This window comes from Motacilla alba, chromosome 20 (assembly GCF_015832195.1).
Source record: "Motacilla alba alba isolate MOTALB_02 chromosome 20, Motacilla_alba_V1.0_pri, whole genome shotgun sequence".
Taxonomy (NCBI): domain Eukaryota; kingdom Metazoa; phylum Chordata; class Aves; order Passeriformes; family Motacillidae; genus Motacilla; species Motacilla alba.
The window spans coordinates 595,153-875,876 of NC_052035.1; the positions used below are offsets into that span (position 1 = coordinate 595,153).

The 280,724-nt window shown below is 47.9% G+C and overlaps 6 protein-coding genes across 28 annotated transcripts in view; 4 read left to right on the forward strand and 2 right to left on the reverse strand.

Annotated features, from left to right (window-relative positions):
• Positions 1-480: 480 nt before the first annotated feature.
• RALGAPB (Ral GTPase activating protein non-catalytic subunit beta) lies at positions 481-60,499 on the forward strand. Of its 5 annotated transcripts, none has more exons than XM_038158647.1 (31): positions 556-693; positions 7,221-7,433; positions 8,100-8,302; positions 12,388-12,551; positions 13,183-13,369; positions 18,164-18,295; positions 19,503-19,681; positions 22,026-22,174; positions 22,285-22,501; positions 23,189-23,224; positions 24,953-25,154; positions 26,533-26,700; positions 27,457-27,571; positions 27,808-27,955; positions 30,460-30,524; positions 30,692-30,824; positions 32,796-32,929; positions 34,774-34,956; positions 37,018-37,169; positions 38,789-38,976; positions 41,128-41,234; positions 42,677-42,829; positions 43,447-43,656; positions 45,019-45,177; positions 47,120-47,285; positions 50,036-50,158; positions 50,872-51,008; positions 51,812-51,920; positions 54,320-54,398; positions 54,808-54,956; positions 56,555-60,499. In XM_038158647.1, the coding sequence occupies exons 2-31, from the start codon at positions 7,251-7,253 to the stop codon at positions 56,746-56,748; spliced, it is 4,524 nt and encodes a 1,507-aa protein (XP_038014575.1). In that variant the 5' UTR covers positions 556-693; positions 7,221-7,250; the 3' UTR covers positions 56,749-60,499. The 5 variants fall into 5 exon arrangements, with proteins under 5 accessions (XP_038014579.1, XP_038014575.1, XP_038014576.1 ...); XM_038158648.1 differs by having other exon boundaries at positions 32,808-32,929; XM_038158649.1 differs by lacking the exon at positions 23,189-23,224.
• Positions 60,500-83,326: 22,827 nt separating this feature from the next.
• On the forward strand, positions 83,327-193,837 carry CHD6 (chromodomain helicase DNA binding protein 6). Of its 10 annotated transcripts, none has more exons than XM_038159427.1 (38): positions 83,327-83,545; positions 136,257-136,312; positions 148,599-149,092; positions 152,705-152,843; positions 153,366-153,515; positions 156,301-156,366; positions 156,835-156,893; positions 157,700-157,817; positions 158,958-159,044; positions 159,256-159,405; positions 159,665-159,786; positions 160,418-160,661; positions 161,103-161,279; positions 162,875-163,018; positions 163,777-164,032; positions 164,489-164,699; positions 165,191-165,386; positions 165,857-166,021; positions 166,421-166,600; positions 167,318-167,428; positions 168,681-168,883; positions 169,283-169,485; positions 172,795-172,954; positions 173,539-173,628; positions 174,568-174,671; positions 175,255-175,384; positions 175,623-175,683; positions 176,352-176,409; positions 177,099-177,318; positions 179,271-179,479; positions 180,629-182,188; positions 182,801-182,949; positions 183,234-183,440; positions 184,088-184,534; positions 185,179-185,367; positions 187,101-187,220; positions 188,272-188,376; positions 190,332-193,837. In XM_038159427.1, the coding sequence occupies exons 2-38, from the start codon at positions 136,280-136,282 to the stop codon at positions 191,220-191,222; spliced, it is 8,208 nt and encodes a 2,735-aa protein (XP_038015355.1). In that variant the 5' UTR covers positions 83,327-83,545; positions 136,257-136,279; the 3' UTR covers positions 191,223-193,837. The 10 variants fall into 10 exon arrangements, with proteins under 10 accessions (XP_038015355.1, XP_038015357.1, XP_038015356.1 ...); XM_038159429.1 differs by having other exon boundaries at positions 182,804-182,949; XM_038159428.1 differs by having other exon boundaries at positions 169,283-169,482.
• Positions 193,838-197,192: 3,355 nt separating this feature from the next.
• Positions 197,193-223,353, forward strand: RBL1 (RB transcriptional corepressor like 1). Of its 6 annotated transcripts, none has more exons than XM_038159440.1 (22): positions 197,194-197,377; positions 197,507-197,640; positions 198,569-198,769; positions 200,097-200,161; positions 200,253-200,381; positions 200,487-200,656; positions 201,398-201,447; positions 203,109-203,292; positions 204,730-204,896; positions 206,815-206,927; positions 207,466-207,569; positions 208,114-208,251; positions 209,787-209,951; positions 210,122-210,257; positions 211,765-212,031; positions 214,137-214,315; positions 216,142-216,318; positions 217,694-217,765; positions 217,950-218,031; positions 219,726-219,889; positions 220,308-220,472; positions 220,715-223,352. In XM_038159440.1, exons 1-22 carry the CDS (start codon positions 197,246-197,248, stop codon positions 220,883-220,885), a joined length of 3,165 nt encoding a protein of 1,054 aa, XP_038015368.1. In that variant the 5' UTR covers positions 197,194-197,245; the 3' UTR covers positions 220,886-223,352. The 6 variants fall into 6 exon arrangements, with proteins under 6 accessions (XP_038015366.1, XP_038015367.1, XP_038015368.1 ...); XM_038159441.1 differs by having other exon boundaries at positions 200,487-200,647; positions 220,715-223,351; XM_038159438.1 differs by having other exon boundaries at positions 197,193-197,377; positions 200,253-200,656; positions 220,715-223,353.
• Positions 223,354-229,710: 6,357 nt separating this feature from the next.
• On the forward strand, positions 229,711-258,626 carry SAMHD1 (SAM and HD domain containing deoxynucleoside triphosphate triphosphohydrolase 1). Of its 4 annotated transcripts, XM_038158912.1 has the most exons (17): positions 231,731-231,805; positions 231,880-231,946; positions 232,360-232,457; positions 237,287-237,359; positions 238,672-238,832; positions 240,521-240,636; positions 242,186-242,256; positions 242,975-243,130; positions 245,745-245,845; positions 245,944-246,052; positions 246,579-246,670; positions 248,020-248,135; positions 250,889-251,028; positions 253,785-253,874; positions 255,023-255,127; positions 255,444-255,581; positions 256,696-258,626. In XM_038158912.1, the coding sequence occupies exons 4-17, from the start codon at positions 237,330-237,332 to the stop codon at positions 256,816-256,818; spliced, it is 1,548 nt and encodes a 515-aa protein (XP_038014840.1). In that variant the 5' UTR covers positions 231,731-231,805; positions 231,880-231,946; positions 232,360-232,457; positions 237,287-237,329; the 3' UTR covers positions 256,819-258,626. The 4 variants fall into 4 exon arrangements, 3 of the variants coding, with proteins under 3 accessions (XP_038014839.1, XP_038014841.1, XP_038014840.1); XM_038158911.1 differs by lacking the exon at positions 232,360-232,457 and having other exon boundaries at positions 229,718-231,805; XR_005259516.1 differs by lacking the exons at positions 232,360-232,457; positions 256,696-258,626 and having other exon boundaries at positions 229,711-231,805; positions 253,785-254,023; positions 255,444-255,458.
• Positions 258,627-261,681: 3,055 nt separating this feature from the next.
• On the reverse strand, positions 261,682-264,717 carry TLDC2 (TBC/LysM-associated domain containing 2). Its single transcript, XM_038159292.1, has 6 exons — positions 264,685-264,717; positions 263,740-263,895; positions 263,185-263,337; positions 262,942-263,037; positions 262,273-262,346; positions 261,682-261,817 (listed from the first exon to the last, which is right to left on the reverse strand). Exons 1-6 carry the CDS (start codon positions 264,715-264,717, stop codon positions 261,682-261,684), a joined length of 648 nt encoding a protein of 215 aa, XP_038015220.1.
• A 2,468-nt stretch (positions 264,718-267,185) lies between these two features.
• Positions 267,186-280,724, reverse strand: part of PIGU (phosphatidylinositol glycan anchor biosynthesis class U) — a 19,456-nt gene continuing 5,917 nt past the window's right edge. The window contains exons 6-12 of one of the 2 annotated variants that reach the window (XM_038159126.1): positions 279,181-279,281; positions 277,088-277,185; positions 275,107-275,261; positions 274,443-274,586; positions 273,541-273,665; positions 271,601-271,743; positions 267,186-268,513 (exon numbers count right to left, since the gene is read on the reverse strand). In XM_038159126.1, the coding sequence (XP_038015054.1) occupies positions 268,400-268,513; positions 271,601-271,743; positions 273,541-273,665; positions 274,443-274,586; positions 275,107-275,261; positions 277,088-277,185; positions 279,181-279,281 (880 nt within the window). In that variant the 3' untranslated portion in view covers positions 267,186-268,399. The remainder of the gene's footprint in view (positions 268,514-271,600; positions 271,744-273,540; positions 273,666-274,442; positions 274,587-275,106; positions 275,262-277,087; positions 277,186-279,180; positions 279,282-280,724) is intronic. The other variant, XM_038159128.1, reaches the window with a different exon arrangement.

A 280,724-nucleotide genomic window follows, 5' to 3' on the forward strand; every position in this document is an offset into this window, starting at 1 on the left:
GGCCTGGGGACGCAGAGCTGGTGCTGTCACTGTTCCTTCCCAGCCACAGCCAGGCTGAGCTGCGGCTGCCGGGGCGCAGCAGCAGCGGGGCCTGAAGGCAGGAAAAGGCCGGGCCGGACACCAGCAGACCCCGCGGTGGCAGTGGAAGAGGAGCCGGAGGCTAGTGGAACGGCACCGGCGGCTCCCGGTCGCTGCCCACGGCGCTCGAGCTGGAGCGGCCCGGCAAAAGCTCCTCCTACCCGAGGGCCCGGGGGCGCTCAGTCCCGGTGCGCCGCACAGGCCCTCCCCAGGCCTGGGTGCAGCGCCCGGGGAACGGTGACATGGCGGAGCCTCCGGGATCCGCGGGCAGCGCGGGGTACGGGCGGAGCCGGCGTGTGCGGCCCCTTTAAGAGTGAGAACGCCGCGGCGGCGCCGGGCACGGCGGCGGCCGCTCTACGCATGCGCACAGCCTGTCCCTGCGACTTATTCGGTGTCACCGGCACAGGAGTAGCGTGCAGGGGTGGGGAACTGCATTGTAGTGGGCTCGCGCATGCGCAGGCCACGGCCCCGCCGTGAGCTTTGTGGTGCTGCCGGAAGCGGGTGCGGGCCGAGCGCAGCGAGCGGCGCTCTCGGTCCCGTGTGGCCGCGGCCCCGTGGCGCTGGCGGCCCGAGCGAGTGGTGCGCCCCGACATGTCCGCCGGGCTCTCGGCGCAGGTAAGACGGCCAGGCTTCCCACAACGACGCTGTCGGGCTCGGCCCGCTTCGCCGCCCGCGGGGCCTGTGGCGCGGGCGCCGCCCGGAGCCTCTACCGCGCTGACCTCTGCGCTGCCGCGGCGGGGCCCGAGCGGGGCGGGCGCTGGGCGAGCCTGTCCCCGGGGCTCCCCCAGCGCCTCGCGCCTGATTGGTGCCGCGGAGCCACCGCAGGGCGGGCGGGAGCGAGTCTCGATGACCTCCCGCGGCCCAGGCCCCCTCTCGTCCCCTGCTCCGGCCCTGGGGTCGAACCGCGTTTCGTGTCCCTGGGAGGAGCGTGAGGTGGTACCCGCGCTCTCTCTCCCGTGTGGGTCCTGCGAGCGGGAGGTGGACCTGAGGGAGGAAAAAGTTTGTGTCGTTATTTCCCTGCAGAGTCCGACTAAAAGCCAGCTGGTGCTGAGCGTGCCCGGCTCAGGCCTCCCGGGGTCTGTCGGGATTCTGCTTTCCCTGTCTCATTTGGTCTCCGGGTCCTGTGGATAGTAGATCCTATTTATTTGGCAGACTCAGCAGCGAGGCTTCTCCCCGGAGTAAGAGGGCTGTGCCTGCAAGAGAGTCCTTCCTTAAACAGTTTAGAGACTTCACGAGAAACTGGGCCGATGAATAAGTGACAATGTAAAAGAAACTGTTGAGTAAAAATTTTTCTCAGTTGAGTGCACTGTTTTGTGGTCAAGTTCATTAAATAGTTTTTCACACAAATGAGGGGTTTGAGAACTTATAAATTCTCAGGTGACTTGCCTGGAAGATAATTTTCTCAAATCTACTGTTAAAAATGAGAGTGATAGTGAGAAGCAGAGTAGTACTGATGTCTGAGTAATGATACTTGAAAGCAGAATATTAGCCAAAACATACAAAACTGGTTTTGCTTTCCTATGGCTCTGCTTATCTTCACATGTAACAGTATGCAACTTGTAGGCAGTGGTCTTCTCTATAGCAAGTGCCCTGCCTCCTGCTTTGGCCAGGCTGTGTCCAGCAGTGTTCCCAGGAACTAGAAGCAATGGGGTCCATGAACTGGGAGTGCTGGAGATAGTGAGACCAGAATCCTGTGGTATCCTTTGAGACCTAGCTTTCCCTGTGGCACATTCGTGTATTAACTTCTTCTACAGTATTGCAATAAAATCTGAAAAATTTGTCTTCTCAAGGCATGGGCAGCTGTGATTCTCTTCTCTGACCCTTGGTAGTGCTGTGGCTGAATGGCTTGGGAAAGGATGACAGGAGTTTGTTTGTTTGTTTGACTCTTCTCTTCTTGCATTGAATATAAACTTTAAAAAATTCATAGTAACCCTGGCATGCATATTTTTTTTATTCTTTAATAAAATACTTAAAATGCCAACTTTCTGCTGGTCTTTATCTCCGATAGGTCTTCTATTTGGTTCTTGCAATTTTTATTTTTTGCCTGCTCTCTGCTTTGGCTGTTGTCCTTTACACACAGTGCATGCCTTAGGTGAAGCTAACCTGTTAGGTGGCTCCAGAGGTGAGCTACCAGGAGGGCTGTGCTTCCTCAGGCCTGGTAGGCTTAATACCAGAGATGCAGTTAGTCTCAGCTAGATCTAACTCGCCTTCTCCAACATGAACTTGGAGGGCAGTGGGACAAGTGGACATATAGCAGCTGTTCATAATCAGAATGTCACACAACTGAGAAAAATTGCTCATAAATGTCTGGTTTGTGCTTTGGGGGAAGGTGGGTTGTGGCAGGATGGCTTTCTGGCAAGAATTGTTTCCTTTGGAGAGCAGATGTTAGTACTGTTAGGTAGCAGAGGTCATGTTAAACGAGAGGGCTTTCTTTTATTCCAGGGAATACTTATAAAGCATATCTGATATCCCAGAACTTTGATGTAGGCGTTTTTTGTGGCTGCTTCTCTGGTTTAGGCTCAATTAGGCCTTCAGCCTTCCTTGAGCATATCTCTGCTGATGGTCTTTGCATCTCTTTTACCACTATCCATTGTGTCTGCTCTGCTTTTTAGGTTCTAGTTAAAGCCAAGAAGGATCCACTTTTGGGACAGCTTGTCTTTGTGCTTGAAGTTCTTTTGCATCGTAGGAAAATACTTCATTTTACATCTGAAGCTGCTGAACACAAAACAGCAAATGTTCATGTTTGCCCCCAGCACTTCCCTCCCTCAGTGCACATTTTCTGAGGAATTGCTCTGTACATGAGTATTGATTCCCTCACCTCCCCCCTGCACATGCTCCAAACACCTCAACTTCAGGCTTGGACCTTCTGCACATTTCTTCACAGTAACTGCAGAATGTAGCTCTGTTTAGTTCTTGCTGTCTAACTTTAGTGATCCAGGAGTTTAAATATTTTGGTTGCAGCTGTTCATATTAAGTCTTTGGAAACTGGAGATAGAACTTTATTGTTCGAGTTTTATGGACTCCTTATTCTTTTGTGCTCACTGGCTTCTGCAGTGTTCGAGAACTGAGGATCTTGGATCCTCAATGCTGAGACATCCAGTTTCTGTGGTTTATATAGTGATAACAACTGAAGTTCCTAAGATGAAACAGATTGGGAGGAAATACATTGAAATCCAGATTATTTACCACACTAGGGACTATTGTAATTAGTGCTCAGTTTCGTAATAAATTAATGTCTCATTGCTTTTGCTACTTTTCATGCTGGTGATTTCATTCCAGGTTTGTCTGTGAGAGTGTGAGGATGTTTTATTTAGTGCAGCCTCCAGGAACATACAGTGAACATATAGCATACAAGAGTGTGTAAAACTGCTTGGTGAACAACAGAGGTTTATTTATTATTCTTCTCACCCCTTCTCTTAATCAGCTTTCTGAGAGTCCTTAGTGATTTGAGCCCCAGTAAGACATATGTGTATGTGAAGTGTGAATATTCAGCTTCATGAAACTTGGGAGGTGTTAGCTGGGCAAGTGAGGGTGCTTCTGAAATACAGAAGTACTGCAAAAACAGAAGTCAAAATCAGGTGTGATGTGACAGTTGCTTTCTTGGTCTTCAGTTTGCTGTCAGTGTTTCAGTAGTTACTGATAAATATAGCATCTTGGAAAGGAGGGAGTCCTGCTGCTGCACGGCGTTAGGTGCTCTTTGTCTGAGGCAAGTTAGGAAGCTGTCTGTCAGTGTGTGGAATCTGTCAGGAACATTGTTTCAGATATCATTGTGTGGAGACTTTCCAGCCTTTTTAAATTCCTGTCCAGTTAGAAGAAGCTGCATACTAGATAGATTTAGAGATACTCCAATCCTAACAGATTGCAGCCATTTCCAATTCAAGTGGCAGTTGAACTGGAGTCTTAAATAAAAAGTGACTTCTAGACCTTCCAAATAAAAACTTTTAACTGCTAAATATAAGGGGGTGAATTGATCGATACACTGATAAATCTCCCTCATAAGGATTTTGCATCTGAATCAATTACTTCTTTCAGTATTCCCTGTGGATTGCTAAAATTAACAGGTTTCTCTTACAGCAAAATGAAAGGAAGTCTCAAATATTAACAAGATACAGGCTGATGATTAAATTTATGTATGAATGTCAGGCAGCAGGCTGGGAGCGTGTGATATGAGAAGTTTTGGTTTTCCTGTTGCTAAACCTCTTCAGCATGGCATATTGTATATATCCTATATCTGTTAAAAGTGCTACTCCTCAGAAGTGTGGAAGGGTCACCCAGAAAAGCTTTGCATCTTTTTTCATTGTGGCAGGGAGCTGCATGAGGGCGTGTGATTGTGTTCTCGTGTTCCCCTGCGTTAGTGCATAAGGTTTTCTAAACTGCAGCAGGATTCTTCTAGGTGAGAAAGCTCCCACATAGGCATTGCCTGCCATTTGCTTCTACACACCTGGGCACACTGCTCTGGGATGAGGGCGGCCACAGTGAGTGTGCTGTGCTTATCACACACTGATAAGCTCCTGCCATGAGCCTTCACTGCCAGCCGGAGGACGGGCATGGAAAGGACATGCTGTTTTATCAGTTCAAATCAACTTATTTAAACCAATGTTCCTCAAATACTGTTACATGCTTCTAATGAACTTGTGTCACAAGAGAGGAATGGGGACTGCTTCCCCTCTTCCCTTGTGGGATAGGGGGTAGGGACTCTGCTCTGGGAATAGAGGCAAAGTGCTGTGGGGGTGAGAGAGGACGGGGAAGTCTTGTAAAGTGGATTATCTCACTTCTGTCCCTTCTGCTTTGACTCTAAACACACACTGGAGACTAAGATGGTCGTCAGGTAGGAGAGAAGGGGGAAGATGAAGCATGTCTGCGGCTATAGGATATGAAAGGAAAATATACCAGTATGGAAACCTAGATAGTGGAGCTAAGCAGCGATCAAAGCTATCACTGAGGATTAGGATTTTGTAGGTTTTGTTTGGTATTTCGTTTTTGAGGGTTTTTTGTTTGGGTTTTTGGTTTGGTTTGATTTTGGGGGGGGGGGAGGGGGTGACTTTTCTGTGTCTTGGAATTGCCATTTTCCTCTAAGCCTAAGTGTTTTGACCACAATGACATGAGCATTCCCCCTCCACAGTCCCCAGAGGAGGGAAGGTACCTGAAGGATGTAGGGATTGTACTTCCTGCAGGCTGCTGCTGCTCTGGTTAACTCACTAGCAGATAAGCATGTATGATTGCTGTCTCAAACCACGAAGGATGTAGTTTGGAAGACATGATCTTGTTGCCTTGCTTTTCTGTCTCCTGTGAAGGGAATCATCAGGCTTTCTGCATAGGTTCTGGGTATAAACATTTGGGGAGTCTGCTAAATAGGCAGATTTGTTTAAATAGGCTTTTCCCTAGGAATATGTATTTCCAGGCCTGGCTTCTTGTTTGGTTTTGGGCCAACAAATGTTTAAAGGAAGTGTTCAAAATATTCCCTGTATAACTAACTGGCTTCCAAATTGTGCCAGGTAAGTGTAGTTGGCAAACGGATCTTGGAGTGCCATCCATGACAGCTTGAGCTACTCTGAGCTGTGTCTCTTGAACACTCCTTGCTCTTCTCCTGTGCCAACTCTGTTTTCCTTGTCCATGTGGTCACCTGGCTCAGATAATGGATAAAAGGCTGTAGATCCTGGTGGGAGAGGAAGAAAAGGAGATGATGCAGTTGAACTTCTGGTGGCTCAGGCTGCTGTGGTACCACCTGCTTGAGCAGCAGTTTAATGTTGTTGTGAGCCTGTACAAAGCACTCTGCTGTCAGAGGGATGTTCCTGCCACCCCTCTGGCCCTGGGTCCTCACTGCTGTCCTCACAAAACAACTGTGTTGGGACAGATGTTTCTCATCTGAGTTAGATCAGATCTCAGGACGTGTTTCATGTGTGAATCAAAATTGGCTGTGCGTGGTGGATGTCTCTGAGCTGCCCAGTGCAGCCCCATGACTGATGCTGCCTCGGCCCGCCCGTTCCCAGGGCGGGGGGTTCTGGCCTCGCTCCCAGCCCTGCCCTGTACAGCACATAGGTGTTGGTTGTGCTGCTGGTGCAGCATGAGCCACTGCTTAGGACACAAGAGTGCTGCTGCCTGGAGATGGACTGTGGGAGAAAAGCTTAATTTCTGCTGCTTCTAATTGCCTCTCTTGGTTGAGGTTTCACAACAATGCCAAAATACCCATCCCAAGCTCCTATCACTGCAAAAATTTGGTTAGTTCACGGTCAGCTTGGCTTCCTGATCTCAAATGGCAGTGAGGGGAAATACATAACTGCAGTTGTGCTGGGAATGTTACTGAAAGGAGAACTGTGTCTAGTTCTGAGAGCACTGCCTGGGAAATTTCCTAGTGGCTTTTCTGTCTGGAATCTGTGGGACAAATGTAGATTTTTATGGAGTGACTCTCTGTGTGTATTGACTTCACAAGGATTTGAAATGCACCCCCAGTGCCATAGATTTGAAACCTGTATGTGCTGTAAGGAAACTGTAAAGTGATGCTGGGTTTAAGCTAGTGATGCACTAAGGCTCAGCCAGTCCTGAACTCACTGCAAATAAAGGGCACTTTTCATTATCACTGAATTGCATTTTTCAGCTACCAGTTTTGAGTAGTACCTGCTGTAGAAATACCTTATGAATATAAAAGAGGCTGAATTTTTGTCTTCTCAAAGGACTAGGGTTTTCCTGGAAGCTTCCTGGTGTCTCTTTGTAACTGCTGTTGAGGTGAAAAAGGGAAGGGGGTGAATTGCAGCCATTGCTTCATGGGCAGAATAGTTGCAGAACTGTTTTCTACTTACCTGAAGATGTCATGTAAATGGGGGCATCTTTCCTGCAAAGATGATGCAAGCAGAAGTGTGAGGTGAAGTAATTTCTCAGGTTTAAGTGTCTAAAATGGGCATATAGTCCTGAACTGAAACTTGCTGTAGTCTCTGTAATCAACCTATGTTAAAGCTCGTCTGTGTAAAAAGCATACTAAGGTTGAAGAACAACTGTTGGAATCTCTTTTGGATCGTCAAATTTATGAAATGTATATGTGCATCTTGAATTTACAAGGGTCTGGATTGTGATACACAGGTTCAGTTTTGCTAACTCATATCATAGACCTTTAAACTAACTGCCTCTTTTTCTTCCTTGGCCCCCAGGTGTTGTTTGGATTGTAGCATAGAGGCACTATGTACTCAGAGTGGAGATCCTTGCATCTTGTCATTCAAAATGATCAGGGGAATACCAGTGTACTTCACAGCTATCCTGAGAATGTGGGGAGAGAAGTGGCAAATGCAGTGGTGCGTCCTCTTGGACAAGCTTTAATTACATCATCTGTTGGAAGTGAGAGTTTACTAAAAACAGACAAAGAAGTAAGTGCCTTTCCTTGGAGATGATAGTTTCCTTCATGCTGGAGTGATAGTTTAATAGTTTTTTATGGCCTCTTTTATTTTTCTCTCTTTATTGTCCCAAGTTTTATGAAGTGTGTTATATTTTTAGTTTAGTGATCCCCATAGGGTTTTTATTAGCAACTAGATCATAGCAACAGTGTACTTCATGACTTAATAGTAAATGTTTGCCTGAGCTACTATACCATGAAATTGAGGCTAAAGTAAACCAACAAAAAAACTCAAAACATACCCAAGGAATTTAGCGTTTAACACAAAGCCTTTCTGCTTATCTTCAGTTTTGAAGCAACAGTATGTGACTTCAAAAAAAAAAGTCTTTGTGTAGTAGAAGTATTTGTTAGAATTTGAAAATCTTTCACTAGCTGCTTTTGTGTGTTCTGAAGAGCTCTCTCTACAGTTTAGATTTAAGAGATTCTGAGTTTATAGAGTGATTTGCCATTTATTTTTATTCTTAATAATATCATGATATAGGAGTTAATGGTTTGGCGTTTTCTTGGATATGTTAAACAGAATTGCCCATACAACATTACTACTGTTGCTTTATTTTTTTTAAAGTTAGAACTAATTTGCTCTGACTAGTACTTACTTACCAATATTTATTTTTAATAACTTTTACTTTGTGTTTGTTAGGTAAAATGGACTATGGAGGTGGTTTGTTATGGACTGACCCTCCCTTTGGATGGCGATACTGTGAAATACTGTGTGGATGTGTATACAGATTGGATTATGGCTCTTGTGTTACCTAAGGACTCTATTCCTTTACCTGTTATTAAAGAACCAAACCTTTATGTTCAAAGCATTCTCAAACATCTCCAAAATCTCTTTGTACCAAGGTAAGTGTTAGGGATTCCAGGCTATAGTCAGCAGGTAACTTGTCAGAGGACTCACGAGGCATGGAGGCTGGCTCTTGAGTCAAATAAGACTGCTATTGCTGCAAGCTTAGGAGGAAAGTGTTTCTCCAAATGTCTTTTGTAATTTTGCAGAAGCAAATTGAGTTTTTGCTGCTGTGGTTAGAATAACATACAGTTCATATACTTGAATGTTTACTGTCCCAAGAGGTTCAAGATTTATCTCTATTGCATGACTGGAGGGTAAGGTGAAAAGCAGAAGCACCTCACTATGTGACCATGTGCTTTTCATTGTGTAAAACTGAGATAAATTAAGAGAACATCATGGCAGTCCCAGCCCTTGTTAGTCAAGATTTGACTACGTTAGTGATGTGCTGAAGGATCTTGCAGTAAGTGACTGCTTTGTGCCTGCATCTTGCTGCCTGTTAAATATGCATGGTTACGCTGACTGTCCTTCACTGGTAGTTTTAAAAGAACCTGGTGGGGGAGTGCTTGCTGCCTGACATCCTTGGATGATAGTGTTGAGATAGACATATTTCTAGGTCTTGTACACAGCTGTGTTGTCAGAGTGCGCAAACATCATTACCTTACTTATAGTTTATGGCAAGTTTACTTGGCGGTGTTGGACATATGTACTGGATAAGTAAGATTAAATAATGGCATCCCCTGAAAAGGTACTTAACTTCAGATCAATGTTTAGTATATGTCCATAAATCTTCTGCTTTTATCAGTATTAAGTATGTGTCACTGCAGGTGGCCTTCAAAGTGCTCAGCTGCACTTGGGTCACTTTACTAAAGGCTTCATTTATAAAGGACTTTGAATAACAACTTGTGCAAATTCAGAGGAGTTCTCTGCTGTTTATTGATTGCTTTGAAGTCTACCACCTACTCTTAGCTGCTGTTGCTCTTAACTTGTAGTGAAAATGCATTTTAATTCCCAATAAAGGATGGTCAAGACAATGATACAAGTCTGAGGAAAGCAAGCTTCTGGATTAGACTGTGGCAAGAGGTTGTCTCTAAGCTTTAATAAGTGCAGAATACAGTCTGCTGTCTGGGATCCCTTATTCCCTTGGCACAGCAGAGAAGAAATTCTTCACTAGTCCATTAAATAGTTGTTTCTGTGATCCCTTGTCTGCTCTCACACCAGGGCTCTAGTAGCAGGCAGCTCAGTAGTACAGTTTCTTGCATGCTGTTGGCACAAGCTTCCACTTTACCCTTCTCTCCCAAAATCATTGTTGGACCTTGCTGTAGGCTGGTAGACTACATGTGATAATTGTTGAATGAAATAATTAACATCTAGAGACAGGGAGGGCTGAAAAATCATTAACTATACTGTAGTATAGCTGTTCTGTAAGTTTTTCTTTCAAGAGCCTCTGAGATGTAAAAAACATCTAAACACTGATTTTTCATGGCTGCTGCTGTCAAAACTTGATATTCAAGTCCCTACTCTCTTTTTAAGTTTTGTCCTCCAGGCTGCTATGTTCAGAATTCACTCCAGCAACAGGAGAAATTTCTATACTGCAAGTGGAATACAGAACTGAGCTGTGCACACCTGCCTTGAATAAAAGCAAAGATTCAGACTTAGTTGTCTGTGATGGGGAAGAGGAGAATGATTTCTGAGTTTACCCAATTGATGTAGGTTGCTGATGATGATGGACTCGTGTGGAATACTTACGCAGGAGGTCTTACAGCAACCTGTATTGAACTGTCTCCTGGAAAAATCTGTTTATGTGTTGAAGATATTAAGACTTTATTATAAGCCTATGTCCAATGGAAGGTTGTGATTAAAATAGCTTCCTTCCTCATCCTGGTTCTCTGGAAACGATGTAGTTGTTGGTTTGGCTGCCTTTAAAGTGGTGGCTTAGAGTTGTGAAGGCATCAGACTCAGATGGTGACATGTAGGTGACATGTGAAACACAGCAGCCTGAAGTGGGCACTTCAGTGTAAATGGCATCTCAGGAGCTTGTGTACACCCATACAGAGCAGGTGCATATAGATTATTGTAGTCTGAGTGCTCAGCTGAATCAAACTTTTACATGCACAGTCCTTGAAATAGTGTGGTGCTGAAAAAGAAAACTCTGAAGGCTGGGTGAGCCAAGTTAGCTTTCCTCTATCTGCTGCTGTGATGGGAGAAAGGGTGTTTGCCTCCTTCCCTCCTGCTCTGGCCTTCTGTCCACTCTGAAGAAGCAAACACTTTGTCTTGACATACTTGAATAGTCACCAGGCAACTCCCAGGCTTTCAATTTCTGGCAACCCTAGAATATCCAAGAGGTCTTGAAGATGACTTAAGCAGTAGTGGTTGTTACTGCTGTCAGATAAGGTTTCAGTGCCACAAACACTGTTGGAAGGAAATATGAGAGCTCTCCCCCGCTCTGTTGTCTCTCCAGGAGAGTGAGGTACAGATATCCAGGTCCTCTGCAACAGAAATGTCTGGAATTGCTTGAGAGACTGTGGAACATGCGACTGCCAAAGTACTTTTTTTTGTAATAACTTCAGTTATTTTGTAATAACTTTGTAATAGCTTCTCATATGAAATCATGGGAGCAATACTTCTGAAGGAGTATGGCCAAAAGGCTACAGTCTGTAGAAATCTAGAAGTCTAGAAACAGTGCAAGCAGAGCTTGCCACTGGGTCAACTTTGTAAACAGGAGGAAGTCCTAGATGGACAGGAATGTTCGAGTTGCCTTTACAGGATTAGCGCAGAAGTATCCTGTTAGCTTGCATATAAGCCCTGTTTTTTTACAGTTTCTCTAAATGATTAGGGAAACAAGTCTTGAAGCAGCCTTGGAAGCTTCAAGCCTATATCGATTAAGGATACCTTTCAGTGAAACAATCTGCCCTGTTGTTGCTCAGGCAAAAAATAGTACTGTAAGCAAGGCAGAATAACAAACTTATCCCAAAGTTTGTTGTTCTACAGAGAGACTCTGGGTTATGATCTAGCACTAGCATCAAGCAACTCACTGAGGTCCTCAACTGTGGCTAGTAGTGTGCAATTTTGCATTAAGCATTATCTTGCCTCTTTGTAATCTTTTTTACCAGTACTGTAATACAACATTTATGCTATCAAGATAAAAGCTGATAGTATTTAGTGGACCAGCACATTCTTGAGGTGCTTGCTATGCAGCGTGACTTGTGGGTTATACCACATTAAAAATGTTTGGTAGGAATCTGGTAATACTACTTACTAGTCCAGTGGAAGATAATACTTTTATGATTTTTTTTTTGTCATCTCTTCAGTGGTGGTAGGAGGGATCACAAAATGATGCACAGGTTGAAATATGCCTTACATATACTGCACACGCTAATTTGAAATCTCCTCTTTTCACCCTTTAAAATTTGGGCTTCCTAGGGTTTTTTACCAATGTCCTCAGATATTGTCCAGAATGTGTCCCATTACGGTTTTGTACCTGTTCTGCCTTGTCCAGACTAACTGATGGGAGGAAGTGATGCTGCTTTGTGCTGCTTCTGAGCAACTTTGTCTTGAGTGACTCAGCAGTGCAAGTGTGGATCTGATTATTACTATGTTTTATTTCCTATTACTAGGAAAAACCTAGGAAATATGAAACTGTTTCCTTTCTTCTTTCCTTACTTCTAACTGCTTACAGAAGAAGATCTAGAAGGGGGTCATTAAATAGGAACATCAGACTAAAGGTAGAAGTGATAAGAGTTCATTTGGAAACAAGAGGAGAACTCGGAAGAATTTAAATTATTTTGCTAACAATATGTTCTCCTAGTTTTGGCACTTCTGAATTATGTATGTAATAATTCATGATGTCTCAACTGGATTGTCATTGTTTGGCCCAAGATAAATCTGAGATGATGGATTGTGCTTGCTCTATATATTGAGTCTCACATGGAGAAAAGTGTTACAATGCATCTTGTGCTCATTAAGGCAGATTTAGGATGCCTAGAGACAGAATTGAGGTGCACAGAAGCATATTGGCTCATGTTCTTGGGTCTCACTCAATAATATTTGTTTCCTTTTGTAAATTGAACATGCTGAAAGTTCCTGTTACTGAATACATCACTTAATAGTTCTATTTCTCAAGCATTGTTTTTTTCTCTTGCAGGCCAGACCCAGGATCCAGTCAGATCAGACTGTGCTTGCAGGTTTTGAAAGCTGTCCAGAAGCTGGCGCATGAGTCAACAATTATGGCAAGAGAAACCTGGGAGGTTTTGTTATTATTTCTTCTTCAGATCAATGACACTCTTCTAGCAGCTCCAACTGTGCAAGGTTTATGTTCATCTTCCATTTTGTTCAATTATTAAAAAACTTCTGGCTCTTCTTGACATTCAGCTGCCAGCAGGATGAGGGAACCCATTAAAAGCTCTTAGGAGCTACCAAAGCACGATAGCTCACTCCTAATTCTGCACCATTACTGCAAAATAAAGCATTGCCAGAAAAGACTGAATGATTTGGAGCCGAGTTTTCCTGAAAGTATTTTTGCAAGACAGTGACTTCATACAGGAACAGTTTGGTATGAACAGTTTAAGACACTGCTGTTCCCTGTTTGTTTCACTGAAACCCCTTAGTTTTGCTGTTCAGTCTGCCTAGTGCAAAATAATAGTGTTAGTTTTACCTATTTAAAAAAAGTCTTCAGTATAGACACAGTGCAATAGAAGACTGCCTAAGATTGGTGGATTCCTGCTATCCCTTATTACATACATGTGGCTGAGCTTCACCTATTGTACTTGGTCTTGCAAAAACCCTAATTGGCTGTAGGAAGCAATCAAGGATCGTTCTTAAAAGTTACAAAAAAAAAGAGCTTAATCTTTCTGCACTTTAACCAAAACCTCTTTGGGGAGATATTTGAAGTTATTTAGATGGAACACTAACTGAAGGTGTGCTTGGTTTCTGTTGTAAGGTGGCATTGCTGAGAATCTGGCTGAAAAATTAATTGGCGTGCTCTTTGAGGTATGGTTACTTGCTTGTACGCGGTGCTTTCCAACACCTCCTTACTGGAAAACTGCCAAAGAGATGGTGGCTAACTGGCGACATCATCCTGCAGTAGTTGAGCAGTGGAGCAAAGTCATTTGTGCCCTTACTTCCAGGTAGGAGAAATCCCATGGAAATAAATGCATGTATGGGGATAATCATGGTTATACATATTTTGGAGTTGCTTATTTGTGGAATGTGCAGCAATCCAAAAGTGAATAAGCAATACAAAGTGAGAGATCTTGCTGTATCCTTGAATTGTGTATGTATTCCTTTGTTCTGCAAGGGCAGATCTGAGTTGGATTCTCTCCGTTTTTGTGTAAGCATAGCACCTCTGTGATATTTGGCACTTTGCGGCGTGTATGTGTATTAGTCTCCATGATTGTGACTCTTCATCATATCCCCTGAGGAGTGACTCAAGAATAATATTATAGCATTATGTGTGTGTGTCAACATCAAAATTATTAGGTGCTTGTTAGTGCTCATGCTGCTGGGTTTGAGGTGACTCTTGGACTCTGCTTGACCTTGCGGAGCTGAAACTGTGTTACAGCTGTCTGACACTTGTTCCCTGGCAGTGGGGATGTGATGGGCCAGAGGCAGACCACAGGCTCTCTGCTCTAGAGAGTAGGGGAGAAGAACTGTACTGAGTCTTGCTGGGTATGGGAACAGTGAGGATCATATGTGATAGAATTGTTTAGGTTGGAAAAGACCTCTAAGTTCATCAAATCCAACTATGCCCCCAGTACTACTTAGCCCACCACTAACCCGTGTTCCAAATAGACACATCCACAGGTCTTTTAATACCCTTTGGTGACTCCACCACTGCCCTGGGCAACCTGTGCCAGCGCCTGACAACCTTTTCCATCCCATCTGAATGTCCCTGGCACAACTTGAGGCCATTTCCCCTTGTCCTGTCCCTTGTTACCTGGGGGAAGAGGCCAACCCTCTGGTGGCTCTAGTCTCCTTTCATGTAGGCATATACAATGAGAAGGTTCTCTCTGAGTCTTCTTTTCTCCAGGCTGAGCCCTCTCAGCTGCTCCTGGTGCTCCAGCCCCTTCCCCAGCCCTGTTCCCTTCTCTGGATAGACTCCAGCCCCTCAATGCCTTTCTTGCCATGAGGGGCCCAAAACTGTCCCCAGGATTGTAGGTGCCTCACCAGTGCCCAGCACAGGTGACAGTCACTGTCCTGGTCCTGCTGCCACCCCATGGCTGGTACAGGCCAGGTGTCATTGGCCTCTTGCCCACCTGGGCACACCAGGCTCAGCAGCTAATGCTGTTGAGCAGCACCCCCAGGGCCTTTCCTGCTGGGCACTTTGCACCCAATCTGCCCTAAACCTGTATCTCTGGGGTTGTTGTGACCCAAGGGCCCGTCACTTTGCCTTGTTGAACTTCATGGAGTGGCTTCAGCCCCTTGATCCAGCCTAGAGATCCTTCTGTCCTTCAGTAGGTCACCTCCTGCCCACCTCAGTGTCACCTGCAAACTGACCAAAGAAACACTCACATCTGAGTGTTGCAGGAGAGTTTTGGCTGTAATAGAGGGCTCTGAACAGTGAGGAGAATTTCAGTACCCTTAATATTGAGGTCTTTTTGGTGTGAAGTCTTTGTGGGACAAATCTCTTTGTCCTCCAAGACTCTTGGAGGAAAGAACTGAATTAATTGCTTGTAAGAGAGTCATCTGGGTCTCCTTCCAGCTCTTCTGAAATATCAGTAACTTATTTCTGTGAAAGTTCAAAGATGTGTTAAAATTGCTGCATTGTGAAATATTCAATAGTGTATTTTTCTGCGAGGGTTTATTATAACTTTGAAAACTTTTCCTTTGAATTACCTGTCAAAATGTGAAGTGTGGACAGATTTTTCCAGGTTGTGCAGCTATTTGTTAAACCCCTGGGAAATAAAGCTGCAATATGAGTTCTGTGTATTTCCCACGCTATTTCTTCAGCTATTTTTAGCTTGTTAGATGTAGCATTACATAACGGAAAATACTTTATGATTCACTCATCTGAAAAGAGCAGCTCGATCTCAAAACATGTGTTGGTGTTCTGCACCACACACTGTGCCTATGCTTCTCTCCCACTGTTGACTAACAGTCTTGGTTCTGTTGGTGCACAGGAGTATGCAGGGTTTCTGGAATAATTTAGTCTGTGTTCAGTAATGTTGGTTTATGCCTAATACATGGAAGGTTAGGCTACTCTGAGGCTGGGTTTAAGTTCAGTGGTTTTTTTAAGCTGCATTTTTAATACTTCAATGAAGCTCCAGCTTCACACAGTTAAAATGTTTTAGTAAACAGTTCTGTGAATCAGGTTATTAGCAATAAGCTGAGAGTAAATGTTTCAAGTTAAAACCATATGGAAAATTATATTTGGAAATCTGTACACATATGCAGTTTAATTTGTGTCCTTGGCTGTAATACCCGTGGGTTTCGGGCTGTAAAATCCACCCCGGCTAGCTTTGGACTCTGGCCCGCACGGATCCTACATAGACGAAGCGAAAGACAAGAAGTGCTCTTTCTCCACGTGGTTCTAGTGTCCTGTTTATTGGCTGGAAAGGGACACTTGTGTGATAGACCACGCAGGTGGAAAAAGAGCAAGTGGTCCAATCCCAGAGAACATTTCTACCCGAGGGAAAGGGGCAGGGACGGAGGGCCGCAGCCAGTGGGAGACCACTGAGGAGGGGCAAGGGGAGGGGTTACAAGGGCACCGACCACAGGGGGGTGAATGAGGTACATACCATATGAGGGAAAAAGGGGACAATCCATGTGACATGACACTTCAAATCACCCGGTGCAATACAACAACTAAATAACTATTTAGTGCACTACAACACATGGCTATGATTTTAGCAGGATGAAACTGCAGTCTTAATTGTATTGCCATACCAATAGATACTACTTTTACCCCATCTAGATTGCTTTAAGTATATTTTAACTGTCTTGGATGTGTGGCTTAAAATTTATTTGTGTCTTCAATCATTCTTGAGAATGTCCCATATGTTATTAAACATTTGGTCATGCTCTTTGAAAAACTGGTTCCTTGCAGTCATAGGGAGAAATGAAGCAGTGCACTGTGTCGCCAGGCAGTGGTGGGGGGCATGATGGTTCATGGGGTTGGGCCAGGCTCTTTTGGGTCTTTTAGAGCCAGGTAATTCCTCAGCAAAAACATACCATGGGATCATGCCTCTGGGCACTAAATGTAGGTGGACACAGGGCTGGAGAGCATTTGCTGCCTGGTATATATGCATGTATTTCTGTTTTTGAGGGAGCTTCCCAGTCAGACCATTTCCAAGACTCTCTGGCAGTCACTCTTCCACCACTAGTGACTTTTAACTGCTGAGACTGAAGCCCCTTTGCAGCAGCAGCTCCAGTGAGCTGAGGAGTGCCCTGCTTGACTCCCTGCACTCCCCACTCTCACAGGCAGACCAGCTTTCTTACCAGTTCAACCCCAGGTTTCCCATGGGAGTCTCAGATGTCTTGTTCCATAAAGCCCTTTATTCCTGGCACAGTAACACAGAAACAGCTTGAGCTGGTGCTTCCAAGGAGCAGCCCAACAAAGGACCCCTGGGCTTTTATCCCCTCACAGTCCAAGCTTGTGCAAGTCTTGGCTCTTCCTCCCTAGTCCTCAGCTCCTGCAGTGTCTGAGCACCTGGCTGGGCCACAAGTCCAGTGCCCTTTGTTATGCACAGGGTTGGCATTTCCCAGCCTCTTCCCCAGCCTCCCTTCAGGGAGCTCAATCTGCAGCTGTCACTGCAGCTGCACCACCAGCTCTGCCACTGAATGGATTCGTCTTCATCCTTGCAACTGGAGAAGGCTTTATGTCCTAAAGCTCTTCTGCTTTTCTGTCCAGGTTAGGTACTGTAAATAGGCTCTGATTTCAGACACTTGTGTTAATTGGCTGTAGGTTACTGCAGTACCTACTGCTGGGAGAAGTGGCAGATGGAAATTCAGCCTGTTTGATTCTTGGTTTAGGAGTCAGCCATAGACTACTTTTCTCCTTCTCTTCTCCTAGTTGTAATGACTTTAGAAAACTGTATGGCTTTATAAGTGGGTAAGGATGAGTGGGACATTTCCTGACTATTGCAAGGAAGTTAGCTTAGGGAAAGACAATCTGATTTCTGGGAGTGCTGTGATATTGAGAAAGTGCAGTGCAGATCTCTTCCATTCCTTTAGAAAACATCAAGATTATGTTGATCAGGGAAATTGAACTGTAATTTGGTGAAGCTGGATCTGAAGCAGGGGTCAGATTAGACAGCAGGAGCTCAGTGAAGGTCACTGGTGATTCTTCAGATAGTTACAGCACTTCTAAGCATTGTCCTTATGGCGCTGGATGACTGGTTTGCTCTTTGCTGGTCTATAGATCCTAGCCTCTGGCAGATGTGGTACATCTGTTTTGAAGAACTCCCTAAACTGTGGCTTGCAAGTCCTGTGCTGCTTATAGGTCAACAATGAGTGCTGCTCAGGGTGCTGAGGTACAGTGTAGGTCATCAGTCATAAGCTGAAATTTAGAGCTGCAACCTAATATGACTTGCTGGTGTCATTGAAAGCTTGAGCTAAAGAGCTGTGAGGATAAGGGCTTGAATTCCTTCTTTAAAAAAAAAAAATTCCTTCTTCCTTCACATGTAACATCCTGTCAGATGTGCATGTGGCTGTGATAACTGGTGACCCCTCTGGCTAAGTGATGGGAGAGCTGCTGAGGTGTCTTGTGCCTTAATAGCTTTTGGGTTTGGCTGGAGCTTTAGGCAGACTCCAGGTGTGCACCATCCAAGGCTGAAAGATTGTATAAAATGGTATCTCTAGGAAAACTTGGGATATTGCATTGTTGTCTGTGGACTCACCTGTGGGCTGCTGATACCTTTGGGCTGCAAACGCAATGTTAAATTTTTGAGCTGAAGGACAGGTCTGTCTGACTTGCTTTCTAGGTTGCTGCGTTTTACATATGGACCTTCATTTCCTCCATTCAAAATTCCCGATGAAGATGCTGGTCTGATTCCTCTTGAAATGGATAATGAGTGCGTTGCACAAACATGGTTTCGCTTTTTACATATGCTGAGGTATTGTAATTACAGCCATCCATTCCTGTTCTTAAATCAGCTCTATACATTTGCATGACAAATGAAACATTTCTCTGGAGATTGCCAAGATTAAGCACCTAGATAGAATTAAATGAGAGACTTGTGCCAGTGCCATGCAGCAGCTCAGGGCAGGCTGTGAGTGGTGTTCAGGTTTGAATTCTGACTCTTTCAAAATGTAAACTGGTTCAGTTAATTAAAATCTATTTTAGCTATTTGGCACTTTGGAGGATCTGAAAAACAGGAGTTCAATAGAATTTTGTTTCTCTGAGATAACAAACAGGAAAAGCTGAACAATAGATCTGGGAGATGCTTATGGCTTTCATTTATTCTCCAGGTTAAATTTAACTTACAATTTATTTTCAAAATGGGTCTTTATATATAATTTATTTTTATGAAGAAATCTATACACTTAATTTTACCATACGTGTGTAATCTTTCTTAAATGCACAGCTGAACCAAATTCTGTGTTTTGTTTTAAAGACTTTCGGACGTGGCATTACATTAATGCTCTCAATGGCCAGAATATTAAAAAACTGGTACAAAATACTATTTAATAGTTCAATGGCCAGAATATTAAAAAATTGCTACAAACCACTATTTAATAGTTAAAGCTAGATAAGCATTAGGTTGTTTAAAATTTATTTCTTAACTAACAAAAAAACCCTCTTTCTTCATTTGTGGTACTAATGTCACAAGTACTGTACTCTTCAAATTTGCTGTTTACAAATTTGCTGTTTCAGGATTTGAGTCAGTCAGGAAAAATTGCTCGGACTTTTACGATTTACTTTCCTTCTTGTCACTGTTTGACAGTATTTAATTCATTGCTTACCTTTCTAGAATAACTTTAACAATATAAGCAACTCTTCACTGGGCTCAAAAGACCTCATAAGTAATTAATATTGCTGCAATAATTAGTCTAGCAAGTGTGTGGTTTATTTTACTATAACAATTATTTTACTATAATTGTTCAGTGTATTTGGGTAATGTTTAAAAGTGAGACAGCTATGTACTGCCAACTCAGGAAAAGAAAATTGCCTTCCTGTGACGGGAGGCTAAAATGTTGGATATTGGATGCTGGTTTGTGGTGTTATTCGAATGCCTTGAACTACTGCATCTTCAAGTGTTTTTAAATCTTAACAGCTGTTCTTAAACTGACTAACATACATTTTGCTCTTTTTCTGTGCAGTAATCCTGTGGATTTGAGTAACCCAGCCATTATTAGCTCTACCCCGAAATTTCAGGAGCAGTTTCTGAATGTGAGTGGGATGACTCAAGAGCTGAATCAGTACCCCTGCCTTAAACATCTGCCTCAAATATTCTTTCGTGCCATGCGTGGAATCAGCTGTTTAGTGGATGCGTTCCTAGGTAATGCTTTTGTCTTGCCCATGGATAGCTAGGAATATTAATTTAATCATTATTTTACTATCTTTAAATCTGTTTTCTCTGTAAATACATGAATAACAATTAATCTTTTGCAAGTATACCCTGGAATTTATGAGGAGGAGACTTGAGATCACTTGCAAAAAAATCTGTATGCACAACAGTAACATTTGAATGCATGAAGTTGTAGATGGCCTTAGTTTCAAATGCAAAACAAATAAATCGGAAATATAGAATAAAACAAAACCAGGGATCTCTTTCCCAAACAAGGCTTCTTTTCTCTTTCCATCTAATCACCAATGCAAGTGCTATGCTTTAGCATGTTGTGAGCACTCACCACCGTGTTTCTAATCTTTGTGGCAACTGCTGTGTGCCTGTTTTATAAGGTGTTGAATTTGGACTGTCATCTTCAGATGTTTGTGAAGTTCCCCTTAGTTTACGGTTAGTGGATTACTACTACTGCTGAGTAGAAAGGTTGTGTTTCTTTGTGTCTGTTGGTAACTGAGTAGCTCTAGCTGGTCATTTTTAAGTAACAGGATATGGAGTACCTGAAATTTAAAGCCTTATACTTAGTATGCTTCAGACTTACTGAAAGTTCTTCAAGGAATACATGCTATTGTAAACTCAGAAGAGCTGCCTGTCTCCAGCTGCTTTTCTGCTTAAATGTGTGCAAACAAATGTCATCTGCCATAAGTGTGAGCTGATGAGAGATTGCAGGAGACTAGAGCAGATATGTAAACAGCATTAGAAAAAAACCTGCTGGTGGAATGAGACTGTCAGCCCGGGGAAGAGCAGGCTCTAGGAGCACAGAGTGCAGGGTTAGACTGGATGATGGGAAGAAATTCTTCCCTGTGAGGGTTCATGAGGCCCTGGCACAGGTTGCCCAGAGGAGCTGTGGCTGCCCCTGGATCCCTGGAAGTGCCCAAGGTCAGGTTGGACTGGACTTGGAAGAACGTGGTCTAGTGGGAGGTGTCCCTGCCTGTGGCTGGGGATGGAATGGAGGGTCTTGAAGGTTCCTTTGAATCCAAACTATTCTGTGGTTTTATGAATCAGACACTTCAGACTTCTGAAGATCCTGTAGCAAGATAAAGCACCTAGACTGATAATAGCCTATCTAGAGTGCAGAGATGGAGACTACAATGCATTGGGGCACAGGAGATTTCTTAAAAAAAATTAAATTCAGGCTGTAAGTATGGATTGGGAGAGTGTGCTCAAGCAGACTTGAGAGCTGCAGAAAGATCTTCAGTGAAGGCTGATGGGAGAGCTCATTACCTTCTGTCACAAGTGCTAAAACATTGGGTTTTATCTTGCTCTCCCTTGTACCTACATGATGTGCTTGGCAAAATAGTACATCCTCTTTTCCAGCCAAACGTACCAAAACAATAGGTTTCATAGTGTGTGCTCTGCCTGGGCTGTAACACTGATGATTTAGCAGGACCAAATAGTTCTGTAATGAACAATTATTCATAACTGAATGTGTTATGAAAAGTACTTGGGTGCTTTAATTAACATGGTCAAAAAAAAAAAAAAATCTGTGTCAAATTCTCAAGCACACTGTGGTTCCCCACTTCATATTTCAAATGGGGCACAAGGTTGTTGGAATTCATTAAAATGGGCAAAAATGGTATTCGTCACTTCAAGTTTTGCAGACAGTGAGTTGCTTCTGATTCTGATGAGGAAGAGCTCTGTACACCATGAGTTTCCCTGAAGCTGGATTAAAAACTGGTCTCATGACATGCTGCTGCCAGAAAAATTATAGTTTGCTCAGCTTTCTTACTCTGTCTCATGTACTGCCTTTGTATCTGACTGTTCAGCAGGTGATTCAGCTCAAACCGAGCAGAAAGGTGTGTGGTGGATAGGTTTCATCTTAATTTAGTGAGCTAAGGTGGCTTTAAGGGCCAGACATCTTAGAGATGTCTCAGAAAAAGGTGTGGGAATTATGATTGGGAAAGAAAGGCAAAGGTGAGAGGCACTTGAATTTTTGCAGAAGTGAGCTGTGAAATTGTCTTTGGCAAGTGAACCTTGCTCCTTTCCCTGTGTCTGCTTATAGACTGGTTCTTCCCATCTGCCGTTTCCCACGGCCTTAAGGTGTCGGGTCCTTTGGTGTTTTTTAATCAATTGCTTATTTGATGTAATTACTGTTTTCATTTGCTTATGCATTTATTTCTGCTAATAGTAAAATAGGGAGGGGTGTTTTTATTGCTACTGCTGTTTTGAGGAACGTGGGAGGCGTGGCTATTGACCAAAGGCTCCTATGCCTACTAAAGGCCTGCTCTCTGTTAGCCAATGGAATTCTTGCTGAAATCCTGCTTTATTCCTGGCCTTACAGGCATTTCCCGACCCCGGTCAGACAGCGCACCACCCACGCCGGTGAACAGGCTGAGCATGCCCCAGAACACTGCTACCAACACCACTCCACCCCACAACCGTAGGCATCGGGCAGTGACTGTGAACAAAGTGACAATGAAAACCAGCACTGTAAGATTTCATACTCTGTGTTTGAGTAGCTGACCCTTTGGATTGTTTCCTCAGTTAGCAGAACTAATTTCCTTGATTCTGGGAGCTGATCTGTTCTTCTGTTCAAACAGGTAACTACTGCACATGCTTCAAAAGTGCAGCACCAACCCTCTTCTACTTCTCCACTCTCTAGCCCAAACCAGACAAGCTCTGAGCCTCGGCCACTTCCAGCTCCTCGCAGGCCAAAGGTTAACAGCATCTTGAACCTCTTTGGATCGTGGTTATTTGATGCAGCATTTGTTCACTGTAAACTTCAAAATGGAATAAACAGAGACAGCAGCATGACTGGTAAATATTACAAAAAATATATGTACACTTTTTTCCTTGTTTTCTTGACATTTCCTACCTGCAAGATTACCACATGCATAATCAAAAAAAAGGAAAATTTGAAGTGCTGTGTTGTAATTAATCCCATGAGCTGAGCCAGCATCTGCTATTAACTGAGCAGCTGTTTGGGGATTTCAAAGTTTAAAAAAGTTCACTTTTTTATTATTAAATACTCCTTTGCTCTACCAAGCATGGCACTTCCAATTATGATACTGAGGCAACAAATCCTGCTGTGAGGAGATTGCAGGTAAGTAATTTTCCTTCTGTGAGACATACTCCATTTCAGAGGAGCCTTAGGATAGCCTGGTGTATGCTCCAAGTGCACCATCGGGACAGGTCTGTGAGCTGAGAAGGGTTAATACCTTCTGTTAAAGAACTGGTGTATGTTGATATGAACAGCTCTAAATTTTAGTAGTATTTTGTAACTTTTTGTTCATTGTTTTGCATGATACTTTCAAAACCATAATTTTGGACCTGTATGCCAATTTCCTATGTGTTTAACAAGCTTGCTGTATCATAAAGCTTTTAATCTATTTTTTAGAAAGCTAAAAGCTTCTTAAATTATATTACAATTTCACCATCTTAAAAGTATTTTATAACTACTGCTGTCCTTTGATTTGTTTCCATTTTATTTCTATTATCTTGCAGCATCTTTTATCCAAATTCTTCTTTCTTATAAATCTTGTAAGTAGGAACCAGTAGCTTTTCCTTAATTGCGGTCATGCTTTTCTTTTTCCATAATCCCATATTTTATTTGTAAATTCATTCTCATTGTCTCTTGTAGCTTTTGCACTTTAACTTGAAAAAAACAAGTAATTCTTTTTGTGTGTGTTTTTGAATGGGGAGGATTGTTGGCAAAAGCAAATTAATCTGCCTGAATCAGACCCATCTTTTCTGTACTTTAGTCTGTGATCATGTCATAAATTTCAGGACTTTGCACTAACCATGTTTTTTTTACTTAAAGCTTATTTTACAGACCTAGTGTTTGATTTGTATGCATTGTGCATGTAGTGTTTTTTCCAACTACAGTATATTGCTGGATAGCTTATTTAGGACAAAAAAATGGCTCATGGGAAGATGCATAAAGATTTGTACTTATTTTCTACTTAATGCCAACAAAAATTTATGAGGTAAATGTAGGTTAAATGATAAATTTGAGAACAAAAAATTAGGAGTAGGCACTTGTGATTGAGACATTTCCTTTAAAACAAAACGTAAAAGCACCCTATCTGTAAATTATCTGGTATTCAAACTGCTAAATGTTAACATGCCTTTGTTTGCAAGGCTGACTGTGAACCTACTGTTCCCCAGTGTCCCAGAGCTGAGACAGGAGAAGTTCTCTTTGTCTGGTAGAAACACATAGGTGTAATTATGTCAGGAGTACACATTGTCTGCTGTTTGCTTTTGTAGTTCATAAAAGTTTTGGAAATCCATCCAGTCTTAGCTAAAAACAGGAACATACTCTGTAAGATGTTAGTAATCCTAGAGCAAAGCTGTCCAAGGAAGAGGAAAAACAATTGAAAAAAAAATCACATTGAGTGCAGTATATATTTTGTTTTGGTAGCTATCCTGGAAGAAAGGATGTAGCCAACAGAGTAAGTGGTCTCGTATCCACACAATGCTGATGTGTGAAAGGGAGACCTGAAATCTCTCCAGAAAGACATGGATTGGAGTGCTGTGGACTGGCAGAACTGGCCTGCAGGGAGGGAGAACAGAGCTGGGCAGAGCCACGTCAAGACCCTCTGAGAGGGTCATAGATCTTCTTGCAGGATAAGGGAGCAGGAGATGGCTAACCCATGGTAGCTGCTCTATGGAGGCTCTCTTATTTATTTGGCAGTCTTAGTGATCATGTGAGGAGAGGGACCAGATTAGGAGAATGAGATTCCACAACCTGCTCTTTGTCATATGGTGCATTAAAATTTTTTGATTATTTTTTAATAAGTATGTTTGTACAACAAAACTGGATGAAAGCTGCTTGGTATTCAGGGCAGCATGAGATGAGTTGGCCAGCTGGAAGCGAAGGTCAATAGTAATGGCACCATCGAAAATTTTTTTGTTTTTTAAGGGAGCAAGGGAAGGTGGCACTTCGTTTTTGTGGGTACCAGAACCAGGTGAGGCAGATCCTTGCCCTTTGAGAGAGGGTAGGAAGCTAGTATTGGATATAAGCGCTCTCTTCCCAGCAAAAAGCTGGGACAGTCTCTAGGATATGAAGGTCAGTTGTTGTCATCCATATGAAGTAAACAAGTTAGGTACACCCACAAATATTTCCTAAACAGAGGCACTGGCTCAAATGCAGTGAACTAATAGCTTCATGTTAACTACTAAATTGGACTTGATCTTTGTGTCCAGGATCCCATGAGCCTATTCTGTACATTATCATGCACAGTGAAATGCTGTTTTTTCTCTTCCCAGCTATAGCAACGCAGGCTAGTGTGGAGTTCCGCCGGAAAGGATCCCAAATGTCCACTGACACTATGGCTTCCAACCCCATGTTTGATGCAAGTGAATTCCCAGACAACTATGAAGCAGGAAGGGCAGAGGCATGCGGGACACTGTGTAGGATATTTTGTAGCAAGAAGACTGGGGAGGAAATATTACCAGCTTACCTATCCCGGTACTAACCTATCTTCCAGTTGCTTTATTGGTGTAACTTTATGATGCAGATTAATTCCCAGTGAATAGCATTCACTTGCTGTCTGAATCCTGTGTTGCCAATTTAAAAACACCTAGCTGGCCTTCAGAGGCTGGAGGTGAGATTTCTGGCTAAGCCCAGCACTGTTTTCTTCTCACATTTTCATGATGCTGCTTTTCACTGAGTTTTCTTCAAGTTTCAGTTGAAGGAGAGTACCTTAAAAGTGCTTCAAGCTGGAAGGAACATTTTCTTTGGCACTTTTTTGCCTCCTGTATTTTTATTTTTGTTGAATTTGTCACTGAATATGTTCAGATGGAAAAATAAATATGCAGGCATAAGACTTTTTACACTTTATTTTGTGTTGTCAAATATCACATCAGTGGGTTTGGATTTTTGTAGTTGCTTTTTTTTTCACCCTCTGAGTATTGAAATGCAGTAATATCCCATTATTTGAAGCAGTTGTGTTTGAACTACCTCTGTGTTCAGTTTTATTTCTGAGAAAATGAAGCAATATTGCCTGTAATAATATACCTTTTCCACAAATTTTTGTTATGTAAAATAGCAAATGCTAGAGGCAGAGAATCAATTTTAAATAACGATTCTCTCAAACTTTTCAAGTACATTTGTCCCAGATGGCATTAAAACTTCCCAGAAGTCTGAACAATTTTATTTCTGGGATGTTGTAGTATTTTTTGTATAGATAGTTCATATTTCTCTTGGCAGTCAGTGGAATTCCTCTGTGTCTGTGTCTACAAGACTTTTGAAACAAGTAAGAGGGCATACACGTTCTCTAACAAGAACCTGCAAAAGACGCTAACTGGGTAGCTGGGTTTCTGCCCTTGCTTTTTCATTTGAAGTGGTTATGATGGTTAAGATTAGTCTTGTTTTCCAAATTGTTGATCAGTGTGTCCTGTCCTGACATCCTGTCCATTGTTCTGTCCACTGCCTCCCCCAAGATTTCACAGTATTTTTCTTGTATTGGGGAGTTAAAATCAAGGTCTTGCTCCCACCCTTAATGGGAAGGGAGTAGTGGAGAGCAGGTGATCCACCGTTAGTAACCAGCTGCTTGTGCTTACTCCGCTCCCAGTCTGGGTGTTGCAACAAGTGAAAGAATTCAGTAAAACTGTGCTGCACTAGCTTTTCGCATTAAATACCTGTCATTTGTGAGGGTTTATTAAGCTGGTCAGGTGTGCTTGCCTGTGCTTAAGTAATGTAGGGAAAGATTTAAATCAACATTTCCTAGCTCTATTTTTGAAACTTACTCTATTTTATATAGAAAAGATCAAATAGTGGCTGCAGAATCATGTGAGGTTCTGATGATTTTATGTGCAAATAATTAAATCTTATCTTTCTTTGTCAGATTTTACATGCTTTTAATTCAGGGTTTGCAGATAGCAGATTTCGTTTGCCACCCGGTTCTTGCCAGTGTTATTCTAAACTCCCCTCCTCTGTTCTGCTGTGACCTGAAAGGCATTGATGTTGTGGTTCCCTACTTCATTTCGGCTCTGGAGACTATTTTACCTGACAGGTAAATTGCCATTTCCATATAAAAATTATCAGAGATGATGAGAGGTATTTGTCTTTTGTCATTCCTGCATAATTTCACCAAAGGAATTTTGCCTTCTGATGTAGGGCCCTCAGGGTGTGTGTGTATTCAATGGCAATAATAGCAACGCTGTGCAAGCTCAAATGTTCTGTTTTATTTAATGCAGTTTTCTTTAAAGCAATTACAGTGCTTATTTTAAATGAAATATATGAGATGTTAGCTGCATATTCATTGATGCAAACCAGTGCCTTTAAGAATAGGAAAATATATTGAAATATGTAAAAAATATATTGAAAGCCTATTGATTTTAAACTAAACTTTCACAAGATATTAATTAGTGGCTGTTATTGCAGTGTATTCAATAAGTAAGTAATCTTATGCATCATTAAATGGAAAAGTTGGAGTAGATTCTTATCAGAGCTTTATAGATTTCTGAATGTTTTGCTAAGTTAGGCACTTAATAGTAGTCTCTGCATACCTTCTTCAATGTATGTGTTATGTCTTGGTACCATGTTTCATTTTGATGTTAGGCATTTAGACAAAAAGCATTCTTTATCTCCTGGGTTTAAATCTGAGCCACTGGTTCTTTTGGATAGGTCTTAGAAAGAAACAGCTACATTGCATACTGCAGATTACTTAAGACCATAGGGTGGGTGTATATTTGATATTAACTTCGTTGCATTTGGCTCCAGATTCTTGTGAAAAGTTATTTAACTGTCTGATGCTTTGATTTTGCAGGGAACTCTCAAAGTTTAAAATCTATGTAAACCCCACAGAGCTAAGAAGAGCTTCCATTAACATCTTGCTATCTCTGTTGCCTCTCCCTCACCATTTTGGAACAATAAAGTCTGAGGTAGTACATTTATCACTATGTTTTGTGTTCCATTTTTCTTTCCCTGGGAGTGGGATTTGGATGGGTTGTGGGTTGTATTGGGTGTTTTCTTTAGCACTGGAACTCTTCCAGTGAAGGTGAAACAGTAAGACCATATTACAGTGTGTCAGTAACAATGCGTGCTGTGAACATTGGCTTTTGAAACCCTGCTGCTATCATCTTTAATTGATACTGAAATAAGTGTATTTTTTCTTCAGGTTGTCCTGGAAGGGAAATTCAGCAATGATGAAAGCTCAGCATATGATAAACCAGTAACATTTCTGTCCTTGAAGCTGAGGCTTGTGAATATCCTTATAGGAGCTTTACAAACGGAAACTGATCCCAACAACACTCAAATGATACTAGGTTATTTCAGATTTTTAATTTATTAGCTGTATTATAGAAATGTCTGTCTTAATCTGTCCTGTGATAATATGGGTTATTAGTCGTGTTGCTTTGCAAGAAGAAGGTTTAAATTCCTGGCAGGTTGTCATATGTGTAATCTCCCTCATACTATGAAAACATCTTTAAAAGCCTCACATTTTTGTTAATCTCTCTCTTTTTATGTGGAGTAGTATGTGAAAAGTAGAAGTAAGAGTAAAGCACGTTTTAGCACAGAAAGCCAGTCATAACTGGAAATGGAAGTAGGTAAAAATGTCATAATTTTAGGAAGGATTCCTGACTAATGGATTTCAGAGAAAACCTTAGGTTTTGGCACAGTTAAGCCTAAGAAGCATATTGACATATTGGTGACTGGTCGTCCAGCATTGGCAAAATAGAGATTTTTTAGTGGTGTGTAACTCCTCAGACAAAATCCAAAAGTTTTGGAATAGAGTGTGAAGCTGCACTATACACAAACTGTTGGGCAAACTGTTCTTCAAGGTAGTGAGTGAATTACCATTATGGTGAATACTCAGAAAGGAAGCAGAAGATGAAAACTTGGATAGTGCATAATCTGTCAAATTAAATATGTTTTCAGAGAAGTATAAATGTATATGACTATTATTCTTACTTGTCCCCCCCTTATTCTTTTTTTATTTCAACATGATGGTGTTCTTGCCCTTACCACTTTCCTTATGTCTGTTTAAAAAGGCAACAGTCTTGTGGTGTGAGAGGAGTGTCTGCCTTGTTCTGGGAGGCAGACAGTTTATCTGCTTAACAGGGGAGGGCAAGAAAATGATGCATAGTTAAAGGAAGGGAAACAAATCCAAGTCTGCAAAGACTTTAGGAAGGTTATCTTGCAATAGTTTAAGCAGGTTCTTTTCTCACAGAAGACTAGAGGAGAATAATTTGAAAGAATAATTTGCATCCAGTGCTGGTGAAGGGGTGAGAATATCTGTGGTTGCCAAGTAAGACTCTCAGAGCATTGGTGCACCTGAGGTTGTCCCACCTCCAATACTATGTCTGACACCTCAGGGTGATACTTTGTTAAATCCCACCCCTGTGGTCCCATGCCCCTCCATACTGAGTTGGTCTGCAGCCAGCTGGGTAGCTGCTCTACCTGGAATTGCTTTTCTACTGGGAATTATTATTCCCGTGCTTGTCCCTGCCAGTTCACCTGCCCTGTAATTCTCCTCTTCTTTTTCCATATGTGAAGTTATTTCCTGCTGGATTTAGCTGGAGGGGATTCATGAATCTCCAGTTTAGCCAGGAATTCTCACATGTGCCACCAGCATCTCAAAAAGAGCAGGGTTTGTTTCCATCTGCCAGTAAATGTTTGGCAGCAAGTGGTGCATTTCATAGAATCACAGAGTGGTTTGGGTTGGAAAAAAAGCCTTAAAGCTCATGCCATTCCACCCTGCTATTCCACCAAGCGTTCCACCCCCATTCCTTGGGTAGGGACACCTTCCATTATGCCAGATTGCTCCAAGCTCTGTCCAGCCTGGCCTTGGACCATTGCAGGGATGGGGCAGCTACAGCTTCTCTGGGCCGCCTGTGTCAGAGCCTTCCCACCCACACAGGGAAGAATTTCTTGCCACCATCCCACTTCACCTTGCCCTCTCTCAGTGTGAAAACATTCCTCCTTGTCCTGTCATTTCCCTTCATAGAGTAAGTTGTGTTCTCCTAAATGTTCATTGATGGACGAGACAGGGGAAGGAGGCAGAAAATTTAAACTGAAGCCACCAAATGTGCCAGTGTCAGCCAGTTTCAGGTCCATGTCTTTATTGCTTCCCTCATCATCTGGGGCTGATGCTGCCAAGCAGGTAACCTGAGTTTTTAAGTGAGCACAGTCTGATGTAAGATAAGGAACCACTTCAGCCCTTCTGTAAAGCCGAAATCCTTCCAAACTGAGGAATTTGACAGACCTATCACAGAACAGTTGGGGCTGTAGGAGAGCTCTGGATATCATTCAGTCTTAACTCCCTACCAAGGCAGACTCAGCAGGAGCAGGTGACACAAGAACCTGTCCAGATGGGTTTTAAATGTCCTCAGAGAGGGGAGACTCCGTGACCTCCTTAGGCAGCCTCTTCCAGTGCTTTGCCACCCTCCATGGATGTTTCCTCATGTTGAGGTAGAACTTCTTGTATTTTAGTTTGTGCATTACTCCTTGTCCTATTGCTGGGTGCCATTAAAGAGTATGGCACCATCCTCTGGACACCCACCTTGAGATATTGTTGTGTAATGATGAGATCCCCTCTCAGTCTTTTTTAGATTCTGTTCAAAGCATTTTTAACATAGCTGAAAGCACGCTCTGTCTCAACTTTCATCTGCTTCAAATGGCTAAGCTCAAAGCAAGTCCTGTGTCTTAATAAGAGATTTTATAAGACAGGACTGCAAACCTCTATGTTAGACCTTCTATGCTGCTTGGTAACTTTTAGTGGTGAATTCTTCTGTAGTCCATAGTTACCTTCTTCTATCTGATTCTGCAGGTGCAATGTTAAATATTGTTCAGGATTCAGCACTGCTAGAAGCCATTGGCTGTCAGATGGAAACAGTGAGTATTTTTGTTTCTGAAGTTACTTCTTCAGAAAGAATGCATTCCTCACTTTACCTGCAAGTGGAAGGGGCTCAGATAGCATCTTGAGATTTGGTCTTTTGTATCTGGCAGCATGGGGGACTCAGAAATTTTCTCATCTCTCTAAACTGCCTTTCACTCTGCAGAATGGTGGTGAAAACAACCTCTTCAAAAGCCACAGTCGCACAAACAGTGGCATCAGCACTGCAAGCGGTGGCAGCACAGAGCCCACGACACCTGACAGTGAGCGGCCAGCACAGGCCCTCCTGAGGGATTATGGTAAGGATAGCTCTTTGGAAAACCCTGTCACAGTATGCCAGGTTGATGTTTTCTGGGTTTGTCTGTAACAGTTCTGGCTAAAGGATTAATGTGCCCAGGTGTTTGAAGCCAGGTGGATAGCCCAGCTGTGTGCTGCAAGTCTGCATTCACGTGTGCCCTTCCTGTGGTTGTCTTAACCCTACTGAAGAACTCTAAACATTTTCAAAATCAGAATGTAAAAGCTTATGAAAAAGGTGTTTGCAAACTTTACTTTCACTTACGTTTTAAAGACACCTAATTTCTGTCAACAAGAATGGGATATATGTACACCAAGTGTAAATTAATCACTTCATTAGTTTTAATAGCATTCCAAATGCTCATCTGACCTCTGCAGGACCTTTTCTTAAACCACATTTAAAGAACATTCCAGGGATTCTAACTTTTATAGAGCAAGTAAGCAGAAGGCTTGTAATATGTCATATGCTGTAACAATAGAATTTAGTAATTAACTTTAGTTTATGTCTTGTACTGTTCGTTTTTGACTCTCTGTAGTAAAATCCATGTTCTAAATCTGTGTATGGTAAGCTGGCTGACTGTCAAGATCCTGCAATTCATTTGCTCCTTTGGTCTTCAGTTTAACTGATGTTGGCCAATTAAATGTGAGAACAAATCACCTTCATTATATTGTAGCCTAGACTGACAATTCTATCATCACCAACCAAAAATGTTTGGTGGTGTTTTTTTTAACTAGTTCTGTAAATAGCCAGAGGAGGGAGATTATCAGGAAAGGCTTCAGTAAATTCTAGGGATTCATGTAAACATATTGGTGCTTCCCCTTTTCCCAAGGATTTGCTTGTTTGAAATTATCAAAGTGCTAGTTTTCTGCACACCATTTGAATTCTGTGTTTAATTTATGTGGGTTTTCATTGACAAGTGCTTGTAAAAATACTCGTTTGTAAGATTTTAAAAATATTCTAAATATTTGAATTACAGTCTTCATACCATGACATTACACTACAAAAATATATTTCAAGTTTTCATTTTTTTTGATTTTTAAAATTTCCTGTGCCCAGAAGGTAAGGCTGTAATAAGCTTTTGAAAGGAGTTGGTGTTTCCACTGGATGCTTCAAACAAGGGAAAATTGAAAACATGATGGTCTATTGTTACTGTTCAGCCATAGTAAACTCTTGAATCTGTTCCTGGTGTAACACTGGACATACTCCTTGAGTGTTAAATAAGGTCATTTAAATTTTGGGAAGGATATGCCTTATCTGTTATAGTTCTCGTGTCTCTTTATAACTAGTCATTGACCAGTTTATTTCTGACATTAATTTGCATACTTCAGTTTTAACAAATACGGATAGTATTTATGTTTCGTAGTATTTTGAAGTGACAGCAACTGATACTTAAAACATTTTCCATTTTTAATTTTCAGTTAAAGGTTCAAGGAAACAGAAGGTTAAAAAGAATTGTTTCTCTAGCACTGATTCTTTCATTATCCGTGTCTATTGAACTAGTGCAGTTTTTGATAAACATTAGGTGTGGATAGAATGGTTAACTTCTGACACAGATATCTGAAATGACATGTTCTCCTTAGTTCCTCAGTACAACTACTAATGTTTAATATACATTACCAAAGCATGTGTTTTCCTGAGACTAAAAGACATAACATGACATGGACAATTTAAGTACTATAGCAAAACCTGAAGCTGGCTGTTCTGCTGCTGAAATGCAGCAGAGCTCTGGTATTATTCAAAATGTCTTCAAAAAAAATTAAATTGAACTAGCTGGTCTGAATGGGTTTGTATAATGCCTGGAGAGTACGCGAGGGAGTTAACCTGTGCAAAAGGCATCAACCAGTTTCAAGATGGTTAGGGTTTATTTTATGTCTGTATTGTGTCTGCTTTGCCTTGTGCCTGTGCTTTGCTTTTTGTCACTAATGCTTAGTTATTTTCCCTCCCTGTGGTGTGTGGTTTTGGGGTTATATCCTAGCTCTTCATACAGATACAGCTGCTGGATTGCTGATCCGCAGCATTCACCTGGTAACCCAAAGGCTCAACTCCCAGTGGAGGCAGGACATGAGTATCTCTCTGGCTGCCCTGGAGCTGCTCTCTGGACTGGCAAAGGTGAGACGTGCAGCTTGGTGTGCTCTGGCCCCTTCTCACAGGGTGGTTGTGGTCCTGCTGCCTTGGGTGAAAGTCATGCCACGAAACAGATTCTGTGGCTGAGTTTGTTAGCAACTATTCTGTTTGGAAATGAAAAGGAAACAGGACTGTTGTTGCAGGTAATCTTCTCCCGCACAGTTTAAACACACTGTGGCTCAAAGGACACATGGCCTGGGAATGCTTTTTAGCTGAAACTTGTGTTGTACCATTTTTTTCTCTTCCCTCTCATCTTGGAAATAGTTTTTAGAGCTTGATAAAACGTAGTGTACTGCTAATAGGAAGTGTACTTAGAGCAGCCATTATAACCTGGTGTGACAATTTAGCATTTCCTGACATAATCCCTCAGGAACTCAACAGATCTCTTTTAATGTGTGTCTCAGCCAGTTTTTAGAGCATTAAATCAGCACTGAGCCATATTGGACTGGGTGTTTATTCACTACTGTAGTAGTGTGAACTGAAGAATGTATTTGAAAGTGTTCTGAAATGAATTAATGTGTATTATTGGATCTTATAGAGCACCATACAGAACCAGGGCTTTCTGCAGCTTATGTAGTTAAGCCAGGGTCTTCTTGGTTTGTTTTTTTTTCTTCCAGGATTATGGGAATGTGGAAATATATTATCTTTTCAAATGTATTCCCAGGTTAATGTTAAATATTGTAGTCTTTGTATAATTCTCATGCAACTGAAGTAATTCTTGCCCTGGAATATATTCCCCCAACAAAGTGGGGAAAAACAGATCACTTCCTCCTATGGAACTACTGTGGGGATTTGTTCTGCATGTGTCTTTGGAGGTGACATGTCCCAAAGCCTTTCTCAGGTAGGGGCTGTTCTCCTGTCTTGTGTCTGTTTGGCAGTTATCAGTGGGACTTAGAAAAGTCAAAAATCTTGTTTCCTGCAGGAGTGTTGGTTCGCAAACCTGCCTATCATAAGCTCATCTTGAGGGGACTCTGTTTGCTGTAGATCATGAGCTTCTGAAGGATGTTCTAGCTAAATCCTGGGGCTCTGAATTGTCACTCCCATTTGTGGAGTACAGCTGCCAGGCTTCAGTGCTGGCACCAGCAAGTCCATCCACCTTCCTGCTTGGATAAGCATGGTCAGATGCTACAGACTTAGAAGAATCCATCTGTTCCTGTGCTGAGTCACAAGCCATGAATAAGAGAGAGAGTTTTTTAGCCTTACAGTTCAGATCCTCATGGCTCATTGAGCTGTTTCCTGACCTTCTTGTCTGGAGCCTTGCTCTCTGCAGCCCTGAGCTGGGAAAGAAGCGGAGAGAGGTGTTTGCAGTGAGTTTTGGGGAAGAGGTTCTGGGGTTTTTATCAGTCTGCTTGTCCAAGGATGGCTTTTTTGTTCCTTTTACCAGTGCTGAAAGTTACTGTGCTGAGACTATGTCTAGGGGAAAGTTACTTGAGCAGAATGAAGCCCTATGGAAGGGAGAGTTAGCAGTGAGTGGGTTCTTGGAGATACAGAATGGAGTTACAGAGCTGAAGAAGAGGCGTTTGTGGGGAAAAAATTTCAATACTGCAAATTCAGCTTACATTTAGTTTCTTACCGAGCCATACTGGTCCCACTTCTGCTCTTTGAAACCAAGCTATGCAATGTGGTCATACCCCAGTGCACCTTTTTCTTACTTTTAGTTTCAGTATCCATCACTGTTAAATAATTTTACCTGCAATTTTAAGCTGTAATCAAAAAAGAGCTCAGTTTATTGCTGTTTCTTGAAACTGCATTTAGAAATATTTTCAAAAACTGTTTTTCTCTAAGATATTTGTGGAGGAATTCACATGCTGTTGCCCTTATTGACGCAGGTGAAGGTGGTAGTTGATCCCGTGGATCGGAAGCGTGCCATCAGCTCCGTGTGCAGCTACATCGTCTACCAGTGCAGCCGCCCAGCCCCGCTGCACTCCCGGGACCTGCACTCCATGATTGTGGCAGCTTTCCAGTGCCTCTGTGTCTGGCTCACGGAGCACCCCGACATGCTGGATGAGAAGGTCAGAGTCTCCCATGGATAAATTTTGAGTTCTGCATCTGAAATGCCTTTTGTGCCCAACCTGTCTGTTCTCAATACTTTAAAATAGTGTTGTTTGCTTAGCTTTCTTAAGAATTTCAAAAATAGTTTCTGTGCAAAATACTTCTGAACTTTAATTCCAGATCTTTATTTGCCGATACAGTTTTTTGCTTTAAAATTACCTTTATAGTTATAGCAATGTCTCAGTCTTCCTGGTTTGTGAAACTGGAAAAAGAGAGAAAAAAAGAAACCTGGATAAAACCAAAAGAGAAATATAGAAATTAATGGGGTATCCCATAGCTACCTGCTGCAGGTAGCCATGAATCTCCTCATTTCTCAGCTCTTACCTTACTAAAGCATTTTCATTTTCTAGGCTTACAGAATTCCTTTGATGTTAATATTTTGATAATCAGAGTTTGTTTCACCAATTTTCTAGAAACTGAGCAAAGCATAGCTCAGTGTAAGGTGGAATTTACTTGGGAAGCTTGAGAAGAGCAGGAAATGAGAAGAGAAAAATGCTTGAGAAGAGCAGAGAAACATGTTTTCAATTGCCTTCTGCCCTGCTGTTTAATAAAAAATGAAGAAATTTGAATGCATGTTTTCATTGTTAGTCTCTTTCAGAGCCAACTTAGGGATCTTGCTGTGTTTTTATAGATAATAGATATATATGTATTATGTAATATTTTATCTTTTTACATAGAGCATTACATATCTTTTGTTATCTTTTTACAAAGAGCATTACATATCTTTATATTTTGTTTATTCTGTAACGTAGAAAAATATATATATTTTAAAAAAGAAGACTGAAAACCCACTTGCAGAACTTCATTTAAAGATGCTTTCTGCATGTACTTTGGAGTACTGAATGTAGCACAGGTTGTGTTTAGTCAGTTGCATAATGCTTTATTCTGTTTCATTATGGTCTTTTTTATTTCAATTACCACTGTAGAGAGATAGTGTTACATACTGTGTGCATTATGTACTGGACATTGAGTAGCTCATTCTTGAGTCATGACAGTCAGATGAGAACCTTTCCCTACATTTGCAAGTATTAAAAATGCAACTTTCCAGGTGCCTCCTCTGACATTTGCTTTAAATTTCACGTGCTATATTGCTACTCTGTAAACTCCTGCTGCAATTTGTGGCCAGTCTTTTCAGCTCAGTGCTGGCTAATTTTACTCTATTAGAGAACTTTGATTTTTGTCTTCACCTTTTATTCTATATCAACAATGAATATAAGGAAGGACAAAGGCCAAGACACAGAAACCTGTCTGGTTTCTGGTGGTACAACCTGACCAATTGTGTTCAGTTTTAATCATTTATTCAGGAGAAGTCTTTCTTTATTATTCTGTAGCTCAAGCCATGATATCCAAACCTTTGTTGTAGTAATCTGAATATTTTCAGCGGGTGATTTTGTTCTGCACAGCACTGGTGTGTCATATCTGTAGTTGTACTGAGTGTTGGCTTATCCTGTAATAGATTTGTTGAAGCTTTTACAATGTACTTCTAGAATGTTCTTATTTTTCTCTTGGTGAATTAAATACCGTGATGTATTTTACTAATAAAATACTAATGTATTTTACTAATGATGTTGGCAATTGAAAAATTTGGAAAAGGATTCCTTGCAGCTTTCCAGATGAGTTCATTCTTAATGTGCTTAAAACTTAAAACTTCTGCAGTGTCCTAGAAATACATTTATTATATATTAAAGTATGTTTACATTTTTCTGTTGCATTCATAATAGTCCTCTTGGCAATTTGGTATACATACAATGAAATACATTGTGTGTATTTATCCATTCAGAGACCTTTTACCATTAGAATATAAATAGATAATATAAGTACACATCTATAAACAGAAAAAATACCAGTTCTATAGCAAACGTGATCGTATTTTAACAGTGTAGGAGTAATCTTCTGCCTTTAAATAAAGAGCTCATATTACAAGCAGTGTTTTTTTTACTTAATGATATATCACTGTTTCCCTGAGGTTTTGGATATGTTTATCCAAGTGCTTCTGCTTCAAGGTGGTTCTTGTGTTTTAGGATTGTTTAAAAGAGGTATTGGAGATTGTGGAGCTGGGCATTTCAGGGAGTAAATCCAAAAACAGTGAACAGGAGGTCAAATACAAAGGAGATAAGGAGCCAAACCCTGCATCCATGCGAGTGAAGGATGCTGCTGAAGCTACACTGACATGGTATGTAATTTGTCAGAGCACTTTTAATGTTCAGTATTGCCTTGTCTGAGAGTGCTTAATAGGGAGTTTGCAGCTGGTGGCCCTTGATGTAACAAGAGTGTTTAAGAAATTAGGCAGAAGTTCCCTGTCTTTGCCTTTGGGCAGGGCTGTGCTCTGCCTTAGATCTCTCCCTCTCCCTTTGCAGGTCTTAACAGAAAACAGATCCCTCTGATCACTGTTTTCCCCTCCTGCCTCCTCCAGCCGTAGTGTTCTGTTCCTGGCCAGGCCTCTCTGCAGACAGCAATTCCTTCTCTCTTTCACTTACCCCAGTGATTCTGTCTTCCCATTTCCTCTTCTCCTCAGCCTGACAACATATGCTGTCCCTACTCTAGTTAGGAAACTGGTAGACACTGTGTGACAGCAGGGAATGGCACATGCAGCACATATATGCTGGAGCAGGATCAGATGGCTTCTTGCTCACAGCATTGGGCTTGATTAATAAATTTGAGAGGTTCTGCTGGAAATGCAGTAACAGATAATGTGTGGGTTTGAGGAAGGGAAGCACAGAGATGAAAATTGGGATTTGCTCCAGAGAAGTTGGAAAGCACTGTGTTATGAGCTGAACAGCATAGTGGCAGACAGGACAGATTGAGGATGGGGAGGATAAATGTGTTTTGCAAAAGGCAATAGCTGGTTTCTTTTTTGCTCTGCTTTAGAATCCAACTGTTATAAACAATACTATTAGTAAAAACAACTGTGTAATTTCCAAGGAAAAGCAACTACTCTTTGGAACTTGTGGACAAATCTGTATTGTTGCCTGAAAGTGTTTATTTTAATTTAGAGAGATGAAACTGTTTTCACAGTAAAGTGGGAAAGTGTGTGGGGAGGGCAATCAATAGACTTACTTTTGCTCTGGGTGTTGGTGTTAAGGGTGGTAAAGTCCTGGCTTAGATCGTGTGAACTTCAGTCCAACACTGGACAATTCTCATTACTGGTTCCTGCCATAGAAATTTTCAATTTCTAATTAGTGAGACCCTGTACAACTTCAAATGATTTAAAACTATGCTTCTAGGGGCCTCCTAAGGCTGTGGCTCCAAGGAGGTGGGCACTGTTGGACCCCACCTGGAGGCATTCTTCCAGGGAAGATTACCATCTGTGATAGTTGTGCTTGTGTGATCCTGGACTTTTTCGGGTGCCAACTCCTTAAAGGGTTTTAAGTTACTGTAATCTGGACTTGAAGAAAGGAAAGGCAATTTTAACTAGTGGACTGCCATGTCTGTCCTGTTTGTTGATATGAAAGGGCTAAAGTATGGACGGTTGGAGAAATAATGTTTTAAAAATTAACATAAAGCTATGGAAGGGTACATATTTTCATGCTTTAAAGAACGTCTTAATAGCTTTATAACCCAGGTTATAAAGAAGCTTATTCTACAGGCAGAGTACCCTTCTTTGTAGATTTTCATGCATGTTTTTCTAAACGTGCTGGTTATTTTAAAACAACATGATGGGTGAGGGCAAATATGCTCTGATAATGTAACTGCTAGGTCAAGATACAGATGAAGAATGTGAGTGAAAGTTTGTGCTTGGGTGGAACAGTTCACTTAATCTGACATAACCCTCGACTTTTGTCTCACTTGCAGCATTATGCAGTTACTTGGAGCATTTCCTTCTCCTAGTGGTCCTGCTTCTCCTTGCAGCTTGGTGAATGAAACCACGTTAATTAAATATTCCCGTCTCCCTACCATAAACAAGCACAGCTTCCGTTACTTTGTTTTGGACAACAGTGTCATTCTGGCCATGTTGGAGCAACCTCTAGGGAATGAACAGAGTAAGTTCAGATTTCCCATTTCCTTCTTTCTCAGGCTAGAACTTTCTGTACAGAGCTGCAAAACAAAGGTACTTCAAGGGTTTCTCTCACATTTCAGGGGCTTTCCTGTCTGTGGGTGGGCACACAGAGCGGAGTGTTGCTCTGGGATGAAGTGCTGGGAATAACTTGAATGCCAGTGATAATCAAACATGCACAAGCCTTCCCAAATTGTTTATGCAGTTGTCCAAGTCTTTCAACCAGTTAGATCATATTCTTGCTGCTGACTGCTGTTGAAATAATGGGTGATGGACAAAAGAAATAGCATTACGCTTTGAAACATCCTTGTTCATACAAGAATAAAACTCTAAGTATTATAGGAAACTTGATAGAGTTAAGTGCTTAACATATGGTTATTATGTCTCCTTTATGCTTGCACCATTACTGCTGCTTGCTTTAGGCCTCCTATTACTGCATATTTCTGTGGATGCTTTCAGCTCAGGTGGTTTTAGTTGCTTAGGAGCTGTTAAAACTTCCCCATGTCTGATCCTGTTCTGTCAATGACACCTCCTATAAAGGAGATTTGTCACAGGGTGTTGCCTTTCACAGCTGAGCCTAACTCATTTCAGCCTCATAGACTTTGACCATCAGGAACTTCTATTACAAAAATCTGGTATTACATGATGCTTTGAACAGAATAACTGATCCCGTAAGTCTTCACGTCTCGTGATGTTGCCTAATAGAACAGATGAAAATTCTTTAACATGTTACCTCAGTTAAAGACTAATTATGTTAGGGCTGATGTACTGTCCCTAATACATTTTCCTCATCTGTAGATAGGATTGAGCCTAAAAACTAATCTTGAAAGCAGATATTGCACAGAACTGCACAAACTAGTGCTGAGAAGCTGAGTTGCTGTCCAGAGTGCTCTGACCATGTTGAGAATCACTGAATAGATCTTACAGGAAGTGACAATGCTGGGAGCCATTGCCACATGTCCACCCCCAGTCTGTGTTGGAGCAAGTGTGTTCCTGACTGGAGTGGATTAGAGCATGCTAAGCAATTCTCATTCTCACTCTGCCTTTGCTAAATGTGTTACTGTGGAATCCTGCAAAGCTGTTGTAATCAAAAGTTAGATTATCTTTTCTTGCTGTGTATAACTTGCTTACAAATCCCCTTTGAATTATAAGATTAAATGCAATAATGCACAAGTACATCAGGCCAGTTCTGAGGCAGATCATGGAAGTGAGTGACTGAGGAGCTGGTTTGGATTCTCTCTGTGTTTATGTACAGGGTGTGCATAGGCTGTGCTGCACCCTGAACTTCCCAGGAAATACTGGGGAAGGAATAGAGTTCTGCTCATTACCTGATGGTGCCAGTGTGTGGTTTATGTGCACAAAAGATAAATGCAAATACCTTTAAGAAGAAAAGCTTATGATGAAGTATGATGATCTCATCTAAGGCTAAGACTAATATTGGAAGCCTTTTAAATCTTGAAGGAAGACTGAAATCTCTGCAATCTTAAAACCATCATTGTGCCAGTAGAAAGGCACCTAAGGACTCTGTAGTCTGACCTCCTGCTGTAGACAAGGCCAGCACTGGATTTGGACCAGGATAACACGACCTGATGTTGCCCAAGTGGGTCTTGCAAACCTGAGAGAACCACTTCTCTGTGTCCCTATTCCTTGTGGGGAAAAATTTTCCGTGATGTGGAGTCAGAATCTTCTGAGTCTTTATTTGACCATTATCTTTTGTCCTTCCACTGTTCTTATGGCTGCTATTTGTGAGGAACTTTTGCAGGAGGTCATGGAAGCATCATGGAAATGGTGTCTCCATATGGTCATTGTCTCACCTAAACAGGCAGTGACTTAACAATCTTTGATCTCTTTGGAGGTATTTGGAGAAATTGTGATTTGCATGAACTTGGACAAAAGTTGCTTTTAATGATGAAACTGAGCTGGCAAGTATTGAACTGACATAGTAGACTAGCACTAGCTGCTGCAGAGAGATTTGCTTGATTCTCACTGGGAGTTTTCTTCAGTGTCAGGGAGGAGTTAACCATGAAAGAAAAACCTTTACTGTCATGCCTGCATTTTCTTCTTGTTGAATGATTACACAGTGAACTGTTTGCAGTATATGATGATGTCTTATTCTCTTTACCCATGTGCTTTGCAGATGACTCTTTCCCCTCTGTCACGGTTTTGATTCGTGGGACATCTGGAAGATTTGCATGGGCCCAGCAACTCTGTCTTTTACCAAGAGGAGCTAAAGCAAATCAAAAGGTCTCTATCAAAGCCTGTAAAGAAATCTTTAATTAGAGATGTTCAGCAGAAATTCCACTAATGTGAGACAGGCCCCCAGAGCTGGTGATCATGCATTAAGGTTGAGCCATAGGGCCTTTAGCTGTAGGTAATGTGCCACATCTCTGGTGACTCTTTACCACTTGTGATTAATATTAACTGCAGGCTGTGAAAGTGCTGTTGCTTTCTCGACTTGCAGACTTGCTTAAGGGAGGGAGAGTTCTCTTTTTTTTTTTTGTCTTTTTTTTTCTGAAAGCATCTTCTGAAGTGATCGGATAAGGTACAGTGTATTTAGTGTGTAGGCAGGGCTAGTTTTCAGGTGTCAGACAAAGCCCTTGCAACAGAGAGAGTGAAGTCTGGAGATCTAGAATGTGGTGCTGCAGAGAGAACAGGTCTTCAAGCTACAAAGCCTGATGTTGCAAAGATGGCTGTAAACCTGCTGTGAAAAAAATACCTAGAGGGACTCTGGAACAGCTCTGGAGAGGAATGGTGGAGGAGAAATACCTCAGTCTTACTTTACAGTAAAATTTCTTACTGCAGTTGTCTAATGGAGCATGTACTCTTGTCATGAGAATTTCTGTCTGTGAACTTCTCCAAATCTTTAAACTCTTTTCATGACCCTCAGTAAAAGAAAAGGCACTAATGTAGCTGAAATGAGGACTTGTCAGTCTCAGTTGGCATGTTCACATTTAGATGAATGTGGTCTCTGCAAAGCAGCCTTTGGGAAGACCATGCAGGATGTGTTTGGAGCTCTGCTATCTCTGGAACTGAGACCCTTGACTAAATAATCTCAGTCTGGGTGTGCTACCTCCTTCACTAAAGGGCAAGCCATGATCTGACTGCTGACCTCCTCACCAGTTTTAAGGGAACTTTTCCATCTTGAAGGCATTCTATAATATAATTGTTAATGGTTTTGCACTTTTGAAATATAATCAGTAGTAAACTTAGAAGACAACATAGAATATGCCATAAAGGTCTTGCTTGCTTGGAGCTGGCAGTGCATCTCCTGACCCACAGCATTGGTGCTGTCTTTGAGGCCTTGGCTTGTTGTGATCATCACAGTCGGGAGGGTTGAAATGTAGCTTCTCAAATTGTTGCCAGCTTTCTCTGAATACTGTTAGAATGGGCTGAAAATAAGATGTAAGCTTGCTTTTTTTTTTTTTTTTTGGGGGGGGTTTGCAGCTCTTTACAGGCTAGATGCTTAGCAGGATTTGTAGATTTCAAAATGGACAGTTGGGTTTTTTTAAAGTTTACAGTCATATTTTTAATAAAAGTCTATTAGTTTCAAGTATTTAATGGTTTTGATAATGCTGCTCACTAATAGATTATTGTTGTTTTGGTGGGGAGGGAAAATCTTTTTCGTCTGTTACAATATTGTCTATTGATGCAATACCTTGAATGTAAAAACAACCTTTTTTTGTCAGACATTTGTACCAGAACCTAGACCAGCTCCTAAAAATGATGTTGGGTTGAAACACAGTGTGAAACAACGCCCTTTTCCTGAAGAAGTGGACAAGATTCCATTTGTGAAAGCTGACTTGAGCATTCCAGATTTACATGAAATCGTGAATCAGGAAGTAATTAACTGTCTCTGACTTGATTTTGATCTTGGGGTTTTGGTCTGTTCATGAGTCGTGCACTTACGTCTTAGTGTAAATAGTTTTACTCTTTGGCTTATCCAATTTCATATTAATGGAATAATAACCTCTGCAAATTAGTTAAATATATGCACCTTCTCCAGGAAGATGCCAATGCTTTGGTTTTGTTATTTGGGAGGTACTGCTCAACATGTCTTATTACTGATCCTTATATCCTGGTACTGTAGGAAACAATGACTTGCATTTGTTGCTTCTTCTGGGGAAATAGAAGGGTCTTTTTTGAGACCTTTTTGGGGGAAGAAGAGAGTGCATGTCTCATATTTTGAAGTTTCACAGGATCGTATTTGTTTTAGTTTCTGTCCTCTTGAATAGGAGAAGCCATAGCTGATACTGGATATTCACAGAGCTCTCCTATGCCAACAGGGTGTTTAGGTGCTCACTTTGCAGTATTGCAAGGTCTTTTTGAAAGTGTTTTAGTAACCATTCTGATGGTAGACTGCAGCTGCTGCTGTTGAGCTTTCCTAAGTGATGGAATTGTTTTCTTAGTGGATCTTTGTGATTTTGGTGACATCAGCAGTTCACACAATGTTTTCCAGCTCGAAGAGCGCCATGAGAAGCTGAGGAATGGCATGGCTCAGCAGATTGTCTTTGAGACTTCCATAGATCAGAGAAGTGAAGAGGAGTGGCGGAAGAAGAGCTTTCCTGATCCCATTACGGAGTGTAAGCCTCCGCCACCAGCACAGGAGTTCCAGACAGCACGTCTGTTCCTCTCTCACTTCGGGTTCCTCTCGTTAGAGGCATTGAAGGTGATGTGGTACCTCTTGGTGTTGTGCAGTTCGTCTAGTTCCCATGTGATCTGACTTGACGAATGGGAGAAAAAAGTTTTGTTTAGTGGAAGATCATCTATGTACTTCCAGCTACTGTTCAGCTGCAGTCTAATCAAATCAAGTGCTAGATTCCAGTATTCCAGGATTCAGAGCAAGGTTGTGAAAGGCTGGGCCTCAAGTTGAAAATGCTCTGAATACAGCATTTTTGTTTTTAGTGGGTCCATAAGTCATCACACTCAAATGTTCACGCTTAAAATTGTTCCAACACTTGAGTTAGGTTTTGGGGTGGCCCTTGAAGACTCTCTGAAATATAACTACCATAGAAGTTTTGCTTCAGAGGTGGTTGTGCTGAGGTGGTTTAATCATACATAAACACTTGGTACGTAGTGGATTGTTGCAGTTTGTTTGGTAGTCCCTGGAGGGGGCCCCCCCTAAGCAGTATCTTGGCTGGTAGCAGCAGGCTAGTAAAGAGACTCCACACGGCTTCTGAGGATGCTGATTAGATGAAGATTTATTGGGGGTCCCACCCCTGGGAGCAGCATGGTTTCTGAGGGAGAAGGGGGGAAGGGGGAGGGAGGGAGAGCCTAGGGAGAACAGGGGCCAAGAGAGAGGGTTCTGTCTCCCTCACACAGTTTAAGAGGGAGATTCAAAGTGGGTTGGAGTAAGACTTGGGGCAATGGGATTACAGATACATGATACTGCAGGGGAGGATCACAGCTTGGAATGAACCATACTTTTTCGAGGGGTGAGACAAAGCATACCATTTAACTAAAATGTAACACCACTGTGGATGTAGAGGTTTCTTTTTAAAACTAAAATTATTATTTTTAGAGGCGATCCATATACTTAATTTGAAATTCTGCCTCTTACCTATGGAGTCTCCCTTGTATTTGTTGCTTTTCCTTCCAGAAAACTGTCAGGAAAAGTAGACAATAGAGCATTTGCAAAAATGTCTGAAAGTGCTCAGTATATTACATATCACTGGTATTTAAGTTAAGTTAATCTGAAACCGCACATGCAACTGTGTGCATAGCTGTGATATTCTGAAAGCATCTGCTGGTTTTGTTGTGTGTTCTTCTTGAGCAAAATATTATGTCTCTCACTGGCAAAGCACCACTTTTATTTAATGAGAGTGGAATGCAACGAATTGTCAACCTGTTATGCTTGCTATTACTCATTTACAGTGACAAGATTATATTGCATCAGAAGCCCCTGTATAATTTTGCTCTTAGAGAAGGAAAACTGACTTTTTATATTTTAGTGGATTGCCACTGAAGCCATAAAGACCTTTCAATTAAGAAAGATGGGTTTTTAAGCTGTTGATCTCTGTCTATTGGGCAGGAACCTACTAACAGTCGTCTACCTCCTCACCTGATTGCACTTGACTCTGCTCTTCCTGGGTTTTTTGATGACCTTGGCTACTTGGATTTGTTACCTTGTCGTCCTTTTGATACTGTTTTCATTTTCTACATGAAGGCAGGCCAGAAAACTAGCCAGGAGGTAAGTGAAAGTGTAGAGTGCCCGTTAGTCTGTATTGTCTTGTTTCTAGTAGTTTCCAAGTGAGTAGAGCATCAGTGCTGGTGATTAGAGTGGAGTGTCAGGACCAGTGTGAGCTACAAGTCACTGCATACTGCCTTCATCTGTCCATTGAAGTATGTTGCTCACACTTAGGATTATTGTAAAAAATTACTATATTTTAAAATATAGATAAGAGATATATTATAATATTAATAGTATTTTATTGTCTGTTCTGTCCTTATTGTCCTTATTTGTAGAGTTCAAAGATTCAGATCAGAAAGGCATTTCAGCTTGTTGGCTCAGCTTGCAGGGAAGGTTGCAGTTTGTTCCAGCAATGAGCAATGTCAAGGTAGTTTGGTTTCATTCTAATGCTAAGCACATGTTAAAGGAATGAAAAAATTTCTGCAAGTAAGGAAGTATTATTGCATTGTAAGTCTTTATGCTATAATATTTATTCAAAGGTGATTAGGTTAATCAGGTTAATTTGTGCAAATCTAAGTTGTGACTTCTTTGTGACCTAGAAACATGCTAAGAGGGTTAATGGGCTCATTAGGAAAAGATATTTCTCTAATACCTTCTCATTCCATTCATAACTCTTGTAGTAAAGAGTAGAAGTGTGGCTTCCGTAATAAATCATTGTGCCAACTCCTTGTGCCACTGTGAATGCACAATTGGCAGGACACTGCAGCACCTTCTACTTTGGTGTGGGACACAATTCTTGAAACCAGGATCATCTGTCTGTGAGTGTTCAAATTGTCATTCAGAGTAGCCAGTGCAGAATCTTTTCATCTGCAAAGTCAGCTATGAAACAAGATATGCTAGGTCTGCCTTTGACTTGAGACATGCACTTGCTGAACTAGCAGAATGTTTATATGCTCTTATGGAGCTCTTATGTCTTCCAGCCCACACTCACACTGACTTTTTCTGAAGCACAGCTATGGTTTCAATGTGTCAGTAATGAGGATTAATAATATTTCTATGCAATGTGTCTAGTCACTGCTGAACACTGTATGAGGCATTAGGATGGAGTGTCAGGACTATGTGGCTACACAAAGCCTCCAGCCTGAAAGCTTTCCTTCCAGCGCCCATCCCTGCAATTTCTACTTTGTTGGAGCCTGTGTCCCAGTGTTCTGCCCCTACACAAGCAAAAATGATTGATGCTTCTGCCACAAAAAAAATGCCTGCATGGCCTGGAAAGGATGAATGGATTGTTTGTTCCACCAACCCCAATGATTCTGGTATCCAAATCACACGTGTCCTTGTGTGCTGTTTGGTGAAGGGCTCAACTCTCACTTGGTCATAATGAGATAAAAATTGCCTTAACGTGTGGAAACATCCCAGATCTCTGCCAGAAGTAGAATTAAAAGTTTAAGTGTGATGTTTGGATTAAAGTACAGTGTGATGTTTAAGTGCACATTCAATGCTACTGAAAATTGATTTGGAAAATCTGTTTCATACTTCAATGTGCTGTGATACCTGCCCTTTAAAGCACTCTGTGTCATGTACAGGTGAGTAGTGAGGAAAATACCTTTCTCCTCAAATTTTAACATGGTCTAATAGTGAAAACTGTCTAGAAAACCCTTGTGTTACCTTTGGTGCAAATGCAGGTTCTGCACTGGGTACTCAGTGTTTTTTCTGATCGGTGCTTGAGTCTCAAAATTTCCAGCCGTTTAATTCACTGATTTACAGGCTTTGAAAATGCTGGCAGAAAACCAAGTTGATTGAATAGGACAAGGCCAAGCAGGGTAGGGAGATGCTGAGGAGCAGGGAGTAATGTCCATGTAGAAAGTCTGGGGTTCCAGGCTTGTTCTGTAGCTATATTTGGGCAAAACCAAGTTGGTGACAAAAATTTAATTAAAAAGCTGGGGAGGAAGAGACTTGTTTCCTGCTTCTGTACCAACGTGGTGCTGGCTGGTGGTTTCAGATCCTAAAGAACATGGAGTCTTCCAGAATTGTTCAGCCTCATTTCCTGGAGTTCTTACTGTCTCTTGGCTGGTCTGTTGATGTTGGGAAGCACCCTGGGTGGACTGGTCACGTCTCAACAAGCTGGTCAATTAACAGCTGCAGTGATGAAGAGGGACCTGAGCAAGGTAAGACATAGTAAATGTCCTTTGTAGTAAATTAAAATGTTTAGGCTCCTTTAGAAGACAATTTTTTTGCTCCTGTGTGAACACTGGTGCACTTTTTTTTGGTGGTTTTTTTGTTTGTTTTTGGTGGGTTATTTTGGTGATGGTTTGTTGTTTGGGTTTTTTTGTTTTGTTGTTATTTTGTTGTTGTTTTTTGATTTGGGGGTTGTTTGGTTGATTTTTTTAATTAATGATAAATTAATGATAATTTTTTTATTAATGATTGCTGGAAAGAAATGTGTAGATATTAAATGAAGCTTCAAGTCAGAGTGAGCAAAACTAATGTCTGTATGTTGTTGGGAGGAAGTAGCCTCAGCAAAAAAAATACCTCTGGGCTATATTTTTTAAGATTTGAAGAGTCTTTAATACATTATTCCAAACCAGTATTCAGGTGAAATCTATTGCAGATTGTTCTGTGTATTGGCAAAAATGCTTGAAATACAGTGTGATTTTTTTTTTTAGTGTTCTCTAAGTAGATTAAAATGAAATATTGACTCAAGCTGCTGTTTATAGGTCCTGGAGGTGTTGGAACCCCCACATGGCTCTCTGTTTTGCTTCATTGGCTCTGCTTTTTTCCTCCAGAGCAACTCCTACCCTGAGCTTGTCATATACCACCCTCTCCCCATTCTGTCACCCAAAATGATCCTCAGGAATGTGAGCTACTATGTGAGGATGGGAAACTGGGGGTTGGGTTAGCTTCTCCCTTGGACAACTTGATCCAGATCCTCTGGGAATTGGTAGTGTCTGGGCTGGTTTCAGTGTCACTACTCCAAGGCCCAGGCCTGTTCTGGGTTATCTCCAGAGCCACAGCCTCTGGTGCACCACCCAAAGGCAGTGGCAAGGCTGGTGCAGCTTGTTCATCATCCTTGACCTGATATTGCCATCAGGTGTGACACTATTACAGCTGCAGGTGCTTAAGCAGCACTTCTCTGCTGTCCATTCACTGTGTCTTAGGAGTGCCCTTCACCTGTATCTGCAGGCTTCTCCCTTCAGTTATGGAATAAAAGTACAAACCACAGAAGGCTGGATGTGTTCAGGAGAGGTTAGAGTACAGAGGCATTGCTTTCTCTGAGCAAGTCAGGATGGATTACAGAATGGCCAGGTCTGGATTTAATTTTGCTTTAAGGACAGGGTCAGGCTGTGCTTTCTCAGAGGCAGAGCCCTCTGACCTCCCTTTGCAGTGGCTGTGTCAGAACAACTGCAGAAGGCAGGTCCCTGAATTAGCAAGGGACCTGGTTTGGTGTGGACTTTTCAGCTCGAATTTTTTCAGCCATTTGAATGAAAACACAGACCACTAAATAACTGAATTAATTCAACCAGCTCAGGGAAGAAGGAAACAGAAAAAGCATTCAGAAATTGAAGGGAGGAAGGGCAGGTTACTTCTAATCTGGTTCTGCTAGTGAATGGGCTGGAGCACAGATCTGATAAGGAGCAGCTGAGGGAGCTGGGGGAGCTCAGCCTGGAGAAAAGGAAGCTCAGGAGAGGCCTTCTTGCTCTCTACTGAAAAGCATTGTAGCCAGGTCAGGGTCAGTATCCCAGGTAATGAATGACACAATGAGAGGAAATAGCCTCAATGCAGATTTAAGTTGGCTATTAAGGATAATTTCTTTATGGAAGGGGTGGTCAGGCACTAGCACAGGCTCCCCAGGACAGTGGTGGAGTCACCATCCCTGGAGGGATTTAGAAGCTGTGCAGATGTGGGACTTGGGGACATGGGTTAGTAATGTGTTTGGCAGTGCTGAGCTAACAGTTGGACTCAGTGATCTCCAACCTCAATGATTCTGTGAGTCTAAAATAGCTTCTGGTGAGTTGTGGTTAAAATAATTTCATGGGAATGTTTCCCTGCAGCACCCCAAAAATCAAAGAAATTCCTGAAGAGATGGGTTTGAGTTGTGGTGCTGCTCCTTGGGAGCCTGTGCACTGGAGATGTGGGAATCTTTTCCTGATGCTGAAGAATGGCTTGGAGTCTTCAGTCTTCAACATGTCTCTGGCCACTTCCCTGTCAGTATGCTGAATTTCACTGCTCCAGTGTCTTTGCTGGGGCAGCTATCCCAGGAACCCTTCTGTAAACTGGATCAGAGAAACAATTCATTTTAAAGTCATAGCTACTCTTTCTGGAGTTGACATGGGGAAGGAAAAGGGGGGAGGGAAGTTCTTTCTCTGCTCTGACAGCCTGTATTGGCCACTTGTGGTGAGGGAATCAGTGGGGACTGAAAATGGGGGCCTTTCTTGCATTGATTGGTGACGGATCTTTTTCTAACTCTGCTTGACAGAGAAAAGACTGAGGAGAGCCTGTAGAAACTGGCTTGAAATTCTAGAGTAGTATCAGACTGAAATGATAAATGTTAGAATCCTTTGAAAATTGGATGACTAACTGTATGATGTTGCTGGACAGAATGCTCAGAAGTAGATAGTAGATGTATTCTTGTGGCAGATGTGCTTACTAGAGTACCAGGAAATAAAGAATCCAGTACATTGGAAATGTGTTCAAAATGAAGCCACTCCCAACCCAAAATACCTTTTCCTTCAAGATAGTAAAAATATTTATCTGAGAAAGGTTGTTAGCCATGAGATTTGACTCTTTTAATTTTAAAATGACATTTTCATGATTTCTTCTCATTGATTACACCTTGTATTTGAAGGTTGTTTCTGATGCAGAGTATAAAGAAGTAGAGCTTCCTTCTGGCTGAACTGCCATTTTCTGTCCATTTCAGATGATCTAATTATCTCAGAAGATGTTGGGGCAAGTATCTTCAATGGGCAGAAGAAGGTGCTGTATTATGCAGATGCCCTGACAGAAATCGCCTTTGTTGTCCCATCACCAGTGGAATCCCTGAGTAAGATCTGTCTGTACATGCTCTATACAAAAATTAAACCAACATTTTCTTTTGTTTGAGAACTCTTTCAGAAGCAAAACCTAAATAAATTAACTAAGCAGTGTGTTTAGCAAGATCCTTGTCAGAAAGGTGTGGACGTTTTAATTACAGCATTCTAATCCTTAAACTCCTTCCAGACATGGCATCTGTTCTGTACCCTTCTCTGTACCTCAGTAGATGTCCAGGCATGCACAGCAGTTTTGTTGTTGCCAGGGTGCTTTAGGTTGGACACGTGGTTCACCATTAACTGGTGATGCCTATTTTTTTTTTTCCTTTCCTGTCAGTGATGTGCTCCTGCAGAACATACAGGAGTGTTTGTACCACTGCTAAGTAGAAAAGCAACAGCTTTTGTGGCATCCTTGGCATGCTAAAAGTTGCCTGGAATAAAATATGGTGTAGCCAAAGGAAGGAGGAGACTCTGTTCTATAGGAAATTGCTGGGATGTGTGTAAGCCCATAGGAGTGCTTTATTGGCAGTCTGTTTCTGGAATAACAGGCAGTTATCTCCTAACTTATCTTCCTGCTTATGAGGACTATATTGATTTGACCATACATTTATGCACATCTAGCTTCAAAAGCCTTACATTTTAGTATCAAAACCTTATATATGACGGCAGCTTAATTTTTTTGGTGGAAGAATAGACAAAACCCATCTTTTTTTCTTTTGTCTTACAGCTGATTCACTGGAAAGCAGTGTCTCTGACCAAGAAAGTGACTCCAACATGGATCTGCTGCCAGGAATATTGAAGCAGCAGCCTCTGACGCTTGAACTCTTCCCCAGTCATACAGACAATCTTAATCCCTCCCAGCGGGTAAGGCAAAACTTGCATTGAAAAATGGTGCCTTTTTTTTTTTTTTTTTTTTTTTTTTTTTCCTTTTAAGAAGCATGCTGGCAATGCTCAGGATTTTTGATAGTCTATGATTTGGTTTCCTGTTGTGTAGAGCTACTTGTTTCTTGCCATTAATCTTTGATATCTGCTTTGGTCCTGCCAGAATTTGCCTCTACAGTAGGAGATAGCAAGATTACATTACTTAAATATAACACTTAGACATGCGAAGTGGTAATACTCTGCATCCTGAAATCTTAAAACATGTGCAGGAAAGAGTATATGCAATATTTACAGAGTAATTCAGCCTCAAATCCATGCTTGGAAATTGAGGATGGATAGACACGAACACTTTTCTTACCTACCCAGTTACAAACAGTGTCAGTTATGTCTGAAGTACCAGAAGTTGCTTTTCTACACTAACAAAGCAGAAAACCATGAACTGTTGTATCTGTAAGCAAAAGACTTATTACTGCTGATTACTTGTTTAAAATTCACTTCCAAATGTATATTTAGTTTTTCATTTAAGGTCTTCAAGAACGTTAAGAAAAACTTCTAACTGATTCAAGGTTGATTTTATATATATATTAGTTTATATTGAATACTAGTAGGTTGGTGACCCAGATTGCAGTGAGTAATTCCAGCACAGCTGTGCCTGCTCAACAGCTAGCAGAGGCTCTACCTGGCTGAGATATGAATGACTGAGGAGCAGCTGGGAAATATTTGTTGACTGCATTACTGGATTCATGATCTTTGAAAATGCTACTCTTCTCTTATGTTTGAAACAGCTCAGTCCTACTTCTAGATCCAAGAGGATGCCTCAGGGCCGAACCATTCCACCAATGGGACCTGAAACCAAAGTGTATGTGGTCTGGGTGGAACGTTACGATGATATAGGTATGTACAACTTCTAACTGTCCACTAAAGTAACAGCAGGGCAGGAATCAGAGGAAAAACCCTGTTCTTTTTTAAATTAAATAAAATGCTAGGTCATGGAACCACAGACTGGTTTGAATTGGAGGGAACCTTAAAGCTCATCTAGTCCCAACCCCCTTCCATGTGTAGGGACACCTTCCACTAAACCAGGTTGCTCTAAGCCCCATCCAGCCTGAACCTTTCCTGGGATGGAGCAGCCACAGCTTCTCTGGGCAACCTGTGCCAGGGCCTCACCACCCTAACAATCAAAATAAGTCTTTATGAATGTCTATAACAACACTAAGATTCTGAATCAGTTCTTCAGTATTTGAGTTGTGATCCATAAGGGTGTACCTGAATCACTGGCATATGGAGGTCTGAAGTTTCCTTTAGCCCTGGCAGTACCTGTGAAATGCTGTAATGAACCTTCTTAAGCTCAGCACACAAGGCGGGTGTGTTCCTCTGCTTTTGAGTCCTCCTTAGCTGTTGTCTCCTAGGAGTGGATCTGGTTTTCTTCCTTTAAAAGAAATGGCTTCTGACACCTCCTGCTTCTGTGCTGGAGGGATTATCATCCTCCTTTGGTGTGATAGCACCTTTGGAACTCCATATTCTCTCATCAGGGGAGGGTTTGTTTGTTCTGCACTCAGGGTGCCTGCTCCACGCTCCCTTTCTGCTGTGTTGCTCAGGCAAGCTCCGGCTCCTCATGCAACTTTCTTTCTTTGTTTGGTGTTTCTGCTCTGCCTCGGGTTACTGCTGCTCTGGGAGAGACCCAGCTTTGCTTATCCTGTTACAGCCATGGCATGGCCATGGTGAGCAGTGTTGAGGATTTCTTTGTCTCCAGGAGTTTCTTGTGTGCTGATTCCAAGCCATGGCCTGGCCTCAGTGCTATGTGAGAGTCTCTGTGCACTGGCCTAACCCACCAGTGTCTGCAAGACTTGCCAGGAACTGCGGCTTTATTCTGGCTTTGATTTCTAATCCTGGTTCCCAGTCTGGCAGTAGGGGTAGACCTTAATTAAGGCCTTAGTTCCTTCCAGAGTAAAGCAACCACAGGAATGGGAACAGCAATCAATAGGAAGCTTCCTGTTAAGTGTACATATAAATTCTCAGAAAGACCACCTTGTCCACAGCATGTCCCTCAGAGCCTTACTGAGATCAGGAAGTAGACAGCAAGTTCTGCATCATCATTTCCTTGTCTAGACATTGGCCCAGAGTGTGTTCCAAGCTGGTGTCCCTGATGCACTTCCTTCTTGGGTGGCAGTTAGACCCCCTTCACTGCCAGGGCAACAGCTGTGCTACACAGGCATGACTGCTTGACTGTTTCTTTCAGCAGCCATACGAATCTCCCAGAGTTCTGGGCCTGAAGCTGAAGAAATGAGTTTGGGAGCCTCAGTAAGCCTGGCAGTTGGATGGAGGGGAGGACAGCTCTTGGAAGTGACTCCTAGCCCAGAGGCTCTGCCATATGCTCCTTATGTTCTTGGCTTTTGCCTTATGCTTCTGGTACATCTTTGAGTCTGGACACTGAAAAGCTGTCACTTTGTAGTCAAGGTTATCACCTGGTGCCAAGTGCCTGTCCTCCCTCTTGCTCCATCTCAGAGTGTCCATGGCTTGCCATGATCTCCCTCTGCTTCCTCCAGCTGTTGTGTGACCTTAGCATCCCAGCATTGATGGCCTCATCTGGGTTTGGGCCTTAGACTCCTTCTGCTGGAAGCACTGTCTTGCTGCCTGAACTGTACTTCTGTGAGTAACTCTCAACATCTCTTAACCCCTGAACAAGGTGTTGGGAAGTGTCAAATCCCCTTAAGGGACTCAAGTTCTTACTTTTTCCTCATTCACGTTCCTTATCCCATCTTTGTTACCAATTGCATGGCAGCAGAGTTGTAGGTTATGGTAGAGATCCACAGAGCTTGGATTTGAGGAGGGATATCACGTTTGTGGGATCAGGGTTCAAGAGAACCATAGGTCTGGTTGTGGTTGGAGTGGTTGACATTGTTCAATGCTCCTCGCAGTATTCTGGAGGCTGATCACTTGTGGATGGGTGAAGATGCAGTGAACAATAATTTGAAAGATCTTTTTGTGGTTGAAGTAGTTCATCTCCTTCCTGCTTTCATGGTTCCTCTAAAGATTTTGACCTTTGGGTTGAGAGAATTTGAGGTTTGAGACCTCATCTGTTGAGTGCAGGCAGATGGCTGAGGTGTGTGTACCCTCCATGAATGCTGAAGCCAAACAAAGATGCTAGCTGTGCAAGAACACTAATGGTATAAATGCTTGAGGACTGCGTGGTTTTGACTGATGATAAATAATTTTTCCTTGTACACAAAAAAAAAAAAACAAATCCAAAACTGTATTAGATAAACTTTATTTGATGCATCCTCTTCTTACAGAAAACTTCCCCCTCCCTGATCTGGTATCTGAGACTAGCACTGGTGTGGAAACCACAGCCAATAGTAGCACTTCCCTGAGGTAAGGCCACTCTTATTTTCATTATTTTTATTGATTTCTCAGTGGACTGGTTTTTGGTTGAAAAAGTGAAAGAGTTCTTCATATCACTGCAGATAAAATATAAATTAAAGAACAGAAAATGTGCAGTTTTATCTGAGTCTGTGATGAGCCTCCCTCCTGATTGGCTCCCTTGTGAGGTGGTTAAAACTGGGTACACACTGTACCTGGGCTTCAGGGTTCTCCAGTCCTGTGGGGACAGAGATCATCGGCATGGCACAACTGACAGAGCCCTTCGGGGGGTTCAGAACATGCCCCAGGATCCTGCTGCCTTAACCATGAGGCATCTTAAAACTTTATTTTAACACTTAAAGGGGTCATTAATTGAAACAGTGCTTTAAAACTGATTCAACAGTTGTGGTTTTCCCTTAAGATCTACCATTCCTGAGAAGGAAGTTCCTGTGATCTTCATCCATCCTTTAAACACTGGCTTATTCAGGATAAAACTACAAGGAGCAACTGGGAAATTCAACATGGTTATCCCACTGGTGGATGGAATGATAGTCAGTAGGAGAGCTCTTGGTAAGCAAAAGGGTTTTAGGAATGTTCATGTTTTGAGCTTTTAAAATAATATTAATAATAATAATATTTCTGCAAAATACATGATCTGGAATCTTTCTTTGGAAAAAGTATTAGGCATTGCTGATCAAGTGAAAGCCATGCTTTTTGCAGCAGCAGTGGGAGCAGAAACAGCAGAGGGAGCAGGTGGGCAACATTTGGCCGCCAGAATAGCAGGAGAGAGTGCTGGAACTAGGAACAGGGCTTGTTTAAATAGGAGAGATCCAAAATGTGACCCTGGTATTTAGCACAAAGAACCAAGGTGCACCAGAGGGTGCTATGGAATTTGTTACTTTGCTGGCATGCTGTGTGTTCCCTCTGGTTTAGAAGCCAGACAGTGATTAAAACCACAGCAACTGAGGATTTTCTTGTGTTCAATAAAAATACCATGCAGGCGTGTGTTAACAGGTTCCATGTGTGCCCTCTGCCTTTTCCTGTGTTCCTGGATAGATTCATGGACCTGTCCTGGTATTGGTACTATTTAGCTTCAGTAACTGGAAGTCCCACCCAGTGAGAGCAGTACACAGGACAGAGTAAAATGAAGTAATGAGCATTAGGATACCTGTACATAACCGTAAAGCTGCTGTTGGAGGTGACTTTCAGATTCTGGGGCTTGTATGTTTAATTCAGGAATTGGCAAATTGAAGCCAGACCTGGGCCCTTAAATAACATTTATTTAGCTGATGGCAGTGGCTTTTACTGAAAAACTATCAGGTTTGTTTTCCTAGAGTTGGGCTTGTTTTTCTGCTGCATCAGGGCTGTTAATATACTGAAATTTTTCTCATCTCTAAGTTCAGCAGGTGTAGTTTGTGTGCAGTGAGGTCCTCTCCATGTGTCTTTTAGAAGGAGCTTGTGAAACAGCAAAGGGAGTAAGGGATACATGCTTCCTTAGAAGCATAGAAATTTCCTTTCAGAATAAAATAAGATAAAGTTAGCTGCCGGCTTTTGAGTGCTACTACTTTGATTCCCTGCCTCCTCCTCCATCCGCACTCAGCAGTGTGAGTTACAGAGGGGTGACAAAAGCGGCAAGGCAGTGAGGGGAAGAGAAACTTGTTTGCAGCCATAACCCATCAGGTCGTTCCTCATCTCCTTTCCAAGGGGAAGGCTCTGCAATTCTTACTGGAAAAAGTTACCGACAGGTACTTTTTTCATTCTCAGGGCTCCCCTGGAATTACCTGGTATGACCTAAGGTCCAGATGTGTGGTGTAGCTGGGGCTGTGGTACTGTGACTCTTGTATTGGCTGCCCTAGATTTGCCCTCTTGTCCTGAGGGTGTTTCTACCAGGCAGCTGCTTGGCTCTGGTAAAGCAAAGGATACTCTTCCTTCTCCTCCAGTCAGTTTAGGGTACCACTGAGTGAGTCTCTTTCTTCCTTCTTTACAGTGAAGGTCTTTACAAGCATAGGGACCATGGCTGTTACCAACTTTTCATGGAGAAGAGTTCTTGACTTGGTGGTGCTGAACGTCTTCCCTGGGTTTAGACCCAAAATTGTTTTTGCCTGGGAGGCCAGAAGAGGGTTGCCGGACTGAATTTAAACTTGATTCAAATGTTGTTTCTTTTTCAGGTTTTCTAGTGAGACAGACAGTAATAAATATTTGTCGGAGAAAGAGGCTGGAAAGCGACTCCTACAACCCCCCCCACGTCCGCCGAAAACAGAAAATAGCAGATATTGTCAATAAATACCGGAACAGGCAGCTGGAGCCAGAGTTTTATACCTCACTTTTCCAGGAGGTTGGGCTCAAGAACTGCAACCCCTAGGTCATTATCCTTCCAGGACAATTAGATCAGAGGTTGGTGGCTAAACTAATGAAAACAGTTAAATAACAACAACAAATTTTCTCAGCCCTCCGGAATTCAGGAAATCATGTTCTAGCACAAGTCAGCAGATACCATGTGGGAGGAATGAGAAATGAATCCAAAACATTGCAGCTGGGATATTGAATTGATTCACCTACCCTCAGAAGATTGCTGAATTCTAGTCTTCCTGGATGCTAGCAAAATAATCTCTTCACCTAGTCATCCTTTCCAGACTAATTAGGAACTGTAGGTGTCTTGCTCTGAGGGGAAAACAATCAAAGTAAAGCCATCTCTGCATATGAGGATGGAAATAAGAATACAAACAAACCTGCCATTAGATGCCTTGCTGCACCCACGTGTCCAAGGGCAAGAGAGCAGGATCTTTCCTTGGAGGAGGAGTCTGTTCCAGAGCATTAACGTTCCCTGTAAGAACTTCAAAGACATTTTGAGTCCCCCTTCAGTGCTCAACAGAAGATCCTTCACTGGGTGTAACCCATGTGTGTAGCAGAAGCCAGAGGAGGAAGATGGCTTGGAAAGCAGGCCCTGAAAGCCAAAGCCCAGATGCTGTATGTGGCCACTCCCACCAGGGCTCCGAGTGAGTCCATCTGCATACAAGACAACCACCATCACCTGAAATTAACTGACTTTCAAAAAAGAGTTATTATTGGATGGAGCTTTTGATTATATAAAAGCAAGGTTATGACTTTCAGGTCTGTTGCAAAATGTCACATTTAATTTCAGTAGCTTGATTTTTATTTTTTAATTGTTTTATAATGCAACTACTTAATTTATTTTCAAGTGTCTGTATCACCTCCTCACCATTTCCATAAAAAGCATAAACATCACTTGCCTTCCTTCCATTGGATTGAAATCTGAGATTTTGGGGCTGCCTCCTCCCTATTATTTATAGCATAAGCAGTTTTTGCAGCTTCTACACTTTTCAGAAGCTTCTGTGAAACAGACTAAACAACTCAAAAAGAAAATTCACGAATTCTTCTTTTCCCCATTAATTCCCATGCCATAAAAGCCCCTTTCGAGTTATAATTCACGTTGTTTTGAATCTCCTGTATGTTCTCACATTGGCCAGCAGTGCTTCCCTTCCACTTAGGTCAGGAGTTTTCATTTTCAGCCTGTGGCTTTGATATGTTCAGGACTCAAAGGATGTGCTGGGAAAAGATGTTTACAGCTACAGTTGGGATCTCTGAAGTGGGGTGGGCGTGAGCAGCCCTGGGAGCACCTCTGGATCCTGGCACATCCCATCTGGTGTTGCTGCAGTGAATTGTGGCTGACACTCCTGGAGAGGTGCAGCGTGACAGCAGCAGGATCCTGATGCTTCCAGCACCAGGTAATGGAAGAGGATGAGTGAGCAGGAATTTTGGGAGCTCTTCACATTATTTTCAAAGTGGTTTTAATTACAGTGCTATGCATTGCTGTAATACTTGTCAGACATTGAATTTTGATATTTCAGACCTACTTTTTGCAACAGTTCTGACCTGAAGCAGTCTTAATTGTTTCATTACAGCTTATCTGCCAAGGATAGACCTCACTCCTGGCTTTCCATGTGGTTTTTCACAAAGAGTTTGTGGAAACACAAGCCCCTAAAAATACATGTGAAACGACTTTGAGGTGGTCAACCAAGGTGATGTGTGCTTGTTGCAGGGAGCAAGTGCACTGTCTTCTCGGTTCAGGAGCTCTGGAATTTGATCCAGATGAATAAAAAGTGGAAAAATGAAACCACTCAAAGAAAAGCCCTGTATCAGGATGTGTGCTGGCTGGCCCATACCTGTGTGCTGCCCAGGTGGCACGTGGCAGAAGGAGCTCCAGGGCAGTGTTTGGGTGCATTGGCCAAGCTGTGCAGGGAACTTGGACAGCCTCATTCCTCTGCAAACTCTTGGCAGGAGCAGTTTAATGCACGGACGCTAAATTTACCCACACTGTGTATGTACCTATGAGATCTAATTAATGGCCAAACACACTTAAGCTCACTGGTTTAAAAGGCATGAGCAATGCATGTGTAACCAATAAACATCATGAGCAACCCCTGTGTCTTCACACTGGTAGTGTAAAAGCAACCCCACCTACCGTGGCTGAGTGTTACAGTCCTGGCAGATGCAGCACAGCTGCCATGTGCTGCTGCCAGGCAGTCGGGAACAGTCACGAATGCAGGATGGGCCCTGGGGCAAACCCTGAGTGGTTTCTGACAGATAGTTTCAAGTAGACTGCCTGAAGATTTACTTTCTTTAGAAAGACCTGTGCTTGGCTGAAGGGTTGTCTTGGGTCCATTTCCATGTTCACCTAAAGACATGCATGAGAGCAGTAACAGCTGTGAGAGCGATAGGACGTGGCAGGAGTCTGGAAAGAAGGGAACTTGGGCACATTGTGGCCACTCCCAATGCCAGGGGATGGATGTATCATGTATCAGTTCAATTGTAGAACCAGCTGGTGAGCAGGTTATAGGGGGTGTGACATGGCTGTATGTGGTGGGATTGGCTCTCTGGAAAGTTGAGCCTTCAGGAAAGTCACAGTTCAGTATAAAAATGTTGTGATGCAAAACTGCTGCCAGTTCTCATGGTCTGGGTGCTGGTCACAGCAGTGGGCACCCTGGGCAGACTGCCAGTGCAGGGGTGCCTGCAGGGACTGTCACTCCTTCCCCAGGATGTGTGGAGGTCTCAGGCTTCATAACAAAATGCATCCCACCAGTCTGGGAAGTACATCCATCTCCTCTCAACGTCTGACCAAACTCCAATGACTTTAGCTAGTCCAGGCTACTGTCTTGAGAGCTTTTCCCATGAAGGGTCAGAGCAAATGAGGTTTATCTCCATGGTGACTTGCAAGAGTTATCCAAGAATCCAGATTTTTTTTTTTAATATCACAAACTGCTGCATAGAATTCCTGACTTGATGCTTGAGTGGCTTGGGTTGGCATCCCTGTCCATCAGAGGGCATGAGGGCTGATCCCACCCTCACCCCTGACCTGCAAGTGTTCCACAGTAATTAACCTGCGGACACTTTTCATCCAACCTTTCAGTTTGGGTTCATAATTCTGTTTAAACAGAGCAGGAAGTGACCACTGCCACATTGTTAAACACAGGGTTGAACTTACATTTTAGTACCTTAATAGAGACTTTTAAAGAAAAGCCATTCTTGTACTTCTAGGAAGGCATTAGAACCTTACAGCAAGCTAGAGGGAGGAGCAGCCCTGGCTGCCCCGGGCTGTACCTGCTGGGTTCTCCATGGGTCACAGTTTCTTTTCACAAGGTTCTGCATGCCCAGGAAGAGGAGAAAACTAAATTTCAGCCTCACAGACAAATTTGATGCATTTTCCTGATTGTGTAATTGAGTGATACCTTTGAAGGCAAACACAGCCCTTTTCCCCATGGATTTAGCAGGAGCAATTAGAAGTGAGAATGCCAGATATCATGTGCTTCAATCATAGACAATTTGTATGAATTCCTATATGTTGCCAAGACATGAACGTTCTGTTCTTACTGTATTTTTCTGTAAATATTCCTGGCACTAAGTTGTAAAGTAAAGGTAAAATGTAAATACAAAGATGTGAACTATGTTCTGTTGTCTCTAGTACTTTATCTCTTACTTGTTTAGGGAAGGCACACAAAGGCTTGTTTGTATTTATGCCAATTCTTTGTCCAGGAGAAACATCAAATATTGAATGTAACACAATTAGTCCAATAAATTTTAAAGATTCTTATCTAGTAACTTTGCACTGGTCAATTTCTAGTATTTTCCAAAACCTTGGTTGAAATTGTCCAATGAAGATGTTTCCCAGGACAACAGGAGCTAGAGGTAGCAGAATTGTACACCCTCTGCACTTCAGTAGCTCTGGGAGCAGTGAGGCTCATAGGTAAGAAAATCATGTTGCATCTCAATAGTCTGGGGAGTGAAAGCATTAAAGACTGGCTTTTGAAGGGAGCCTGATGCTCCTGCCAGTGTTCTCCAGTCACTCCATGTACTGCTTCCCATCTTAGGTCATGGACACCCACCAGGACAGGGAGAAGCTGTGTGCTTCGGGTGCAGAGTCCTGTGAGGGTGAGGGCTCTGCTATCTGGACAGAGACGGGAGAAAGGACAGGACTCCTCAGCTTTGGATTTGGAGCTGTGCAGCAATGGGGCCTGTGTCCCACGAGGGTGATGCACCGAGTGAGCCCTGGGGAACCGGGTGGGTTAGAGAGAGGGTTTGCTAGTGCCATCCAGCCAGATCCCCATGGACCATCTCTGAGCTCCTTAAGGAGGGGTTGAGTTCCCAGTGTGGGTCAGGGCTGCAGGACTTACACACGCTGCTGGTCTTTGCTGTGGTACAGGGGCTGTTTCTCTGGCAGGTGCCCTGTGCTGTCTCTGGGATTTCACCTTTGCAGCAGCTCTGGTGCGTTGCCCAAGCTGCCTAACCTGAGGACTAGAACAAAAGCACTGAAGTGACTGTCCATAAACCTCAAGCTGGGATATATGAACATTTGTTTTTCTGCTGGCTTCATCTTCAGTAACTTCAGCTGGTGCCACCCACCCAAGCTCCTCACCACAGTCCTCCAGGGAGGGTGTGGTGGGTTCAGAGAGAACCCTTTGGAGGTTCTTTTCCCAGATTTGCCCTAAACCAGGACAGAAGGTTAAGGCAGGTCCCACAGTGATCTCTGAAGAATCACAAACACGAGTGATAAGCAGTCGAATATCTTCATCTGCAGTCCCAAATTGCAGAGCCAGTTGCAGAAAGAGCATTCTGTGGCTGGTTTGGAACCTAGTGCTTTCTCCTTTTTACTGGGGTGGGATTGATACTCACAGCTGTTTTGGGAGGCTGGAAATGTCAGCTAAGGTTTTGGATTGGAAGTGGGTCTCCATCAGCCAAGTTTTGGAGCAGGTGGTGTTTGGCAGATGGGGCCTGTGCAGGTGCACAGTGGGGAACAACCTTCCTCTCTGAGCCCAAGAACTCAAAGGCAACTCCAGTGGCCTCCAGGTCCTCAGGGCAGGAGCGCCCAGCTGGAAGCAGCTCCTTGGTTTCTGTGAAAGGTTCCCCATGCCCCTCAGGTGCTCCATTCCATGTGAGTGGAGTGACCTCGCACCACCAGGTGATTGCTGCAAGAAGACGAATAATAAATCCTGGGATGAGGCAGGAGTGGCTGCAGTGTGAAACAGCCCTGGCTGTGCCTTCTGCCACAGCCAGAAATTAGATTTAACTTCTAATTTGTTAATGAAGGGGAGCTGCTCTGTGGGGCACACATCAGCTGGCAGCACCCCATGTCAAGCAGAGGAGCTGGTGGTAGGTTTGCCATGGGAGTGTAGAGGAGATGACTCCTCCCCAGTGCCCCCTATTTTCATCAGCTATTCCTATAAACTTCCTGAGGAAGCCTAAGCATGGCACACCGACACCCAAGATGCCTGTTCTCACTGTAGCACAGCTGCTTTTCACCACAAATGAAGCCAAATTGCAGTACAGATAATTTTCCAGGGTCAAATATAATTTAGTTACTGCTTTAAACTGAGAAAACATTTGGCTGCTTGCAGTGAACAAAAGTCTGTCAGGACATATCAGGTAAGTGGCTGAAGGTGGAACTGGGGTGATCTATGGCTGCTGGCATCCTCAGCACATTTGCTGCAGTGGTGAGTGCAGGGTGTGTCCAGCCCAGGCAGGTGCAGATGTCCCTGGACCATGTCAGTGGCCTCCGTGTCCCTGGCCCATATCTGTGCTGCTGGGATGTCCCTGGTGACACTGGGCTGCCTAATGGCCACATTGACTGTGTGCCCCAGGGCTCTTGGGGTCACTGGGCATCCGGGGTGTGGGTCAGGTCATCTCTATGGCATCACAGCATCATGCAGGAAGCCAGCATGTTGCTGTGGCAACCAGGAGCATCCCAGGGGCCTCAGCCTTGGCTTTAGCCTTTTCATGCTGCTTTGGGGATCCCCCTGTGCCCAGGAGGCGTGCCTTCTGGAAGCTGTGGGCAGCGTCCAGGGCACAGCAGCAGCCATGGGAGTTGGGTGGAGGCTCACCTGGGTGCAGTGAGGTTTAAACCTGTTTTCTCCTTCCTCCAAGAGCCATGAGATTTTCTTCTTTGTTATATGTATTTTTGTAGATTATAATTAATGTTAATAAACAATAGATTTATTATATTTCTGCTCTACCAAAAGCACCCACCCTACACACAGGACCCAGCTGGGCCCGGCACCCCAGCAGAGTGTGACAGGATGGGGTGACACACTGCAGCTCTGGGCTCACTACAGGGATCCTTACAAAGGTGTTACTGGAAAGGCAGAGATGGGCCAGTCCATCCATTGCTGGCTGTCTCCAGAGCTGGTCCCGGTGGGACAGGAAGATCCATGGCCATTGACATCCCCACCTTTGCCATCTAGGGGGGAACAGGCTGCTTTTGGGTGGAAAAGACTCTTCTCACTAGGGCAGAGCCCAGGCAGAGCAGGGGTGTCCCAGGAGGGATGGGGGTGTGGGGCCAGCATGTAGGGCTGGTGGTCAGTGCCACAGTGGTCCTGGGCTCCCTTCCATTGTGTCTCAGCTCTGTCCCCAGCTAAAGTTTGAATTCCCCAGCACAGGCCACCCTTGCCATGTGCCCACTGCCCACATCCCTGGGGGATTCCCACTAGGAGCCGGTGTCTGCCAGAATGTGTTCTTCTGCCCTCCCAGGGTCCCACAGCCTCCCCCAACCACCCTGCAGACTCTGGTGAGCCCTGGGGGTCCCTGCCCAGCCCTCCCATCCAGTCCAGAGGAAGGGTGGTCTGCTGGGACTCCCCTGGCCGGGACCCTCCTGCCCAGGCCCTGGGGTGCTGCTGGCACAGGCTGAGGGCAGAGAGAGCCAGAGGGGCCCAGGGCAGACCCTCCATGGTGCTCCAGCCCCATCCTGACAGAGGCATCCCCAAGCTAGCACTGGGCTATGTGTTCCACCAGGCAGGGCTGAGGGCCCAGTTCCCTCATGCTCCCTCAGCAGCCCCTAACAAAGCCCATTTGATGACATTATTAAATTATTCAGTGCATTTTCTGTCTCTTAAAGTACTTAATATACATGCCTGTGTGATTCATTATTATTATTATTATCTAATAAAATATTATCTGACTCATTTTAATGTTTCTTCCAATTACAAATTGAAATTGTTCCCACTCTGACCTTGCAGCTGCTGGATTTTCTAAAATTAGCCATAATGATGCATTTTACTAAGATAATTAATTAGCTAAACTGAGAAAATTGAGTAGTAGAACTGTTTCACATGCTGCTAATTATCTTTTATTATGTAATCTTTACATGCAAATAAAGAAATATTGTGATTATTTTAAATACTGTTTTCATTAGCTAATTCACTCATTAGTGCAGTGACGGCTCTGTCTTCCCCAGCAGCAGGAGTCTGTAGGGACTTGCTGCTGATCAACTACAGGACTCTACCTTTCAGGTTGAGAAAACAGAGTTACAGTCCAAATTAGGCTTCTTTTGTCAATTTATTTTAATAACAGCCACCAGAGGCAAGTGGGAGGGGGTCGGGGATGGTGGGAGAGCCAGGAGCACCAAGGACTCCTGCTGAAGTTGTGGGGGCTCAAGTGGGGGATGGTGTGGTGTAGGGCTCCTGCCCCCCAGACTCCTCTTCCCTGGGGGTCTTCTTGTTCAGGATGTGTCCTGTGATCCCAAGCTCTGCTCCAGCCATCCAGAGCATGCGGAGCTGCTCCTGGCACCTTGTGGGAGTCCGGGAGCAGTTGAGGGGGCACCATTTGTGGTGCTGTGCAGGAACTCTTCCTGTCAGACACTGGCCATGCGGCCACGGGGGCTTTGGGGCAGCAGCACTGGTGCAGAGGGAGCCCTGGAACCTCCCGCTTCTTCCATCAGAGATTTCCTGCTCTGAGAGCCAGGTGGTCAGCAGGGGAGGTGCTGAGGGCCCCCCATCGTTCCCTGAGGGCTGCAAGTTGTGCTGATCTGTCTGTTGGCCACAGGCAGGAGCTGCTTCATTTGGGGAGCCCAGGCCACACTCACATGCCTGTCAAGAGCTCCTGAAGCTTCTTCCCAACTTCCCAGTGGCTCTTGGACAGTGGATGTTGGGGGTTTGGTGTTCCCAGCTTGGCTCTGGCACCCAGGTCCCTTCCGCGGTACATGCACAATGGGCAGGCGATGGATTTTGCTCTCTCCAGCCTTTTGCTCATAAATACCAGCTGTATTTATTCCAGTGGGGAATTTAGGGTGTAAAGAGGGACCACCCTCCAGGCAGCTGGCTTTTCATGGCCCTGTAATACCCCAGAGGTACAAACAGGGATGAGGACCAGCCATAGGGACACTTCTGGCACACTGGTGCCGATGAGGTTCCTGCTGGAGATGAAGGCTGCATTGTGTCACAGTTGCAGCTAGCCTGTAGCTGCCAAATAAATTTGGTCATATCAGACCTCTAAACTCAACCAGCCTAGAAGTAAAACAAGTCCTCAGTTGAGGCAGGGACAGGTTGGATCCAAACCCAAGCAGGGACCTCAGCCAATCATATTCAATTCAGAATGAGGAGCTTTCACTGGTCAAGGAGCTGGGCGGAGACGAGATTCCAACCCGTCACTTGTCTTAGCCTGGGAAATCCAAACCCCCTATATAAAGAGGGTCCGAGCTATAAAACACGCTGTTGTCACATGGATCGCCGAGTTTGTGTCGTCCCTGTCTCCGACCACCGACTCCGTGTGGCAGCGCTGCGAGGCGCCGCGGGAGTCCCTGGGCGGAGGCGCAGCCCGCTCCTCCCCGGCCGAGCGGCAGCGGCGTCACGGCCCCGGCAGCGCCCCTGGCAGCGGGCACCGGCCTGGCGGCGAGAACGGAGCCAGCGCCGCCGGCTGCGGGACACCGCGGGGCAAGAGGGGTCGGGACATTTGGGGCCCTGGGGGCAGCGGGACGGAGCAGGGCTGGGATGCAGCAGGAACCAGGCACCAGGTCTCCTGGCACAGCTGCCGCGTTTCGGGCTGGAGCTCCCGGCCGCGCGGGTACAGCCTGAAGCGTCCTGGAGGCTGGAGCACCGGCGTGTGCCGGGGGAGAGGGAGCAGCCCAGCCCCGACACGGCTGCCTGCCCGGAGCACAGGAACCACGGAGCCCACTGAGCCCCCTCCTCGCAGCAGAGCGACTCCAAAACCTCTAGGCCCGAGATTTGTCTCCTTGAGGGCACTCCTGCAGTGGCACAGGCTCCATCCTGGGAGATGTGCAGCCCTCTCCAAACTGCATTGGTGACCTTGCTTTGGGCAAGAACTGGAATTAAGCACCCCCTGAGCCTCAAAGGACCTCATCACCCCATAATCCCGAGTCCCTGAGGCCCCTTGAGTGCCATTGAAGCCTGGCACCTGCCCTGGAGGCCCAGCAGCTGTTGAAGACAGTGCTGGTCTGTGATTAGTTTGGCAGTGGCAGAAGCCTGTGGTGACAACATTGCCCCTGGCAGCTACTCTGTCCCTTGTCCAGCATTTCTGGGGACAGATGTGCCCAAGGAAGAGGGAGATGTTGGCAGACCCAGCACCAGCTGCGTCCTGGGAAGCCCCACAGTGTATCCAGCAAGTGCCAAGCCCAGTGGGCACAAGGCACTGCAGCCCCTGCTGCCCCCAGCACAGCTCCAGCCTTGTTTCTCACCCACCACTGCCTTTGTTTCCATGCACAGCCTGAAAACTGTCCTGTTGGAACCTCCAATGGGCTTTGGGAACCTCTTTCTGGGCAGAGCTCCCATGAGTTCCACCGTCTGCCTCCTGCAGCTGGCAGAGACCCATGCTGGCTGTCTGCATCCTGTGACACTGCCTGGGACAGCCAAAATAGTATCTCTAGGCCCTGTTCACCATGGACATGTTTAAGAAACCCCTGACAACTCCATATCGAGGAAAGCTCCTCATTTTTTGGTGGCAGCAGCTGGGAAGGGAGTAGCATGGTGGCTGGGATGATCATTGGGCACTTCTCCAGCTCTGTAGAAGCCTGGACATTGGAGTTCATGCATTGTTATGCCTCAAACACTGATGATTGGCAAGTTGGAACAGGACATGCCTGGAAAGGGGGGCCCTACAGAGGCTGGGAAGAAGCTTTCTGGAGCCTATTTTCCTGTTCAGATCCATGGTGACCACACAACACAGCACAAGTGCACAAGAGCAGTCAAGGAGTGGCCAAGATGAATAGAGGGGGAGCGATAGCACCAAGGATCCCCAAGAAGCCCCAGACTCTTTTCAGGAACTCTTCTGCAGAAAGCTGCGTGTGCCCCATACTGTTACATCAGGCATCAAGAATCCCTCTCTGGAGAAGGATATAGGCATTCCCATGCCAGCTTGGATGTATATAACTTGACTTTTTGTTTCACAGCCTCCACTACCAATGGATCTGTAACCATTACTCTGACCACAGACATCAGAATTGCAGTGGTTGTCTCCTCACTGGATCCACAGGTGGTGATATTTGTCCTCTCCACCATCTACTCTTGTCCTTTCCTTCTCTTTCTTTTGCTCATATATTTTCTTCATGTTATTTTTTATACTTTTATAGGAAAACCAAAACCAGCCATCTACTGCTTTTCTGCTACAATTAAATTAAAAAAACAAATCTGCCTCTTATATACACTGCTCATTCAGTGTTATTTCACTCCAATTCACTCCAGGGATTTATTAACAAGAATTTACCCTGCCTTAGAGATGGGTTATAATAAGCTCCTGGCCTGTCCTAGACCCAGAGTTTCCTCACTGGGGCTGAGCGTGTCCAAACAGGGTCAGCCCAGTCCTACATGCCTCTCCAGCTGAACCAGGACTCCCTGATGACTGTGTTGCCCTTATGAAAATGGGCCCTGACAGGTTCCCTGCAAGGGGAACCTCCCTGGGTCACAGAGAAAAATGAATAAGCAGGAATAATGACAAGGGAAGTTAGAAAAAAAAAAAAATCCACAAAAAACCACAGGGGAAAGTTAAGTGTCATGCTGGGAGGGGGAAATCAAGAATGTAGAGCAGATATCTTTTCAAATCAGTTTGAAAGTGTCTGTCAGGAACACAGAGCTGCAAGTCCCAGCCAGGACAGGATGGGTTTCAGCCTTTGGCTTCATGCTTCAAAAGGGACAGGGAGGACACAGCTCAGCCCTGTTCAGCCCTACCCATGGACAGTGTTTATGGAAACACAGAATCATCAACTGATTTTGGTAGGAAGAGACATTTCAAGGTTATTTAGTACAGGCCCCGTCCCTGGGCAGGGACACCTTCCACTAGCCCAGGCTGCTCCAAGCCCCATCCAACCTGGTCTTGGACACTTCCAGGGATACAGGGACAGCCACAGCTTCTCTGGACGAAATATGCCAGGGCCTCACTACCCTCACAAGGAAGTTCTTCTCAGTATCCCATCTAACCCTGCCCTCTGGCAGTGGGAAGCCATTCCTCCTTGTCCTGGCATTCCAGGCCCTTGTCCCAAGTTCCTCTCCAGCTCTTTTGGAGACCCTTTAGGCACTGGAAGGGGCTCTAAGGTCTCCCCAGAGCCTCCTCTTCTGCAGATGGACATCCTCAGCTCTCCCAGTCTGGCTCCAGAACAGAGGGACTCCAGCCCTTGGAGCATCTTTGTTTTCTTATTTGGACTGTCCTGGTTTGAAGGACTGGTGTTTGCTAAGGAAGGTGGGAACCTCCCTTGGAAGGAAGAATATGACCCCCTTCCCTCCAAATTCTTATAACTTTGAAATTACAGGGCTTCCAGGCAAAGATATGGGAAAAGGAACAGCAGCTCCTTACGAGCGTGTGTGTGTATAACAAGGCAAACAAACACCAAGCCCGGCAGCAACGCCGAGCAGACGCAGAGACCCAGGGCCGGCCTTCTCCCGGCTGCAGGCGCCTTCCCCTGCGGTGCAGTTCCGGGCACAGCCAGCAGGGGCGCTGCTGGCTCCCGGCCGGGCAGGGCGGGGGCGATGATTCCCCCGGGGCTGCAGGGGGCGCTGTGGCGCGAGCTCGGCCGCCTCCGCACACGGCAATGGCGGGCGGGCCGGCGGAAGGGATGGAGAAGGGGCTTCCTTTGGAACCCTCAGGGACGGCCGGTCCCGCTGCCCCTCCGCCTGCTGAAATGGACTGCAGCAGGAGCCTCAGAAGCAGCTGGAACGGCAGAGGTGGGCACACCCAGGGTGACAAAATGTAAGAGAAAATTCCACAGCTGTAGCAGGAGCCATGGGGGTCAGGCAGACACGGGGTTAGACTATAGTGAAAAAGCCCGAGGCAGCGGCAGGAGGCAGTAGCAGAAAGCAGTGAGGGTGGGCAGCGGCAGCTGAGTTTCTACAAGCAGTTGCCACACGCCGCCGGAGAGACACTCCTTCCAGGAAGGGGGAAGGGTTTGGAGCCCCAGGTTTTTCCCCTGAGGCACCTGAGTAGAAGGTGAGGGTCCTTTCCAGTCAGATTGGGAGTTAATAAGGTCCCAGTTCACTGGCTGCTCTTACAAGCAGAGGTTCACCCACGGTAAGGAGGAACCAGTGCCCGGCTGTACTCCGCATTGGCAGCAAATTCTCGCTGTGGTAGCAGCTACCCAACTGATCCCTTCCGATCCCAAGAGCGAGAGAGAGCAAGTGAGGAGCTGAGCCCAGCCCCTCACCTCCCAGCCAAAAGTGTCACAGTATCTCTGCCCTTCCCAAGAGAAACACCCTTGGCTAAGTGGCTGCAGCCAGCTGCACCCCTTCCCCCATCTTGGCCACTTCTTTAGTCTCTCTTTAGTACTGGTTATTATCATCTCTTAGACAACATATGGGAGAAAATTCCCTGAGAGAAAGAAAAAATCCTAACTCACTCCAGCAGCTCCATGTGCTCCCTGTATTTGGGACTCCAAAGCTGGAGGTAGCTCTGCAAGTGGGGTCTCACCTGAGTGGGGCAGAGAGGGAGAATTCCGCCCCCCCCCCCCTCCCCCTGCCCCCGACCTGCAGCCTATGCTGCTGGGAAAGAAGCCCAGAACATGGTTGGTTTTCTGGGAGGTCAGCATATTCTGCCAGGAGGTGTTTCCCCCTAAAAATACCAGAGTTCTTCTGCCTTAAATCTCACATCCACCACATGTGTGGCTGGTGCTGCTTTTCCTGATAATTCCAGAATAATTCCAGGCTCGGTTACCCTGGGAATGAGATTAGTTATTTGATCCAGAGCCATCATGTGCACCCATCTTATGCAGGTTTCTTGCAATGTTGGGGACACTGGGGACATGGGGCCCACCCAGAGCGGCTGTTTGCAACCCACAGACCTGTATTCATTCTGCAAAAACTTCTTGCAGCAAAACTCTGCTGAGCAGTGTCCTGGTGCCAGCATAAACCCAGCACTGAAGCGGCTCCCCTTTCCTGGGAGAATAATATGCCAGTGAGGAGGAATTCACATCAGGTCAGACATGCTATCGCTCTGAAAATAAATTTCTTTGTAATTTTGTCTAATTAATCAATTCTCTCCCTAAGCAGTTGTTGGCCATTGGGATACAAAGCAGCATTTATGCCTGATGACTGCCATGAAAGGGAAGCAAGAGCAGAGCCAGCAGGGTGGGGATGTGGAGGGGACAGTGGGGCTGTTGAGGGGTGGCTGATGCCAGGCTGCCCTGGGCACTGTGGATGTTCCAAGGGGCTGCTGTTTGCTTGCAGAGGTGCTTCAGCACACCAACTCCCACAGCCACAAGAGCCCCAGTGTGCAGCCAGGCAGTGGCTGTAAAAGCCACCAGTGTTTGGGGGCAGGGGAACAGCAGCTGACAAGCTAATATTGATTCAGAGGGTGCCGCATGCCACTCCCTCCTGCATAGCCAGACGAGCCCGGGTCACCTGGGATTAGGGGGACAGGGAAGATGGGGGCACCTTTGGCAAGTGGTGGGGCAGGGTGACAGCTGGGGACAATGCCAAGACTCACCTCCCTCACAGTGTTGCATGGTGTTCTCCTGCATGTGGTACAACCCTGGGCTGAGGCTGGGGTCATCTTTCAGTGTCTCTCAGCCTGAAAGGGTGTTGGAGAGTTCCCAAAGCACACTCGCACTCCAAGACCCTCCCTCCCACTCCCCTGAAGTTTGTTCTTGCTGAAACTTGCTGGAAATTGCTGCTCCTCATGCCCCTATTCCTTCCCACCTGCCTGACCGGTCCTGCGGGAAACCCACATTTTTGCCCCAAAAATATGTGCCTGAAGTTTTTCTTATTAGCTTCTGTCTTGCCCTGTTCCTTTTTTCTTCCTCCCCCACAACTTACCTGCTTTGGGCCTAAATAAATCTTGTCCTCCATCTGGCATGGCAAGGGACAAATCAGGATGAGTGGGGCCCTTCCTCCATGTCAGTACTCGACTCAGTAATGAACTGACACCTTGGTGGTTCTTGGGTTTGGGCTGTTTTATTGTCAGTGTTTCAGGAACAGCAGCACCAGCCTTTGATGTGGTGGATACAAAACTTAGTGACACCTGGCTGCTGCCTGATTCAGTTTCCCCATCAGTGGCACACAGCTGATGCCCCAGGGCCACATCACAAACCTGCCAAGGGCTGCACAGTGCCAGGAAGCCTTGGGGTGCTGTTCCAGGGGATTGTCTGTTGTGGGACCCACCCCTCCGCCCACATAGGGGACTGGAAATAGTCAGTAACATTAATTCCCACTAAATAATTGTGCTGGTTCAGCAGGGTTTGTAACAAAATGGTAAGGAATGGATTTTTTTTTTTTACTTCCCTAAGTATTGCTGTGATATATCCAAAGGCAGGAAATTATTTAGTTGTGTCAAGGAAAATGAAACTGAGTTTTGCTTTCAAAAAGGAAACTTCCCTATCCCAAGGTTTTCAGCTCCAGCACAGACCTTAAAAAATTCCTTTGTTTCCTTCTCTGTTCATCTTCAGTGGAGACCCTTGCTCAGAGCATAGCAGGATGACTCATGAGATGCTGGAATCTGCCAACCCCAGCCTGAGCTTTGCTTGTCCCAGTGTCTGCCCCTTGTCCCTTATCCCCTCACTGCAGAGCAAAGAACCTTGTTCTGCCTCTGCTCCTGCAGCCCTGGGTGCTCCTGGTCCTCTGTGGCCAAGCCACCCACTCCTCCCAGCTCCCTCCTCCCACCCCTATTAGCTCACATCCCCTGGGAAAAAAAAACCAGCTCCACAGAAAGCTGTGGAAACAGCCTGGCTGGGGTGATGGTCAGGGAAACTGTGTTCCTCTCCTGGAGGGCCAGTGTGTCCCAAAAGCTTTGTGTTTCTCTGCAAGGTGCTGGTCAAAGAGGGGGCATTGGCAGCCAGGGGCTCCTGTGGTGGGAAGATGCTGCTTGTGCCTGGGGGTCTGGCAGAGCCAGTGGCAAATCTTGTGCCTGGTGCCTGGTCATGACCCTTGCCCTGGACTGCTCCAGATGAACAGCTCCCAAAAGCTGCCCTACTCACCCCTGCCAGGCCAGGGAACTCCAGTGCCCACATGAGAGTTGGGAATACTGGGTAGCCCAGCAAGCACATCTCTTCCTGCTGCCAGCCTGGCAGCTGGGCTTGGCTCTGGCCAGATCCAGGGAACAGCTGAATGGATGCTGCAGGAAGACAGGAGGATCCTCGCATTGAGCTGATGGCTATTTAATGAGCTCATTTTCTTTAGCACTGTTGATTTCCCTGGGCTCTGCTGTGAGTTGATTTGCCTCCAGGAAACAAGGACTTGGCACCTCTGAGCAAGGCTGTGCCTTAAATCCACGGGATGCACTGGAGTGATGTGGGCAGGGAGCATCCTGCTGATTGAGGCTGCTCCAGGCAGCGCTGAGTGGGCTTGTTTTTCCATCCAGTGTTGATGACAAAGCACAAAGCTCCAGGAGAGGGTTCATACCCTTGGGAAGTATGCCTAGAACTTGGATTTACACCAGATACTGACAATGTCCAAGCACAGCCTTGCAGCTGGAAACTCAAACATGGCTTTTCCTGCCTCCGGTGCTCTGCTGCTGGCTGAACTCACATGCACATGGACACATGGACCCCTTTCTTGCACCATCACAGACTCTGCAGTCAGCACAGAGGTGTCTGGAAGTCACATCCCTCCCACCAGCTCCTTGCCTTGATGCCTGCAGTGCAGACCATTCCCAGCCAGTGGCACCCCTGCCCAAAGCTGCCTCCAGCAGCTCTGGGGCTGCTGCATGGAGACGGATGCTGTTCAGAGCCCAGCTTGTGTACTCACTGCTCCCCCATGCCCTGTTTCCTCCCTGGCCACCCTCACTCACCTCCTGGCACCTGGGTGGAAGGGGAAGGGGTGCCAGCCTGGCCAGCCCCAGCACCACTGGCTGCCCTAGCACATGGATAAGTGTGAAGCTGCACGGGAGACCTGTGAGGGATGTGGCATGCCCAGCACAGCCCTTGGGCACAGAGGAGAACAGGGGTCAGCCTTCTGCATGTCCACCCTGTTGGAGCCCTCCATAGGGATAAACAAAAGGAGCTGGAAGTCTGAATGTGCAATCATGATTATGATTTAATTGGCATAACAAAGGCTTGGTGGGCTGAGGCTCATGACTGGAATATTAATATAGAAGGATGAAGCTTGCTCTGGAAAGACAGGCAGCGGATTAAGGGGAAATGTATTGTTTTGAATAGGAAGGCTGGATACGTATGGCTTGCAATCCAACAGGAACCTGGATGCCATCCTGCCCAGCTGAGGGGCTCTCCATGAGCAATTGCTAGGCTCACCCAAAACCCGGGACATCAGGATGATGGAGAATGTCCCTACCCAAGCAGCTGGTGTGGTACCAGGACAGCAGGGACAGATTGTCCAGAAAACACTCCCAAGGCTTTAAAACCGATTTTTTTCTTTGAGAAAAGGCCAGTAGAAGAGAAAGGCTATAGCTTTGCTTCTAACCTTACGCTGTGGATGTGAATTGTGGGGGAAAAACAGTGGGATGAATGCCATCCAGACATGAAAGAACTCCTTGTCTTGCAGAGGGGAAGGGGCTAGAGCTTGGGACTGGGAATAGGAACCTCTGGGGTATAGGAGCAGGATGCTCGGGTCTTTGTTCAGGTATGGTTTAAATTGCTTCACATATGGACAGCTCAAAGCTCTATGAGCCCAGGGCCAGGGTCTAGCCAGCCTCATGGAGAAAACCTTGTCCTTAGAGCAATTTCCCCGATCCTGCTGGTGCTGCCCTGCCCCTCTCTGCACCTCAGGCATCTCCACTCCCCCGGTATTGGCCATGTGTGCTGTTCACAGCTCGCCAGCCCAGCTGAAGAGAAGCTGTGGAGCACCACAGCAACAGCCACACCAAAGGCCATGTCAGGATGGGGAACATCCCGTGCTGTTTCCAAACTCCAGAGCAACCAGGAAGCAGGCAGGCAGCTTTGAGAGTAAATGCATCTACTCAGACTGCAAGATCAAGAAGGCCAAAAGGAACAGAGAAAGGATTCAGCAGGCAAGGCAGTGAGAGCACATGGAGAGGAAGGGGACAGGCAAAGCCAGGGCTGATGCTCTGGAGTGGAAAGGGGAATGATGGATACTGTGGTGCCAAGAGCATTCACAGTCTCAGTGCTTCAGCCTGAACCAGCCAGGGTATGCAGTCAGCACCAGTGAGAGGCAACAATCCTGCCAGGAATGGGGCTGGGGAGCCTGGAGAGACAGAGCAGCGCAGGCAGGCCAGGTCTGTCAGCCCTATGTGGATAGAGGCACAGCAGACAGCAGGAAAGCTGGGAGCAGGAGGGCAAAATTGAGGAGCTGGGACAGCAGAAGGGTGTGTGACTTTTTAAAAAGAGGAGAAACCTGAGTGCTCAGTGCTGCTTTGGACCTCTGGGAAACACAAGGATAAGCAGCAAAGCAGCCCGGAACCCTGCAGGCCGGTACACTGGGAGCAATTGCCAACTCCAGCTTCTCAGGGCAAATTGTGGTAAACCTGGTCTGGTTCTCTCCTCTGACAGAAAACACGAAACACAGTGTGTATGCTTGATGTTCAAAAGACTTTGACACAGGTCTGTAAAAACATCTCAGCAGCAAGCAGCAGATCATAACCAGACTAATCCTGGTGTGAAATGAGTGCCCAGCTCAGGCTCCAGGCTGAGGCTGTCAGCAGGTGAGATCATGAGATATACAACTGCAGGCACAGTAGGAAGATAGGAAGTGTGGAGTGTTGGAAGGCAGATTCCTAATCCCAAACTCCCTAACACACCACCTCACTGAAAAATTAGATAAACAGGCTTGGGGAGCAGGACGTCATGGAGCACAGCCCCATACCAGCAGCATCCCAGCACAGCCAGAACATTGTATAAACAAAGAAATGACTCACTTGCAAGAAACCATTTTTGGGGGAGGGACTGACATGCTAATTAATTACTGCAGAGCAGGGGGCTAACAGCAAAAAAAAAGGGGCAAGCACAATACTGGGATGTGTAACCGTGAAAGGGCTGCGGGGTTGCTGGAGGCAGCTCTGCCCTTCTCCACAGCAGCTGGAAGCAGTGGCTGGAGAAGACAGCCATGTGTGGACATTGCCCTTTGGGCTGATGGGAGAGGATCCAGATAAGGATGTCAGAGACCTGGAAAACATGACTTCAAGAAAACACAGCAAATGTGGGACTGTTTAATTGGTAGGAGGGAGTGAAGGGGGCTGCAGCAGCAGTCTGCTGGAATGTAAATTATTCCTGCAACAAGGAATCTGCCCATGCCAGATATCACAAATAGAATCAGGTTTAGATTATGACAGGGAAAATCAAGATAGGCAGCAGGAATAATTCTTCCCAGTCATAAGAAGGAGGGGCTGGAGACTCCATTGCTGAGGTTTCTGAGAGAGCAGGGTCCATAACAGCATGGTATTACCTGGTATTAGCATTAGCTGGTCCCAAAGGCTCCCTTGTTTCCCAGATTTAACCATTTCTGGGCACAAGCATATGGAAAACGCTTACAGCAGGGGCCTGGCTGTCTTTATGGCCTGTGAAGAAGCAAAGGTAGACCTGGACAAGAGACCTAAATTGTTAAATGGGTCTGTATGGGCCATGGGAGCACCATTGTCACCATCCCACAGAGCCACAGAGGTTGGTACTGGGGATATCAAACCAGCTTCCCCAGGGAACTGTCAGATAGAGAAGTCATAGGAATGAAATTTTGGGGTAAAACAAAGCAGATGAAGCTCATGTGGGCAGCAGAGCCCCCGCCATACTGGGTGCTCAATGGGAAACTGGGGAAAGAGGAGCCTGGTGAGGAAACCTGCCTGGAAACAAAATCCATTGGGGACAGTGGGGGGAAAATGTGCCAGGTGAGAAACAGTGTTTATAGAGACAAGGGCTGTGTAATTTGAATTTGTGAAATAATTTCTGTTGTCTCAGTCCAGGGGCAGTGATGGCTGATGGCTCTGCTCCAGTTGCACACACTGGATGAGCAGAGCTCACGCAGATGGATGATGGTGGTGGATGCTCAGGGACCTGGCTAATGAAAAGCAGCATGTTAAGCACCCTTCACTCTCACTAATTGGAGGAGTGCTCAGAAGCACTGGCTACGAACTGGCAGCTCCAAAGTAATAATGGCCACAAAACTCAAACAAAAAGTTAAGTCCAGGGGATGTCACTGGGAAACTGCTGGTGGTGGATCTTCCTCTACCCAGGTAAAGCTGTTGTGGACAAGGTGCCCCAGGGATTAGGTCAGATCAGATGAAGGTGATAGCTTTTGCCACCACAGCTAACCTTGGTAGCACCATGTGGGGTCCACAGAGCTGGTACAGCAAAGGGCAGGAGGATGCAGAACACCACAGCTGCTTGCCCAGCCCTCTTCCTCAGTCCAGGACTGCAGCTGCAGAAGAGCAGCAGTAAAAGATTAGATATAAATTCTTCATAGATTTAAAGTTTTATGAGTAATTTTTGCTCCATACTGGCCTGCATGATAAAGTGGGCTGTGATACTGTGTTCTGGGGACAGCCCTGTGGCACAGCCTCCCATGGAGGGGGTCCTGTGGGGAAGGAGGCTTGCAAGTACTCTCTGTGTGAGCCGTCACAATCTTACACCCATGCCATGAGCAGGATGCAGTGTTGGACAGAGCCAGGTTTACAGCATGGACAAGGCGCAGAGCTCACACAGGGACAGAGTAAGTGACAGCCCTGTGCACAGCACCCGACCTTCCCTAACATCAGTTATCTGCAGCAGCAAAGCTCAGGAGACCGCTTAGTAATCCCAAATAATCCCACAGGAAAATTTACAACAACAATCAGATAATTTATCTGACAGAAGCTCTTGAGGACAAGGGAATTTCCTCAAATAACCACATCCACAGAAACCTCTGTCCTTGAATGAGGAGTTTCAGCTGCAGCCTACCTTGCCAACTCCCTAGACCAAGGCCAAGGGAACACTGGGGTCTCCTGCATAGGCTGGAGGTTGACTGCTTCTGCCACAGCTGGGCAGAGGGAACACAGGCAGGATAACCCCACAGGCAACAAGCAAAACCAGGGCCAAGAGGCATCTGGGCTGGAGCACCTCCAATCCTACGCACATTTTGGTCACCCCTTCAGCTGCCCATGAAGCAGTTCCTTGCTGCTGGCTCCACTGAAGGGCACCTGACACACCGAAGTTTTCACAAGGATCAGGCCATGGACAACCCCTGGAGCTGGGGAGTCCTGTGGTGCCCCAAATATGTCCAAGCATCTCACCTGGGTTTGGAGTGCTCTTTAGATCTGACACTGGACCTCACTCTGCCCTAATTCACTCTGCTACACCAGTCTGGAACATGTTGAATTCTGTCTTGACAACATGGTTAATTACTAATGGGTGCTCACGGGCTTTACAGGAGCTTTAAAATATGACCCCTCCCCTCCAGCTGTCTGCAGGCTCTGTGTTTCGCTGGAGCATCATACGTGTGCACCAACAGCAGAGAAGGGAAGGAGAAGTGCTGCAGCATCAGAGGAACTCCCTCTCCTTCCTGCTGTGCTGGATCTGGCTGGAATCATGGCTGAAGCTGGTGGAAAAGGGCTGCAAGGGCAGCTCGATCGTCTGTTTGCATCACCACAGGCATTTGGCTGTTGAGCTGTGCTTCTTAGCTGCTTTGCAGTGTGGCAGGGGCTGAGCTGGCACCCAGCCGGACCTGGTGGCTGGACCTACATGTCCCCCTTGACCAGGCAGCTTGGGGGTCACTGCCCACTATCAAGTGCTCCCAAGCAATTCCTCCCAAAAGCCCTTTGCAAATATAATTGATGCTTTCGCTGCTGGTGTGACTACAGCCTCCATCTCCATTTCCTGCCTCCCATCTCTGAAATGGCCCTGACTCCTCCACTGCTGAAGTGGACCTATGACAACAGCCAAGGAACTTGTGCACAGGGAGGGCCACCAGCACAAGCAGCAGGGGTACATCTGCTCTTGGGATGCAGCAGTATGAGCAACAAGGGCTGGTAAATCTTTGTGAAGCCTGTCTGCAGAGCCATGGCCAAGCCTTGCTGGGTGCTGGATCACAAGTAGTTCTCCCTGTGTCTGGCACTGGGCCATAGGCCTATGGATGCCCAGCTTTAGAAACTATCTCCTTCAATGGTGTGAGATGGTTGATGCAGGCAGGGGTGGGTTTAGCCAAAGCATTTTCCAAAGGAATTGACCTTCACTTCAAGAAGAGCAAATCTTTCCCAAATCAAATTACTTTTGTGATATTCCTGAATCACCTTAATGGGGTTTGTTTGAGCAGAGAGCCAGATACATTAGGTTTTGCTCTAAAGGATTTGATTTTACGTGACACCACTGGTAATTACTCCTCATCCCCCTCTCTGAACCCCAGGGCAGAGACCATGTGCATCTCCAGACCCTGAAATGGATCTGCACAATGTCTGGTTCCCAGACACAGGACTCCTGTATTGGGGTATGCGCACAAACCCCCTGGCCCACATGGAGGCAGCAGATGAGCAGAGGCTGAGCAGCCCAACAGCCCTGTCACACACAAACTCCAGTCTGAAATGACAGATTGGAACTTTCTGATTGCGCCTGTGACGTGTATGGGGAGAGTATGTTCGAGGATGCTTGAGCTGGCCTGACTGCCAGATGCAGCATGCTGGGCTGGCTGTGACCCCATGCTATGGCCAGGATGTCTGTTCATGCTGATGAGTCCAGCACAATAACTCCAGTGGTTTTGCCCATGTTTTTATCAGCATAAGCAATCTCTATTGAAATCTCCATCTAGAGAAGAAGCATACAGTAAAACCAGCACTGAGTGCTGGTGTGCATCTTAACATATCTCATTTATGGTCCATTCAGAAACTATCTTGTGCGTCCACTGTAAAGTCTGTAGGACAGCCTCCGGACAGCTTCTGGACAAATATACCCTTCTGCCTCCCTCTAGAAATGGATCATCAAAGATGAATGGGAGAACTGGAGCTCCTGGTCCTTAGTTCCTTCTGACCTTCATTAGAAAACCAGGATGAGTGTCAGACAGAGCACCTTGGTGGCAATAAGAGGCAAGATTCCCCTCCAGCCTGGACCTGGTGCTGTGTGGCCATTCATTGGCATGGGAAGATGCCCAGTAGAAAGGTGCTGAGGGATCCTTATGCTGGGACAAATGGCACAGCCTGGCAAGACTATTCTTTATGTAAAAGCTCCAGAGCTCCAACAAAGCTACTGGCTTGTAGGAGACCACAGGTAACTGTCGGTACACACCAGCCTCCCCAGAACTGGGCAAGTGAAGGACGCTCTGAAATGTGCAAACATATGGAAGACCCCAACAAGCCAGGGGTTGCTACATCAGCAGCTGAGACTAATTTACTGAGTTGGAAAAAACCCTGCATCCCTCTACCACAAGGTGCCTATGGCTAACAGCAGTTAGCTGCTTCTTTAATTGTCTCTTCAGCCAGCTTCCAAAACCTGTCCTGATCCCAGGTGAGAGCTGCCACCAAAGAGAAACCTTTATCTCCCTGGGTTTGTGCCACAGGGTGGGAGACCAGTCAGAGGGGACACCACTCATTCTGCCTGCCCTTGTAGAAACCCAGCCTGCTCTGGCAGAGATGCAAGCATCTCTGGAGCATCCCTCTCTGTAAGGGAATGAGACTAGCCTGGAAACGCTTGGCATTTCTTCAGCCTCGAGGGACTCTGTCCTTTCTGCTGCCAAAGGTGTCCCTGCAGCTGCCAGGGCCTGTCCCTGTGGTGGCATACCCAGCACTGTGCTTGTAGATACCTGAGGGTTGCCCAGACCTGCTTGTGCCAGCTGGGCACACGCACCTGCCTGGCCAAAGTGCTGCAGTCCCAAGATTTGCCCAGGCAATCCATACTGGCGCTGCATCTTAAGCAGAGATTTGAAGTCTCTGGGGCTCCTGGCAAGGACATGCAGTGCCTTTGGCACTGTCTGCAGGCACGGCACAGAGCTGCGGTGCCTCTCAACCCAGCGCTCCTGGGGGGAGGCTGCCCCTTCTGCTGCAAAATCTGAGCTTGAAAAAATCAGCGACATTTGTGAGTAGCATGTGATGTTTGAGGTCCCCTGCCCCTGGTGGCAGCTCATCTCTTGCTGCTCCTCACAGAGCTGCATGCAGGAGCTGCCAGAGCAGAGTCACTGCACCAGTGACACAGAGAACATGATACAGGTCAAAAACCATACACCTGGGGATGGCTGATGCTGGGAGTAACCATCTTTGTTTGCATTTTGGTTTTCCTGATTCCAGGTAACATTGCTTTCAAGGGAAATACATAACAGTAATAAGTTTCTCTGTCAGGGTGGGGAACACCCGTAAATCAAGGCCACAGTGGATGCTTTGTGCATGTGGTGGGCAGTAGCATCCACACAGCACATTGCAGGTAAGGATGCAGGTAAGGATGCATGCTGGTGCAGGGCTGGCTGAGCTCCCTGGAAGGAGGCAGGTTCCATCTGGGCAGTGAGGTATGGAAGTATCCTGAGCCCAGAGGAGTTTTCCAAGGGAAGACTGCCACAATCCCTATTTGTAAATGATAAAATGTCAAATGACGATGCTGCTGCTGCTGATTATTACTACTACTACTACTACTACAACTACTATTATTTCTTCAAATCAGAAGAGAGTTATCCCAAAGACTGTCTACACTGATGGGTGATGGCAGCAATGCAGTGTTCCAGGTAATGCCTGACCCCAGCTCTGCTCAGCTGCACTCACAGGGGTTACAACCTGAGCCCAGGGGAATTTGGAAACAGCGAAACTCAGGATTTAATCTTGTTTTCCAGAGAGGCTGAGGGAGGGTCTAGTGCTGGCATCAAAGGATGCTGAGGTCACTCAAAACCAAAGCTCATGCTGGCCTTGTGAGGGGATCAGGTGGGAAAGGCCACAGATTGGGCACGCTCCTTAGTCCTGTGTGGGGGTTGCAAGCACAATGAATTACTGACTCTGGAAGAGTTCTCTAAATCACCTTGTCTAAAACACAGCAATCCCACTCTGTAAATAATAAACAGACGTGGCCTGGAACAAGACTGAACTGGCAGATGAGTTTCTGCTATAAAATCGTACATGCTTTTTGTTTGGTTTTTTTTTTTTTTTGGTCCAGTATTGGAACCCACAAAATTGAGAAGCCAAGAGAGACATCAGTAATGGACAACCAAGGTGGGGACAGGGGGCCCTTGAATACAGCTGGAGGAGCGGAGGAGCTGGGCTGCTTTTTCCTGGTGAAGAGGTAGCAGGACCTGACCCAACAGCAGTCTACAAGTACTGATAAAGCAATTTCAAAGATGAGTGACTCAAAACCTTCTTGGCAGTGCCTGGTGATACATTAAGGAGCAGTAATGATGACATCCTGAAATGTTAAGGTTGAATATTGGGATGGTGTAGCCTTGACAGAGATCACGGGATGAGTGGGGGGATGTCTGGACACGGAAGGTGCCGTGGCTCAGGTAGGCGGAGCCATGGCTGATCTCATCTTGTGCTGATCATCAATGCGGTGCTGGAAACCCCTTGCATAACCTCCTGTGGTCCCGTTCCATAAAAACTTTTGCAATTCTGTAACAAAAGTGTTACAATGTCTTTCCAAATTATATTTGCCATGTGAATCTGGCAAAGGAATTTGTTTGTGCCTTGCTTTATTGGTCCCTGACCTCCGGCCAGCCCATTTAACTTGTATAGCAATGAGCCACTCCTTTTGAGACCAACTGAGCAAAAAGTGCTTAATCAGCCAATAAGGTATTTTGGTTCCCTGGTCATAAAGTACTAATTAATTCCACGTTAACAGGCATTCTTCACTCTGACGCTGAAGTGCTGCTCTGGAGATAGAGCGAAGATACAGCACAGGATGATGTTGATTTGCCAAAGGTTGCCTGGTGCAGGATAAACACATCAGGTATGGGCAACGCTGGTGGCTAGAGAAGGAGCAGGCAGGACTAGGGAAAGGGGAAGGCACTGGAGAGGAATATTTCACATGTGCTGGCCCTCTATAAGCAGAAAGACTTTGAACACGTGAGATCTCAGGAGGGTCCACCAGTGCCATCCATGCACAAGGAGCCAGACTGAGGGAGGAGAAAGGATGGAGTGTGGAGATGTGGGTTGAAGCAAGCAAGAAATGATAAAGGGGAATGCTATGGAGAAGGAAGACCTGCTTCACTGGGAAGAGCACAGTATATTGGTCTGTGTGGGAACTTGGAGGAGCCCAGGAATGGGGTGGGTGTAGCTTTGTGATGGAGCCATGTCCCTTGGCTGTGTTTAATCTACAAGTGTGCAGTGACAGGTGCATGCAGAGGACACCAGCACTGCCCAGTGGTTTACCCAGTGGATCTCCATGACCAGTGGAAGAGCTCTACAGCTCTGGGGAGAGCATCTGGGGAAAGCAAGGAAGCATAAAGGAAACATGCTAGCCAGACGACACCAGACATCAGTGCAAGCTGGGGCTGAACAGTCCAGGACTTCAGCACAGGGCTTTGCCAGATTCCCAAGGGGCCTGGCAAGCAGTATGACTGCATGAGGACTCCCCTGTACTCCGTTAATCAGTCTGAGTCTCAGCAGAACTAATTATTTTCAGCAGTGTTTCTTTTGGTGCCACAGCACCTCTGCATCAGCAGTGAGGATGGAGCCAGCCCTGCTTCTCTTCACCAGCTTTCCTACCTTCCCAGACAGAACAGCAGGCACGGCACTGCGGGCCACCAAAACGAGAGTGCTGCTGGTCCAGCTGCAGGGTGCCGAGGTGGAGGAGGAACTCTGGCTACTGCGCAAAGCCCTCAACACTGTGTGACCAGGAACAGGCATCCCAAGGAAGCCTGGTTGCAAGGAATTCCAATGGAAAACCCACCTCGGTGGGCTTGGCTCACCATTAACTGGTGCTGGACCCGAACCTTGCCAGTTGCTCCATGCCAAGTTTCTCCCTGGAGAGGTGGGTCACTCAGCCCAAGCCCTGAGCCGGCTCCCAGCCCATATCTTGGAGCACCCCTCTGGGGAGCGGCATTCCCTCCTTCCGGGCCTGCGGCCTCCGAGGCCGCTCCCGCGCTATTCTTCCACGCGGGGCCGCCCGCGGGCGCCTTCGCACCTCGAGGATTTCGGCGGGCCTGGGCGGCAGCGCCTGCACGGAGCGCGGCGCAGAGACGGGGCAGCCGCAGCCGCACAGCAGGGCCGGGCGGGGCGGCGCGGGCAGGCCGCGGTGTGGCACGGGCGGGTCCCGGGGCGGGGCTCAGGTCCCGTTCACATCCGGGCAACGCTCGGCGGACGTGGAGCAACGCGGGCGGGGCGGCGGCGCGTGGGGGCGGCGGCGCGGCCAATCAGCGCCGCGCTCTCGTCGGTGCAAACAGGAGCACAATGGAGCGAGCGGCGGGCGCGCTGCAGCCAAGCTTGGCGCGAGCGCCGCGCGGCTGACGGGCCGACCCGCCAATGGGCCGCGGCGCGCGGCTCTGGGCAACCAATGGGCGCGCTGCGGGGGCGGGCCCGAGCGAGGTTAGGGTGTCCTTGCTGGGTGCTGGGCTAAACTTCACCAAATAAAAGCTGTTTGTGTTGGGGCGGCTGCGGAGCCATTTTGGGTAAGTTCTGCCCCGAACTTTGGGTTCGCCTGTCTGGCGGGGCCGGCGCGGCGGTGGGGCTGCGCCAGGGCGCTGCTATGAATGAACGCGGCGGCGGTGGCGGCGCGGGCCGCGGAGCGGGCGGGGGCCGGGGCGGCCGCCGGCCCTGTCATGGCTCCGGCCGCGGGGAGGGGCGGCGGTGCCCCCGGCTCCCTCCGCGCCGCCCTCCCCCGCCCCCCGGGCCGCGGCAGGGCGGGGGGGCCGCGGCCCGTGTCGCCGGCCCTGCCGTTCGCCCCCGACCGGGCCTCGCCGGCTCTGGGCCGGTAGCGCAGGGCCAAGCGCCCCCGGCAGAGGCGGCGGGTCCCGGGGAGTGCGGGGCCGGGGGCGGGCTCCCCACGGTGCTAAGCCGAGGCTCCTCCCGGTCAGGGAGGGGGAAGCGCCCCCCCCCGCCCCCTCCCCCGCTGGTGCGGGGTATCGGAGCCCGCCCGCGGGGCGCAGTTCCCCTCTGGCATCTCGGCTCCGGTGCTCAAGAATATCGATAATTAAGTCTTTAAACTTGGCGGTCGGGGGGAAGCGGGTCCCTTTGCGCGCTGGAGGCCCCGGGGTGCGGGCCGCCCGCTGCCTGGCCCCGCGGAGCCAGAGCGCGGGGGGATGCGGTGGAAGGGCCGCTCTCACCGCGCGGGGCCACGGGCTTGTTCCTTTCCGCGCGGTTCCGTCCCGCTGCGCTCGGAGCAGACGCGGATCAGTTGTGACATCGCAGCCATGTCACAACGGAGGCATCGCAGTCACAGCGGAGCCGCGTCTCGCCGCAGTCATCGCGCCCGCTGCGTGTTGGTGGCCGCGCCGTGGGGCTCCCCTGTGCTCACCAGTGGCGTTCACTGGTGGTGGAGGTGGATTTTAGCCTTGATGGATGAGGTTTGTAGGATGAAGGCTGTGGGAGACGCACGCGCAAATAACGGGACGAGGAAGCAAAATCGTCAGCTCGCGTTGCTGCTGCGAGCGTGCACCCGCCTGAGAGTGGGTCTCCCTGTGATTATCAATTTGCCTGCTGACAACAACACTGAAGTCTCAGTGAAGTCGGGGACCGCGGGTCCAGGCAGGCTGCCTCAGCACACGCAGAGCTGGTTCTGCCTAGTCTGCTGCTGGCCTTTGATATGGTAGAGTATTTTGGTAATTTTGCTATGAAAAATGCTTGCTTTATTTCTTCAGGGAGTTGGGATGCTTCTAGCCAAAAGCCCAGTCTTTTCTTCTTGTTTACGTCCTGCTCAGGAAATGCAGCAAATGTTGTTGGTGTTGGAGAATGATGGGAGACGGATGGAGATGGTTGGCTGTGCTTGTGTAGTGTCTGATGGGACTCGGCAGAAGCCTCCAGCACCCCTCAGCTGGCACTGGCCTCCCTGGCGTGGGGCTCCTGGGGGGCAGAAAGATGCTGTTACCTTGTTAGATGTTTATCCCTGACCCCTTCATTTGCAGAGTATCTTTTTAAGCACTGTGGAGTCAGTTGGATTAGAGTGTTGCCAGAGGAGAGGAAACACTGAGTTCTCAGGGAGTGTTTTTCTCTGTTCTGAAGTGTTGCTGTTGCTTTTGGGCCCTATTCAGGTGATGGTATGGGAAGAGGTGCTGTCTTGCCTCTCCTTGTCTCTTGTTTACCTTCTTCATGCAGGAACTCTGCTGTGCTCCTTTGCAGAGAAATTGTAGTTTTGGTCAAACTGTTTGAAGTATGAAGCAATAACAGCAATCTTCCTGGAGTAAATAGGTTGTTTCTCTCCCAATTCTTTTGGCCTTGAGCTGGGTTGGTTTTGGTTTAGGGCTGCTCCTGGGTTCCTTTCCTGAAAATTGCTTCCTCTTCCACTACAAAGTAGAAATTTGTTTTTGGGAACACTAATTCACCCTGTGTCTCTGAATTGGTACAGCTGCCTGCTCTTGCAGGTCCTCCAGGGTTGCTGGACGTACTGCTGCACTGCCTTCACTGCAGAGATGGGCAGTGTGACAGCATTGGGTGAAGCTTATTGAGTGTTGCCCCTCAAGTGCTTCAAACTGAAAAACACAGTAACTAGGAGAGCTGGATCCTGTCAAAATGTATGTGTGTGCCTTGTGCAGCAGAGTTAAAGTACATGTTTTTATTCTTCAAACAAAACCTGAAGTCAAGGAGAGGACTTTGAGAATGAGTGATCTTGGTTTGTTTGCACTTTGATGAAGTTTGAAGCCCACCCCGCAGGCATGGCTGTTTATTCCTGCTTGTTCCTTTATTCTCATTCTTCCCAGCAGAAACACAGGCTGCCCTGTCCCTGAGGAGGCAGTTGCAGCCCCTTGCTGCAGGCCAATATGGGTACCCTGTGTGAATCTGACACTAAGGCAGCTCTTGCAGTCTATCCATACTGCAGCTGTGAATAATGCACATCTCTAATGAAAGGTGCTGTCAGGGGCCTTGTTACTGTGTTCTGAATGCTGCTGTCTAGTGTAGTAGTATATGCCTTTTTAATGGCTTGAGTTTACCTCTTCCTCTGTTGTCCTCCATGGTGGTCTTAGGGGGTCATGCTGCTTGTCTTTGAGCAGCTGGCCCTAGATGTTCCAATGTTAGTCCCAGGGATCAGTGCTCTGGGTCTTTTTGGGGTCTGTTGATTTCTAGTGGCTTGGTGGATGAGGCTCTCAGAAGAGTGTCTAGTTTTCCTGAATGCTTTTTATTGCATTTCTTCAGCTGGAAGTAAATCTCTGCCCCCTTTCTCCACCCCAAAAGTGTCATCACAATAATTTTTAAGATCTAGTCTTCCTTGAGTGATCTTTAATATTTTATCAAGAGTTTCTCCAAACACATAGACTTCTACAGGTGGATAATATAAAGAGTTTCACTGTAGTGGTTTGTGTTATTTCAAGAGGGCTTTGTACAAGCACGTGAAATTGTTTTGTGAGCTGGGCAACTTTGTGAGACTTGTTTTTTGAGAGGCTGCCAGAACGGACCTTTGTGTTTTGCTGTGGTGTCCTGCCCTGTCTGGGCTTTGCACAGATAAGAGCTGATATCGTCCTCATCAGTGTGCAGAAGAAGCTTACCCTCAGTAAGGGGGAAGAGCTGATCAGCCTTGTGCTGAGAGTGGTGCTTGTTGCAGGAATGCAGACTTCTGTGTTGGGTCTGGAAAGCAGGCATGCGTGGGGAAGCTGCTCTGAGGGTGTCTTAAAGAGACAACATCAAGCTCAGTGGTTGGATGTCTCACTGGACCTTGGGACACTTGAGAGGGCTTTTTTCATTTCTCCTGCAAGTAGCAGTGAATGCATTTCTCCTTGCTCATCCCCACTTTCCTGCTTGGGACAGTGGAGTCAGCCTCTGATGTTGGTGGTCCTCCCTGGTTTGTGAAAGCCGAGGCATAGTGGTTGTTGGAGGCCAACAAGCGCAGTCAAGGGGAGAGAAGATGGTCAGGATGAAGGGCCTGTATGCAGTGGGGCAGCAATGTTTGCTGTGGCAGAGTGTTAGTGACATTGCAGGGTTTGTGTGGTGGGTTCTCAGCACCCTAAAAACCCATGAAAACAGCATTACCCTTGACTGTGGGAGAGGTGTCAATGCCTGTGTTGCCAAGCATGGTGGTGGTGGGACCAAAATCCTCCAAGGAAATGCCGTGCCCTGTGCAGCACCTACTGTGAGTGCCACACTGGGCAATGCCTGTCCCAGCCTCCAGTGATCATCTGGTACCAGCCCCTGGTGAAGTAACAGAGCTGGGGAAAGCTGACCAATCTGGCAGCAAAAAGGGAAAAATGTGGTTCTCTGGGTGTCAGCTTGTGACACAAGGAGACTCTGATTTTGTTCGTAATATCTCGGGCTGGTGTAATATGTTTTCCATGTGATAGGACAATGCCTTCAACTTTCCCTTATATGGGAAAATCTGGGATGCAGCCTAGCAATCCACCAATATGTGGCTAATAATTTTTAGCATTGTTATATTGGATGTGTCCAGTCAGCCTAAGAATCAGAATATACCTGAGACCCTCTGGCTGAGCTTTAATATTTAAAACCAGTCCCTGGCAGATATCTGGGGAAAGGTTATGACTATGCTCTAGGGAATGCCTGAGCACAACTGGCTGTTTTGGAAGTCAGCTAAAAGCTGGGAGAGTTTGTGCCTGAGTGTAGAGCTCCTGCTCTTGGGCCCAGTGCTTAGAGCAGTGTTGGGTTGTGTTAGCATCAGGTGGGGGTCACACACAAAGCTTTTAACACATCCTTTATGTGAGGACCTTCTCCCTGTGGAGGAAATGCTGCCTTGAGGTGAAGGGGTGCATGCTGTTTCCGTACGCCTGTAGTGAGTATAAATCTTGCTCTAACAGGAGCAAAACACTCTTTCAGTCCAGAAGAGAAAAAGGGAAGCATGGGAACCGAGTCCCAGTCCCTCTTAGCTTTTCGTGTGTGTGCTGGAAATGTGCAGAGGCATGTTGTGTATGGTTTAGGGAGTGCGGGTGTTACTGTGAGGATGAGATGTTGGCTTGGCTGTGGGGTACCCATCATATTTTTCAGCCCTGGTTTCCTCTTGAGGGATGATGTTTCATGATATTATGAATGTCTGCCCTCTGAGGTACAGCATGCCTTCTGCAGGCTCACCTTTTCCAAAATTCTATGCTGGTTGTTTTGGGGTGGTTTGTTTTACTGTGGTGTTTGGGAATTTTTTTGTTTGTGTTTTTCCTGGTAAGATTAAGTTTAGATCTCTTCTGAAGCTTTCAGGCACTTGTCTGGTTCTCTCTGCCATTTGGCTCAGTTGTGAAGGGAACACTGGGTTGAAATGCAGGTAATTCATTGTTTCCTTTTGGGGTGACTGTGCTGAAAGCAGGGAAAAGTTATGCTTGCCAGTGTCAATTTTCAGAGTATTTTCTAAATGTTTCTATAAAAGTGTGGGATCTGTGGAGCTCTGCTTTGCATTAGAGTAGGAGACTATCAGGGGTCGGGCTGGTGTTGCTCTAGGCCCCTGAGCTGGCTGCATGTCCTGTTAACGTGCCTGCTGTTGCAAGGGAGGGACAGGTGGCAAGGGAGGCAGTGGATGGGCAAGGTGGTTTCATTCACTATCTGATGTGGTCCTAAATTACTTGTTTGAATTACAGCCTGGGAGCTATGGCACAGGAAAATAGGCATGTGTGGGAGACCCCAGCCAAAAGCCTGGTGAGGAAGGCTGGGGGAAGCTATGTCCCTGTGGTTGTCAGTGGACCTGTGTGAGGAAAGAACCTATTGCCTTTAGTGTTAAGACCCCCTGGGATGTAAGACCCCCACCTCTTCCCCCAGGAGATACCTCATTAGTATTTCTTTGAAGGCAGAAGCAGGACTTCAGCCAATTGAGGAACTTTAGCTATCAGGCCCTCCCTGTTAGCAACCACTGCTAGGAGTTGTGCTCCCTCTCTATTGCACTGGAAATAGGTATTTGTTTTGTGGACATAGTTTCATTTTGCACTTCAACTTACACTGTATGGCTGCCTTGGAAGGTGAATTCCAGCACTTGCAATTAGCTACATGCAGGAACGAGGGTGCTGTAAAGTTGCAGGGGAGTTCCACTTTTTTGATGTAAAGGTAAGTGAAATATTGGCTCTTTAAGAAACGTTAATGCCTTGTTATATATGTGCATTGAGGCAGAATTAAAATTAGTCCTAGATACAAGAATAAACATTAGTGCTTTGCTATAGATGTGCTGTGAAAGCTGCTATTTTTATGTGAGCCACTGCCTTGAGTTCTCTGGGTCTTATGCACAGAGCACTTTTAACCCTCGGTCTTTCATCTGCTTTGGTTGAACTTAGAATATACTTTAGATAAAATGAAATTTAAGTGTTCGATGTCTGTTAATTAAGGATCCAACAAGAGCCATTTTTGATGACTTAATTAAATGCCTGGTGCATCCTTGCTGTACACTGTGCTTGCTTAGCCTCGGAAGGAGTGCAATGGGGTGTGCGAATGCACAGCCCATTGCTCCTATTTGTATGCTTCTCTGCTTGTTGCTTTAGGGCAAGCAAAGCCCTGTTTCTCAGTGATCTTTCTCAGTCCCTGCAGGGTGCCCCTCACCAGAGTATCTGAGCTTTTCCCGGCATGCACTTTGTTGCATACATAAAAGCAGGTTTCTCTCCTCCACCGCAGACAGCAGAGACTGTGCTCTGTTTGTGGTGCAGTGATGGTGTGGGGAGGCTGGCTGAAGCAAGGCTTGTGCTTTCTGTGAAGGTGCTGAGGTTTATGATTGCAGATTTGTGGGCCAGTCACACACAGTGACTTCTCCACCTCCTTGCTCTTAAGGGTGAGAGTTTCTATCAGAGAATAAAATTGCTGGTTTGGAGTTAGGCCACTCCCACACTGTGCTTTGAGTGTGAGAACCAGGGTCCTGAATTGCAAAGGAAGGAGTGTGTCACTGTGGGCACAGTCCCGTTGAGGCTTTGGTAGTTGTAATTTCAATTCAGGTGGATTGAAGTGTGACTCTGCAGGTTGTAGGACCTATGTGTTTGAAGAGGTGCAGCTGTGCCCACATCTGACAGGGCATGCTGTGTATGGAAATGTGGTTATCTGCAGATACTGCTTTCCGGTTTCTAGACAGTCTCTTCGTTGGCTGCTCTGCTGAGTGGAGCAGGGCATTAGGGCTGAGGACAATATTCTTAAACCCTTTCCTGGATCCAGCTCCATTTCCTGCTCTTTGTGTCCCCCTTAGCTGGAAAGAGGAGACAGACACAGAGCAGAAATGGGTTTCTGGACCTTATTGCATGATTGTTCCTCTAGACATGCCTGCTGAAGAAAGGGTTCAGAATATGAGTGGCTTCTCTAAGTACAGAGGGAAAGAAGGTATGGAAACCATTTTGGTTTGGACTTTGGACAGATATGTGCAGTAAGAGTGTGCTAGGACATGGGCCTATGGGAACTGTGTTCTCCTGCTCTGTCCAGGGTTTGCTTACCTGGCTTCCATGTTGCTACTCGTCAGAGGAGACTGATGTCTACAGAGCTGCCAGGGAAACAGGGACAAGAGTTTCTTGGTAGCTTGATGCAGCTGATGCCATGTGCTTGCCTGCTTTCTGGCTGACCCCATGATGATGGTGCTGGTTGGCCAGGAGTGTCCGGGGCATCTTCTGTATCTGTGCCCTGAATGAATGCAGCTTGAGGTCAGGAGAGATCCACAGCAGCTCTGCCTATGTGCGGTTGGAAGAAGCTTGGTGTGCCCTGGGGTTCCAGTTCTGTTTGGAAAAAGGTACTCTACAAAGATGGGACTTGGCAGTCAGTGTTAGTGACTGTGGCTAGGCATCCTCTGGCAGGAAGCCCTCCTGCCCATGCATTCCCTACTCGTGCAGCTGTGGCTCTCCAGCCTGGGAAGGTTGATGCTCTCTTCACTGTTTCCTGAGCTGGTCTCTGACTAAAGGGCTTTATGCGCTGAGGCAAGAAGGGGCTACCTCTCCATATGCGCTTTTGGTAGCGTTTTACTTGCAGTGTGTCTGGGCAGGCCTTTCTGTGCTCACCATTTAAAAGCGCTAGCCAAGTGTATTAAAGCATTGTCTATAGTTGAGGAGCTGGCATCGCTGAACCCCAAGCATTTGCACAAGAGGAATTGAAGAATTTCTCTTTGGCACTGCTCTCAGCCTCCCATACTTTAGTCTTTCTTGGGATTGTGTAAAAGACAAATGCAAGGAAACAGAGATGATTGAGATGAATGTCTCATTACAGATGGCATCTGAACTCTGGAGACTGTTCTCTCAAAGGACTTTCTCAGGCCTGGACAACAGCAGATTTTGTCTGTTGCTATTTTGGAATGAGATTTGCTAGATTTTGTTAGGATGTGCAGGCAGAACAGGTGCCATGAGCTGTGGAACCTCCCAACAGCACACAAAAACTCTCAGTCTGTGGTTATTTAGGATGTTATCTTTCTGGGTGCTGAGGAACAGCTTGGCTCCCCTACTACCTGGCCTTGCTGCAGACAGTGGTCTGCCAGCCAACCTTTCTGCCCTGCCCTGGAGTGGGTGGCCTGGGTTTGCAATGCTAGTGGGACAGGTTCAGCCTATGTGGGTGCAGGAGCTCTTCTCCAACAGGGCAGCATCAGTCAAGCAGCCTCTGTAAGCTGGTGTTGGAGCTGTCCTCTGCTTGGGGAGAGAGCAGTGTAGCAAAATGTCCTTCTACTCCTGGAGATCCCTTCAATGTCCCCCAGCCTTCACTGTGTGTGAGAGCACAGACCAAGCTGAGCTTCCTTTATCACCTGTTTTTTTGAGATCCCTAGGACCAGGATAAAGTGCTGCTTGGCCCAAGGAGGAGCTGCTCACTTTTCACACCCTAAGATGTACCTTGGGGTCAGCCTTTGAGGCCTGTGCTCATAAGCTGTGGTCTGAGATGTGGCCATGGTAGGCAAAGCAAGGCTGGCCTTGAGCTCCCTTCAGGCACTGTACACCCCTCACTGCTCTGCCACCTGTGCACAGACGAGGCATTGGGCAAAGCAGAGGTGTCCATCCTGTTGTGAGGGCCTGGAAATGTTTGAAATGCTCACTCTTTTCCTGTGGCCCAGGTGCTGGTGACTTGGCCATGCTTCATTCAGTTCCTTGGATGTTTTTCCTTGGGCACATTCCTGTGGCCTACTCATTAGATGAAGCAGGAGGTTGGCAGGACGGCACTAACTTTTTCTTTTCACCTTTTTTCTCTACTGTGGTTCTAGCAGGAGAACAATGGGGAATACCTTAGTCAGCAGCAGCAAACAGGGGTGTGGGGATATCAGGTGAATGACTGGCAGGGTAAGAGTTATCCACTGTGGAGGTCTGTGGCAGGAAGCTTCAATTGGAGTACTTTCCTGAAGTCTGACAGAAATTCCTGAAGAAATTATTTTCAGCATGACTGGACTCTGCAGTGGGGTCTCCATCACTATGTGGAACTGTGGCCAGTGTTGCTGTGCCTTGTCAGCACAAAATCTGGTCAGGGTGTCAGATGTGTCCTTCGTATGTGTCTACAGCCAAGTCTTGAGGTGCATTGCATCTGTTCACTTTTTCAGCAGCCCTGATGTCAATGTAGATTTTTTTTTCTCTATTCTAGCATTAGAAAATAGAGACACAGAGGGCTATGATTGCCTCTGAGGAGCTGTTTGCAGTGTGGCAAAGATGTTTTCTGACAGCTGGAGGTTGTTGTGCAGGATGTTAACAACAGCAAGAGGAGAAGATCTGTACTTTCAAGAATGCGATCTCATTTTTTGGCCATCTGCCTTGGGATAGTATGAGTTTGGAGTAAAGCTCTCAAACCTTATAAAATGTTCTTTGAATTGGCTAACTGTCAAGGCCTACTGGTTGGGCTGGCTTTTGTACACCTTTCTTGCTAATAAAGGTTAAATTATGTGCCTGATGGCTTCTTTGTAGGGACAGTGACCTTGGAGATGGACTTAAACAGCTAAGTGAAGCTTTGAGCACTTGTGTGTGAGACATAAAAGGCAGCAGGAAAATGTGCAGAGTGCACAGGCCGCTGGTTTTTGCTGAAACCTCTATATCCCTCCTGGTAGCTGGAGAGCAGCTGGATGTTTTGCCCTGATGCAAGAAGCCTCTGAAGCAGCTGACAGTAACCCCTGTGTTCCCTTGAGCCCAATAATTCATCAGAGGCTTTTTTCTTACACTACTGGGAAGTCTGGCTCCTCATGACTGCTGGTCCAGGAAGTCAGCAGGAGCCAAGCCTACAATTCTCTCTCTACCCAGGGGTAACAGCCAGGCACTTCAGGGAAGAGAGCCTGCTTCCAGCACTGAGAGTGTGTCTTCAGAGCTTCTTTGCCCATTTCCATCTAAAATGTAGCTAGGGTTGTGTTGTCAGTCTGATCAGAGGCTTTCCACAGCCTCCTTGGCAGCTGAAGCACGCCTGCCTTGGCATGCAAGGCTCTCTGCCTTGTGGAGGAGCAGATTGCGTGGACTGTCCCAGGCTAAGAGGAGTTGCCCACCAGGAATCTTTTTGGTTGCCAGCAAGCTGGTTATGCCACTGTCTTGAACTGCTGTGAGCAGTGAGCTTCTAGCACCCACAGGCCAGGAGAGGGGTTGTGAGCTGGCTGCTTCTGGCCTGCACCAGGGTGTCAGTGGGGTGGGAGAGTTGCGCAGGATGCTGTGGAAGTGACACTTGGCCATAGGCTTTATTGGCTTCTGGAGCTTGGGACTCCTGTAGCATGTGGATACAGATATTGCTGCTTTTTTGTGTTTGTTTTAAAGTAGGAAATTAGGTGCTGGGTGTGTGATGGAAGAAGTGGGAAGGCTTTATGGCCACTATCACTATCTGTTCCCTGGACACTCCACTCATGTCCTTTCTTGTTGGCTTGCTGGTTGGAATGCTGGGGCTGGTGAATAAAGTGGAAGGAGAATTTAGCACTGGTGATGGAGGAATGGCTTGTTAAGATTTGGCAGACAGGGCAGTTAATTTTATCTGTGTGGTGGCCTGGACTGGATGCCACACTGTGTTTGTGTTTAGTGGGTAACAGAGATCTGGAAAGTGCTACATCAGTGATGTGCAGTGGGCTTTGCTGATGTGTCAGGAGCTTGAGCTGGGGATGCTCTTTACAAGGCACATGAATCATGCTGGTGGGATACTGCTCTGCAGGGACCCACCCTGGACCCCTGTGTGTGCAGGAGTGTTCATGTTCTTGCACACCAGTGCACCCTTTCCCATGAAATTGTGCCTCTTGGCACTGAGGGTGGTCAAATGCCTGTCCCTGTGGGAGTCCAGCCTGCTGGGTGCCAGCTGCAAGTCTGGGCAAGCTTGGTCTGTCTCCTTTCTCTCTTGGCTGCGTGGGTACTGCATTGTAGCAATTTGGTTTGGTTTTCCTCTAGGTTTTTTTTTGCCTTGCTGATGTTGAGGATTAAAATACACTGCCTGAGGCTTATGAACAACTGTTTGGAGTCAGACTCTTGGCCAGCAGATCAGAAGGCAACAGACACTGTAGGTTTGAGAAACCTGTCTCGCTTCTGCATACCAGAGTAGCAGGATGATGACGTGGGAAAGAGCACACAGCTGATGCTGGGTGCATCCCCATGATGGGGAAAGGGGGTTCAGCTGACACTGGGTGCATTCCCGCTCTGCAGACAGCCGCCTTGCAAGGCCTGTGCCACATGGGAGTAGTGTCCCCCCCTCATTTTGGGCTGTTCATGAAGATGATGAGGGAAATACATTTTTATGGTGAGCTCAGATGTGGCTTCCCTCTCTCTAGCAGCAAGTTGGAGTGCTTCTCTTTGCGTGCATGTCGAATGGCCAGACGTGGCTTTGTGTTCATGACATGCCTTCACTGATCAAACTAAACGGGTTTTAGCTGTTCTGCTGCTTTCTTTTTTTCTTGTGCTGTTTGTCCCTACTCACTACTGTGTTCGCTGGACTCTGAGTGAGCCCTCGGTGCTCAGCCCTCTCGTACTGTGCAGCTGCTGAAGGTCACTGTGGTTATGGTCTTGGATTAGAGGCTGCATTTGAAAACCCTCCAAAAAGGAGCTATTGCTGGTTCTGCCACGTGAGCTTGTCATGAGAGTCATGAAATGCGGCTGACTGAAGCTGCATTACCGGGGGCTGTATCCAGCCTGCGTGTGCACTCTTGCTTGGTGGGTGCCAACAGAGCATCCTGTGTGGACAGGCAATGGCATGAGTCCAGGCGTCTCCCCTGGGGCTCTTGACGTGGCTGTCACTGTAGGGCTGAGAGGTTCGGAGCAGAGTGTTGGTGTTGGCTTTTGGAGGGGAATGCTGTGCAGTATCACCATATTCCTTTGCCAAGGGAGCAAGTAGCAAGGAGGTTGTGGTGATTTATTGCCTGCCTGTCAAAGTCTTTTTGCCTGTTCGCCTGTGATGTGGCAGAGTTGCGGGTCTTGGGAAGGTACTGCAGGTTTGCCATGTGCTTTTGGTGTCCTTACCAGCAGATCTCTGGGCTCCCCTGGCCCCGCAGAGAACACAGTTCATTCCCCCCACCTTCTTTTTTTAAAGATTAGAATATTTTGAGAACAGAAAATTGCTTGCAGCATGGCTGTGTCCCTTGGGGCTGGTTTTTGGTGTGATGCTCTGCCTGTCCTGGACATGTGTACCTGCCTGATGCATGTTTGCTCCCTTACTTTGGATTATTTAGACCTCTATGTTCTCTCCTTTTTCCCCTTGTATCCTTCATCCTGCTGTGTGTCCTGCTTAGGAGTGTGGGGCCTGTGCCCTCTTCCACCATGGTGCCATGGAGTGTTATGGCAGCTCTGAAATGAAGACCACTTGGCTGCTTGGCGAAGCCACTCCTGGTGGGTTGCTGAGGGAGTCTTGTTTTCTGTAGCTGTGTGAGCAGAGCTGAGAGGCTGCTTCTCCGCAGCCTCTGTTTGGGAAGGAGAATGTGTGCTGTGCTTCCTCGCAGTGAGCTTGCAGACTCCACAGCCCCCTGCATCGCTGCTGCTGCTTCTCTCTTGCTAAACTACTGGGTTATTTTTGACTTGAAAAAATTACAACCCGAGATTGGCATTCTCTACCCCCAGCGGAGGGCTGGAGGCAGGATGTGGGGGAGGCACTGCGGAGGCTGGGAATGCGGCTTGCCGCTCCAGCGGGCTCACTTCCAGGGGCTCGTGCCCCCCACAGCCCTGTGCCTGCTGGGCTGCGCAGAGGCTGTGCGGCAAGGTTGCTTCTTGCTCGGTACGGATGGAGCTTCAGCCTGGATTCCCATGGCGAAGGCACAGAGCAGCTGCAGACACATAAACAAATCCTGCTGCAGCAGGCTGTGGGAAGAGAGCTGTGCTCTGCCTGCCGGGCTGCTTGTGTGACAGCCTGCAGACAGGTAGCTGCTGAGGGGGACGGGGTACCTCTTCAGAGAGTATCCTGCAGAGATGCTCTTGGGTGATGAGTGTGCTGTGGAGGTGCAGCCAGCCAGGTTGCTGTTTTGCCACCTGAAGAAGGCTTTGCTGAACCATGCGGCCCTCCCTAATTCAACTTGCAGAGGGCTGTTGGGGAGGAGTCAGGGAGAGAAGTGCCACTCTTGCACCCCTCCCCTAGCTCTACCTCTAGTGTTTTGCAGGCAGTTGCATTGTCAGTGCGTGTCTCCCTTGCCTTGAACTCCCTGAGTGATGGGAGCACCTCTCTAAATCTGCTGTCAGGGAGATGTTTCTGCAGAGCCTCTTTTCTATGCAGCCCTCAGGAATGTAGTTCCCTGAGTCCCCCTGGATTGCAGCAGACACCCAGGTTTCAAGCTCTGATGGCTCTGCTGGCTGAGACGTGCCTGTGCAGCTTTGCTTAGGAACAAGGATTGATGAGGTAGCAAGGCTCAAACAGCACCAGAGTACTGCAGATGTGTCTCTTTGCTGTTTGGTCTCAGAGAACACTGTTGGTCAAGACAAGCAGAAGAACAGTGCAGGTCCCAGGTTCTGCTCTTGGTCTGTCCCATCCAGACCTGTGAGTCCTTTACTGCTGCTCACCTGCAGTGTGGATGCATCAGGTGAGGAGAGTGGCTGGTGCTTGGGCCCTGCTTGGTGCTTGGTTGTCCTTGGGCTTTCTGTCTGCCTTACCGCCTGCAAAGCTATTGAGGAGGTTCCTCTGATGGGGAGGTGCTGCCAGGGCTTGGGGCCTTCTGTTCCATCTCGCCTGGGAAAGCCTGCCAGTTCCTGTCAGTTCTGATCTGTCGTCTGCTACTCCATAGTTCTCAGTGATTGGCCAGGAGTAGCAGGGGAGCACAGCAAACCTCTTGGCGAGCAATGGCCAGTCCTTATGTCTCTTAGCTGACTTCAGGCAGATGAAGACACCTTTCCTGGCTCCTTTGGGAATGATTCTCATTTGCTTGTTGAGGCTGGTCCCATACACCCAGCACTCTGATCGCATTTGGCATGACACGCTTTGGGCAGTAAGCTGGTGTGAGGCTCTCCAGACTGTGGGATGGGGTACACCATAAGATACTGAAGCTGGTCCTCTGCCTCTGAGCTCAAGTCAGGACTCTGAGAGTTCCTGCCAGAGCAGCAGTACTGGTATCTTAGCTCTACAAAGGCCCAGTGTGATGCCTGATGCTGATAGAGAAATTACACAGCTCATGTCATCCCTGTATGGTAGGAAATGGCTACTGGCTACTTCCTTTCCTCAAGGCTGTGGGGTTTGTTATCACGCATGAGACACTGCTCTGTGTTTGAGCCAGGGGCTGTTCCCACGATGGCAGCAGGTGGTGGAGAGCAGAGCAACTCTAGGGCAGCTGGGGCTAGAGTAGCATATCTTCTCTGAGAGAGCTACTCTGCAGCTTATGTGAGGCAGTGGGGTGTCCCCACCACTCTCGAGTGGTGTGAACACACAAGGACAGCTGCTGACACTGGCACAGGGATTGGTGTGTGAAGCAAAAGACAGACCAGGACACTCTACTTGAAATACAGACTTCTGAAGGCTCTCAGTTGCCCCGTTGCCTGGTGCCCTTTGTTGCTGCCTTATGTTTGGCAGGGCTGAGCAGGGCCCTTGTCCTGTGTCTGTGGGAGGTGCCTGCAGTTCTTATTTCTAAGTCTTCTCGTCAGTCTGTACCGTGACCTCTGCCAGTGTTTGTCAGGGCAGATTAGTACATCCTCAAGTAACAGTACAGCAAGGCAGTGCTGAGCCACCCAACTTCCCCTGGGCTAGCTGCCATCCATGAGCCTGGCTTGCTACTGGCCTGCAGGCTTGGGCAGCAGGTTTGGACCTGGCATCTCTGACTCATCTCTTTTCCTTCTAGCTGTGCCTGGCCACTGGAGGTGTGGAGCACTTCTTGAGGTGCATCAGCAGACCAGACCTGCTTGTCTGAAAATCAGTAATTTCCTAGCATGGCTATGCAATTCTTTATCTTCCTGCTTGTCCTTCAGGGCTACATACAAAGGTCTGTGTCTATTTGAGATTTGTATTTTCAAGGGGTCCTTCTTCTCATCAGAACTACAGGAGAAAGGACAGAGAAGGGCTGCATGATGTTGAGGAGGTGAGCGAGGCTTGCATCCCTCACCTTGAAGAAAGTGTTCCCAGAAGTCTGCTGATAGATAAAGGTTGGACACTTTTTGATGCATCTGTCTCAAAGGAGCTGCTTGCAGTGAGACCTTGTCCTTGGCACCTCCCCTCCCTGAGCCTGCTTTGTTTGTGCCAGATGCTGCTCCTGCACCTGGGAAGGGGAACCCTTTGGCTGCAGGGAGCTGGAAGACAAGGTCCTTCTGGAAAGTGTATTATATCTCCAGTGGGCTAGTGCTAGGTAGTTTGGGGGATGAGTGAGGATGTGTGGAGCTAGGTGTACGGTATTAGAGCACTTCCCTGGTTTGTAATAAGCACAGGGGTCTCCAGCCTGAAGTGTGGGGTTCCTGTTCCTCTTGAATGTCACTGATGAACCACCGAGGGGTGCTTCCATTCTGCCACATAGGAAAAGAAGCTGGAAAAGCTGCTGATGCCTAAATCAAAGAATCATAGAATAGAAAAAGATGGAAGTAGTCTTAGGTTATGTAGTTCCAACCCCTCTGCCATAGGCAGGGACACCTTCCACTAAATGCACTTTTAGCTCAGGGTGGACAGCTGAGGCATGGACCCCAATTTGTGTTTGCGGAGTGTTGTGTGTCTGTAGTGTCATTGTGTGGTCCCGGCTTGCCGTGTGCCGTTACTTTCCAGGAAAAGTATCTGCTGCATACTTGTCACTTCAGCAGAGGTGCAAGGCAGACTGTCATCCCACTGGACCCAGCTTGTGCTTCAGGGGATCAGGGGCTCTCACTTCTGGCCTGGGACCTGAGTATTCAGGACACCTGCTGAGAAACAAATGTGATCCCTTTGCTTGATTTTTATCACTTCATTGAGATGTGGAGTGTGTACGTGCTGAGTGACCTGGTGCTGAGTGACCTGGTTGTGTCATTGAATGTCTGCCACAGGTATGGGCTGAAAATCAGAATTGAAGTGTATTGAGTGGAGTGTCCTCTGGAGATACCTAAAACCTCCCTGGACACAATCTTGTGAGACCTACTCAAGGTGAAACCTGCTTTATCAGGGGACTTGGACAAGGTGATCTCAAGAGATTCCTTTGAATTCCAACCATTCTGGGATTCTGTTTAGTGGCCTGTGTCTGCTGTAATTGGCAGTGTCCAAGGCTGTTTCCTGGTTCTGCTCTTTGCTGCAGCAGCTTTGGAGGGACTTGAATGCAAAATTCCTATTTAGCAAGGGCAAAGAAAGAGTGCAAGTTTTCCAAATGGGTTATCACCAGTGGTTTTGGTGCATAGGTGGACATGCCCACAGAGGCCTGTTGGGTGCCCCTTGTCCTTCCAGAGGTGGCTTGTGAGCTTTGCTTCTTTTTGAGTCCCAGGTCCTGTTGTGCTTGGAGAAAGCCACATGCCCCTTTTTATTTATCCTTCTGAAGGGGATCATTAAGGGTGTTTATTTTTGTTTTAACTCCACTTATTTCCTAGCTGCAGCCTATTTCCACAGATAGAGTAAATGCATTTTCCTATGCTGCAGCCTATTTCCACAGATAGAGTAAATGCATTTTCCTCTTTGAAGAAGGCTGTCTCCTGCCTCTTGCAGGTAACGGAACATGGCACTGTGCTGCAGGAATGTGCTCTAATAAAGTGAAAAAAAAAATGCTGCTGTTCTGAATAAGGTGTGTTCTCAGATAAATGCCATCAGTTTCTGCAGATGCTGAGGCCTCTGCTTTGTCTGGGTTTGTGGCCCTTTTGCCTGTTGAAGGCAAGCCTATGGACATGACTGGGGGGACGGACGGGGCTGTGCTTATGTTGCCCCAGGGCACCTCTGGGGCTGAGCTGGCCTGAGAGAGCTTCTGAGCTGCAGCCAAGGCATGTGGACATGTACACCTGTGCTGTGGGTTGGGGGACCTGGGTCACCTGAACTGTCAGAGAAGAGAAGGGAGGATAGGACTTGAAGATAACACAGACCCTGAAAGTAAAGGCAAAACAAAATTGGGACTGCGTTAGAGCTGCTGACCTTCACCTTCATCACCATGCTACAGATGAGATTTCCCTTCAGGAAATGAAAGTTGCTCTTTGGGTAAAAGATTTCTGAAGTGCCTTGATATGTCTGTGACTGAGAGGCTGTTAGGACATCTTGAGACAAAGAATGTTTGAAGGGATATTGGTGGAAGTCTGCAATGGGAGAATGCCAGAGATTGTGCTCAGAGATTGAGATCTGTGTGTCTGAAGTCATCTGTGGGCCCAGTCCTTGGCAGTGGTTGTGTGGGGATCTTGGGAGTGCATGTAGGTTTTGGAGAGAGGGAAAGGCTGAGGCAAGTCTGAGTGTCCCCAGGGAAAAGATGGGGTAGCCCCTGTTATAGGTAATAAATGATAAATCCAAATTAATAATCAAAAAAATAGATTTTATTTCGTGACCGAGATACAGTCTCTGATAGGCACAGTCAAAGGGACAGCGTCGAGCCCGGGCTCAATGCTGGGTGAACACTGATCTGAACTCTATCACTCCGGATCACCCCCTGATCACGAATGCTGTCTGGTCGGGTTAGTTTTTATACAGTTTTTCTTGCCCGGGGCAGAGTTCCTCCTATTCTTTTCTTTGCTTGGCATATTCATGTGGTCTCCTTTTCTCTGTGCTGGGCTGGACAAAGCTGTTTCTGGGAAGTGATGAATGCTGATGTCGAGTTAGGGAACCTGGTATTGGGATGCACGTTCCTGACCACTCTGGCTATCTTGATCGTAGATACTTATTGAGTATTCATCGCTTGGGTGTTTCTTGGACTGTTCTCGGGAAAGAGCCCATCTCTGTAGGAGCCATGTCTCTTAGTGTGTTAATTAGGTCTTTCTCTCCTCTGCCATCTGTGGTTTTGCAATTTTGTGAGGCAATCTCCCCGGCTGGCTTGTGGGTTCAAAACTTTTGAGGATATTTCTTACAAGCATAACTTATTCCACGTATGTTTCTTGTATATTTCACATAAGCACGAATTATTCTAAATCGTATATTACAATCCCTCGCCTTCTACATAAACACATTAATTCGTGCTCTTTTCTACAATCCTCATATTTCTCAGCTACTTGTGAATTTTCCCTAAACTCGTGTAACTATTCTATGATCTAATTGGTTGGTGTTCCTAGGAAATAAAAGGGACTCTTTTAGTTCTCTTCAGACTCTCTATCCCATTCTTCTCATGGTATTTCTTGGTATATTCTGTAAACGACCCGGTCTTCTTTCATCTGTTCCTCAAACTTGGCCGAGGCTTCTGTGGCTTTACTGTTTAGTTCTCCTTCTCCCAGTTTCATTATTTTAGATACTTGGTTCAATTTCCTGGGTGCACCTTCTGTGTCCATAAGCATGGCTGCTATCTGCATGCCCTGTGCTACTGAATGTATTAATCTAATTAAAACATGGTATTAAGCAGGGTAGAAATATGGCCCCGGCTACTGAACATAATATGAAAAACACTACTTTCTTCCACCCAGCTCTTTCAAACAAATGATCCCACCAAGACACTTGGAGGATGGAATTCCATTTCCGGACCAGAACATGTGCTACCCTTTTAATTTCTGCCACAAGGCCTCTGATGTTTTCTCTGTAATCATCAATTTCTATACAACATTTTAATTCATTAAACTTTCCACAGACACCCCCCTCCTCAGCTAACAAATAATCTAATGCTATTCGATTTTGGTATATAAAAGCCAGCATTTGAGAATGCTGTGATAACAGTTCAAGGGTGTCTGAGGTATGATTTGAGACGATCTCCACTACTGCCTGGAGTCTTATTAATCTGTTTAATAGATAAATTGGAGTCCTATACCCCTAGCTCCCGTCTTGGGCCCATGTTGCTGGGCCGTAATATTCTGTTATTCTTTCTGCAAGCCACTCCTCCTCACCCCATGTCTGGCTGCCGCCCATAATAGGGAATTTCCTCTTTATTTCTCTCTTCTTTCTGTTTAAAGTTTCATATGGAGGTGCTCCCAATAAGCTACTTTCTGATTGAGGTAGTATAAAGAAAATAGGTCTAATCAGTCCTAGAGTGCACGACCCTTTCCACCTTCGCGGTAACTCGCTATATGCCTTTTTCCTGCATATCCAATATATACCATTAGGGACTTTCCATTTGATTTTTGTATTTTCCAGTTTGTTCCAGTAACCCCTTAGTTCTTCCAGGGATTGGTAAGGATTAGCTCCAGAGCCTTTGTTCCAACAGAGTCCAATTCTATCACTCCATTCGCAGTTGGTCCCCTTCTCACAACTCCAATACCCAGCAGGAGGTTCTGGTTGCCAGACCCTGCTTTTATTATTTTAGTTTACTGCCAGGGTGGATATACACTGGGTATATACCCTTACCTCAGTATATTCTTTTCCTTCTCTGCTAATACAAATTGTTCCAATTACCCTTTGATCTAAGGCCCATCCCTCAGGTCTCTGTATTATTCTTGAAATTTGAGCGCTGTCCCATTTTAGAAGTTGCTCTGGAGTTAAACTCTCACCTTTCCAAGGCCATTTTTTGGCTGACTTAAGCCCCCCATAAATCCAGCAATTGGACAATCCTAATTCTGTAGCAATTTCCTGCATTAAATCTATAAATAAATTTTCTGAAGCAGGCAATCCCCAATCATTGTGCTGTTTCTCTAGTTGGTCATATTGCTCACTCAGAGTTTTTACCTCCTTTTTCTCATCTCTGACTCTTGTCTTTTTAATCCTTGGGCCACCTGCTTAATTTTACTTTCCGGGTCTACTCCCTCTTTGTTTCTTGAAAAGCAGAAAGTTTTATCGAATTGTAAACATACTCTGTCATCGTTGTCTGTCACTACAGGACATGAAATGACGACATGCACACTGCTGCTTTCAAGGTGAAGAAAAAAAGGAAGTCTATTTTTCTGACTCCAACATTTATAGTTTTCCAAAAGTGACAGTGGATTGGGGGGTGACAGTGCCACCTCTCCAATGACACTAGACAAACCAACAGTCCATCAAAGCTCTCCTCCTCCATGAAAGAATGCAAAACAATAAGATATTTATAGAATTGTGTGAGAAAGTGTGTTACAAGAACGCAAACATCAGAAGGCTTAGCAAAATCTCAGAAAATCAGGGCGACAGTTGTCCTCAAGGAGATCAAGAATAACAGGTTCATTATTGAGAGAGAGTCTGCTTTCATATTTCAAGTTTCTTCCTACCCAGTAAGTCTTTCTGCCCATCACACACGTTCCTAACTGATTGTTATCATAACACAGTTGGTTAACCTGAAAATAAGCTACAAATATCTATTCTATTTTTCCCCTGATCCATACCGTGTGATTACACTGATTACAGGTAGGAATAGATGTCTGCTCATCATTCCTCTTATGTATTTTATGTATGGGTGTTTCTGACTGCCCATTCTTAGATGTCGCTTTTTGCATATAACATATTATTTTTCTGTCTAATTCACATATCCCATATCGAGTGCCATTTAAGGTACAGCACCCGCTTTTCTTACCCGTTGCAGTCTTCTGGGGCTGGGTATGCTGAAGTCTCTGCCTCTCCTTGTCCTCCCAAGACAATCTGCAACCACTACCCGCACTCATTACCAGGACTCTGCCTCTCAGTGCTGGTTGAACTATGCAGGTGCAAACTAGTTGTACTGCACACGACTAGACTCAGGCCCGTCAGGATTCCCCATAGGTGTATTCCTCTGCCCTTGCGTACTCCCACTGGGTTGCCACCAGCGGCAACATAGACCATCTTCTTGGCAGCCAGAATTTTCTTCTGGGGTTCCATGCCCGGACCGAGCTGCATACCTCCTTTTAAAAACACCCAACCTCGACAGTTTGACTGCATTTGCTCTGCAGGGCACTTTATTAGACCTCTGGCACACAACTGTTAGGATTTTAGCCTTTGAATTTAATTTTCCCCCTATCTCATTTTGAAAAAAGTGATACCACTCTGAGGAGTCTAATTCTATTATGCCTGAATCAGTAGCGAGTTTTAAGATACGGCTAGTCAGATACTGTTCTTCCTCTGTACATCTTGTACACGAGCCCTTTGGCCTATATCCCCTCTTACAATGTGTGACCCAAACCTTGTGACAATATTCGCATTTGAAATACACAAATGGATAACATTTGCAACCAGTCACTATGCAACTTATCTGATCCCTTTCGGTCATTTACTTGGTAGACGCAATTTTATCTTTAGGTCACCAGGGGGAGAGGTAACTTTCCACTCAGGTATCTTTTCCCAACGTTCGATCTTTTTCACCTGAGACACATGTGTCCAGCCTTTTTCTGCTGTTAGAATTGCCACATCTGTAGTTAAGAGGACAAGAAAAGGACCTTCCCAGTGAGGGGAGAGGGGGACTTCCTTCCAGGTTTTTATAAGCACTTTATCCCCTGGCTGTATTTTATGTATGGCAAACCCTAAAGGGATGCTCTGCGTTACTATCTCCTGTTTTCACAATTCCTGTAGATTTTTACTTATTGCTATGAGGTAGGGTTTTATTTGTCCATCCTCTATCTTCGGGTGTCCTACTGGCATTCCATGTTTATAAGGCATCCCATATAGCATTTCAAAAGGAGATAGCCCTGTCTCTGAGTGAGGCATGGTTCTGATATTTAGTAAAGCTAATGAGAGACAGGACATCTTAGTCTCTAACATTAGCTTTGGTAATTAGCTTTTAACGTCGGATTCATTCTTTCAACTTGTCCTGAGCTTTGAGGATGCCACAGCCTGTGGTATTCCCACCGGATTCCTAAGGCTTCTGCTAGTTGCCTAATAATTTTTGAGGTAAAGTGTGTCCCTTGATCCAAGTCTATGAATTTTACTAGTCTGTTTCGGGGCGCGATTTCTTCTAGTATAATTTTGACACTGCCTGAGCTGTAGTCCTAGAGCTTGGAAAGGCCTCTACCCAAAGGGTTACTTTATCTACTATTACCAATAAAAATTTATATCTCCCTACCTTGGGTAGTTGGGTAAAATCCACCTGGATTCTCCCAAAAGGACGGTATGCTATTGGATGACTTCTCAATGCTACCTGTCATGCCCTGGCCTGCTTAACCTTCTGACAGATCATGCATCCTTGCACCTCCTGTTTTGCCAGTTCATAAATCCCCTTACATCCAAAGAATCTCAGAAATTGTTCTGCAAGGGCCTGCGCCCCACAATGCGTCTGCTGGTGCAATCTCCTCAGAATTTTTCTGGTATAGTCTTTAGATAATAGCTCTCTCCCATCTGGCAATTTCCACTTACCTTCTTCTAATCTTTCCCCCATTTTCTTGTATCCTTCAGTTTCCTTCGGGGAAGGATACAGAGCCTTCGGGGAAGAATACCGAGCCTCACTTTCCTCGACTTCCGGGGTCCTTACCTTCAATAAAGCTGCGGTTTTTAGCTTCTTTGTCCAATAAGTTATTTCCTCGAGTTTGAAACTGCATTCCTGCTTGGTGTCCTTTCACGTGTACAATTGAAATCGCCTCTGGCTCCCCGATAGCCTGTAAGATTTGTCTTAGTATTTCCCCATGCACCAACTCTTGTCCTCGGCTATTAATTAGCCCTCTTTCCTCCCAAATTTTTCTAAAAGTATGGATGACCCCAAATGAATATTTTGAATCTAAAATCGTTCCCTTCTTCCCTTTTAATCTCCGAAAGGCCCTTAATACCATGTACCATTCAGATGCCTGAGCTGACCAGCTAGCACTCAGAGGTCCCGACTCTACTACTTCTCCCGTCTTACCGTCCACAACTGCATATCCTGACTTCCTGTTTCCCTCTATAACTCTTGCTGTCCCGTCCACAAACCATTTTTCTGCTTCTTCTCCTTCCACGTCTGGCCTTAATTTTGTCTGCAGTTCCACTACCTCAGCACAATCACGACTAGCCTCTCCTGAGGCTTCCCTGAACCAGAAATTGAGCTGGATTTTGTGCAGTAGATGTTCACGATTCTAAATCATGCGAGTGGATCAATATGGCTTCATACTTCAAGAGTCTAGCATCTGTGAGCCATTTGCCTGCTTTTTGTTGTAATATACTTCTCACGCTACAAGGAGTATAAACCACCAATGGAGCCCCAAAGGTTACTTTCTTGGCTTCTTCCACTAACAGTGCTACTGCCACAATTGCTTGTAAACAGGTGGGCCACCCCCTGCTCACAGGGTCCAAAAGCTTTGATACATATCCCACTGGCTTCTTGTCCCCTACCCAATCTTGTGTTAGTACTCCATGAACAGTATGGTTACTAACATCCACAAACAACTGAAATGGCCTTTTGACATTGGGGAGACTCATTACTGGAGCTGCCTAAGTGTTTCCTTTATCTCTTTGAATCCCTCCTCATCTTGTACAGTCCATTTTAACCTATCAGTAGTAAGTTTCTCATAAAGGAATTTTACCTTCTCACTGTATCCCTCAATCCACTGCCTGCAATACCCTAAAACTCCCAGAAGCGGCCTGATCTCTCTTTTTGTCCGTGGGGAGGGTAAAGCAACAATTCCTGGTACTCTTTCAGGATCTAATTTCTTTTTCCCTTTGGTTAACCAATGCCCCAAATACTTTACCTCAGGTTCAGGAAACTGTAGTTTAGATTTTGAAACCTTTAATCCCTTGTCCCCTAAGAAGTTTAATAATGCTATGGTACTTGCTCTCACATCTTCTTTTTTGGGACCAGCCACCACTAGGTCATCTACATATTGTAATAATTTGGTCCCTTCTGTTGGCACAAATTGACTTAATAATTGTTCAAGAGCCTGACCAAATGATTTGCCCCTGAGGCAAAGATGTCCACCTGAGTTGCTGCTTTCCATTTGTCTCCGGGTCCTCCCATTGGAATGCGAAATAGTCTCGGCTGTCTTTAGCTAAGGGACAAGTCCAAAAGGCATCTTTCAAGTCTATCACACTATACCAGGTATCTTCAGGAGAGATATTATTCAGCAAGGTGTAAGGATTTGAGACTCTCAGATCTTGTACTAACCTGTAACTACCATCAGTCTTTCATACTGCCAGGATAGGAGTGTTATGCCTAGACATGCAAGGCTCCAACATACCTCTTCTTATTAGTTCTTCTATCACAGGTTTCAGTCTTCTTCTACCTTCCACAGGAATGGGGTATTGCTTGATTCTAAGAGGATGTTCTGGTCTCTCAATTTCAATATGGATCGGCTCCATTTCTAGCCTTCCAGCTTCCCCTTGGGCGTCCCAGACTTTAGGTCTATCTTATCTTCATCTTCTGTGGTTAATTTGTATAGATTTACCATAAACTGGGATTCTTTCACAATCAGACTTATTCCCAGAGCTACCATTAAATCTCTTCCTAGCAGATTATAATCTGCTTCCTCAACCAGTAGCATATTCCCTAAGCAAAACCTATTTTCTGATTCTATTTCTACGTCTTTGATAACCGGCACTTTGAAAGGTTCTCCCTTTGCCCCAATTACTACCATAGAGTCCTTGCTTTTTGTGCACCCAGGTGGCAACTGCTGAACAGTACTCTGCTCAGCCCCTGAATCCAGTAAGAATGTCAGTTCTTGTTTTTGGGGTCCTATTTTTAGTTTTATCAAGGGCTCTCTGGATGTTCTGGACCCCAAATTAAAAAGCCCCTGACACCCCTAATCCTCCTGGAACATTTTTTCATCTTTCATCCTCTTTTTGTACTCTCTCCTAAAGTGCCCTTTTTGCGTGCAGTAAAAGCACTCCGGGATATTTTTCTGGCTGTTTGGGTGTTTCTTTTGAGAGGTGTTCTGTCTCCCCTGAGGTCAGTGGTTCTGTGTAGGTTTTCCACGGTCCTGGGCCCGTTTTTGGGCTTCCCTAACTGCTGCTACCAGTACCTTTGCTTGTGCTTTCTGCTTTCCGTCATCCCTTCTTATATAGACCCTCCATGCTTCTCTAAGTAAATCCTGTAATCCTTTCTCCTGCCAATTATCTATTTTCCTCTAGCTTCCTCTGTATATCCTCCCATGACTTCGCAACAAATTGCACCTTTAACAGGATTTCCCCGACTGGGGATTCGGGTTCCATCCCGGAATACATCTGGAGACTTCTCCTCAGCTTTTCTAACCATTCGGTGGGTGTTTCATACTTCCTCTGGCATTCCCCCAGTGCTTTGCTAATGTTCTGCCCCTTTGGTACTGCCCCCTGTACACCTTGTATTACCATATTTCTGAGTTCTATCGTTTTGTGTCTGCCTTCCTTTGTCTGGGCATTCCACGTTGGTCTCTGGCCGGGCCATCCTTGGTCACCTCACCCTCCCTGGGGGTCCCTACGTACCCAATCTCATATCGCGGCTTGCCTTATCATTTCTCGTTCCTCGCTGTTGAACAATGACCTCAGTATAGCATAATATCACTGTATGTATATATGCTATTTCCTAGGAACTCATCCAGCCTTTCTGCTACCTACAACGGGTCGTCCATTAGTTTTCCCATTTCCTTTTTAAAGGCTCCTACATCCCCAGTATTAATCGGAATGTTTACATATCCGATAATCCCAGGGGTGGCTGGTACTTCTCTTAAAGGGAGGAGGTTATGCTTATCTTCCTCGCTCTCGCTATCATCATTATTTACCTTCCTTATTTTGCGCTGCGTCCTGCAGGCTGGGGGAGAACAGGTCTCCTCGGTGGGAAGTGTTTGCCCTTTGTTTTCTGTCGGCTGTGGTGGGGGTGGGAATAATCCTGTGGACACTGCACCACCGAAGCCTGGCCTTGTAATAGCGAGACTTCTGGAGACTGTATGAAATGCGGAGGTGCCTGGGCCTGTACGGGTTGGTGCAGAGGACCTGTGGGTATGGGCAAAGGGACCTGAGCTTGTACGGGTTGAGGCAGGGGAGTTAGATACCTGGGCGGGAGGTTATCTAAAGGTTCCCCTGCTTCACTCTGAATCGCAGCACCCTTGTACGTTTTGATCGGGAATAAGCCTGTGGTAGCATACTCCCATAATCTGGCGTAGTCCCTTTTTACACTATCCTGTGAATTTTCATCGCACACATAATCATGTAAGGCTTGGCAAGTCCATCTCTCGAAGGTGCCAAACACAGGCCAGATTAGATCTCTCCTAATTTCTTTACCTACCCATATTTCTACACAATAATGAATCATTTTCTCCTTAGATCTCCTTTGCCTTTTGGGGTAATCCTCCCCATGTTCTAACATCCACCCCAACGGGCTGTTCCTTGGAAGCTTGGGTAAACAGTTCTCTTGTTCTTTTAGGGGATTACCCTGGGTTTTCCCCTCAATTTTACTTTTCCTTTGTGCCGTTTTCCTTAAGCTACTTTTCTAGAATCTCCTTACCGTAACTCTGCGCTGAGTTCCAGAAAGAATCCTAAATTTTAACCAGTACCGTACTTATGCCTAATCTTTGTTCAATGTTACCAGCCTACTAGCCTCACAGGGAACTGATCTGTGGGTTTTTCGGCTAATAAGGAGCTCTCTATTACTTTTCCCTTCCCAGATTTACCAAGTCCTGGATCAAAGAGATTTACCAGTTCTCAAACACTAGAGAATGTACCTTCCCTTTTTGATCCTGCCCATGATCGACCCCCAGACTCCCCGAGTTTCAGGTTTTATGCGAGAAAATGAGTTTTACTGAGTTTCATCTGCTTCTCCTTGACTGACACCTTCTTTCTCAGGAGGGGGGAACTGCGATCTTGGGGTCCACATTCACGTCGTGATAGTATCACATCTCACACATGCGCTCAATCACACCTCACACCTCACACTCAGCCATGCAATACGTACGGTCCTTTTCCCACGTGGATTCTTCCTGCACATCAATTTTTATGAGTGAAAAAGAATTTTTGCCGTGGCTCTGGAGGTCCTTCTCCAAGTGCCTGAAAGCTTTTTTTTGGGGGCCCATTTTTATCCCTTTGATTGCGGCTCTGGCTTTTAGTTCAAGATCTGATTGGTTCCGCAGGCTTTCCCAACCTCATCAGGCCACTGCAATCAGCGGGGCACCTTCTGCCCGGAGGGAGGGTGTCTCCGGACCCCTAAATCAGATCACGTCGGGGTCACCAGATTGTTATAGGTAATAAATGATAAATCCAAATTAATAATCAAAAAAATAGATTTTATTTCGCGACCGAGATACAGTCTCTGATAGGCACAGTCAAAGGGACAGCGTCGAGCCCGGGCTCAATGCTGGGTGAACACTGATCTGAACTCTATCACTCCGGATCACCCCCTGATCACGAATGCTGTCTGGTCGGGTTAGTTTTTATACAGTTTTTCTTGCCCGGGGCAGAGTTCCTCCTATTCTTTTCTTTGCTTGGCATATTCATGTGGTCTCCTTTTCTCTGTGCTGGGCTGGACAAAGCTGTTTCTGGGAAGTGATGAATGCTGATGTCGAGTTACGGGAACCTGGTATTGGGATGCACGTTCCTGACCACTCTGGCTATCTTGATCGTAGATACTTATTGAGTATTCATCGCTTGGGTGTTTCTTGGACTGTTCTCGGGAAAGAGCCCATCTCTGTAGGAGCCATGTCTCTTAGTGTGTTAATTAGGTCTTTCTCTCCTCTGCCATCTGTGGTTTTGCAATTTTGTGAGGCAATCTCCCCGGCTGGCTTGTGGGTTTAAAACTTTTGAGGATATTTCTTACAAGCATCTTACAAGCATAACTTACTCCACGTATGTTTCTTGTATATTTCACATAAGCACGAATCATTCTAAATCATATATTACACCCCTGACTGTGCCATGTGCCTTACAGGTTTTGGGAGCTGTTTGACAGTTTCCTGTGAACCATAGAATCAAAGTAGTTTGGAAAAGATCATTGAGCCCAACTGTAAACATAACACTGCCAATGCCACCACTCAACCATGTCCCCAGGTGCTAAAGCCACATGTCTTTTAAATCCCTCCAGAGATGGTAACTCCAGCACTGCCCTGGGCAGCCTGTGCTAGTGCTTGACAACACTTTTGGTGAATAAATTTTCCTTAATCTGTAACCTAAACTTCCCCTGGTGCAATTTGGGGTAATTTTTTCATATCCTGCTGCTTGGTAGAAGAGTCCACCTGGATCCACACTCATGTCAAGGCGTTGTAGAGAATGAGAAGGTCCTCCCTGAGCCTCCATTTCTCCAGGCTGATCTCCCCCAGCTTCCTCAGCCACTCTTCATCAGACTTCTGCTCCAGATCCTTCCTCAGCTCTGCTGCCCTTCTCTAAATTTGTTCCCTGAAGGTCTTTCTTGTTACAAGGGACCCAACCGCTGAATCCAAGCTCCACCCCCCTGCATCGTTCCCCCCAAAGTGGTCATCCTGTTGGGACCTTGAGAACTGGTCCTGTTTGACTGACCCTCACCTGTGTTATATTACAAGGAGGAACACCTTTTTGTCAGGTATTTTGGTAATCAATGGAATTAAATTTGGGATGTCGCCTTTTTTGGGGATGCACTGCAAAAACCAGATGGAGTTTGAGATGTAAGAGCCCACCAGCAGTCTCTAAAAGGCAAGGAGAACGTAAACTGAGAGCAGCTTGAATGGCGCAGATGCATCCCCTTTCCTGCTCTTGGAATGCATAACCTGTGGGCACAGTCCCCTTCGCTTGTTAACATATGCTGTGTTTTCAGCTTGTTGGCTGTGGAGCCTGTTGGATTTGTGGGCCAGTCCAATTTACAGCTCCTTTCCACAAGATATGTTTTAATGTAATTCAATCTTAGGTGGTGTTGGTGTTCTTTGTGATGAAGCTCCTCTGTGCAGCTGGAATAATCCTCGTCTAGCTCCCACTGTTTGGCAGTGCAAATCTGTGCAGTGCCTCAGGCAGGCTCTTTTTAAGGTTTCAACAAGAATGGTGTTGTTTTTGAGAAAGAGGTTGCAGATTTTTGATCTTTTACCTGTCCTTGTAAAAATTCAGCCAGCCTCAGCATACCAGCAGCCTCTGAAAACAAACATTTGATTTTTAAAAGTCCTGTTTGTTGCTCTGCTCTATTTTCTTTGCACCTGAATGAAGAAGGGCAGGAGCCTGACACCATGCTAGAGGTTAGGATTTTTCAGTTTTGTTTTTTTTTTTCTTTTTTTCCTCTTAGAGAATTTTCTTCCAATTGTTGCTTAAGAGATGACAACGAGGATACTTACAAGAGACAAAAGAAGTGGCCAGGATGGGGGGGACGTGTGCAGCTGGCTGTAGGGCTTTCTGTTGGGAAAGGCAGAGATACAGGTGAGGGGCTGGGCTCAACTCCGCTCACTCTCGCCCTTGGGATCAGAGGTGATGCGGGCAGGCTGCTGCCCTGGGGAGAATTTGCCTCCTCCACGGAGTTCTGTTCTGTGCTGCTTTCTGCTTACCAGGGCTGAGCTTGTGCTCGTAAGAGCAGCTGCTGAACTGGGACCTTTCCAACACCCGACCTCACTGGGAAGGGGACCCCGGCCCCCTCCCCATTCCTTTAGGGAGCGTCTGGCTGCGTGCAGCAGCTGCCTGTGGGAGCCCGCCTGCTTCTGTCCACCCCCGCTGCATTCTGCCACTGTTCCGCTGCTCTGGGCTTTTTCGCTACACTTATCCCGACACCCCAAGCCTGCCGGGGGCTCCTGCTGCTTCTGCCACCGCTTGGGGCTCAGTGCTTCCCTTCGATTTGACACCTCCAGGACTGTGCTCTACTCTGCTGTTCCAGCTTGCTGCTTCTGAGGCTCCTGCTGCGGTCCATGTCACCAGGCGGAGGGGCAGCGGGACCGGCCGTCCCTGAGGGTTCCAAAGGAAGCCCCTTCTCCATCCCTTCCGCCGGCCCGCCCGCCATTGCCGTGTGCGGAGGCGGCCGAGCTCGCGCCACAGCGCCCCCTGCAGCCCCGGGGGAATCATCGCCCCCGCCCTGCCCGGCCGGGAGCCAGCAGCGCCCCTGCTGGCTGTGCCCGGAACTGCACCGCAGGGGAAGGCGCCTGCAGCCGGGAGAAGGCCGGCCCTGGGTCTCTGCGTCTGCTCGGCGTTGCTGCGGGCTTGGTGTTTGTTTGCCTTGTTATACACACACACGCTCGTAAGGAGCTGCTGTTCCTTTTCCCATATCTTTGCCTGGAAGCCCTGTAATTTCAAAGTTATAAGAATTTGGAGGGAAGGGGGTCATATTCTTCCTTCCAAGGGAAATTCCCCCTTTCCTTGACAGACACCTGTTTCGAACCACATGCTTTCTGTTGCCTTAAATGGAGAAATTTCTTTCTCTGAAACCTCATCCTCATTCTCCTTCTGAGCCTGAGGCATGGACTCCGAGGCATTTCACAGACATTGCATGGATAAAAATTTCTCCCATTCCAAGTGTTTCACAGCCACCTTCTAGCTCTACTCCAATGGCAGCTCTCATCCTTCAGTCCTGTCTCTAACCTTCCTTTTCTTGGGAATGGTTAGACATGGCCCTGAAGCCATGTAGGCAGACCTGAGACTTTTCCTGGCATGGGTCTCCTACCATATCCTTCTGGTAGCCCCATCCTGGCTCTGCCTGCAGCTCCAGGCTTTCTCTCAAACCTAGCTCTTTCTTTCTGGGGAAGCTCTAGAGAAGGCTGCTGAGTCATTTTTTTGACCAAAGGTTTCTCTAAGCCCCAGTCTTTTTGCAGGTCCCCACTTTGCTTTGGCAGCCCATTGCCGTCTCTGTTTCAGTTGTATGCCAAGGCTTCTTCTGTCCATCAGTGTTACTCTGGACCTAATTTTTTATACCTGAACCTTTTGACAAGAACTGCTGTACAAAAGGTGATTCCCAGACAAGGGCTTCTGACAAACTAAGATAATCTTTGGTGTACCATTTCTAACCCTGTTCCAAATGCAACCCCCTAAGCTTTCACTTTCTGTTAGCCTCAGCTGTAGTTCTTGCTTTCCATTTGAGCCTTAGAGTTGGAAATCCAGATAGAGTTCTTCCAGCCCATGGATCTTGGCGGCCCCCACTTGGTTTTGGCAGCCCTTTTCCTGCCACAGTCCAAGTGCAGCTTTAGGCTTTGTCCCTCTCACAACCCTGACCCTAATCCTGGCACTGGCTCTCATATTTCCCCAGAGCAATTGAAAAGCTCCACAACATTGCCTGGATGAAAACTGACCCAGCCCAGCTGTCCTGCCAGCTCCTGCTTGGCTTTTGAAGCCTGGCTCAGCTGTAAGCTTTGGCTTTCACTCAAGCTTCTTATTGTTTTGTAAAGAACTGAAGGGAAAACTCCTAACTCATGGCTCACACCAAAGCTTTCACTCATCCTGGGACTCTGAGCTGCTCTTACTTGTCTTTGGCGCCCCTTTCCAGCTTTGCTCCAGCAGTAACAGCAGGCATTCTGTTTCTGAGCCTGACCCTGAATTTGCCTGTGGACTGTGAGGAAGGGATACAAGGAAGGGTCCACAGCCATTTCCTGGCAAAAGGTGATTCACATGGGTCTCTTGGCAGCCCCTCTCCCCAGATGCCATGTAACCTTTCCTTTCAGTCCAAACCTTGACATGAGCTGTTTTCCAGCTGATCTGTAGGTAACCTTCTAAACCATTTCCCAGGCTAGCCTCTTTATATTTTTCCATCCCTTTTCAGCCCCACATGAGTGCTAGACTCTAGGCCCTTATGCTGATTTTCCAGCAGAGCCTTAGCTAAGCTCTCCAGCCTTTTTTCTAATGAAGGCTTTTTCCCAGGTAAGGCCTTATGCAAGTCCTTCTTTGCTTAAGTGAGCTCTGCTGCCTCTGCATTTCTGGGTTTTTTTTCTTAGCCGTAGCCCTGATTTTCCTGAGAAACTGTAGAGAAGTTTTCTACCAATTGCCTGGACCAGTGTTTTCTCCCAGCCCAGCGTTCTTGGAAGCTGCCATGTACTTTTGCAGCCCTACTCCGGCTCCAGCTCTGGACTTAGTCTTAGCATTATCTCCAAGGTCATTCTTCAGGAAGGTGCCTGCAAACTCAGGTCTTTAGTAGCCCCTACTTTCTTCTAGTGGGCCCTTTCTGGCCCCTCTCAAACTATGAATTTTGGCTTTCTTTCAGCCCTAATCTTCATTTCACATCTGAAGCCCAGCCAAGGGCTGCCAGGGGAGGTTTCTCTCAGGCCAGGTGTTCTGTGCTATCACAGTGCTGTTACAGCCCCATTCCCACAGCTGTCCTGTGCTCATGGAGTAGCTGTCCCCCAGGCTTGCCAGATACAGAACAGGGTTGAGCTGGGGTTTCTTAAAATTTAATGTGCATATTTCTGGGTTTTTTTTTTAAGTCAGAAAACCGCTGTTTCAAAATCAGTCCGACAGGGATTGGGCAACATTAACTCACTTTCCCCCGTCCTTCTTGTTTGCTCCACGGGGATGCCAGGCAGCCATGCCTTTTGTCAGCAGGACTGTTGAAGGATGTTAGCACACACTGGCTGCTCCGTCCCAGTTTTGCATCCAAGCTTCAGATTTGGATTCTGGCATTGCTACTTGCATGCAGCATTGGTGGGCCTGATTATTCCTGTGGAACAGCCACCTACAGAAATTCAGTTAATAGTGCTTTTTAGACCTTTACTGGGGTATTTGAATTTTGAGTGTTTCCATCAGTGTCTTTTAAATATCCTCCTGAGATGTGAGATGTTGTGGTTGAAACACTGCAAAATCCATGGGCACCCCAGACATAGGCTTCTGGAGAAAGGGAGAGGTGCTGCTTTGAGAGGTGTGCAGCAGATGCTTCTGCTGCTTCCTTGGTGTGGAGGCAGTAGAGTCTGCAGCTGACATCTTGTGCTGCCATACGGAACCTCTTTATGGACACAAATAGTTTTTCAGCCTGTAAAACAGTTTTAGGGATCTCATGTGGTTTTTAAAGGTACCTTGCGAAGATTCGATGGAAAAGGAGCCAAGAGCACGTTGCTGAGTGCCTGTGATGAGGGGTGTGAGCTCCGATCCAGGCTGCCCCTTGGAGCCTTGGCCAGCAGTGCTGTGTGCCCCCTGCACCAGGGCTGCACCTGCTCCCTGCTGCTCTGCAAGGAGGGGTGGGACAAGTCAGGACTGAGCCTTGGGTGGAAAATTTGTGTATTTTATATTTTCCTATAAAAACTGCAATCTGGAAAATGGTTTCAAAAAAGCAAGTGTGAGGTTTAAACTTCTTGGAAACCTTATCCTTTCCTTGGGATAAGCAACAAAGAGAGTGTATAACAAGCTGTCAGGCTGTCCTCCCCCCAGGCTGGGTGGCCAGCACCCTGCCTCCCCTGGCCCAACAGCACTCCTAGAAAACTGAAAATAGTTGGTATTTCCTGTCCCCAGGGCAATTATTTGATCCTCTGCAGCTGATCTGAGCTATTCTCAGAGCTAACAGCTGGCCTGGGCAGGGTCCTGGATTCTGGAAGGAGCTCCATTATCAGCCCTCACTGCAGGGCTGGCTGTGATGCATACTCTCCCACAGCTCACGTCCCCACCTGTGCAGGCTCACTTGTGGTGCCATTCCCCAAATGATCTGGATCTGGCCAAACTTCACACAGAGCTCACGGTTGTTGTCACATAAGGTGATAAATATTAGAAATTATTTATTTTTCTGTGGTAATTTAAACACTGGCAGTTTTGGATGCAGGGTTGTTGGGCTGACACATTAGTGTTTGTCTAGGAGCTTTGTGCAGCTGGAGCTGTTCCATCAGGATTTCCTTTTGGTTGCTCTCAGCCTGCAGGCAAGGAGATGTGTGTTGCGGCATCTTCCCAGACAGATTGAAGTAGCAAAACAATGAATGCTACTTGCTGTGGATACAGATTGCTAACTGTGTTGTATGTAAATTTAATCAATATTAGAGAGTATTGTTTGAGATTCTGTTGTCTTTAATGTTTCAAAACCTGGCGAAGAATATGTGTATCACATTAAATCAGGGGATTTCTTGAGTTGTGGATTTGAGACTGCTGTGGGATGTGTCTGAGGTTCTCTGAGATCAGTTTGTGGGCCAAGAGGGACCCTGAAGAGCTGTTGTTTTCATGCTGTGACAAGTTGCAGGCACGCTAGCATTGTAACTATTTTTGCAAACCACATACGAGGATTTCTTGGTGTCCTGTGGCAGTTTGTCTGATTTCCTGCTTCCAGCACTGTGACTTTACAATGCTTTTTACAGGCTCATGGTCACAGCAGCATTGGGGGTTTCTCTGTGGACCTCACATGCCAGGGCAGTGACTGAGTGGAACACGCTGGAGTGGGTGCACATGGGGACACTGGGACCTGCTCAGAGGGTGCTGCCGCAGATGCCTCTTACCCAGCCTGCTGTGGCCCAAGGACTTCTCAGATCAGGTGGTAATACTGATATTTCAGACGTGTTCAACTCTTGAGGCAGATGTGGGCCTGAGAACAAAATGTACTGGGTTAGCCTGGTGCTGTGGTAACACTGCTGGATAGTCAGACTCACAGAGGGATAGTGAAATGTTCTTCTGGGCTGGTCCTTGCTCTGGGCAGGCAGTGTGGCCAGGGATGTGCTTCCAGGGGCTTGTTAAAAAAGCCAGGGATATTTTCTCATTGGGAGAGCACAATTGGAGCTCAGCACAATTGGAGAAAAGAGGCTGAAAGTTGTTTTTGGTAGGGCTGGGTACCTCCTCTCAGCAATGTGCTCTGAAGTGAGGTGCAGTGGGTCCCAGCATCCCTCATGCTGGACAAACTGATCTGGCAAGGAGCTCTTCCTTAGGGTACCGATTACCCTGAGCCTTCCCAGCCTCCTGAATTTGCCCCATTAGCTCAGTCATGCCAGCCCTTGCAAGCACTGGATGTGCTGTGGAGTTGCTGGTCACTCCAAGCAGTTTTGTTTTGGATTTTACTGAGAATTGAATGCAGAAAAGGGCGAGTGCTGTGCTTTTTCCACCTTCAGCCCTCTCTGATCTCAGGCTGGCCTTCCTGAAAGCACAGCCCTCAGTATGCAGAGCAGCAGGAGAGCCGGGGTCCATCACATGCGGCATTCCTCCTGCTTTTGCATCATGGTCCTGCCTGTCTGCTCGTTTTAGCCCCCTATACAGGATAAAAATAAACATTCAATATAAAGTAATATAAAGACAGAAACAAGGTAGATGCAGAAAGCCAGGCTTCCTGTTCCAGCACTGTCCCTCAGGGGAGCTCGGGACAGAGCTGGGAGAGGAGGCTCTCTGAAACACAGAGGAGCAGGACCATGCTGTGTGACATACGGACAGCCCCAGTAGGAGCTGTTGTGTTGAATGGTGCCGTAACTTGGCTGTTGAAAGATGTCTGAGTAGAAGAATCCTGAATTGAGGTTGGGGTGTCACCTGGGCAGCAAATTGCAAGAGAACATAGTGGTTTAGAACAATGGAGGAAGGTGTGAGGAGAACTGCAGCTCGTGTGAGCTGGCCTCTTTGAGGAGGTTTGATGCTGTCAAGGTATTGTCTAAGCATCTCTTGCCTGTGTAGCTGTCAAATCCTTGCTTGGCACATGTGAGGCTGTGTTTGCAGAAGTGTACACCGCTGTGGGTTGCTAAAGGAACCTGTGGGACACCCAGGACAGTGATAGCAAGGGGCAAGTGTCAGGGCAGAGCAGGAGCAAGTGAGTCCTACCAGTCATGAGTCCTGCTTGCCAGGATCCTGCACTTGCAGAATGCATTAGTACCTGTTTGTTGTGTTCTGAACTGAATCCAGCTACTCCTTGGGTGCCATACACGTGATACCTGCTCCTACCATGTGCAGAAGGGTGCTCAGAAAATCTCCTGGCTTAGCTTCATCTGAGGACTCTCATTCTGCTGGGGGACTGTTGGAGCACAAAGTTTCCTGGTCTAGTAGTGGTGTAGCAGCTACATGTACAAATGGAGTCCTTGGTGCTATGCTTATGTTGCCCAGCACATGCTGGGCACAAGTTTTGTTTGCTCAGAGCTAGATTTTCAGCAGGTGGTGTTGAGCAAGCAGGAAATTGGATACTTTGGTATAGAGACATGTTGTATGGTGGAAAGTTGGAAAGGTGCTTCAGCTTTCATGCCAGCATCCACGTCTCCTTCTGGCATGCAACAGGATGTAGGCAATGGCAGTCTGTCTTTTCCTTCAGGTGTGTTCTTGAAAAGCATCCTCAGCAGTGGCCCATCTGTGATGGCTTTGTCCTGGGCAGTCCTTGGGGCTGCTCACAGATGTTTGTGACGGTTCCAGAAGGCAGTGCTACCTCCCAAGTGCTGTGGCTTGCAAATGTTGTGTTCCTTAATCTCTGCTTTATGTGGATGAGTTAATGTCATGCAGGGGTGCTGGGCAGCGCATCCTGGCCGAGGCTCTGCACTCCCAAGGCTCTAGCTCAGATGCCCTGCAAGCACTGTAGCTAAGCCAGGCTGAGAGGAGTAGTTCGTACAAGCCTTTGGGTATATATCCCTGTTACCCTGTTATCCTTATTACCACTCTAGAGCTTTATTTCTTTTTCTTCATATGTTGACCTCCTCTCCCAGAGTTGGTAAGTGTGTTTCTGTAATGCCTGCTAAAAGTGCTTCTCATGCCCTGGAGATCTTGTCCCTTTACAGGCTGAGTAGTCAGAGCCACTGTGGCTTCTCTGTGCCTTTGCTCTCAGCTGATTTTCAGTGCCTGTTTTTCTCTGAATATCATGTTGAGAAGATCTCCCATTTCTGAGGGAAAACAGAGGCGAACCACTCTGCAGGAGGTGCACTGGATGGAGCTGTGTGTACAAGTGAGACAGATCGCTCCTCCCAGGGAGCTGTGGTTGCTTTCACAGAGTGCTCATGGTACTGGTGTTGGGGCTGCATGGCTGGAGTACTGAGCATGTCCAGAGGATACTAGGAGCACATGTTAGTGAGCCTCAGCCTTTGAACTGGGAAAATCAGTCCTCCAGCTGCAGAGGAGACTTAGGCCACTCATATGGGAAGGCTGGTAGAAGAGGGAGATCACATGGCCAGTGCTTAGTCTTGGATTGGTGTTGGCTCAGCTGTGGAATTTCTGATTATGTTCTTGGCTTCTGCACAGATGCTGCGACTCCTGGAGGAGCCCAGGCAAGAGCAAAAGGAAATAATGGCATGATGTGGACTCAGTCTGGTGTCAGGGTGGCTTGTGCTTTCAGAACAATAAAAATAAATCCAAGGGAGCAGGATAGTAATCTAATGTGCCTCAAATTGTGTAACTGAAAATGTCATTGCTAGCAGCAGATGCTGTGTAGAGGCTGTGCCACAGCAACTTGGGCTGCTCATGGAGAGGGACAAAGCACAGCATTCAGCACTGCTCTGCTTGTCTCTTGAAATGCAACAAGATAGTTCCTAATGTGTGGTCAGCCTGCCAGTGTGTGCAATGTTGGTGTGCTCGCTGTGTGTGCGTGGTGCCTGGCACTAGGGGCTTGTTGAGGAGGTTGTGCCCTGACCTCATGGAGGACTTGTCCTTGGCTGCTGAAAGTGCTTGATGAAAGCCTGCCTGGTGCAGGAGTGTTGCAGGCTGGCAGCATGGGGGTGGGGCGCACATCAGTTAAAAGGTGTAAAATGCCATAAAAACTTGAGCATGGAGAATGAAAATTCCCCACTTGTGACTGTGGCCGTAAACCTGCAGCGCTTGCATGATGTGCTGGTGAGAACATGTTGATCTCTGTATGAAAACCATAAGCTTATTTAGAAAACTGGGCTGTCTCATATGAGACTAGAGTTCCTCTTTAATCTGCAAATTCTTAATTAGTATGGAAGTAGCTTGTTAAATGGTGTTCTCTGTGCATGTATATCCACATAGCAGTGCGGTGGTGCTCCTTAATAGGTGATGTGCTTCCCTTTAGGATGAAGGAGAAGTTCCTGGCTCTGAGGCCAGACAGGGTGCTCTGGATGCAGCAGGCAAAAGCAGACCAGCATGAGGCAGACATGATTGTGTCCCTTTCCTCCTGTCCAGTTTGTCCCCTAGGAGATGATGGGAAGAGATCCTTGCTCCACAGAATCACAGAATATTCTGAGTTGGAAGGAACCCACAAGGATCATTGAGTCCAGCCCTTAAATGAATGGCCCGTTTGGGGATTGGACTCACAACCTTGGCATTATTAACACCATGCTTCAACCAAGTAAGCATTATGAATAGTACCGTGTGTTAAATGCTGCAGGTTCCCTGGTGTCTGGGGTCACAGCTGGCCACAGTGACTCTGGCCCCTGCCAGTACAGTTCAAAGGAGCCTTCCACCCACTGGAATGGCATGTCATCCTGGGGGCTGGAGCAGGGCCCCACGAGGACCTGAGGTGCTGCCAGCCTCTTGGGGTGCCCTCTCTGCGGCCAGCCCTATATGCAGGCAGGGTACCAAGGGCTTTCCCCTGACACCTGTAGGGGCTTTGGAGGGCCTCTTCTTGCATTTGGAAGACTTTGCACATGGTTGTGGTGGATGTCCTGGTTAGAATCATTGAATCATCAAAGTTGGAAGAGATCTTCAAGATCATCAAGTCCAATGGCCCACCCAGCACTACCACTGCAACCCCTATATCCCCCAGTGCCCAATCTAGCCCCTTCCTAAATACTTTGTATGGTGACTCCACTTCCCTGGCAACTTATTCTGGTTCCTGACCACTCAAACAGTGGAAAATTTTCTTCTAATATCTAACCTGAATCTCCCCTGTCTCAACTTAAGGCCATTTACTCTTGTTCTCTCATTGCAGGCACAGCAAAAGAGACCAGCCCCCACCTCACTACAACTTCTTGTCAGGGACTTGGAGGGAACTGTGAGTTCCCCCTATGAGCCTTCTCTTTTCAAGACTGAACAAACCCAGCTCCCTCAGCCATTCCTGCTAAAACATTTTTTATAGACCCCTCACAAGTCATGTTGCCCTTTGCTGGACATGGTCCAGAACCAAAATGTTCTTTTTCCCCTTTTGAAGTGAGGGGCCCAAAATTGAACATAGTACTCAAGGTGCCTCACCAGTGCCAAGTGCGGGGGACTGGTCACTCCACTAGTCCTGCTGGCCATACTAGTCTTGCTGTTGGCCTCCTTGGTTACCTGGGCACACTGCTGGCACCCCCAAGTCCCTTTCTGCCAAATAGTTTCCAAGCCACTCCTCCCCCAGCCTGGAGCTGCAGGGGATTGCTGTGACCCGCGTGTAGGACCTGACACTTCACCGTACTGAACCTCACACAGTTGTCCTCAGCCTGTTGATTGAGTTTGTCCAGGTGTCTCTGCAGAGACTTCCTACCCTTGAGCAGATTAAGCAGATCTTGAGGTTAAACTATCTCCTCTGGATCTAACTGATATTCCAGCCTTATTTTCTCTAGAGAGATGGCTCTAGTTCTGTGGAAATACAGGGGTGTACGGTGGGTGTGATGCTGGCCCAGCACCAGGCACCCACTGAAGCCGCTCACTCACCCTCTCCTGCTTCAGCTGGGCAGAAGAGAGAAAAAAAATAATGAAGGGTTCATGAATTAAGGACCATGAGAAATACTTCAAGGGCAAAACAGGCTAAACTTAAAGTTGCAATGTGGATTTATTACTAACAGGGTCAGAGTAGGATATTGAGAAGTAAAATAAGCCCTTAAAACACCTTTTCTTCCCTCAACCCCCTCCCTCCTTTCCACTGGCATTGCAGGGAAACAAGGCGTGGGGGTTTGGTCTGTTCATCACTCAAGGTTTTCTTCCACTGCTCAGGGAGAGAAGTTGTTCCCGTGTGAGACCGTGGGGTCCCTCCCACAGGAGATAGTTCTCTGTGAACTTCTCCAGCGTGGCTTACCAATCTCAAAACTGCTGCAACGTGAGCCCCTCCCACGGGCACACAGTCCTCCCAAAACTGCTGCAGCGTGGATCACTCGTCCACGGGGTGCAGTCCTCCAGCCTGGAGGCAGGGGCCCTCTCTCTCTCCACTAGGTCTGCCACTGGATCACAGCCTCCTCCAGGCATCCACCCACTCCAGCGTGAGCGTCTCCCGCATGGGCTGCAGCGGGATCTCTGCATCCCCATGAGCTCATCCCCATGAGCTGCAGGGGCACAGCTGCTTCACTGTGGTCCTCACCACAGCCTGCAGAGGAACCTTGGCTCTGGCACCTGGTGCACCTCCTCCCCGTCCTTCTCCACTGGCCTTGGTGTCACCATGTTGTGTCCCTCACATGTTCTCACCTCTTCCTCTTCTGGGACTAAAAGAAAAAGCTATGCGCCTTTGTTTTGATTTTCTTCTTAAATCTGTTATCACAGAGGCATTACCAACCTCTCAAATTAGGCCAGCTTTGGCCAGCAGCATGTCCATCTTCAGAGCTACTAGGGATGGGCTCCGCCAGACATGGTGGAAGCTTCCAGCAGCTTCTGTGGCGCCCTGCTACCTAAAACCAGGCCATGCAAAACCAATACACCTGGGAAGAAGAATGTCAGGCTACAGGCAGAGGCTACTTTGGCAGTGGGGGCCTGGCTCTCCTTTCTGCTGGAGAGCCCAGGAACATCCCTGTCCTCACAGCCACTCTTAGGAGCACTGGATATGGGGCAGAGCCCAGCTGCCTGCTCCCTATCCTGGTGAAGAAGCTGTGCTTGGTCTCCTGCCACTGCTGCTGAGGCTCATGAAGCAAAGCTAAAGGTCATTCCTCTGGGCAGCTGGCTCGTGGCACTGGCTGCTCTTCCCTGCCCGCAGCCTTTGTCCTGCCAGCCCAGTGCCACCTCCTTGAGATCCTGCCCTACCTGAGTGCTGGGTGCCTGGGAAGGAACAGGTGGGGTGTTGCTAGAACAGCAGCCCACGGGAGCAGGGGCCAGGACTGTGTGACAGCACCAGGGCTAGTGGCAGCAGGGCCCTGCACCCTTGGCTGGGCTCTGGAGGCAGCAGAGCTGAGCCACTCACTGCAGCACCAAATGTCTGGGCATCCTCCAGTCTTCATTCAGCTGCTACAGCTGCCTGAGTTAACACTGTTCCAAAGGCAATGAGCATGCTGGGGCCTAGGCCATTCAATGTGTGTGATGCACAGTATGTGGTTTTTTATTTGATTCTTTATTTAAATAAAAAAAAAAGTGCCCTAAAAACCTAGACTTGAGTGATAGGCCTGTTGTGGGCCATGCAACGACAGACTTCCAGCCTGGGCTAGCCCCATGACAAGGAACTTGTAGCAAGGCATTTATCTTGACCTTATCTTGCCAGAAGTTTTGCTGCTGTGCAATGTCTGAGCCTTTCTCCTTCCCTGGCATCTCTTGGGTCTCATTGAAACCTCCTGTGTGCTCCGTGTGGGACCTTGGGTCTGCTGGATAGGAGCAGAGGGCTACAGATGACCCCAGTCTCTCTGGGCTGGTGGTGGCATTTCCCCAGGCCTTGAAGGTGGACAGAGCTGCACTGGTGAGGTGCAGTGGTTCCCAGAGGGGTGCAGATGGATGCTACCAGCGTCCTGCTTTCCTGCTATGGGAGAGTCCTGTGCTGCTGGATTCTGTCCTGGTGCTGTCCCTACAGCTGTATCAGCTGGAGACATGCACAGGCACCTTAGAGTTGTAGTGCCAGGTGCCAGGGCTCAGCCTGTAGCCTGGAAGTTGTTTGGGTGTTGTAAGTTCTGCTCTGGCTCTGGGAGCAGCAGGTTGGCTGGCCTGCAAAAACCGTTGGGGTGTGCCAGTTACTTAAAGTTAAATGTCACAGAGTGATTCTTTGGGGCAAGGCAGTAGTGGGGAGACTTCATTGAGCACAGAAGACATTCCATGCCTTGCCACAGTTCTGAGGGACTTGACAGCCTTTTGGTGATGGAATGAAAACAGAGAGCAGGAAGAGAGTGCTAGTTCCCACAAGAGCTGGAGTGCCCCCGATCCATCTTCTGGGTTACTCCAGCAGAAAATTGATTGAGCAGTCAAACAGGCTCCCCAGGGAAGTGGTCACAGCACCAAGCCAGTTCGATTTCAAGAAGTATTTGAACAATGCTTTCAGGCACATGATGGGATTCTTGGGGTGACATGTGCAAGACCACAAGTTGGACTTGATCGTGATGGGTCTGATCCAACTCAGCATATTCTATGGTTTGGTCTTTCTAAAACCTGTAAGGGGAGGGCTGGGAAGTGAGAGCTGGGGTAGGAGCATCTCAGTTGGGTTGGCATAGCTTGTCCCAGCTAGATGGTGGCAGGGAGCTACAGTCCCCCTCTCTCAGGCTCCGCTGATTCCCAGCTGCCAGGAAAGGCACAGCACAAAACAAAGGCAGCAGTCACAGATCCTGGGATAATTTTATTTGATGTTACAGCTTCCCCTTCAGCGCTTCCCAGAACCCCGATCTTGGGGCAGACAATAGCTTATATACTGAGGGAGGGTCACAGGGGAGGGTAAAAAATTCAACAAATCAGGAGAAATGTAAGGCAGGGAATACAATGTGTAACCAATGAGAAATCCCAAGGGAAAAGGCATTTACAGTGAACTAATAGAGTTTGAAGAAGTACAAAACTGACAGGGAAGTTTCTCGATCGAAGGCAGGTTTTAGGGAGGAATTGGTATTTCATGAAAGGAGGAGTAAAGAAAGTTCTTGGAAAAGGGGTAGAGACCAAAAGACAGCACAAGAAAATTACAAATCAAACAATAATCATACTAATAAAACAAAACACACCACAACAGGTGGGTGATTGCAGGGCCTGCTGGGGGCCAAGCTGAGGCAGGTGGTGGAAGACCAGTGTGCTCATGTGCTCCTGGCAAGGAGGGGTAAGCTGAGCACCTTGGAGCTTCCTACAGCACAGAGACCACTGTGAAAAATGAGCTAAACCAAGGTCTCCTACACATCTGGCTACTTGGAATGGGACTGGTCCCTGTTGGAGCCCAGCAGGATTGTTCTGAGCTGTTGCACCCACTTGGTCTGAAATCTCTGTGCAGTCCTTCCTGGAGAGCAGCTCTATTGCAGCTGCATATGTCTTTTAGCTTGACCTAGTGCTGTATTTTCTGGGCCCTCCTGGAATGCATTTGCAGCTGTATGGGAGGGACTGTACAGGACAGGCTTAGTATCTTGGTTTTGAGACAAATTTCAGGAGAAAATGCTCTGGAATGAGCATTTTCTCTGAAGAGAAAGGGCTTCAGTAACTCCCTTTTCTTCTGCCAGTGAGAGAAATGGATACTAGGTGTCGGGTCTCCTGCCCACCCAGGGACGCCAGATGTGGGGTTTTACCCCCAGATTGGGGTGACCCCAGAAGATGGAAAAGTCCCTCCTCCAACCCGTGCCTTCGAAGAAAGACTCAGTAGTCTTCTGTTGTCTGTTCTCAAGGTAGTTTATTGTTGGTTATCTAAAAGATTCTTCTCCTGAACTGCTGTGGCCCGTTCAGCAGCTCAGACAAAGGCACACTGCCCTCCCAGGGGCTGGTGCCATCTTTTATATCATATATTACGTACTACATGTTTATACCTTTTCCCCAATGCCTACTATCCATATTGAATGGTGACTTTCTACTCTAGACCAATCTGTGAGTGCCAACATCACCAAAGACATGGAGGCTAGGAAGGAGAAAGAAAGAGGACAGGGCACACCCAAATCCCTCCATCTTAGATCTCCTTACCCCCATGTACAAAACTTGGACCCCTGCGTACAAGGCTTAAAACCCCCTTGTACAGCACTCAAAAATCCTTCCTTTCACTTCGTGATTACTTTTACTATGCTATCTAAACTTTTGTGTGTGGCTTGTAATTCTTCATACAGAGTTAGTAATTTGCTCCACGGGCTAAGATCAAAACCCCAAGAGTGTCTTTGGCTGCATGCCAGGGTCTCCGAGCCCCCTGCCAGTGGCTCTGGCCATCCAGGGCACCCAGAGGAGAGTCCTGGGTTCTGACAACTAGGTGGTGAAACTGAAAAAAACCTGTTTATTAACAACAAAAATAAGGGTGCCTGCAAGGCACAGAAAAAGGAAGAGAAATAAAGTTGAGTAAATGCTAGACCGGCTGCAAGTGCCTTCCCCTGCGGTGCAGTTCCGGGCACAGCCAGCAGGGGCGCTGCTGGCTCCCGGCCGGGCAGGGCGGGGGCGATGATTCCCCCGGGGCTGCAGGGGGCGCTGTGGCGCGAGCTCGGCCGCCTCCGCACACGGCAATGGCGGGTGGGCCGGCGGAAGGGATGGAGAAGGGGCTTCCTTTGGAACCCTCAGGGACGGCCGGTCCCGCTACCTCTCCGGCTGATGACTAAAGGAGCTGTAGCAGAAATCTCTGTGCAGCAGCTGGAACAGCAGAGGTGGGCACACCCAGACGTAGCGAGCAAGAGGTGGCAGAAACTCTCCAGCTGTAGCTGGACTGCGGGGCCTCCTGGAGGTAAAAAGTGTAGCAAAAAAGCCTGTAGCAGTAGCAGGGGCATGGCGGGGCGTGCTGGGCAGCAGCAGCCCAGCTCCTGAGCAGGCCAAGAGAGAGGCTCCACGGGATTGTTCACCAGCAGTGGCTGGTCCCTAGGTCTGGACTGTGCAGTGGGAAGCTAAGGGTATTCCCACGTCCTTGTGCTGCATGTATTTGCTCCGGGCTTCCCACAGCAGAGCTGCAGAAAAAGCAAGCCAGCAAGTCTAGTCACAGTGCCAAAGCAAAAGGAAAACAAACAAACAAACAAACAAAACCCCAAAAGAAACAGCAGGATTTTTGGTACCAGCTGCATGGTCAGTCCAACAGCAAAAAGGGAAGAACTGCCCCTTGCCTCGCCCCTAGCTCTCTCTGGAAACTCCGGCCTGGCTCCCATTCATGGTGGTAGTCCCGGAGCCAGGGAGAATGGGGATAGGGCCAGGACAGCAGCCACCTCTGGGCACAAAACAAAACAAAACAGATCAAAACCCCCAAAAATGATATAGGCTAATAAACCATCCCCAAGACACTTTGTAATGAGAAAGAAGTCCTGTGTCATCCTGTTCACAGATGCTATGAAACTCCTCCCTGCTCATGTCGTGGCGCTGAGTGCCTTTCCATGTTCCCACCTAGCTTGACTTAGATGTGGGCCAGGATGGCCTGGCCTGTGTCATGTAGCCAGGATCAGAATTAGCAGCCTTTGCCTCTTCTTTTCAGTATGGTCACATGACCCATGGGCCAGTGTCAGCATGCAGAGTTGGTCACCTCATGCTGCCCTGAGCACTGCCCACCTGTAGGACCTATTGAGTCTTGGTGTTCCTGCTGGCGAGGGAGAGACGGTGGGGGTGTGTGGGGGGGTCACTGGGACTGCCTGTGGGCTGGCAGCAGTGCGAACTGTGCCCTTGAGCCAGCAAGTCTGACAGCTCACGCCTCATGGAGTGGGGTTTGCATGGTACCGGCAGGACAGGCAGCTGTTTGTGGGATTTCTGTCTTAAAACACTTGTCAAATACTTTTGAGGTCTTTGGCACCTGTTGCTGGTACTGTGGAGCGGACAGCTGCTGACGGTTGACTGCCCAAAAAGCATCTACTGCTGACAACTCTGTTGAGTGTGCCATGGCTAGGGCAGCAGTGGGGAGGGCACCCCCTTGATTATCACAGCATGTTTATCCTGAGGAGCTATGGCAATGCCCCATCCACCCAAGACTGATGCTGTTTCTGATGTTGACCCTGCATGTGGCAGGGCTGCTCCTGGCCCTCCTGTCACCACAGTACTGGAGAGAGGGAGGGAGGCAGTGAAGCCAGCTTTCTCCTGCATCTGGCAGTGTCCAACCTATGCCCAGTCCCCAGAGAAATCAAGCCTGGGCAGGTGTGTGTCAGCTGACCATCTCACCTGGTCCTAGGAGTGCATGAAGCCTGGGAGGGGATGCTGGACACTGTTCCTCTGCGTTTGGGTTTTGCTGCTCTGGCGGTGGCTGGGAGCTGTGGCCATTGCAGACACAGGCTAAACAGTTCTGCTGGCTGAGCTGGACCACAGTCACTGTTGCAGAGAGCCTGAGGTAACACTGTTTGCCCCAGAGAGGTGTCAAGGTGTTGCAGTTTTGGAGGCAGGCGCGCTACAGAACACACCAAAGTTCATGCGACAGCAGCCGGAGTTTATTATTGGATGCCAATAAGGGCTTCAAATTTCCTGTGCTTACACACCTGATTGGTTGGGATCTTAACACCACCCAGCTCACTGGCCAGTGATATGTCTGCATTCGTAATTAAATAGGGTTGGCCGGGGTCCCCGTTTGAATTTGAATCTGACTTACCATTATCATACCTGAGGACTTGTTTACTTCTATTCTCTAACGCACTTAGGCTGGTCGAGTTGGTGTCTGTTATGGCCAATTTGTCTGTGCAGCTTCAGACCAGCTGTAGCTGTCACAGTTCCCCTTCTGTTTAAAAATGCAAAGTGTTCTTTGTCATTCTTCTGCAAGGGCCCTTTGCAGACAGGATGACAAAGACAGCCTGATGACACAGATGATTCCACCCAGCTGACAAGCCCAGCTCCTCCCAGCCTGTGGTGTATCCCATGTGTGGCTGGAGATGTAGCATTCATATCCCGGAGCTATGAAGCGGGGTTACCAGCGATACAAGTTGTCAAAATGGCGTGCGGCAGGCTTGTTACTTAGAAGTTACAATTTTACAGCATAATTCTACAAACAGGAAACACTTCAACTTTAGAACCTGAGTTTGGGTTTGCAATTCATTCTTTAAATAGTTAATATCCTTAAGTCCCTATATCTTTAAATATATTTACAAATTACAACTTTACACTACAAACAAGAAACTGTTCAACTCAAAACCATCTTGATAAAAACACACATCCTTCTGCCACTGATGTCTCCCAGATGTTTGAGTCTTGGTGTTCGAGTAAGGTGATGGGTAGATTGTTTTACCATTGTTGATAATCTTCTGCCTCCGACAAGCTGTTGGCTTGCTAGGTCATATTATGGCTTGATTGAGAAACATCAGAAAACCCAAGACTTTTAAGGAGGAGTGTACATCCACCCCACACTCCCCCTTTCTTTATTTTTACAACTTAACAGGAATATAATTCAACTAACAAAACATGCACTTTTGCATGAAATTAATACAACTGCCTATATGCTTTGTCATCATCCAGGGTCTGAGGAGTCCCCTTTTCACAATGGGGACTTAGAGAGCCTTTTCTGGATTAGGCTTCCATTTCTACCTCAAAGGAAAGGGGTCCAGCTTCTGCAAAGCCAAGGCAGCTAGTCAAAGTGACCTGCTTTCACTTTTAGCACAGAAACACCTGGGTTTGTTGGCATACTTTCCCTGCCAGCCTTGGCCACCAAGACCCAGGATGGGAGGGCTTCCCTAACATATTCTAAAAAGAAATCTTCCAGTAATAATTCATAGTACAGTCAGCTTTCTCATAAATCCTTATCTAAATAACCAATTATATTATAAATAGCCTGCTACATCCTGTTTTGAAAGTGCCATTTACTTATTTGGCATGAACAAGCCAACTCAAAACCATCAAAGGAACCATCCCCGTGTGTCAGTTAGGTTTTTCAGGTCACATCCTGGTTTATGGTTAAAGGTGACACATCCTTGTGTTAGTAGTGTCCTTAAAATATTTGATTCTCAAGGTCCTTGAGTAAAGTCACGGGTGAATTGTCACTACAGAGTTCCCACAGATGGTCCATGGTGTATATGTGGAGCCCTCGGACTTCCCCTGCGAAGGCCTCTTCACTTGGGTATGATCTTATTATTTGATGGGTATATACAACAGTAACAACATTATTTAGTTGTATTTGTAGACTCCCTTTGCATAGTCACAATACCAAAAACGTAGTGAAAAATCAGTTGGGTTATCTGTCTCTATAAATACAGGTAGTTTGCAGCATTACAGAACAGAGAGGACACCTATGAAGTTGTTTCTTGATGTTGGAGAGAATTGAATTACGCAGCTATTGTACTGAGTTATTCTCTGTAAGAGATGACACACTGCAGGTTCCCCAGAAGTCAGAGGAATTGGTATTATTTTTAACATAATCTTTGTCGTTTGCAGAGGTGGTGAACATAATGCTGGCTTAATTATATATGGACAATAATATCTGGTAGAAAAGGTTTCAGATCCTGGTTCAGTCTACCCTAAATAATGGGACCTCATTAGATAAGTGAATATAAAGCGTCCATTTTGGTTTGGGTCCCTGTTTACTTTTAAATGCTGCAGTACTTAAAATTGTCAAATCAACACTTCCATGAGCATTCATTTTGCAAAACTAAATATTGGGTAATAGTTGTGGACTAAAATAATAACATTCCTCTGTATAAATTAAATCTTATTTTGAAGAAATTAGTAGCCTAGGAGTTATGTACAAAGAAAACCAACAATCATTGTTGAAATGAAATGCAAAATGTTTCTGCTACTCCTGCAGGCTCAGATACCTTTGAAATAAATTTAACAAGACCCTTAGAATGTATTTATAGGTTTACAAGTCAAGTTTCAGAAAAATGAAACCATGTCAAAGAAGATTCTATAAAGCAATGAAAAAGCATATGCACATTTTCCTTATAACCTTGGGAATTTACTCCTTAAAGTTGTTAAGTTTCTGTATCAGTCTATTTGCAAGGTAACTGTTTATCCTAATAAATTTAGATACATTTCCCCTTTGATTACAAATAAAGCATTGCACCTTCAAGGCATATAATCATAAACCATGGTGCCAGGTATGAACAAGTCACATTGTGCTCATTGTCTGAAACAAGGTGAGCGCAAACATGATAAATCCACTCAGACATGTAAACATGCAACCTGTTAACCAACTGCACAAACATCTTCTCTCCTAAGTTAGTACCTCTGTGTTTGCTTTCTTGAACTTTGAGCGTTCTTTTGGGGACATTTAAAACAAACAGTGTCTTTGAATTCTAAAATATCATAAATATTAAGTCTGTGTCTCAGTGAAGTTGCCTTCTGTCTGATGCAGGAAAGTAGCAGGAGGCTGTCACAAAGGGACTGCAATACTATGTATGCCACCTCTTTTCACTGGGCAATTGGTTGGGTCACTGACAGGGTAGATTGAATTTATAATAAAGGGCAGTACTTCTGAAACATAGGATAACTGTTTATAGAAGGTCCATCACTGGGAAATATTAGATATATGGTTGAAATTAAAATATTAAAATATTAGTAATATGGTTGGAATAAAGGCATCACCTTTATTATTAGCAAGAAAACCTCCTTTAAAGCAACACACTAGTGTCTTCCTCGCTAAAACTTCAAACACTGCAATCCAGAGATGGCAAGACTGGAATAAATTCTATTTGATCTCATTTTAAACCCGTAGTGAATTTTAGTCCCCTATACCTAATATTTGTGTTGTGCAGATAGAAAGAAAATTTCAACAGCTTGTGTCTCCTGTGTAATCATCTTTTGTTCTGATTCATGACTTTGGAATACTAAGAATTTTACAAGACTTTTAAGGACAATAACTATAGGAATTGCATAAATATAATAGAAAAGGCTGAATTCAAGAACAAAGCAATCTTTTCTATTCTGGACTTATTTCAGACTTTCATTCTAGGTTTTTATACTTCCACGATTTATAGTTTTGGGACTCCATACTAGGCTATTTTTGCAGGCTGACATTAGTTGCAGGAAACATATGGCACAGTACAGGGATTTAGAAATCTGTGCCTTGGTATTTACTCTGCATGGTATATTTTTTTTTCTTGAAGGATTATTTATCAAATTGAGGGTGACAAAACTAAGTGTTATGTTGCCATTATCCAGAGTTATTACAAAGTATGTCCAATCAGATATCAGGTTTTGTCATCTGTATCTTACATCAGTACTGTAAGGTGATGAAGTCCAGGTAAATATTACTCTGAATATTGTATGAATATAGTGTTTGTATCAGTATGACTCCTTTTTGGAAACAGTTTACTATGAACAGTCAGAGAAAAACATTTCAAAGTTCTAAGCTTTATAATAAAGTTTTCTACTTACAAGGATATTCAGTAGGTTTCCTTTTGGTGTTGTCTCAACAGCCTTCTGGAGCTTTATATTGTCAGTCTGGCTGGTTTACTATAGATTTGATAATTGTCATATGAACTAAAAATAGCCAACAGCTCACATCCTTGAATAAAATATTTGCACATTTTTTGAATGAACAAAACTTAATTTAGATTTGGAAATCCCATAATTGAAACTGTAAGATTTTTGGAAGAGAAAAATAAATACCTTAATGCTTCTTTTTCTTTGGAGGGAAAAAACAACCTGGGAAATTATTGTGAGTTCCATATGGAAGAGAATTATTAAGTTGAACAATAGTCCTTAAATATTACACAGTTTTCTGCTGAAATTCTAATATTACACATTTGAAAAGGAAAGGATCCAGTGCTGCCAGTCACAACATGAGGACTAAAGCTGTCATAGGTATGTACAGAAACCAGTATTAGGATGGGCGCTTGTCTCCATGGCAACCATTTGTCCTGTCTGATTCCCGAAAACCTTTCCAAAGGAGCTTTTTAATGTTTCTCAATTCCCTGGGTAGACTTTCTGGGCTTGCCCTGCACACTGGGCTTCTGCATGGCCACGGCGAGTGGCTACAGTGGGCTGTGGGCGGCTGGATGGCCCCGCCTGCCACCCCTGTCAATCTCAGTGTCTCCCCAACACCGTAGGTTGTAACCACTCGGCTGTGCTGCTGCCTCTTCTTGCTGCTGCAGGTAGTAGGAATGGGATTATGGCTGTGGCTGGAGAGCCCCTCCCACCCTGGGGGCCACAGCCTTGGTGCCCTCCGGGATGGAGACTACGGCTTGTCAGCAGCAGCTGGCTGGAGCAGTGCAGATCGCAGCCGCATCTACCCCCCCGAGTGGCAGTGGCGGTGCAGCCTCGTGACTGCGAAGGGGTGTTGCACAGAGGGTATGAGAAGGTTGCTGTCTCCCACCCACCGGGCTCCCCTGGTCCCAGTGCAGTGGCAGCTGTTCATGACTCCCCAAGATTGCGTCACTCTGTGGCTGGACCCGCCTGGGTCAAATGGAAAACTGCAGCATAGCGCTGACTCGGTAGTGGCAAAGGTGTCATCTCTTGTGTGTGTGTGTCGAGTCCCTTACCAGTGTGTGGACAAGGGGTGGTTCCAGTTCTGGTAGTGGTGATGGCAACACTCGCAGCACTGGGACTTTGGGATCCTCCATCCTGACGCTGCTTCTGGGAAGGATGTTGATATGGCATCCATAGGCCATGGGCCATTTGTATGAGTATCCGTGGTGTTGTATCTCCAGAGTCCACCCACGAGTTGCAGTGGTTAGTGGGTGTGCCCAATGGAAGCTGGGTCATAGGCACAGTTTCGGAACCAAGCCAATCAGCCCTGGGAGGAGGCGCTCCAAGCACATCTGTGGTGGTGAAGGACGTTTCGGTGTGCGTATTTGGGGTGGCTGCAGGGCACTTCACTTCTGTGATGGCTGCACACTGCTGCGGTGCAGCTGTAGAGCCAGTGTGATCCAGCATGGTTGCAGAGTGCTCGCCTGACACAGTGGCACAGCACGGCTCAGCAGCAGACGTGGCTCCATGACTTGACATGGCTTTGCAGCGGCTAGGTGTGACATCGCAGAGGCTTGGCTTGGCTGCGGCGCTCTCCGCTAGTGAGGCGTCCCGGCACGGGGCAGCTTTGTGGTGTGGCGTAGTTTTGCAGTGCAACGCAGCTGTCTTGCCTGTCCTCCTGTCCCACGCATCTGGTGCGGCACCTCTGCCTCCCGCTGCCTCGCCCAGTGCCCTGTCTTTGCTGCATGCCTCAGTGGGCAAAGCCTGCAGCATCCCCACCACCATCCTTGCATCCCACTCAACTTTTAACTGTCCCAGCAAACCCAATACATGTCTCCAGGGCTTTATAACCTCCATAGTGTCTGTAGCAGTTTCCAGAGCCTGTTCCACAAAATTTACCCCTCGTTCAGATAAAAAGAGAGTCCGTGCCTTTATCACAGAGTCTTCTTCCACCAAAGCCCATGCTCCCATATTTCCTGGCGACTTCTTCTATTTACAAAGGGTCCAGACCAATGAGGCTTTCCCCGTTGCTCTACGCAGCTTTCCATGCTGCTCAAAGCTATACCTGCTGCTCTGCCGGGACTACAACGGCTCTGCCCACTGCTCTCCGCAGCTCTACAGGCTGCAGGCAGCTTTCCCTGCTGCCCTCTCTCTTCCCACTCTATCGACCACAGCTGTTACATCACATTGGAGGTCACCACTTGTCACAGTTTTGGAGGCAGGCGCGCTACAGAACACACCAAAGTTCATGCGACAGCAGCCGGAGTTTATTATTGGACGCCCCCTTTTATCAGGGCTTCAAATTTCCTGTGCTTACACACCTGATTGGTTGGGATCTTAACACCACCCAGCTCACTGGCCAGTGATATGTCTGCATTCGTAATTAAATAGGGTTGGCCGGGGTCCCCGTTTGAATTTGAATCTGACTTACCATTATCATACCTGAGGACTTGTTTACTTCTATTCTCTAACGCACTTAGGCTGGTCGAGTTGGTGTCTGTTATGGCCAATTTGTCTGTGCAGCTTCAGACCAGCTGTAGCTGTCGCATCATGCTGCTTGCATTGCCACAGACCCCTCATTGATCCACTGGGGAGAAAAGTGTGGGGACCTGGTCGCCCCTGGCACAAAGGTGCTGCTAAGAGCTAGACTTGCAACTGCAGCCCCTCTGATCAGGCCTGCTGTGGGGGAGTTGCTTGGAAATGACCCCTCCCTCAGCCCATCCTCCCTGTGGGCTGCAAGGTGGGTGCCACTCATGCAGGGTCCTCCCCGCTGCAGGGGCACAGGCCTGGGGACACAGCCAGCCCAGCCCTAGCACTGCACCTGGGGCTGCTTGTGGAGGGACATGGCTCTTCTCCTCCTTGCTTGCCCCATATTTGTCCCCATAGCAGCTCTTCTGTGGTTACGGTCATAGGGCTTGAAGCCCACATCAAGTTCCCGCATCCTCTCCAGTCCATTTTCCATTTCTGCTGTCATTGCTGCTTGGCAGAGGCTGGTTTGTTTACTTCCCTCTGCTGCTGCAGGGCTGGCAGCATCCAACAAATCTCTCAGCGGGGCCTGGGCTATTCCTGAGGCTCTGAGGAGTTAGAGTGTGTTCTGTGCAAGCCCCAGATGTGCTGCTTCTTGCTGAGACTGTGGCTGCCATGGTGGTCTTGGCTGGTGGGTTTCAGGCAGCACTGAGCTGTGGCGATAACTGTGGCTGGGCTCTTGCCGTGGCTCAGCAAAGCAGATGTCCCCAAGCCTGTCCCTGAGAGTTTCATTCTGGCAGCTTTGTTGCTCTGAGCAGCCCCAGGGTTGGCTCAGCCTTCTGGAGGGGTGAATAGAAGGATGGAGTGCCTCAGATTCAGCAGTCTCACCATTGTGAATTTTTTTTGTGTTGTGTCTTGCAGAAGTAACATTCATCCCAGATTTGATGATAATGAAAATACAGAAAAAAGAAAAGCAGGTTTGTGACCCTCTCTCCTTCTCCCAATTCAGCTGTCAAGGCCTGAGGACCACCATGTCCCATGTGGAAATTATTGCAACTGATGTGTGGTGGGCAAGTGTTGTCTTGAATTTCCAGGCAGGGGTGCAGCTCAGCTCCTTGAAATTTGACCTGAGCTGCACCCCAGAGTGAGTGAGCCTGATGGGACCATTGAACAAGGTGGGGTTTATCTTCAGCAGTGGAAATGCTCTTGACTTGGTGCTGCCCCAGTGGAGGAACAGCCCTTCTTTTTGTCTCAAAGTTCACAATACTGGTTCTTGCTGTAATCTCCTTACAAAACCACATGTTTGCTCTGATTGCTGCTGCTAACATAATACACCAGAACTAATACCAGCTGGGAGGTTCAGGAAGGTCATGTCTGGGAGCTGTGAGAGTTTGGACAGGGGGGAATTTTCTTCCCTTACTCAGAAAAAATCCCATCTCACAAAGCCGTCATTTCTGGATTGTTGCATTGGATCATAACAGCCTGCTGCTCCCAAAGGAGATTTATGAGCCAGTGGTCTCTGTATTAAGTGTGTGCAGGGGAAGAGCCTGACCGTTGGTGCTCTGCTGAGGGGAAAGGACCTGTTACGTGCATGCAGAGCCACTCTGCCTGTGGGGCTGAAATATGGCTGGAGGTGTAAAACAAACTGGTCTGCCCGGAGCTAATTTGTGTCCGTGATGCTTTTAATGGGAAATCATTCAAGTGAGCACTGAGCAAAGGGATAAATCTGCTTGAGAGCACAAGCCTGTGCCATTTCTAACCAGCTCTGAAGCAGCATGTGATACTCAGGGCACCCCAGATCACACTGCTGTGGCAGGTTAATGGGAGGAGGAAGGAAAGGAAGTGTTTTGAACAGTTCATTGTGCTGTTCTGGGCTTGCAGCAAGGCAAATGCTGCAGATATTGAAAGGTGTGTGTGTGTGTGTGTGTGTGTGTGTGTGTGTGTGTATGTGTTCAGAGCACCAATACTGTAGGAAGTAATGAGTTTAGCAGTGTGTTGTGAGGATACTGTGAAGAAGCTGAGCCAGCCTCAAGGTGAGGAAGGGGAGCAATGGCTGGATTGCTCCTGATAGGGCAGAGCAAAGGCCTGGAGGGAAGAGCAGGATGCTTTGGGGTGTGGGTCGGTGATCTCCCTCCTCTGATAGCAAAGCCCAGGTAAGAAATTCATGCTACTCATTGGCCTAATATAGCAGGTTTGGGTGCTCTGGAATGGGATTACTGTAATGACATGGGGTTTAAGCATGGCAAAACCATCCTCCCCCACCATTTGGAGATTTTAGAGGGCTCAGCTGAAAATTGTTTTCTATAGCTGTTGCTGCAGATAAAATCTGCAGCAGGGAGATAAAGGCATGTGGTGTGAGGAAGGAGGGGTAGAGTTCCAGCTGCTCATCTCCTGAGCTCTCTAAGCCAGCAGCAGTGTAGGACAAACCTTGCAGCATGTCATGGGGTGGGGTGCAGCATTCCCAAATTCAGTGTTTGGAAGAAAGCCTGGCCAAGCAGGGCTCCTGCGGCATTCTGGGTGCCTGCTTGAGGCGATGAAGGGGTAGGTGGCTCCCTGTAATGCTCAGATGAGCAGCACTGGGGACAAAACTTGCAAGGGGTGGCATTCCACATCACTCTGGACACCTGAGCCGAGGAGTGCCCACACCTTTAAACAGACTTCTCATGGCACCAAGAGGGGCTGTTGCCTTCGATTGAGCAGTCTCTCTGGAGAAGATTAGATGCTTATGTGGTTTCAAGGCTCTCAAAAGTCATGTGTTTCCCTGCCAGTGTCTCACCTGCAGCAGCTCCATGTTGGTCATCATATGGGTGTAGGATCAGGCCCAAGGATGAAAAGGTTGGCAAAATGCTGGTACCGTTCATATTGGTGGGGGGTGGCAGGGGAACTGTCAACTGCCTTTGGGAAAAAATATTGGATGTGCTCTCTCCTTTCCCTAGTCCTTGGCTGTCCTAGGCCAGTGCTTTGTCTTCCTTATGTCCACTGCCAGTGGATTGGGATTCTAGGCTGGAGAGATGGGGTCTCAAAGTGGGCTGTCTGGGGAGGAGCTCCTCTCTGTGCTGCCTTGGTGACCCCTGCAGCAGTGCTTCTCTTCCTGTGCAAATTATGATGGGTTGGGTTACAGGGTACTGCCAACTGGTTCACTTCTGTGAGGGGATGTTGTTAGCAAAGGCAGGGGCTGTGTTTCCACAACTCTTCTTCCTTAGTGATGCACAAAAATCTGGTACATTTGTCACCAAGCTGTGACTAACTCGTGAAACCTGTCACTTGTCTCATGACACTTACAAGTTTTCATGCCAGGCTGCCTTGTCTGCTGGTGGAGGTGAGACAGGAGTGCCTGGTTACCCCTGAAAGCAATGACAAGTGATGGATTTCCTTTGAGGGCTCAGCACCATCATTTCCCTGGACTGTCTCTCCTGTCTGTGTCCTGCTTCTCCCTGGGCATTGAAGGGTCTTCTACTCTTTATTTCTGCCAAACTTTGACTTGTTAAATAACCAGAGAAATAATGAACTAAAATACATGCAGTTATCCCACAGTGCCTCTAAATCTCCTTATTCTACAGCCATGAAAATGCTCTCATCCTGCGTGGACTGTGAGAGCAGAGCAGAATTGCATTGGAGACAGAGAGATGGAAAGTCCTGTGACCCTTTAGCCTTCTCCTGGAGGGGTCTTCTGACTTTCCAGCCTGGGCTTGGAAGTGGCAGGAATGGCTGGATCCCCTGCAGTGTGGACAGCAGTGGGAGGCAATGGGGAACAGCCCAGGGCTGCAGGTATCTTGTGGCTGCTGGCAGCCCTTGCAAGAGGGAGACCCTGGGAGCATCTGGGTGAGCTCTGCTTGCCTTTGCTTCAAGCACTCACTGCATAAAATGAAGGCTTTTCCTGAATTTTATGGGTCTGTTTATGTGAAAGTGAGCTTTGCTGTCTCACATACTGCAAATACAGTTGAGGGATTTTACCAGAGTTCCTGGAGGCTGGAGCAGGCTCCTGAGCAGTGGGAGCAGCATGGGAGGCAGGGCTGTCCAAGCCCAAGGGCACTTGTAGCTCTGTCCCAGGCTGTCTGTGGCCTTTTTTTTGTCATGGTGAGACTGTCAGGTCTGATGACCCCCCGATGTTGGGTGGGAGGAGGAGTTTTGGGCATTCACTCTGTAAGGGTGAAGGGCAAGGGGAGCAGTGAGCTGCCAGGGTGCCCTTCTCCTGCACACACAGTCACAAGTGCTGGGTCTCCCCCAAGCTCCAAGGGCTGCACAGGTTTTCGTCCGGAGTGGGGAGGACAGCCTGGACAGCCCAGGGCAGCAGCATTGCCCTCTGCCCCACCCATTCCCTCTGCTAGGTTGGTGGGAACACGTGTGCCCGCTGCCAAGGCTGGCCCTGTCACCAGACAGAGCTCCCGAGCTGCAGTTGTTGAGAGCTGCATTGTGGTGGAGCATCTTGGGAACAGAGCCAGGCCCCACCTCCATTGCGCACATCCCATGGTGACTGCAGAGCCTGCTCAGAGACATGATGGAAGGTGGCACTTGTATATTTTTAGCTTCTTGTTGTATTGGATTAAGAGCTGGAAACAAGGGGTGCAGACACTGCAACCTGAGCACAACGGCCCGTGCTGTACACACCGCTAGTGGGGATGGGGCTGCTGGAGTGTTTGGCTCACTAGCCTGCCAAAACCCTCTGTGTGAAAGAAGCTGCTGGTCCTGCTCCTGTTGGGCTCTGCAACCAGCTGTGTGCATAGACTGAGCTGGTGAATGCCAGCCTGACCATCTCGGGGGGGCAGAGATGTCGTGCTGCCCATCCTGGGCTGCTGTTGGAGTGGCAGGCTGGCTGGTGGCTTTGGTTAGTGCTGAGGGGGAAAATGGGCAATGGGGATGCTGGGCAGCCCCCAGGCATCAGTCTCTGCCTAAAGAGCATGGAAACCTTGATGACCCCTGCAGTCAGGGTCCCTGTGGATGCTCCTCATACAGAACAGATCTCTGTGGGGTTTGATACATGCCCTAGACCCAAATGCAGGCTTCTGCAGAGCTCTCCTGGCGTGCTGCAGGAAAGCTTGGCCAAGCATGCAGCAGACGGGGCTTGAATGGTCCCTAGCAGCTGGGAGCAAGGTGGCATGTGCTGCTGGCTGTGGTCACATTGCCTGGCGAGGCTGTGTTGTGTAGATGTTGTCTGAGCCTGGTTGCCAGGGGAGGTGGATCTGCTCTTGGTGTTGTGACCATTGGAAGAGCTCATCTGTGGCCTTCTTACTAGGCAGAGCTGCCGTTCAGATCCTGAGGCTGTGGCAGAACTTGTCCTGCTGGGAACTCTGCTCTTGGAGAGGAAAGCCTGCAGGATGGATTATGGGGTGGGCATGAAGCTTTTGGTCTTTTCTCCTTCCCATACCCAAACTCATGGGATAGTGCAGGGTTTGGATATGGATTAGGCTCCAACACCCAGCAGTGCAGATGCAACATCTCCTTCATCCCCATCACATCTCCTGGTAGTGCTGGCATGTGACTTCTACCGTGTGGGTTCAGAGGAGCTTCTCTGCTCCTGCTGCTCACATATATTATTATTATTACTACTACTACTACTATTATTATTATTATTATTATTATTATTATTATTATTATTATTATTACTGCTGCTGCTGGAAATGCATAAGCTGTGTAAATCAGCGCTTCCTTTATGGGGCAGCAGATATTGCTTCTTCCCCTCCCCACTTTCTCTTTGCAGTTCCCTCTTTTCTGCTGTTACTCCCTTTGCAGGTACCTGTTGCAGGCAGGTGAGGCTACGGGTTTTGTCCCTGGCTCACCACGAGCAGTCCAACTGGCCTTGCCCTAAGCAGCTGTGGGGAAAACACTGCTGAATTTCACTGCTCCTCAGCTCCCATGCATGTGCCAAGGGGAGATGGTGAACTGTCCTTTCATGTGCCTGTGCACCCAGCTTTGCTTGGGGGCTTGCTGGGGGATCCGGGGTGCTGTGTGAGCCTAGTGGGCTGGAGCAGCCAGTGCATCCCACAGGCTCAGCAGTTTGGGAGAGGGGAGGGAGCCCTTGCAAACCTTGCAGCATGGCATGGGGTGGGGTGCAGCATTCCCAAATTCAGTGTTTGGAAGAAAGCCTGGCCAAGCAGGGCTCCTGCGGCATTCTGGGTGCCTGGTTGAGGCGATGAAGGGGTAGGTGGCTCCCTGTAATGCTCAGATGAGCAGCACTGGGGACAAAACTTGCAAGGGGTGGCATTCCACATCACTCTGGACACCTGAGCCGAGGAGAGCCCACAACTTGTAAACAGGGGCAGGAGCCGCTTTGCCTCCCACCTCCTGGTGGTGTTTTCCCTGCCAAATCCTGAATAAAAACTTCACATTCAAGTTGAGACTATGAATGAAACAAAACAATTTTAAGTTAAGGAAACACACCACACCATTAAGGCCCACCCTGACCTTGGCTTTGCCCTAGAATGGGGTCTTACAATTATAAGTGCACTCTGTTAGCCTCCGCAGCTCTCTGGGGAGTTTTAAAATTTTTTTTTTCTCCTGACATTCTATTTGACTGTAGTTAGACACATGAAACAAGACTTCCTGCTTCAGCTGATGCTGAAGGACTGTATGAAATGTAATTTATAGAAGATTCCTCTGTGAATAAAAAAAAAGCATCACAAAGTGTATTCTGGAAATGTGAAATCATTACAGTCATTGCCCAAAAAAAAAAAACCAAAAAAAAAAACCAGTTGAGAGACAGTGCAAAGGCATAGTTCTAGGGATAAAAGGTGTTCTGGGGAAGCAGAGCATGCTTGGATTGTTTTACCAGAGGTTCAGAGGTGGGCATCATCTACCAAAATGTGGAAGTCATCATCTTTACTCCCTCCCCACTCCAAAATACCCAGAAACAACAAAGCTGCTTTATTTTATTTGCTGGGAAATGCCCTGACGAAGGCAGGAATGATGACTCTGACTCCATGTTCTCCGAAGGCTAATTTATTACTTTATAATACTATATTATATTAAAAAATACTATACTATACTAAAGAATACAGAAGGGATACTTACTGAATGCCAAAAAGCTAATAATAAAAACTCCTGACCCGTTCCAGCATCTCAACACAACTTGGCCCCAGTTGGCCAATAAGTCAAAATAACTCACACCAGAATCCAGTCAGACAATCACCTGTTGGTAAACAATCTCCAAACACATTCCACATGAGCAAAACAGAGGAGAAGCAAATGAGGTAAGAGTTGTTTTCCTTTTCTCTGAGGCTTCTCAGCTTCCTAGGAGGAAACTCCTGGGCGAAGGAATTTTTTCAGACAATGTGAATGCCACACTGCTTGCTTAGGTATACATGTAAGATGATATATAGAATGGGCAGTTGAATGGAAAATTATGTTTCTATTTAGTTTTAAAAAGTGATAATAAGAAAAAGGATGCATACTTTGTGAATTTAAAAGTAACCTTGTAGCAAGGCAGGGCATCACATTAGGAACCACTGAAGACCTGGAGTCTAATAACAGATCTTTTTCCAACTCTCTTGGGATTTAAAAAGTCTTCAGGAGGAGTCACAGAGTAAATATGGTGAGGTCAAGTGAGGGCTCGTGGAAACTGAGTGTTGGCAGAGCAACTCAGTTAAACAGGCTCTCTACCCAGAACCATCTCTGATGCCAGAGGCATCAGAAGGTTGCCCTCTTAAGGAAATGGCAAAGACATTTTTGAGCTAAGTCACGTAAGCTGCCTGTTTTGAGGGTCTTTACTCTGGAATTGTAAAGGAACACTGTGAAATTTGGAAATTGCTAATAAATAGCGTTGGGGCCATCACCCATTAGGGCCATGGAAGGGGAAAGGCGAGTAAATGTGAAACTAAAGGTCAATAGATTTACTTAGGTATTGAGTAAATAGTTAGAAACTATAATAATTAAGCATTTTGTTTCTGAAAATACTACACTGGTGAATAGTCAACATGACTTTTGCAAAGTAGAGTTAGTCCTTGCAATCTCTTGGGGATTTTAAAGATAACTGGCTCACAGGGCTGAAGTTGGGCTGGGCAAGGCTCATGGGCTCCCAACCAGCAGCTGAGGAAGTTTCTCACTGAATGCTTGTAAACACATGAAGTGTTGTCCTGATGAAAGGTCTTTCTGTAAATTAGTGACTGGTTAAAGGCAAGGAAGCCAAATACAGGGAAGATGTTGCTGCTTTCACAGCACAAATAGGGGAAGAAAGGTTCTGGCTGATTTCTGCAGTCATCTGAGATGCTGAAATGGAGAAGGAGGCTGAAAAGTTGAGGAAAGTCTCAAGATGCCCCTGGTAAAGTGTGGGAGAACCAGCCATGCACTTGTCATCACTGGAGGCTGTCCCTGCTCCTGGAGGAGACTGTAAAGCACTGGCAGAGTTTGGCATCTACCTACACGTTGTCCCAGGGTACATGCCGTGGTTTGTAAAGGGAGAAAGAGCAGAAGCCCTCCTACTACTCCGTGGTACCTCTGATGCTATGTGCTTCCTACTGCCACCCAATAGCCAGTGGGGTTGGAAGAAGTGCTGAGCAGGATAAGGCAGGTGGCCTGAGAGCTGGCACAGCCTATCTGCAAGGAGAAGGGGACTTGTCACCTATGCCTTAGCTGGGCCAAGAGAGCTCTGCAGGGGGAGGATGGCAAAACTGAATTGTACAGAGCGTGTGACAAGGAGACCCCCTCACACCTTGAGAAGTAGAAGCCACTTAGGAGGGCAGCAGGATTTAACCAAAATTAGTGGTTTTCCCCAATACCTTATGAGTATTACCTTATGAGTACTACAAAGTACTGAATGCCCCCAGGTGCATTGGCACCCAGGGTTACAGGTGGGTTCATCGTGGTGTGGGTGCAGCCTGTTGCTGGACCAGCCTGGGCAGAAGGCGTACAGAGATACTCCCTGCCCTGCCCCACTCCTGCCCCATCAGGGTCAGCGTTGCCCAGAGCAGCTCCCAGCTAGTCCAGAGCAACCCAGAGCAGCCTTGCCTTGCCCTGCTGCAGCATATCCCAGGGCTATGATTTGCCAGGTTTAGGCTCCTGCAGCTACATGTGTTCCTCTCCTGTGAAGGGGATCTGAGTGTGGTGGTATGTCAGTGCTGGCCATGGCTGCAGACACAGTGACCAGTAGCCCAGTCACAGCAGTGGGCAGCCTGTTGGTTCATGGACACTTGTATCTCAGGCCACTCAGATCAAGGTTGCTGCTGCAGCAGAGTTCCCTGCAGTGAGTGCTGTGTCCCCATCAGTGTGACCCTGGCCCTTCAGGCTGTCACCCTTTGGAAGCAGAGGTGATTTCCCTTGCGGCGCAGGGACAGCAGCTGATGTTCCAGCAGCAGCTGCACAGGGACAGTGAGCTCCTGCCTGCCATGAGGAACCAGCCGGGCTGCTGCAGGCAAAGCAGTGAGGGTGCTTTGGAGCCATGCAGGAGCACAAGCTGGCTCTGCTTTCTTAGGCTTTTCCTGTTGACGAGAAGCCAGGATAAACTGAACCTCATCTAGGGGTAGTAGAAAAAACCCATTCCCTGGCTCATGGCAGTGCGCCAGGCTCTCACTGCAGACTGTACTTGGCAGCAGAGTCCTACAAATCCCATGGCCAGAGCTTGCTGTGCGCTTCAGGAGCACAGCATGAAGCATTCTGCCCTCAAAATAGACCAAGCAGCTTTGAGAGTATGGCTTCTGGGCTGGCAGCACTTGGTGGGAAGCAGCCTGGTCTCCCTGCCTCTCTGCCCATGTGCTCCCTATGTGAGCCCTGGCTGTGTGCCTGGGTCCTACAGGCTGGCATTTGATGGCCCATTCATGGCAGGGCCTGCACCAGAGGCTTCTGATTGCTCCAGATGGAGGCAGTCACTGCTGACTGGGACCAGCACTGCTCCTGGGACATGGCAGGCTGTGACACGTGATGCCCACAGGGTTCCCAGGCCAAGGTGCTGACACTGAGTGTTAGGGAAACAGACTTCTAGCTCTTCAGGGAGATAGTGGGATTCCCTGGGAGACTGCCCTCTGGGACAAGGGAGTGGAACAGAGCTGGCAGATCTTTAAGGAAGTGTAGATTGGGTATCAGTCCCAGTATTGATCCAGACTGGGGCAGGAACAGATCGAGAGCAGCCCTGATGAGAAGGATTTGGGGGTGCTGGTGGATGAGAGGCTGCACATGCCCGGCCGTGTGTGCTGGCACCCAGAAACCAACCATGTCCTGGGCTGCATCAAAAGAAGTGTGGGCAGCAGGTCAAGGGAGGGGATTCTGCCCCTCTAGTCCCCTCAGGCGAGGCCCCACCTGCAGTGCTGCATCCAGCTCTGGAGTTCACAGTGCCAGACAGACACAAACCTGGTGGAGCCAGTCCAGAGGAGGCCACCAGGTTGATCAGGAGGATGGAGCACCTCTCTTGGGAGGAAAGGCTGAGAGAATTGGGTTTGTTCAGCCTGGAGAATAGGAGGCTTAGGGGTGACATAATTGCAGCCTTCCAGTTCCTAAGGGGGCATCTCTTACCTAAAAGAGTGATACAAAAATTGTCTGGATAGAAACTTTGTAACACAGTTTTGAGTATTAGAAGCAGACATTCTTTAGTGGTCACTCAGGGGGATCCTTCCTCCATTCCAGTGGGAAGAGTGTTGGGTGAACAGGGATTTTATCATGCACACTGATTACGTATTCATTAGCTATCCCCACTTCCTTGGCTTTATTTTACGTAGTCGCACATCTTATCAGAAGTCCTTACATGGTTCTTTGGGGTCCATCTTTAACTTCTGATGTCCATTTTAGGTGGCTGTTCCTTGACCCCTGCTTTTGATTAAGCGCAATATCGTTGTTTTGCCTAACTTCTACTCTGTCAGCCTTGTATAGCTGAGCTGGCATCCTGCTTGCACTTTGCATGACTTCTGTTTGCCTAAGTTACATCCTTTATCTGTATCTACAAGGCTGTGCTGTTGTGTTCTACTGCTCTTATCAAGTAAGTAAAATGCTGTTCTGTTCTGCTGTCCTTATCAGGAGTACTACCTAAAGGGGACTTACAAGAAAGATGAAGGGGGACTTTTTACAAGAGTGTATGGTGACAGGACACGGAGGAATTGATTCAAACTGAAAGAGAGTAGGTTTAGATTAGCTATTAGGAGGAAATACATATATATATATATAATATTAGATATTAGGAGAAAATTATTCGCTGTAAGGGTGGTGAGGCACTGGAAGAGGTTGCCCAGACAAGCTGTGACTACCCCATCCCTGGGGGTGTTCAAGTCAAGGTTGGATGGGGCTCTGAGCAACCTGGTCTAGTGAATGTTGTCCCTGTACACAGCAGGGAGTTGGAAGTAGATAATCTGTAAGATCCCTTCCAACCCAGGCCATTTTATGATTCTAAATTATTACAGCTGGTCCCCGTCTTGCGAGAGCTGAGGAATGCAAAGGCTGGGACTGATCCTGTTGAGCAGCCAGTGGTCTCAGAAGCAGCATCAGTAGTGCTGATTTTCTCCTGGTCCTGAATAGGTTCCCTTTAATTCCTTAAGTGCCCTGTGATGGCTGGTCCATGTGGCAGGATGGCTGCTCCCCCATCCCAGTCTGCTGGTGCAGATAGCAGCAGCGGCCAGGGCTGGAGGTGGCTGCATGTGGGAAGGGATGCTGGTGCAGCCTGCTTGACCGACGCCAGCCAAGCCTGCAGCCCCACTCATGGGTGGCTCCAGGGGCATCAGGGGCCTTTCCACTTGCAGTCTGTTTCATTTAATGCTTCCATCTAATCCAAATCAGAAGTCTGAGTGTTACAGAGCACCCTGTGCCTAGACAACCCTGGATGGGCTCCAGCCCTCAGTCTATAAGATGTAAAGATTTGCATTCTCTTCCACAGCTCAGAGGTGTCTCGAGGAACTGGACAGTGCTGAGGTTCTGCAGAGGCAGGGCATTGCTGCCAGAGGCACTGGCACCTCCATCTCAGCACCAGGGAAGGGACTTGTGAAAGAAGCAGTACCCGTGGCCTGGGGCAGCTGTGTGAGTGAGGTGGCAAGGCAAACACTGCCCCTGTGCCCACAGGCAGAGGAGATGCTGCCCAGCACTTCCTGGGCCACTCACCAGCTGCCCCACAGGTTCCCTACGAGGAGCTGACACCTCCAGGCTGGTGGGAAGGGCCTGTGTCTTGTCTCATGGCACAGCCAACGGCCCCCAGTTGCAGGACCAGCTTTCCAGCCCCATTCGTGCCACTGGGCTTGGTCTGGTCCTGCCCTACCAGCCCCCTAGTGATGAGCAAGCCCAGCAGTGGCCTCTGCTTCCCTCTGGTCATGGCTGAGCCATGTGTTAGGAGGAGCTGGGGCAGTGGGTCATGGCTGAGCCAGTGTTAGGAGGAGCTGGGGCAGTGGGGATGGCAACTGACTGGTAGAGCAGCTGAAATGGAACCTGACTTGTTCCTCTCCCCATCCATGCAGCACACTACTGCACTTCTGCCTGCTCCTTTGTGCATCCCTTGCTCTCTCTTGCTGTGGCAGCTGCTGCAAGGGGTGTTTCCGGTTCCCATTGAGAATTGTCACCCACAGCTCCCTTCCTTGGGCTGTCCCCTGCCTGTCCTGCCCGCCTGGGCTGCTCTTCTGGAGCGAAGGCTACTGCACATTGAGCCAGGGCCCTCACAACAGGCACTCCTACTGCTGCTTGAGGAGAGTGGGGCCCTTGAGTGCTGCTGTGGCCAAGCATGCCCGGGGGGTAGCTCAATTCCTTTCAGTGTTCAGTGCTGGAAAGTTCACAGGAAATGAAGGGAGTGCTGAAGGAGGAAGAGCAGCTCTTCTCTCCTGGCCTGTAGGGAGCCCCGGCACACAGCAGCTCCTATGAACAGTGCTGGTCTAACCCTTCTCTTCTGCCTCAAGTTCTGCCCCAGATGGACCTGGGAACCCTGTTTTTGTTTCTGTAGGCTGCTAGGCATCCCTGATTTCCTCTCCTTGCCCTACTGCGACAATCTCTGGCTCGGACCAGCAGTCAGGAAATGCTGTGGATGCACAGGTTGCTCTTGCCTTAGCCATGTGGAGTCTGGAGTGTTTGATCAAAGGCAGAACAATGTTTGAGGTGCACACCAGGGCCAGCCCCCTCTGCTGGGACCCGCATGGGCTAGGGGGGAGCCAAAAGGCCTCTGTCTGTCAGCCTCTGTTGGCCAGAGACAGGGGGGTCCTCCTGTTGAGCTGCGTCTGCTCACGGTGGCTGTTAGCCATAGTCTCCGAATGCTGAGGGGTGCTGCCATGCTGCACTGGGTGGTTGGAGCCTCGTGGGGCTGCAGCTCTGCCCGGGACACCAGCTGTTTATAGCTGTGGCATTCGCTTCACCTGTCACTTTGTGTTCTCTCCGCAGCCGCCAAGCTTAAAAGCACTGAGCCTCTCCCCAATGTCGTCTGCCTGGGAATGCAAGACGCAGGACACCTTTGCCAGCAGTGAAGAGCAGGACGAGGTGCCCCACCAGGTGACAGTGACAGCCACAAACACAGGTGGCCAGTGCCAGTGCCCGAAGGAGGAGCCCAATGGGGCTGCCCAGAAGCGGACAAACACCCAGAACGGGATGCAGGACAGTGGGGGCACAGGGGTGAAGAAGAAACGGAAGAAAAAGGATCTGGGAGAGCAGGAAGGGGGAGATAAAGCCGCTGTGGAGGTGAAACCAAAGAGGAGGAGAGAGCCTAAAGAACCAAAAGAGCCTAAAAAGGTGAAGGAGTCTAAGAAGCCGAAGGAGCCCAAGCAGAGGGACGCAGCTAAGAAGCCCCGGAAGCCTCGGGAGCCCAAAGCCCCGAAGGAGCCTAAAGACAAGAAGAGTGGCTCTGAGCCAGCCCCCAGATCAAGATCCAAGAAGAGCAGGTGGGTGGTGGCGTGGCCCTTTCCCTGCGCCTGCTGTGGACAGGGCTGTGGGCTTGCATGAGCTGCATCTGGGAGAGAGCAGCACTGGGTGTGCAGGATACTTGGTCTGAAGGCTTGATTTGCTGGTTGGGATGCCAGGATGAGCTCTCTGGCCATGCAGAGATGGGACAGGCAGGTGCTCTTTTGGAGATACGGCCCTGTAAGACTCAAGATCCATAAGAGGATCGGAGAGTCTTGGCCTCTCCTTGGTCTGGCCTTTGTGCTGAGCATCCTGGGGCAAAAGGGACTTTAGGGAGATGTCCCACTAGGACAGTGAGGTGCTGTGTGGCAGAAGGCCTGTCATATATGATTTGGGGCCTGGGCAGAGGGCATGTGAGTGAGAAAAACCTGGCCCTGGACTGTGTGCAAATGAGGGTCTCTGCACACCCAGGGCCAGCAGCCTGCCTCCCCTTGGCTCAGGTCTGGGAGGATGGTGGAGCAGATCCCATACCCTCTCCCTCTCCCTCTCTCTCTCCCTCTCCTGGAAGACTTGTCCCTTCTGGCGGCTGTGGAGCTGTGCTGGCTGTCAAGGCCAGCAGTGGGGGGAGGCCTGAGGACTGCCTTGTACTGCACAGGCCAGCGCCACTGCCTCTAGTAATTCCTCAGCCTTTTAATTAACAGGCTGGTTGACCAGAAGCTCTGGTTTCTTTTTAATGGAGAGTGTGTGCAGGGAGCAGAGCAGGTCTCAAGAGGACTGATTTCATTTGGTCTTCCACAGCCCTCCTCCTTCAGAGCTCACTGACAGCCAGATCCTGGACAGGCCATGGCTGTGGATCTGCCATTGGGGTGGCCTTTCATGCCATTGGTATGATCTGGTTGCGAACAAGAGGAGGTGTGGGTTGCTCGGCAGAATGAGAGCTGGTTGCCATGTCCCCAGGAGATCCCTGAGCCATGCAGTGCTGTCACTTGTGTTCTTCCTTGAGCCTGGGGCTCTGCTGATATTCATCATGAGTTGGTGAGCCAGAGCAGATGGGGATGGGCCCATCAAGCGGACAGTGCTGGGAGGGTGAGGGAAGGGCTCCTCCAGACCCCAAGGAAGGCTGCAGCAGAGGGACAGAGGTGGAGAGGGAAGGAGACGGGCTGCAGGCAAAGAAGGGAAGGATGAAGCTCATTGTGAATGCAGCATTGCACCCCGAGAAGGGTCCTGGGATGAGGGATGCAGCTATCTGATTTTCCTAATGACACTTCTGCTCCACCAGTAAGGACCTGCCATGCAGGCAGTTGACAGAGATCTGCCCCTGCAGCAGGACCTGTGGGACCCAAAGCAGCGGAACCCAGGGGAAGAGCAGGCCATGGAGGTTTGTGAAGGCATTTGTGGCTCTTGTAGGTCCTTTGGCTGCCAACAGTGCCTTCACAGGGCGCTGGCCATGACATACAAGGCAGCCCATGACTGTGCAACCTGTTGTGAGTAGCAAGTGGACACATCACTCTGCCAGAGGTGGGGCTCATGGCAGGGTGACCCCAGCTGCACATTTGGAAACCCTGGCTCTCCTACTTGGGCACAGCAGGTTCTGAGCATACCATGGGGGGCTGAAAGGCAGCCAACTTGCTGTGCTGGGTACCAGCAGAGCCCTAGTGGAGAGGCCGCTTCATGCAAACCACACAATGTAATATAACTCTGTAACACATCATGCAACCAGAAGAAACTGTGTGTGGGAGTCTGGGAGTTCCACAAAGCTCTGTGCATTCCTTATGCTCTATCCCAGTATAGCCTGAGCCTGTGGTGCTTCCTCTCAGTCATCTGTGCCTTCCTGGAGGACCTAGTTCCAGCCCTGCTGCTTGGAAAGTCCAGCTCATGGGTCCACCTTACAACTTCCCTGCCTCTGTAGCCCCTCTTTGAGCCATTTTTCAGACTTGCTTTGGGCTCTGGGTCAGCCACCAGCAAACCCCACTGTGTGAGGGATGGCCATGGGTGTCGGGGTGGAAGCTCTCCAGGGAGCAGGACTGTGTATCCCCCTGTGCCCCCTGGCCGTGTGGAGGTGGGGTGGGTGCCTGGGGGGCCCTGACAGCACAGGGAGGGGAGAGGTGAGCAGCAGGCTTTGGTTAGTTTGTACTCTGTGCAGATGGAATGATTGCTGTGAGTCCTCTAAGTGGCAGATAATGGTAGCATAATTTCTTCTAAATTATTTCTAATCATAGTCAATGACTGACTCATGAATGAAGCAGTTGTTAATTGTGACTTACAAATCAATATCTTGGGAGTTACTGCTCGGTGGAAGCACTACTCACAGAGCATTTTCGGGGCCTCTAATTTAGGCATATATGCATGGCCAGGGCATTTTTGGGCTGAACAACAGATTTCTACATTTATTTTTTGCTAGTCACAGGCAAGCAGGGATTTTTCTTATTAAATGGAGCTAAAATCTTGACATTGCTTTGAAACTAATGGTTCCCTCTACCACTGTGCAGATCTGGGATGTGGATGGGATGAGTGGTGGGGCTGGAAGAGAGGAAGGAGGCATTGCTCAGCCCTGGGACAAGCACCAGCTCTTTGGAGCCATTCCCTTAACAGTGTTCCTTGCAGAGGGAAAGGATGGACTGGCATGCTGGGAGCAGTTGTTTTTTTACAAAACAACTGTGGTGCTCCCTGGTCCTGTTTCCTTGTGCAGGCAGGGGTGCAGGTGACCCTTACCCGGTGAACATGCCATGGGACTGGGCTTGTCTTTCTGCGTTTTTCAGGAAGGTGGTAGGATTCATGGGCACAGAGCCCAAATCCCCTCTGTGACCTGAGCATGGAGAACAGTTGCCTGGTGGGACAGAGCTTCCCAACGGGCCCTTAGAGTGGGCAGTGACTGCTGTGATGGGCCATTGCATCTGTGGGAGTTGGATCTGCATCCTCCTGTGTCTGTGGTGATCACGGGGCTTAACTTCCTCCAGCTGGAGGCTCACGCCAGCCTGCTCAGCTGCCTCGGGATGGGGCTCAGTGCTGTGACTCAGGAATACAAATAGTGAACTGGAGCAGCTTGGGCTTGGTGTAAAGGTTTACTGGGGTCTGGCAGGGCTCTGTAGCACAGGCAGGAGGTGGCCAGAAGTGTGGCCAGTGCTAGTAAGACTGGACTTGAAGGTTCGTTTCCAGGGTGCCGGGACATGGGTTGCCTCTGAAGCTGCTGAACTTTATTTCTGACTTTGGTCAGCACAGGATGTGTTTGGGAGTGCTCTGATCAGAGCAGGCTGCCTTGGCGTACTGAGTTTGGTGGTGGAGGGATCCTCTTTGTGCCTGTGCTAGACCCTGTAAGCTGAACTCCAGCTCCTACAGCCCCTGTGGGATTGTTCCCTTGCCTGGTGAGAGCACCCAGCCTCCACACCAGGCAGGGCAGGTGGACCCTTTCATCCCAGTGTTCTGGAGCTGGATGGAGAAACACTTGGTGTGCTTAATGAGCATCAGCGACTGGGGATCTCCAGTGCTGGGGGAGGTCCCAGGAGCCTTGAGCTGCCTCTGGGTGATCCAGTGGCAGCAGTGCTCTGTGTGGTGTCTGCTGCCTCTCTCCTGGGATCCCCAGGACATGATCCTGGGATCATTGCCTTGTCCTGGGATCCCCAGGACATGATCTAACTGTCAGTCTGCCTCGGCAGCAAAGACACCCCTGTGGAGAAGAAGAAGAAAGGGAAGAGGAAAAATGAGATACCAGTGAACAGTTTGGATTTGGATCAGGATCTCCTGAGCCCATCTGTACAGAGCCCAGAGGAGTCTGTGGAGTCAGCTGACAGCCAGGTATGTCCAAAGCCCTCAGCTGGCTGCTGGTGGGTGAAATCCTGACTGCCTCTCAGTAGGACCACAACAAGGGCCTCTGGGCACAGGAATCAGAGAGCATGCTCAGCTCTGTGGTCAGCTTCTGTCTGTCTGAAATCAACTGTTGGCCCAGGGTTGCATGCACACTGCTGCCCTGGGCTCTGGGCGTGTCAGCCTTGAGTGTGCCTCTCCACCACAGCTCTGGGTAGCTCCCTTTCCTAGCACAGCACAGGGGGACACATTGGCCCTGCAGCCTGGGGGGCTGCATGCCTTGCATCTCTACAGGGCTCCTCTACCTCATGTCTTGGGGACTGGTGGGGCTCTGTGGGTCATGGTGGAGATCTCAGCACTGCAAGGAGTGCCTGTTCTTCCTACCACCCCATCCTGCTGGGGCCTGGAAGGAATTCTGGCAGCCCTAGGGCTTTCTCTCTGCCACTCAAGCAAGGAGGAGGTACTTGGTCTGTCCGTGCCTCCTGGCACTGCCTTTTTTCATCCCGTATACAGAAACGACGCTCAGGACGGCAGGTGAAGAGGAGGAAGTACAATGAGGACCTGGATTTCAAGGTTGTGGATGATGATGGCGAGACAATTGCCGTGCTGGGAGCTGGGCGAACCTCCGCGCTCTCCGCCTCTACTCTGGCGTGGCAGGCAGAGGTAGTGCTGAGTGTGGGACTGGAGGATCTGCCTCATGCAGGGTATTCCAAAATTTCCGTGCTGAGGCTTGAGGAAGTGGTGGGTCCCAGCTTAAGGATGGGGTGAGAGAGTGACTGTCTGGAGGGTTCAGGCTGGCTTTTCAGGAACTGTGTGATCGACAAGAGGCATGCTGGTCCAACTGTCCCCCTCCTGCTTGGAGACTAAGGCCTCTGGAATGTGTGACGCAGCTGGACATGTTCTACCCACTGCCCATGCCCACCTTTGGCTTTGGTCTCTGTAGCTCCTGTCCATGATTACTCTATTATTTTGTTCCTGCCTGCTGAGGGCTTTGTAGGTGCCATGTCATCATTTTCTGCCCGTATTGCTACTCTCCATCAGTGCCTCAGAGTGTAGCGATGCCAGCCTGACCCCTGCCAGTGGAGCTGATCTGCTGGGCAGCATGGCAGGGATCTGGGCAGCATGGCAGGGACCACCCAGTGCCACTGCAGTTTGGGCCTTGCTGTCCTTCTGCCTCTGCCCACTGGTTCAGTGCTGGCTGCTCCTTCCTGCCTGTCTGTGACTGTGTGTTGGATCCTGCAGCTCTTTCCATCTCTCTGGTCACTGACATAGCTGTCAGATATTAATAATGGTCACTGGTTGTTTTCATAGTGTTTCTGTTACCTTTTCTAGTCCTCTCTTCCCAAGTTTTTGGTGGGTATTAGCTCTGTTGATAAGCCCTGACCTGATGATCCATGCCTGGCCTGGGTCTGCCACACACCCACAGGACATGCTCCAGTGCTGCTTCAGCTGAGCCTGAATCTGTGTCCCAGCTGGGCTCCTGGCAGTCATCCTCCAAGTGAGATTTTCAAAGCAGCAGGTGTGAGCTGCCTTTGACATGTGTCCATGCTACCACCCTGTTCTCCTCTCAGTCCTAAACTTCCACCTCAGTTTGTCCTGCTCCAGATGGGTCATTAAAGCTGATGTCCAAAGCAGCCAGGCTGGGTGGTTGCTCTGAGGCCTGGCCAGCCTGCCCTGCTGAGCCTGCCTGCAGCTGCTCCCAGGATCAGAACTGACAGGCAGGGCAGGATGTGAGTGCTGCAACCTCAGGGCTGCTCTCTCCATGGCCTGGTCTTGCAGCTTTCCCCCTGCATCCTGGCCACGGTCCTCAACAGCTCTTCGGGTGGTGCAGGGCTCCTCCAGCCTTTAGACGGCCAGCAGCGAGCCACAGAGCAGTGGAAGCCTGTGTAAGGGCTGTGGATCCGCATGGGAGCTCCCAGCACCAGGGCACTGGACTGCTGTGATGGCCATGTTCACACAAACCCTCTGTGGGAGAGTCAAGCAGAGCTCAGCAGTGCCAGGGTAGATGCCTGGGCATAGGGGAACAGGCGCCGCATAGTGACTGTGGCAAGAGCACTTCTGCATGCTCCCTTCAACTGTCTTAACCCAGTTTAGGGCAGAGTTTCCCAAGTAGGGCAGAAATCCTGCTCTGGGTCTCAAGATGGCAGCCAAGCAACCCAGGCAGACCTGCTGTTCCCTGCTCATTGCATTGTGGTGCTGGGTTCAACATCCTGCCCTGCACTCAAGGACAGTGCCAAGGCAGCAGTCACCTCTGGGCTGGAGATGGAAGGGTTGCTGAGGCCCTGGGCATGGTCTTGGCTTTCCCAGACACTTTCAGATGAGTGGTGTGGGATGCCCTGTCTGTCTGTCCTTCCCTAGCCTGCCCCATGCCATTCTTTGAGAGACTTTCAAGTCTGCAAAGTGACACCCTAGGGCTGCTTTGCCTTGGTCCATACTCTGCCTCTGTCAGAAGGGAATGAGCAGAGTCCTTCTGCTTTCTGCTCTGCACTTTGCTCCTCCTTCTGTTGTACTGTCTTCTAGCCAAAGCAGAACTGATACTTCTAATGCTTAAGCAGGCTCCATGTTTTTGTTGTCCCTCATCTCCCCTGCATCTTCCTCTGTGGGTCTCCTCTGTAGCACAGACAGGCACAAGCCTGGCTCTGTTGTCCCTTGGCATTTGGTGGGCCCAGCTGATCCTGGCACAGCTGCAGCCAGGAGACCCTCCACCTCCCCAGAGCTGGCAGCAGGACAGCATTAGCACCACCTGCAGCAAAGCCTGTGCTCAGTGAGAGGAGTTGTGCTGGAGCCCCTGGGTGCCAGCAGAGGATATCTATGGGTAGAAGCCTGCAGAGAGAAGGAGGCAACACTTCAAGCCTGCCAGGAAGAGCTGCATGGAGAGTGGAGGGGTGACGTACTGTTGCCCATGTCCTGTGGCCGTGGGCAGATGACAGCGTGTGGGTGACATGTGGCAGGGCCTGGCAAACATGCTGCCTGCCTGCTCTCATGAGGCCCTTGAGGCCATACAGCACTATGGGGCTGTATAACTGCCAAGGCATGATCAGAATGTGGCATGGAGAGTGCCTTGGAGCAGGAATGTGCATAATTTTGGCATAATTCCTTCCTTGAGTCCATGGGCAGAAGTGCCCAAGCTCCCTCCTCTTTCCTGGGAGGCTTTCCACTCTCTCTGGCTGCCCTGGTGTAGCTGGAAGGACCCACACAGCAAACCTGACACTGCTGTGGCCTGGCTGACCTGAAGAGGACAGGCAGAGGGTGAGTGTAGCTGGGCTGGCAGCACCTACACCCTCACACCCAGCAGGGTCTCCCCAAGCACAGCTCTCCCAGCTCCCAGTGCCAACTCTGTCTGCCTGGCTGGGGGACTGGGAGAGGAGCAAGCAGCCATTCAGTGCTGGGAGAGTGCCAGGGGTGTGTGATGAGCCAGAAAAACAGAACTCTCTTTTCCTGTCCCCAGGAGCCTCCCGAGGATGATGCCAATATCATTGAGAAGATCCTTGCCTCCAGGATGGTGCAGAAGGAGGTGAGTGGCAAAGATGTCAGTGGGGCTAGAAGTCCCTGAGCAGAGGATGGATGGGACCTGGCTGCCCTGTGCAGCAGGAACACGAGACATAGCAGCAGTTGGTGCTCTTGCTGCTGTGGTGGGGTGCTGGGGTATGCCCAGACCGGCACCTTTCTGAGCTGTGGATCAATGTGGTGCCTGTCCTGTCCTGGGCACCAGAAAGCCTCTGAAGAGGAGTCAGGCCTGGGCTGATGCCCAGAAAGTGTTGGGAGTTCCCCAAGCTCAAGGGTGGTCTCACGTCATGTTCCCCAGGGCTACTGCATCTCTGGAGCAGCAGCACAATGAATGTCTGGCTGTCCTCACCATCCCTGGGGCTCAGTCCCTGGAGCCTGTGGCCAGGCAGGGGATGGTTGAGCATGCCCCCCCCCCCCCACCCCCAGCTTCTGCACAGCCTCTGACTGTCACTGACTCTCCTTCCCTTGGTTTCAGGCTCATCCTGGAGGCCTGGCGTTTGAGACAGAGGAGTTCTATGTCAAGTACAGGAACTTGTACGTGCAGTGTTGTACTTGTGGTGCTTTTTTCTGTGGGCCCTGTGCATGCAGGAGCAAGGACTGTGTGCTCCCACCTCCGTCCCATCCCTAGCTGCAGCCCAAGCATCCCTGTTTCCTGCCCCTGTTGATGCCTTGAGAGGCTACCTATAACAGAGGCTGGACAGTATTAAAGGAATAAAGTAGGGATTAATTAAAAGGCCTTCAAAGGATACACCTTGGGCAGTACAAGAGCCTGGCTGAGGCTACACCCAAGATGGACAATGGGTCATGAGTTTTCACACTTTTATAAATTTTGGTCCATTTATATATTTGGGTTAATTGTCCAATTACAGCTTCAGGTTATGAAGTCACATCCTCCCAGATTGCTCTCCTCAATTCACTGTTTACACTTTTTGGACCTGAAGCTGCAATGGTGTCGTTGGTTCTCGGGCTGGAAAAGGATTGTTTTGTTTAACTAAACTGTGAAGAGAACTTGCTAACACTTTCTATGAAGTTCAGAGTTATATACTAATGCAGTACAGAATCTGCAATAAAAAAATTAAATAAAATATTGGAAAATATTAAAGCTAAAACTTAAGGTATGACTGTCCTGAGCCAGCTGTGGTGGGAAGCAGGGAAGCTGCTGCAGCTTCAGTGTTTGGTCTTGGCCTGGTCCTGGGGCATGGCTTTCCCCAGTTTGGGTTGGGATAGGCATGGGCTGGGCGTTCTCTGGATCACTGGGAGATCTGTGCTGCTCTGTGTGGTGGATGGTCTGGGACCAAAGGCCTCTTGGTCACATGTTGTTGATTTTTTTCCCCCTGCAGCTCTTACCTCCACTGTAAATGGGCAACGCTGGAGGAGCTGGAGAAGGACCCCAGGATCTCGCAGAAGATAAAGCGCTTCCGGAACAAGCAGGCTCAGACGAAACATATTTTTACAGAGGTGAGAGTGGAGCACAGTGAGCAGTGGTGCCTGACTCTGAGCCGAGTGCCATGGCTGAGCAGGCCAGGAGCTGCCCCTGACACCTTGCTGCCCAGACCTGTCTGTCTCCAGGGCCAAAGGCACCAGGGTTGGAGCTGAGGGTCCATGACTGGGCCCTGGACACCTCTAGTGTCACTGGTGGAATTATGAGCAGGGTGACAAGTGTCACTTGGTGGGCAATGCCAGCTCTGGAAGAGTTGCTTGGTGGGAGGGAGGGCAGCATATAGGGCTGGAGGTGCTTCTGTGGTGGAGCAGAGATGCTGTGGGAGAGAGGGAGCTATAAATATCTGGGCTTAGGGCAGCTCCTGCCTGCTCTGCTCTATAAGCAGATTAATCTTGTTTAGTATGAAAGGTGTTCTATAATTTATCTTGCTGCTCCAGAGATAGTTGTTGGATCTCCTCAAACTGCCCCTTACAAGTGTAAATCAGGGCAGTAGGCTATGAAAATTTCTTGTTTGTAGCTGGAAAGCTGGGGGTGTGTGTCAAATTTCTCACTCATGAGTCTGGGGTCTTTCTCAGGATGCAAAAAAAAAGCATGTGTTGGAACACTCTGTACCACCAACAATTCAGCAAGGAGCACATGTTCTTTTCCTGTAACTAACTGGGGCTTGGGGAGTTGTGAGTGTAGAAGCCTGATTTTTCTCCTTCCCAAGCCCTAGGCCATGTCTCTCCAAGGACTATGCCACAAGGGGCAAGAGGGAGGCAGAGACAGAGACCAAGGTGTCACCCCTTGCAGCCATGGGGTTCATTGGGTGCTGTGCACTGTGATGGTCACAGCTCTGGATGCTGCACATCAGCTGAAGCAGACAGCTTAGGACTTGTACCTTTGGGCCAGATAGGCTGGAGAGGACATTCCTGCCTCTCAGCAAGGGTAGCAGGGAGCATGTGACTGCTCTAAAGAAAGAGTTTTGCCTTCTGCCAGGTTCCTGCATCCTCTCTGCCCAGAGACAGATGTCTGTACCTGTGTCCAGGGCACTTGGTTGTTGTACACAGCTAGCAGCATCCTAGGGACAGATGCTCTGCAGCTGTTTACTTGTGCCCATCTGTTTAACCCTGGAATCACCTTGAACTTACCTCCTGTTTTACTCTTCGCCATCACAGCCTGATGAGGATTTGTTCAACCCTGACTACGTGGAGGTAGATCGAATTCTGGAGGTGGCTCACACAAAGGACCCTGACACTGGGGAGGTGAGAGGCTGCATCTCTTGCTTTCCCCATGGGAGGGAAGGAGGGAGACTTGGCAGGAGGCCTGGCCCCATGGTGTACATTGTGAGTCATCTCTGAGCCTTCCCAGCTTTCCCTTGCACACGCTTCCCTGTCTCCAAGGGCCCTTGGCACAGGGTGGGTGGAGGGCTGCTGACCCTCCCTGTCTCTGAGCCTGTTTCTCTCTGTGCTGCAGGAGGTGACTCACTACTTGGTGAAGTGGTGCTCACTGCCCTATGAGGAGAGCACCTGGGAGCTGGAGGAGGATGTTGACCCAGGGAAGATTAAAGAGTTTGAAGCCCTCCAAATCCCTCCAGAAATCAAGCACATGGTAACGTACCCTGAGGTAACGTACCCGGCTGGCAGCTCTCTGCCCTGGGCGCAGGGACTGGCTGTGTTGACCTTGTCCCTGGTGCTGCAGTGCAAGCCCTGTTTCCTCCCCTCTGGAGGTCAGAGGGTGGGTCCAGAGGCCAAGCCCTTGCTGTGTCTCAGCTGTCAGTGACTACTTTGAAATGTTGTCCCTGATGTGCAGCCCCAGCAGCGGGATTTGGCCTCACTGGGCATTAGCATCTCCCATGGACCTTGCTCCTGCTGTCCCCTCCTAGGAGCGCCCAGCATCTGAGTCCTGGCAGAAGCTGGAGAAGTCCCGGGAGTACAAGAACAGCAACCAGCTGCGGGAGTATCAGCTGGAGGGGATGAACTGGCTGCTCTTTAACTGGTATAACAGGTGAGGAGGGGCAGGAGCCCAGTGCTGCCTGCCATGAGCAGTCCTACTGGCAGCAGGCCCTGTGTGTGCTGTCATGGGAACAGTGGAGCTGGGGAGCAGAGCGGACAAACAGGGGCCTGACAGAGCAGTCACTGAGTCCTTCAAGTGCTGGAGCTGGCTGGGAGCTGCCAGAAACAGTTTATTTGCTTTAGCTTTGCAACTGAATCTTTAGGAATGTTTCTCCCCTGGTATATGCTGATGAGTCTTGGAGATAATAGGGCTTAGCTATGATTCTAAGATACACCTGCTTTTTTGGTACTGGCCAGGCTATTGGTGACTCATTGTGCGGCAGGCAGGTGGGAATATGCATGTTCTCAGCTGCAGCAGGCCATTAGATGCATCTTTCCCCGGCTCATGTGTACCTGAAAAACAGCATCTTTCATGCTGATTTTGAATCCATGGTGTTACAAGAAGTTGGCTGGCTTACCCAGACATATTTGGGCCACTATACTGGGGTCCCCCCATGCTCCATGCTGCAGGGTCAGAGAAGTGTGGGCAGAGGTGGTGTGCCTGACATCCCATCAAAGAGTTGGTGACCGATTGGTTTCTGCCCCCAAGAGCCACACTGACCTGACCCTGTCCGTCTCTGCAGGAAGAACTGCATCCTGGCTGATGAGATGGGGTTGGGGAAGACAATCCAGTCAATCACTTTCCTCTCAGAGATATTCCTGATGGGCATCCATGGCCCCTTCCTCATCATTGCACCTCTCTCCACCATCACAAACTGGGAGAGGGAGTTCCGCACCTGGACAGAGATGAATGCCATCGTGTACCACGGCAGCCAGATCAGCCGGCAGATGATCCAGCAGTACGAGATGGTGTACAGGGACACACAGGTGACTGACCGATGCACACAGCCCTCCTAGCATGCATTCCCCAGCCCTGGCTTCCTTTACTTGGGAAGCACTGAGCTGCCTGTGGAGCTTGTTCATTTGGAGAAGGAAAGATGATCTTCGCAGCCCTATTTGCTGGCGTGGGCTCAGGTTGCACTGTGTGTGAGTGAACAGGCACAACTCATGCAGAACAGGGAGGGTGCAGCATAGCCCTGCTTCTTGTGCAGGCCTATGTGCCTGCCCTGGGGCAGTGTGTGGTTTGGAGATACACAGCCTGTGGCCATCAAGGAGGCTTGCAGAAACTTGCCCAATGCTTGAGAGAGATTATTCTGGAGAAATTCCAGCTCAGAGTCAGATACTGACTCATGCTGATACTGTCAGACAGGAGGTCTGACAGTGTGCTGCCACCCTGTAGGACTTAAACTCTAGTTTCTGTTTCCCTAGGGTAACCCTCTCCCTGGGATCTTCAAGTTCCAGGTGGTTATCACCACCTTTGAGATGATCCTTGCTGATTGCCCAGAGCTGAAGAAGATCCAGTGGCGCTGTGTGGTCATTGACGAAGCACATCGCCTGAAGAACAGGAACTGCAAACTCCTGGAGGGGCTGAAGCTCATGGCCCTGGTGAGCATGTCCTGCCCGGGTTCACCTGGGAGCAGAGTGGGCTGGAGATGGCCATGCTGAGCAGTCAGATGCCACTGTCAGCAGCTTAGGCCCTGTGCCAGGCTGGAGGAAAACCATCCAGGGGGCCCCTTGATGAATGGGGCACTGGTGTCCTACAGCCCTCACAAACTTCTTTTTGCCAGAGTGGAATATTGCCTCCCCCTGTGCCTTCCCACCTGGGGGTGTTCCCTGCCAGAGCCCTGCCCATCTTTGCAGCACAGTCTAAGCTGCTGCAGCATATGGGGGCATTTGCTGGCCAGCCCTGCACAATACCCCTGGCCATGCTGTGTCTTGTGCCCTACACTGGGCAGGGCTGTGGTGTTCGAGCTGGTTTCTAAATGCTGTGCAAGCATGTTAATCCATGCCAGGGGTGGGTTAACAAAGGGATCAGTGAGCTGCTCTGAGAAATTATTTGGATGTCCAGCTCTTTTCCAGCCCTGGGAAAAGCAGCATTGCTGTTAGCTGGATCAAGGGCCGGCAGGTCTTTTGGATCTTTCCAGCTGTACTCAGCTTCCATCACACTCACTTGTAGCTGGGCCAGGCCTCTGAAAATAATTCATCTTGTGACTTCCACAAATTCCAAAAGACCCTGCTGTTTCCCCTGACTTTGTGTCTTGTGTAGGGCCATGCTGCCTTTTGAGCTTGGGTCAAAGCAGGGTTGCTACTGGTCTCCCTTCTATGTCATTGCCTCCCTTTGTACAAGTCCTGTGGGAGTCTCCCACCTTACAATTACCCTTCTTTCCTAGCAGGCCACTCCTGAGGACATTTCCTGCACTAGACTGGGCAGGAGGATTAGACTTAGTAGTGAGCCCAAGGCTCTGACAGTGCTGGGACAGGGAAGCTAGTGCACCCCAGGACCAGCATCTGGTGGTGCCTAAAGCCCAAGCCCATGTTGTCAGTCATGGGACGGAGAGCATTCTCCTTGAGGGATCATCTGATCCTCATACCCCTAGGTCTTTGGGGTTGTTTGGACCTCATCTCCTTTTACTGCACATGTACCTACATGGTGAACCTCTAAGAAAAGCTCCCCTTTGTTCCCAGTGTGCAGTCATACCTGCCCCTGCTAATTTTGGAGCACCCTGCTGGGACTGTCTCTAGCAGCAGGCCACTGCTGCCCCTTGGCGTCCCGTGGCTCTGTGTGGTGTTCCCTCTTGCTCTGTCTGAGCCCTGAAGACAAACATCCTGCCCCCAGCTGCACAGAAGCTTGGGCTCTGTCAGCATCCCTGTCCAGCGCCAGCACAGCCCTACCCGACATCCTTGTGCCAGGGCAGGGCTGAAGCCTGGGAGCAGTGTGAAATCTTGAGTTTGGCTGTTGTTGCACAGAGCTTGACTGGAACTTGTGCACAGGAGCGTCCTGGGAGCCACAAGACAATGTTGTGTGGCAGTGGCTTGGTCAGGGTTGTCACCATGGCCAGGGAAGCTTCTCAGTGTGTATGTGGTCCCAGGTCACCCAGAGTGCTTCTTAGGCTGGAAGACAAGAAGCATTGTGCTCTTGGGACACCTTCAACCCCAGCTAATGGGGTTGAGCCCTTAACCTGTTTTCTGTGTGTTCCCAGGAGCACAAGGTGCTGCTAACAGGGACCCCCCTGCAGAACTCGGTAGAGGAGCTCTTCAGCCTCCTAAATTTTCTGGAGCCACAGCAGTTCCCCTCAGAGACAGCCTTCCTGGAAGAGTTTGGAGACCTGAAGACAGAGGAGCAGGTACCTGGAGGAATGATACCAGTGACTTAGCACAGGCCACTGGGACACCTGGTGACCAAACCAGATATGCTTTCAGACATGTGCTTCATGGAAGTGGATAGGACTCCTCATACCAGGAGAAGCAAAGTTGTGACAGAGCTCCAGCACTGTTCTGGGGAGAGGAGACCTGCCCCTACCAAGGCAGTGGTCTGCTCACAACTGACTCCCTGCTGCGCTTGCATGCCTGGGTAGAACAGCTTACCTGCCTCTTCCACCTAGTCTGTCCCTGAGACTAACAAGAGTGCAAGGGGAATGGGGAGGTCAGTAAGTCCATGTGTCCCTCACCCTTGTCAGGTTCCCCTGGAGAGCCTTCCTCCAAAGCTCTCCTTGAGTGTGGGTCATGGGAAGGTGCTTAGTTGCCCGGGCTGTCCCACTGCCTTTTGAATGTGGAAATTGTACAAAGATTGTCATTCTGTGGGAGCAGGCACAGGCACATGAAGCAACCACCATCTCAGCTACCATACAAACTCTCAGCTCTTCTCCTGCATCAGACTCTAAGGCTGCTGGCAGCAGAGGCATATAGAGTTCATAGCCTGGGACTGGTCATGCCTGCCCCAAGGACTCCAGGCCCTGAAGTTGTCCTGGCTGGCTGCTGAGCAGCTGCCCCAGTCACCTCTAGTGGGTTCGCAGCGTGGGGAGGCTCCAGTCTAGCAGACTCCTCTGCTGGCCCATGTGCTTCTGTGCAGGGAGGGCAGTGAGTGTCTGCGCTTGCTCTGCAGGTGAAGAAGCTACAGTCCATCCTGAAGCCCATGATGCTGCGACGGCTAAAGGATGATGTAGAGAAGAATCTGGCACCGAAGCAGGAGACCATCATTGAGGTGGAGCTAACCAATATCCAGAAGAAATACTACCGGGCCATCCTGGAGAAGAATTTCTCCTTCCTCTCCAAGGGTGCCAACCAGCACAATATGCCTAACCTCATCAATACCATGATGGAGCTGCGCAAGTGCTGCAATCACCCATACCTCATCAATGGTGAGGGCTGTGCACAGGAGTTGTGTAGGGGGGACACACAGGTATCACTGCAACATTTACTGTTCACTCCCAACAGAACTTGCCCAGCTGGGGACCCAGCTCAGGCCTTGTGCCATCTGCTGATGGTGTGGCAGTGCTCTGTCCTGTTGTCTTCCCAGGCAGCCTAGCTTCCTCCAAGGGCTGCTTCCTGATGGGCACCTTAGGGTCTCCTGAGGCTCACTGTGTTTGGGTGTGTTCCAACACAGGACCGGTGTCTCAACCTGACTTGTTCTGCCAAGAGCTGATGTGAGCCCTACAGAAGTTTAGTCCCGGGAGGGGAGGGTCTGCAGGAGGTCTCTAGCCAGCCTCCCTAGCTCTGACTGCATGGCTTCTGTTGCTCATGCAGTCCTTTGCTGCTGCCCTGGGCAGCTGCACTGCCAGCCTTGCCAAGAGTTCACATCTGTTTTCACCTGGCAGGGGCAGAGGAGAAGATCCTGGAAGACTTCCGTAAAACACACTGCCCAGAGGCACCAGACTTCCAGCTGCAGGCAATGATCCAGGCAGCTGGGAAACTGGTGCTCATTGATAAGCTGCTTCCCAAGCTGATCGCTGGTGGGCACAAGGTGCTCATCTTCTCGCAGATGGTGCGCTGCCTTGACATCCTGGAGGACTATCTCATCCAGAGACGGTTAGTACTGGCTCCAGCATTCACCATGGCTCCTCCACAGTACCTCCGTGCACTGCACATAGAGTGGCATCAGCACAGGGTGGGGATTTGGCCGTTTCATGCCCACATACTGATGGATCTGTTTTACCATGTACTGCTGGTGGGTGCAGAGACCCCAGAGCTAAGCGCCTCAGACTTTTCATTCTGTGTAGTCTAGGGCTACTCCTCAGAGTGACCAGGTAAAAGTAGATCCTTCCCTTGGTCCTGGTTCCCATGAGCCCCGTATCCATGAACCATGCATGGGGTTGTGATAATTTTGTTATCATAAGAGGCACAACTGTTGGGAACAGCTGCAGATGGGGCCTGGGCCTCTGCCTGGGCGCAGGTCCTGCCAGTACATCCTGGCTGATGTGCCCACACAGCCTGGGGGAAGGAGCAGAAAGGGATTTGAAAGCCACAGCCTCTGCAGGCCCTGCTGTGATTCTGCTCTAACCTCTCCCCCTCTTGAGCAGGTACACCTATGAGCGCATCGATGGGCGGGTACGTGGCAACCTGCGCCAGGCTGCCATCGACCGCTTCTGCAAGCCCGACTCGGATCGCTTTGTCTTTCTCCTGTGCACGCGGGCAGGCGGGCTGGGCATCAACCTGACCGCTGCTGACACCTGCATCATCTTCGATTCCGACTGGAACCCACAGAATGACCTGCAGGTCAGGGCAGGGCAGGGCCAGGCTGTTAGGAGGTCCTGAGGCACAGCTTCTATCACTTGTGCCAGGCAGGGAGAACAGGGCAGCAGCCCCAGCTGTACTGGGCATGAGGTGCTGTGGCAGGACAGCTGGCAGGAATGTGGGCAGGGTGAGTGCCACAGAGCAGGCAACACTGTGTCCATACCTGTTTTTGGAATGGGTGCAGTGTTGTGTGCCACATCTGCAGAGAGCCAAGGCTCCAGCCTGAGCCCTGTGTCCTTCCCTAACAGTGCTGGGATCTCTCCTGCTCCACAGCTGTGCAGGCTGTGCTAGAGCCCTGCCAGATCAGCCACAGGCAGGGAATGAGGGTGCTGTGGTGGGTGGGAGGTGACTGTGGGTTAGGTGGGTGAGTGTAGATGCTGATGCAGAGTACCACAAGCTGCATGGTCCTCATCCAACTGGGCTCCCTGCACTGACACTGTGCCCTCTGACAGGCTCAAGCTCGCTGCCACCGCATCGGGCAAAGCAAGGCCGTGAAGGTCTATCGCCTCATCACAAGGAACTCCTATGAGCGGGAGATGTTCGACAAGGCCAGCCTGAAGCTGGGCCTGGATAAAGCTGTGCTGCAGGACATCAACCGCAAGGGCAGCACCAATGGGGTAGGTTGGCTGCTGGAGTGGGGCCAGGTGGGAGCCTCTGCAGGAGATCTCTCCTCCTCCCCCTGCAAATCACTGCCAGGTCAGAGCAGGGACTCGGCAGGCTTTGGGGAGGGAGAGCCCAGTCCCACACACACGCACTGCTGCTCTTTTTGGCCTGTGAGACTGTTCCTGCACTGCCATGGGGATAGGGGACATGTGATGCTGTGTCCGGACTGGCATGGATTGAATTTCCTGACAATCCCTTAGGAAAAGTTTTGAAGTGACCTCTGCTTTAACAGCAGCAAGTCTGGGTTGGTTTAGGGCCCTTTCTCCTGAAGCAGAGGGAGGAAGGAGCCTTCTCCTGTCATGCAGTGGTCATGGTTGCTGGCCAGGTTGGTGATGCCCCTGTGCTTTGGGCAGGTTCAGCAGCTCTCGAAGATGGAGGTGGAGGACCTGCTGCGTAAGGGTGCCTATGGCGCACTCATGGATGAGGAGGATGAGGGGTCGAAGTTCTGTGAGGAAGACATTGATCAGATCCTCCAGCGCAGGACACAGACCATCACAATCCAGTCTGAAGGAAAGGGCTCCACATTTGCAAAGGTATGCTGTGCTCCAGCAGGAGGGAAGGGGGATTTCCTTTGGGGGTGGAGGAAGGAGAACTTGCAGAGCAGTAATGGTCAGCCAGCCTCTTATCTGTGTGTGGAGACCTGTCCAACCCCACCTACTTGTGTATGGAGACATGTCCACATGGAGGCCAAGCCCTGCTGTCTCAGTGTGCCAGTGAGACCTTGGCTGTGCTGGGGCTGGTGTGGTCTCCTGTCTCTCTGGTGGTCAGCAGAGCATTGAGGAGGGGCCACCAGTGTGGCAGGTGATAGAAGGCTGCCTAGGAGGGTTCAGGCATGAGGTTTGGCTCTGCATAGGGACTCTAGGATGGTGGCAGGACCCAGCTGCTGGGCTGCATGATGCCCAAAGCCAGGTGCTGCTGTGCCATGGAAGCTGAGTGCTGTGGGGCCTGACAAAACCCCCAGATAGAGCTCTGTGCTATGCTCTGGCTGGTGCCTGCTGGTGCAGCCACTAAGGGCCCTCCTCTTGCACAACCCAGCCTCCATTTACAGTGGGTCAGGCATGACTGCAGAACAGAGGAGTTCAGCTCCCTTAGGCAAACAAAGAACCCTCTGGCACGTAGCAGCTTAGGGTGTAATATCCCAGAGGAGCAAGACTGTGCACTCAGACTGGCATGTGGGGGATCTCTGTATGGGAGAAAGCACACCTGGATGGTGGGTTGCATCCTGTTCACTCGTCTTCTTTCTCTCCTAGGCCAGCTTTGTAGCATCAGGAAACAGAACTGACATTTCCTTAGATGACCCCAACTTCTGGCAGAAGTGGGCCAAGATAGCAGAGCTTGATACAGATGCCAAGAACGAAAAGGTAGGATGCAGTTTGTGGCCCATGTGCCCTACAACTGATCTGACACCATGTGGCCTGGTGTCCAAATGGGAGCTGCATGCTTCCTCTAGGCTCTTGAAGAGGTTTGTGTTGGGCATCAAGAATTACCACAAGGGAAGACTGACCCACAAATTCTGGCTAAAGCCCTGATTTATTTAGCCACATGTTGGTCTGTGTCTCCCTGATCTTTCAGGGTACTCAGTCTGTACTCCTAGCTACTCCCAGCAATCTCACCCTCTGCTTGAGAGCATTGTCCAAATGCTCCTTGAGCTCTGGCAGCCTTGGGGCTATGCCCATTCCCTGGGGAGCCTCTTCAGTGCCCAACCACCCTCTGGGGGAAGAGCCTTTTCCTGATGCAGCTCCAGTCATTCCTGTGGGTCCTGTCCCTGGTCACAGAGAACAGAGATTGGAGCTGCCCCTCTGCTCTCTCTCCTGAGGACAGACTGGTGCCTCTGCCTGTCAGGATGTAGGAGGGGGACAGATGGGTTCCCAATGCTCTGCTGGTCCTGCGGAGGTGATGGGCTCGGCTGCAGCTCAGGTGTCTCTTCCCAGCTCCTCCACCAGGCACAGGATGCTGCAACTGGCCCTGAGGCTGCCATAATTCCAACTAAGGCAGCAGTGCTGTAAGAGATGGTTTTAGGCAGCAGCAAGAGGGAGGTCCTGCAACTGTGCAGAGCTCACTGCTCAAGCAGGAGCAATGGGAGAAAGAGTGTGTGTGTCCTATGTGCCTGAAATCCAGGCAGATTTACATTACATTAATTCGTTCAACAGGGCGGGGTAAGGAGAGGGGGTAAGTACATGCTATTTAATCTCATATTGCTCCCTCCTGCACCTTCTTGGAATCTACCTTTCCTGTTCCAGCCCACCTGTCTCCCTGACACAGAGATTACACTGCCTTCTGCACAGTGCTTGGCACAGGCACTGCAGAGAGGGCCAGGAGTGACTCAGAGCTGAGTCAGCTGCTGGCAGTCAGCAGTTTGGACACAGAGAGGCTGATTTTCAGCCTGTCATCAGTCAGGCTGAATTTTGTGCTGGTCAGGAGTTGTCACTTGTGCAAGCAGAACTGCACACAGGTTATTTGAAGCAGGTATCCTAATGGGAAGGTGATGGTCAGCCACAGGACTGGCAAGCCAGGAGCCAGAGGCTGAGTAGAGCCCAGGTGACCGGGGCCAGAAGAGCACATATAAATGTTTCTGCCTGTACCTGAGAGTGCTCTCTGCTCTGTCCATCACAGGAGAGCCTGGTCATCGACAGACCCCGGGTGCGGAAGCAAACCAAACACTACAACTCCTTCGAAGAGGATGAGCTGATGGAGTTCTCTGAGCTGGACAGTGACTCAGATGAGCGACCCACACGCTCGCGGCGCTTTAACGAGAAGACACGGCGGTACCTGCGGGCTGAGTGCTTCCGTGTGGAGAAGAACCTGCTCATATTTGGGTGAGTCTCACCCCATGAGAGCACAGCCACAGTCTCCAGCTGCTCCAGTGCCCATGTGCATCCGCTGGCTGCACCAGCCATTTCCTGTCTGTCCTGCTTGCTATCTTGCCTCCTTCCAGCAGTGACCCCGCTGGTGGGACCTGGGCTCTGAGCGAATGTTTGGGATGGAAGAAGAGTTAGCAGGACAAAGCTGGCAGTTGGCACTTCCAGAGTCTGCTCCTGCCTCTTCCCTGTTCAGTCCTGCAAACCTCTGTCCCTCTCTGTTCCTGTAATGTGTGGGCAAAACATCCCTATCTAGGGGATCTGGCAGGGCTGTGCCCTCACAGAAGCTCCTGGAGAGAGGTCCAGCAAGGTCTCTAATTGCACAGGAGTGTTTACTCTGTGTTCCTGCTGTTTCAGCTGGGGACGCTGGAAAGATATCCTGACCCATGGGCGGTTCAAGTGGCATCTGAATGAGAAGGACATGGAGATGATTTGTCGGGCCTTGCTGGTGTATTGCGTCAAACACTACAAGGGGGATGAGAAGATTAAGAGTTTTATCTGGGATCTCATCACGCCGACGAAGGATGGCCAGAATCAGGCTCTGCAGAATCACTCAGGTATTGCGTGTTCTCTCTGCCATTGCATCTGTACCCATTGCCCCGTTCCAGCCTGAGAGATTAAGGCTGCAGAATTCAAAGCAGAGCTGATGGGAACAGTCTGCAAGTGTTTGTGCTTCAGCATTGCAATTCTTTCTGCACAGAGAAAGGGGCTTCCATGGAGCTGACCTCTACACTGACCCTCAAAGCCAGCAGCAGGGGCTGGCTGAGTGAGGGAGGCTGTTTTCTGGCTTTCAGTGCAGAGAGAGCCTTGTGGTGGGAGCAGAGGTGCTGCTAAGTCTTCTCTGGCCTGTGAATACTGTTGTGGTTCACAGGGAGATGCTGGGCAGTGAGCTCGTGAGCACCAGTGACTGTTTGAACATGTTGGGTGTGATAGAGGTGAGGGTGCTGATTCCACTCAGGGCATGGGCACACCTCAGGCTGCTCCTCAGGGCCTCAGAGGGCACAGCATGGACGTAGTGCAGGACCCTGCCTCTGCCTCTGGGCAGCATGGGCAGCTGCACCAGGGAAAGCTGTGGGTGCAGCTGAGCATCCATCTCACAGCAAGGCTGTGGATTTGATCCCCATATAGGCCATTCACTTAAGAGTTGGACTCAATGATCCTTATGGGTCCCTTTCAACTCAGAATATTCTGTGATTTTGTGATTTCCCTTTTTTTTCCCCTTTTGTTTCCCCTTGTCATGGTGTTTGTCCCAGACCTACTGGTCTGCAGTGCCTGCCCTGATGGGTGGAGGTGCAGTGTTGGTTTGTCCTGAGACTTATGGAATGTATAAGTGCTCCCAGGTGATGTTGCTTTCTCTCACTCTGTGCAGCTGGACCCTTGTCCCAGGCCTGGCTGTGCTTTCTCTACTCAGAGGCAGTGTGTCTGAGGTTCACATGTCGCATGTCAGAGCTGTAATTGCATCTATTGGCTAGAGGTGTCTGTATTCTGTTGGGTAGAAGTTCCCAGTGTATCCTCAGCTTCAGACAGGTCACCCAGAGGCTTCCCAGCCCTGCTCTCCCTCTGGCTCTAGCTCTGCCTCAGTGGTGGACACTGCAGATTGGCCTCCGCACCTGCAGCACAGTGGCTGCTCTCTGTAGGCTTCCCTGAGACTAGGGCAGCCATAGAGCCCACCCTGTGAATGAGACAGCCACGGGGCCTTTTTCTTCATCTGTGAGCACAGAGTGGCTGCTGGCTCCCTCCATCTGGGCTTGTGGCCTGGGACATGTGGTCGCTGCCCGCTGTGCCAGAGGGTTCTGGCTGACCTTGTAGCACAGTGCCTGCATCCTGTGGCTCTCAGGACAGGTGAGTGGGGCTGGGGAAGGCCACAGTGTCCCTCAGGGAGTCAGAGCCCAGCAGCCATGTGCTGCTTGTTCTGTACTTGTGATCTGTGGTAGAAGGTGAGTAGTGAGGGGGCTGGAAGTCTCCAGACTGCTTTTGCCATCAGGGAGCTGGGCTGAAACCTGGGACTTCTGTTCTCAGATGGTGGAGCACAGGGAAGCTGTTCTGGAGTGGTGCTGAGCGCCAAGTGCATCATAGCTGGTGTTTAAAACCCAACATCATCATTTCCTTCTGCTTAGAAGTGTCCAACTGGCTTTTGCAGTGTGACGTCCAAGGATGTGGCATTTGGTGTCTGCTGTAAGTTATTCCAGTCACCTGCAATGGGAGTCACTTTAGCGGTGCTGCTTCCTGCTCTTGCCACACAGCTGTGCCCTGAGAGCAGCTAGAAGTGGGCTTGAGAGTCCTGTGGGGAGCAGAACAAGAGTCAGAAGAAAATAAACTGCTATGAGTAGATTTGATTTAGATAATGCCAAGTAACGAACAAGCCACAGTTTCAGCAGATGGTCAGGATTGCTTTAGTGCAAGAGCATTGACTATTGACCAGCAAAGCAACCAGGAGCTTCTCCATCAACTTTTTAGAATGGCTTTTCCCAACTATTTAACCTCCGTGTTGTCTGGGCCAGAGGAGCAACGACATCTCAGCCTGACATCAGGAGCTGGAGAAGAGCAGAAGAAGCAGAACACTGAGTGCAGAGCAGTGCTCCTTCCTCTGTCAGGAAGGCCTTCAGCAGTAACTGCTGTGGTTCCCCAGGCAGCTTCAGGTACCACTCATGTCTGCAGAGAGTTGACTGGGCAAGTCATGCCCCATCCCTGACGTGCAGAAAGGAACAACAACCTTAAGCCCTTGCCAGGGCATCCTGGAGCTCTTCTCAGTCCCACATCCATGTGATCACAAGGGGTGAGCACAGTACCCAGACAGTCCAACTCAGAGCTCTGCTCTGATCTAGCCCCATCCTGCCTTTCATCCTGGAACAGGCCAAGCTGCTGAGGAAGCAGCATTTGCCCAGAGTTCATCAGACCAGTTTGGTGCTGGGGACAGGAGGCCTGGTGCCTATGCAGGCCTCCAGCAGGCAGCTGGGCCACAGCCCTTGTCCTGTCATGGAGCTGCAGACTTTATGCAGGAGTTGATGACATAGTGACACTTTCTCTTCTTCACTGGTGTCACAAGACCAGACAAATGGGGTGGGACTGCCCAGGCATCCTTTCCCCTTCTTGTTTGCAACTCCTACCTCAAGAGCAGCTACCCAGGGAGGCAGTTTATCCCTCTCTGGAGATTCCAAACAACAGTGACCCCACCAGGAGTTTTTTTCATGTTCTGCTGTGAACTCACACCTTATTTCAAGGCTGAACTGTGTTTAATTTTCATCTCCAGCCACTGGATCTCATTTTATCTTTGTCAGGCAGATGGGACTGCATTCTGTTTCCAGTTGGTGCCTTAGCGCCCTTGCAGCGATGCAGTTCCCCCCAACCTTGCTCCAGATGCACAGTACCAGAAACAGCCCCTACAGATCAGATTAGCAGGTCTGCTGCTCTTTGATCATTTGGGAGCTTCTTGTTTGAACTCTTGTCCCAAATAACTGTACTCATAGAGTGACCTTTAGAGGTGCCTGTAGTGTCTTAAGTCTCCAAGGGCTATGTCCAGGACCAAGGTCCCTTCCCTGCTTCATCCCTTCTGTGTGATATTTTTAAACTTTGAGGGGCCATGTTATCATTTGGGCTCAGCATTGCACTGAGAACACACAGCAGTTCCGTTTCTGTGGTGATCCCCAAGTTTTTCACAGAGATGGACTATCCCATACTCTGCGTTTGCCCCATGCACTTCCTCTCCTTGGCTCTGCAGGCTGCAGATGGGAGCTCTGCCTGGGCTCCTCCAGCTCCAGCTCCCAGCTCTGCTGCCCCACCTGGCCTCCAGTGCCAGAGGTGCCTGGCAGCAGTGCCGGGCTGTGCCCATCGTGTCTGTGGTGCTCACTGGCTGCCACTCACTGTTACAGGCTTGTCAGCACCAGTGCCCAGAGGCAGGAAGGGGAAAAAGACAAAGAACCAGATGCTGCTTCCTGAGATAAAGAATGCAGACTGGCTTGCCACCTGCAACCCTGAAGTGGTGCTCCATGATGACAGCTACAAGAAGCACCTCAAACAACACTGCAACAAGTGAGTCATAGAATCATGGAGTGGTTTGGGTTGGAAGGAGCCTTAAGGAACATCTGATTACATTACCCTGGCCAAGGACAAGGATACCTTATCTTATCCCAGGTTGCTCCAAGCACTGTCCAGCCTGTCCTTGAACAGGGATGGGGCAGCCATGGCTTCTTTGGCAACCTGTGCCAGGGCCTCACCACCCTCAGAGTGAAGAATTTCTTCTAAACATCTAATCTAAATCTCTCCTCTTTTAGTTTAAAACCATTCCTCCTTGCAGGAGCCCACATTGGCTCATGGAGACAGTGGGTTGAGGGCCTTTAGTGTTGGGAGGGTGAGAGGGAGCTGTGAGGGGCTCACAGCCCACAAAGGATGACCATACTCCCACTGCTAGACCACCCTCATTCCCCTCCAGCTCATGGAAGCCATGTCCTGAGCAGCGACCCTCCGGCCAATGGGTCACAGGGCTGGGCAGTGTGGCATGAACACTGCATGGTCACTGCCCACTCTGCTTTGTGGAAGTGGGTCCTTCCATGTGGGAAAACACAGTGTTGAGCAGGTTTTGCTGGCTTTGCTGACCTCTCTCCCCCCTGGGACAGGGTTCTGCTGCGGGTGCGAATGCTCTACTACCTGAAGGCTGAAGTACTGGGGGAGGCTGCTGATAAAGCCTTTGAGGGGACCCCTGCCAGGTAGGGACCTTATGGTGAACCCCTGCAAGGCTTCTTGGGCTTGAGAGCTGCCACAGGTGTCTGACCCAGCCACATCTGGGCTCTCTGCAGCCTCAGATGAATCAGACCCCAGGTCTTCCTCAGGAAAAACTTCACCCTCAGGCAGCCACCCTGCCTGTGCAGAGACAGCAGCCCTGCTGAGGCAACTCTGAGATGTAGCACCAGCCTGGGGGTGGTGGGGACTTAGAGGGACACCCTGCAGGAAAATGGTTCTGTGTGCTGCTTGACAAATGGGCCCTTATCCAAAGTGAGAGTCCACAGAGACTGCTCTCAGTCTCAGGGCCAGGCCTCAGAGCCGAGCATGCCCCATCACTGTGGCCTGCAGTCCCTCCCAGCACTGGGAACAGTGGGACCCACAGGCTCTATAATGGCACTGAGCCTGCAGCCTGCCAAGTGTTGACCTTTCTGCAAAGACTCAGCTCTCAGTGCTTCTTAGAGAAGTGTGATATGCTGAACTTAAAAGCTTAATTTTCCCAAGGAAGGGCTGCTGCCTTCCCCAGCACAATTCCATCAGCACCAATGTAGGTGGGGAGACACTGTTCTTTTGGGGTTGGTAGGTGTAAAGTGTTTTACCGCTAGAGATGCTGTTTGGGTCAGACGGGATCTTCAGTCCTCTGGAGATGACTTGGGTGGGGAGGGTGGAGAGAGGCTGGGGGCACCCACTGCCCTGGAGAAAGAGGAGCAGGAGGGCAGCAGGTTGTGGTGGAACCAAGGCTCCAGTTCTTTGACCCCAGGGAGATATGTACCCATGCCGTGGTGGGGCCCCAGGCCAGTGTTCATTAGCTCTCCCCAAGCCAGCAAGCGGTGGCTCCTGCCTCCCCCTGTCCCTTCTGAGGAGTGCCCAGTGCCCCTCAATCTGCTGAGGCTGGGAGAGGGGTGTTCATACCACATCTGCCACAGGGAGCTGGATGTGCTGCTGCCAGACATTGACTACGTGGAGATCCCAGTGGACTGGTGGAATGCCGAAGCCGATAAATCCCTGCTCATCGGCGTCTTCAAGCACGGTGTGTACCCAGCTGTCTGGTGGGGGAATGAGGACCTCTGGTACTGGGGGGGATGTCGTGTCAGTGCGAAGGACAGAGCCGTGGCCATGCTCCTTAGCTACACAGGGCCAGGACAGCTCTCCCCAGGTGCCAGCAGCATGTTTGGGTGGGGAATAGGCACCCCACAGTGCCCAGGGTGGCCTTGCCAGATCTCGTGGTAGACTCTGGTTTGCCAGGAGCAGTGTGCAATTGCTGTGTGAGGGCAAGGAGAAAAGCACAGATCTTTTCTTGGCCTCGTCATGGAGTCTGGGTGTAGTTTCCAGGAGATACAGGGCTGTTTGCCCCAGCTGCACCCTGTATGGTGGCTGTGCTGCTGCTGGGTGGGATGGGAGGGCTGACCTTTCCCTTTGCCTGCTGCCCAGGGGCTGCAGAGGCATTAGCAGCTTTTGGGAAAGTGTTGTGAGTTTCTGGGGGTGAGAATTGCTCTCATGGTAGCACAGAGGGAGTGAGAGCCGGGTGGGGACCTGTGTCCCAGGAGTAGGAGGTTTTTGTGAACCACGCTCAGGCCTTGCTCTGTGCTGTCTGTCTGTCCTGGGTGTGGCAGGTTACGAGCGGTACAACGCCATGCGAGCGGACCCAGCGCTGTGTTTCCTGGAGAAGGTGGGCATGCCAGATGAGAAGCTGCTCTCTGCCGAGCAGGGCGTCAGCGATGGGGCACAGGATGCTGCTGAAAGGTGGGCAGGGGATGGAGCCAAGCTCTCACAGCAACCTGGCTCTCTCCTGGGGCACTGCAGTGGAGGGAGGGAGCAGGCTGTGCTTCTGAGCACAAAGGGGAGGGCAGAAGGGAGCTGGTCCCCAGTATGAGGTGGAGACATGGCATGAGCACCAATTCTTCACTTCTTGGTGATGAGAACTGGCACAGCCACAGAGGCTGTGCTGCCACAGCCAGGGACTGTTAACTCTCTCACCTAGGGGCAGCGTGGAAAAAGAAGAGAGCAGTGGAGAAAAGCTGGAGGGGCTGTCAAAACAGGAGGTGAGTGGGATTCATAGTGTCAAATACACATCTGATGCTGCCCAGCCTGCCCTGAGGGGCAGGCTTGGCTCCATCAGCTCTGCTGCGTGGCAGTAGGGAGCTAGCATGGCTGGTCTGCCTTGTCTGTGTCCCATCTTGTGTGCATTGTTTCTGCTCCCTGGAGCACAGCTGCTGTGCTTCTCTGTGTTGCCTGTGGACACGGGCAGCATCTTCTTTGTGGGGAGCTGGGGGATATTGAGAGCTAGGCATGCCCAGGAATGCTGGTTCTCAGTCTTGGTTGGCTTCAGGAGCCACATGGGGCCCTGGCAGAAGAGTCAGGGATGTCCGAAAAGAAATGGCCTTGGGGGAGAGGAAGATCAGGGAATGAGGCAGCACAGGAGTGTGCAAGGGTTGTTTGAACAGTGGAGGCAGTCACACTGCAACTGTCCTGAGCAGTGGCACTACGATCTCTGTCACTGTTGTGATCTCTTCCTCCAGGCCCAAAATGGCCTCTCTGAGCTGTGACCTCTGCTCCTGTGTGCTGAGCACAGACAGCATCTGCAGCCTAAGGGCACTGGACACACTACCCTGCCCATCCCACCACCCTGCACCCTGCCAAGGATGAGTAGGCTGTGGGTGCTGGGAGTTCTGTGTGGTGTTGAGCCCTTTCTGATTGTTTCCTTTTGCAGGACATCGTGGCTGCTGGGGTCGGTGAAGCCAGTGAAAAGCGGGACGAGCCAGCGGCAGGTGAGGCCATGTCTCCTGCAGTGTGGTCCATGGCTTCCCAGGGTTTGGTGTGGGACAGCTAAGCCTGAGTGCTATCCCAGGCACTGCTTGGTGGGAGGAACATATTGCTGGGCTGGAGGGACATTCTGCTCTGTTAGTGGGTGAGGCAGCTCAGCCTGGGCAGGGGCCCTCATACACAGACTCATAGGTCACCCATGGATAGGCCCTGTGGCAGGGCAGACAGGGTTCCGAGTGATTCCAGCCAAAGCTACCCAGGGTAGCTTCAGGTAGCTTCACCCAGGCTTCCAGGGTGACTGGAAGCCATTGGTCTGCTCTTCTCCATGCAGTTGCCTGCATGAAATGAGTGCGTGAGGTCTCTGCAGTGGGCAGTGCTGGCACATGCCGTGGGACTGGCTGGCTCCACTGCTGAGCAGGGAGCTGCAGTCTTCTGCCATGCATGGCCTGGTCTGGAGCCATCATTCCTACCCTGATCCCAGCCTCTGGACTCTCTCTGGAGGAAGCTAAGACATGGTGAGGCTGCGAGCCAGCAGGCCCAGGGGGTCGCATGACCCCCTATTAATGACTGTGATCGCTCATGCTCCCCATGGAAGGCAGAAGGTGGGAGGAAGCTCTTGGAGCTTGCCAGAGGGTGTGGGATCCTGTGGCTTTGCGTGTGTGCTAAATACTAATGTCCTTGCTGATGTTTGAAGCCCAGGATGGCTCCGACTCAGACAGATCCTGCTGGCCTGTCTCCTCTGCTCTCACGGCCAGACTGCGGCGACTCGTCACCGTCTACCAGCGCTGCAACCGCAAGGAGCTGCCTCCCCGCACTGAGATGCTGGTGCCTGGTAACCATGGCTACTGGCTGCAGGATGAGATGTTCCGGAGAGCCTCTGAGATGGACTCGGTGAACAAAGAAATGCAGAAAAGGTAATGCAGCAGAGGAGCCTTTACAAAGCTGATTTAGCCCATTTGGATTCCTTGACTCCCAGAACTGACCCAGGTAAATGCCACCAGAGCTGTCTGTGCTGCCAGCTGTGTAGGGCATGGAGTCACATGGGTCCTTGCTGGGCAGAGAACATGCTCTGAGCCGTGGGAGCCTTGCTGCTCCAGCAGCCAGCCCAGCCGGGGAGCAGCCTCCACTGCAAACTGGAGTTTGTGGGTAGCAGGTGGTGACACTGAAAGGACATGAGGGGACACATTTTCAGGGTCAAGTCAGCCTCAGCAGAGGAGAGTTGTGTCCCTGGGACACACTGTGGAGGAGGGTGACAGATGAGCACTGTCACAGCCCATGAGCGGTGCCCTTCCAACCCTTGTGGTTCTCACACCACTAGCTTTGCCTCCTGCTCATGGCCACTGGAGCCCAGTGGTGACATATCCTGGTTGCACTGTGCTCCCATTTAATTTGTGTCCCAGTAAGTGGGAGGCGGTTGGGACTGTCCCAGCACCCTGAGTGGCTCTCTGCAGCCATTGTGTGGGTGTGCACAGGGTTATGCTGCTGCTGTTGCTGCCAGTATCCCATGCCACCCTGGGATTGGGACTCTCTCTGGTCACCAGCCCTCAATGGTTTTGCCTTCTGTGAATCTGTCCCTGCAGCAGGACCCCACGTAACCACATGGCATGTGTGCTACCTTGTGCTCTGTTCTTGGCCTCCTTGTGTAGAAGCTGCTTCAGCCACCTTCCCTTTCCTCTTTTTCTGGACTTATTCTAGTCGTACCATCCCCTTTGAGGTGAGGGCATCAATGGTTGTGCTGTGGACATCACAGCAGCCTGGTATCTCCTGCTCCTTAATTCACTGGGCTTTTTGTAAGGGAGATTGCCTTACAGGAGTTTTCCACTGGCCTTTAATTTGAGGCCTTTTGACAAATTCACCATTGAGCTCCTTGATTTGGATTGTTAATATATTTATTAATTAATTTTCTTCTTGTTCTCGTTTTTGAAATGAAACATGACTGCAGCCCCTGGGAACAGAGGTGGCAATGCTGGCCCAGGTGTATTTTGGGCAGTTGGAGAGTGCTATGCATGTTGTCACCCTGTCTACTTTCCTTTGACATGTCTCAGCTGCTTGTTGATGCTGGCTCAGAGCTGCAATTCAGAGACTGAGATTTGACTGGAAGCTTTCTTCAGGCCTCAGTGCTCTCCTTTTTCTGCCCTTGCCCTCTTGTGTGCACCAAGGTCTGTTCTCTATGGCTGTTCCTCTGGGCTCTGCCTGGGCAATTATTTGCCCAGGACACTTCACCATCTGTGTCCTTTGAGTGGTCCCCACAAGGTGAAAGCTGAGAGGGTCCAAGCCAGCATGAAAGTTGTGTCCTAAGAGTGCTGTAACTGAACTCCTCCCTCACCACTGCTGCTCTCCTCTGCTGGGGAGGGAATGACACTGAGGAGTCCACAGGAGTCAGTAAGGTGCATGGTGTTTGTTACTGGGACCCTTACAGCAGCAAGCCCCAGTCTCAGTTTCCCTCTGGAAGAGGCTGGATGAGAACTGTCTGCATATCTTTTCTTTGTAATTCCTGGTACAGAGAACTGACCTTACTAAGGAAGTGAAACAGCTTGATGTAGCAGGAAGGGAGTAGATGGGATAGATTTGTGCCTCCCTGTTGGCAGCACAGCCCAGAGCTGCACTCAGGGGTTTATTGAAGCAGCCAAGAGGGTTTTTTTCAGCAATTAGTTGAGAGCCAGAGTGCCCGTGGCCTCTGCTCCTCCTCCAGAGGGCAGAGCATCTAGTGCCATCGTGGTCTCCCAGTGTGGTCCTCCTGACACCTCCCTCAGAACTGTTGGTCAGTAACTAGACAGTGCTCTCTGAGCCTCTCTGCCTCGTGCTTTGCCTGTTCTGGGCCCAGAATGTGTCTCAGTGGTGTTCCCATCTCCTCCCTGCTCTACAGGTGGACCAGGAGGGAGCAGGCAGATTTCTACCGCACTGTCTCTTCCTTTGGGGTTATCTACGACCAAGAGAAAAAAATCTTTGACTGGACCCAGTTCCGAGCCATCTCTCGACTGGAGAAGAAGACAGATGAGAGCCTGGAGAAGTACTTCTACAGCTTTGTGGCCATGTGCAAGAATGTCTGTGGTCTCCCTTTATGGAAAGAGGATGGTGAGTGGAAATTGCATGGCCTATGGAGGGGTACTGGTAGGTCATGTAGAAGGGATCCCACTGCTTTCGTAGAGCAGGAGAGCAAGAGAGGAGCTTCAGAGACAGTTGGAAGCAGTGAGATGCCAGGCAGGCCGTGGGCTTGCAGCAGTCATGCATTTCTGGCTGTCTTGTCCCCACCATGTAGTGCCTCCCTGGCACAGTGGGAGGGTAGAGCAGCCATGTGGACTCCTGCCCCTGCTCTCACAAATCTCTTGGAGTTCTCACAGGAAATCACAACCAGTTTTATCCAAGACAGCAACCTCTACAGGTGAGAGACAAGTTGAGAAGCAGCACACACGAAGCACAGCTCCATGCTGGAGCTGGGGGTTGTTTGGTTGAGCTGTATTGCTGCTCTCCAAGCATCCCTCTGCTGCCGTTGGACAGAGTCCTTTCCATCTATGCCTGTGCTGAATGTGGAGCTCTGCTGCATGGTAAATGGAGTCTGGATCCACTGCAGGAGGCTTTGGAAGCCTGGCCAATACACAGGGCATTTGTTGTCTTTGAGTGCTCTGCAGGTCCTACATTGGCACTGGACAGGACATGACAGATGAAAAGCTCCTTGGAGGCTATTTAGGCACAAAGTGATTTGTTTCCAACAACAATAGAAAATATTTTGCCTCAGACCTGTCATGGAGTCTGGTCTTAGGCACAGTTCCTTGTGTGTGTGTGCGTGTGTATGTGTGTGTTTTGTGCCTCAGGCAGGTGTTCCTCATCAGAACAGCTGCATGAACTGCCCTTCCCTGACAATGAGCTGAAGGGCTACCAGAGGCTCAGAGTGCTGGGAGCCACTCTGCCTGCAGGTCCAGGCAGCTTCAGCACTGCTGGTGATGATGGAGCAGAGCTCAGACAAGACTCTAAAATCCTCTGCAGCTGGTCCCGCTCTTGATCCAGCTGCTCAAGTCAGGGGGTTTTACTCCCTGTGTCCATTTGGTGGGATATGACTGGAAGGTTACTGAGACTGGAAAAAGAGGCCTCAACAGTGGCTACGAGCACTGGCCTCACCTCACCTGCAGTATGAGCGAGGTTAAAACTCAGCTTGCTCGTCACTGCCTCTGTGGAACTCCTGCCAGCCCAAATAATGTGTCCTTGCCTTTGTTGTCCCTGTTGCAGGTCCTCCAGACCCTGACATCTACGTGGAGCCCATCACGGAGGAGCGTGCTGCCAGGACCCTGTACCGCATTGAGCTGCTGCGGAAGGTGCGCGAGCAGGTGCTCAAGTGCCCGCAGCTCCACGAGCGCCTCAAGCTGTGCCAGCCCAGCCTCTACCTGCCCGTGTGGTGGGAGTGTGGCAAACACGACCGGGATCTGCTGATCGGCACCGCCAAGCACGGCCTGAACCGCACTGACTACTACATCATGAATGACCCCCAGCTGTCTTTTTTAGATGCGTACAGAAACTATGCCCAGCATAAAAGAACAGGGCTCCCAGGCCCAGAAACCCTGTGCTGCCTTTACCAGTCTAACTCCAAACTCTACAGTTCCCCCATGTACAGCCAGATGGACCAGTCCTGTGAAACCCTGGAGAACGAAGCCGAGAGTCACATCAAGCTAGAAACTGTGGACAGCACCATGTCCCAGGCTGGGGGCAGCCCACTGGATGCAAACTGTGAAACATTCATGTCCGAAGTCCGGGACATCATTTCCAGTAACTATGACGAGAGCTCGCTGCCGGACTCACTGGTGTGCATGATGTACGATGAGAAGGCCTGTCCCAGCGAGCAGAGCTCCCTTGCCAGGGACAGCCCAAGCTGCACAGATGTCGGAAGCAGCGTCGCCAAAATCTCTGAGGGCAAGCTGGAGGGGGATGAGGATCCGTCCAGCTGCGATGCATATGCCATGAGAGAGGCTCCCTTCCTAGAGGGTTTGCAGGTGGGCTCTGACCAAATGGACAATCAGAATGAGGAAGCTGAGCCTTCACCTTCTACTCCAGAGAGCAATCCTTCACAGAGTGCCCCAGCCAAACTCACCAAATGCTTGGAACAGAAAGGAGCACTTGCCAACCCGGCGGCAGGGCTGCCTGAGCACGGCACCATGGAAAGGGTCCTAAGTGTGGGCCTCTACAGTCCCAGTCTCCATAACTATGAACTAAAGGTTCCTCCTGAGCAGGGGTTCATCAGTCTGCTGCAGGAGAAAAGATTGGAGGCAAAGTCGGGGCCAAGTCAGAGTCACAGTCACAGTGAGGAAGATGAGGAGGAAGAAGAGGACGATGATAACTCTGAGACAGCAGCAGATGCTGTGGAAGGCTTGAATGGTCCCAGGACCAGGGCTGATTTTGACCCCGAGGCTCATGAACTGGGGGGTGAGGAGCAGAGCTCTGGTCTCCCCACACCTGAGGACACTTGCCCAGAAGATGTGAATGGCGAGAGGGAGTCCCTGGGTCTGGGGGAGCCTGGGTCGGAGGTCAGGAAGGATTGTGGCTTGAATGAGGAGAGCACGCAGCAGCACTCACCGGGCCAGGTTCAAAGCCAGTCCTTCAGCCTGCCCACACCTCTGCCTCAGGGGAGGCCTCAGGGGGTAGAGGCCCCCTGTGTCAGCGGGGAGCCCTTGGGCCGAGATGCTAAGGGGCAGACAGGCTGCACAGAGACCCTGCACCCTGAGCCTCAGGGCATAAAGCAAGAAGAGTGTGAGAACAGAGATGACGGGGAGAAAGCCAGCAGCAACCGCAGTCAAGGTAATGTCCTGAGAACTCCCTCAGGTTGACAGTCACCTCTGGCTATGATGGGAGGGACCTGCTGTCCTCCCTGCAGAGCCAAACCTTGGGGTTGGCCAGCTCGTGGAGTGGCCTCCCATCTGTAGGATCTGAGGTCCCTTTAGCTGCTGCAACTGGGAACAAAAGGTGTTGTGGGCAGCAGCTGCCAGTAGAGCTAACCAGAACTCTTCACGCTGAGCCCCAGCAGCCCTTCTGCTAAGAGCATGCCATGGAATGCAGGATGCCTTTCCCTTTCTGGCACAGGACACTGCCTGTTGAGCAGGTCCCTTTGGAAAAGCATATGCCCTCCTTCTCGCCCACCTGGGAATGGCCACACATGGGGGCTACTCCAAATTCAAGCCCCCCAAATACAGCTCAGGGGAATGATGGTCCTTCCTGAGCAGCTTGATCCAAATCCTGGACCACCCTGCCCTGGTCCAAGTCTGCTGCGTCTCTTGGAGACTTGGGGACTGTTTGGGACCTTTATGGAGCTAGCTGGGCATTGGGGTGGGAGTGTGTAAGGAGATACTCCCCACCTCTAGACAGGAAGAAAGGCAGGGTGGTTTTGGGCTCTATTCTCCCTTGCTTTTTTAGAAGGTCCAGAGAAGTACTTGGAGGAAGAGAACAAAAATTCTGCCTCTGTTCTGCCTGGGGAGATTGATGATCTTCAGGATGCCCGGGCACCGACCATTGCCCAGCTGCTGCAGGAGAAGACGCTTTACTCCTTCTCTGAGTGGCCTAAGGTGAGGTTAAAATGAACACAGTTTGTATCAAAGTGTTTCTGGGTAGCCCTCGCCAGCAGTAGCTCACACAGCTCTGGCTCTGCCTCCTGCTCCTCTGCACACCCCATTGGATGCTCTGGCCGAGGTGCTCTTCCCAAGCACCTGTGCTGTGGAGATGCTTGCCCCCAAAGCAGTTCCCTGCTGAGCTGAGATCACCCAGGCTGGGCTTGACTTTAATCCTGAGCTCTCGTACATGGGTCACTCATTCCAGTTTTAGCTTGCCACCATCCAATTCTGTTTGCCAGGACCGTGTGATCATCAACCGCATTGACAACATCTGCCACGCCATCCTGAAGGGCAAGTGGCCTTCCTCCAGCCAGCAATTTGAGGCACAGAGCCTTCTGACAGCTCCCACCATGGCCAGCAACATCGGCAGCAGGAGCAGCTTTACCGAGTCAGAAGCCCCCGATCCCACCTTCAATAATGGGGGCTTGATGTCACGGGTACAAAAGGTGAGGGGGGCTCTCAGGCAGTGAAAGGCTCAGGACTCTGGGGTGAGACGTTGCCCAGAAGTACCTCAGGAGTTTCCCAAGTGAGGCCCCTTGGTGCCAGTTGAGGTGTATAACACATGGCTTAAGTCACTTGGTCCCCTGGTGATAGCTCCTGGAGGGTGCCCTGTGCTCTCAGCCCTGCTGCCCTCCTTGGAAGGCAGCTGCTGTTGGCAGCTCCGCAGCTTCTGTGGCTCTAAATATGCTTCCAGAGTCAACACTGGAGTGCCTGACATGGTCAAAGGGGACATCTCACTGGTATCCCAAAGGAAGGAGTGCAAGGAGCACTGCCCTGTAAAGTCCCTAGCTCCCAAGTCCCATTGCCCCAGTCCCCAACAGTCACATTGGACAGACAGGAGCTGGTGGCCTGGGGCCCCAGCAGGTGGCAGAGCAGCCATGGTTATAGCGCCTTGGGATGTCTGAGCGTGTACAAGGGTGCTTCTGCATCAACCTCGCACAGGGAAAGAGATGCAATATGCCCAGGGAAAGGACATCCCTCAGGGCTCCTTGGAGAGGCAGAGATGACCATTTGCTCAGTGCTGGTGTGAGGAGCTGTGGTCCCTGGGCAGGGCAGGAGCAGCTGTAACCTTCTGTGGCTTTGGTACACACAGGAAGGTTTCCTGAGCCCTGCCCTTGCAAAAGATGAGCGGAAGCACAGGAGACCCTATGAATTCGAGATGGAGAGAGATGCCAAACAGAGGAGCCTGGAGCAGCTGGCAGCAGCCCATGTCCATCCACCCATTGTGCTGAACGGCTGGCGCGAGGCAGCGGTGGACTTGTCCAGAGGCTCTGATGGGTCCCCAGGGAACTCCTCTCCTTTCCCCCTGAACACACACATGCCCAAACTGGGGACCGTGAATGCCCTCCAGAGCTCCCTGGGCATGGATTTGTCTGGCATCCTACAGGCAGGGTTAATCCATCCTGTCACTGGACAGATTGTAAATGGCAGCCTCCGAAGAGATGATGCTGCCATGAGGAGGAGACGGGGCAGGAGGAAAAATGTTGAAGGGATGGACCTTATCTTCTTGAAGGAGAGGCCTCTTCCAAACAGGCTGCAGGTGGGTTGATGCTCCCCCATTTCACATAAACCCAGTGGAGTCAGCAGTTTGTTTCATGGCCCGGCTCCCCCCTCCAAGCTCTGCTGCCCATGACACTGCACAGCTTCCTCCAGGACAGCTTGGTTTGTGCCGGACCAGGCAGGAGTAGATGCTACAGGGAGGAAGGGAAGTTATCCCTCTGGTTTTCAGCACTCTGGAGGGTTTGAATCCTTTTAAACATTATTAAAAGCAGCTGTCCCACCTCAGGGAATGTTTAGGTTTGGCGAAGATGAGGAAGACGAGATCCTACTATACCCTTTCTCCTTCTGTCCTGGGATCTGCTCAAAGAATGGAGCAAGACCAGTGTCCCTAGACCACTTTTAGGAGTGATCTGAGGGGAAGGTGGTCTTCCTGGTGATTGGAGTGTTTCCTTGTGAGGTCAGAAGCTTCTCTCAGCTCTCTCTGCCCTCCGTACCACCAGTGCTGGGGATGGAGTGGAAATGTAATGTGGTGGTGGGTGGTGATTTAAGGAAGAGGCACTGGGAGTATCTGGATTAGTCTGTGTGATGGGAGCAGATGACCTGCTTTGGGAGCTGTGCATCTCAGGGTGCACATGCATCATCACAGCTGCTGATGGGCTGTCCCTGTTCCTCCTTCCATGGCAGGACGTTCAAGAAGACCAGCCACAGCCCCCTCAGAACAGTCCCCTCCCTGATGGGCCAGTTGCTGCTACCTCAACTCCACAGCCAGTCCCAGCTGCAGGCAGCCAAGAGAAGGCTGTCCCAAATAAGAGTCTCCTTGACTGGCTCCGGCAGCAGTCTGACTACACACTCGATGTCCCCAGCTTTGGCACAGTAAGGGTGGCCTTCAGTGGCATGTGTGTGTGTGTGCCTACCTTGTGTGTTGACCTTTGTGTTATGTTTTTTTCTTGTAACATGGTTTGTGGTGTTCATTGGGGCTGTTCAAGGATTCATGACATGTTTGAGAGGTGAGCACTGTTCCCCTGTACAGCAAGAAAAAGCACTTGCTGCTGGAGAGCTCCTCTCCTTTCCCCCAGAACACAAACATGCCCAGACTGGGGACTGTCAGTACCCTCAGGGTTCCTTGGGCATGGACCTGTCTGGCATCTCCAGGAGCTGACCCTCTTACCCAAGGTCGGTTCTCCAGCTGCAGTGCATCTATCTGCCCAATGCACAATGTGTTCCAGAAGGGCCAGGGATGGATGGGGACAGAAATGAGAAAACGGATTTGAGGTGCTCAAGGTCTGTCTATGTTGTTCTTTTTCATCTGGGGTCATTATAGGCAGTGCTGTTGTACTAAATAAGGTTCCCAGGCAAGAGAAAACCTGCTCTCTTTAAGAGCCAGACCAAAGAGGCTGTGTTGGAGGCTGACAGGCTGTGGCCATGGATGTTCTCAGAAAGCAGTGGCTCAGAGTGAGGTGCACAGTCTGTCTGATTCTTCCTGCTCTCTCATAAACCTCCACCTCTTGGTTTCACAGGTTGGTTTGCTGCAGGTTACAGCTTATTTAGGCTGTTTGACCATGTGGTAGGCAGAGCACAGGCCATGAAACAGAGCAGGAAGAAATGTGGTGGTAAAACAGAAAAGACTCTGCATCTTGGTCCTGGAGGACCATGTGCCTGAGGCAGGGATTTCCTGGAGCTTGAAGTACAAGCAAGACACATTAGCGTTTTAAAGCTTGTTAGAGATGAGAGGTGAGGAGCCCAGCATTGGCTCAGCAGGATGGTGTTTGCTTTTCCAAGTCCAGAGACACATCCAGCTGTGTGCCCAGGGCCAGACTCACTGGAGCAGGTGTGGAAGTGCCTTCCCACTCCTTCCAAACACCCTTGCCTTCTGGGGAGGTACTGGAGCCTGCCCAGTCTGACCGTGCCTCTGGTGAAGCTCTTGCTCCCAGAAAGCCCTCAGTGCCCCAGGCCAGCCCTGCAGGATTTCTTCTGTCCGTGTAGGATGGAGAGAGGCTTTGGGGTACTGCAGTAGCTCAGTTCAAAGGATGAACTGCACTCAGGGTTTTTTTCTGACTCTCAGGAATCCGCGCTGTCCGAGTTGTTCATTATAATGCTCCGTCCCTGCAGGCACATCGACAGTGGGTGTTGCAGTGACTTGGCTGTAACTTTGTAGGTTGCAGTTCCAGAGGGCTCTGATCCCAAAGAAACATGGTGCAGCATCTCTGTGGTGAAAATAGCTGGTGAGAAGCAGGTGGCTTTATGAGAGTGACACAAGTGGCACACACAGACCTGTTCCCTCTTTACTGGCTGTATGCAGTGTCCTGTTTACAGATGCATGTATAAGAACCTGCAGTGTCAGGAGTGGAGGAGAGTTAGAAAGGGCTAGGGTGCTCTAAGTGGGATACACTGGAGACCCCTTTATATCTACAAAAATCAGTTTTGCTCATTTGAGAGCTGGTCCTGTGGCAGGGACCAGTTTGTGCTGCTGGTGCTGCTCCTGCACCAGCCTGCAGGGATTCCCTGTCCCTTGGGAGCCCATCCATGCTGCTCTCCTGCAGGGCTTGTAGCCAGCCAGGCTCATTAAGCCATCTAGTCTCATTAACATTGTCTTGTTTGCACTCCAGAATTTTTCAGACAAGCCCAAGCAGAGGAGGCAGCGCTGCAAGGACCCCAACAAACTGGACATTAGCTCTCTGACGGGAGAGGAGCGGGTGCCGGTGGTACATAAGGGTACCGGACGGCGGGTAAGCAAAGGCCTGTTCTGTGCTCTGCCCTCAGTGTCCCAAAATGCTTAGCAGACTTTGAGCTCGTCTGTGGGGGAGATTTAATCCAGAGAAGCCTATGGATGAGACAAAAGTCTGGAAGAGGTCTCTAATCTACATTATCCTCTGACACATGTATGCCTGGGGACATGCAGACCTGTGAAATAAGTGACTGTCTGTGTGAAGTAAGGGATGTGGGAGTGTCGTCCCTTGCCAGGGGGCACAGACCCTTCAGTGGCAATGGGATACAGCCTTTGGCTTTAGAGACACCCTCAGCACAGCCGTGTCATGTGCTTTCCATCCTGGATTGGATTGTTCCCCTTGAGTTCATTGCAATATGCCACAAATTGTAACATTGCCATGCAAATACCTTTGGTTTGTTCCTCCTTATGAGGTACAGGCTAGAGCACACCAATACCCATCCCACTGCTGGGCTTGTAGAAAGTCAAGGGTTAGAAGGGCTTTTTCTTGCTTTCTGAGCACAGAGCTTGGATTTATTTGTCTGCAGTTTAATCTCCAGGGCACTGAGGTTCACCTCTCTGAACAAGAAGGGGTGTTCAGGAGTACTTTGCACCGAAATTAGTTCTTAAACACACCCAGAAATGTACAAGGTCAGAAGGTGATGTGTCATTAATCACATCTAAAAGCAAAACTAAAGAGTGAGGCAGAAAGATTGTTTCAGCCACATCTGTGTTCCCCTTTGTTGCTCCCATGCTGGCCTTTTCTGAGTGAGCTGGGCTTTGCCAGTTCTAAATATGGCTTTTACAGAAGCTCTGTCCCCATCACTGGTCCCTGGGAGGGCAGTGGGCTGGGCCACAGAGGCTGAACCTGCCTTTTCTCCCTGAGCTGTGTGTCTGGAGGCAGCAGGCACACACCAACTCCTGCAGAAAGGCAAGTGTAGCAAGGCAAGAGTCTCCACCCCAGCCAAATTGCAGCCTGAAGCAAGAAGCTAGGGGAAGTATAATCATAATTTTTGTATTATTTTACATAATTCTCTCTGCAATAGAGGTTATCCTTCTGCTGTGTTTTATAGTTAGGGGGAGCCACGGCACCAGCATTGAAGGAATTGCCAAGGTGGCTTGATGCAAACTTGGAGTATGCTGTTGCAGCTGACTGGGCTGACATTGTTAAGCTTTCAGTAAGTTAGAGCTTTTGGAGAAATCTGTATCATGTCATCTTTTTTTTTCCCCTCCCCATCCCCACAACCTTTCTCCAGTGAGGATCTGGGAGCTGCAAGGCAGGCCCTGGGCTGGGTGTGTGGGAGGGGATGGCTGCCAAGTGGGAGGTTGGGCCATGCCACCACCAGCCCCGTGGCCATGCCACAGAGAGTTGGCCAGCACCCCAGGAGCAGGGCTCAGTGTGCCTGGCTGCAGAGCCTTGGGATGCTTAGGGTAGCATGGGCAAGAGGAATGCCCTAGGAGCTGGACGGAAGGGTGTGGACAAAACATTCTCATGGGTCAAATTTTCAAAAACACCTCTAGTTGATACTTTTCATCAGCTCCTGTGAGCTCTGCCTGCGCAGCCACGGACCCACTGAAGGCCCCACAGGTCACCAGGCCTGAAGGGTCAGGCACAGGCAGCGAGAGGAGCAGGACAGAGTCTCCTGCGCCACATTCATCCACCCTGTGCATCCACCAATCCCTGTCCTGCTGTGTGGCAGAGCCTGTGGAGGAGCGCTCTCCCCTCTGCAGCACTGCCAGATCGTCCTGCCCTGCCCCACGGGCTGGGCTGATCCAGACTTCTCCCTGCAGTCCCTCTCACCTGCTGCCTGGTTTTGGGCTGCAATGGTTTGTGTGACAACCTTGCAGAGGGCTGGAGGGTGAATCTGTTGGTGAATCTTGGAGGTTTGTACTGCTCTCAAATTGGTTTTTCCTTAGCACTGGAGATTTGGCATGGTCTGCCCCACTGCCCAGGAAATGGCTCCATGTCCAGGCTGGCATCAGGGCCCCATCTCTGCAGCCAGCCCCGGGTGAGCTGACAGCGCTTCCTTCCCATGATTTGAGGGGACAATCCCTTTGCCACAGAAACCACTGTGTGCCTGGCACTGCCTGGGCACCTCTCCTGTGCCCTGCTCCAATGGCTGCATCCCATGATCATTCCCACCCCATGGACACTGAGCTTTCGGAGAATGCACACCCATCCTGGTAGGGGAGGGATGCAGAAGGATGGCCAGCGGCTCTGGGCACTCAGGCCAGCAGGAGCTGGGGCTGGCTGCCCCACAAAGCCCGGGGACACTCATGGCCCTGTGTAACTTCTCCCACATGCCAGTGGGAGATGCTCCCAGAAGGTTCTCCTTCCTTGGGCAGGTGCTGTGCTGAGCAGACTGCCAGCCACATGTAATTCATGTTTCTGCACTACAGGTGTCAACACGAAATACTTTTCCTACCTAAATTTATTATTCAAAATGGGTCAAAGAGTGGTGATATTGATACCCAAGGGAACCACAGAGGGAAATGTTTAAATGTCTGTGTTGAGGATGCTGTGCTGTGGATCTCCCTGCACTGCTCTGTGTAACCAGATGGTCTTGCCCACTTCTGGCTGCTGAGTTTTGGTCCCATGTCTCTTCTGTCAGAAGACATTTTTGAATGCTCCCTGACATCTCTGTGAAGCTCTGACCAGGAACTCCTCAGACAGCATGCCCACTCTCTGTGCTATCCCATGAGCTTTGCTATCCTGCAGAGCATTGAAAATTTGGCCATTCCCATCTCAAAGAGGATTTTTTCACCTGTTGCTGAAGGCACAATTAGAGCTGGGCAGGGAGCTGAGTGGGCAGCTGACACCATGCTACCCTGGTGCTTCTCGCACTGTGAGCAGCTGGTGCTGAAGGCTGGGGTAAAAAACAGGGTAAAAACATGCTTCCTCCTCCCCTTCCTGAGCATTAGAGTACAGGATCCTGCCAGAGCAGAGCAAGGGTGTTTTGCATTTGGCAGCATCTCTTGGGGAAAAGTTGTGTGTACCTCTCAAATTCCATATCATGTAGGCAAATATTTCTGTGCTAACACCATCTGGGACACAGATGTGGGCATGGACAGGCCAGATTCCCTTTGCTGCATTAGTAACTGTCGGGTGTTCTCTGTTACGTCTCATTTTCAGGGCTACTTACCTGAAAACAAATTCAATCGCATCCTCACCGAGCCTGTGCTCCGGGACACTGGGCCGCGCCGGAGAGGAAGGAGGCCCCGGAATGAACTCCTTAAAGGCCCTGGTGTTGTAGCAGATTCTTCTTCTGGAATGGGACCACTGTTCATGAACGGACTAATTGCAGGGATGGATCTAGTGGGACTTCAGAACATGAGAAATATGCAAGGGATCCCTCTGACCGGGCTGGTTGGGTTTCCTGCTGGCTTTGCAGCAGTGCCCTCTGGTGAGGATGTGAAGAGCACCCTGAGCATGCTGCCCATGATGCTCCCGGGCATGGCAACCGTACCCCAGATGTTCGGTGTGGGAGGACTCCTCAACTCCCCGATGACGACAACTTGCACCGCGACTGCTCCAACTTCGTTAACAAGCACAACGAAAGGTGGCACAGGCAGCGCCGAGAAAGCCAATGAGGAGAAACAGGGCAGCCAGGATGGGAAAAAGGAACCTCTCGCTGAAGATAAGCCTGGTCCTAGTTCATTTTCTAATCAGACAGAATCCGCAATAACTACCAGTAGTCCTGTAGCTTTTAACCCATTTCTTATCCCAGGGATGTCTCCTGGACTGATCTATCCCTCCATGTTCCTTTCCCCTGGCATCGGCATGGCGCTGCCTGGCATCCAGCAAACCAGGCACTCGGAGGCGGCAAACCTGGAGAGCCAGAAGCGGAAGAGGAAGAAAGCGAAAGGGGAATTGGCAAATCCAGAGCCAGAAACTGTCTCACTGCCGGAAAAAGAACCTGCAAACAGTCAAAACTGTGTGCAGCAGAGCCCACCAGCGGCGGCAGAGAAGGAGCAGGATGGACCAGCAGAGGAGGAGCGCCAAGCAGCTCACGATACCGATTAGACCTTTTGTTTCATTGAAAGAAAAACACAAAAAGATTGTGGCTTGTGAGTTTCTTATCCCATAAACTCTTTGTTACTTCCCCTCCCACCCTGCTCCACCTTCATAAACCTGTGTTTCCATGAGTAATACTATCTACCTAATTCCCTGTCAGAAAAAACTGGTGACATACTACATGTTAATAGTTGCAGGGTCTTGCCACTTTATTAGATAAACAGTGTTGTCTAGCTAGTATGGGAGGCACCGAATTCTCATTCTGTTTTTCCAGTCAATCATCCCAGCTGACAATAGCAAATCCAGTACTTGGTCACACCCCCGCAAATTGCTCACTCCTTTGAGAAGAAAAAGCAGCAAAAAAAACAAAAGCAAAAGAAAGAAAAGTGTTTATCTCTTGGTCTAACACACAGACAAGGGTATTTCTGTCTACAGCGACACTGAGCAAAAAAGCCTATATTTGGGCTAAAAGCACAGCTATAGTAAGTGCTAATGTGTATTTTTGATTTAAAGTATTTCCCTATTTTATCATGGTTACTAGAATAGTAGTATAGACAGAAGTATATAACTAATAATTGAAAAAGCATATATTCATTTCTTTGAAAGGAAAAGCATAACTGGTAGTGATATAATTTCTTGATCACCCCCACCTCAAAGGTTTGGACACAAACTGCAGAGAGTGAAAAACTGATGTAGACATTCTTTTGTGTTTTTTAAAACCAACGTTTGGTTTTATGTTATGTGGAATTTAGTTGCCCTTTCCTTGGTAGTTACAAGAACTTTCCAGCTTGAGCTGGAAAGGTTTTGCACACTTGCATGACTTTTCTGGGGTTACTGTATCTGTAGCAGCCAGTTCCTTCATCATTCTGCTTATATTCAGTTCTCCTCCCTGGCGTTAGTTCTCAGCTATGGCATTACAGGTGCTCTAAAGGTATTTTTTTCCAGCCATGAACAGACCACACCAATTTTAATGCTCTTATATGAACACTTAGGCTTTTTGAGTTTTTATATTTCCCACTGCTTACCCCAGAAGCGGCGTTCTTTCAGCAAACACGGAGAAGGCTGTAGGCCAGCTTCCCTCCTTGGGGAGTCCTCTGAGAAGGACTGTTGAGACTTTCAGAGCCTGAGTTTCTTACTTTCTAGTGGTGGACTGTGAAGAGATGACTTTGGCTTCTTCCCATTCCGTTTGCTGTTGAACAGTATTTCCAGTCCTCCAAATGATTTCAGCATCTGCATTTCAAATGGACGGGTTTTAATGCTGCTAGCCCCGCTCTCCAGCTCTGGGTACTGAGAGGCAACTCTCCTCCACAGGCAACTCTTCTGATTTCTCCTTCCCCTCACTCCTTTAATTCTTCTTTCTCTTGGGGTTGTTCTTACTTGCAGCTCATGGTCTGAGAATTGAATAAAGCCACAGTGGTGCAGCAGTGAGTGAAGGGCAGGTGGGGAGGGAGTTGGAGTGTGCTACTCATCAGTTTCACACTTGGTTGTCACAATTTACTGTATTTTTTACTTTTTTTTTTCTGTTGCAGTTTTGCTAATTTATCAGATGGTCCAAATGTTTTGACATAACTATTTCAGTTTGCATTATTTATTTATGATGCTTTTTGTCATTGTCTTTTATACATTTGGGATTATAAATTATGTACATGTTAAAATTAGCATCTCAAAGAAGTCTGTTACCCGTGGTCAAAAAAACAGTTGGTTTATATTTTCGCAGAATTTATTCCCAGTTTACTGGATTGGATGATTTTTTAAAGGATTTAGCCAATCATAATGCAATCCTCCTCACCCCAGTAATTGTGTTCTACTTAATGACATTCTTGTAGCATAGATACTGTATCACTATCGACAGATTTCTTAGAAATGCTGCTATCTCTATTTAACTAACATTTTGTTCAGTTTTTGCCTCCAGTGGAAGCAGAAAGGGTTTTTTCAGCTGTTAAATCCAAAATCAATATAATTTATTTATGTAAAAAAAAAGTCACAATTGATATATTTTTGAACCTTTTAAGTACTAACTTTGTTTTTATTCAGTGGAAGAACATGTACTTGCCCTAAATCCTTAAAATACAAATGCTATAAAACTTCATATATCTTCAAAGCCTTACTGTGAATGGATACAGAAATCTCTTCCGAGTCCATTTCTTGTTATGGGATGATTTTTCCAGGGTTACATGCATAAGGAACAGGGTCTAAAGTGAAATTTATTTAATTAGCCAGCATGCTCTATACCTTGTTCTTCCTTAGCAGACATGTACGCTACGTCTCTGAGTGTTTAGGCTTCTCTTTGCTACTTTGTGACCCTTTTGCAACCCGGTATACTCTGTGGATTATTTAGACTGTAAGGCGTTAAGTGGCTGCTTCTTCTTTTCCATCGTATACCAAACAAACGCCAAATTTTCACTGGTTTTCATGGCTATTCACACACATACATCCTTCACGAAATGTGCTAACAAAATAAACTGACTGTGCTCTTGAACATGGATGAAAAGAAAAATATTTAAAAGTCAGATTTTTATTTTTTTAATTTAGTGACTAGATTATGCTTATCTTTCAGACTTGGGAGAGCCTTGCTACAGATGTATATAATTTTTTTCAGCAAATATATGTGAATGTTTAATTCACCTGACTCAGTGATAAACGTGACTTGCCTTTTTCTCAGCATGTCCCCATTGAGAAGCTGTTGAAAACAACGGCCTGGTCGCTGCTCCAGGCTGCTCCTGGTGCCCTGTGTGTTACTCTGCTGTGAGGGGCCGAGCCTGCAGCTCCCACAGCACCCTGGGTGAACTCGCCAGCCTGAGAGAACTCATGTTGCACATGGTTTGCAAGATGCCAGGAGCAGCCCAAGTTCCAGGGACAGTTTAAGCACAGAGGATGCACAAGGGCTCTCTGCTGACCCACTTTTTCTGCAAGGGTGGGTGGAAGCCCAGAGACCTCCCCAGTCATCACACACACCCCCACCCTCCAAGCAGTTACACCCCTTGGCATGTGCACAGCCCCTCCCAGCAGATGGTGTACTGGGGGTGCTGGGCTCCTCTCCCAGCACTTCCTGCACCTCCAAGTTTCGTGAAATGCTTGTCCTAAATCTCTGTGTAAGGATCTCAGTCTTTAGCAAAGCAGGCATTCATCAGTGTTTCATCAGACTGATGTGCAGGACCAGCTCCATTCTTCCAAGATCCAGGAAAAAAGACACAGAGTAAAACCAGTGGTTTTACTGCTCCAACTGCCCTGTGTAAGCGCCTTGTCCTGGTATTTTGTTGCTCCTTTGGGGAAGAAAAAGAGAAGAGTACCCTGCAGAAAAGACTGGCAGAATGGTAGTGTGAACTATTAATTTCCAGTTCCAGAGTCTATCTTTAAAATCTGGCTCCACACACTGCAGCCTTGCACCTCGGCATCCATAATGCAAGGATATTTGCTGGCAGAAGCTGCAGCAGGAGGGCCTTGGAGGAGCACGTGCTGGCTTTGGGCTGTCACATCAGTGGTGGCTGCTGTGTCTCTGTCTCTTCAGACAAGGTGTGCTACCTGCTGGTGGCAGTGAGTGGATGTGGTGGAGGACAGCTTGCTCCCTGTTGTGTTTTACAGGATACAAGTGCCCCTTCCCAGAGAGAGTGAGTAAAACAGGCACAGCTGCACATCCCTGCTGTCCTTGCCTGGTTTTTATCTGAGGGACACTGAGAAGTCTTATCACACATTTAGATAGGATCTCTAATTCCCTTTATGGTCACAAAAAGGGGGGGAGAATTTTCCTCAGCACTGAGCCATGGTTGGGGGAGCTTTACCTACCCCAGGTGCTGATGTCCCCACGCTGGGCTCTTGACAGTTACAAGAAAGGATTTGGGGTTGGAAATCTTAGCCACCAGTGAGCAGAAGGCAATTTCTCTAGTGACATGTGGTTTGCATTGAAACTTGAGCTTTTCAGTGCAGTTTTTCTCCTCACCTCTTCAGGAGCCACTTCAGCCCCAGGGCTCTAGAGCATGGGGCTGAGTCACGAGATCAAATGTAAGGAATCTCCTACATTTTGCGACCTCAAACCAGTTTCTGGGCACTACACTACAGGTAAAGTCCCCCCATGCTTCACGCCCCGTGTGGCAGTGCCCAGCTGCCCATGGCACCCATGCTCAGCCATGGGCACCAGACAGGCATGCAGTGCTGCCAGTGCTGCAGAGCAGCAGCTCTGGAAAAGTGGAGGGAAGAGAAATCCAGCTTCTCTCTAAATCCTGTTCCCATCAATCTGCACAGTGTGCCCTGTACATTTGGACAGCAGGCCTAGGAACATCATCCTTACCCTCCCATGTGGCTTTTTGGGATGGTGGTTGTTTCATGGTGCTCCCAGGGGTGGCTGGAGGCCATAGGTGCAGTGCCATACGTGGCACTAATTCTTGAAGAATTGAGATTTCACCTCAAGAGGTATACAACAATGCAAGATCTTCAGCCCAGCAGAAGATCAGTCCCACTCCCCGTGTGGCCTTGTTCTTCCTCCAGTGGGATTTTAATTCATTAACAACGCCATAGAGCATCACTACCTGGCTCCATTTGCCAGTGGTCTGGATGGGATGTGACGTTACTGGTTTAACTTGGAACTCAGTCCCAGCCTGCCTGAACACATCAGTTCAGGCAAGCCCAGCATGAGCCTTCAGAGGGTCTCAAGAAATAGCAGTGTCCTGGACCTGTTGCAGGAGCAGCTGAGGGGAGTGAGAGCCATGGCAGATGCTCCAGCCTCTCCTCTCTCTGGGCTCCTGCCAAGCATTGGTTGTCAAGTTCCTCAGCTGGTTGTGCTATAGCACAGGGAGACATTGTACAGGAATTGCCTGTACTTTGGAAAAATGAAATTTTAAAGGAAAATGTCAGAGTGACTTTTTTTCCCTCCAGAAAAGGACAGAGATTTCTGATAGAGGAAGAGATTCACAAAGAACAAAGCTCAGCTCACCTTGAGGAAGACACATCTCTGGTCAGAAGGAATAAATAAGCTTGTGGGGCCCAAAGCCTCAATACGCCAAATGAAACACATTTCCTGCCTGCTTATGACAGACAGTTTTCCATGCTCTTATGGCCAATCTTTTTCCACATAGATTTAGATGTTGGCTTAAGGCTGGCTTTTATGGAGAGTAATGTTTTGGAAAGCACGGAGCTGATCTGATTCTCGGTGAGGGACTGGCCCCACCAGCCTGCGGATCCCACAAACTGATCCCTGCGCTTTGCAGAAGGGCATTTTCAAGAAAACCAACCCCAGGATCTGAGAATGGGGTCGGAGGTCGGGGCAGGGGCTGCCGAGTGAGCGGATGCGGCGGGGCCGGGTCCGGAACGCGCCTCTGAGCATCCTCGCATCGCCGCAGGTATCGGGGAGGGGGATCCGCCGCACCGGGCGTGCTCCGTGTGTTCTCCGTCCCACGCCCTCCCAGCAGGAGGCTCAGGTATCCTCCAGTGACGGGCGGGTTCAGAGCCCTGTTCCCTATCCCCGAACCAGCGCTGCGGACGCTGAGCCAGCGGTGCTGATCGAGCCAGCGGTGCGGGAGACGATCCCCTGCCCACGGGGGCGGGCGGTGTCCCCACAGCCACGGCTCCCGACGGACACGAGTGCTCCCAAGGGTGCTCCGTCCATCGGCGCCGGTTCCAGTGAAATCGGCACCTGGAAACGCTCTGAGCGCCCGCCGCGACCGGGATCGAGGCGGGGCCGCGCCACGAGTGACGGGGAGCGCGGCCGCGGCCCAGGAGTGGAGCGGCTCCCCGAGGCCGCCGGGAAGATGCTGCTGCAGCCACGCGTGTCCCAGGGCGCTGGGGGCCGAGGAAAAGCCGCTCCTGCCGCGGCCTCCCGGAGCCGTGCGCGGGAATGGGCCGCGAGCAGCCGCCAGCACCGAGCACCCACCTGCAGACGGGTGACGACGAGCGACCCCAGGTAGCACCGGGCGACCCGGGGTGACGCCGGCTGGCCGCGACCGCCGCCCCCCGCGCGTGTCCCTGTCTCCGTCCCCGCCCCCTCCCCGCGGCGGAAGCGGCCCCGCTCTTCCGGCGGTTTTGGCGCGCGCTCCGCCGCCATGTCCCGCCCGGGGGCCGCCGATCCCGGCGCCGCCGTGGAGCGGCTGTGCCGGGAGCTCAACCTGGACGCGGCGAGCGCGGCCGAGGCGCTACGCGACTTCACGGCGCTTCGGGGCACCTACAGCCTGGAGGTGAGCGGGGCCGGGTGGGGCCGGGCGGGCGGGGGCAGGCGCCGTCCCGCCCCGGCCGAGCCCGCGGGGCGCGGCGCTGCCCCGGTGGCCGCGGCGCTGCCCCGGTGACCGCGGCGCCCATGCCCGCAGGGCGAAGCGCTGCACTGGTTGGCCTGCGCGCTGTACGTCGCCTGCCGCCGGAGCCGCGTGCCCACCGTGGGGAGCAGCCCGATGGAGGGGAACGGCGTCTCCCTGACCCGCATCCTGCGCTCCGCACGCCTCAGGTGAGCGCCCCGCCCGCCGGGCCGGGCCGGGCCCCGCCGGGGCGGAGCGCCCAGCGCCGGGAGTGCCCTGCCCTGCTCTGCCGGAGTCGCTAATCCAGGTGCCGCTCCTTCGCTCCCAGCGCTGCCAGCTGCGGCGGGGTTAAAGCTGTAAATCCGGTGTTATTACAGATGGAAATTAGATGCAAACACGTAGTTTCCAACTTCAAGCCTTTAGGAAACCACCTGTGTCCGACCAGCAGCTGTTGTACGCAGGCCACTTGTTTCTCTCCGTAGTTAATTTTATTACAAACATCTCGGCGCGTGTCATCCCGGTTCAACGTGTGTCTGACTCAGGATTCAGGCCAAATCCCAACGGAGTGCTGGTTTTTCTGGGAACACAACACTGGTGATCACAGAACTCACCTTCTGCACGGCCCCAGCAGCAGCTGACTTGTCGCTGTGGTTCTGACCTGGGGACGCAGAGCCCGGAATGGAATGCTGCTCTTGTTCGTTCCATTTAAAGACCCCACTCCCTGCTGAGCTGCTGGCGGGGTTGTCAGTTATTTACATCCCCAGCTGACAGGTTTTTGTGCAGGTAACTTTGACAGGCATCAGCTCTTGGCTTGCTTTGTTGCCTGTCCTACCTCCACCTCAACACACACAGAGCTGCACCTGCACTTTGCTGTCCACCACTGCCCTGCTCTATACAGCCATGCTGGCAGCCTCCACATCAAGTTAATGTTTGCATGCCTTAAAGAGGGTCAAGGAGAAACCCTAGAGTGATAAAAGGCAAAAAGCTGATAACATACAGTTTGGTAGTCTTATCAAAGTAAATTGTAAACCCACACAGTAATTATGTCAGTCTTTAAAGGAGTGACTATGTTGTATTTTGGCTTTTTAAAATGGAAGTTAGTTTAAGCTCAAAACAGACTTTTCTCTTTTTTTTAAGTTTAATTCAGTTTTTTAGCAAAATGAAGAAGTGGATGGACATGTCAAACCTGCCCCAGGAATTCCGAGAGCGAGTGGAGAGGCTGGAGAGAAATTTTGAAGTGTCAACTGTGATTTTCAAAAAGTTTGAACCAATATTTTTTGATATATTTCAAAACCCTTATGAAGAAAGTTCCAAACCGCATCGAAGCAGGAAGCAGAGGTATTTTTTAGATTTGATGTGACTTTTCCCTGGAAAGAGTTATACTCAATATAAGTTTACGAAAATTAATTTTCAGAGTGATTGGGTCTCTGACACTGAAATGCAGCCAGTGCAGAGCCATCCTTGAGCACACTGGGTGCAGCTCAGGTCAGCTGGGCTTCCCATGCAGCTGCTGTCACACAGGAGCTGTCCCACAGTGAGAATATCAGGATGTGGTGGGGAGAGATACCATGAGGTGGGTTAGCTCCAAGGTACAGTGAGATCAACACTTCAAACGTTTAGCAGAAATAGCTGAAGTAGCACAGGAGTTCTTTGTCCTGGCACAGGGCTGGTTGGGGGTTGGTGTCACATCATGATCCCTCTGCTCGGGGCCTGTCACATCCCTGTGACCTCTGTGCTGCCGGCTGTTTGCCGTGGTTGCCAGATGAATAGAAACACCAAGTGAGAGGAAGTTACAGCTGATATGCTCATTTTTATGACAAATTTGGGAATGTGTGGTGTCATCTTCAACACACACATGGAATGTCTACCTTATTGAAAGGAACTCATCCATACTCCCTGCAAGAATATGTGGCTGTGACAGCTTTGTAGTGAGATTGTAACCTTGGGGATGGGAGAGCCAAGCTGTGGGTCAGCAAGATGTTTTTGTCAGTTCATGTGGCTTCTCTGGATGTGAGGGGGGATAATTGTTCTGGTGTAATGCTGCAGTGTAGCTCCACATCCACAGGCAGAGTGCAGGGGGAGGTGCTCTGTCAGTGTTCCTTTCTCAGAGCAGTGTTGGTTGGTGCCACTGCGGCTTTGGCTGCTCTGTGGGTTGAGTCATGTCTTCCTTGGTCTTCCAGCTCCAGGGGCTTGGATAGTTCTGCTCCAAACAGGAGTCAGCAGCTGAACTGTAGTACAAGCTATAACTGCCTGTTCTGAAGGGATAGCTGATGCTTTAGTAAAATGTTTTGGAAAAACCATCTCTGGAATATATATAGCCTTTGTCACCTGCCCACCTGTGGCTGTAGGATGGTTCTGTGGGAGGTGTGACACCAGCAGAATAGTGTGGCAGGGTCAGAGGCCATGGACAGCCTTTGGCTTGGGAACAGGGTTGGAAAGTTGTGGATGTGTGCAGGACACTCTGGAGCCTGGTCAGGCATTGTCTGTCAGGCAGGGAGAGCTGAACTCAGGACATGTAGCTTAGACTGTGCCTTAGTGTGGAATTGAGACAGCAGCTCCAGCTGTTGTTTTGAGCAGGGAAATTGAACGAAATTTGAACTGTAGAACAAGGTTTGGCTTCCTGGAGCTGAAGAGTAACTTCTGCCCGTATTTTTCTTGTTGACAGGAGGGTGCCATGCAGCGTCAAAGATCTTTTCAACTTCTGCTGGACTCTCTTTGTGTACACTAAGGGTAGGCTGCTTTCTTTGCCTGCATGGTTTGTATACTTTCCCAGCTGTGAACTTCTGTTGTGTTGCTTGACGTGATGTGCTGTCTCTTAAAGGTAATTTCCGTATGATTGGAGATGATTTAGTAAATTCCTATCATTTACTTCTGTGCTGCTTGGACGTGATTTTTGCCAATGCCCTTCTGTGTCCAAACAGAAGAGATTTGCTAAATCCATCATTTAAAGGTATGGTGGGGATAGATTATTTACAATCAACTGTGCTTTGTTCTCTTGGCTCGTTTGAAATGAAGTTGAAGATTGGTTGTCTTCCTCCCTCCTCCTGGTTCCCAGGCTTACCAGTGGAATTCCACACTCTGGAGATCAAAGCCTCCGAGGATCCTCCCTGCATCATTGCCACGCTCTGTGAGCTGCACGATGGGCTCCTTGTGGAAGCGAAAGGCATAAAAGAGCACTACTTCAAACCATACATTGCAAAGCTGTTTGATAGGAAGGTACATCTTGTGAGTTTTATGAGCACTTGGTGTTGCTCCGTGGTGGTCTCGAGGTCATTTATGTCCTGCAGGTTCCACAGGGGAGAGCAAAAGAAGTTGTTAATGAGCAAAGGAGCTCAGGCTGGCTCAGGTTTTCTTTGTATTTTAGCAGGAGCAGAATTCCCTCACACTGTTAATGCTGTGTGCTGTAAGGTCTCCTCTGTTTCAGCTTTTTATGTCAGTAAAAAATCTTTACTTTCCTTTCTTGGCAGTGTGAAACTGAATCATGAAGGATGGTGTTTTCTTCAGGCAAAAAAAAGTGATCTCCTTGTGAAATAATTGTATGGGATGTCTGTCAATGGAGTGTGGGTCTTGCTGCGTTTCTTGAAGTTGAGCAAAATGCTTTGGAAGGAGAAGTTGAAGTTGCAGATGTACAAATTGTCCTGTCTAGTTCTAATCCTGGAAATGTTTTCCAAGCTCTGTGGAAGCTTCTTTGTAGTTGCTCATCGAGCCAGTCCCTAAGCCAGCAGTGAGCAGATGTCGCATTGCAAGGCTGGCTCTGAGCAGTGACTTTGTCTGGCGCTTGGATTCAGTTGGGCTTTGTGCTCTCTCTTGGTAATGGCACTGCAGCCCTTTGGTTCAGGCCAAAAAAGAAAAAGAGTCCAGTTATGCACCTAAATCTCATTTTCTTTTTGACTAAAACCATCATGCTCTCACACTTGAAACAGTTTGGATTTTATTATCTAAGATACTTCTGCTTTTTATTCTTAGATCTTAAAAGGAGATTGTTTGTTGGATCTTTGCAACTTTACAGAAAATAGGTAAGTCACAGCCTTTGTTCTCAGTCATAGGGCTTGGTTCATGTCTAAAGCACAGGCCTTTGTGTACTGAATCTCAGTTTTCCTGTTCCTTTGTCTTTCCATATCTAATGGGTTTTGATTATTTGATCACCAAAGCTTCTCTCTGGCTGAAACACTTTCTGGATCAGAGGTGTGGCCAAAGTCAGGAGTTCAAGCTGCTGAGATTTCTTTCTTGCTATCAGATTTTTTGGTGCTTGCTCTAATTTTCTGGCAACTGTAATCTTTGAATAATATAAAGCAAACTAAAACCTTGGCTCTGAAGGTTACAGATGTCTATACACATATACACGTATTATTTCCAAGTAGGGAAATCTCTAAATTTATTTCTCTGTCTCTAATTGAGTGTATAAATCTGTGGATACTGCAGATGGACTCAAAAGAAAAGGAAGCAACAATTGCAAAACCACAAACAAGAGGTGAACAATTTATGTGGGAGGGAAGTGTAGTTGTTTCAGAAACTGTGAATTCGCTTCTGAAAGCTACTTTAAATGCAAACTATAAAAAATCCTTGTAAATTTTTTTTGCCTTTTGCAAAAACTACCTATTAATTTGTTTCTGCCTTTTGTTTGTGAGCTTTTAACTTGTTGGTTTGCTTTGGGAATTTTGAGCAAAAACTCAATTGTTTTAACAATGTAGGTAACAGCTCAATTTAGATATAAACTCATTTCTTTGATCATTGAACATTGAATTTCTCCCAGTATTTCTACCTTAAGATTAATAGTATTCCTTCAGTAACTGTCATATGGAACGATACAGTAGTCCCTGTTCTTTTCCAAGTATCCTGACATCTCAAAGACTCCTGTAAGCATCTGGGGGTTTTTTTTGTCCAGCTTTCCACAGACCTTTACATTTTCCTAAAAGACATGGGGCAGCTGAACCTCTGATACAGTCAGGTTTCCTGTGGGATCACAGAGTTGCTTGTGTCATGAATACATTGTTATATTCCATTATTATACATGCTGGAACTGCATTCCTGGCCTAACTGCAGGCAGGATTATAGGTGCAAACCATTTCTGATTTTCATCCAGAAGTTCCATTCTGCTTCCTGAGTATATGTTTAAAGCCTTGCAGCCTTGGTGGGATTAAACATTCCTTTTTTCCAGTTGAGTTTGCCGGAATAAAGAAAATGAAGGATTTGTTTGGTATCACATGTCAGTGGTGGTTTTAGAAATAAAACTCAGTCAGGTAACTCCTCACTTTCCCCTCCTCTGCACCATTAGGAAAATTATGGGCTACAGAGTGGCAAACCCAGAAATGCAGCGGAGCGAGTTGGGTGCAGTTCTCCCTAGTGCTGCACAGATTTAACCTCTGACCAGCTGAGCACTTCCAGATTGGTTTATTCACAACTGGTGTGAAAGCAAAGTTGGTTTTTCCCACTTCTTACTGAGATCTAAATTCTGGTGGAAGAGTGATTCCTGCAGTGATCCTGGAGAGGTTTTGGGTCCAGGAGCAGGCAGGGATGACCGGGGGCAGGTTGCTCAGGGAGGTGGGAGCAGCACTGCTGTCCAGAGCATGAAACTCTGACCCTGTGTTGGTTTGGGGCAGTACCTGAGCTCCTGGGGCACCTTCTTAGTTTCTTCAGCAGTTAAATCTTTGGTATCAAACCTGGGCTTCTCTTTCAGCAAAGCACTGAATAAAGAGTATGAAGAGTATGTTCTGACCGTGGGTGACTTTGATGAGAGAGTTTTCCTGGGAGCTGATGCTGAAGAAGAAATTGGCACTCGAAAATTCCCTGCAGATGTCCCAGGAGACAAAACGGTAGCAAGAGCTCACATGGAGTGTCATCTGCAGCAGCATTTTGAAAAGGTGATTCATTTAACATGCCAATCTCACTTGAAGATCTCCTTCAAGTTTTCTTACCCTTATACACTCTTTGAATCATTGAGGTGACTTGAAATTTCTTCTTCCTGAGAGGAAGATGGTCAACACAGGTTTCAGTGCTGTCTTGCTATAAGGAGAAAAGCTGGTATTTTTTTTTTCCTGTGGAATTCTTAAAATAACTATTCCTTAAACAGAATGAGTGCACTTTCATGTGTATAGTTTGGTTTTGTCCAAGAAAAATCAGTAAGTAATTAATACCCAAAAATGTAGATCTTAGTTTTGATCAAGCTTCATTTATACCCCATAATCATACCACAAAACCTTGACACTGAATTAGTTTTCCCACTATTTCCTTTCTTAGGAAAGGAAAAGTCAACTTTCCCACTCTTCTATGGAAAATAAGATTCATGCATAAGCCTCAGCAAAGTCTCTCTTCATTACAAAAAGTAGCTTATAAACAGAGTTAATGTTTCAGTGTGTTTAAAAATGTGTCTAATGAAGCTGACATGCAGGAAAAACAGTTGCTTGATGAATTTTTCATCTTGGATAAGGGGGAAAAATAGTATTGGCTGTGTGAAAGAACTATATACTGCTTGATTTACATGTCAATTAAAAAAATAAGAATTCTTATTCTAAGATGCTGCTGCAAGTGTAAATGAATCATGTCTTAGCTTTTTCTCCCAAATATAAGTGTATTCTATAATCAGGCATATTAAAGATGGGAGTTTGGAAAGGGTTTTATTAATTTGGAGCTTCAGTTGCTGTAGTATAATAATATTATTGTTTATGCATAACGACTGCAGGCTTCACTTTTTCTCACTGTTTGCCATTTATCTTCAGAATGTTGTCAGTTCAGATAGTTAAATCCAAAAACTTTATTGTGTCACTTCCAGAGAGCAGGATACAAATAGGTAAGTGCAGTCCAGCTCCATCTGCTCAGTGCCACTTCATCCTTTGGATGGAGGATGTAGGGAGGCCCATTTTCCAGGGAATGTTCTCCTGTGAACCTCTCCTGGACAGCTTTGCCACCCACTCCTTGTGTCACCCAGCTAATGCAGTCAGGAGCTGCGAATGGAAGCATGTGCTTCCTCTTCCTTGCCTGGTATTTTCAATATTCAAATAAGCTTTAAAATTTACAGGTTTTAAGATTTTAGGTCTTGTTTTACTGTGTTTTAGTTGTAAAATCCCTTAGAGTTAATTTTTGTCTGGCCAAAGATTTGTTATAGTTTCTATTTCTGGAGTCCTGAGAAAACTTTGGCTCATTTTTAGTCACTTCTGAGCTCTCAGGTGAAGCCTTCATGTGGTTGTACTAGTGGTGTGATTTTAATCTTTTAAGGAATCTTGCAGGAAATGCTCATTTGGAAGGTAATTGAAACAGTTTTGTTGGCTGATTGCTATTTATTATTTTTCTCTGTCTGACAGAAAAGGTCATTTGCACCTTCAACCCCACTGACCGGCAGAAGATACCTGCGAGAAAAGGAAACTGCCATCACTCCTGTGGCCTCAGCCACGCAGAGCGTGAGCCGTTTGCAGAGCATGGTGGCTGGCTTGAAAAATGCACCGAGTGAACAGCTTACAGCTATTTTTGAGTGAGTATGTCCACTTCAGCTGCTTTCATTGACACAGAAACTCATCTTTTGGCTTTTTTTTCCTTTGGGGCAGAATATTTTGGTCTGTGTTTCTGTATTATTTCTTGTTGAAGGATCTTCTGTTTTCTTGATGATCTCATCTGGAGAAGGATGGCTGAACACACCCCCCCCATCTGACTAGTCACCACCATTGTGTCAAGGGAGCTTCAGCTTTGGCTGATCTTGATTTGTCTGTCTGCTTGAAAGCCAAATGCTTTTTTTATTTGTTTACATTTTAAACAAATACTTATCAATTAAAAGATGTGGTAACCATGTTGGCAGAGGTTTTGGAGAAGGGCTTGTTCAGGTGAACAAGCTGCAGTCTTCGCCCTCAGCTGGGAAGATAAAACTAAGAGCACCAACAGGCTGCCCATTTTCCCTTCACAGTGCTGCAGGGTGTGTTGGTCTTACCCCATGGCACATGGATGAGCCTCGCAGTGACCCTGGTCACTGTCAGTGCTGACCTGGAATAGCAGCAGCCATGTTTCCCACTCAGGATGTCCCGGTGGCTGTTCCCTGAGCACACTTCAGATTACTGCCTTCCTCCCTGAGCATAGCTCATAAAAAGCAGTAATTGAATAGTAAATACCTGTGAAGTTGCTGGGTGTTTGCCTGATATCTTTCCAAGTTAAGGTCCTGCTGTGTTAGAGTGTAAGGTCTCCAGATGTATTATTTTTACAAATCAGAATGGACATTTAGTATTAGCACTTAATATTTGAAGTCTAAAAGCAATGTTCTTTTTAAAGTAACCGTCACAAACAGGTGAAAAGTATTACTTAATGTTCTCATCTTTGGAGTTACGTATATTTGAAAGTTTTGCTAGCACTAGTTCCTAAAAGTTTACAGCTGTGCTCTGTGGAATGCATTTGTTTAGAATGTTTCTTTGATTGTTTTTATGAGGACTGATACTATTTATACTCTACAATGAAGACATTAATGTGTCTGTAATCTCTAATAAAAGATGTGTTTGTTCCAAATAATAAACCAGACTGTCAAGAAAGAGATACATATTAAAACGGGAACAAGAATTGAATAAGCCTTTGGCAAGAGCTGTGATGAGTACTTTGCTCATCCTGGATGCAAGTTCAGCAAGCACTTGGGTATATGTACTGTGTCCCTGGAAGAAATGGAGAAACTACAGTTTGGACTGTGTAATGTTCTATGCTTTTCAGTATTTTCTTTTTCAAATTAAAATTCCATGGAAAAACTTTGAAGTTAATTAGAAGACTTTGTTCAAAGAGAAACCTTAGCTGATTTTAGTTCTAGCTTTTCAGAGTAATTCAGTGTCTTCATTTGACACCAGCCATGGGCCACTGTCCTCTGAAACAGAGTTGCTGGAAAATTCAGAAGCATTCAGAAAGAGCATCTCCAGCCAGAGATGCTATGGCCCTTTTTTATGGCAATGACAATTTATTTATATAAACAATAATTTATATAAACAAGGCATCAGTTCCCCCAGTCTTGGTAGGAAATGGGAAGATGCTGCTGCTTCTTCCCTGTAAGCTTTTCTGTGCTGCCTCAGCTGAGCCTGGCCGGTGTGGTGTCATGGGTGCCTTTGGTTGGTTGGTTGGCTGTTGTAGTATCCTCACTCCTGGCAGGTTCATCTTTCTCCTCACTGCTGCTGTGGTTCTTGCTTTCTCCTGCATTTGTTCAAGATCTGCAGATCCTCCCTGCCTCTTTTAGGAAAAGAGGACATGATACTTGTGTATATTTTATGTTTTCCTCTGTCTGTGTAATACAAGTTCTTGCTGATGAGGAATGGTTGGTGTAATTGGCTTATCTTTTTATTTTGATTTTATGGTTGTTGTTTCTTGATATTTAATTTTTTTAACTGGATATTAATTTATATAAACAAGGCTTTCTTTGCCTTTGACTTCAGGTCTTGTGCCCGCAGCCCCTTGGAAAGCATCATGAGCAGAGTGAAGGAAATTGGTGAGACCTTCTGTTGCTGCTACATTCAGTCAACAGATGAGCAGCCAGGATCTCACATAGGTATGGACTGAAAGACATGGGGTGTTTCAAAATACTAAACCAGGACAAACAGAATGCATACTTACACTGTTTTCTGTATTTAATATAATGGAACTGGTTTTATCCCAGGATACACCCAAGAAGAAAACTGCTGCTATCAAACAGTACACTGTAAAGAATAAGAATTTATGTCAGAGTAAACCCAAGACTGCAGTTCAAACTGGGATAATCAAGAAATTATGGAAAAGCAACTCTTAACAAGTGTAAACTTGCATTCTTGTTAGCTTTATAGTTTAAAGGAAACTGAAAGCAAATAGGAAAATTATTATTGCAAAATTAGATGACAAGAAATATTACAATAAATAATCCTTTTAAATGTCTATCGAATTTCATGCTGTATCTGGGACTAGTGGATTTCTTAACTCTTTTTTTTTTGTTTGTAAAGTATGTATATACTCACATGAACTGTTTTGGATGAGAACAGGTGCTGGTCAGTTCAGTCTTAACCCTGTTTGTGCCAGTGACATTTGACTTAATCTCTGTTGATTTTAAATTTCAGATTTTGCTATGAACAGATTAAAACTGGCAGAGATCTTGTACTATAAAATCTTGGAGACTATAATGGTGCAAGAAACACGGAGACTGCATGGGAAGGATCTGACTGTAAGTAAAGAACCAGTGAAAGATTAGAACACTTTTTGTAGCTGTTTCTTGGGAGTTTATCTTCAGGCAGTTCCAGAACAAAGCACTGTAAAGCACTCTGTTTGTTGTTAATACTAAAAAGGGGAAATACATGGGAGCTGCCAAAATGTATTTTTCTTCTACTATTTAAACCACTATGACTATCATAACTAAACATTTGAATTTGTGTTGCCTTCTAGAATTACAACTTTATGGACAGGTATCTTTTGTTATCTTCTTACCCAATGAACAGTACCGATGCTTCATGTTAGACAGCGCTGCATTTGCTCTGCTTTATGATACACAGCAAGGAGGCCAGTTCATTTCTCCATAGCATGCAAAATGTGATGGTTTTGGTGTTGTTACTCTACTTCTGTTCTCCTCAGCTTCCCTATAAAAAGGAGGTTGCGGATGGGAGAAGAAGTCAGCTTCTTTCCAATAATAAGCTGTGTAGTGTTAGTGCCACAAAATTCCAACTTCTGTTTCCCAAATCTGAGGCCAATGCCATTTTGTGTCTTCCCTCCAGGCTCTCCTGGAACAGGATCTCTTTCACCGCTCCCTCCTGGCATGCTGCTTGGAGATTGTGCTCTTTGCTTACAGCTCCCCTCGCACCTTCCCCTGGATCATTGAAGTTCTTGACCTCAGGCCATTTTATTTCTATAAGGTAAATAAACACTGGCTTAGGACAGAATCTGTATTAAAAATGGCATGTTGCTGGATTAAGAGTCGTATAGGATGATGCTCTTCCTCCCTAGGGAGTCTGGTAAGGCAAGGACTGATATTAAGTGTGCATTAGGCCTATTCTAAATGTCCTGAAATGTATTGCTTGGAAGGTGCAATGCCAGAGCTGAAGCTGAAACATAAAGAACAAAACCCATTTTGTAAATTGTACTGATCTGTAACATACTGCCCATCAACTTTTACTAGACTAAAGCCTTCAAGGATATATTTTGTTGATATTTATATTTATTGACTACAATGTAGTTCTGAAATAGAAGATACAGGTCTGAAATGTTGCCTTTGGCTGCTACTACTTATTACAGGCTTGCTTTGCTAAGTTTGGGGGCTTTTCGTTTATTTAATAGAACACAGAATATCTTTCCCAGGGTTTTCTCTGGTTTTGCTCTTCATTTAACCACATTTTCCCCACTTCCAATGATTTTTGACTACTTCAGTCCTTTTATTACCTATCCATATGCCTCTAGTTTTTGCCAGATGCCTAGCAGCTTACTGGGGTTAGTTCTGAATAAATCAAGTAGTTCTCTTTAGATGACAGCGACCAAAAATGGAAGCCTTTGAGAAAGCTGGTTCATTATCTGTCCTTTTTCCTTTCCTCCTCAGATGTAGGGCAGTACTGGAGCTGTAACAAATCTGTTCAATATTGCTGTGGCTGTTGGTAGCCTCCATCAAAACTGATGCACATCCAACTTTATGGAATAGATTTATGTTTGATTTGAATTTTCTCAGCTATTCAGTGTATATTCTTGCAGCACTCTTATTTGTACAGAAATTGCCATTGCAGGGGCCTCATTCAAGAGCAACTTCTGACATTTGTAACTTTATTCTCTGGGTGTAGCTTCTGTAGCAGGAATAACCAAACATATCAATTGGTCTTCCATGGAACATTTGTGGTATTTCCATCTTTGGAGCTTTAGCAAAACAGGCTGAATGCTCCTCTGATAGGAATAACACAGGGGTGGATCTTCTGTTGGAGTATGATACTGCAGTCAGCTCTGTTCAACCCCCATTTGTCCATGCTAAGGTTTCGGAGTGCTTCTTAAATGAAATTTTAAAGCAGTTTTTCAGCTCCTCATGTTATGGGCTGCTTGTTTGCAAGAGCTGAAATGCTGGGGCTGTCATATCCCCTGCTGAGCAGCTGTGCCTGATCACATCTCCCAGGTCAGTGCTGCATGTGCCCAGTGCTTTCACTTGTGCACAGTTAGCAGTGGTGAGAGAGACCCTAAAAACCTGTGGAGTGGATTGTTCTGCACTAGTGACGTATCTGCTGTCCTCTTCCAGCCCCCAGGTTGCTTTGGGAAAAGGGATTAAACGAAGGGGGCTGGGGAAGATGGAGATGTGAGGAGGAGGCTGGAGCACTCTGTGTTGACGTTTTGAACAGGAGCCTGAAATAAATAACAGTTAGGTGATGTTAAACGTGAGCAGTGTGACATTGCTCTGTGTGTGTGTCATTGCCATCAGGTTATTGAAGTGCTGATTCGGTCTGAGGAAGGACTTTCCAGAGACATGGTGAAGCACCTCAATAGCATTGAGGAACAGATTCTGGAGAGTCTGGCCTGGACTCGGAACTCAGCACTCTGGAATGCACTCGAGGCCTCAGAAAACAAAGTCCCCACCTGTGAAGAAGTATGTGATCTCATTCCTGTTACTAGGAAATTCATGTTCTTTTTCTCACTTGTTTTTTAATTCAGAAAACTGTTCAAATGAGATTATTACTGCAGAAAATCTTCTATTAATAGATTGTCACAAAGAAGGGAAAATATTTGTTATCTTCTACTGACATTTTTATTTCTCAGGTAATATTTCCCAGTAATTTTGAGGCCAGCAATGGAGGAAGTGGGTTTGGGCACTTGCCCATGATGCCATTATCTCCCATAATTCATCCTCGAGTGAAAGAGGTTCGGACAGATCTTGGTGGGAGTTTAAGACGAGGTAAGTTTAAGGCTTCTGATATTATTTGAATGTGTGAATTTGGGGAGAGGGTTACAATTCTTTGTAATTGGAAAAAGCATCCTTGAATCCGAATTGAGAGTTTGGAATTGTGAAGTTTATTTGACCAAGAGAAGGTCTAGATGCACCCAGTCAAACCAGTGCTGTGACTAACTGGCAGCAGACAGTGCTCAGACAGTGCTTCCATTCTGGACTAGAGTAGATTTTGTGGCTGGCTTGATGCCAGGGTGACCTTACTCTGAAATAGGTTGTCATCAATCACTTCTTGTCCACTGATGTTTGAATTTTTCCAGGTTTTTCTTTTTTGCTTTCTGTTAGTTTATGGTCAGTGAGTTTGACTGGATTTTAGGTGACTTTTTTTTTTAGATATAATGACAGAGGTACACTTACTCCTGATTCCTACAGAACTGTTTTTGTGCAGGGGTGGAGGACGATGCTTTGCCTATAGCGTTCTTTCCTCTGAAGCTGCTCTTTGCAGATTCTTGGATCTCACACAGAACTATCTCCTGACAGTGAGAGTGCAGAAGCAGTGCCAGCACTGCTGTTTCTTTTGCATGCTTCTCTAGTTAGGAATTGCTGCTTTTGTTGTATCCCAGACACTGGTCCGTATGTTCTTGCACATGCTCTGTGAACTGGTGGGTTGTGTAATGTTGTCTCCTTCGGTGTTTGTCTGGCAGCAAACGAGGCTGTTTGATGGTTTTTAAAAATACTCCTTAGGAAGGAGATGTACAAGCAGTTTCTATGTTAAGCTTTGCTGATGGAAGAGGAACCAGTTTGGAGATGGTGTCTTACATATGTCTCTCAATCCCTGCAGTCTCCAATCAATCTTACCTGGCCAGTTATCCAGATAATTTCTGATTCATGGGAAATAGGAAATTCTTGTCACTGTGATTGTCACAGACTGCAGCAGAAATGCAAAAAGCCTGTGAACAGAAGCCTGGTACATTAGTGCTGTGTACTTCAGGTTTATTACTGGAGCAAATGTTTGAAAGCAACAGAAAAGCCTGAGAGGAACTTGGGGGTATGTGAGGGTAGAGTCACCTGCCCGGGGACAGTTTAGAGAGAGTTTAAAAGCCAGAACACAGGGAAGACAGCATGTCCAAGGAGTGTGGTCAGGGTTTCTCTAGAGGAATGTGTTCACAGGAGTAACACTTGCAAATATTCCTAATTGCTAGGCTGACTGGAGTGAGTACCTGTGATCCTGTGTGTTCCTCAGTCTGTGTGGATCAGAGTGGCTGCTCAGCTTCCATGTGATACCTGATGGCAGAGCTGTGCTATCTGGGGTGACTGCAAAACTAAAAAAAGTCAGACTACAGATCTTGTTCTTATCACCTCAGAACAGTGAACTCTGAGAGCAGGCCTGAGCTATAAGTGATCTCTTCTGGTGTAGTTGGAAGGTATCCTTTCACCTTCTCTGCAGAAGTATTTCCATTAAGCTGCTGTTGTTAAGGTTTTGTTGGGTTTTTTTTTTTCTTCCTTGACATGCCAGACATGCAGCCATTGTCTCCAATCTCTGTTCACGAGCGCTACAGTTCTCCTACAGCTGGAAGCGCTAAGAGAAGGCTCTTTGGAGATGACAGCCCCAAAGAAATGCGGATGGAAAAAATCTTAACGAAAGGAACGAAGCTGACAATTGCTCCAGCATCAAGCATTGGTGCTGAAAACATGCCAGCATCTCCTGCCCAGACAGTACTGACCATGACAACCACTACAGGACCAGGAAAAGCAGGGCAGAAGGTCACTATCCCACTGCATGGTAGGAATTTCTGCTGTTTTTCTTCTCTACTGGGATATTTTCTTTAGTCTTAAGTTATGCTTAGACATGCATCTTGAAAGTCTGTTGCATTTTCTTTCTGAAAAAACAGTTACTTTGTCAACAAGAGCTGTCCTGGTTTGAAGGACTGGTGTCTGCCAAGGAAGGTGGGAACCTCCCTTGAAATGGAGAATATGACGCCCTTCCCTCCGAATTCTTATAACTTTGAAATTACAGGGCTTTCAGGCAAAGATATGAGAAGAGGAACAGCAGCTCCTTACGAGCGTGTGTGTGTATAACAAGACAAACAAACACCAAGCCCGGCAGCAACGCCGAGCAGACGCAGAGACCCCGGGCCGGCCTTCTCCCGGCTGCAGGCGCCTTCCCCTGCGGTGCAGTTCCGGGCACAGCCAGCAGGGGCGCTGCTGGCTCCCGGCCGGGCAGGGCGGGGGCGATGATTCCCCCGGGGCTGCAGGGGGCGCTGTGGCGCGAGCTCGGCCGCCTCCGCACACGGCAATGGCGGGCGGGCCGGCGGAAGGGATGGAGAAGGGGCTTCCTTTGGAACCCTCAGGGACGGCTGGTCCCGCTGCCCCTCCGCCTGGTGACATGGACCGCAGCAGGAGCCTTGGAAACAGCTGGAACGGCAGAGGCGAGCAGATCCTGTTGTAATAAATGAGATGTAGCAGAAACTGCACAGCTGCGGCCCCTGCGGGGCATCCCAGCAGGCAGGGGTACAGGGCAACAGTGTAGTGAAAACTCGGAGCAGCAGCAAAAGAATGGCCGGGGTGGGCAAGGGTCTCCTCTGCAGCCGCAGCATCACACAGCTGGGGAAATGTGTCCTCCAGGAAGGGGGCTGGGGGTGGGGGTCCCGGTCTTTTTCCCTGAGGCACCCAAACAGATGGCAGGGGTCCTTTCCAATGAGGCAGGGTGCCAGTGAGGTCCCAGTTTGGTGGCTGCTCTCAAGAGCAAACGCTCACTCATGGCACAGAAGCAGGACAGGGCTGGGCTCCGGCAGCAGCAGGAAACTCCCCCCATAAGCAGCAGCTGGACCATCCTCCTCTGAACCCAACAGCGAGAGAGGGCGATGAGCCAAGCCCAGCCTCTCACTACCCAGCCAAAATTTTGAGGTATCTTTTACCCTCCAAAGAGAAAAACCCCCAGGTAAAGACAGTAGCCAGCGAATCCTTCCCCATCCTTACCCTGAGCCATGGCAACTTCTTTTGTCTCTCTAAAGTACCGTCGGTTTTGTCTCTTAGAAATGTATGGGAGAAAATTCCCTGAGAGAAAGAAAGCAAAAGGAGCAATCCTAAGCTCCAACAGCGGCTAAAATGTTACGTTTATATTGACTACACATCCTTGGAGACATCTGATCCCTGGCAAACACACTGAGAACTTCTCCTCTTGAAGAAAAGATCATGTTTGTGCTCTTTCCAGTTTTACCTCACACATTAAGTAGTATTTTGGTTCTCAGATCCATTAATGATTTACTGCAATTTGTCTTAATTTTGTCTGTTAAAATTTCAAAAGGCTCTGGAAGTTCTGGATAAGAGTTACATGCTAACATTAGTAAAATACCGTGAGACTTCTGTTTTGTGGAAGTTGGATGATACTTGAATATTTCTGAAAATGATACATTAGAAATGAGTTTATAGCCATTTTTTAATTTAAAAATTGGGTCTATAGTTAAAGATCAAAATAAAAATTCTGCACTACTCATGTTTAAGGAGATTTTCAGCAAGATAATTTGATTACTGAGGAAACTAATGAGGACTGTGTAGGATATGCTGACAGTTTTGGTAAAAATAAAAGAATGCCCACCTTCCCCCAACAGAGTGGAAAATTAAGTACAGAAATTGTGATTGCTTGTAAACTTTGTAGTTTAAGATAACCTTTAGAAAAGATCATTCACATTCAGATTCTCCTTTTAAACCTTACCAGAAATGTAATTTTTACTATTTTTGAAGACACTGAGGGACAGAGTCTTTTTAGACTGTAGTACAGAGGATGTCTTCAGTATCAAATGTTCATAAATGAGTTTGATTTGCTGTTTGACTCTGCAGCATGAAGAGAGCAACCAGTTGATTTCTGGATATGTGTATCCTCTCCAGGTATTGCAAATGACACGGGCGGAATCACTTTGATCCCCATTTCGATTAATTTAGGCCAGCCATGTCAAGTGGATGCTCAGGCTCCCTGCCACCCTCCTGGGAACCAAGCGCCCGAAGTGCAGCTGCCAGCGGCCAGCAAACCGAAGAGAACAGGCTCCTTGGCACTGTTCTACAGGAAGGTAAGTGCCCTTACTCAGAAGGGGTGCTGTACTTGTGCTCGTGGCCATGCTGGAGTCTGCCTCCCTGTGCAGCTCCCATTACCTTCAGTCTTCATGTGCCTTCAGCTTGGCAGATGCAGTTCTTACAGACCTTGAAGAAGAAGGAAAAACATGTTGAGTGTTGCAGAGTCCAGTTTTCTCCTTTCCACCCATGAGATTTTTTTTTTAATTAGGAGCTTCTATAAATAAATATCAAAGGCATACTTTACTTCAGATTTTACTTCTCTTTGCTGTTTTGATTGCCCCCACATTTGCAAGGGTTAGACAGATCTGACATGAGAGAATTTTCCTGTGTCTTGCTTATTCAAAGCTGCACTGCTGTGGATCCAGCATCTGGAGATGCTCCTTTGCCTCTTTTAGTCCACCCAGCAGTGCTGATCTTGCTGAGCTGGGGGCTCAGGAAGCAGTGATGAATAACACAATAGCCTAAGGTTTCTAGAAAGAATGAGTTTGAAATAATGCAGGATTTAAAGATTAAGTTAAGAACTGGGTGTCCTTCAGAGAAACTTCAGATTATTTACTTATAGTTGCTTTCATTTTCAGTGTGAATTTTGTGAAGGGTCTTTGGAGGAAGCAGGGTAACTTGGTCTAGATGACTACAAAGAATATATCCCTAGTCTCTCTCAAAAATATCAGAAGATTTTTCTTTGCTGTTAGTTTCATACTAGATTTGTTCTTTTCAGAGGTTTTTCCCTTTGAGGGTATTTGTATAGCTACAATAGATCTTAAGAAGTTCTACCATGAACAATCTTTAAGGTACATCCTAATACAAAAAATAATTTCTGGAAACACTTGTAAGCTACATCCTTTGTCTGAACTATTGTTTCTTTAATTTTGCTAGTGACAGGTGGTTTCTCTGAGAGAGGATTAAGAATTGATCCGTCACCTGCCAGTTGGGAACCTTGCATTTTGGAAGTTTTACTCTCAGCTGGGGAGAACTTCAGGTGTAGCTGTTAGCTGACTAAGCATGTTATAGGCAACATAATTCCTCTTAGTTATGAACAACTAAAACCTTGACGTATATTTGCCTTCAAATTTTAACTTTCCATTTACAGTGATCATTGTACTCACAATGATAATTTTCCCGTACTTTCCTTTCTTGCTCCTGTTCAGTAGAGCAAGTGAAAATGACACTACCCCCTCCTGCTTTCCAGCATAAGTGCCTAACTAGTTAGTGAGGGCTATGGTATATAAGCTATTGGCATAATGTTTTTAGGTGGATTTTCTGCAAGTGTTAAAGATTCAAATGTTGAAGAGTGGACAGCTTCGTCTTTTAATCCCGAAATTCCAGAATGATTTTGGTTGGAAAGGACCTAAAAGATCAAATCATTCCACCCCCTACCATGAGCAGGGACACTTTCCACTGGACCACGCCCCATCCAGTCTGGCCTTGAACACTCCTGGAATGGGGCAACAACAGCTTCTCTGGCCACCCTGTGCCGGGGCTTCACCACCCTCACAGGGAAGAGTTCCCTCCCAATATCCCATCTAACTCTGCCCTCTGGCAGTGGGAAGCCGTTGGCACTCAAGGCCCTTGTTCCAAGTCCCTCTCCAGCTCTCCTGGAGCCCCCTTATGCAGCAGGAAAGGCTCTAAGGCCTCTCTGGAGCCTTTTCTCCTTCAGACTGAGCAACTCCCACCCTCCGCGATCTCTCATGGGAGAGGTGTTCCTTCCCTATAATCATCTTCATGGCCCTTATAGAATATCTCTGCTTTGATGTCTTTTATTTCTGCAGGCCAGGATAAGCTTGTTTGGCTTCACTCTTTACTGTGTGTCTTTTCCTTCCAGGTGTATCATCTGGCAAGTGTGCGCTTGCGTGATCTGTGCTTAAAACTGGATGTTTCCAATGACTTGCGCAGGAAGATATGGACATGTTTTGAATTCACATTGGTTCATTGTGCTGATCTTATGAAAGACAGGCATTTGGACCAGCTCCTCCTCTGTGCTTTTTATATCATGGCAAAGGTAACATGGAATTTTAGGAAATTCATGGAATTTTATGTTCAATTTTATGTTCAAAATATCAGGTGTGTTCAGCATTTACAGTTTGACTGATTCATTTGTGTCATATTACTGGAGGGAAGGGGAAGGTCCTTCTAAGAAGTGGATGAAGTCTCAGTATGGTTTTTTCTTTGTTTTGCTTATCTTAGCTCATTGGCTCATTGATGGAAATTCTTGACAGAGTTTTTCTTCTCTTCTTGAGTGCCAGTTCACAGTAGCACTGGTTGACACAGACAAAGCACTGTATGGTCTTACTGCCCTGTATTTGTTTTCTGTCCCATTTGTCATCTTGATGATCTGTCTATCTAAACTAAAAATTCCATTACAATTACAGAATTAGGCAGGTGCAGAAAGTTGCAGGAGCAAATTTATGTAAGGTGGTTTCTATTCCCAAAAATCCTTTTAGCTTCTGATGATTGAGGCTGAGGTGGTTGCCTGTTGTACTTCATTTCTTATTCCATTTGCCAGCTTTAATTTAAGGTGGTGTTAAATTGGATTGTGAAACTGGGCTATTGGTTCTACTCGAGCTGATGGTTACAGTGTCCATCAAGCCTAATTCAGACACAAAATTCAGGAGGCTGGATTATCTTTTCTTGAGGGCAAATGAAGAGCAGCACTGTGCGGAGGAAAACTGATGTTTAAATTGTGACTACCTGTGCTCTTAACTGCAGCATGGGTTAGGCTCACCTGATGTCAACTCTGATAGCAAAGCCATTTAATAGTCAGTGCTCTGTATTTTATCATGTAATTTGTCAGTTGTTTTGGGGTTTTTTAAAATACAAGCTTTTGAATGCTGTCTCTAGTGCGGTGTGAGACCTGACAGCTTAGCCAGAGACATTGATACATTGTCTCCTGGCTCCTACTATAAAAACTGTTGCTTGTCCGCTCTTAAAATTACAGATGTATGGCTGAAAAAGAAAGCACTTTATGAAATGAGCTATTTTGAAATAAAAAAGCAAAGTGAAATTGCAAGTGTGTACCTGCCTAACATCTTGTTCAGGATTTCCCCACTTCCTGTTTAGAAAAGTTAGGGATCCAGTTTCCAAATTCACAAAACACATTTTTGACTTAAAATTAAAGAAAGGAAATAATATTGTCACTGGAAGAAAAGTCTGGAAAGAAGTAATGCCTAAGCATCATAAGCAACAAAAAGCTTTAGTAGCTAAGAAACAAGGAATTCCTGAACAAGAAAAATCTTTGTTGTTTCATGCTCTCATCACTAGAGATACATTTTTAAATTATGTATTCATAGTGATACTCCTCAAAAAGCTACATACTGGACCTAGGCAGCGCAGCCTTCGTGCTTGCACTTGGTCTTCAACTGCCTTTTCTTTTCCAGGTAACCAAAGAGGAAAGAACTTTTCAGGACATAATGAAAAGTTACAGAAATCAGCCACAGGCAAACAGCCATGTAAGTCTATAGCACTGGCTTTACTTTTTGTAAAGCTCAGAAGTGGCTTTTGAAGTCTTTGTTGCTCATAAGAGAGGTCAAATCCTCTGCAGTGTAATACTTGTTCCTGTTCAGTTGGATTTCATCTAGTCTCCTGGCTTCCTTGCTTTCCTTGACAAGAGTGTTTTTCCTTGGTATCTTGTAGGTTTATAGGAGTGTCTTGTTGAGAAATACTTATGATGTTCCATTGGACAAAAATGCAAACCCAGAAATGGAGATGGCAGAAGGTGAGTACAGCAGAGGAATCTGCTCTTTTCAATAACATACCTGGGGCTTTTAAAGAACTGCACTGTCAAGTAATAAGAAGTGGAACAAGTTTTACAGTTTTAGGTGTATTAAAGAAGAATAAATGTATTGTTGAAAAAGAAACCATCTTGTAAGTAGCTCTCCTGTGTATTAGGTATGGAAAATACACTTCCTAGTTGGAAAGAATGTTTAATTTAATTTACTTAAATTTGGTTGCTCAGGGTGGAAGTATTTTCTTAGTATGTCAATTATACTGTAGTTCTTCTTGGATGGCAACACTGATAACAAAGAAAAATGAACATAAACAGTACCTGGAATATTATGGTTGGGTGTTTTTAATATCATCTATTCTGAAGACCGAAGTAGGAAGAACTTGTTTCAGGAAATAAAAACGTAAACTCTCCAGAACTGCCATTTTCTTATATTCCGATTTCTTTTAAATAGGTAATAGTTTCTTTGCTCTGGGTTGGAGAAGAAAAGGGATGAGAGTAGTATTTGAGAAAAGCATGGAACTGTGCCATGCCTGTTTTGAGTGACATGTCAGAAAAGTGAGAGATCACAAGCCCGTGTATGAACCCATGAGCAGATCTGTAGCCAGGACACACGTGGAATTTAGTTCTTTGTGGCAAATTCCCTCTGGGTGGGATTAATCTGCCTTTGTGAATATTAGAGCCATTTTTAAAGGCTGTTGAGGATTCGATCAGGGTCATGGAAAGTACTGATCTCATCTAAATCCTGTCTGACACCTCCACAGTTACTGGGTGACTTGGAATATCTGAAGTGAGCTCTGGTATTTTGTCAAGACAAATATACGTGGTTACAAAGTTCTTCAGTGGCTTTTCCTACCAGACTTTCTTCAGTTTACGGACTCGTGTCTCCTTTACACAGTATTAACTCCAGGTCTTTTGATGCCCGTTCACAGGAGCTGTGCTTGTGTTGTGAGAGAAGGAAGGCAGATGGACAGAGGAGTCACTTAAGGGTGTCAGCTGGAGCTTTGGATGTTTGTCTCAGTGCACTGATTGCCAGAGACTTTGTGTGCTGCTCTATTTTACTTGGCAGACAGCAGAATGCAGGAGACATAGAAGGTTGTCTTCAGTAGCACTTCAGCTTAATTAGGGGAGAGCAGACATCAACAGAAGTACACTTGCTGTGTGGCTGCAGCTTTTCCCACTTAACTGAACATGCCTGAACAAATGGTGTCATGACTTCCTTGGTGCAGATCTGAGTTGAGCACCAAGTTTTTTTTTGCTAGCTGATCACAAGAGACTTTCAGAGAAGCCAAAAGCTGGGAGCTGTCAGACTACTTAAAACTTAGTTTTAAGACCAAGTAATGGCTTTGTACCACTCCCCACACTCCCCAAAAGAAACATGGAAGAAGGGGTCAGTTGTGCTACAGTTTCTTGCTACATCTATTTTCAAGTTTGGAATAAAGGTTGATACTGGCCTTTTTAGATATAACCCACAAGGCTGCTCACAGCAAGTGGTAGCTCCTTCTGATATTCATAACCACCTGCAGCACACCCTGCTCCTGGCTCAAGCACATTTCTTGAGTTCCTGTCATTGACTGGTCAATTTATGGACAAGTTCTTGCCAGCTGGACATCATAAGTTCAACTCTTGAAGTGCCTGTTTTGCCAATGCTGTAGTTTTGAAATCTGACGCTCTCTTACTGTTAGACTCATCTGTGAAAACTGGCAGCTCCTTGGGACGATCTGCAGAGAACACGAGTGAGTCAGAAACAGAGGAGAGAGGAGATCTTATTAAATTTTACAACGCAGTCTACGTAGGAAGAGTAAAGTCATTTGCACTGAAGTACGATATCACAAACCAGGATCATGTAGTAAGTAAAGTATTTTGGAATTAATACTCACAGAGTCATTTTTCCTGGCAGTTAAATGTATGTTGATAGCTTTGTCTTGTCTCCTGATGTGGGTCAAGTCAGGTAATTGGAGATAATGGTATGAGCACTTGCTTTAACAGCCTTTCAGGAGGACAAATGTAGATGCTGCTCAGTTTGCAAACCCATTTCCAACTTCTTTACATCAATGCAATACCTATTTGCTCAAATGCCTGTGGACTGTCTGTGTAAGCATCTGGAAGATTAATTCTGTTGCTTGGTCATTATTTGATCTGTTGTTTCACTGTCACAAGATAAAATATTCTAAAGACCTGGAAGTATATTCATGTTCTCTTGTGTGAGATCGCTGCTGTCAAGATGTTGCGATTGAGCTGCTGTGCAGGCGTGTCCTCTCTTGCAGATGGAGGCGCCTCCGCTGTCGCCGTTCCCCAGCATCCGGCAGCAGCCGGTGTCCCCGCGGCGCATCTCCCAGCAGCACTCTGTGTACGTGTCACCTCACAAGAACGGCGCCTGCCTCACACCTCGAACTGCTTTGCTCTACAAGTTCAATGGCAGCCCTTCCAAGGTAGAGACAAAAACAAGGCTGAAAGTGGTTGAGAAAGGGTTAATTGTCTTCTAATTAGGATGTGGTCTAGTGCAGTTATGATGTGTTATAATGAATAGTCTCTCACTTTGCACTGAAAGGTAGAATTCTGTATGTAGACTCCATCACTCAGAGGTGCAGGATAACCTGTTCTCTGATATTTCAGACATAGAGCAAGTTTGAAATGGAGTCAGAGTAACTCATAATTTTTGTCTTGATCGCAGAGTTTGAAGGACATCAACAATATGATAAAACAAGGTGAACATAGGAGTAAGAAGCGAGCAATAACAATTGACAGTGACACTGAATCCCCCTCAAAGCGACTCTGCCAGGAAAATGATGATGTTCTACTAAAACGTCTGCAGGATGTTGTCAGTGAAAGAGCAAATCACTAAAAAGCTTCTACTTTTTGTGGGATCTCTAAGTTATGGAGCTGGATACAGCTGTTGTGGTATTTATTTCTTGGTTTTGTATATAGACAACTGTCAAGTTCCTTCAACACTGAACTTTCACCTGACTTTCACAGGACACAAAAAGTAAGAGTTATGTAGGAAATGCCAGTGATCTTCATGCCCAAAGACCACCCTGTGCTATAACTTACTCTGAGCTGTTTTAGCAAAAGAGTGTTCTGTGAAAGCCATATTGGATGTTCTCAAGCCTCATTTGGAGCATCATGAATTCTGAGTATAACTCAGCTTGTAATACCAGTTTTATTATTAGAATAAGAGTGATAAAGAAATTAGTGAAATCAGTGATGTTTCCTCAAGCTTTTGGCCTTTAGAGAAGAAGCTTGAAATGTGCCTTATGTGAAAAGAATATGGAATTTTATGCATTATTTTACTGTGGAGTAACTGGAGGGAAAATAAATTAAATATTTAGCCTCAGGAAGAGCTGAGTAGTTTTGAACTGTCAGAACTTCTGTTAAAGTGTAGGTTGTGACATGTATCTGACAGCTTTTGCAGTAACAAAGGCAATAATCTAAAAATACAAATAGCGGTGACTTACGTTGGACTCTGGTAAAGCACTGAGATACAGTTCTGTGAGCCTGAATTCTCTTTCTCTTGAGCCAGTGGTGCTCCACATTGGAAGCCACAGAGCAGCCTGCCCTGGATGCCGTTCATACAGATGGCAGCTTATCCATGAGAAAATATGGTTACTGCTGAAATCAGCAGCTGGGGTTTGGCCGTATCAAAGCTGCTCAAATGCACAAATTCATTTAACAAATTGAATGTCTTGTTTTTTCCTGAAGACCTTGAGCCTCTTGTGTAGTATCTACACTGAATGTAAGCCTATCACATAAGGAGGTGTGTATGTGTGAGGTTTTATAGCTGTTGAAGGCTTGGGTTCACTGGAAAAGTAGAAATTCCAGCATCAAATTCTTGTGACTGAGTTTTTAATGCTAAGGATTTGGTAGGGTCTATTTTACCAAAATGGAGAAAAGTCAGGGTTTACTCATTACTGTAAATCAGTAGTTTGATCTTATTTTATAATTGTATTTAAGGTTAGAGCCATAGAGAAGCTTCTCAATACTGTAATTTTCAGTTTCTGTGTAACTGAACTGAAAAAAGAAAGAACAACTACATAGGACTTATTTGAGGGGCTCTGTTTCCTTCACTGGCTGGGTGGGTTAGTATGTGCTGTGAGATCCACAGGTCTAGGGGAGAACACTGCCATGGTTGTGAGCAGCCTCAGCTAGTGAATCTAGCCAGCAGTGATGAAGGAGAAAGTCATTACTAACTGAAGGTGTGCAGGGAACACTACTCAGCAAGGAGTAGAAAGTTTACAAACTTGGTTTTGAGTCATTAACTACTTGAATATTTGATATTTTTTAAAACTTTTTTACTTTCAAAAAAAAGTGCTTGCCCATGGGGAGCTGCAGTATGAGGAAATGGCCATGCAGTGAAATAGGTTTCGTGTAGATATTTAATTTTATTCAAGTTTTAATGTTTGTCTTCAGATTTTGAGATAAAAAGTGGAGGATTGCAGCCTTTCTGCAATAGGATAGGAAATTTATGGTTAGGCATGACAGCATCAGTCTTTACAAGGTATTGTATGATGAGAGTTTAGTTGACATGGTTTTAATTCAATATCATGTGCAAATCTCCTGGTGTCTCTGCTCCCCACACTGTCACTGCCTTCTCTGACAGTAGACAACTGATGGAGCCAAAATCTTTATTAACTGTTATGTATAGTGTTTCTTCATTAGGAAAATGAGCTGCATCCAGTACTACAACTGGATGCAGCTCAGAATTCTTCACTTTTTTAGGTGATCTAAAAACTATTTTGGGCTTCTTGAACAGCTAAAACAATAGGTTACATGGAATTTTTGTAACGGTTTCAAAGTGCCTTCACAATGTAAATCTGTATTTTATAATAAACAACTAAAAAGCATTTTAATCTGTGTTGCTGTATTTCCTGTTGTTTTGCTGTGCCAATTCTTTAAACAATGCCTTCTGTCTGCATTTTGTGTAATATCAAAGACCTTCATCATTTTTATGCTCCCTCAGATTTCTTTGGGATTTTTTTCTCTTTGAATTCATGACATTTCATGTGTTTTGTCTGAAGTTTCCTCCAGGCATTTCTTCACTGTTTCTGTTTCAGTCAGGTGTGGATTTTGGGAGAAGGTGAGTAATATATTGCATGAAGTCACCAAAAAGCGCCAGAAGGGAGAGAACCCTGCAGTGACAGATGATGTGTCCACAGAGGCAGGTGTGACTCCAGCAGAGCTGAGCTGTGGGCTCCTAGTTAATCTCTGAGCACTGCAGGCATGAGCTCCAGGTGCTGGTCCTGGCGGCCTTCCTCCCAGATGTGTTTAAGAACCAGCCTTGGACAGGTTCAGATCTGTACCCGCTGGTGTCATGCTGGTTTTGTTGCTCCAGGTAAGCATAAAGCTGACATGAACTCAGCTTTTCAAATAACTCTCGTTCATCTGCTCTACGATGAAAAAAAGGCAAATTTGTGCAGATTCTGCTGTAATGACTTTGTTGCCAGAGCTTTTGCTTTAAAAGACTAATCTCTAGTTCATAGAATCATGGAATATTCTAAGTTGGAAGGGACCCTCAAGGATCATCAAAGTCCAACTCCTTGCCCTGCACAAGACACCCCAAAAGTCAGCATCATAGAATGACTTGGTTTGGAGAAGACCTTCAAGATCATCTTTTTCCTCACCCTGTGCCTGGGAGTGTTGTCCAAGTGCTCCTGGAGCTCTGGCAGCCTTGAGGCTGTTGTCAGAACCCAGCACACCCCTCTGGGTGCCCTGGATGGCCCGAGCCTCTGGCAGATGGCTCTGAGACCCTGGCATGCAGCCAAAGACACGTGGGGTTTTGATCTTAGCCCATGGAGCAAATTACCTATTCTGTATGAAGAATTACAAGTCACAAAAGTTTAAGTAGCATAATAGTAATGGTCACAGGGTGAAAAGTGGAATTTTGGGGATTTTAGAATGGAGGTTTGAAGTCCCAAGATGGAGGGATTTGGGCGTGCCCTGTCCTTTCTTCCTTCTAGCCCCCATGATTTGGGTGATGTTGGCACTTTTAGATTGGTTTAGAATTGGAACAGAATTGTAAATATAGTACACGTAGTTTTTAGTATAAAAGATAGCACCAGCCTCAGGGGCAGAGAGTGTGCTTCTGGTTGACTTGCTGAACAGATCTGCGGCAGGCCAGAGAACAAATGTGAGAGATAAGAATTAAAAAACAACCTTGAGAACGACAGCCAAAGATTTCTGACTCCTTCTTTGACAGCTGGGTTGGGAAAAAGAGACTTTTAACACATCTCGGGGTCATCCTGACCAGAGGAGGCTCCGAGAGCTGTGCCCATTTCCTGGGGAGCCTGTTCAGTGCCCAATCACCCTCTAGGGGAAGAACCTTTCCCTGATACCCAGCCTGACCCTCCCCTGACACACCTTCGTTCCCTCAGGTCCTGTCCCTGGTCACAGGGAGCAGAGATCGGAGCTGCTCCTCGGGAGGAAGCTGTAGACCTGATGAGGGCTGACCTCAGTCTCCTCCTGGCTGAACAAACCAAGGGACCTCATATGGTCTCTCTATTCCATTCACCATCTTTGTAGCCCTCTGTATGTGCTCTTTAGCAGCTTTATATCCACACGTGGAGGCCCCCAAACTGCCCCCAGGACTCAAAGTGAGGCCTCCCCAGTGCAGAGCAGAGCAGGACAGTCACCCCCTTGCTCGGTTGGCAATGCTGGGCCTGCTATCCCCCAGGACAGGCTGGCCCTTGGGGCTGCCAGGGCACTGCTGGCTCCTGTTCCTCTTGCCCTCAGCCCAAACTTGCAGGTCTCAGATTTCTGTGGTGCTGCTCTCCAGCCTCTTGTTCCCCAATCTGTCTGGACTCCCAGGGTTCTCCAGTCCCAGGTGCAGAAGCTAGCACTGTTCTTTGTTTAACTTCATGTGATTGGTGATTGCCTATCTCTCTGTGTTCCTCCCTGATGTGCCTAAGTCTGAGCAGCAGGCCTCAGCCAGAGTTGACTTACAAGATGAATTCTGGGCACTATGTGACTAACACCATCAGTATTTAGCTGAAAATAGATGGCTGAGATGCTTATGCCAGCTGTTTAACATCAAACTGGCTGCTTTAGAAACTTTCACATAATCTTGTGTAGTTATCTGCAAGAAATGTATCATTTTAAGAAACTTTGTCAGCTGACATGAATAGAGGCTTGTTTGTAGAATATTTTAGGGGAAAACCCTCCCAGCTGAGGCCTGGGCCCTGGCTGAGCCCTGACCCCACCTGGTCAGGGAGTGTGCCATCAAATCCAGGTGTTTCTGCACTAAAAATATCATCAAGTCCCTTTGACTTGCTTATTTGGGCCTATAAAAGCTGGATCAACTTTCAGGGTGAATTTGGAGAGTTCAGCCATGGGTGGATGCACCATGTGGGATTGTCTCAATCCCAGGTCCTTGCTGTGTAAACAGGGCTCCCCAGTGACTGTGGGCTCTGGATGATGGTGGAGTATTTAGACAATTGGTGATGTATCTTTCTCAATCACTCTTCTTTCTCTCATATAGCAATTATTAGGTGCATTACCTTGCTTATTTTTGCTTGTTGCTAAAGTCAAACATGTAGTTTTATTGAATGTATCATTTTAATTTTTGTTACCTTAATATTCACAGTAAAATAAGACCATTCTTTCCATGGGTGTCTGTGTCCTTTAAATTGTCTCTGCCAATTGGCAGAACACTCCCATGTCACGAAGCTTGCTCACACTGACCATACTTTTATTTTTTTTGCCTTAGGTCCAGAGGAACATCCCTGATTGGCCAAGCTGGCCTTCTGCCTAACCAGTAAGTGGGAATTGCCTGTTCCTGTGCCCTTAGGGCATGGTGCTCAAAAAATTACCAGCCCTGAGGGACCCCAGCACCTTCCAACACATTTCCCCTGGGAACCTTACTGACTTAATTCCCTGAGCGGCCTGAACTTTGCTCTCCTCATGGCCAGGGTGGAAGTTTTGCTGACACTTTTCCTCCTGTCATCAGAGATTTTAAACTTGATTGCTTTGTGGTCACTGTGGCCAAGATGGCCACCAATCATCACTTCCTTTACAAGACTCTCTCTGGTAGCAACAAATTATGGAGGGCACCTTTCCTGGCCAGCTCCCTTAGTACCTGTACCATGAAGTTGTTATCCAAGTGTTTTAGGAATTTTCTGGACTAGTTTGTGCCAGCCATGTGGTGTTCCCAGTTGACATCTGGCAAGTTGAAGCCAGATGAGGACAAGGGTGATTGATTTAACACATGTTCCTTAGTGTCATGGTCCTGGCTGAGTGGCCCATTGTAGTCACCAGCTTTGTTTGTTTGTCCCTTAATCTTACCCAAGGATTAGTTACCAGGCAAGGGGATGATGAGGGCTGTAGCTGTGAAAACCTGACTGGCTTTTGGTTTTTATCTTTGTAAACTTTCTTCTGCAGGTAAGCCTGTCAGCGAGGGGACAGCATCGCAGGCAGCCTGAACTCAAATTAGGCTCTTGTATTCCAGACTTGCAAACCATCCTGTCTGCTGGAGGGTGAGGGATTTCACCAGTTCTTCAAATAAAAATATCACCTCCTTAATGTTCCTTGAAGTGGATTCAGAGCTTCCGTGTTTACTACAGCTCAGCTTTCTAGAGAGTCAAAGTTAAAAGGTTGTTAAAACCCCTGCAGAGAATACCAAAAAGCTGCTGGCTCTTTGCATTTAAGCACTATGTTAATAATAGGGTGCCACATCCCAAATGTTGTACTAAGGTGTGGCCCCAAGAAAAATTTGTAGTTAGAATGCAATTAAACAGCTCAGGGAATCGAAACTGATTTTCTCTTTAGTTTCCTGTTAGGAATTACCCTTCTTGTGTTGCTGTTTTGTGACTCATGAGGGTGTTTTGTTGATGTCTGAGGAGTGGTAGGAATTGAAACTGGGGACACAATACAAAGCCATGAAGAAATTGTAAGTGTGTAAGCAGTGCTGGGATCTCAGATGAAAGAAGCTGAATGTGTGTTAAGGCCAAAAGACACTGAGTAAACAGAGATTACTCAGTTTGATTGCTTTGATTACAGTAATCAAAGTTTGCAATAAGCACAGAACTCATCTCCCAAGTAGCAGTTCTTGAAAAACTGGCATCAGATGAACACTGATGCCAAACTCCTAAAACTTTTTAACTTATTTTAGCGACCAGAAGTGCACTGGAGGAAGGTGCATCAGAAGCAGGTTATGCTTGTGGTTCCCAGCCTGCCTGCAGCCTGGGCTCATGCTGCCCTGGCTCCATGTGAGCCACAAGGCTGGGCAGAGCTGATGGAGCACAGGGCTGACGTGGTGCCTCATCCTGAAGGTTTGTACACCTGAGCAACGGAGAACATTTGGTTTAAGGAAGCCCACTTTTCCCTGCACCTGTATGATGCAGTTTGTTTGGGGGGGCCCCCGGGGAGTCCCCTGAGGACTAAGCTGTATGTTCGCTGGTAGCAGCAGGCAGGCAAGGAGACTCCACACGGCTTCTGAGGGTGCTGATCAGATGAGGGTTTATTGGGGGTCCCACCCCCGGAAGGGGTTTCTGAGGGGGAAGGGGGAGGGAGGGAGGGAGGGAGAGCCTTGGGAGGAAAGGGGCTGAGCGCAAGTCTGGTCTCCCTCACACAGCTTAAGAGGGAGATTCAAAGTGGGCCCAGAGTAAGACTTGGGGCAATGGGATTACAGATACATGACACTGCAGGGGAGGATCACAGCTTGGAATAAACTGTACATTTTCAAGGGGTGAGACAGAGCATGCCATTTAACTAAAATGTAACACCACAATTCACCCTTTTTTCGTTAGAAAGAAAAGATAAAGAGAAATATGACAACTAACAATTTAAAAATTAAGCAGTAATTACACAGTTTTGCAGCATTAAAATAAATACAATTGCAGTGAGGATTATATTCTAAACAGTCCATTTGACTTGATATTTGCTTTTGGTGGTAGGTATTTAAGATAAAATGAGCATTTAATTGTAATAGACAGGTTATGTGGGTCCATATTGCGGATTTTAAATGAATTTAAAGCATAGGCGAGTGCTTAAAGGGCTTCAGCTTTTGGCACTAAGCTCATATGAGAGTTTTGGGATTGGCCTTTTCAGCACAACTGGCCAACGGTGTCTAACCTTTTCCAACTGGCTTTTTGGACCACCACACGTGTACACCACAGCCGTGCTCCTGTGATCCAATGCTGCCTCTCAGCTGAGGCACAAGGAACCTGCGCTGCAGCAGCTTTACTGCAAGCACCTTCTCTGTCTTCACTTACATGTCAAGCCTCATGGTTCCCAGCCACAGAAAAACAGCTCTGCAAGGGTTTAGTCACACGCATTTCAGCTAGTTTGTGTGTAAATATGGTGCTCAAGCAGCTGAGGTTGTGGACCAAACTGGTGCCAAGTCACAGGTGGCTTTGATGTGAACTTTTCAGTTCCTTGGTGGCAAGTTTGTAGCTCTGCTTCATGGAGTCCACCAACGGGGAGTCAATCCAGTGGTGAATGCCCCAACCCTGGAAGCGTTCAAGACCAGGTTGGATGGGGCTTTGAGCAACTTGGTCTAAAGGAGGGCTCTCCTGCCCATGGCAGGGGCAGTTGGAAGGAGATAAGATTTTAAATCCCTTCCAATCCCAGCCATGAACACCAGGAAAGTGCTACAAGAAACATGTAAAGTGAAAAAATAGAGCCCTTACATGGGAATAATTCCTCTTCAGCCTGAATTTGATCATGTGCTTTGAGTTTTGTTTGCCACTGCAGGGGGACTTGTTGGCATAATTTTGGGTTTACATGCCACGTTGCTTGACAGAGATAACTGGGTTTCCTCTGTGTGCAGCAGCAGGCAGTGATGGGGAGGCACTCGGGTCACCTCGATTGCACACAAACAAGTCCAAAAATAACTTTTTCCTCCTTTCCCGTTTTTCATGTGTTTTGTTTCATTATGAAGGAATTTGTGCTATTCAGAACAACACCCTAGTGCAGTATTTTTTTCTTTTTCTTCCTGCTACCCAAGAGTGAAACTAGTAATCTCTGTCCTCTTGCTGTGTCATTTGTTCATCTCATGTTACAAAACCAGGAGTTTTTTGATTGCATCCAAGACAGATGTCCTGTTCTTTCAGGATAATCCTCCCTTGCTGTTTTTTAGGCCACAAATACAATGAGCTCCCTCTTAATTTTTATTTTTTTTAATAAGCCCTCCAGATGTATTGGGCCTGTGGATAGGATGTGTGTCCTTCAACTCCTTCTCCTCCCCAAAAAGCTTCTTTAGGTAGAGCTATATATAGGGCAGTTTTTGACTCTGCTTAGAAGTAAAGAATGGACTGGTGATCAATTACTCCTTAAAAGGCCAAGCACCAGCAACATTTATGTCACTGTTTAGGACTTGTTTAGGGCAAATGAAATTGAGAAGGTAGGACGTAATTTTGTATGTTTGCATTCCTTAATGGAACTGGCCTGGTTTTGCTTCCTCATGCTGCTTCCAAGAATAAAGTTTCCTCTAAAAGGGTGGGACTCAGCCAGTTTCGTTTCAGTGATGATGGATCAGCACTGAGATACCCAGAGGGGATGGAGAAAGACTCTCAGCCAAATGAAAATCAGACAGGAAACATTAGATGTACTTTGCTAACTAAAGCCAAGAAGTGAGAAAGCAGGATGCTTGTTTACAAGAGGGAATTACTGTAGCATGACAGTAGAACATGCGAGCTTTGCCCCTCAGAAACAGAGACCTCAAGTAAAAAATAAAGGACTTTTTATTACCAAGATGATGGAAAGTTTTTGCAGCTATTTTTTTCTCCCCTCTACACGTCTGAAAGGGAGAAGGAAGTGGGGAGGAGGAAGCAGCAACTCCAGATATGCATTGCATTGGCTTGTAGCTGGCTGCCAGATCACTCAGCCACACTCTCACCTCCCCTCCTCAGCAGAGTGGGGAGAAAATACCACAAAGCAGCTTTGAGATAGAGACAGGGAGATCACTCACCAGCCACCATCATGGGCAAAAGACAGGAACTGAGGAAGATAAATTGACTTCCAATTAAAAATAGAGTAGGATAATGAGACACAAAATGAAAACTAAAATCACCTTCTCCCCACTCAGCCCTTTTGCCTAAGGTCAAGTTCATGCTTGACTACCCTTTCCTCTCTCTGCAAGGGTCTCAGGGGGATAAGGAAGGAGGATGGGGTCAGTTTCTAATGCTCTGTCCCTGCTGCCCCTTCCACCTCATGCTCTGCCCCCGCTGCAGCACGGGATCTCCCCACAGCTGAAGATCCTGCTGGGATCCTGCTCCTGTGTGAGCTCTCCATGGGCTGCAGCTTCCTCCAGGGTATGTCCACTTGCTCCAGCGTGCGGTTCTCCATGGGCTGCAGGGTGGATCTGCCTCATCATGGCCTGCACTAGGGGCTGCAGGGCAATCTCTGCTCTGGTGCACCGCCTTCCCTGGCCTTGGTGCTTGCAGGGCTATGGCTCTCGCATCTTGTGGCTCCTCCCTCCCAGCTACAGCTGTGCCACAGTGGATTTGTCTTGGAGGCCTCTTGACCCAGCTCTGCCCAACATAGGAACAGCTTCTGGTGTCAATGTACAGAGGCCATCACTGCCCTCCTTGTTCCCCAAATGTGGCCATGTAGCCAGCAATCATAAGCATACTTCTGAGGGATAATGTGTAACCTTCCCCGTGGGAGCCCATGCAGCATCGCAGTGAGCACAGTGTGAGAAACATCAGCGTGTGCCAGGCATCACAGAACTGCTGGCTCACACAGGGAAGCTTGAAGGTGTCCAGGGGTCTGGATCTCTGGCATGCCCCTGTCGGTGCTGGTGATGGCAGTGGAGCGACAGGCTTTCCCCAAAGAGGAGTGCCTGGCACACCCTTACTCCATGGGGTTGCTGGGAGCAGTGAGTGAGCTCCCCCAAATGCTGTGCTGGTGAGAATATCTCGTCCATTGGGCACCATGTGCAGCTGTATGTGTGGCAGACGCAGCTCTGAGAAGGCTGGTGGGGTGGATCAAGGCAGCAGAGATTTTGCCAACCTTGCTCTGTGAAGTCTGTAATGCGTAGCCAAAGTTTTAGGCCCCTTCTGTGGCCCTCGTGGCACTCAGAGGCCTTGGGCAGCCGAGCTGTTTTCATGGATATTCGGAAATTACATGAGAACAAAATACATAAAAACCAGCCCATGTGTCTCTGCCTGGGATGGCTGTGGTGTCCATTACCATGGCTGGGAGCAACGGGGCACCTGGCAGCTGTGGTGAGGCTGTTTCCATGGCCCATGATGTCTTGGGAATGAGATCTTGAACGAGTTCGGATTCAGCAGTGTTATTTGAAGGCAGCAGTGCTGAGGCATCACTTCTTTTGGGAGCACCACGTGGCAGCTGGTGCTTGCGGTGATGGCTGGGATCTGGGATGATGACCGGGCAGCGCCGGTGCAGGGTTCCAGGTAATCCACGTGAATTCCCTAGAGCAGGGTCGCCGCGGCGAACACGCACCGGCGGGTCCCAGAGGGGTCCTGCCGCCTGTGGGGTGCGGCGGGCTCTGTGGGCGGGGGGAGGCTCCTCCCGGGGCTGCGGCTCCTCCCGGCCCCCTCAGCCGGGCCGGCCGCCATGGCCAGGCGCGGCTCGGCGGCCGCGAGGGGCGGTGACGTCACCGCGCGCCGGACCCCCGGTGCGGTGGCGCCTGCGCGGTGGCGGTGCGGGATGGGGAGCCCCGCGGGTGCTCCCGCCAAGCGCGCGCGGTACGAGGGGCCCCGCGGCCCCGGCAGCGACCGCAGCGACCCGCGGCTGTGGGACACGGAGCGGCTCTGCCAGCACCTCGCCCGCTGCGGCGTGGGCGATCCCAGCCTGCTGCGCCGCTTCCGAGGTACGGCGGGCCGGGGCCGGGGCCGGGGCCATGTGGCCCGGCCGCTGGCGCTGACGCTTCTTTTGCTCCCGCAGAGAGCGGGGTCACCGGGAGGATGCTGCTGGACCTGCCGGCCTGCGCCCCCGAGCTCATCCGCGTCTGGTGAGCGCCGCCCGTGGGGAAAGGGGGGCCGAGGCCCGGGAGCTGCGGCGGGCGGGCCGTGCCCTCAGGGAGCGGCCGCCCACGCGCATGGCCCGGCTCTAGGCCGCGGCCGCTCCAAAGGCCTCGAGCGGAACTGTGCGGGGGGAACGCGAGGGAACGGGCTCCATGGGGCTGATCCCCCACCCTCGGAGCAGTTCCCGTTCCCTGCTGATCCCAGCACAACCACGGCGCGGACGCTTGCTGCCCAAATAACCATGAGAAGCAAAAAACCTCGATCCTTTAGAAAAGTTTAATGAAAATCCCCTGGGTAGCACAGTGAGCTTTGGAGTGTTGCCGGGAACACAAGAGTGAGCTCCAGGGGTTCTGATAGGAACTTACTTTTCTGCCTGAAATTGCTGCTGCTCCAACTCCAGGAACGACAGCGGCCCCGATGTTTGACAGAGCGGGAGGTGCTTCTCAGGAGAGGCTGAGTGTCACCCGTCTCCCTTGGAGAAATCCCGGACGTTGACAGGTCAGACTTGCAGCAGCTGCCGGCACTTGGCTCTCTGTTGTGCCGACAGGAGCATGGGCTGATGTGGAAAAAGAAGTGTTGTAGTGTGTTCTGGCAGAATAGGGGCCTGTGGGTGAGTGGCTGAGTCCTTGCTGCCCTGAGCAGTCCAGAGCAGGCAGTCTGGCTGGTAGTGGTCACCTGCCACAAGCACAGGGACACTGGATGCCGTTCTAAAGTGTGTAAAGGATTGTTCTCAGCAGTGAGGGATGACTGGGCCCAAAACCCTTTTTTCATTCTGATGGCAAATATGTTTTCTTGCTTTTCTGAACAGCAAAGAGTATGAATCTGTCCTGCTATTCTGTGTGTTGGAAAGGCCCCTTTTCCCCTTCTCTGCCCCATTGGGGATCCTCTTTTGCTCCGCTCTACTGGGATGTGAGCCTGCTTGTTCACCACATACTTCCTGGTGGTTTTTAATCTTGTAATGTCCTTTCTTTACTCCTTTGTTAACCTTGTTTATACTGTTTCCTTCAAATTTGTCTCAAAACCCACATGCTGGCTCCAGCTGTTTGCTGATGTTGTGGTTGGTAACCCTGAGGTAGGCTGGGATGTGTAATCAGGCAGGTGCACACAAGTGCAGAGCTGTGCTTTCTGCTGGAGGTTAGAGCACTTTGGTGTTGGCTCCTTGGCTGAAGGCTTGTCTGAGCTCGTGCTGTGCCGGGGATGAAGGGCTCTTCTGCTGTTTTATTGAGACATCAGCGTGCAAAGGGGGAGTGGGAAAGGGCGGGTGTCTGGGCATGAGTATTAGGAGAGAATAAAAAGCTGGTGTGATGCAGCGGGACAAGGCAGAAGTGCTGTGCTTTGGACAAGGTAAGACGTGTGCTGGAGTAATTAAGGTGGTTTTGATTTCTCTTTTTGTGGAAGAGGGGTTTAACTGCAACGGTTTGAAGCGTGCAGATAGAAATACTATGATGTCGTGGAAGGCAGCTGAAGGCTTTGTTTATTGTTGAAGTACCAGGAAGTACCAGGTAATTGCCTGACTGAAATGACAAGCTGGTGTCTAGTTTTATTTAGGATTTGCCAGGAGGCTGGTTGCTTCTAGCAGGGAAAGAGCATCAGGTGTCCAGGACACATTGGACATGTGCAGCCAATCTGGAGAGTCAGAGACTGTCTGTCAGTGCTGAACATGGACAGCAGGATGGAGTAGTCAGGAGTCCCTCAGCATGGGATACAGGTGATGGGGACACAGGGCTGTGGAGAGCTCTCAGTTGATGTGGAGAGCCGATGGTGATGGGTTTACGGGCGGCTTGTGGGTTTTCTTTGTATAAGATATTATTAACTTTGTATAGGTTTCCTTCTGTGAGATCTGACATCTTGTTTCTATTAAGCTGAAACTGTTGAGAGTTGGATGAGAAATTGCTCGAGCAATTGCTCCGCTTTTTTGTAAACGTCTCTCACTTTGCACTAAGATCAATTCTTTTGCTGTCCATTGCACACTGTCCTGCAGTAAGTTGGATCATTTCTCTGTGACAGGCCACTAATGAATGCTTGTTGTCTTTAGTTCCCCGGGTTCCTGGATGTTCAGAGGGGAGAGCTTGGGCTAGTGGTGCCTGGAGGCAGCGCAGTGAGTTTCCCAGGTGTTCTCATGTTGCTGGCAGTGGATGTTTTGTGTGATGGGCAGAGTGCTGTGTGCTGAACACAGATGATGAGTGGGGCTGTCTGGCTGACCTCTTTGGGCACATCCTTATGACCTGTGGCATGAAGGGGGAATGGACAAAGCGGGGAGGGGAGTGGATGAGGAAGGGCCAGTTGTCACCATTTCCAAGCAGCCATCAGTAATGCTGCTTTGACTGTTAGGGGAAATCTGCCTGCAGAACCCTGGAAAACTACATTTTCCTGTGTTAGCAGGATTTGTCTTGCTTAGGAGGGTCTGGCCTTGTAGACTTCAGGTGAAAAATGCCCTGCAGCTGTTTTCTATCTGAAGGGTCTAGAAGGATTCTTAGCTGAACAAGGCCATGATATTCTCCTATGGGAATTGGACAACCGTGGCCTGCAGATTACAGAGATACTTCGAAGACCCTGTACTGTCCTCGGAACAAGATAGACCATGTGCTGTCCTCGAATAGATACATCAAGGAAGAATGAGCATTGTGCTAAGATGAGACCAGATGCCAAGCACGTTGAGAGAGCTGCTGACTTGGCACACCTTAGCTAAAAATGCTTATGGCGTGACAACCAATCAGTAATTAGCATGTATGTGTGACTGTGGCTACTTGGCCAATGAGCTTTAAGCATTAGTGGCATGAGACAGTGTATAGGGAAAGATAAATAAGCCAAAGTTACTGAATCAAGTCAGAACGGCACGTAGCCACATTGGTGTGAGTGTCATTACTCGGCCGGCTCTCTGATTGGGACCCTCTTCAAAGGAGGATGGAGAGCAGGAAGGTGGGGCATCCAGGCAATTGGTCACACCAGTATCCAGCATGCAGGGTCTAACCTTTTCCCAGTTCTCCTCCCCATCCCACCAGAGCAGCGAGCGGCTGTGTGGGACTGAGTTCCTGTCTGGGTTAATCCACGGCAACCCTTCTTGGAGCCAGCCCAGTGTGGGGCACAAAAGGTTGCCAGATGACAGATCTGAACAGAGCATGTTAAAATACAAATAGTGTGGCCAGCAGAACTAAGGAAGTGATTCTTCCCCTGTGCTGGATGGGCCACACCTTGAGTGCTGTGCCCAGTTCTGGGCCCCCCGATTTAGAAAGGATGTTGAGATGCTGGAGCATGTCCAGAGAAGGGCAACAAGGCTGGTGAAGGGTCTGGAACTCAGACCTTATGAGGAGTGGTTGAGGAAGCTGGGGTTGTTTAGCCTGGAGAAGAGGAGGCTCAGGGGAGACCTTACCACTCTCTACAACTATCTGAAAGGAGGTACCTTCTCCCAGGCAACAAGTGACAGGACCAGAGGACACAAGCTGCGCCAGGGTGAGTTTGGGCTAGACATTAGGAAAAAGTCCTTAACAGAAGGAGTGATTGGGCATTGGGATGGGATGGGCTGCCCAGGAGGGAGGTGGAGGAGTCATCATCCATGGAGGTATTTAAAAAAAGACTGGATGTGTCACTTAGTGCCATGGTTTAGTTGATAAGGTGATGTTAGGTCATAGGCTGGACTTGATGATCTCAAAGGTCTTTTCCAACCTGGTTAATTCTATGGTTCTGTGTGAAAAATAAGTTGTTAAAAACATTCATTATATTAGTTTAGTAACTGCTGGTCACGATGTTGATTTCTTTGCCCTCAGAGTTGTATCATGGAACACATGCTGGTGTGGGCATCACCAAGGGAGCTTTTCATCTTAGAATTGTAGAATGCTTTGGGTTGACCTTATTGATCATCTCATTTAGAGCCCTGCCACAGATAGGGACACCTTCCACTATCCCAGGCTGCTCCAAGCCCTCTCCAACACGGCCTTGGATACTTCCAGGCATGTGGTGCCCAGCTGCCCTGGGCAACCTGTGCCAGGACCTCAGCATCCTCACAGGGAACAATTTTTTCCTAATACCCAGTCTGACCCTGCCCTCTGTCAGTTTAAAACCATTGGCCCCTGTCCTGACAGTATCTGCCCTTATAAGAAGTCCCTCTCTCTCCTTTTTATAGGTCCCTATAAGGTATTGGAAAGCTTCAGTGAGGTCTCCAGACTTCCCTTCTCCAGGCTGAACAGCCCCAGCTCTCAGCCTGTCTGCATAGGAGAGGTGCTCTAGCACTGCCCTGTGGCAGTCTGAGCAGCAGCAGCTACAGCCCAAGAGGTGCCCATTAGGGAAAGCAGTACCAAGTGGTTGAGAGACACGCTGCTCACCAACAGCTCAAACATCACATGCCTTTAATATTTTAGAGATTGTGAATTTTTAAATGAGTCAGATGAGAATACGTAGTGCATCAAGCAGTACTTTTTCCTAATAGTTGACACTTTATAGTCTTATTTTCTGTTAAATTTTATGTTGAAAGGCTGATATCAAACCGATCCCGGTGGTTAATTGCTAGGAGAAAAAGTATTTTCTCATGGTAGTGTTTGCTGTCCTACTGAGGCTGAAACCATTTGGCTCAAGGGCAAGGCTTGCAGACAGAGTTAGTAAAAGTAGGTGTGATAGGGCATCTCTCTCTCTCCAGACTTGTCCCACCTGTGCTCTTAGACTGCTGTGGCTACAGCGGAGTATCTGCACTGGAAGTTTAGCTGTGTGTTGTGAAGGGGACCTTTAATAATTTATTAAAAATGACAGCAAAATATCTTTGCAAAATAGAAGAATCAGTCTCAACGAAATTAGAACATGTTTTAAACTGCAGTGGTTTTGCTGCTGGAGTTGAAATTAATTTATGTAAAATTCAAGTTAATTTGACAAAATTAAACTTGTAATAGACAGTTGACTAACTACAAGAAATTTTTTATTAAAATAATTTGTTGGGCCTCTGACATTTTAGTTTAAGGAAGTTTTGCATCCTTAAAAAATGTCAGTTATGGGAAAGCAACATGCAGCATCTGAATAAGTTTAAAGGACTCCAGGTGTGGCTTACACAATTTGTTTCATCAGTTTCGTGGTGGTTTTATTTCTCAGTTCTGTGTAAGTGGGAGAAGCACTTACACTGCTCTACAGACATGTTCTGTAGCTATTTGTTTCCTTTCTTCTATACTTGATTTTAGAAGGATAAATGCTTTCAATATTTTTCTGAAAAAGTTGCAGTTGCAGTCTTCTTCCATCAAGGAACATCAAAGTAATGTGAACTTGCATAAGTAATTCCATATGTACTGCAAATTGTAAAGGGACGTGCATTGCAGACTTTGCTCTCAATGTCTCTTTTTCCTTCCTAGCTGCCCAGCTGAGCGACTAGAAGTGCTGGCGTGCCTGACACAGATGCAACAGCAGCACATGGAGGTGATGAAGGTAACCCATGCTGTGGGGACACCATGGCCAGGTCCTGCCCCAAGCCCTGCACAGGGCTCTGCTCCCCCTCTCTGCCTCCCCTCTTGGCTTGGTACTGCCAGCTGGTGCCTTTCCTTTGCACAGTAGCAAACTCTGAGCCCTTGGTAGTGGTGGTCTGTGAAAAACCACATTAACTAGAAGAAATACTGGAATCATCATGTGGAAGCTTTCAGTGGGCACCTCCAGGTTGTGAGGGATTAAACGAGCAGAAGAGCTGTTTGATGTGTGTTGCAGAAGCTCACTTTCACATCCCTCTGTGTAGAGCTTCCCCTTGGTTTATTAGTTTTTCCCCAGGCCTGAGTTAACAGACTCCTCCTTGCTTTCACTGTTTCCTGTGTCCAGCTGTTTCTCCCAGTAGTGTGTGTTGCTTTAACTGGGGCCAGGGCTGTGCATGTTCTGTAGTGGTCTGCATATCTGCTAGAGCCCTCCTAGCTCAGTGACCAAGAGTAGAGAGCACAGGAAAACCTTACTTGTCTCAGTATTTTACCAAGATATGTGTGTGATGGAATGGTTTCGCCTGCAGTTTAACAGCAAAGATTAAAGATTAATTGCATTTATCTTCTCGAGTCTCTGTAGTTACTGAGATGTCTCTAAAAATATATGCTTATCAGGAAGTACTTATTTCATGTTTTGGTCATCTTGGGGGTTTATCTTTTGTTTTAAGAAAAAAGTAACAATCATAATTTCCACTCATCAATATTGCATTTGATTTTGAAAGCACGAACAGTATCAGGGCAAACACTTTTATTGGATATCTCAGACATGCATTGCAGTATGCTGCTTTAATTGGAATAGGAGATTAATAAAGAGAGCAGTTTTCACACATGTTAAGTTTTGGAATTGCAGAGTTGGAGATAACATATTTAGGCATTCTGCTATGTGAAATAGGCAGTTTTATCTTTTTGGTGTCAAACTTTAGTAGTTCTCCAAGATAAATTTAGTTGCGCAGAGATGTTGAGGATGCCCTGTGCCTGGAAGTGTTCAAGGTCAGATTGGAGATTGGACAGGCTTGGAGCAACCTGGTCTAGTGGAAGGTGTCCCTGCCTATGGTAGTATGTTGAAACAAGGTGATATTTAAGGTCCCTTCCAAACCCAACCATCCTATGATTCTGTGATAGATTTTGATATAGGGTTGGCAGGATATGTCTGTTTTACAGAAGATGAACAGTTTCTCCCACCAGATGCCTGACCATTTTAGATACCCTTTACCTTGGTGCCTGTTTCTTTTCAAAGTCAAATTTTAAAGGTTTTTTTTTTTTCCTTGCTTCTGTAGGTTTTTAATGATCCTATTCATGGGCACATTGAATTGCATCCCCTGCTGGTTCGGATCATCGACACCCCTCAATTCCAGCGCCTCCGGTATATCAAGCAGCTGGGCGGCACGTACTTTGTTTTTCCAGGAGCCTCTCACAACCGCTTTGAACACTCCCTGGGGTAAGGTGGTGGTTCTGATGCATCTCTGGCATCTGGATATCCCTAAGTTTGGTTCTGCTGCTGTGGAGTGCCAGCCAAGGGACACTGCTGTCTGAGCATTGGTGAAAACTGCTGGGGGAGCGTTTCTGGTCTCAAATGTTCCTGGATAGCCTGTGTGATTGTGGGCTGTTCCCTTGAATTTCTTTTAATAAAGACAGATAAACAAACCAAGATGGATCAATGTTAGATTTCCTTCCCCACCCTTTATTATTCTAAGAATAATGTTAGCTAAAAATTGTAAGTGCTTTATGTTCCCCAGTCAAAATACAAGTTTTAAAGCATAAACTCAGTAAGTGTACCAGGGCTACTCTTATGATCTGCCAGACAGTTGTAATCCCCACATATCATCCAGCACAGCCAAAATTTATTTGATCTGTAATGTTTGCCTTTGTAGGTAGATGTGATTCATGCAATCCATGGCAGGTTGTCAGGCTGATAGCTGTCATTCCATTAAGCAGAAATATGATGGACGCAAGGATTCATAGAGTGTTGCTAGGTCATTCACACTCTTCAGGAAAGCTGATGAATGACAAATTTGAGCTTGTTTTAAGGGTGTATCTGAAGGAGCAGTGAAATTAAGCTTGTAAGTAGTTTTTATTCAGGTGATCTGGCCAGCCTAAGGTTGCTTTTGTTGGTGCTGAAATATTGTGGAGTAAATCTGGCTTACTTATAATGAGATTCAAATGGCTATTTGCAAAAGGTTGAGATGAATGAGGCAGCCTGGATTGATTGCATCTGGTAAACCAAAAGACAGAAATGTGGTTGAATATAAACAAAATTTTCACAAAAGAAGTCTGAAAACTTCAGTTCTCGCAGCAACTTTTCTTTTGAACAGTTCCATTGATCTATCAAGTTAAATTTAGGACAGTTGTTCTCCACTTGTATATAATGCCAAAGATTTCTACAGTGTTACAGATAGAAGAACTGAGCTTTGTGTGCTTATTGGTCTAGTAAAAAGCCACCAGATGGTGAAATTTGGATTAATGAAGCCTATTACCTCATCATAGAGGTAGTTACCTCATCCTTGTCTTGCTTTAAGCTGTTCTACAAGGGAAGCTGTTGAGGCAAGTAGAAAAATAGGTTTGTGCAGAGGTTATAATAAAGAGTTTATGGGACTATGAGCCATAGATTTGCTCCTGCTGGTTTTGTGCCCATTCAATTAAATCAATTCTTAAATCTAAAATGAATGAGAAGAAGAGAAATAACTGTCATGAGCTATTAATAAAGCAACAGTTTGAAAAAGGTACCAAATGCTTTGGTGACTGTTGTGAACCTTTGCAGTTTGCCCTGACTGGAATTCAAGGATTCAGTGTAAGCTGAGGCACTTTAAGATTCTCACTGTCAGTGATGCAGCTACCATGGGGTTGTGTGTTATGAAATACTGCAGGATGCTGTAGAGTCTCTCTCTGTGTTTTAGGCATGGTATCCATTGGGGCATGGTATCCCATGCTTTTTTGCTTTCGCAGGACTAAAACTTTACTACAGGAAGCAGTTTGTGATTCTCTCCCATGTCAGAGTTTGGGTATTCTTTGTATGCTGCCTGTCAGATAAGGGCTGTGACTTAATGGAGCAAAACAGAGTAGGGGAGCTTCTCTTTTTCTGTTCATCCTAAACCAATGCTATATTTCTTTCTTTTCTTCCTGCGACAGGGTTGGCTACCTTGCAGGATGTCTGGTTCGTACACTGAAGGACAGACAACCAGAACTGGATATAACCCAGCGAGACATCCTCTGTGTAGAAATTGCTGGGCTTTGTCATGATTTGGGTAAGGAGCACCTGAGATGGGTTGTTGCTCTTGGAAAGCTAACCAGGATGAAAAGATAGCTGTGAGGTCAGAACATGTGAGCTGTTTTGGGCTGCTCAGTGCATGGCCATATTCCAAGACAGGTTTTATCTGTTCTGTTTGGTCTGGAATACATCTGTGGAGACAGTTCTACCTGAATCTGTAGCCACTCTTTCTACCTGAATCTGTAGCCACTCTTTCTGTAGAAAAGACTCTAGTGTTTTTTCCTATTTCCAAATGGTGCTTAGAGTTCTGCCATCAGTGGCTGAAGTGTCCACTTCCTTCTGTGATTTCTCCAGGTCTCTTTAAACATTTCAGAATGAAAATTAGTGTTCCTTTCAAAAATTGTAACATTTATTTCATAACTACTTCTTTTCTTCAGAGCTGACACAGAGTAATTTAATATTCTCAGTGTTGCTGCAGTACTTAGCTGTGGTGTAGATGCTGGAACTGGCTGTTAAGTGCAGTAGTACTTGAAGTATCTTTGGAAAGTGTACTTGTTATACCCAAGTCTTGCTCACAGGTGATGGGGAAGGAATTATCTAGATGGTTGCACTCAGAGTGATGCTTACAGGCTCAATGTCCAGGTGGAGCCCAGTGAGGAGTGCCCTGTGTGGGGGCTGGTGCTGTTGGATATCTCTGTCAGTGATGGGGACAGTGGGATCGATGCACCCTTGGGCAGTTTGCCAACTGCACCGAGCTGTGTGATGGGGTCACATGCTGGAGGGAAGGGATGGGGCATCCAGAGGGACCTGGACAGGCTGGAGGGGCAGAGAGAGGATTGAGAACAGCCCTCAGGAGAAGAACTTGGGGGTGTTGGTGGATCAGAGGCAGCCCAGAACCCCCCATGTGCTGGGCTGATCCCCAGCATGGGCAGATGTGGGGGAGGATTCTGCCCCTCTGCCTTGCTCAGGTGTCACCCCACCTGCAGAGCTGCCACCAGCCCTGCGCCCCAGCATAAGAATGGGGTGCTATTTATGCACCCCATAATTGCCCAAGGCTTTGGAGATGCACAGAGGGCTGGAGCCCCTCTGCTCTGGAGCCAGGCTGGGAGGGCTGGGGGTGTTCAGCCTGGAGGAGAGAGGGCTCCAGGGAGGCCTTAGACGACATAAAAGGGGTTCCAGGAGCGCTCAGAGGGACTTTGGACAAGGGCTTGGAGCGACAGGACAAGAAGGAATGGCTTCCCACTGGCAGAGGGCAGGGTTAGATGAGATATTGGGAAGAAATTCTTCCTTTGAGAGTGGGGAAGCCCTGGCACAGGTTGCCCAGAGAAGCTGTGGCCATCCTTGGAAGTGTGCAGAGATAGGTTGGAGAGGGCTTGGAGCAGCATGGGATAGTGGAAGGTGTCCTTGCCCATGGCAGAGGTCTGAATGAGATGATCTTTAATGTCTGTTCCAACCCAAACCAGTCTAAGACTCTGTGATATGTCAAGAAAAGTCAAATACAGGAGAATTCAGATGCTAAGCTTGCTCAAGAAATTTTTGCTGACAGCTATGTCTCAGACTAAACCTGTGTAATCTTCATATTTAAGGTCATGGGCCATTTTCACACATGTTTGATGGAAGATTTATTCCACTCACTCGTCCAGATTTGAATTGGAAGGTAGGCATTTCACTATTAAAATAAAAAGACAAACCTTAAATTTTTAGAGGCAGAATAATTAATCTTTAAAGAGTTCCAATGCTTTTGAGGCTATAGTGGTCATCTGGCCTTACCTTATTGCATCATTTTGATGGCTTAATTGAAAACCAGAATGTTGTTTTCTAATCTTGTGATGATATCCTTGTTATGTCTGCACCGATCATTTTTGGTCAGCATTGTGCCTTAAAATTTATATTGAGAGCTTTCTACAGAATATATTTTACATTTCAAAAATACCAACTGGCAACTTCCTTTCCAGTATGCTTAGTCCAGGGGCAGGATATTCAACAGCGTTTAGAATTCAAACTTTGCAAAACAGTTGTTTGCTGTGAATGAAACTTGCAGGCCTCTCTCTGCTTGTAATTTCTTAGGAAGATCAGGTGAGTATACTGGTTAATCTTTTACACAGCAAAATTGATTATTTAACTGCATTGCTGCTGTTTGTCAACACAGAATTAACAGCTCTCTACTGAAGTGTGTGTTTGTGGACTCTGTAGACTGGGTGATTTCCTCTTCTGTTTAATTGAAAATGACTAGGAAAGCACCTAGCTTCTGCACTTCACACCAGCCTCCCCATGTGCCCTGCTAAGCAGTGCTGATGGCTTGGAGTGAAGCTGTGACTCTGCAGGAAAGATGCTTGAACTATGTAATACAATATTTGGATGGGATTTTTTCACAGCATGAAACTTCTTCTGTTCAAATGTTTGAGCACTTGATCACTTCCAATAAACTAGAAGAGGTAATGAAATCCTATGATCTTGTCCTGGAAGAAGATATGTTGTTCATCAAGGAACAAATAGGAGGGCCTATAGATGAAACTGCCTGTGTGGAATCGGTGAGTCAGTGTTTTGCTCCTGTGGTTATGCCAAGAAACGTCTTTATTTCACTGAAAGAACAGGTAATTTTGGCTTTTGCTATATCTTACTTCTAGCTCTATGAAGTTCCGGGAATCTTGTCACAACTGATGCTGGAGGAGTGTTGTGTTTATTTCTTACAGTGCTGGTAGATGTGTTAATGTGCTTACAGCTCCCTGAGAATTCTTACCCAAAAGCCTTCAGATCAGAGGAAAGCTGTAGAAAGTTACTTGTATTTAGGGAACCTAACTGATGACTGGGATCCACTCTAGGGTACTGAAGAGTTGGAAGAAGTGCTCCCCAAGGTATTTTTCATCATTTACATGCAGTCCTGGCTGGTCTCAGTTGACTGGAAATCAGCAAATGTGACTCCATTGAACAAGGGTCAGAAGGATGATCCAGGGAACTAGAGGGCCGTCAGCCTGACCTTGGTGCTAGAGAAGGTCATAGAGCAGATCATCCTGAGTGCCATCGTGCAGCACGTACAGGACAAGCAGGGAACCAGGCCCAGCCAGCCTGGGTTTAGGAAATGGAGGTCATGTTCAACTGGAGAGGGCAGGAAGGCTCTACAGAGGGATCTGGACAAGTTGGATCAATGTGCCCAGTTGTGTGAGGTTCCACAATGCCAGGTGTTGGGTCCTGCTGCAGGCTGGGGTCAGAGCAGCTGGAAAGTGGCTAGGCAGAAAAGAGGTGCTGTTTGGTTGACAATGACTGAAAATGAGCCAGATGTGCCCAGGTGGGCAAGAGGACAACGGCACATGGCCTGTACCAGCCATAGCATGGCCAGCAGGACTAGGACAATGACAGTGCCCCTGTGCTGGGCACTGCTGAGGCCGCAACTCAAATTCTGCATTCAGTTTTGGACCCCTCACTTGAAGAAAGACACTGAGGTGCAATGGAGAAGGGCAGTTGAGCTGGGGAAGGGTCTGGAATGCAAGTAGGATGAGGAGCAGCTGAAGGATCTAGCGGGGCTTGGCCTGGAGTAAAGGAGGCCTCCCCCAGTCTGGATAACAAAGCTGGGCACTGGCAGTGATGAGGCAGTGAGCAATCCAAGCCAGCCCAAGTGCCAGAGCCACAATAGCTTTGATGACAGCAGTGAAATGCTTGGATTTATTGCAGTAGCAAACACAGAGGATAAGACTTGAAGAAATGAGTTGCCTCAAGAGGCAAGCAAGAAGGGATGGCGGTTGTTAATCATTGCAACTCTGTGAAAGACCTCTGTCCTCTACTTCCTTTTACACTTTACAGCTTTTGTCATCTCTTCAAGGACACTCATTCAGTTGCCACCAGAGTAAACAACTGGTAGCAGCTGAAGTCAGTGGGAGATCTGTCAGGACAATCTGGTCCTAATCAGAATTTATATGTAGTCCCAAGCAAGTAACCCACAAATGTTCACACTTGCCCATCATTTTCTGCTGCAGGAGTAGGTAGCAATCCCATGGCAAATAGAAGGAACTTGGCATAGTGAAATTGAGTCTGAGATCCTATAGGAAGAGGACATCCATTTACAAATTCCACAAGCTGACTTTTATCCCCCTGGGCTCATTTGCACACAAATCTTGGTGCCTGCCACTAGTGTTGATCTTGTGCCAGGTTCTTTCCCTGTGTCTGGTTTGACTTGTTTGGATTCTGTGCCTGTTTTCCAGCAGGATACCAGGAAGAAGAGTGCCACACATGATACATGGCAGCACCTTCCAGGTGTTAGGCAGCAGATTGCACTGGCAGGCTGTGCACTGTGGGGCAGGCCTCTGTCATGACATGGACAATGGATGTTCAGGCACCAGACATAAAGTGTCCTGAACATGTCCCAGTAGCAGAGCTCAGTGATCATGGTATTTTTATCCATGATGTGCTTGCATCTTGCTGCTTGCATGTGTTTCTTTTGCTATTCATACCAGTTTTAGTATTTCTGTAGTGCAGGTAACATGGAAGCCATGTTTGCATACAATGCTTTCCACTTTCAGAATTTCAAGGCCACTTTATGGCATATTTTTAGGTGAAGGATCTTTTAATTTTCAAGAACATATGTGCCTTGTATCTTATTATTTTGGTGTTCATTTCCTGTTCACCTTATGGCTGAATTGTCCCTTGTGAGGCAGGAGTTTAAATAACTAAATATTAAAAAAAATTTTCTTACAACTTATAAGTAAGTGTTTTTAAACTCTGTTCTATGAAGTTGTAGATTGCAGAAGATTGCAGGACAGTGACATATTTGTGTATTTAATTCCCTGAAAATGAAATAATTCCAAAATTTTCCCTCTTTGTTGATATGTTGTTTTTTGTTGTTTTTTTCCATTTCAAAGCTACGGGCTTTCTTATAGTGGAGTAATAGGCAATGAATACTTGTGTTAATGGGTTTTATTCTTCTTGAGATTATGAGAAGACAGTCGCTTAGGCCCTCTTCTGGGTTTCTAATGCCTGATAGCTTCTGGAAGTTCTTTCCTTGTCTTTGTGTTCTTCACTACCTCAGTGTTGTATGTTTATCACAAGCAAACTCAAGGTGTATTCCTACTGTCTTTGAAAAGCCTTTTGACGTTGTTGGTACACTTAATTTCTTGTTGTTTCTGATGTTTTTCTTCTTGGCCCCCCCATTAGTGGCCCTACCGTGGTCGACCAAAGGAGAAAAGTTTCCTCTACGAGATTGTAGCTAATAAAAAAAATGGCATTGACGTTGACAAGTGGGATTATTTTGCAAGGTACAAATCTTACATTTTATTATGAATTCCTATTGACAAAATGCTACTGTATGTACAAAAATGATCATATGGTTAAACACTCTGTGGAATATTTCTAGGGATTGCCATCACCTGGGAATCCCAAATAATTTTGACTATAAGCGATTGCTTATCTTCACTCGGGTCTGTGAAGTGGAAAACCAGAAGCACATCTGCCCCCGTGACAAGGTGAGCAGCGTGTGGAGCCCAGGAGGTTCAGAGCACCTAGGGGGGCACACAGGGGAGTTGCGCTCCCTGGCTGGGGGTCCTGCCCCATGCTCCCTTAGCCCAAGAGGGAGAGAAGTATTTGCTGCTCTGAAAGTTTTTCTTAGAAGCTGCTGTTTGGGAGAGAGACAGAGCAAACCACTGTTTGAAAGGATTTGTGGCAGATCCTGTCAGGGGAGACTCTACAGACCCATCAGATCTGCGTAATCCTGCTCCAGGTCTGCTGGGCAGGAAGTGAATGTGGCTGTGGTGAGGGGCTGCTAAAGGGATGAGGGGTCCTCTCCACTGCCTGGCTGCCTGGGGTCACTGTCAGCACTCTACTCTCCTGCAGTGGCCTGAGCCAGTTTCAAAATTTGGAAATTGTGAGTAATCATTCTGCTTTATGCTATGAATGGGAGGAGCCAACTAATTTGATTAATTGATTGGTTGTTTTAATTTTCCTAGTAAGACAGTGGCAAAAGTAAATGCTAAGAGGGTTTTTTTGATTCAGGAAGTTGGAAATTTGTACGAGATGTTCCACACCCGGAATTGCCTGCACCGGAGAGCATACCAGCATAAGACGGGGAACATCATTGAAATAATGCAAGTATATTTTCCTTTCCTTCCTTTTCAATTTATATTTAAATTCTTGAAACAATCCATATCCATTTGGAATATTCAGAAAATCAATAAGGTGTGACATAGAATAAAAGCTACTTCTGATTCTTGTGATAAGACTTAGTGCTTAGAGTATCATGGAGGCTGTGGTTAGCAAAGCAAACAAAAACAGAAGAAGAGGAGGACAAAAGCATCCTTCCACATTAAATTAAATTAGTGGAAAAATGATAAAGGCCTGAAGAAGCACAGGACTAGGTTGTGTTTAAACCATTTAAACTGCTGACAGCTGAAGTCAAATCCTTATCTGCAAGTTAGAGACCACTTAGCTTAAACTGCCTGGTTACTAGAGCAAGGTTACTAACGAAGTCATGAAAGGGCTCATGTAGCTCAGCTGAGGCCTGGCTTTGTGTTTATGTAATGCAAGATTTGTTCAGGACCAACTCAGCTGGCTACCTGCTGTTTTACCTCTCTTGTTGATGTCTATAGAATTTTCCCTATAACATTATTCTTTTTACTTTTCTTGAGAATCAGAAATACTTGTATCCCCAAATATTTTTTCTTAGGGTCTTCTCTGCTTGGTAACTGTCTGTTGAGTTTGGTAAAAAGGAACGTTAAGGATCACACAGTACAAGAGTGATTTGGATTGCTTTCATTTCATAAACTTCAGCTCCTGATTTAGGGATCCTCTAAAACTCAGACTAAAAATGTTCAGGTTTAACAGTACCTACATATGACAAGTAAAAGATATTTTTTTTTGGTTTAGAAAAACTCAGTTCTTGGCTTCCTGTAATTATAGCAGCCTTTCCAAAACAGTGTCCCAACTGGAAATGACAGCAAGGTACATGGAAATTTGGAAGAATCTCATCTTTAGAATATAATTTTTTTCCATCTGAAAATACTACATGTTTGTGATGTTTCCCCTTTACAATGCTTTGTATCCTCTCAGCTAACTGGGGAAGCAAGGAGTCTGTAAAAGGGTTTGGTTATCTTTGAGGGAACCTTACTGCAGCTGAGGGACCATGTCACTGTTTTGCACGGTTCTGCAATCGTCTCAGCAGTGCTAAATCCAGTCTAAAGCAGAACAAAGTGAATTTGCTCATTCATCTAAAGGTTACATTCCGTTCTGAACCCCTCTTCAGTAAATCTCTGTTGCAATGTGCAGTGACAGCATGGGGACCAGATGTTGCAGTGATCAGTGTCTGCTGTGTGCTGGGGATACAGTTTCATCTGTTGTCTTCTGTTTATAACATACTAATTTGTTTCATTTTGCCTGTTGACCAGTGAGCTGTTTCAAAATGATATTATCCTGAAGTTGTAAGTTTGTCTCAAACTAGGATAACAGAAGCCTTTCAAAAAGCAGACAAATTTTTTGAAATAAGAGGCTCTGGAGGAAAAGTGTATCGCATTTCTACAGCAATGGAGGACATGGAAGCCTATACTAAGCTAACCGGTATGAGATCTCAGAATTATTTTTTGAAGTAAAAGAGTGTGAGTACCTGTTAAAATGCTGTTTTTACTGCTTTTGTGCGCAGAAGTGGGGACAGGCCTGGACTGTCTAATGCTTGTGATCGGAAATCTTGCTAGAAGGGAGAGCAAGACCTTCTAATTTAAATTACTTTTATGTTGTGTGTGTGTGTGTGAGAGAGAGAGAGAGAGAGAAAAGCACCAACTTCATATGTGTTAGAGGGTTCGGCCCGTGCCCTGAGTTTGTTGCACTTGTCACAAGTGGCATGTGAGTGAGCTCTAAGTGGTACTACAATGGCTCTGACAGGTGAAGTTCTGGATGTGTTTTGTGGTGTGAAGCTATTCCCAAAGTAGGTTCCAGACAGCTCTCGTGGGGTCTCAGGTTGCCCTACTTGCCTGCCTCTCCTGGTCTGTGCTGTGGGGCCCCAGTGTTCCCCTGGTTCTGTTCAGAGCTGCAGTGGGGGCCAGGCAGCCCTACTGCTCCAAGGCTGGCCATCCTTCCTTCATATGCCACAGCCATCTGCAGTCTGACCGCACTGCTGCTGAGGTGAGGAGTCCCCTCTGTCATTGTGTGCCTCTGCTCAGGGCAGGACAAGGGCAGCTGGTTTGAGGGGCAGTAGTTGTTGGGGAACGTGAGCTGCATTGCTGGGCAATAGAAGGCTGGGCAGAAGGTAAAGAACTGAGGTGAAGTTGTTCCTGCGCTGGGCCTGTCCCTGGGGAATGGCTGGCCTGGCGGGTCCTGCTGTCAACTACCTGCTTACCTGTGGTACCTGGTGAGGAGCACAGCTCGGGGCAAGGACCGCAGGGCTGTGCCCAGCCTCTCACAATCTGCCACAGCAAGGAGCTGCTTGCTGGGACCATCTGTTCAGCAAGGAGGGCTGAACAGCAAGGGAGACTGACGTGAGGAATGTTCCAGCATGTACAGTGGAGCATGAAGGATGAGTATGGCCTCCTCTTAAACCTCCTTCCTGCCTCTGGTGCTGTGGAGAGTAAGATTTTTCCTTTTTTTCCTTTTCCCTCAGGGAATTTTCTTCCAATTGTTGCCTAAGAGATGGGAATGAACAATACTTTACAGAGACAAAAGATGTAGCCAAGGAGGAGGAGGAGAAAGGGTGCAGTTTGCTACCATTCTCTTGGGAAGGGCAGAGATAGCGGGAGATTTTGGGTGAGGGGCTGGGCTCAGCTCCACTCACTCTCGCCCTTGGGATCAGAGGTGATGCGGGCAGGCTGCTGCCCTGGGGAGAATTTGCTGCCTCCACGGAGTTCTGTTCTGTGCTGCTTTCTGCTTACCAGGGCTGAGCTTGTGCTCGTAAGAGCAGCTGCTGAACTGGGACCTTTCCAACACCCGACCTCACTGGGAAGGGGACCCCGGCCCCCTCCCCATTCCTGGAGGGAGCGTCTGTGGGAGAAGGCCGGCCCTGGGTCTCTGCGTCTGCTCGGCGTTGCTGCCGGGCTCGGTGTTTGTTTGTCTTGTTATACACACACACGCTAATAGAGAGCTGCTTGTTCCTTTTCCCATATCTTTGCCTGAAAGCCCTGTAATTTCAGTGTTATAATAATTTGGAGGGAAGGGGGTCATATTCTCTATTCCAAGGGAGGTTCCCATCTTTTCTGACAGACACCTGTCCTTTAATCCAGGACAAGTACTTGCAACCTGACACTCCTAAGGGTTGTTTCAGCAGTCCCTGGTGAGTGATGCTTCTGTGAAATTGTCCAGTTATGGACCCCTACAAATGATGAACCTCTGGGAGGTTCTGCAGCAGAAGGTTCCCTAACTTTCTTCCATGGTGGGTGAAGAACCACTATGTGTTGTCTCCTGATTTGGCAGCAAATCCTAGTTCTAGTAAAGGCTGAGACAGCAAAGCATTCCTTATCACTGCTGCCTTTGCACAGGGAAGATGTTCATGGGCTTCTTATTTCCCCTGTATTATCTACTTTTAGTCTGAAGAAACCTGGTCTGTGGTTCCTCATGGACGAGTTCCTGGCTTTGGTTGACCTTCTCCATTAAACCAGTTGAAGGTGTTTTGCTACATGGCTCAGAGATTGTTCTGGACCCTGTTGGGAGCTCCTCAGGCCAGTTTCAGCTCTGGGTGTGCTCTTGCAGGGTTGTGCTTGCAGCATGTGTTGAAGCTGCCCAGGTGTTCCTGGCTAGGGAATGCAGTCGTGGGGTGCAGATCAGGCCATCAGCATCCTGGCAACAGCAGTCTCTAGGACAGCCAAAAATAACTTTTCGCCTCTGAAGCCGCATCAAAAGAAGCCTGTCTTGCTCCACCAGATGGTGAGAATCTTGCTGCATGTGTCATGTGGAGTCAGGAGGGAGGATTTTGATGCTGGCATCCAAAGTCTGAAAAGACCTGAAGGCTTAATGGCCATTCTTTATTTTTTTACAAGACAGAGCCTTTACCTATGTCCTGAGCTAGCTAGTGGTGGAGCTCAGGATAGTCTGCTAAACAAGACTGGCTAAATAAGAGGAGGAAGTAACTTCTAGTGAAATAACAAAGTATGCTGCCAGGGTGAGGATTGAGGGAGTTTTTCTGCCAACAACCATTGTGAATCTAATGATGATAATTAAGATAATACTGTGACTTCTCATTGTCAGACTTAGTTCCTTCATTCCCTGAAAGTGACTTTCCTGAACCAGCAGTTTTTCTGGTTGCTTTAACCTTTGGCCCTGTTTGTTCATTTTACTGTGACACTGGATTGTGACATACATAACAAAAATCAATGCAACTTTGGCAGACTGTGTCTACCTGGAAATTCTGCACTCAAGTAATCCAGAACTGGAGGAAGCACGAGAAATTTTGCGTAAAATAGAACGACGTGAATTATACAAGTTTTTAGGAGAGACTCGACCTGAATCAAAGAAGGAAATTATAAAGGTAATGTCCCTTAGCAGAAGCTGTCCCCATAAAAATGTTCTTGAAGTTGCTGAACATCCATTTGTCTCTATGTGGGCTTTGTTTAGTTTGATGGTTTGGGGTTTTTTTTTTGTTATTTGCTATTCAAAAAATAGAGTCAAAAGTTTTCCTCCCATCTTAAAGTAGCTGAGCCGTGAAACATATAAGAAATTGGGAAAAGTTTTATCTACAAACAGTTAGAAGAATGCCAACGATGGAAATTCAGATGCTGAATTATTGCAGAAATATTTTCAGGAAAAACTTTTCTGAAAAATACAAAATTTTATAAAAGACTCTTACAGTCCAGTGATTGAAAAGGTTCTAACATCATTTGATGTTCATGAAAATTTCAAAACAAATTAGGAACACGTTTGTGCGCTTTGCTTTGAGAATAAATATCAAACTGAATAATAGCTGCTGAATTTCTTGGTGTTAAATTCTGTAGTAAGCATAAGAATGCATGTACTTTTCCCAGTCTTTTTCATGAGTGCTTTTCAAAGCAGATGTCAGTTTAATTCCTGTTGTCTTATTTCAAAATAATGATATATTAGAGCTCACTTCAGCTGGCTCAGCTCTTTTAATGTGCTATCTTGTTATTATATTATATTATATTATATTATATTATATTATATTATATTATTATATGTTATATTATTATATATCGTATATATATCTTGTTATTATAATGATCTGTGTTGTCAGATCATCAGTTACTTATCCCCAAATTTCAGCCATAATGGTGAAAAATTTTCTATTTCTGATTTCCAGAAGTGGATGTCTGTATCTAGAAAGCCTTCATAAAAACGGTTCAGCTCTTTTAAAGAATAAGGTTAGGAGAGGACAATTAGATGTTCATCTTTCTGTTTGAAGAGAAGCTTTGCTTGTGTTCTTTGTTTACGAAAAAGTAGTGTTAAGAGATTCTGTATTACAAAAGCAGGAGGAAATAGGTGAAAGCAAACATGAAATGGTTGTACATGAACTGGCAAGTTTCTGCTCTTAATGAGGAGAAGGTTGGGGTAGGTGGCCCAACAAATAAGGAGACAGGTGTGAGAGCAAATGCTATGATTTCCACCTTTAAACAGCTCCTTTTAGAACCTTGGTTAATGAAAGGAAAACTCTCACTTTGAAAGTCCAGCCAGAGGCATTGAATCTTGGGGTATCCAGGGTGTTGTTTTAAAGGGAGACTGGATCACTGTTGGTGCTGTAATTATATCCAGCCAGTGCTTTGCAGCTTGGGGTGCACAGCTGAGGGCTTGAGGGAGGATGTTTTCCCCCTGTAGTGCCTGTGGCAGGTATGTCAGAGGCTCAGTCTCCTCCCAGTGCTGCAGGGGAGCTGCACAAGACAGAGCTGTGTCTGCTCTGCTCCCTCCCACACCACAAGGTTGTGTTGAGAACCACAGAATGGTTTGGGTTGGAAAGGATCTTTAAAGGCCATCCAGTCCAACCTCCTGCCATGGACAGGAACAACTTCCACTAGGACAGGTTGCTCCAGCCCTGTGCATTTCTGTGGTTCTCAGAAATCCAGAGACAGGGGAAAATCCCAAAGAGCTTGAGTTCTCAAATTCAGGTTGAGTTTCCGGTTAATGTAAACTAGAGAGGTAATTTCAAAATGATGCAAGCAAAGTTAGGCAGTAAGTTAACACACATACATTCTGATACAGAGTAGAAATAATTGCAGACAGGCTGCCTCAAGCCTGTTCTCTCCTGGCAAAGTTTTCCTCCAAGCTCGCTCTCAGTCTTTCCTCGGTTTCTTGAGTCACTGCAAACCACACACGTGCCTTAGTTTGGCAATGTGTGTGATTTTCTACTCATCAGTCTCTGCATCTCTGCAATGAACAAATCAACAGAAAAAAAACAAAACAAAACCTAAAAAGGAACCCAACTGCTCCTAGCGGAATTCCTTCCCTCCTGAACAGCCTCCAGACTGCTCTGGGCTGCACTCCTATGAGTCTCAGTTGCTCCCAGGAAATATTGGTGCTTCAAATTTTGCATCTTCCCCAGAACGCAGCAGCCCTGAAAAAAGGCCACAGCCTTTGAATGAGGACTCACACATTTCAGTGGACAGCTGTTCTCCATCTAACCATGCTCCTCTGCTTTGTGTTAGCCTAAGTGTCAGAAGGGAATATTCCCTTGGGGCCAAAACCAAACAAAACTTCTTTGTGGGTTTCAGTTTTTGTGAAGTACTTTAGCGGAGTACTTTTTGTGGGGTTTTTTATTTTGTGATTGTGTGTCTCTTGTGGTTTTTTATATGTTTTACTGCATAGATATAAAGGCTTTATCAGAGGATAAGATCCTGCAGCCCTTCATTTGAAAAATTCAGTGAAAATGTCTAGTATTCAGCTTTAGGGAACTTAATTGTAACACATTTGTATTGTAAAACAGTTGATTGAAGGTACTTATTTTTTGCTTTGATGCTTCAGCATTCTGGATGGTGCACTCCTGCTCTCCCCCTGCCCCATCATCAGGTGTAAAGCTCCTCCTTCACAGACTGGCAGATTTTGGGTCTTCTCATTTGCATAACTTTCATTTGTTTCTAAAAAATGGGTTTTATACTAATGGCTATGGTAGAGTAATTCAAACAACCAGATTGTTGCAAGAGTCTTGTCAAGCTGGGAAGAATTGAAAGCTTTAGTTTAAAAATGTATTGTGTCACGTGTTGTGTTGCCTTGACCTAGACCTGAGAGTGCATAAAGGTAATTTGAGTTACTGAGTTAATCCTTTGGTTTGGTTTCTTTCAGAGTAACAGCCTGGCAGAAAGCATTGCTAATTCCAAGCCAGAGAAGGACCCTCCAGATGTGGAGCTAAAGGCTGAGAATTTCATAGTCGATGTAAACACCTCTCAGAGCGGGTTCAAGTAAAAACTTCTCGATCACAGAGGGCCTTGTGTAGCCTGGTGAAAGAACAAACCCACAGGGCGTCTGTAGCTGCAGGCCTGGTTCCGTTTGAGGGTCGGAGGACAACGAGTTTCCTGTGGGAGGTTTGCTGTGGTGGGAGGGTGTGGGGCAGGCAGTGGGGAGCCTCACTGGCCTGTCACCTGTACACTGCTCTTGGTGACAAATGGGCTCTCTTGTCACTGTCCGCACTCCAACAAGGAGCAGTGGAGAAACCTGTGGGGTTTGATACATGGGTGTCAATGGCAACAGCCTGGGGATCACTGGATGGGTCAGGAAGGCAGGAAACCTGTGGGGCCAGTGGGAGGAAAAGAGGCAAAGTGACCTCCAGGCTCCAGGTGTTGCACTCCTGATGCCTAGCAGGCACAAAGCACCTGCTGCCACGGCTTGGTCTGCAGCCAGCAGTGGTGGGAGGAAGTGAGCCTGAGACAGAGGGAGCTGGGGCAATCTGCAGGCATCACACAGCTTAATCCCTGTTTCTCAGTTCATTCTGGGAAGAGTGAGTGGCTTTCCACAGAGTGCATCACAGAGTGCTGCTCCTACAGCACCCTTTTATTGAAGGTTCACTTCACTGGGCCAGACTGTAGCAGTTCACTGAGCTTTAAAGAATTTGCCTGAGCTTTTCCCATCCCACAAACTGAAATCGTAGGGATGTGAGTCCCTGCTGACCACAAAAATGTTGGTGTGCCAGGCCCATGTAAATAATGTCTAAACCTCATGTTTATGATTGTAAGCTCTGCTGCAGCCTCTGTAGGTTGTGTGTTTTGGGGAGGCCCAGGCTGGCAAGGGACCAGTCCACTTCCCCTGCTGGAAACTGGAATGTTTCAGAGCACAGCTGGGAGCTGGTCACATCCCACCTGGCAGCATCAGAGCAAGAGGGGGTAGAAGAAAAGATGCAAAATACAAATTGGTTTTTGGTAATCTGGTTAAAAAACTAGATTGGTTTTTTAAGTAATAATTTGTTAATTACTGTTTCATTTGATGACTAATTTTCTGGAGTGGAGTGTGTGTGGCCTTTTGTATTTATTGTGCGAAAACTAACAACAAACATTAACAAATGCCATTTTCTTTGTTTCACATGCAAGGTTATCAGCATGGATTATGGAATGAAGGAACAGAATCCAATAGATAAGGTTCACTTCTATTGCAAGGCTGATCCTTCCAAGGCAGTCAAAATCAGTAAAGAACAGGTAGGTTTTTACTTCCCTTCTGAAAGGCATTTTCACCACCTGTGATGGAAGTGATCACAGTCCTGTGTGGTTGTTCATGCAGGATTTGTGGGGAGGTGGTGGGATCCACGGCCTTGCAGATCTTCAGTGTGTGTTGTACTGTGACAATCTGGAACCCTGACAGCCTTTGCCTATGAACAGTATTTAATTGGAATACACTAGGAGTTGGAATATCACAATTGCTTTGGATAAAACTCATGGATTGTAGGGGAGCTTCTTACTGCTTTCCTTCTGTATTCCAAGAAATACTAAAGCTTTTTTCTGTTTTATTTCAAAGGTTTCAAAGCTTTTACCCAAAATATTTATGGAGCAGGTTGTCCGGGTTTATTACAAAAGTCAGGATCCACATATTATTTCAGCTGCAAAACAGTACTTTGTTCAGTGGTGCATGCAGAATGATTTCACCAAACCACAGGTAACAAATTCACTCATTATATTTCTTGTTTAGAGCTCATAATCTACATCCATAAGCTTGATTTTTCATTAACAAGTTGGACATTCAGCCCTTGCCTTTGTGGCAGAGGCACCCACTCACTCACCTAACCCGTGGTTTTATCACAGCTCCCATCTGGGGGTGCTTTGGTTTCACTGAAGTTGTGCTGGAGACACCTGAAAGTACCATAGGATCATAGAATCATGGAATGGTTTGGGTTGGAAGGGGACCTTGAAGATCACCTTGTTCCAAACCCCTGCCATGGCAGAGACACTTTCCACTAAACCAGGCAGGGGAAGGACCTGCATCCTCAAACACGAGAGGCCCCCAGGAGAGAGTGTTCCTTGGCGGGGATACAGGCATGGAAATCTTGGCAAGGCCCGTTCTTAAGGTCATTCTTCTGGCCTCTGTCTTTTAGAGCGGGTAATTTTAGAAGGGCTTTTTACAAATAGGTCAAGCAACAGCTCTCCCTGGTTGTAGAGTGTGGTTGTGTCCTCTAAGCACATTGTTCAGGTTCAGGCACATCCACCCTGCAGGCCCTGGCGTACTGCAGGGTGCAGCAATGTGCATCTCACCAGCCAGTTCCTGATCTTAGGCAGCTGATGGTCTGTGTTGGCAATGCCTGAGCACAGATCACCACCTGTGTCTGACTGGGGTGAGCCCCACTGCCTCGGCTGCTGTACAACCTTGCTTGTTTCAGACAGTGCAAGGCACATCCCAGCACCAAGGGCAGGTCAATTGCAGCACTGCTGAGGTGCTGTGGTGATGTCACAGGACACACTCTAATGATTCTGTTAGTACACCAGTGGCCAGGATACAGCCAGTTGACCTTCCAGATTTTCTGGTAATAATTTAGGAAGAAATGGACTGCCAGTGGTGATGGTGATGCCTTCTCAGGCAGGGCACTTTTGTCTCCCCACCACTCACTGCAGCAGTTTCCACCTCTGGGATGCACAGTCACCGGTGTTTATTGATTTACAAAGATTTTGGGATCTTAGATTGACTTTTTCCAGCTCATCCTGAGGGTGAGCTGCTTTTCCTCAGCTTTAGAATGGAAAGCAAAAGTGAATTAATGTTTCCTGTATTTTAATACTAGGATGGTGATGTTGTTGCTCCTCATCTAACTCCAATGAAGGAAACCTGGAATAACATGACACATGATGAACACAGGAGAGCCTCAGAGCCCAGCTGCAAACAAAGGCTTTCTTTTGATAAGTAACAGGTTTCTTTTTGGTGCTATTCAGTCTGCTTCCTCAGAAGATGAGTGAATTTGAGCATCAACTTTTCTAAAAGCTGATTGGATGGACTGGAATAATTCAGACAACAATGCAGAATGCATTTTGCAATACAGAATGTTTTAATGTAGACACTTAAAGTGCATATTCCAGATGGACTTCTAAAAACCAATTTATTACAACAGAGTAAACTCAGTTCTCATTTATTTTTTAATGTATTGGAGCTGTGTAGCAGGAGTAACTTTAAAAATTGCAATTCATTGTTATTACAAGATTTTACTACTCCATCTAGTCCTGATCCCTTCCTTAGCTGTGCTATTGCATGACTTAGCAGAAAAAATCCCAACCCAGGTTTGATGGGGTTTTTGGGGGGGTTGGGGTTTTCTTAGTGTCTGAGAAAGAGAGGGATAGGTATGCTTCTGAAAATACAGTGAGGTAAAGAAGAAATTACCAAGGGTGGCATCTTCAAAATTAGCAAAAATAATTTCATGGAAAAAAAGGAAGGGAGAGGGGAATCTTTTGATAATCAAAGATTAAATTTCTGGTATTCAAAAAGCTGGTGCAGGCCTCTTGCTACAAGTGACCACAATTTTTATTGAAGTAAGAATGCATTGCAGTGCCATGCAGCCTTTTATTGTTTTATTGTGTATTTTTGACACATGGAATGTTATATTTTTTACTGTCTGTCCTGCAAAGACTGCTCAAAAGGCCAGTGGTGTGAGTGGTTGCAGGAAGGCCAAACTGCCCAGGTGTTTGCCAGGGCTCAGGTGTACAGAGAGGCCAGTGCCAGCAGGGTTCTGCCCTGCTCTGCCCGTCCTGCACCAAGTGTACCTTGGCTCTGCTTTACACTGTACTGGGCAGACAGGCTCATCAGGAATCCCTCCATTCTTGTGTCCATGCCCTGTTCTCCTGGACCTCGTGGCTGTCCCTGTATCATTTTTCTGTCTCCTGTAGATCTGTGAGGATTCTTACAGTTTTCCTGTACTGGCAGTACTGGTGTGAGTGTTCTGAATGTCTGTGCTCTTGGACAAATAAAGACCATTTTCCTCTCATCTTTTATGCAGGTCTAAGAGGAAAGCTGCTTTCGTTAAATAAAACCTCAAAGCTTGAAAAAGTCTGACCGCACAACTAAAAACAGAAAGTAAAAGGTTCAGTAATGCTCAGGAATTGGAGCAATCCTTTATATCTGGAAAGGGGAGAGAGGTGTTGAACATCTGGCTCAGGCAGTCAGGTGTGGGTGGCCAGGGTAGGTCCTGAAAAATAACCCAGTGGGAAGGCGCAGTGAGAGAACTCCACAACCCCTGTAATATCTCCTTTCCCCTTTTTATCCTGGGAACTGATGCTGTTAGAGGGAGGGGAAATTAGTAGCCAGATACTTCTGCTGCCTATGTATCTGTGCTCATGTGACTGAAGGTGTAACCTCTGGTGCTCCTGTCTAACAGTATTTCAGACCTGCAGATGAACCAGATTGGTTAGAAGGGCTTGTGACCTTTTTAAAAGCTTTAAAAAAATTTACTATTCCTCAAGAAACAATATCTTAGAGTGAAGGCATTTATCTCCCTTGTCTGCATAAGATTGAGTGTCATTTTGATATAATTTTGTTCTTGTTGATTTGGTTTGTTTTTAATTTGTTACTAACTGTGCACTTTATACTTGGGAAAGATCTTTTGTTTATGTTAAACCAAAAGTGTATACTTAACTTTAAGTTCTGAGATCGTTTCTTTTCTCAACATGTTCATCTGAGCCTCTCTGAAGAATAAATTTATAAATGATGATTTACTATTCTTTTAAAGAATTGCAGTGTGTGGACTTTATTAAAAACAGTCTTAACTGTGCCATTCCAAGCAACCAAGGTGTTCCTACCTGCTATCTGTGGGAGAGCTTCCCTCTGAAGGGGTTCTTGGTTCCTGTCTCCTCGTGGCCAGTGGGGCCTGAGCTCAGTGAGGGTCCCAGCACTCCTTGTGCTCAGTGCAGCTGCCTGGCCCTGCCACACCCTGGGCAGCCACCTCCAGGGGCCAGGGAAGCCTTGGGTGCTGCTCCAACTGCTGGGGAGGAGAAGGGAAGCTGAAGCCATGCCTGACCAACCCAGTCACCTTCTGTGCTGAGGTGACCGTGCCGGGGGCTGAGGGGACAGAGGGGACAGCAGTGGCAGTGTCAGCCTCAGTGAGCTGGGTTTGGGTGAGCAGGCAGGGCTGGACCAAAGCCTGACTGGAGGACTGGGTTCAGAGTGGGGGTTATCAGCGGCACAAGTCTTGTGCTAGGGGTTGGTGCTGGCTCCAGTTCCAGAGGCCCATTACTGTGGACAGGGTCCACCTCAGCACATTTGCAAATGGGGAGACGTGGCTGGTACTCCAGAGGGATGTGCAGGGATCCAGAGGGGTCTTACCAAGCTGCAGAAAGGGTCTGATAGGAACCTCCTGAAGATCACGAAGAGGAAGTGCAATGCCTGCATCTGGGAAGGGTAATTTCCTTCACCAGGATATGCTGAGGCCACCCACCCATGAGGAAGTGTAGAGGAAAGGATCCAGGAGTTCACTATGAGCCAAAAAATGTGCAACTCCTCTTTCAGCCGGGTGTTCCAGTGGTGTCCTGGTGCTGTCAGCAGGTACAGAACCATTTCCCTCTGCTCCACACCAGTGAGGCCAGCCCTGGAGTGCTGGGCCCACAGCTGGGCTGCCCAGTGCGGGACACAGGGACAGACTGGACAGGGTCCAGCACAGGGCCATGAAGGTGATGGAGGGACTGCAGCGTCTCTGCCATGAGGAGAGGCTGAGAGAGCTGGGACTGCCCAGCCTGGAGCAGAGCAGGCTCAGGGCATCTCATCCCTGGGGATAAAAACCCAGGGGGAGGCCGCAGAGGGGACAGGGCCAGGGACAGCCCCAGGGGCCTCGGGCACAAAGTGACACACAGGAGGAGGGGCCCTCCGAGCTCAGGAGACACTTCTGCACTGGCAGGGTGGCTGAGCACTGGTGCAGGTGCCCGGGGAGGTGGGCGAGTCTCCATCCCTGGAGAGACTCAAAAGGCACCTGGACACATGCTGGGCAGCCGGCTCTGGGTGGCCCTGATGGAGCAGGGGCTGGGCAAGGTGACCTCCAGAGGTGCCTCCAGCCTCCCCAGCCTGAGATCCTACCCCAGTGCTACTGGCAGAAGTGTGAAATGGGCCTGAAGTGAGGGGCTCTGTGTCAGTGAGGGGTGAGGCAGTGCTGGGATTAGGAAAAGGTCCTGGTGGACACTAGGGTGAGGTCCCCAGGGGATGGTGCTGTGCAGCCACTTTCAGCAGGAAGCATTGGGTGGCACCAGGGCACAGGGGCTGAGTTCCCTGGGTTGGGTACCCTGAAGGACTGCAGGGGGCTCCAGGCACATGTCACTGGGGGTCTGGGACAGTGAAGGGGATCAGTGGCACTCTGCAGGCGGAGGAGGGAGATATGAAAGGGTAGAGAGAATAGGGGTATGAGAGGGTTGTGTTGAAAATAGGACTGGTCAATGTAGTGTCTGCCTGAGCCCTGCACCATCCTGTCTATCCTGTTAAATCCATTTTCACCTATTTCTCCGTGAATCTCCCAGTCTGTGTGGATGTGTGCTGCAAGGAGTAAGTGCCAGCTGCTGGAGAGATGGCACAGGTTGGCCATGGGAGATGGAATCATCAGGGAAACGACTGGTGAGGTTCAGCACAAGATGCTCAAGGGCTGGGAGGGTAGGTGGGTGTAAAGCTGGGGATCCGTGGGATGCGGGCCTCACAAAAACTGCAGATTTTGGGACAGGAGCTGACATCAGGTGAGACTGTGGCGTGATACTTCAGCTGGATGTCCTGCTGTGCTCCCACGATAAATACATCAAATATGGTCAAACCAGACAGGCCCTTGCCCTTCAGTGGAACCCCATGAACCACCCCTGACTGGAATCCCCCTGTCTGGCTGGTTCTGCTGCTTAGACAGGGGTGGTGGATGACGAGGAGGAGGAGAGCTGGCTCAGCCTCCAGGAATGAGGCTAAAACCCTGTCAGCCAGGCAAGAGGCAACAGGTTGTGGAGCTCTGGGTGGGAAGGGCTCTTGTCATCCCCTCCTGAGGAGGAAGCCCTGGTCCTCACAGGGTTCCTCCTGTCAAAGGGTGACAGGGTGTGGGCTGTGCCAGAGTGGGGATGGGTCCCTGAAGCAGTGCCCCAGGCTGACCTCCGCTCTTGCTGTGGCCGCACGGCCCAGGTTTGGACAAGACATGGCTGTCACAGCACCTGGCTGGCTCCCCACCACAGGTCCTGCATACCTTCACAGACCCATTCAATGGGCAAGGATGAGGCCAGAAGTAATTTATTGAGGAATGGTGACCATGCTGTCTCCAGCACTGCCAGAGCCAGCCCCAGGGGCAGAGGCTGCCTGAGCTTGCTCAGTCCTAAAGTGTCACTGCTCTTGAAGCTTCCCTCTCCCTGTGGCCCTGCCGTGCCCAGCTCTGCCACGTGCCCTCCTCCTGAGGCAGCTCTGCCTCATCCTAGCCAGGTGGTTTGGGGTTGGGCTTGGGGTTAGGGTTAGGGTTGGGACTAGAAGTAGAGTTAGGTTTAGGGTGAGTTGTGCTATGCCACTGTGGGCCCATGCACAAATCTGGGCTCCCCAGCCTCATGGCAGCAACGCTGCAGGCCTGAGACCCTGCTGATTGTTTTTCCAATCATGCTGCCCCCACCGGTTGTTCTTTCCCCGTGAAATCGGGATATTATTGGGAACAGGTAAAAGGAGGAGGGGGTGAGGCTGGTAGCATCCCACAGGCTCTGCGGGTGCTGTCAGGGAGCAGTTGTGCTCGAGACATCAGTTCAAAGAATCCCCTCTCCAGCACCTTTTTCCTTCGGTATCTTTGCTGGGGTCAGGCCAGACCCCACACTTCCAGATCCTGGATGCAGAACTCCTCCCGCTGTGAGAGGGTCTCATTGTCGAAAGTCTCGCAGGGCTGGCTGCCCCCGTGGTGCAGGTCCCCGTCCAGCCACAGCCCAAACCTTCCGCTGCGAATGTGCCAAGAGCACCGTCAGCCGCGACCTGCCGCCGTCATGGCTGGACACCTCCCACGCCTCTTCCCGGGCGACCAGCGCCCATCCTCACTCTCTGTTCCCCAAAACGGGCATGAGACGGGACAAGCAGCTGGCCCAGGTCTGCCACCGTGCCTACAGACAGGGAGCGGGCAGGGAAGGGGCTGGGAGCGGGCAGGGAAGGGGCTGGGAGTGGGCAGGGAGCGGGCAGGGAGCGGGCAGGGAGCCGGCCGCCCTTCCTGCAGGCAGTAGGGTTAAGGAACGAAAGGCCCAGGGCTGCTGGACAACAGGACCAGCGTTTTGGGGCTCAAACCATCACCACGTGCTTGGACCCAGCTCCCTAGGGCAGCCTGGGTTCCTGTGGTGGCTTCTGATGGCCATCGGGGCTGGTGGCCCTCTGGAGCCGCTGAAGTTGCCGGTGCAGTTCCTACCTGCCCCCACCAATCATCAGCAGATTCACATCCCCTTTCACAAAGAAGTCGTTCCTGCCCGTCCACCTGAACACCTGCATGGGGACAGCGCGCAGAGGGCACCGTGGGCTGGGGCCGTGTCCCCATCCCCATTCCTGTCCCTGTCCTGCGAGGACCAGCTGGGGGGTTGCTGAGCCAAGCTGGCTCTGCTCGGGCACCTCCGTGTTCCACATCCCCAGGAGACCTGGCCGGGCCTGTGGCTCGGATCCATCCCTGCCAATAACTGTGGGTCCCGCCAGGGCACAGCTGCCACCGCTAACGCTCCGTCACACGCACAGCCCCCCAGCGGTGCCACATAGGGCTGCCTCCACATTCTGCCAGCCTAGAGCTGGGCTGCGACCGCTCTGCCATGTGGAGGGAACTCGGCGACACCCAGCGGGTTAGGGTTCCCTTCCCTCAGCTTCCCTCCCTGCACACTGCCTGGGATTCGCCTTCTCCCCCCCGCCCTGGACAAACCCGGGGGCTGCTGCCAGCAGGGTCTCCCGGCTGCTGTCCCCCACATCCGGCCAAGAGCAGCCCCATCACCCCAGATCCCCCCAGCACCGCGGGGACCCCCAGGCATATCCCGGCACTCGGGACATGGCCAGCCCCGCCCCGGGGTGCCCCACGGCTGGCAGCCTGCCGCCGCACCTTCAGCTCGGGGCAGAAGGAGAAGAGGAAGGTCTCCCCCGTGCCGTAGAAGCCGCTGCTGCTGCGAATGGCGGTGGCGGAGAAGGCCCCGAAAGCCTGGGGAAGCAGAAGGGGGAGACTCACGGGGCGGCGTTCAGAGGGGCTCCCAGGGCCGGGGCGTGTCCCCGTCCTGCCAACGGAGCGAGGAGGTGCCCGAGCCCCGTGTAACACGAGGCAGCCGGGCTGGGGAGGGCACGGCTGTACCTGCGCCTCCGTGTCCCTGATGAGCAGCAGGGCCGGGGAGTCCGGCCGGGCCCCGCTCCGGTACAGCGTCCGCAGGCTGAAGCCGTCCCGTCCGGTGGAGTACAGCAAGTGCCACGGCTGCTGCGTCAGCCGCGGGGGCAGCTGGGGACTCAGCTGGGGCACAGTGGCCTCAGTCGGTGCTGACCGGCTGAGCATCCTCCCCTGCCCCAGCACAAACCTGAGATCTCATCGAGAGTCCTCCCGAGAGGAGGACCACACATCATCCCTCCGAGCAGCCTCCCAAGACACCCACCTGAGCATCCTTCCGAGAGATGCTTCCAAGCACCCTCCCCTTCAAGGCATTCCCAAAGCGTCTTCACCCTGCAAACGCTTCTGACATGGCTCCCCAAGCATCCTTCCCCCAAGAGGTGACTGAGGTGACCGTCCCCCGGCACAGGGGAATGTCACCCATCTGGCCTCATAGTGGACCATTCCTGGTAGCACAGTGGTCACAGCTGTGGGTACGGGACAGGCGAGCGGGAGGATGGGGTCCCTGTGCGGGTGGGGATGCCTCACCTCCTCGATCTCCCTGTCCCGCAGGATGCTGCTGGGTGTGCTCAGCACCAGCCTGCACGGCTCCTCCTCGGCTGCTGCGGGGGCTCCCTCCCAGCCCCGCTGCCCCTCTCCAGCTGGGTCCTCGCATCCCATGGGCAGGTCCACGTCCTGGTCGGGCTGGGGGCAGCAGGAGATGAGCATCCCAGCGGGCCTGAGGGAGCAGCAGCTCCCGAACCTGCCCAGCGTGGGGTGCCTCCCATCCTCTGTCCAGGGCCTGGGAGAAGGGCCCAAGTCCACGGGAATGGGCACCAGGCTGAGCCTTCAGCCCAGCTCCCGGCTGCCCGCTGCTCCCGACAGCCCAGGCGCCATTCTATGCCGTGCCATGCCGTGCCGTGCGTTGGCACCCCGCCAGGCCGTGCCACCGCTGCACATGGAACTTCAAGGGTGTATGGCCACCCGAGGGGGAGGAAGCAGTGGAGGAGGAAGAGAAGGCAGGGAAGGCTTCTACAGCTGCAGCCCCCGTGGAAGGGCTGAAGCCTTGCCTTTTCCCTCCCTGCTCACGGCCAGGCTGACCTCGCAGCGTGGAAGGGGTCGGGGTTGTGCTGCTAGTGACAAGTGTCTCAGCCAGCCACGTGTTCAGGATGCCTGTGGGTGCAGCCCATGCCCAAGGGCGGGTGGGCAGCAATTCCCTGCCCAGCACCCTGAGGGGGCAAGAGGGATGAGCGAGTGCAGCCCCGGGGGGCAGGAGATCTGCCCCCGGGGTGCCTGGATCCTGGGGAGGGAGCGGGCTGCAGGGGCAGGTCCCGCGTGTGCCCATCACCCCCCGCACCTCCCCAGCCCCTCCCTCTCCCCAGAGCAGCTCCCCTCTGTGTGTCCAGCCCCGTGTCCAGCCTGATGGGTGCCTCCCAGCGCTGCCCCAGAGCTCATTCCTCGCTGCCATGTGGGCCCCTCCCACGATGGACCTACCAGGAGCTGGTAGCCGTATCGGAGCCCCCTCATTGCAAGTGTTTCTGGGGTGCTGGGACTGCGCCGCCAGGGAGCCCTGGACCCCGCCCTGGGGTTAATGTTCAGCCGCGCCGGCCCCTCCCTGGCCATGGGTGCGTCACAGGGTGGGTGCGGGTGCCAGGGGTCTGTCCCGGCTCGTGTCTGCCCTGCACGGTGCTGGAGTGCGTGGGCAGGTATCCCCCTCCAGCCAGATGCGTGGTGGCCAGTGGCTGTCACCACTTTTGCACCCCGGCTGTCACCTGGAACCAAGCGGAGAGCCCCGAGGCCAGAGGCTGCCCTTGTTTTAGCATCGCCAGGGCAGCCCATGCAGAGTTGCTCTTTGCAACACAACTGTTGCAATGGTTGTGGCAACTGCCAACACCTCTGTGGTGGGGTGACACTGGCTGGACACCAGGCACCTGCCAAAGCCTCTCTTACTGCCCTCCACAGCTGGGCAGGGCTGAGAGAATACCACAAAAAATTCATGAGTTAAGGACTAGGTGCGATCCCTCATCAAATACTTTCAGGACAAAACAGACTTGAATTAGAGATATTAATTCAATTTATTACTAACAAAATCCGAGCAGGATAATGAGAAGTAAAATAAGACCTTAGAAACACCTTCCCCACACCTCCCTCCTTCCCAGCTCTGCCTCCACCCCTCCAGCAGTGCAGGGAGATGTGGAATAGGGGTTATGATCAGTTCATCACCTGCTGTTTTTGCTGCTGCTCAGGGAAAGGAGTGGCAATCCTACCCCTGCTCTGGGTGCAGGTGGATCTCTGCAGCCCCAGGCCCTCCATGGGCTGCAGGGGCACAGCTGCCTCCCCATGGGCTTCCCCACAGAATCCCAGGGGAATCCCAGCTCCCGCTCCTGATGTAGCTCCAGCTCCTCCTCCTGCCTTGTGTGTGTGCACGACTGTTCCTCTCATGTATTTTCACTCTGCTCTTCTCTGAGTGCAAATACATCCGTGCAGTGACTTTTTTCTTGTGCTTAAATCGAGGCATCGAGGCATCACCACCAGCTGTGCTGGGCTGGGCCTTGGCCAGCAGTGGCTCCATCCTGGAGCCATCTGGAGTTGGTTCTGCCAGACACAGGGGAAATTTCTGGCAGCTTCTCACAGAAGCCACTCCTCTAGCCACCCCACTACCAAAACCTGGACACATAAACCCAGTACAGGAGGCCCTGGTGGCAAATGACCCTCACTCTGACAGAGCCAGCTTGGGACTGGCAGCTCAGGGAGGGAGTCGCTGGCTGAGGGACCTGCCAGCCTCAGGTGCCTCTGGAGAAGCCCCTGCAGACCAGGGAAGAGATGCACTGCCCCATTGCAGCCCCTTCTCACTGATGACACCCCCAAACCACTCAGCCTGGCTGTGAGCCTTCATTTATGTCAGATCAGGACTTCCTTTGTGCCTTGCCTAGTGGCACAATGGCCTTGATGCCTAGCCCTGGGCCCAGTCCAGGCATTTTTGGGTTGTTCCTCCTCTCCACAGCAGGCCCACTGCAGCCCTGGTGGGTGTCCGCCATGTTGTCCCCATCAGCCTTAGATAGCAGTGGGAGTTTGGGGGTTCCTGGTGCCTGGCATTTGGTCACTGACAACACTTGGTGGGGACTAGGCAGTTCTGGTGGCCCCAAAAATGTTCTGAGACCCTGGTCAGGAGCCAGGACAGGGCTCCCAGTCCCTGCCCGAGTTGCCTTAGCATGGCAATCCCTGCCCCTGCCCCTGCCAGTGCTTCTGTCCCTGCCCCATCTCTGCTCCTGGCCCCACTCTTCCATACCCCTGACCCTGATTCAGTCTGTCCTTGACGCTGTGCCTACCCCTGCCCTGTCCCTTTACCCCTTCATTCTCCCTGTCCTTGCCCCTGCCCCTACCTCTGCCCTTTCCTTTTCCCTACCCTTGACCATGCTCCTTGTCCCTCCCCTGGCCCTGCTGTCTCTACCCTTGCTTGTCCCCTGCCCCAGTGCTGACCCCACCACCTTCCTCAGGACTGCTTGAGTCCAAATTTGGGACTTGCTCCTTCAGGACACCCAGAGAGCGCCAGCGCAGTGGGCTGGGAGCGGGCACAGCCCCAGGAACAAAGGCAGCTGCTGCACAGCACAGGGCACTGCCCACAGCCGGGTCACCTGCCCTAAAGCCGGGCTGTTTCAGCCTGCCCCACAGACCTGTTTCATTTTTTGTCACTTGTTTCCCCCCCACCCCGTTTGCTTTTAGATCCCCTCCCACCTGTGACTCTCAGTGCCTCCACACCGCCCTCACCCTCCAGCCCCCACAGCCAGAGCACACGAGGTGTCCAAAACTCGCACAGTTTATTTCGCTCCTGGCCGTGCCCCTGCCGGCCGGAGGCTCCCGCCGGGCCCGGCTCCACCCCCAAAGCGCTGGCAGAAGTACAGTAAGGCAAAAGTTTGAATTGTCCAGAAAGAAAGATGTCTTTACACACCTGCCTGGGCACATCCATCTATCGGCTGCTCGGTATACCAGGTCTCCATGTCACATTCCCAACCCTGCGGCTGTCCCGTGGGAGCAGCGGTGATGCCGGAGGCGGCTGTCACACTCCGGTCACTGCATCTCAGTGCCATGCACAGCCAGCAGAGCTGGTGGCTTCACCCCGGAGTGTCACATTCAGGGGGCAGCAGCAGCAGCTCCAAGGTGAGCAGGTCTGAGTACAGAGAGGAGTGGGGGGGACCAGGGGAACTGATTGAAGGGAGCCCCTGTGCACAGCCTTGAGCCCAGCACTGACTGGCACAGGGGTGACACAGACAAGTGCAGATCCAGTAGTGATAAGCAGCTGTGGAACAACTCCAACTCCGTAACAGCAGTGGCTGAGACTCCTCCTGGATTTGGTCTGGGGCCTTACAGGGAGATTGTGACACTCCTGGTCCCAGCTGCTGCTCTAAGTGATCACAGCAGCACAGTGTGAGCCCAGCACCGGCCCAGGCTTTGTCACCCAACAGAAACTGGGAGCAGTGGGAGTCCATCTCCTCAGTAGTATTCCCTCTGAGACCTGCAATGCCTCTGTGTAGCTCCTGGCACGGTTGTGTTGCTCCAATGGGATAGAGCAGTTACCTGGTACCCACCTTGCTCCTGATCCCATCTCAGTTCTGGTTCCTACTTGAGTTTGAGTGCTGAGGTTACCAGGTGTGGCAGCTCCAGCTGTTGTCCAAGGTCATCATCCTTGGTCACCCACCCTTTCACAGCACCCACTGTGACCAGGCACATGGGATTCTTCCAGATCCCTCAACAGCAGAACCACCAAGAAATGGAATCTGCAGCCAGGACTGGGGCACCAGGTACCCAGAGACTGCCTCGTGCCAAGCAGGAGCGTTATTGGTCAAAGCAGTAAAGGGGAAGATCCCCAGAGAAGCAAACATCTCCAAGAAGCAATGGTGGAAAACAGTTCATGGTCTGAGCTGCAGCCCTGGGTTTTGCTCAGACGTTCCTGCTCTTGCTGGACTGCCCAGAGGCGACGGCTGAGGTCGAAGTGAAAAGCACAGCTGAGGGGGGAGGCACTGCAGCTCTGACAGTCTGTGCTGAGCCTGCAGCTCAGGGGGTTATTCCCAGAACCTCAGCCCTTTCTTTCAGTAGGTATCATTCCCAAAATCAGACCTCATTCAGGGAACCTTCCCCACCCACCCCATGTACCCCAAGCTTTGCATGTTCCTCGGAGTGGCCCACGTCCCAGGAAATGGTGGTACAGTCCTTATTTCAAAACCAGCATGGCCTCTGTCCCGTCCTGCCTTGTTAGGTGGAGCCCATGAGTGAGGTAGTACTCCCGCCGGAGGAAGGCATAGAAATAATCCGAGATGAGCAGGATCTGTGGAGTGAGATGTTCAGACACATCAGTGGTGCTTCAGTGTTGCCATACATGTAACAGGAATTTTATACTATCATCTCTTTATTACAAAAGTTTCGTACCTTTTTGGTGTTTTCTGGTGAGCAGCTCCTCTGAGCACACCCTTTCTCTCTCACCAGGTAACTGACTGACTGACTCCAGTTCCCTTCCTGCTTCGGGGCATGTTCTCTTAACAAGCCAACCCACTCTTTTATAGCTCCTATTGTTCTTATTAGTTACAGCTGTGGCCTGTTGAAGTTAGGCCTTCTGCTCATTTTTGATAATTGGCCCAGCGGCAACTCCTTAGGGGTAAAATTACTTTCTAGACCATCTCTATTCTATCCTCCCACACTTCAGAGCAAGGAATAAAGAGGGTGACAGACCCTGTCCGGGATTAAGCAGCTCCTGGGCTGTGCAGCACATGCTGCTGGAGGAGTCACTGTGACCTTGGGAACACTCTGTCCACCCCCTTTGCCATGTTAAACCAAGGGAGACTTGCATACAGTAGCTCCATTAACTGGCCAAAATGTATGACAATGGCAGGTCCAGCTGTGCCACAACTGCACAGGCATCTCAGCTGCACCCACAGGACTCCTTCTATCCAAGTGTTGTCCCCGAATCACAGGGTCATTTTAGCTGGAAAGACCTCTGAGATCACCAAGTCCAACCTTTGACTGATCCCCCACCATGTCACCCAGCCCAGAGCACTGAGTGCCACATCCAGGCATTCTCTGGACAGCTCCAGGGGTGGGACTCCACCATCTCCCTGGGTAGCCCCTTCCAATGCCTGACCATATTTTCTGTGAAGAAATTCCTCCTAATGTCCAACCTGAACCTCCCCTGACACAGCTTGAGGCCGTTTCCTCTCATCCTGTCCCTGTTCCCTGGGAGCAGAGTCTGATGTCTGATCCCCCCAGCTGCACCCTCCTGTCAGGGAGTTGCAGAGTGACAAGGTTCCCCCCTGAGCCTCCTTTTCTCCAGCCTGAGCCCACCTCGGCTGCTCCTGGGGCTCAGTTCCCCTCTCTGGACATGTTCCAGCCCTGTAATGTCCTTCCTGAACAGAGATGGCCAGAACTGGACACAACACTTGAGGTGCCTCACCAGTGCCCAGCACAGGTGACAGTCACTGCCCTGGTCCTGCTGCCACCCCATGGCTGGTACAGGCCAGGTGTCATTGGCCTCTTGCCCACCTGGGCACACCAGGCTCTTGTTTAGCTGCTGTTGAGCAGCACCCCCAGGGCCTTTCCAGCCACTGTGCCCCGAGCCAGGACACGTTTGGCAGCAGTGAGACACATGGTGGGACTGTTCCCACACCTGGGGGCCTTGAGATGGCAGGAATAGGTGACAGTGGATTCTCTAAAGCTGCAACCTTGGGAAGCTGCCACTGCTGGGGCAGACTGGGCTGTGGCAGAGACCTGCTGGCTCAGTAGTGCCATTTGTCACTTAGCCTCTTGCAGCATGACCTTCCCACAGGACTGCTGCCTTCCTCCATCTGGAAACAGAAGCATGTAACTAGAGTGGAAAACCTTTTCAGTGCCAGCCCGAGCTGGTAGTTATTGTCCTCCTGTCCTAGTGTGCAGATGCCACTTAAAGCATCCCTTTGGCACTAGGTCACCTGAAGTATGTGGCAGTGCTAAGGGCACAGAGGGAGGAACAGTCAGAGCCTGCCTGGGTTACTGTGCAATACAGCACAGAAAAACACAGCAGCTGCTGCAGAGGCTCAATGGCAGGACAGGAGGGGATGGAGGAGCAGGTGCAGAGCAAGGGAAAGACAAACAGGCCTGCAGACTGCTGAGATCAGGGGAGAAAGTGTGAAGGAGAACAGACCCAAGGAGAGGGTCGGCCCAAACAGCCAGGATCTGCTTGCTTTGCTGCACTGCTGACAGGCTCTGTCAGTGCAGGTGGTTTTACCTCTACCTAAGCTTCTCTGCAAATATCTAAATGGGAAAAGAAAGAGCTGAGGTGGGGATGAGGGCTAGGTCTTTCTCACAAGGAAATCAGACAAGAGACTTGCTGTCTGCATTTACACAGAGCACAAGACCTTGCGGGACCTGCTATGATTTTCTCAGGTAGGAAATAAAACCTCTTAGAAGATCAACACCTGCTATTTCTAGTTAAAGTTTTAGTATTTCTAGATAAAGTTTTAGTATTCCTTTCATTCCATAGCAGGACCTGTAATGAACCACTCCCAGTTTTCTATCAGCCACTCTTAGCAGAATCTCTATTCTCCCTCTCAGCCTGTGTCTCTTTTGGTTTTACCAAGTAAGTGTTTTCCCCATTAATCAAGGGTAAGAGTTGGTGATTTTTTTGCCCCTGGCCAAAGGGGCAAAAGTTCCCCTGGCTTTAGGAGAAGCAGACAAGCATAAATGGCTGAGGCACATTTAAACTAAAGGCAACTTTAACATGAAATGAACGCTCTGCTCACCCACACGTCAAACTGCCCCAGGGCTCAGGTACATGACAAGCAGCACAGAGAAGAGAAAGGACTTACAAAAGGTTGTAGCACCTGTGTACACTGAGTTCCACCCTTCAAGAGTGCTAAGCTCTGCTTTCCCTAAGGCCAGTGGAAGTCATGTACCAGAATGGCTGCAGGAAAGGCAGGGAAGGTAAGTCCTGGCATCACTGGGACCCTGCACGTGCTGCCCATGTCTCAGAAAAACTGGTGCCATGCCCTTGAGCACGGGCAGGTCTCATTTGTCTGTTTTCTGGCCCCACTGCTACTGCCCTGAGGTTTTTCCATTTCCCCTTTTAGCTCTCTTTCTCCATTCACTTGTGCTTGGTCCTGCCATATTGGGATGCTTTTCCTTGGCCATCAGCAACAGAGCACAGAACCTGCAGTCAGCTGGGCTGGATTGTTAAGCCACAGCTCACACCACAAGAACTCTTTCCCATTAGTGTGCCAGGGGTTGAGGTACAGGCATAATCCAGGAGGAGAGCCAGGAAGCTGCTATGCAGGACCACACAGGATGCAGAGAGCTAGCCCCACCCTGCAGGATTCACTGCTGCTGACAGGCCACCCCATCCAGCAGCCTGCCCACAGTGCAGCTTCATTTGCCTCACTCTACTGACCTGCCCTATGTTGAAAGTCAACGTGATGGCATAATAAAAATTGGAGTTGGCACTTCCTGCATAAATCCATAGATGCCACAGAACAGGGAACAGGAAGGAGCAGAAAATGAGTACACATGACAGGATGAAGATGTTCCGGAGGACTGTAAAAGAAAACCAGCTGTTAAAATGATGTATTACTGAGCAGTCATGGTCACACAACCAGCAATGGTATTTGGGGTGTGTGGGGGGGGAGAGGCACTTGCCAAGACATACTTTCCTCCAATAACCTTCCACAGGTTGCTTTAGTAACTTCCTGGATAGTGGTTATAAGAAATCCACTATATTTCCCTTCAAAATAAACACTTCTGTCTTTTTGTGAAATTGTGAAATGATTTGTGAAATCCCCATTTGTAGCTCTTTCCTTCTAGGTCCTGCTTCCAAACACTCTTTCTTGGATGACTTTGGCTTTTTGGTATCTACACTACAGTAACCAGCAGCCTGCAAAGGGGCCTTGCCAGCAGCACCCCAATTTGGAAAGCAGAGCAGTTTAATCCCTTGCCTCATCAAGCTAATGATAAAGGAAAAAATGAATCTGTGGGTTATAGGACAAGATACTTTCTTGGGAGGTGGCAAGGAAATGAAAGCACCATAAAAGGAAGAAACTCATACAGGCCAAATGCACTGACAGACACATGACATGGGGAGGTGCAAGAATCCAGGAGTCTGCCTGAGTATGTGTCAGGTGGACAAAAACCAAACACAACTTTGTCTAAAAGAGCTGGGAACTACCAGGCCAGGAGAGGTTTTGTTTTCTGTGAAGTGCTTATGCCTGTCCTTTGGTAGCAGTGCTGCAATCCATCCTGACACTTGTGCTGCTGTACTTGGCTGCAGCTCAGCCCATGCCCTGCAGCTGAGGGCAGATGATGTTTTGGGAGCATTGTTGCATCCAAACCTCTTCCCACCTATTTTAAATTTCTTGCTCAGTAGGTCTGTTCACACACTGCAAGGAGGGAGCCTGTGACAGATGATTGTCCCTCTCCCTGCATGTTTGGAATGTGGAACTGAACTACGCTGAGCAAGCACTTTCAGAAGTTCATCACCTGCTACAGCTGTGATGTGCTCAGGACCAGCCTGGGGATTCCTGCCCTGTTTGATCACAGCTGCTGTGAGTGAGCTCAGCTCTCCTGACTCTGAAACCCACAGAGCAGATGGGTCTCCAGGTCTGCTGTTTATGTCTCCTACAAGAGGCACGTGAGCTGTCCATGAACACACTTGGCCTGGCTTGGAGAAGGCTGCAGTGAAAGGCCTGGACAAGCTGGCGGGGTTGGTCAAAGCAGTTGGTTTAAGCAAGAAATGTGAAAAAAACACAACACTTCCAAATCTCCCCATGGAAACAGGTTCTATAGACTGAGCCTGAGAATCCACAGGAAGCTCTCTGTGATTTCAGGAGCTAAACAGGGTCTTTTTGAAGCATTTAAGAAAGTCTGGACAACTGCTTGGAGTAACTCAGTTACTTTCACTCTAAGCAAACAAGCAGATACAAAACAAAGCACAACTGCAAGATTCAGCACTTTAAGGCTGGAGGAGTCGCCAAATGCAGGAGCACTGCTCAAATTACACAACCTTAAATGGGAGTGAAGCATCTGGAGGATGCAGGACTACAAAAAGCTCTTATAAAAAAAATAATCTTCAGAACAAGTTGGAGAGAGGGGGAAGATAAGGTACAAGTGAAAATTCCCTCCTTGACCAATTTCAACCCCAGTCCTAAAGACATGTTAGAGACTGAATCACCAGAGGGAAAAAACCTCCAAAATCCAGCCTCATTCTAGACATCCCATGGAGGCCATGAGGGCCTATGAACTTGGGTCTGGTTTGGTTTTGTGGTGACAATTTAATTTAATTATTTGGCAAGCCCTTTTACATTCCAGATAAATAATGATCAAGCACAAAGAACTTACATCTGTAAAGATGGCTCCAGACTGGAAGGAAGGCCATGTACAGTGCAACATCTCCCACGGTGGGATAGGACTTGAAGATAGAAATGATGGCGAGCTGGACAAACAGGAAGAACACAGGGTGCTCCCTGGAAAGGAAAACAAAGGCTAAGAGGATGCAGTAGGGCCTCTGGAAACTGCAAATGAATATCAGCAAGGGCACAGATGTGCAACAGGACAGGCTCAAAGAGGCTCCTGCAGCCCTGTTCTCTCCAGACTAGGCTCCGAATGCTGGGTGGGGTGGATGGAGCTGCCCTGCAGAGCAGCAGGGTCAGGGGAGGCACATCTGCCACAGCCCTCACCCAGCAACCTCAGTGCACATTTACACCTGCAGTGTGCTTTCCAGCTCTGCCTTATTCACCAGAAGCAATTAGCACCTGCCCTCTGATGGTAATCTGGAGAAGCCCACAGTTATCCCTCCGGTACACCTGATCTATCCAGTGCAAGCCAAAGGACAAGTTCACTGAGAATCCAGGTGTGTTAATGGGTGTTTTTATCAGAAAGAAGTCAGTCAAAGTCAGAGAGAAAAGTCCCCAAGTTTCCACATTTTTTCTGACAATGAAGAGCTGGAAGTTCCAGCCAGTTCTTGCTTTCTGACTACAGTGTCTTATGCTGGTACTTGTACAGCCTCCATTTCTGCTGCCTCTGTTGATGCTTGCAACACAGAGTTCCACTGCAGAGCCCAAGTCACTCTATTTAAGAGAAACTGAAACTGAAGAGCTGAAACTATGGGAGATGAGGAGGATAAGACCTGTTAAAAATCTTTTTCAGACTTGTAGGTTAAGACATCCACCTTCAGCCTTAGAGGCATCCCCTGGATAACTTAAGAGTAAAAAAAACTGGTAGAGAAACACATTCATACTTACTTTAACTTTATTGCCAAGGGAATGGTGTAGAAGAACACATTGATTTGAAACACACACACAAAGAAAAGACTGAAGTGTTCAAACATCTCTGCAAAGAAGTACCAGAAAAGGCCAATATTGGGTGTCAGGTCTGGAACAGAAAGGCTGAAATTTGAAAAGAAAGTCGTGGTAAATTTTTGAACGGCTGTTCTTCCCTGTCTTGCTTCCGTTGCATTAATTAATCATTGTGTGCTACTGGATGTAGGTCCTAAATCGTAAATCCATGAAAGAGAAACCAAATGGATGAAAACATGGGAGAGCAGGCTGAAATCCTGCTGAGGAATCTTGAATTCAATCCTGAGTAGGACTGAAACCATTCTCAAGAAGATAGTTCTCCAGAGAGGAATATCTCACAGCCACGGTAGCTCAACAACCAAATCCATTTCCAATCACTCAGTGGAAAACACTCCTATATTTAATTTTTGCTATTATTTATTTAACAAAAGTTGGAGCTGGCTAATGGCTGCTTTCCTCCACATATTCCTTCTTTTATTGCATTGCCAGTAAATCACAGACCACACACTTCCTGGGTCAAGCACACACCTGTGTGTGATGGGCAAGAAACAATCTGTGTGGGCAGGGTGGGGCCAGACAGAACACCGTCAGTAAGAATCCTTATACTTACATAAACCCATAAACAGATGGGATAAAATCCCAGGAGTTGAGCAGGAAGAATGAAAGGCAGATGATCACCACCAGGCTGCACAGGTACAGGGATGCATACTGCATGGTGTAGAGCCAGAAACTTTTGCTTTTCAGTTTGATAGGTATGAACTGGCGCTGAAAGAGAAACAGAAGCACCTCATCAGGGGGAGAGCCACAAAAAAGTGTGAGTGCTCAGAACACCATTTTAAATTGATGAAAGAAAGCATCAAACATTGGCACTATGGCATTTAAAGGAGCAGCTTTCAAGCACAATTTGCTTGTTGTTCTTCACTCTAGCCAATTAAGTTACACACATTGCATGCACTCCCAGAGCTGTGTTTGAAAATACAGTAGCAAAGCTGATAATTTCTGCTTGCAGTGAGTCCCGTGTGTGAGCACACACGCAGGTGTAATATTTACACCCCTCCTCACAGCTGCACTGGTACCTCAGACGTTTGCAATACCGCACTGGTGCCTGTCTTCTCCTGCACAACCCCACTGCAGGGGGTGACCGAAAGCTCTGCTCCAGAACCCCCATCCTGCGGCACCACCACTTGGCCTGGCACTCCTGCTCTGCTGAAATCAGGGCAAGAGGACATCCACCGAGTTCCTAAGCGCAAAGGAGCCCCTCTGAAAGCTGGCTTTCTCAGACAAAGTCCTGCCACTGCCACATGTCCTTGTCACATGACAGGAGTATCTCACTCCATCAAGTCTCCTGACTGCCTGTGTACAGACAACTACACACAGGGGCCAACACCTTTGGGAATCGCTCAGCATTCTGCAGCTCCAGGTCAGCGATGTGGCTTTTCCATTTGGCCCTGGGGTTTGCAGTGACAGGAGATGTGCAGAGAACCTGCCCCGGCTGCTGTGGGCTTTGGGTTTTCTTAGTTGTGGTGGGTTTTATGTCACTTGCTGGGACAATGTAAGCAACATTACCAGAAATTTTGGCAGGACAGGTTGAAAAGAGCAGGAGAAAAATGATTTAATTCTGTACAAAGAAAGCAGGAAAGTTCATTTACAAATTTAGATAAAAGGACACACATTGGCATGACTGCCTTTTACAGTTGCAAATTAGGCAATCACATATCAAAGCATTTATTGTGTTTGTGTTGTATTATTGTTTGTGAATTCAAAGTACAATGCTTGCACTTCACTCACAATTTACTTTGACTAAAGTTAAAAAAGAACAAATGAGGCTAAAATATTAAAGATATAAATTCTCCTAAAATTCATCAAACTGAAAAAGCAACACTGACTCCACAGTTCTTCTCCTGTAAAGACTAATAATAATTAAATTTCTGAAAAAAAGTAAGAGACATTCATGTCAGAGCAAGAAAATTTATTAGAACTGACTCCCATTCTGTCTGCAAGCTCAGAGATTTGAGAACAGGCTAGTTAAGTAAAGATAAGGTATAAGCATCACCATCAGAAGCAACAAAAAAGGACTGGTGAAATGCACAGCAGCATCATTCAGAATCGTAAGAATTTCAAATACTAAACATTATCACAAAGTGATCTGTGAAGTGAACTGAGCCTCTGCTGCCATCACAGCCTCACCTTGTTGCCAAAGCAGGATAAAATTAGCAAGGGCAGCCCTGGTGGGATTCAGGGTCTTGTTAATGGAGAGGGAGAAAGGAAAACCAGCCTCTTTCCAGAACATGCCTTTTGCCATTAAACCCCAAACCAGCATTTTTTAACTTCTCTGGGTCTGAGCCCCTCATTGCTGCTCACACAACACAAAGAACAGCACTTAGTTTAGGCAAGCTAAATACCACCCAGTTCTGCAGACTTCCTGCTCCCTTCTCTCCAAACACAGGCATTCCTATTCAGGGTTCAAACCTGCCACGGCTTGAGAAGAGTCACTTCTTTTGAAACTCTGCACTTGTCTGACTTCCGTCCCCAGGACTGTCCCTGCACAGCTATAAGAAGGCAACAGGTGCCAAGAGTTAGAAATCACCTACCTGTAGAAGGTAAAGCAGTGCTGGAGCAAACAGTGTGAGAGGGTAGAGTGACTGATATGTTGCTAAGGCCAGGAACACAGCACTGAGGAAGGCACTACCTGCAAAGAAAAAAAAGTTTATAAGGAACTTGTAGCATAAACAGCCATACAGACAGGAAGTCTAAATGGGAAGAAACTCATAACCCTCTGCAGGGGATTCACAAGTATCAGGACACCCCCTAAAGGAGTTTTCAGCAGAATGTATCCTGCAGGGTGTCCTCTTGTTAATGACATTTTGAATGGAGAATTACTCATTCCATAAGAACGAACCACTGGCTGATTTATATCTCCTGTCATTCACACACAGAAAGAGATTTACATAATTCAGTCTGTATAAAGTCCATGCTAGCTGCTGTTAATGCATGGGAATGTATTCACTTAAGTCATATCTGTATGTAAGAACTGCCATACTGGGCTTGCTGGATAACCTCATCACCAGAATGCGTTGCAGCCTCAGCAAAGTTGTGTGCAAGACAGCAAGCAAAGTCTGCACTGAAGGAGTGGAGTAGCATTAGCTCTGCTTTACTGATACCAAAACTGAGACACAGAAAAGATTGGCACAACTTTTCCAAGTGATTTTGTAAGTATACATGTCTTTATTGAGGCAGCTTTATTTGAGGTGTCTCAGTGTTGAGCACTCACATTTCTCAATTAATAACAGAAATACAACAGAAATATCAGCCAATAACAAAAATAATGTCCAAAAGATCTCAGGTTAAACAATAAAAAAATGCAAGCACCCAGTGCAGTAGCCTGGCTATAGCTACTGACCCAATGGAAGTCCTCTGCAAAAACAGAGCTCAGACAGCAAGAGCCCTGACCCAGGAAACTGAACCAGCTGTGACTCTGCTGACAGCAAACACTCAGAGAGCTCCTCTCTGCTTCCTCCTTTGAAAGGCAAAATAAAGGGTTACCTGGTGATGAGCCTCTCCTCTCTTCAACTACACTCTCCTGACAGAAACCTCCCTCTCCTGTATTCCATCCAGTGTTCAGTTCTGCACAGATCTAAATAAGTGATTCCCAGAAATCACCGTCATAACCTGATATTTGCTTTGCCCACTGAAACTCCAGAAAGCCACACTCCCAGTCAGGGACAAACCACGAGACAGTTTTATCCATGACCAAAGTTTTGGTCTCAGGGTATCAGCGAACAGTTAAAAATCAGTTTAACTAAACAGACTCCACTTGTTTGCTACTGCAAATGCTTTTAAATTAAAACACCTCCTGACTCAATTAGCCAATAATTATAGGAAAACTTTCTTTAGATAGTTTTATCTATATCAGCTTTTTTTTTTTTCTTTTTTTTTTCAGTGCCTGGGTCTGGGCCCTGCTGGAGACAAAAGATCAGACTGACCTTTCCTCTGATCCAGCAGAGAACTCTTTAAAACTTAGGTGACTATTACAAATCACATAGGCTAAAAGATTTTTGCACTGGGGAATCAAAAGAAACAGAAAGCTGGCATTATGCAGAAAATGAATGAAATAGTGATTCTGACATAATCTACTCCACTGGGCTGTTTTGGGTCTTTGGTTGCTGCTTCTGCTTCCCCAAAGCTTAATTAGTTCATTTCAAACCATGCTTACAACTGCGAGTGAAAGCCAAAAACAATAGCTGCAGGCAAATGCCTGCTTTTGAATAAAAGTTCAAGGAAAAGCTTTGAAAATAAATTGTGTATGACATTTAAGTGCATATTGACATACAAAAGAAGAACAACAGAGCTCTTCTGTTCTGCAACACACAGACGTGTTTCTTCCTGAACAGAAAACTATCCGAAGCCAACCAGGAAAAGGAGTCAGTTTTTAGCGTTTTAAAAGGAGTCAGTTTTTAAACTCTTGGGTACACCGAGGTGAAAGTAAGTCTTCACTTGACTATAAAGTCTTTTGATGTCACAAATTCAGGTAGAACTTTGACCTTGTTTCAGTCCCGTTTGTGCCATGTTTCACTGAGATCTTTTTAGCAATCCTATCTGTGAAATTCCCCCTGGATTCATGTTTTGCTACATTTCTAATCTTTCTAAAACGTCATAAAGAACCCTTTTTTCTTCACTGTGTTACCTTTTATTGTAGCTAAAATGAAGAATGCAATGACAGAGTTGTTGATGGCGCAAGTGGACTTTGCCACACAAGACATCACAGTGTAGGGATTTAACAGGTAGCTGAAAAAGAGCAAAGTTCAGGTTACCTCCAAAGGAGCATCTAATTAAAGAGATGATCAAAGAAAAAAAAAGATGCATTTTGCCTTTTCTTTTTGTTTTTTTACATTTGATGGGATCCTCTCATCAGCAAACTAATTCATCTGAATAGGTTCTTCAACCTGAAGCGAAAACCAGACCTCTGGATTGTAGACTTGGACACAGGGGCCACAAGGAGCCCACTACAGAAATGAGACATTGGGAAGATGTCCAAAATGCAAGTTCTGGCCTAGAAAATGACTACCAAAAATGTTTCTTGCTTTGCAGAAGCATTATACGTTTATTCAGTCAGATCTAGGATTATTTGGTCCAAAGGAAACTTTTTCTGCTACTCACACCTACTACTTCTGAAGAATAAGGAGAAAACATGATGGAAAGAAATCTGAGACATAAGCAGAGTTTCCCGCAACCCAGCCTCCTGCTGTGGCAGAGCAAGCCTTTACCTTCACCGTGGCACTATCTGAGCACAAAACCAGCCAGCTATGCAAGACTGACGTATTTTAACTGGAATTACACAAAAACTGTTAACAACTTTACATTCCAGAATTCAGCCACACTTTAGCTAGCAAGCATGCCAGCTCCTTTTGGAAATAAGAATTACAATAATCTCATTTAAGTAGGTTCAGAGCAAAGAAAAAGGTTTGGAGGACTACCAATACAGTAAGTAAGACAATGTAATGATCAGCCTTGTCAATAACTAAATTACTCATCTGAGACAATAGACGGGGCTGACGATTTCCTAATTCTCTCTTTATATTTTCCTATGTCTCTAAGTCCCAGTCTGTCTTTTTCAGTGTTTCCAGAAGGCAGCCTACAGCAGGACAGGTACAATTTAATGCAAACTTTGCTGTGGCAATGTACAAAACAGTCTGCAATATACCCACTTTACCCTTCTGGCCATGGGGACTGTACCATTTAAAAAGTTCACGTGAAAGTAAGAAAAAATGGCAATTTATCTAATGGAGAACTCTCTCTGATACAGATCAATTTGGATAATTTCTTTGTGTCAAAATATCAATTAAAAAAAATCTGTAACAGTAGGCACCTTGCTTGTATATTAGTTGAAGCCTTCTGAAATAAAAAAGTTTAGTATATAGAAAAACACCGAGACGTGAAATTAATAAAACAACAACATGGAAACATCTTTTAGCCGTTATCCGCAATTTGGGATATTCAAAGTGTGATATTTCGGATATTCAAGTTTTGGTATTCAGCACACATTCAGATGTTTTGTCCAGCTGCTGAAAAATTCTCCTAACTTTTCTGAAAAGACACCATTTGGAAGGCATAGGATCAATTTTGATAACATTATCATAGAGGCAACATAAATGGGAATGTGATCTGTGCTGATTCAACATTCTTGTTACCCAGATAATGACCTTGCTGCTGAGCCCATCTCAAAGGGCC

What these genes read in the sequence shown, in the direction of transcription:
- TLDC2 (XM_038159292.1), bottom strand. Translation starts at nt 264,717, where the DNA reads ATGAGGGGGCTCCGATACGGCTACCAGCTCCTG. An exon ending in GGGACAGGGAGATCGAGGAG is followed by an intron (nt 263,338 to 263,739) that starts GTGAGGCATCCC and finishes ACTGTGCCCCAG; the next exon opens with CTGAGTCCCCAGCTGCCCCC. An exon ending in CTGATGATTGGTGGGGGCAG is followed by an intron (nt 261,818 to 262,272) that starts GTAGGAACTGCA and finishes GCACATTCGCAG; the next exon opens with CGGAAGGTTTGGGCTGTGGC.
- CHD6 (XM_038159427.1), top strand. Translation starts at nt 136,280, where the DNA reads ATGATAATGAAAATACAGAAAAAAGAAAAGCAG. An exon ending in TATGTCAAGTACAGGAACTT is followed by an intron (nt 156,894 to 157,699) that starts GTACGTGCAGTG and finishes TTCCCCCTGCAG; the next exon opens with CTCTTACCTCCACTGTAAAT. An exon ending in CTCTTCCAAACAGGCTGCAG is followed by an intron (nt 184,535 to 185,178) that starts GTGGGTTGATGC and finishes CTTCCATGGCAG; the next exon opens with GACGTTCAAGAAGACCAGCC.
- SAMHD1 (XM_038158911.1), top strand. Translation starts at nt 231,550, where the DNA reads ATGGCCAGGCGCGGCTCGGCGGCCGCGAGGGGCGGTGACGTCACCGCG. An exon ending in AAGTGGGATTATTTTGCAAG is followed by an intron (nt 245,846 to 245,943) that starts GTACAAATCTTA and finishes GAATATTTCTAG; the next exon opens with GGATTGCCATCACCTGGGAA. An exon ending in GGGAACATCATTGAAATAAT is followed by an intron (nt 246,671 to 248,019) that starts GCAAGTATATTT and finishes GTCTCAAACTAG; the next exon opens with GATAACAGAAGCCTTTCAAA.
- RALGAPB (XM_038158647.1), top strand. Translation starts at nt 7,251, where the DNA reads ATGTACTCAGAGTGGAGATCCTTGCATCTTGTCATTCAAAATGATCAG. An exon ending in TTGGAACAATAAAGTCTGAG is followed by an intron (nt 27,572 to 27,807) that starts GTAGTACATTTA and finishes TTTTTTCTTCAG; the next exon opens with GTTGTCCTGGAAGGGAAATT. An exon ending in GCCAGAAAACTAGCCAGGAG is followed by an intron (nt 45,178 to 47,119) that starts GTAAGTGAAAGT and finishes TGGTGGTTTCAG; the next exon opens with ATCCTAAAGAACATGGAGTC.
- RBL1 (XM_038159438.1), top strand. Translation starts at nt 197,246, where the DNA reads ATGTCCCGCCCGGGGGCCGCCGATCCCGGCGCCGCCGTGGAGCGGCTG. An exon ending in TCTCTTTGTGTACACTAAGG is followed by an intron (nt 200,162 to 200,252) that starts GTAGGCTGCTTT and finishes TGTCTCTTAAAG; the next exon opens with GTAATTTCCGTATGATTGGA. An exon ending in TGCAACTTTACAGAAAATAG is followed by an intron (nt 201,448 to 203,108) that starts GTAAGTCACAGC and finishes CTTCTCTTTCAG; the next exon opens with CAAAGCACTGAATAAAGAGT.